The sequence below is a fragment of the Gorilla gorilla genome, chromosome 20 (assembly GCF_029281585.2).
Source record: "Gorilla gorilla gorilla isolate KB3781 chromosome 20, NHGRI_mGorGor1-v2.1_pri, whole genome shotgun sequence".
Lineage (NCBI taxonomy): Eukaryota > Metazoa > Chordata > Mammalia > Primates > Hominidae > Gorilla > Gorilla gorilla.
The window spans coordinates 11,328,930-11,571,048 of record NC_073244.2 but is presented as its reverse complement, the minus strand read 5'-3'; the positions used below and the strand labels follow the sequence as shown (position 1 = coordinate 11,571,048).

The 242,119-nt window shown below is 51.3% G+C and overlaps 9 protein-coding genes and 1 long non-coding RNA gene across 32 annotated transcripts; 6 read left to right on the top strand and 4 right to left on the bottom strand.

Moving 5' to 3' along the window:
- Positions 1 to 3,921: 3,921 nt before the first annotated feature.
- CATSPERD (cation channel sperm associated auxiliary subunit delta) lies at positions 3,922 to 61,089 on the bottom strand. 5 transcript variants are annotated; one of them, XM_055371376.2, is made up of 23 exons: positions 60,625 to 61,086; positions 56,585 to 56,639; positions 54,103 to 54,179; positions 51,539 to 51,611; positions 47,854 to 47,968; positions 44,615 to 44,682; positions 42,371 to 42,484; positions 37,418 to 37,501; positions 35,863 to 36,013; positions 33,676 to 33,771; positions 32,754 to 32,836; positions 30,160 to 30,336; positions 27,429 to 27,542; positions 23,706 to 23,795; positions 22,501 to 22,559; positions 18,618 to 18,696; positions 15,758 to 15,810; positions 14,428 to 14,502; positions 11,596 to 11,724; positions 9,688 to 9,865; positions 8,872 to 8,944; positions 6,340 to 6,494; positions 3,922 to 4,280 (listed from the first exon to the last, which is right to left on the bottom strand). In XM_055371376.2, the coding sequence occupies exons 1-23, from the start codon at positions 60,693 to 60,695 to the stop codon at positions 4,254 to 4,256; spliced, it is 2,196 nt and encodes a 731-aa protein (XP_055227351.1). In that variant the 5' UTR covers positions 60,696 to 61,086; the 3' UTR covers positions 3,922 to 4,253. The 5 variants fall into 5 exon arrangements, with proteins under 5 accessions (XP_055227351.1, XP_055227346.1, XP_063558079.1 ...); XM_055371371.2 differs by lacking the exon at positions 8,872 to 8,944 and having other exon boundaries at positions 60,625 to 61,089; XM_063702009.1 differs by lacking the exon at positions 11,596 to 11,724 and having other exon boundaries at positions 60,625 to 61,087.
- Positions 61,090 to 61,133: 44 nt separating this feature from the next.
- On the top strand, positions 61,134 to 88,163 carry LONP1 (lon peptidase 1, mitochondrial). Of its 2 annotated transcripts, XM_055371369.2 has the most exons (18): positions 61,134 to 61,729; positions 67,112 to 67,200; positions 68,121 to 68,240; positions 69,377 to 69,608; positions 73,307 to 73,368; positions 73,901 to 74,030; positions 74,599 to 74,682; positions 75,750 to 75,970; positions 79,081 to 79,219; positions 80,798 to 80,976; positions 83,289 to 83,376; positions 83,698 to 83,820; positions 83,898 to 84,014; positions 85,215 to 85,355; positions 85,500 to 85,665; positions 86,284 to 86,501; positions 86,581 to 86,745; positions 87,817 to 88,163. In XM_055371369.2, the coding sequence occupies exons 1-18, from the start codon at positions 61,301 to 61,303 to the stop codon at positions 87,991 to 87,993; spliced, it is 2,880 nt and encodes a 959-aa protein (XP_055227344.1). In that variant the 5' UTR covers positions 61,134 to 61,300; the 3' UTR covers positions 87,994 to 88,163. The 2 variants fall into 2 exon arrangements, with proteins under 2 accessions (XP_055227344.1, XP_055227345.1); XM_055371370.2 differs by lacking the exon at positions 86,284 to 86,501 and having other exon boundaries at positions 61,162 to 61,729.
- A 166-nt stretch (positions 88,164 to 88,329) lies between these two features.
- On the bottom strand, positions 88,330 to 89,802 carry RPL36 (ribosomal protein L36). Of its 2 annotated transcripts, none has more exons than XM_055371394.1 (4): positions 89,674 to 89,802; positions 89,401 to 89,495; positions 88,549 to 88,683; positions 88,330 to 88,465 (listed from the first exon to the last, which is right to left on the bottom strand). In XM_055371394.1, exons 2-4 carry the CDS (start codon positions 89,491 to 89,493, stop codon positions 88,376 to 88,378), a joined length of 318 nt encoding a protein of 105 aa, XP_055227369.1. In that variant the 5' UTR covers positions 89,494 to 89,495; positions 89,674 to 89,802; the 3' UTR covers positions 88,330 to 88,375. The 2 variants fall into 2 exon arrangements, with proteins under 2 accessions (XP_055227369.1, XP_055227367.1); XM_055371392.2 differs by having other exon boundaries at positions 89,591 to 89,674.
- Positions 89,803 to 91,471: 1,669 nt separating this feature from the next.
- HSD11B1L (hydroxysteroid 11-beta dehydrogenase 1 like) lies at positions 91,472 to 99,068 on the bottom strand. Of its 11 annotated transcripts, none has more exons than XM_063702000.1 (8): positions 98,799 to 99,066; positions 95,097 to 95,962; positions 94,883 to 95,013; positions 93,472 to 93,583; positions 93,011 to 93,102; positions 92,573 to 92,720; positions 92,334 to 92,499; positions 91,472 to 92,249 (listed from the first exon to the last, which is right to left on the bottom strand). In XM_063702000.1, the coding sequence occupies exons 2-8, from the start codon at positions 95,167 to 95,169 to the stop codon at positions 92,054 to 92,056; spliced, it is 918 nt and encodes a 305-aa protein (XP_063558070.1). In that variant the 5' UTR covers positions 95,170 to 95,962; positions 98,799 to 99,066; the 3' UTR covers positions 91,472 to 92,053. The 11 variants fall into 11 exon arrangements, with proteins under 11 accessions (XP_063558070.1, XP_063558072.1, XP_063558071.1 ...); XM_063702002.1 differs by having other exon boundaries at positions 95,097 to 95,221; XM_063702001.1 differs by having other exon boundaries at positions 95,097 to 95,183.
- Positions 99,069 to 99,143: 75 nt separating this feature from the next.
- Positions 99,144 to 101,666, top strand: MICOS13 (mitochondrial contact site and cristae organizing system subunit 13). Of its 2 annotated transcripts, XM_019015852.4 has the most exons (5): positions 99,432 to 99,617; positions 99,825 to 100,020; positions 100,312 to 100,489; positions 100,680 to 100,731; positions 101,439 to 101,666. In XM_019015852.4, the coding sequence occupies exons 2-5, from the start codon at positions 99,926 to 99,928 to the stop codon at positions 101,534 to 101,536; spliced, it is 423 nt and encodes a 140-aa protein (XP_018871397.1). In that variant the 5' UTR covers positions 99,432 to 99,617; positions 99,825 to 99,925; the 3' UTR covers positions 101,537 to 101,666. The 2 variants fall into 2 exon arrangements, with proteins under 2 accessions (XP_004059857.1, XP_018871397.1); XM_004059809.5 differs by lacking the exon at positions 99,825 to 100,020 and having other exon boundaries at positions 99,144 to 99,617.
- Positions 101,667 to 111,599: 9,933 nt separating this feature from the next.
- On the bottom strand, positions 111,600 to 157,183 carry SAFB (scaffold attachment factor B). Of its 4 annotated transcripts, none has more exons than XM_019015661.3 (21): positions 156,669 to 157,183; positions 153,581 to 153,665; positions 138,430 to 138,494; positions 138,142 to 138,348; positions 134,697 to 134,759; positions 132,056 to 132,083; positions 130,600 to 131,110; positions 130,125 to 130,174; positions 129,010 to 129,104; positions 126,815 to 126,964; positions 126,659 to 126,741; positions 125,880 to 126,019; positions 125,624 to 125,712; positions 122,732 to 122,838; positions 118,289 to 118,576; positions 115,908 to 116,045; positions 115,628 to 115,670; positions 112,911 to 113,029; positions 112,626 to 112,729; positions 112,190 to 112,256; positions 111,600 to 111,914 (listed from the first exon to the last, which is right to left on the bottom strand). In XM_019015661.3, the coding sequence occupies exons 1-21, from the start codon at positions 156,855 to 156,857 to the stop codon at positions 111,785 to 111,787; spliced, it is 2,751 nt and encodes a 916-aa protein (XP_018871206.1). In that variant the 5' UTR covers positions 156,858 to 157,183; the 3' UTR covers positions 111,600 to 111,784. The 4 variants fall into 4 exon arrangements, with proteins under 4 accessions (XP_018871206.1, XP_018871205.1, XP_018871208.1 ...); XM_019015660.2 differs by having other exon boundaries at positions 118,289 to 118,579; positions 156,669 to 157,158; XM_019015663.3 differs by having other exon boundaries at positions 112,626 to 112,723; positions 156,669 to 157,090.
- On the top strand, positions 131,104 to 131,699 carry LOC129528852 (uncharacterized). Its single transcript, XR_008674119.2, has 2 exons — positions 131,104 to 131,296; positions 131,504 to 131,699. It is a non-coding gene; the product is annotated as an uncharacterized lncRNA (long non-coding RNA).
- Positions 157,041 to 193,076, top strand: SAFB2 (scaffold attachment factor B2). 2 transcript variants are annotated; one of them, XM_055371367.1, is made up of 22 exons: positions 157,041 to 157,187; positions 157,289 to 157,533; positions 158,667 to 158,754; positions 163,567 to 163,631; positions 163,718 to 163,921; positions 166,487 to 166,549; positions 167,447 to 167,474; positions 168,381 to 168,891; positions 169,323 to 169,372; positions 169,916 to 170,016; positions 175,102 to 175,251; positions 175,343 to 175,455; positions 179,805 to 179,935; positions 181,180 to 181,271; positions 184,571 to 184,707; positions 185,897 to 186,184; positions 187,196 to 187,336; positions 188,290 to 188,335; positions 189,666 to 189,796; positions 192,096 to 192,208; positions 192,309 to 192,375; positions 192,678 to 193,076. In XM_055371367.1, exons 2-22 carry the CDS (start codon positions 157,348 to 157,350, stop codon positions 192,832 to 192,834), a joined length of 2,862 nt encoding a protein of 953 aa, XP_055227342.1. In that variant the 5' UTR covers positions 157,041 to 157,187; positions 157,289 to 157,347; the 3' UTR covers positions 192,835 to 193,076. The 2 variants fall into 2 exon arrangements, with proteins under 2 accessions (XP_055227342.1, XP_055227341.1); XM_055371366.2 differs by having other exon boundaries at positions 157,099 to 157,187; positions 157,268 to 157,533.
- A 10,041-nt stretch (positions 193,077 to 203,117) lies between these two features.
- Positions 203,118 to 203,605, top strand: LOC115931637 (small nuclear ribonucleoprotein E-like). Its single transcript, XM_055371365.2, has one exon. The coding sequence runs from the start codon at positions 203,150 to 203,152 to the stop codon at positions 203,426 to 203,428; it is 279 nt and encodes a 92-aa protein (XP_055227340.1). The 5' UTR covers positions 203,118 to 203,149; the 3' UTR covers positions 203,429 to 203,605.
- Positions 203,606 to 214,202: 10,597 nt separating this feature from the next.
- TINCR (TINCR ubiquitin domain containing) lies at positions 214,203 to 223,137 on the top strand. 2 transcript variants are annotated; one of them, XM_055371364.2, is made up of 3 exons: positions 214,203 to 214,536; positions 220,225 to 220,354; positions 221,039 to 223,137. In XM_055371364.2, exons 1-2 carry the CDS (start codon positions 214,277 to 214,279, stop codon positions 220,226 to 220,228), a joined length of 264 nt encoding a protein of 87 aa, XP_055227339.1. In that variant the 5' UTR covers positions 214,203 to 214,276; the 3' UTR covers positions 220,229 to 220,354; positions 221,039 to 223,137. The 2 variants fall into 2 exon arrangements, with proteins under 2 accessions (XP_055227339.1, XP_055227338.1); XM_055371363.1 differs by lacking the exons at positions 220,225 to 220,354; positions 221,039 to 223,137 and adding an exon at positions 219,504 to 220,206.
- The last annotated feature ends 18,982 nt before the right edge of the window (positions 223,138 to 242,119 follow it).

The window sequence follows — 242,119 nt, the reverse complement described above, 5'->3', positions numbered from 1 at the left end:
CGCGTTCTAAGGGTTTTCACCCCTTTGTTTGGTGGGGAAAAGCAAGGCTGCCCAGAGCGGCAGGAACTTCCCTGGAGACACACAGCTATCAGGGCAGGGCTTGAGGAGCATCCTCCAGATCCCCACCCAGCTGCCTCCTGTCCCCAGGAAGCCACAGCCACTGCAGGCAGGGCGGGAAGGGCCACGCTCTTGTTCAGACAGACAGGTGGGTGCAGGGGCTTCACCTGATGGTCTGAGGGTGGGGGCTGGGGCAGGGACGAGGAGACAGTGCCCACGCGTGAAGGGGTGGGGAGCACACGGCACCCAGGGGGCCTGGCATGTGCACCCAAGATGGAGACAGGAGACAGCACCTGGAGCCCAGGAGAGGGTCGGGGCCCCACCCGGCCACACTTCGGGGTCCAGGGTGGCAGGGACAGCCTGGCTACTCTTTCCAAAATGGGATGGGCCCAGCCTTGGAAGAACGACCTCCGGGTGCTGGTTCCCGTCACTGCTTACCCACATCAGGGTCTCGAGAGCCCTCCTGGGGGTCCAGGCAGTGGCCACCTGTACCCTCCTCCCCTGAAACGCTCATGGTGGCCCTGGAGAGGCTGACCCATTCCCCCAGGGACACATAAGGAAACAGGAGGTCGAGTGCCATCCAGCGCCTCCTGGGATGAGGACACCCCTCTGGGATGGGAACCTTCAGCCTACCCCTTCCCCAGGCTGCGGGCTGGATCTCCTGGGTCTCCGGAGTTTGGGTTTCAAGGCCTCTGCTTGGGGAGGCCCTGGGAGGCTCACCTAGAGTCCAGGAGGCTGATGGGTGTTTGGAGGCCGAGCAGAGACCATGGTCCCGGCTCTGTGCAGGGCACTGTGCCTGCTGCTCTCTGGAGCTACTCTCCCGGAAACCCTTATTCCAAAAACTCAGGAGGAGGCCAGGTGCAGTGGCAAACCCCTGTAATCTCAGCACTTTGGGAGGCCGAGGCGGGCAGATCACTTGAAGTCAGGAGTTCGAGACCAGCTTGGCCAAAATGGTGAAACCCTGTCTCTACTGAAAATACAAAAATTGGCTGGGTGCGGCTTCTCACGCCTGTAATCCCGGTACTTCGGGAGGCCGAGGCAGGCAGATCACGAGATCAGGAGATTGAGACCATCCTGGCGAACACAGTGAAACCCCATCTCTACTAAAAATACAAAAAAATTAGCTGGGTGTGGTGGCGGGTGCCTGTAGTCCCAGCTACTCAGGAGGCTGAGGCAGGAGAATGGCGTGAACCCAGGAGGCGGAGCTTGCAGTGAGCCAAGATTGCACCACTGCACTCCAGCCTGGGCGACAGAGTGAGACTCCATCTCAAAAAAAAAAAGAAAATGCAAAAATTATCTGGGTATGGTGGCAGGCGCCTGTAATCCCAGCTACTCAGGAGACTAAGGCACAAGAATTGCTTGAGCCCGGGAGGCAGAGGTTGCAGTGAGCCAAGATCACATCACTGCACTCCACCCTGGGCAATAGAGCAAGACTCCATTTCAAAAAACAAAAGCAACTCCGGGTAGTGTCTCGGGGCCATGCAGCTGTGGCCGTCAAGGCAGGGTCCCCCTGTCCCAGGGACTGTGCCATGTGCCCTCCTGGCATCTGCAGTGATCCCCATTCATCCTTGTTTGACCCGTGGGGACACAGGCTGGGAGAGACTCCAAGTGCACTTTTGTTTTTTTGAGGCAGAGTTTCGCTCTCGTTGCCCAAGCTGGAGTGCAATGGCGTGATCTCGGCTCACTGCAACCTCTGCCTCCCGAGTTCAAGTGACTCTCCTGCCTGCCTCAGCCTCCCGAGTAGCTGGGATTACAGGTGTGCACCACCACGCCTGGTTAATTGTTTGTATTTTTAGTAGAGACAGGATCACCATGTTGGTCAGGCTGGTCTCGATCTCCTAACCTCAGGGGATCCCCCCGCCTCAGCCTACCAAAGTGCTGGGATGACAGGCGTGAGCCACCGCGCCCAGCCCCAAGCCCACTTTTCTCAGCTGCTTTTCAACTCCTTCTCCCCGAAGCCTCATTAGGGGTATCTCTGAAACTAAAACCAGGTATCCCAAGTGTCAGGGAGGTCCTGGCTGATGAGGAAGTGGGGCAAGGACCTGGATCACTTTTCTTAAAGATTAATGTGGAGTGAGGGTCACACAGTGGATGTCTGCAAGGACCCAAGCAGTAGCTTTTTTTTTCTCTCTCTGAGACAGGGTCTCGCTCCGTCACCCGGGCTGGAGTATAGCGCCGTGATCATGGCTTACTGCAGCCTCGACCTCCTGGGCTCAAGCGATCCTCCCATCTCCGCCTCCCAAGTAGCTGGAACTACAGGCGTGCACCACCACACTCAGCTAATGTCTAAAAAAATTTGTTTGTAGCGATGGGGGGGTCTTGCTGTGTTGTCCAGGCTGATCTTGAACTCCTGGCCTCAAGTGATCCCCCTGCCCCAGCCTCTTGTAGCTATGTGGGGCAATTTAAAATGATCACAGAATATATATATATATGTATTTTTTAATATATATATTTTATATATATGTAGTTTTTAATATATATTTATATATGTATTTTTAATATATATATTTTATATATATATTTTTTTAACCAAAGAGTAATCGGAAGTCATGAGACTGACCAAATTTTCACTTAAAAGGAGATGGCTGACCCTGGGGCAGTGGCTTACTGAGAATCCAAGCACTTTAGGAGGCTGAGGCAGGAGGATCGCTTGAGCTCAGGAGTTTGAGACCAGCCTAGGCAATATGTCAAAACCCCATCTCTACAAAAAAAAATAGTAAAAAAACAAAATTACCCAGGCATGCTGGCGTGGACTTGTAGTCCCAGCTACTTGGGAGGCTGAGGTGGGAAGATCACTTGAGCCCAGGAGGCAGAAGTTGCAGTAAGCCAAAATCACACCCCTGCATTCCAGCCTGGACAAAGGAGCAAGAATCTGTCTCCAAAAAAAAAAAAAAAAAAAAAAAAGGTCGGGGGTGGGGCAGGCACGGTGGCTGATGCCTGTAATCCCAGCACTTTGGAAGGCTGAGGCGGGCAGATCATGAGGTCAGGAGTTTGAGACCAGCCTGGCCAACATGGTGAAACCCTGCCTTTACCAAAAATACAAAAATTAGCCAGGCATGGTGGCAGGCGTCTGTAATCGCAGCTACTCAGGAGGCTTAGGCAGGAGAGTTGCTTGAATCTGGGAGGCAGAGATTGCAGTGAGCTGAGATCACACCACTGCACTCCAGCCTGGGCAACAGAGTGAGACTCCATCTCAAAAAAAAAAAAAGAGAGAGAGATGGCTAACCCTAGAGCACTGGCCCGTCCATAATCCCAGTACTTTGAGAGGCTGAGGCAGGAGGATCGCTTGAGTCCAGGAGTTCGAGACCAACCTGGGCAACAAAGTGAGACACTGTCTCTACTAAAAGTAAAATTAGCCATGTGTGGTGGTGGTTCCTGTAATCCAAGCTACTCAGGAGGCTGAGGAGGGAGGATCACTTAAGCCTGGGAGTTTGAGGCTGCAGTGAGCTGTGATCACACCACCACACTCTCAGCCTGGGCAACACAATGAGACCACACTGATACTAAAAAAAGAAACAAACAAACAAACAAAAACAGGCCAGGCATGGTGGCTCATGCCTGCAATCCCAGCACTTTGGGAGGCCAAGCTGGGCGGATCACGAAGGTCAGGAGTTCGAGACCATCCTGGCTAACACGATGAAACCCTGTCTCTGCTAAAAATGCAAAAAAATTAGCTGGGCGTGGTGGCGGGCCCCTGTAGTCCCAGCTACTTGGGAGGCTGAGGCAGGAGAATGGCGTGAACCCGAGAGGCGAAGGTTGCAGTGAGCCGAGATCGCGCCACTGCACTCCAGCCTGCGCGACAGAGCGAGACTCCGTTTCAAAAACAAACAAAAAACAAAAAAATGGTGAACACATACCGCTTCCTGCTATGTGACATTATACTTTATTTGAAGACAAGGGGTTGGGACCTTGTGGACCGGCCTCAGTGGTCAGACCTGCCTCCGTGAGGAGTGCGGTGGCATCCCGGGGGCTCTGTGCCTGCCGTGGCTGTGGCTGAGGCCCTGAACTGGCAGACCGTCTTGCATCTCCTACACAGCTGTGTCGCACACTTCTTGATCCTGCGGCCGCGTGCTGTGCGTAGCAGCTTGGGGGTCTTGTAGGCCAGCCAAACGGACCCCAGGATGCTGGAGATGATCAGTAGGATGACGACTCCGGCAGAGACTAGCTGCACGGGGAATGCTCCATACACGTAGATGCTAAAGATGGTCTCCAGTTGACAGTAGCTGCGGCGGGGGGGAAGGCGGGGAGAGGCTGTTGGGCATTGCCTTTGGGGGACTTCGCCTTATCTCTGGCAAAGGTGTTCAGACCCACAGGAGGGAGAACCAGGCCCACAGCAGTGACCGGGTATACCCACTTCTGTTTCCATTCACTATGCCTTTTTTTTTTTTTTGAGTCGGAGTCCCTCTCTTGTCACCCAGGCTGGAGTGCAGTGGCACGATCTCGGCTCATTGCAACCTCCGCCTCCTGAATTCAAGCAATTCTCCTGCCTCAGCCTCCCAAGTATCTGGGATTACAGGCACCTGCCAACCATGCCTGGCTAATTTTTGTATTTTTGGTAGAGATGGGGTTTCACCCTCGGCCAGGCTGGTCTCGAACTCCTGACCTCAAGTGATCTGCCCACCTCTGCCTCCCAAAATGCTGGGATTACAGGTGTGAGCCACTGCACCTGGCCCACTTTGACTTTTATGGGTTTTTGTTTTGTTTTGTTTTGTTTTGTTTTTTGAAACGGTGGAATCTGGCTCTATTACCCAGGCTGGAGTGTAGTGGTGCAATCTCGGCCCACTACAACCTCTGCCTCCCGGGTTCAAGCGATTCTCCTGCCTCAGCCTCCCGAGTAGCTGGGATTACAGGCGCCCACCATCACACCTGGCTAATTTTTAGTAGAGATGGAGTTTCTCCATGTTGGCCAGTCTTGTCTTGAACTCCTGACTTCAAGTGATCCACCTGTCCCGGCCTCCCAAAGTGTTGGGATTACAGGCGTAAGCCATTGTGCCAGGCCGACTTTTATGGGTTCTGAGTCGGCCATCCTCTCTGTGCCCTCTGGCAGCTGTCACCAGGATCCCTATTCTCCCCCAATGCCCAGGCTCTGGCTAGAGAGGGTGGAAGGGGCAAATTAACTAAATGGTCCATCAACAGCCAGGAAGTGGTGGATGACAGTGGAGGCTAGGTCAGGGCAGGAAAGGTTCAGGGGTGTCGCAGAACCCACGGCAGGGAGGGGGACAGTGCAGGTCACGTGGTGCAGGGAGCATGTGTGGCACGGGAGAGTCCCACACATGTCTCCTCTCTCCGGTGGACATCCTCACCCTCCCCAGTGCCTTCCACCTGCTGCCACCCCAGAGCTGATCCTCCTAGTCTGGGGCCTCTAGAGAAGGCAGGACCTCCATGTGTTTTTTTTTCAGGGGGTGAACTTTCATCCTTCTGGAGAGGACAGGTGATAAGTGACAATGACTTCCAGTAGGGGTGAGGATATGAGGAAGATTCCACCTGGTGTCCCCCTTCCAAAGGGACACACTGATCCACATGGCATGGCTTCGATGTGGCTTTATAATCTCCTCAGCACCTGTCAGTGCTAAATATTTAACAACTGGCTCTCAGAGGGGAAAGGCCTCCTGGGTAGTGTCTGCCAATTCCCGTAGTGTAAATATTTCCACTGTGGCTGATTCAAAGCCACTGACATGAAATTGACTGGTGTGAGATTCCTGAATTTTTTTTTTTTTTTTTTGAGATGGAGTCTCGCTCTGTTACCCAGGCTAGAGGCCAGTGAGTGGCGCAATCTCAGCTCACTGCAACCTCTGCCTCCCAGGCTCAAGCGATTCTCCTGCCTCAGCCTCCCGAGTAGCTGAGATTAAAGGCACCTGCCACCACAGCCGGCTAATTTTTGTACTTTCAGTAGAGACGGGGTTTCATCATGTTGGCCAGGCTGAAGATTCCTGAATATTTGAGTCTACTCCTGGTGAGCCAGTTTGAGCCAGCTCTGGCCTGCAGCCATCAGCACACTCTAGCCATGGGGAGTAGGAGAGGGCGACTTGGGTGCGCCAGGGCAGCGGCACGGCCTCTGGTCACTGCTGTTCCCCCAGCACTCAGTGCAGGACTCTGAAATGAGTATTTAGTTCACATGGGAACAAATGTCACCCAGAACTTAAAACATCACTTGTCCTGGGGACGGCCTGGGCTGTTGGGGGAATTCAGGTTTAGCCAGGACCTGCATGTCCCCCGAAACGGGTGACCTGCCCCCAGGGGCACCAGGCGTCCCCTGTCGTAGGGGCAGATGGGCCCACTCACCTGTAGTACGGATCCACGATCGAAATGTAGAAGACATAAAAGCCATTGTGGCCGAAAATGATCTGGTTTGCTGTCCGGCCGCCCAAGATCTGATACTGGACGTCTGGCCACCTCAAAGGGGCATTGTTGTTGGGGTCGTGGCAGCTCACATAGTTCTGTGGGGGACAGAGACATGCCCACTGGCCCTGGGGACTGGGGAGGGGGCCCTGAGCCTCCCTCCTCCCTGCGGAGGCCCTGCACCCACCCCAGTCCTCATTAGGCACGCATGGGTGGGACTCTGGGGCCAAGCGCCCATGGTGTGGGCAGGTTCATGCTCCCTGCAGAGAAGAGTGGATGGAGGCTGCTCAGCCTCCATCTCACCTGCCTCTGTTGGAGGCCGAAAGATTGAGGGTGGTGATCAACTCAGTATACCACTGGAGGCCATGTGAGTAAACAGCAAACTTTCTCATAAAAGCAGAATGTTGGCAAACTGACAAACTGCGTCTGCCGCCCAGAAGGAATGCTGAGGGCGGTCACGAGCCAGGCACAGTGTTTCTTGTGATTTGGTACATCTGAAGCCTATTAGTAATCATATGAACCTGTGATCAATTAAGCAGCTGACCAATCGTTACCTCCTCCTCCCTGCTCTTTCTTTCTTTCTTTTTTTTTTTTTTTCTTTTTTGAGATGGAGTTTCACTCTGTTGTCCAGGCTGGAGTGCAGTGGCGCAATCTCAGCTTACTGCAAGCTCCGCCTCCCGGGTGCATGCAATTCTCCTGCCTCAACCTCCCGAGTAGCTGGGACTACAGGTGCCTGCCACCGTGGCCAGCAAATTTTTTTTATTTATTTATTTTTTATTTTTTAGTAGAGACAGGATTTCACCATGTAAGCCAGGATGGTCTCAATCTCCTGAACTTGTGATCCACCCACCTCAGCCTCCCAAAGTGCTGGGATTACAGGCGTGGCCACCTCGCCTGGCCCCTCCCTGCTGTTTCTACTCAATAAATACGAAGGTCTGTGGAAGCTTGAGGGACTGCCTTTACTCACTAGAAGCGGGGAGCTCTCTTCTTCCCCATGCCTCTTCTTTAAAACAGTTTCTTTTGTCTTAAGTTTTCATTTCTACATTCGTTCCCCCTTCTTTCAGTCTTGTAATGAAGGTCTCAAGTAGTAGCAGTAGTAACTGTTGTAGTGACCGTCTCAAGTAGTAACCGTGGCAGCCTGCCACATGCCTGCTTTCAGGCCTTCCTGGGCTGTGGAGGCTGGAGGCTTAATAACTCAGCATGGGTGAGAGTCAGGCGCTGCCAATGACTTTTTTATTTTGAGACATTGTCTTCTGCTGTCCCCCAGGCTGGAGTGCGGTGGCATCATCTGGGATCACCGCAATGTCTACCTCCAAGGTTCAAGCAATTCTCCTGCCTCAGCTTTCCAAGTAGCGGGAACTACAGGTGGGTACCATCATGCCCTGCTAATTTTTGTACTTTTAGTAGAGACGGGGTTGCACCATGTTGGTCAGGCTGGTCTCTAACTCCTGACCTCAAGTGATCCATCCACCTCGGCCTCCCAAAGTGCTGGGATTACAGGCGTGAGCAACAGTACCTGGTCATTCTTTATTTATTTATTTTTAAATTTTATTTTATGTTACTTTTTTGAGAAACAGCCTCGCTCTGTTGCCCAGGCCGGAGTGCAGTGGTGCAGTTTCGGCTCACTGCAACCTTCACCTCCTGGGTTCAAGCGATTCTCTTGCCTCAAGCTCCCCAGTAACTGGAATTACAGGCGTGCACCACTATGCCCAGGTAATTTTTGTATTTTTAGTAGAGACGGGGTTTTGCCATGTTAAGCTGGTCTTGAACTCCTGTCCTCAAGTGATCTGCCCACCTTGGCCTCCCGAAGTGCTGGGATTACAGGCATGAGCCACTGTGCCTGGCCAGGAAAACTTCATGTTCTACAAAAGCAGCCACTCACCGCAGCTGATGGAAAAAAAATAGTGATGGGGCCATCTCTTAAATGCACTAGTGCAATTTGCAATGAGACAGCCCATATGAAGAATGCATATAGAAATACCAACAGAGCCGACCGGGCGCAGTGGCTCACGCCTATAATCCCAGCACTTTGGGAGGCCAAGGCGGGCAGATCACGAGGTCAGGAGTTCAAGACTAGCCTGGCCAACACGGTGAAACCCCGTCTCTACTAAAAATACAAAAATTAACCGGGCGTGGTGGCAGGTGCTTGTAAGTCCAGCTACTCAGGAGGCTGAGGCAGAAGAATCGCTTGAACTCGGGAGGTGGAGGTTGCAGTGAGCTGAGATTGCGCCACTGCACTCCAGCCTGAGGGACACAGTGAGGCTCCGTCTCAAAAAAAAAAAAAAAAAAAAGCAAATGCACAAAAAGAGCCATGACACCATCTGCTGGTGGCTTTGCTGCATGCACTGCATTCCTGATACAAAACATTGTGTCCCGGGAAGATACACGTGGACTGATGCAATCTCTTCTTTGTAGGGACAGGACATCACTCGTATGATAGAAATACACACTGAGGCTGAGCGTGGTGAATCATACCTATAATCCATGGGAGGATCGCTTCAGCCCAGGAGTTCAAAGCCAGCCTGTGTAACATACTGAAGCCCTGCCTCTACAAATAAAAAAAAATACAAAAATTAGCTGGGCATGGTGGCACACACCTGTAGTCCCAGCTAATTGGGAGGCTGAGGTGGGAGGATCACTTGAGGCTTGAGTCTTCAGTGAGCTGAGATTGCACCACTGCACTCCAGCCTGGGAGACAGAGTGAGACCCTGCCTAAAAGAAATAAAAATAAAACAGATGCACACTGAGTAAGACAGCCCGGGAATTCCATCCATCCCTCAGTAGCAAGCATTGGGATGGTCCCAGGCATTTCTCATCATCAGCAAAGCCCCCTGAACACCTTGGTGCCTGCATTTCCCGTCCTTCGGTCAGTTCCTTAAATCCTCAAAGGCCTTGTACACCCCTAAAAGGAATTGGGGTTCCCGCTAGATCCTCTAAAGGACCTTCGAGTCTTTTGCAGTCGTGATCTCTGCTCACTGCAACCTCTGCCTCCCGGGCTCAAGTGATTCTCCTGAGTAGCTGGGAGTACAGGTGTCCGCCACCATGCGTGACTGATTTTTGTATTTTTAATAGAGACGGGGTTTCGCCATGTTAGCCAGGCTGGTCTCAAACTCCTGACCTCATGATCCGCCTGCCTCGGCCTCCCAAAGTGCTGAGATTACAGGCATGAGCCACCGTGCCCCAACTCTTTCATTCCATACTCAGTTCCATGGCCGCACGGTGTCCTCACGCACTCTCCCACCCCCTGGTGGGCTGCTGATTCTTCTGGAAACGATCCTAGGGTCCTGTTACCTCTCTGTTCCAGAAGAAGGGCCCCCCGAATTCCTTTATCATGGTGGTCCAGTTCTGCGGCTGGGAGGTGCACATGGCCGACTGCGCCGTCAGGGAATAGGAGTATGAGAACTGCCCGTTCACCTCCAGTAACACATACTCGGCGTCGATGACCTCCTGGAAACTGTCTTTTCGCCACCTAGGACACAGGCACAGGGCAGGGCTGTGCAGGGAGCAGGGACAACCCAGGAAGACCCGGGCCACAGCCACCTGGACGGCTGCAAAACCACTTGGGGGGTAGGAGGTGACAGAGAGGAAACCAAAGGACGCCTGCCGCTCCCAGGTGAGGATGCCGTGTGTGGGCTGCGGGGAGGCCGGGAGAAAGAGCTGGGTGGATGGGGAGATGGGCAGCAGCCAGCACTGAGCATTGATAACACGGAGGAAGGAAAAGTCTGCTCGGAGCTAGGCGCGGCGGCTCACGCCCGTAATCTCAGCACTTTGGGAGGCTGAGGCGGGAGGATCACGAGGTCAGGAGATCGAGACCATCTTGGCTAACACGGTGAAACCCTATCTCTACTAAAAATAAAAATAAAAAAAATTAGCCGGGCGCAGTGGCGGGCACCTGTAATCCCAGCTACTCGGGAGGCTGAGGCAGGAGAATGGCGTGAACCCGGGAGGCGGAGCTTGCGGTGAGCCAAGATCGCACCACTGCACTCCAGCCTGGGCGACAGAGCGAGACTCTGTCTCAAAAAAAAAAAAAAAAAAAAAAAAAAAAAAAAAATTGGGCATTGTGGTATGCAACTGCAGTCCCAGCTACTTGGGAGGCTGAGGCAGGAGGACCGCTTGAGCCTGGGAGGTTGAGGCTGCAATGAACTGTGTTCAGGCCACTGCACTCCAGCCTGGGCAACAGAGCAAGACGCCAACACAAAAAAAAAAGAAAAAAGAAAAAAGGAAATAGAGAGAGAGAGAAAGAAAGGAAGGAAGGAAGGGAGGGGAGGAAGGAAGGAAGGGAGGGGAGGAAAGGGAGGAAAAGAAAAGAAAAAAGAAAAGAAAAAGAAAAGGTATATGAGGTGATAGGACGTAGGGTGGACCCTGATCTGATAAGACTGGTGTCCTTATAAGAACAGGAAGATGGCCAGGTGTGGTGGCTCACGCCTGTAATCCCAGCACTCTGGGAAGCTGAGGCAGGTGGATCACGAGGTCAGGAGTTCGAGACCAGCCTGACCAACATGGTAAAACCCCATCTCTACTAAAAATACAAAAACTAGCCAGGCATGGTGGCACACGCCTGTAATCCCAGATACTCGGGAGGCTGAGGCAGGAGAATCGCTTGAACCCTGGAGGTGGAGGTTGCAGTAAGCCAAGATCATGTCATTGCACTCCAGCCTGGGTGACAGAGTGGGAAAAAAAAAAAAAAAGAACAGGAAGACAGCAGGAGTGCACAGGCATAAAGAAAAGCCCGTCGGCCGGGCGCAGTGGCTCATGCCTGTAATTCCAACACTTTGAGAGGCCAAGGCAGGCGGATCATCTGAGGTCAGGAGTTCAAGACCAGCCTGCCCAACATGGTGAAACCGAATCTCTGCTAATTAGCTGGGTGTGGTGGTGGGCACCTGTGGTCCCAGCTACCTGGAAGGCTGAGGTGGGAGGATCGCTTGAGCCCAGGGGACAGAGGCTGCAGTGAGCTGAGATCATGCCACTGCACTCCATCCTAGGCGACAGAGCAAGACCCTGTCTCAAAAAAAGAAAAGGTGTTCCAGGGAGAGGGCCCTGGGGGCCAGTGGGGCTGGGGCAGGAGCACGGTGGGAAACAGTGACCATCATCATTTGGAGGGATCTAGGGGAGCCTGGAGGGCCAGGGTGGTACCCCAGGGCCAGGGAGCATGAGGCCCTGCCACCGTCCCCACCCTGCAGCACCCCCCTGGGGTCTTACAGCTCCACCACGGGCTTCCATAGGGTGTCATAGTAGACGAGGAGAGGACAGCCCAGCTGCTGGTAGGAGTAAAACACATGCAGGTCCTCGGAGGACTGCTGCCCCTGGAAGCCGGGGTCGTAGAATTCCCTTCAAGACACCAAGAAGCAGAGATGGGGAGTCTGTGAGTTCCTGCCCAGTCTGCCAACCCTTCACAGCTGCAGTTTCTTTTTTGCAAATGGGGATCGTCCATGAGAGTGGCAGGAGGTGGCATCTGAGGTGGGCGATTGAGAGCCATGGACCAGATGATATTGGAACTTCCGTTCTAGTTAATTTTTTGGCTGGAGCACAGTAATGCGAGCATGACTCACTGCAGCCTCCACCTCCTGGGCCCAAGCAATCCTCTCACCTCAGCCTCCCGAGTAGCTGGGATTACAGGCACGCGCCACCACACATGGTTAATATTTTAAATTTTTGTAGAGATGAGGTCTTGCTGTGTTGCCCAGGCTGGTCTCAAACTCCTGGCCTCAAGTGATTCCCTCACCTCAGCCTCCCAAAGTGCTGGGATTACAGGTATAAGCCACCAAGCCCAGCAAAATCTCTGCTCCTTAAATTAGATCAGTGCAAAAGTAATCGAGGTTTTTGCCTTTTTTTTTTTTTTTTTTGAGACGGAGTTTCATTATTGTTGCCCAGGCTGGAGCGCAGTGGTGCAATCTCAGCTCACTACAACCTCTGCCTCCCGGGTTCAAGTGATTCTCTTGCCTCAGTCTCCTGAGAAGCTGGGATTACAAGTGCCCGCCACCACGCCCGGCTAATTTTTTGTGTTTTTAGTAGAGATGGGGGTTTCATCATGTTGGCTGGGCTGGTCTTGAACTCCTGACTTCAGGTGATCCACCCACTTCAGCCTCCCAAAGTGCAGGGATTACAGGGGCGACCCACTGCGCCCGGTCGGTTTTTGTCATTACTTTCAATGGCAAAAACCGTAATTACTTTTTTTTTTTTTTTTTTTGAGACTGAGTCTCGCTCTGTTGCCCAGGCTGGAGTGCAGTGGCGTGATCTCAGCTCACTGCAACCTCCGCCTCCCAGGTTGAAGAAATTCTCCCACCTCAGCCTCCTGAGTAGCTGGGACTACAGGCATGTGCCACCACGCCTGGCTAATTTTTGTATTTTTGGTAGAGACGGGGTTTCACCACGTTGGCCGGACTGCTCTTGAACTCCTGACCTCAAGTGATCCACCCATCTTGGCCTCCCAAAGTGCTGGGATTACAGGCATGAGCCACCCTGCCCGGCCAAAACCATAATTACTTTTGCACCAACTAATAAATTACCCAGTTTAAGGCATTTTGCAATACAGCCCACATAGACTAAGATGACACTCCCCTCTGTGTCCTCCGCAGGTTCCAAAGTCACTGCCCCTTAGCAGCCCAGAAGCACTAGTTTAGGCCTCAGCTCTAAATGGGTAACTGACTCTTGACTTGCATTTGAGGGCTCAGGTCTTACAAATCACATGGAAGTGTGCACTCGCGTGGCAAGGAGCTCCCTCATGCTGGGTGCAATGAGGGGTCTTCATATGGTTTGGATATTTGTCCCTTCCAAAGCTCCTGCTAAAACTGGATCCCCAGTGTTGGAGCGGGAGCCTAGTCAGAGGTGTTTAGGCCACAAGGGCAGAGCTATGAATGGCTTGGAGCCATATTTATGGTACTGAGTGGGTTTTCAATCTCAGCTTCCATGAGAACTGCTTGTTTAAGAGCCTGGCACCTCCTCCCCCCATCCCACCACCCTCATTTTTTTTTTGTCTCTAGGTTGCCCAGGCTGCTCTCAAACTCCTGGCCTCAAGCAATCCTCCTGCCTCAGCCTTCCAAAGTGTTGGGATTACAGGTGTGAGTCACTGCGCCCAGCCTCCTCCCCCGTCTCTCTCTCTCCTTTTTTTTTTTTTTTTTTTTTGAGACAGATTCTTGCTCTGTTGCCCAGTCTGGAGTGCAGTGGCTCAATCTTGGCTCACTGCAACCTCTGCCTCCCAGTTTGAAGCAACTCTCCTGCCTCAGCCTCCCGAGTAGCTGGCATTACAGGCGCCCACGACCATGCCTGGCTAATTTTCATATTTTTAGTAGAGATGGGGTTTTGCCATGTTGGCCAGGCTAGTCTCGAACTCCTGAGCTCAAGTGATCCGCCTACCTTGGCAGGGATTACAGGCGTGAGCCACCCGGCCCGGCCATAACTCTTTTCTTTATAAATCACCCAGCCTCGGGTACTCTTTTAAAGCAGCACAAATTGACTGAGGCCCAGACTCTTGTATGGGCGTGGCAGCACATGCTCACTGAACCGGACAGCATGTGGGACCAGCCAGCTGAGGGAAGAGGATCACTTGAGCCCAGGAGGTCGAGGCTGTGGTGAGCTATGATTGCATCGCTGCACTCCAGCCTGGGCCACAGGGCCAGACCCTATCTCTTAAAAAATAATAATAGGCCGGGCGCGGTGGCTCATGCCTGTAATCCCAGCACTTTGGGAGGCTGAGGCGGGCGGATCACGAGATCAGGAGATTGAGACCACCCTGGCTAACACAGTGAAACCCCATCTCTACTAAAAATAAAACAAATTAGCCGGGCGTGGTGGCGGGCACCTGTAGTCCCAGCTACTCAGGAGGCTGAGGCAGGAGAATGGCGTGAACCCGGGAGGTGGAGCTTGCAGTGAGCCGAGATCGCGCCACTGCACTCCAGCCTGGGCGACAGGCGAGACTCCATCTCAATAATAATAATAAATAAATAAATAAATAAAATTCCTAATTTGCTCTTGGCTTTTGCAGGCCCAATGGTCGCCTTGGGTGTCAGGTGTTGCGGTGGGACGCTGGCTTACTTCTCGATGATGAAGCTGTAATTGTCTTGCAGGGTCAAGGGGTCCAGGATGCCCATGGAACAGGCAGAAACTTTGCTGCAAGCAAAAGTGGACATTGAGCAATTGCATGACCTCACAAAGAACCAAACCATTATGGATGGGACAGAAAGGGAGGGGCTGGGCGTGGTGGCTCAGGCCCAGCACTTTGGGAGCTGAGGCAGGCGGATCGCCTGAGGTCAGGAGTTTGAGACCAGCCTGGCCAACATGAGGAAACCCCGTCTCTACTAAAGATACAAAAAGTTAGCCAGGCGTGGCATCACGTGCCTCTAATCGCAGCTTCTTGGGAGGCTGAGTCAGGAGAATCACTTGAACCTGGGAGGCGGAGGTTGCAGTGAGCTAAGATTGCGCCACTGCACTCCTGCCTGGGTGACAGAGCAAGACTCTGTCTCAAAAATAAATCGATAAAAATTAAAATAAAATAATAAAACAAATAAAAAAGGGAGGGCAGGCCAGGCTCGGTGGCTCATGCCTGTAATCCCAGCACTTTGGGAGGCCGAGGTGGGTGGATCACAAGGTCAGGAGGTCGAGACCATCCTGGCTAACACGGTGAAACCCCGTCTCTACTAAAAATACAAAAAAATTAGCTGGGCATGGTGGCGGGCGCCTGTAGTCCCAGCTACTCGGGAGGCTGAGGCAGGAGAATGGTATGAACCAGGGAGGCAGAGGTTGCAGTGAGTCCAGATCGTGCCACTGCACTCCAGCCTGGGTGACAGAGCGAGACTCCATCTCAAAAAAAAAAATGTGGATATCACCAACAGGTGAAGGAGGGGAGGCCAACATGCTGGAAACAAACTTTAACCTATTAGGGTGAATCATTTAACTTTTTATTATGGAAATAGTAAATATATACAAAACTAAGTAATCGAAAGTCATCCACCTCAGCAATTGTTACCATGTGGCTAATCGTGCCCTGTCAACTACTCTCCTCCCCTCTCCTCACTCCACTCCAATATCAACGTACTTATTTATTTTTTTTTTTTCAAGACAAGAGTCTTGCTGTGTCAGCCAGGCTGGAGTGCAGAGTGCAGTGGCTCAATCTCAGCTCACTGTAGCCTCCACCTCCCAGGTTCAAGTCATCCTCCAGCCTCAGCCTCCCAAGTAGCCGAGATTGCAGGTAGGTGCCTGCCACCATGCCTAATTTTTTTTTTTTTTTTTTCCAGTAGAGACGGGGTTTCGCCATGTTGGCCAGGCTGGTCTTGAACTCCTGACCTGAAGTGATCTGCCCACCTCGGCCTCCCAAAGTGCTGGGATCACAGGAATGAGCCATGGTGCCCGGCCTCAACATACTTACTTCTGGATGACGATCTTTTTATCCAGGTCGCAGCCAACTGAAATCAGTGTCGACTGCAGAGGAGAGAGACAGAAATGCGGACCCAGGTCAGTGAGGGTCACCCAGACACACTGAACCCTATACAGGGACACACTCCTGTGGGAATGGTTTGGAAACCATGTGGCCTGGATCCCAATAGCGTGTCCCTGGATGCCTGGGATGCACTGTAACTGCAGCTGGCCCCGCGGAGCTTAAGCTCTGAGAGCCTGGGGTATGGCTAAACTCCTGGTATTGCCTGACGAGCTTTTAGTGGCTTCACGGAGACCAGAATTAACTTTTTCTTTTAATTAATTAATTATTTTTTGAGACAGAGTTTTTGCTCTGTCACCCAGGCTGGAGTGCAGTGGCCCAATCTCGGCTCACTGCAACATCCTCCCCCTGGGTTCAAGCGATTCTCCTGCCTCAGCCTCCCAAGTAGCTGGGATTACAGGCGCCTACCAGCACACCCGGCTAATTTTTGTATTTGTAGTAGAGACGGGGTTTCATCATGTTGGCCAGGCTGGTCTCCAACTCTTGACCTCAGGTGATCCACCCGCCTGGGCCTCCCAAAGTGTTAGGAATACAGATGTGAGCCACCATGCCAGGCCCAGAACTAATTTATGAGCCCAGCATGATCCTTGGTACACAGAGAGCATGGGGAAAAAAATGCACGCATGCATGTATGAATGAATGAATGAATGAATGAATGAATGAATGAATGAATCAATGGCCTAGAATGAATAAACAAAAAGGAGAAAGAAGACAGAGAGAGCAATTGGGGGTTACTCTACAGCTTAGGGATATGCTTCTCAAACTGCAGTGCACGGCACCCTCAGAGTTATACAATGGAGTCTAAAAGCCACAGGACCAAGGAATTTTTAGTATTTGAAAACAGTTTTGTATTAAGACAAACATGGGCCAGGCGCAGTGGCTCACGCCTTTAATCCCAGCACTTTGAGAGGCTGAGGCAGTAGGATTGCTTGAGGCCAGGAGTTAGAGACCAGTCTGGGCAACATAGTGACACCTCGTCTCTATGAAAAATAAAACTTAGCCAGGTGTGATGGTGCACGCCTGTAATCCCAGCTACTTGAGAGGCTGAGGCAGGAAGATCACTTGAGCCTAGAAGGTTGAGGCTGCAGTGAGCCTTGATTGTGCTACTGTGCGTCAGCCTGGGAGACAGAGTGAGACCCTGTATCTACAAATAAAAAACAGCCAGGTGCTGTGGTTCACACCTGTAATCCCAGCACTTTGGGAGGCCAAGGTGGGCAAATTGCCTGAGGTCAGGAGTTCAAGACCAGCCTGGCCAATGTGGTGAAACCCCATTTCTATTAAAAATACAAAAAATTAGCTCGGTGTGGTGGGGCTTGCCTGTAATCCCAGCTACTCGGGAGGCTGAAGCAGAATTGCTTGAACCCAGGAGGTGGAGGTTACAGTGAGCCAAGATTGCGCTACTGCACTCCAGCCTGAGCAACAAGAGCGAAACTCCGTCTCAAAAATAAATAAATAAATGGCCCGGCGCGGTGGCTCACGCCTGTAATCCCAGCACTTTGGGAGGCTGAGGCGGGCGGATCACGAGGTCAGGAGATCGAGACCATCCTGGCTACCACGGTGAAGCCCCGTCTCTACTAAAAATACAAAAAAATTAGCCTGTCATGGTGGCGGGCGCCTGTAGTCCCAGCTACACGGGAGGCTGAGGCAGGAGAATGGCGTGAACCTTGGAGGCGGAGCTTGCAGTGAGCTGAGATCGCACCACCGCACTCCAACCTGGGCGACACAGTGAGACTCCGTCTCAAAAAATAAAAAAAATTAAAAATAAAAGAAAATAAAGCAAACCAAAAAGCAAGACAAACATGGATTTACCTTAGAACGGAATGCAAGATTCATATCTTAAAAAAAAAAAAAAATTGGCCAGGTGCAGGGGCTCATGCCTGTAATCCCAGCACTTTGGGAGGCTGAGGCAGGAGGATCACAAGACCAGGAGTTCAAGACCAGGTCGGGCACAGTGGCTCATGCCTGTGATCCCAGCACTTTGGGAGGCCAAGGCGGGCAGATCACTTAAGGTCAGGAGTTCGAGACCAGCCTGGCCAACATGGTAAAACCCAGTTTCTTCTAAAAATACAAAAATTAGCTGGGCATGGTGGCACATGCTTGTAATCCCCGCTACTCGGGAGGCTGAGGTTAGAAGAATTGCTTGAATCTGGGAGATGGAGGTTATAGTGAGCTGAGATCTCACCACTGCACTCCAGTCTGGGCGACAGAGTAAGACTCCATGTCAAAAAAAAAAAAAGGAGTTCAAGACCAGCCTGGCCAACATGGTGAAACTCCATCTCTACTAAAAATACAAAAATGGCCCAGGCACAGTGGCTCACGCCTGTTAAGTGTGGGAGCTTTGGGAGAGCAAGGCGGGCAGATCATCCAAGATCAAAAGTTCAAGACCAGCCTGGCCAACATGGTGACTGCCTGCTTTCAACTGCCTCAATCATCCCCTTCCTCAGCCCCTGACACCCCCCATCCTACTTTCTGTCCCTATGAATCTGATGACTCTAGGGACCTCCTAAGAGTGGAATCACACAGGATTTGTCCTTTCGTGCCTGGCTTCTCTCACTGTGTGGGATCTCCTCGAGGTTCATCCATGTGGAAGCATGCATCCATAAATTTTTTTATGCCATGAATGCTTATTTTTATTTTTAATTTTTTTAGTTTTTGAGGCAGAGTTTCACTCTGTTGCACCCAGGTTGGAGTGCAGTGGCACTATCTCAGCTCACTGCAACCTTAGGGCCAGCTTCCATGAGTCTTAACACTTACGACACCGAATATGGGACAGCAAAGATTTGGGACCTACCAGTGGCTTGATATCCACACATGAAATTTCCTTGTTTGCTATGTCCACAGTTAAGGTAGACATGGTGGCTCTCTTTAAACTGCAAGGCAACGGAACCTGTGTTATTAGAGAATAGCACCCCTGTAAACGACACAGCTGCATTCCATTCATCCTTCAGTCCATTCAATCATCCATGCATCCATCCATCCATCTCATCCATCCTTCCATCCATTCATTCCACCCACCCATCCATCCATCCATCCATCCACCCTTCCATCTCTCTACCCATCCACTCATCCATCTACCCATTTATCCATCCATTCCATCCACCCACCCATCCATCCATCCACTCATCCATCTATCCACTTATTCATCCATCCATCTATCCATCTCTCTATCCATCCACTTACCCATCCATCTCTCTATCCACTCATCCATCTATCCATTTATCCATCCATTCCATCCACCCACCCATCCATCCATCCACTCATCCATCTATCCACTTATTCATCCATCCATCTATCCATCTCTCTATCCATCCACTTACCCATCCATCTCTCTATCCACTCATCCATCTATCCATTTATCCATCCATCCATCTATCTCATCCATCCTTCCATCCATTCATTCCACCCACCCACCTATCCATCCATCCATCTACCTATCCATCTCTCTATCCATCCACTCATCCATCTACCCATTTATCGATCTGTTCCATCCACCCACCCATCCATCCATCTATTCACTCATCCATCTATCCATTTATCCATCCATCCATCCATCCACCCATCCACCCAACCATCCATCCATCTCTCTATCCATCTATCCACTCATCTGTCTACCCATTTATCCTTCTGATATGGTTTGGTTCTATGTCCCCACCCAAATCTCATCGCAAATTGTAATCCTCACATGTCAGGGGAGGGACCTGGTGGGAGGTGATTGGATCATGGGGGCAGTTTCCCCCTTGGTGTTCTTGTGATAGTGAGTGAATTCTCACAATATCTGATAGTTTAAAAGTGTATGGGGCTGGCCTCAGTGGCTCATGCCTGTAATCTCAGCACTTTGGGAGGACGAGGTGGGCAGATCACCTGAGGTAAGGAGTTCGAGACCATTCTGGCCAACATGGCGAAACCCTGTCTCTACTAATAATACAAAAATTAGCCAGGCATGGTGGCGTGTGTCTGTAATCGCAGCTACCTGGGAGGCCAAGACACAAGAATCACTTGAACTCGGGAAGTGGAGGTTGCAGTGACCGGTGATCACACCACTGCACTCCAGCCTGGGCGACAGAGTGAAACCATGTCTCAAAAAAAAAAAAAAAAAATGTATGGCACGCCAGGCGCAGTGGCTCTCACCTGTAATCCCAGCACTTTGGGAGGCCAAGGCGTGCACATCACCTGAGATCAGGAGTTCAAGACCAGCCTTGCCAATATGGTGAAACCCCATTTCTACTAAAAATACAACAACAACAACAAAAATTAGCCGGGCGTGGTGGCACACGCCTGTAGTCCCAGCTACTCGGGAACTATAGTCCCAGCTACTTGGGAGGCTGAGGCAGGAGAACCGCTTGAACCCAGGAGGTGGAGATTGCAGTGAGCCGAGATCGTGCCATTGCACACCAGCTTGGGCAACAAGAGCGAAGCTCCATCTCAGAAAAAAAAAATAAGAATGTATGACAGTTTCTCTCTCTCTCATTCTCTCTCTCTCTCTCTCTCTTTTCTGCCGCCATGAGAAGACATGCCTTGTTTCCCCTTCGCCTTCCGCCATGATTGTAAGTTTCCTAAGACCCCCAAGTTGTGCTTCCTGTTAAGCCTGAGGAACTGTGAGTCAATTAAACCTCTTTTCTTTATAAATTACCCAATCTCAGATAGTTCTGAAAACTGTGAAAACAGACTAATACACCATCCATCCATCCAGCCAGCCAGCCAGCCAGCCATCCATCCATTAATTTCTGAACACTGGCCAGGTGCGGTGGTTCATGCCTGTAATTCTAGCACTTTGGGAGGCTGACGCGGACGGATCACCTGAGGTCAGGAGTTCAAGACCAGCCTGGCTAACATGGTGAAACCCCGTCTCTAGTAAAAATACAAAAATTAGCCGGGCGTGGTGGCACATGCCTATAATCCCAGCTACTCGAGAGGCTGAGGCAAGAGAATCACTTGAACCCAGGAGGCAGAGATTGCAGTGAGCCGAGATTATGCCACTGCTAAGGCAGGAGAATGGCTTGAACCCAGGAGGCGGAGGTTGCAGTGAGCCGAGATTATGCCATTGCACTCCAGCCTGGGCAACAAGAGCGAAACTTCGTCTCAAAAAAAAACAAAAACAAAAACAAAACAAATTTAAAAAAACTTCACAAAACTGACTCAAGAAGCAGTGAAAACTTGATAGAAGGCTTTCAGTCAGCATTCAGAAATTTTTTTTTTTTGAGATGGGGGTCTCGCTCTGTCACCCAGGGTCAGGGTCTTGCTCTGCTGCCCAGGCTGGAGTACAGTGTCATGCCCATAACTTACTACAACCTGAAACTCCTGAGCTCAAGCAGTCCTCCTGCCTCAGTCTCCTGAGTTGCTAAGAATCTCCTGAGTTGCTGTGATTATAGGCGCGAGCCGTCACACCGGGCCCCAAATTTTCCATCTTAACCATTTTAAGTGCACCGTTCATCAATATTAACTACATTCACAGAGGTGTGCAACCATCACCACCATCCATCTCCAGAATTTTCTCATCTTCCCCAACTGAAACTCAGTCCTCATGAAACACTCACTCCCCATCCCCCTCCCCAGCCCCTGGCACCCCCCATCCTACTTCCTGTCTCTGTGACTCAGACCACTCTAGGGACTTCCTAGGAGTGGAATCACACAGGATTTGTCCTTTTGTATCCGGCTTATTGCACTGAGCATGTTGTCCTCAAGGTGCATCCTCCAATCTAGCCTGTATCTTGCATCAGGATTCCCTTACTTCTTTTTTTTTTTTGAGAACGAGTTTTGCTCTGTCACCCAGCATGGAGTTCAGTGGCGCAATCTCGGCTCACTGAAACCTCTGCCTCCCGGGTTCAAGCGATTCTCCTGCCTCAGCCTCCCGAGTAGCTGAGACTACAGGCGCCTGCCACCATGCCTGGCTAATTTTTGTATTTTTAGTAGAGACAGAGTTTTGCCATGTTGGCCAGGCTGGTCTCGAACTCCTGACCTCAGGTGATCTGCCCGCCTTGACCTCCCAGAGTGCTGGGATTACAGGTGTGAGCCACCGCACCCGGCCCAGGACTCCCTTCCTTCTTAAGTCTGAGTCATATTGCGATGTGCGGATGGACCACGCTGTGTTCATCCTTTCATCTGGTGATGGACCGGTGGGTTGATTTTTGCCTTTTGACTGTTGTGAATCACGCTGCTGTGAGCACAGGTGTGCAAATATCTCCCTGAGTAGCTGGGATTACAGGCGCCCGCCACTACACTTGGCTCATTTTTGCTTTTTTTTTTTTTTTTTTGGAGCTGGAGTTTCATGTTTGTCACCCAGGCTAGAGTGCAATGGCACGATCTCGGCTCACTGCAACCTCTGCCTCCTGGATTCAAGCAATTCTCCTGCCTCAGCCTCCCGAGTAGCTGAAATTACAGGTGCCTGCCACTACGCCTAGCTAATTTTTTTTGTATTTTTTAGTAGAGACGGGGTTTCACCATGTTGGCTAGGCTGGTTTCGAACTCCTGACCTCAGGTGATCCACCCACCTCTGCCTCCCAAAGTACTGGGATTGCAGGCGTGAGCCACCGCGCCCAGCTCTTGTAAAGTGTTTTAATCGCCTTGTTTTACTGTTCTGGAGCTGGGGGTCTGATCTCAGCCCTGCTTCTCTTCGCTCCTGCTAAGGGAACCCCTGTAGGCAGCCCGGTCCCCGCCTCTCCCAGGAGACAACATACCTGGATGTGAAGTTGGAGTCGGTCCTGCCCCAGTGCTGCTGCTGTTTTAGGAAAATATCCTGTGGGGTCAAGAGAAAAATCCCAAGTGTATCCGTGGAACACCATGCGCATCCCCAGCTCAGGACATTGGGAGAGATGGGGTGTTGGAGGGGACTTGGGGGGACGAACCTGGAAGCCGCTTAGCCCCACTCTGTTCCTTTTTTTTTTTTTTTGAGATGGAGTCTCTCTCTGTCGCCCAGGCTGGAGTGCATTAGCACGATCTCGGCTCACTGCAACCTCCGCCTCCCTGGTTCAAGTGATTCTCCTGCCTCATCCTCCCAAGTAGCTGGAACTACAGGTGAGCGTTACCATGCCTGGCTAATGTTTGCCTTTTTTTTTTTCTTTTTTTTTAAGACTGAGTCTCGCTCTGTCACCCAGGCTGGAGGGCAGTGGCATGATCTCGGCTTACTGCCAGCTCCGCCTCCCGGGTTCACGCCATTCTCCTGCCTCAGCCTCCCAAGTAGCTGGGACTACAGGCGCCCGCCACCACGCCCGGCTAATTTTTTTTTTTTTTTTTTTTTTTTGTAGTTTTAGTAGAGACGGGGTTTCACCATGTTGGCCAGGCTGGTCTCAAACTCCTGACCTCAAGTGATCCACCCACCTTGGCCTCCCAAAGTGCTGGGATTCCAGGCGTGAGCCACTGCGCCCAGCCAAGCCCTGCTCTGTTCTAGTCCCACCGCCTGTGAAAGCCTTCTGGAAGCTCACAGAAACAACGGCCCCAATATGATGCCTCCTATTCCCTTGCTCCCTGAGTTCTGGGGACCCACAGTGAGGAGTGACTGTTTTCTTCACTCACCTGGATGTGATGTGACGAGCCTGGTTAAAGGAGTTTGCTGTCACCAACTTGCACCTGGTCAGGCCCCTGCCCTGTGGAAACTGCCCCCACTCAATCCTCATGCCTCAGTTTACCCAACTAACTCAGATCTCCGGCCACCCTCCCCGGGCTGGGTTAGGCTCCTCCCTGTCATGCCATCCGGGTCTCTCCCGTGTGACACTTTAATGAGGTCAAGCGTGTGGGTGACGGCTGCCTGATCATCTTCCCACCGCGGGGCACGGCCAGGGGCTATGTACCCTGGAAACTCCTAAATTTTAATGCTGATAAGGGAAGGAGGAAGAGGGGGCCTCTCAAGGGACAGGCGACAGGGTTTGGTGGGGACGCGGCTCACCAGTTTGTACTTGGTGTTCCCATCTGATGTGTAACCGTTCTCGTAGAAGGTGGCCTGGAACCCCAGGGAGTGGGGGTTGCTCACCATCACCTGGGAGTGGGTGAGAGAAGCTCAGGCTGTACGGAGCCAGCAGACAGGATGGGGCGACAAACCCCCACAGTGACCCAGTACACCTTCAGATGAAAAATCAGGGTTGGGTGTAGTGGCTCATGTCTGTAATCCCAGCACTTTGGGAGACCAAGGTGAGAAGACTGCTTGAGCCCAGGAGTTCAAGACCAGCCTGGGCAACACAGCGAGACCCTGTCTCTACAGAAAAAAAAAAAAAAAAAAAGTTGGCCAGGCGCGGTGGCTCACGCCTGTACTTCCAGCACTTTGGGAGGCCGAGGCAGGTGGATCACCTGAGGTCGGGAGTTTGAGACCAGCCTGACCAACATGGAGAAACCCCATCTCTACTAAAAATACAAAATTAGCCAGGCATGGTGGTGCATGCCTGTAATCCCAGCTACTCGGGAGCCCGAGGCAAGAGAATCGCTTGAACCCAGGAGGCAAAAGTTGCAGTGAGCTGAGATCACGCCATTGTACTCCAGCCTGGGTAACAAGAGCAAGATTCCGTCTCAAAAAAAAAAAAAAAGGAGTTGAAAATGCATTTATTTATTTATTTATTATTTTATTTATTTATTTATTTTTGAGATGGAGTCTCACTCTGTCACCCAGGCTGGAGTGCAGTCCTGCAAACTCAGCTCACTGCAACCTCTGCCTCCTGGGTTCCAGTGATTCTCTTACTTCAGCCTCCCAAGTAGTTGGGATTACAGGCATGCGCCAACACACCCAGCTAATTTTTGTATTTTTAGCAGAGATGGGGTTTCACCATATTGGCCAGGCTGGTCTGGAACTCCTGACTTCATATGATATGCCTGTGTCGGCCTCCTAAAGTGCTGGGATTGCAGGCGTGAGCCACCGCACCTGGCCTATTTATTTATTTTTATTTTTTTTGGAGGCAGAGTCTTGCTCTGTCACCCAGGCTGCAGTGCAGTGGTGAGATCTTGGCTCACTGCAACCTCTACCTCCTGGGTTCAAGCGATTCTCATGCGTCAGCCTCCCGAGTAGCTGGGATTCCAAGCACGCTACCACACCCAGCTAATTTTTGTGTTTTTAGTAGAGACGAGGTTTCACCATGTTGCACAGGCTGGTCTCAAACTCCCGAGCTTAGGCAATCCGCCCACCTCGGCCTCCCAAAGTGCTGGGATTACAGGTGTGAGCCACCATGCCCGGCCTGAAAATGCATCTAATACACCTAACCTACCAAGCATTGGAAGTTAGCCCAGCCTACTTTAAATTGAGAATAAACTAAGCAATACTAAAAGGAGAACAAAACCCACTCGCCCTTCCACCCCTTGGATCATGATGTTGACATTTCAGGGGTCCAGCTTTCCTGAATGTTTGTACAAGTAGATAATACATTTGGATGAATTTACCCACCATTAGTGTATAATTCAATGGCAATTCGGTAGATTCACGATATTGTGCAACCATCACTGCCATCTGTTTCCAAAACTTTCGCATCATCCCAAATGGAAACTCTGTCCTCATGAAGCAATAATTTACCTACTTTTAAATTTTTTATTTTTATTTATTTATTTAATTTTTTTTTTCTTTGAGATGGAGTCTCACTCTGTCACCCAGGCTAGAGTGCAGTGGCATGGTCTCAGCTCACTGCAACCTCCACCTCCCAGATTCAAGTGATTCTCCCACGTCAGCCTCCTGAGTAGCTGGGATTACAGGCATGTGCCACCACACCCGGCTAATTTTTGTATTTTTAGTAGAAATGGGGTTTCACTATGTTGGCCAGGCTGATCTTGAACTCCTGGCCTCAGGCAATCTGCCCGCCTCAGCCTCCGAAAGTGCTGGGATTACAGGCGTGAGCCACCGCGCCTGGACAAATTTTTTATTTTTTAAGAGATGAGGTTTTACTCTGTTACCCAGGCTGGAGTGCAATGGCATAAGTACAGCTCACTGCAGCCTCAACCTCCTGGGATCAAGTGATCCTCCTGCCTCAGCCTCCTGCCTCAGCCCCAAGTAGCTGGGACTACAGGTGCATGCCACTACACCTGGCTAATTTTTATTTTTTTAATTTATTTTTATTTATTTATTTATTTATTTATTTATTGAGACAGAGTCTCGCTCTTGTTGCCCAGGCTGGAGTGCAGTGGCACGATCTTGGCTCACCGCAACCTCCGCCTCCTGGATTCAAGAGATTCTCCTGCCTCAGCCTCTCGAGTAGCTGGGATTACAGGCATGCGCCACCATACCCGGCTAATAATTTTTATATTTTTTGTACAGATGGAGTCTCACTATGTGGCCCAGGCTAGTCTCGAGCTCCTGGGTTCAAGCGATCTTCCCACCTCGGCCTCCTGAAGTACTGAAATTACGGGCGGGAGCCACCGCGGCTGGCCCTCATGTAATTTATTGAATACTATACTAACAGTGAAAAACAGAAAGGCTGTATCAGTACTGGAAATACAGTTTCTATTGAGTATAATAGTTTTTGTATAGTCAATATTTTGAGTATAATATATTGAGTATAATACTCAATAGTTTGAGTATAATCGGTTTTGTGCCATTGCAAAGTCAAAAAATTGTGGGACCATCTGTACTTGCAGCTAATGCCTAGGCTTAGACACTTGGATTTTGGATCGAGAAACATCCAAGCACTTCCTGCTGGGTGGGGGAAGGCCATAGGGGTCAGGGCTCTTAGCTGCTAGCAAGAGAAGCCAATTCAGGCTGAGTTAAGAAAATGAGGCCAGCATGGTGGCTCACGCCTGTAATCCCAGCACTTTGGGAGTCCGAGGTGGGTGGATCACCTGAGGTCAGGAGTTCAAGATCAGTCTGACCAACATGGCGAAACCCCATCTTACTAAAAATACAAAACTTAGCCAGGCATGATGGCAGGCACCTGTAATCCCAGCTACTTGGGAGGCTGAGGCAGGAGAATGGCTTGAACCCGGGAGGCAGAGGTTGCAGTGAGCCGAGATGGTGCCATTGCACTCCAGCCTGGGCGACAGAGCAAAACTCCGTCTCAAAAAAAAAACAAAAAACAGAAGAAGGAGAAGAAAACAAAAGAAAAGAATAGAAAATGAATGTATGGGCAGCTCAGAAGGATGGAGGAGGCACAGAGACAGCACAAGGGCGGCCAGGCAGCCAGCTGGACAGCCACAGCCTCATCACGCCCAGACATGCAGAGGCACGTCGACGGGGAAGACACATAGAAATGGCTGGGCATGGTGGCTTATGCCTGTAATCCCAACAATTTTGGGAGTCCGAGGTGAGCAGATCACTTGAGACCAGGAGTTCAAGACCAGCCTGACCAACATGGGGGAACCCTGTCTCCACTAAAAATACAAAATTAGCCAGGTGTGGTGGCACATGCCGGTAATCCCAGCTACTCGGGAGGCTGAGGCAGGAGAATTGCTTGAGCCCAGGAGGTGGAGGCTGCAGTGAGCCGAGATCACGCCACTGCACTCCAGCCTAATGGACAGAGCGAGGGTCTGTCTCAAAAAAAAAAAAAAAAAAAAAAAGACACAGAGACAATTTCTATGCAGAATTGTGAGTGTGTGAGTAGTGTCTCTCCTTGTGGGGGATGCCAGGGGATTTCCAGAATCTGGGAGTGGGCACCAGGCATGTGGCTGAGAATCCCAGATAGCAGAAACATCAAGATGTACTTACCAGAGGAATCAGGGATGTGCCTGGCTGGGGTATCAATGAAGCAGTCAATTCCAGCTGGCTGTGCATGTCAATGGTATACATCCTGTATATAAATTCTCCTGTCAGAAACTCTATCTAGTTAAAAAGGCGAAGAAGAAAGATAATCATGCTCCTGTTCCCAGAAAGAAAGGGCAAAGAGGCGGGAAGGAGGAAGGGACCCTCCTGGTCCTGCAGCCTGAATCTCCACTTGTGCCTCTGTCTTCCCCACTAGACTCTGTATTTCCAGAAGGGGCTCGAGATGGGCACAATGCCAGCCCCTTCCTCCTCTCCAGAAGTATCCCCCAACCCTGACATGTGCAGTAATTGCTTCTTTCTGTTCCTTTCTTTTTTTTTGAGACAGGGTCTCGCTCTGTCGCCCAGGCTGGAGTGCAGTGGTTTGATCATGGCTCACTGCAGCCTTGACCTCCCAGGATCAAGCAATCCTCTTCCCTCAGCCTCCCAAGTAGCCAGGACTACAGGTGTGCACCACCATGCCCGGCTAATTCAATTTTTTTTTTTAATAGAGACAAGGGCTTACTATGTTGCCACGCTGGTCTCAAATTCCTGGGCACAAGTGATCCTCCCATCTCGGCCTCCCAAAGCGCTTGAGGTTACAGTTGTGAGCCACTGCGCCTGACCTCTTTCTGTTTCCTTTTTTTTTGAGACAGAGTCTGGCTCTGTCGCCCAGGTTGGGGTGCAGTGGCATAATCTTGGCTAACTGCAAGCTCTGCCTCCGGGGTTCATGCCATTCTCCTGCCTCAGTCTCCCAAGTAGCTGGGACTACAGGCGCCCACCACCACGCCCAGCTAATTTTTTTTTGTATTTTTGGTAGAGACAGGGTTTCACTGTTAGCCAGGATGGTCTCGATCTCCTGACCTTGTGATCCGCCCACCTTAGCCTCCCAAAGTGCTGGGATTACAGGCGTGAGCCACCATGCCCGGCCCCTCTTTCTGTTTCTTTTTTTTTTTTTTTTTTTTTGAGACGGAGTCTCACTCTGTCACCCAGGCTGGAGTGCAGTGGCGTGATCTCAGCTCACTGCAAGCTCCACCTCCCGGGTTCACACCATTCTCCTGCCTCAGCCTCCCGAGTAGCTGGGACTACAGGCGCCCGCCACCGCGCCCGGCTAATTTTTTGTATTTTTAGTAGAGACAGGGTTTCACCGTGTTAGCCAGGATGGTCTCGATCTCCTGACCTCATGATCCGCCCACCTCGGTCTCCCAAAGTGCTGGGATTACAGGCGTGAGCCACTGCGCCCGGCCCCTCTTTCTGTTTCTTTAGAGTAGAGCTGCCCTAGTATGCATCTCAAGATCATAACTCAGTCTTGCCCGTTTCCCAACACAGGTATGTCTTTTAATCCCCTTTCAATCTACAGGTTTGTTGGCTGGGTTTAGTGGCTCACACCTGTAATCCTGAGGTGTAGAGAATCACTTAAGTTCAGGGGTTTGAGACCAACCTGGACAACACAGGGAGACTCCTGTCTCTACAAAATCTACTTTTTTTTTTTTTTTTTTGACACGGAGTCTCACTCCATCACCCAGGCTGGAGTGCAGTGGCTTGGTTTCGGCTCACTGCAACCTCTGCCTCCCAGGTTCAAGCGATTCTCCTGCCTCAGCCTCCTGAGTAGCTGGGATTACAAGCATGTGCCAGCACGCCCATCTAATTTTTGTATTTTTAGTAGAGATGGGGTTTCGCCATGTTGGCCAGGCTGCTCTTGAACCCCTGACCTCAGGTGATCCGCCCGCCTCGGCCTCCCAAAGTGTTAGGATTACAGGAATGAGCCACCACGCCCGGCCCCCTTTTCCTTTCCATGGATTTTGGAAGTCCCCACGCTGTTGGGCCTGTAGCATTTCTCAAAATCTGGATTTCCCTGGTGCAGGTGAACCCATTCCTCTGTCTTTTGTATTTCTGGCAAATTTGCAGCTGGATTGATGCTCGCCTCATGAGATTGAGTTTGATCGTGTTGGCAGTGGTCAATGGGTGATGTGATTGATCTCTTATTGGTGACAAATACTATCTTGTTGTCTCTTATTTTGTTAATTTCTCTTTTTTAAAATTAGTGTTTTAGAAATGGGGGTCTCATTTTGTCACCCAGGCTGGAGTGCAGTGACTCCATCATAGCTCACTGCAGCCTCAAACTCCTGGCCTCAAGTGATGCCCACACCTCAGCCTCCCAAGTAACTGAGAGTACACACCACCATGCCCAACTTATTTATTTATTTATTTATTTGAGACGAAGTCTCGCTCTGTCACCCAGGCTGGAGTGCAGTGGTGTGATCTCGGCTCATTGCAACCTCTGCCTCCCAGGTTAAAGAGATTCTCATGCCTCAGCACTCGAAGTAGGTGGGATTACAGGCGCCCGCCACCACACCAAGCTAATTTTCGTATTTTTAGTAGAGATGGGGTGTCATCATGTTGGCCAGGCTGGTCTGGAACTCCTGACCTCAAGTGATCCACCCACCTCAGTCTCCCAAAGACTCAGTCTCCAAAGTCTCCCACGGTACCTGGCCAACGCCCAGCTTTAAAAAAAAAAAAAATTGTTTTAGAAATGGCTGTATGTTGCCCAGGCTGGTCTTGAACTCCTGGCCTCAAATAACCCTCCAGCCTCAGCCTCCTGAGCAACTGGGGCTACAGGCGTGCACCACCATGCCCAGGTTGAATTTGTCTTTTTTAAAAAGTACATTGAACATTGATCAAAACAGTTAGGATCACATACCTTGCACTTCCCAACGTGGAGTTCAGGGTCCATGAGAAGCGCCTGGATATTCACGAGGCACTTCTGGAAATCAAAAGCTGGAAAGGCTGTGTCACGCACTGGGGTCAGTATTTCCAGAGTCCCTGGGCTCCTGAACATCAGGGCCACCTCTTCTGACCAGAGGTATTGGTCTGCAAACTAAGAAGAAAATGATTCCTGAGATCTAATCATTGTAATTGTTTTTCTGGAGGTTTAAATTTTATTTCATGATGCAGTTTTTTTTGCTTTTTTTTTTTTTTTTTATGGAGTCTCACTCTGTCTCCCAGGCTGGAGTGCAGTGGCGCCATCTCGGCTCACTGCAAGCTCCGCCTCCCGGGTTCACGCCATTCTCCTGCCTCAGCCTCCCGAGTAGCTGGGACTACAGGCGCCCACCACCACACCCGGCTAATTTTTTTTTCTTTGTATTTTTTAGTAGGGACAGGGTTTCACTGTGTTAGCCAGGATGGTCTCGATCTCCTGACCTCATGATCCGCCTGCCTCGGCCTCTGAAAGTGTTGGGATTACAGGCGTGAGCCATCGCGCCAGGCCTTTTTTTTTTTTTTTGAGACGGAATCTTGCTCTGTCGCCCGGGCTGGAGTGCAGTGGCACGATCTCAGCCCACCACAACCTCCGCCTCCTAGGTTCAAGCGATTCTCCTGAGTCACTGGGATCACAGTCGCACCACCATGCCTGGCTAATTTTTGTATGTTTAGTAGAGACGGGTTTCACCATGTTGATCAGGCTGGTCTTGAACTCCTGACCTCGTGATCCACCCGCCTCAGCCTCCCAAAGTGCTGGGATTACAGGCATGAGCCACCATGCCCGGCCATGATGCAGATTTAAAGAAGGTAGAGGGAAGAAAGAAAAAGAAAAGAGAAAGGAAGAGAGAAAGAGAAAGGAAGGAAGAAAGGAAAGGAGGGAGAGAGGGCTGGGGGAGGGAGGAAACACAGTCATAAGGACAACTTGTGATCTAACTTCTCTTCAGCTTCATTCATCCTTTGGTAATTATTATTTTTTTCTTTTTTTGAGATGGAGCCTCACTGTGTCGCCCGGGCTGGAGTGCAGTGGCACGATCTCAGCTCACTGCAACCTCCGCCTCCCGGGTTCAAGCCATTCTCCTGCCTCACGAGTAGCTGGGATTACAGGCATGCACCACCATGCCCAGCTAATTTTCATATTTTTAGTAGAGACGGGGTCTCACTATGTTGCCCATGCTGGTCATGAACTCCTGGAACCAAAGTGCTGGGATTGCAGGAAGGAGCCACTGTGCCTGGCCAAAATAATTCCTTTTTTTTTTTTGAGACAGAGTCTCACTCAGTCGCCCAGGCTAGAGTGCAGTGGCTTGATCTCTGCTCCTGCAAGCTCCGCCTCCTGGGTTCACGCCATTCTCCTGCCTCAGCCTCCCGAGTAGCTGGGACTACAGGTGCTGCCACCACGCCCGGCTAATTTTTTCATATTTTTTTAGTAGAGATGGGGTTTCACCATGTTAGCCAGGATGGTAACGATCTCCTGAACTCGTGATCCGCCCACCTCGGCCTCCCAAAGTGCTGGGATTACAGGCGTGAGCGACCGCGCCCGGCCAAAATAATTCTTTTATTTTAAATTTTTGTTAGTTTTATTATTATTATCTTTAAGAAACAGAGTTTCGGCCGGGCGTGGTGGCTCACGACTGTAATCCCAGCACTTTGGGAGGCCTAGGCGGGTGGATCACCTGAGGTCAGGAGTTGAAGACCAGCCTGGACAATATGGTGAAACCCTGACTCCACTAAAATTACAAAAGTTAGCCTGGTGTGGTGGCATGCACCTGTAATCCCAGCTACTCGGGAGGCTGAGGCAGGAGAATTGCTTGAACCCGAGAGGTAGAGGTTGTAGTGAGCCAAGACTGTGCTGTGGCATTCCAAGCTAGGCGACAGAGTGAGACTCCATCTCAAAAAAAAAAAAAAAAAAAATTAGATAGGCATAATGCACAAGAGGATGTCAGATGACACCTGCACCACCACTTAGTACCACTTTGAGCCTGGACAGACGACTTAGGTCTCTGTGCCTCAGTTTTTCCATCTGTCAAATAGGGACGATATGAGGAGCTACTCCTAAAGATGATGGTCAAGGTTAAATAATGTAATACACGAAGGTGCCTAGACCGGCACCTATAGTATTTTAAATACTCTTCCCCTTTTAGCTGTTGTTGTTGTTGTCATTATTTTACTAACTAGAGTGATTTCTAGCCTTCGAAAAAAGGTTCAGAAGTTTGTGAACAAGACCATTATTCCTTACCAACTAATTCATAACCCCACTTTCTGTTGTCGTTGTTGTTGTTGAGACAAGAGTCTTACTCTGCCTTCCAGGCTCAAGCGATTCTCCTGCCTCAGCCTCCCGAGTAACTGGAATTACAGGTGCCCACCACCAGGCTCGGCTAATTTTTGTATTTTTAGTAGAGACGGGGTTTCACCATGTTGGCAAGGCTGGTCTTGAACTCCTGACCTCAGGTGATCCTTCCACCTCAGCCTCCCAAAGTGCTGGGATGACAGGCGTGAACCACCGTGCCCAGCCCATAACCCCACTTTCTTTTTACCTACTTTGATTATGGAACTTGGCACGATGCCCAGATTGCCATAATACAAATTATCCTCCCGAGTTATAACTGCCAGTTCATTTTCAGCTAGGAAAAACAAAACAAGATAAAACGAAAATTGAAATGCTGGTCATTTCTGTGGACAAAAACATAAGTATGGTTGGGTGCAGTGGCTCACGCCTGTAATTCCAACACTTTGAGAGGCCGAGGGGGGTGGATCTCTTGAGGCCAGGAGTTTGAGACCGGCCTGACCAACATGGTGAATCCTCTTTTCTAATAAAAATACAAAAATGAGCCGGGCACGGTGGTGCGCGCCTGTAGTCCCAGCTACTCAGGAGGCTGAGGCAGGAGAATAATTTAACCCGGGAGGCAGAGGTTACACTGAGCAGAGATCACGCCGCTGTACTCCAGCCTGCGCAACAAGATTGAAACTCCATCTCAAAGAAAAAAAAAAGAATAATATGACAGCTATTTTCTGGTTATAATCACAAAGTTCATGTGGAACTGCCAAGCAATATGAAAAAAACACAGAGCTGAAGCTTTTTTTTTTTTTTTTTTTGGAGTCTCACTCTGTCGCCCAGGCTGGAGTGCAATGGTGCGATCTGCTCACTGCTCACTCCACCCCCGGATTCCAGCGATTCTCCTGCCTCAGCCTCCTGAGTAGCTGGGATTACAGTCGCCCACCACCACGTCCAGCTTATTTTTGTATTTGTAGTAGAGAGGGGGTTTCACCATGTTGGCCAGGCTGGTCTCGAACTCCTGACCTCAGGTGATCCACCCGCCTCGGCCTCCCAAAGTGCTGCAATTACAGGCATGAGCCATCGCGCCCGTCTGATTTCGTATTTTGGCTGGGTTGGGTCTGGCAGGCCTACGGTTAATAAGCCAGGTCTAAATATTTCTAGGCTAGCAGTGGGTCGGCTACGCACTGACAGCAATGCTGTGGATGGTGATCTTGGCTTCAAAAATGGAACAAAACAAGGTCTGGTCTCCTTTTTTCACCCGGACGGTGTCGACGAGCTGACCTAGGAGGTAACAGGACAGGTGCATGAGGCCCCGTGTACATCCTGGGAAAGGGGATGTCTACTACTGGGACCGCAGCCACCCCTGCCACCACCCAGCCCACCCGGCCAGTGGCTCTTTCGATGTTCCTTATAGCTTTTGAGAGGTTCGCTATTCAAAGGAGAATGAATCAAGGAAAATACAGCACTGAAACACAATTTTGTTAAGCATGACAAGGAATATGCTTCGGTTTAAGAAAACCCAACCCTTCTGCCAGGCGTGGGGGTGCACACCTGTAATCCCAGTACTTTGGGAGGCTGAGGTGGGCAGATCGCTTGAAGTCAGGAGTTCGAGATCAGGCTGGCCAACATGGCAAAACCTTGTCTCTACTAAAAATACAAAAATTAACTGAGCATGGTTGCACACACGTGTAATCCCAGCTACTTGGGAGACTGAGGCAGGAGAATTGCTTGAACCCAGAGGTGGAGGTTGCAGTGAGCCAAGATCGCGCCACTGTACTCCAGCCTGGGCGACAGAGCCAGACTCCATCTCAAAAAAAAAAAAAGAAAAGAAAAAAGAAAACCAGATCCCCATTAATCTTCTCTATAAGCAAGCTCAGAGGGATGGCCATTGAGTTTTTTGTCAACCAGGGGCTTGAACACAACGGAATGTCTTCTAATACAGGTGACCACTATAAGGAATAAAACAGGCCGGGTTTGGTGGCTCTCATCTGTAATCCCAGAACTTTGGGAGGCTGAGGCCAGAGGATTGCTTGAGCCCAGGAGTTTGAGACCAGCCCGGGCAACCGGGTGAAACCCCGTCTCTACAAAAAATAAGTTAGTTATGCATGGTGGCGCACCTGTAGTCCCAGTTACTGGGAGGCTGAAGCAGGAGGATCACTTGAGCCTGAGAGGTGGAGGCTGCAGTGAGCCACGATTGCACCATTGCACTCCAGTCTCGATGACAGAGTGAAACCGTGTCCCCCCCCCCAAAAAAAAAAAGAAACCATTGTGAGGATAAAACAGGTTGAGTACAGCGGCTCACAGCTGTAATATCCAGACTTTGGGAGGCCAAGGCAGGAGGATTGCTTGAAGCCAGGAGTTTGAGACCAGCCTGGGCAACACAGGAGGACCCAGTCTCTACAAAAAATACAAAAAAATCAGCCAGGCCTGGTGGCACATGCCTGTAGCCAGCTACTCGGGAGGCTGAGATGGGAGGATCGTTTGAGCCCAGGGAAGGTGGAGGCTGCAGTGAGCCATGATTGCACCACTGCACTCCAGCCTGGGTGCAGAAGTACAATCAGGACTCGGCACAGCTTCCGCCTCCACAGAGTGAGACACTGTCTCAAAAAAAAAAAAAAAAAACCAGGAACTTTACTGTGCATGAACTAAAGTCTCCCAGGAATACAACCATTAGCCTTCCCACATGTTAAAGAAATGTCTGGGCGCGGTGGCTCACGCCTGTAATCCCAGCACTTTGGGAGGCCGAGGCAGGTGGATTACGCGGTCAGGAGATGGAGACCATCCTGGCTAACACGGTGAAACCCCGTCTCTACTAAAAATACAAAAAAAAAATTAGCCGGGCGTGGTGGTGGGCGCCTGTAGTCCCAGCTACTAGGGAGGCTGAAGCCGGAGAATGGTGTGAACCCGGGAGGCGGAGCTTGCAGTGGGCCAAGATCGCGTCACTGCACTCTAGCCTGGGCGACAGAGTGAGACTCCATCTCAAAAAAAAAAAAAAAAAAAGAAAGAAAGAAATGTTAAATACGAAGCCTCCTGGAACTCTGGAAAAGCAGCCTCAGAGGTGTCTGACTGGCGTTTTTCCCAGACGCGACCTAAAGCTGGCGGAATAAACACGACGGAGACTCTTGTCACCGTCACTTATTTCAGTTGTCACTGTCTACCTGGCCCTAAGTATCCTGCAAGCCAGGAAGCTAGGGAGGATGCAGAGAGATCCACTAAGTGATTATGGGCTTGTGGTCCACTCTGAACATGGAAGAGAAAAAAATAACCGAGTGGTCGAGGGGTTGCTCCTTCCCCTCCCCTTATCCAGGCTGTACTCGGCCCCTCTGGAGGAGGCCACCAGGCGGCAGCCCCACCCTGGGCCCCTGGGCTCACCTGCATTATGGGAAAACAACAGGCTGTTCTCAAACCATAGGAGCAGGATGCCTCTCTGGCCGGGGGCGATGAGGATGTCGAGAGTCCCATTATAGTCAAAAGACAGCCCAAAACTCCGGTTGAGGGGGTGGTCTGAGTACTTGAACATGCCCTGGGAGAAAAAGACACCATTCAGCCTCTCCCCAAACCCTACTGTGGAGTCCCACTGAGTCCTAATGAGGGAAGAGGAGTGCAGCTAGCAGGTGCAGGGGAAAGCAAAGAAAGCAAAGAAGCCACAAGTCTGCCTTTCTTTTTTTATTTTTATTAAATACAACTTTATTGTTTTGCTAGGGTTACATTTCAGTTTAACCATTGAAAATTTAGTTCTGAATAGAGAATTACTCTAAGTGTCAAATGCACAATGCATTTTGAAGATTTATTTTATTTTATTTTATTTTTGAGATGGAGTCTGGCTCTGTTGCCCAGGCTGGAGTGCAGTGGCACGATCTCGGCTCACTGCCACCTCCATCTCCCAGGTCCAAGTGATTCTCCTGCCTCAGCCTCCCAAGTAGCTGTGATTACAGGTGCCTGCCACCACGCCGGGCTAATTTTTTTGTGTTTTTAGCAGAGACGGGGTTTCACCATCTTGGCCAGGCTGGTTTCAAACTCCTGACCCCAAATGATCTGCCCGCCTCGGACTTCCAAAGTGCTAGGATTACAGGCGTAATCCACTGCACCCGGCCTCATTTTGAAGATGTAGTACAGAAAAATGTAAACTGTCTCATCCATGAGTTGTTTATATTGATTACACACTGAAATGGTACCATTGGGCCAGGCGCAGTGGCTCACGCCTGTAATCTCAGCACTGTGGGAGGCTGAGGCGGCGGAGGGTGGGGGTTACTTGAGGTCAGGAGTTTGAGACCAGCCTGGCCAATATGGTGAAACCCTGTCACTACTGAAAATACAAAAATTACCTGGGCATGGTGGCAGGCACCTGTAATCCCAGCTATTCAGGAGGCTGAAGCACGAGAATCACTTGAGCCCGGGAGGCAGAGGTTGCAGTGAGCCCAGATTACACCACTGCACTCCAGCCTGGGTGACACAGTGAGAATCAGTCTCACATAAATAAAAAAAGAAAAGATACTATTTTAAAATGGTTAAACAAAAATACATTATTGATGCCGGGCGCCGTGGCTTACACCTGTAATCCCAGGACTTTGGGAGGCCGAGGTGGGTGGATCACTTGAGCTCAGGAGTTCGAGACCAGCCTGGCCAACATGGTGAAACCCTATCTCTACTAAAAATACAAAAATTAGCCAGGCGCGGTGGCACGAGCCCATAATCCCAGCTACTCGGGAGGCTGAGGCAGGAGAATTGCTTGAAGTTGAAAGGTGGAGGTTGCAGTGAGCTGAGATCGCGCCACTGCACTCCGGCCTGGCTGACAGAGCAAGACTCTGTCTAAAAAAATAAATAAATAAATAAATAAATAAATTTTTTAAAATGTGCGAGTTGTAACAAAAACCTGGGCTTGGGCAAAGGTCCTCTGAGTAGTTCTTCCCTCTGCAAAGTTACTTACCTTCCCTTGATTCACTACAAGCATCGCAACCTGTGACAAAGAAAAAAAGTGGAAGATTCCGCCTAAAGACCCAACGATTTCTGCCTATGAAACAAACAGAAAAGACTTCAGATGAATAAATCTTAATACACGTGTTTGTCGGTTTAACTTCAGATTATCTAATAAGTTACAATGAAGGAAAGTCTTTTTTAAAAAAACAAATAATGCCCTCTGTGGAAATATGGCACTCGATCGAGTGCGGTGGTTCACGTTTGTCATCCCAGCACTTTGGGTGGCCGATGCGGGTGGATCACCTGAGGTCAGCAGTTCGAGACCAGCCTGGTCAACATGGTGAAACCCCCATCTCTACTAAAAATACAAAAATTAGCCGGGTGTGGTGGTGGGCGCCTGTAATCCCAGCTACTCAGGAGGCTGAGGCAGGAGAATCACTTGAACCCAGGAGGCAGAGGTTGCAGTGAGCCACAATCATGCCACCGCCCTCCAGCATGGGTGACAGAGTGAGACCTTGTCTCAAAAAAGAAAAGAAAAGAAATGTGACACTTGGGGCAAAAACTTGAAAGAAGACAGCTTTGGTTTGGGTGTTTGGAGAAAATGGTATGACCCAGACTGCTAGAAGGCTGCCTGAGTCTTTCATTCCTGCCTGGGAGTCCTCATTCCTGATTGTTAGCTGGACAGCAAAGTGTCTAGCAGCTGACTTGGAACATGAATCAAGGGCCCCACCTACGGATAGTGAGACAGATTTCCATAGCAGCCCAGCTGGCTACCTCCCACATCTTGCAGAGACAGAGAGAGAGAGGAAGAGAAAGAGAGAGACAGAGAGAGAGACTAAGACTGCTATCTTTTTTCTTTTTTTGAGATGGAGTCTCACTCTGTTGCCCAGGCTGGAGTGCAGTGCCACAGTCTCGGCTCACTGCAACTTCTGTCTCCTGGGTTCAAGCAATCCTCCCTGCCTCCCCATCTCGAGTAGCTGGGACTACAGGCACCTGCCACCATATTTGGCTAATTTTTGTATTTTTTAGTAGAAACGGGGTTTCGCCATGTTGGCCAGGCTGGTCTCGAACTCCTGACCTCAGGTGATCCGCCCACCTCGGCCTCCCAAAGTTCTGGGATTACAGCCATCAGCCACAGTGCCTGGCCTTGTTTGTTTGTTTTACAGTCTTGTCGCCCAAGCTGGAATGCAATGGTGTGATCTCAGCTCACTGCAACCTCTGCCTCCTGGGTTCAATCGATTCTCCTGCCTCAGCCTCCCAAGTAGCTGGGATTACAGGCACCCGCCACCACACCTGGCTAATTTTCTGTATTTTTAGTAGAGATGAGGTTTCACCATCTTGGCCAGGTTGGTCTTGAACTCTTGACCTCGTGATCCACCCGCCTTGGCCTCCCAAAGTGCTGGGATTACAGGCGTGAGCCATGGAGCCCAGCCTCAAGATCCTTAATTTAATCCCACCTGCAAAGTTCCTTTTGCCATGTCAGGAACCATATTCACAGGTTCCAGGAATTAGGATGTGGACACCTTTGGGGGTCTATTATTCTACCTGCCTTCAAGACCCTCCCTCCACCTATCCCATTAGGCAATTATGGGATCAATCTGCCCCTGGAAGGGACTCTAGATCCTGCTCCATCACTCCAACCAGTTTCTTTTCTTTTTTCTTTTTTTTTTTTTTTTGCAACAGGATATCTCTCTGTCCCCCAGGCTAGAGTGCAGTGGCACGATCATACCCCACTGTAGCGCCAGTCTCCCAGGCTCAAGCAATCCTCCAGCCCCCTGAGTAGCTGGGACCACAGGTACCTACCACCATTCCCAGCTAATTTGTTTTTCAATTTTTTGTAGATACGGGGGGGTGGGTCTCACTATGTTCCCCAGCCTGGTCTTGAACTCCTGAGCTCAAGTGATCCTCCTTCCTCGGCCTCCCAAAGTGCTGGGATTACAGGTGAGAGCCACTGTACCCAGCCATCAATATATACAATTGATAGCAATAGGGGTTGACTCTCGTCCTGGCTATAGCAGTGCTGAGCTAAACTATTCTCTGAGGTAACCTCTCCTCTTGAAATGTCCATGATAAAAACAATTCCACTGCCACACGCACAAACATACATGCACACACACACGTACACACACACGTACACATATGCACACACGTACACACACGTACACGCACACACATGCACACACGTACGCACACGTTCACACAAGCACACACACGTTCACACATGTACACACATGCACACACACGTACACACACGCACACACACGTACACACAAAGACTATTTTAGTAATAATTGGGGATTTTAGTGACGCTGGGTTTCCTTTTTTGTGTTTTTTGTTCTTTTTTTTTTTTTTTCTTGAGACAGAGTTTCACTCTGTCACCCAGGCTGGAGTGCAGTGGCACGATCTGGGCTTACTGCAACCTCCTCCACCTCCCAAGTTCAAGTGATTCGCCTGCCTTAGCCTCCCAAGTAGCTGGGATTACAGGCACGCCAGCCGCCACGCCCAGCTAATTTTTGCATTTTTCAGTAGAGACGGGGTTTCACCAAGTTGGCCTGGCTGGTCTTGAACTCCTGACCTCAAGTGATCCACACCCACCCCCTCCTTCAACCTCCCAAAGTGCTGGGATTACAGGCTGAGGCACCGCGCCTGGACAGTGGTCATTTGATTTGAAGGCCACCTGATTTCAATGTGACCTCATCCTAGCTTAACTGATTACATCTGCAAAGACCCTACTTCCAAGTCAGTTTCCTGCTATGGTTTGAATGATGGTTTCCCCTCCAAAATTCATGCTGAAATCCCCAATGTACTATCAATGTATGGTCTTTGGGATGAGCATCCTTATAAAAGAGCTCTAGGTTGAAGGGAGCACAGTTTGTTGGTTCTTCCGCCTTCCACTGTGTGAGGACGTGGCTCTCGCCCCTCCAGAGGACCCCCCAACATAGGCACCATCTTGGGAGCAGAGTGCAGCCTTCACCAGAAAGCAACCTTGCTGGCGTCTTGATCTTGGACTTCCCAACCTCCAGAACCATGACAAGTAAACTTCTGTTCCTTATAAATTACTTGGTCTCAGATATTTTGTTACAGCAGCAAAAATGCCAAAGACAGTTAGAGTCTGAAGTTCCAGGTTGACATAAATTTTGGGGGGGGCATTGGTTCAACCCGCTACAGTTTTCTCATCTGTAAAGTGAGCATGATGATGAACTGGATGGTACCAGTCTTCAGGTGGGCATGTGGGTGTGTCATAAATTCATGTGGTGCCTTTACTAGGGCATTCGCTTTTTTCTTTTTTTTAAGACAGGGAGGGTCTCACTCTGTCATCCAGACTGCAGTGCAATGGCGTTGTCTCAGCTCACTGCAACCTCCACATCCCAGGCTCAAACAATCCTCCTGCCTCAGCCTCCCAAGTAGCTGAGACTACAGGCATGCACCACCATGCCCGGCTAATTGTTATATTTTTGGTAGAGACAGGGTTTCACCATATTGCCCAGGCTGGTATTTAACTACTGGACTCAAGCGATCCACCTGCTTCAGCCTCCCAAAGTGCTGGGGTTACAAGTGTGAGCCACCATGTCCCTACACGGCTGGGCGCTAGCTTTTTTTTTTTTTTTTTTTTTTTGAGACGGAGTTTCTCTGTTGCCCAGGCTGGAGTGCAGTGGCGCAATCTTGGCTCAAGCAACTTCTGCCTCCCGGGTTCAAGCATTTCTCCTGCCTCAGCCTCCCAATAGCTGGGATTACAGGCGTCCGCCAACACACCCAGCCAGTTTTTGTACTTTATTTTATTTATTTTTTTTGAGATGGAGTTTCGCTCTTGTTGCCCAGGCTGGAGTGCATGGGTGCAATCTCGGTTCACTGCAACCTCCGCCTCCTGGGTTCAAGCAATTCTCCGGCCTCAGCCTCCCGGGTAGCTGGGATTACAGGCATGAGGTACCACGCCCAGCTAATTTTGTATTTTTAGTAGAGATGGGGTTTCTCCATGTTGGTCAGGCTGGTCTCGAACTCCTGACCTCAGGTGATCCACCCACCTTGGCCTCCCAAAGTGCTGGGATTACAGGCGTGAGCCACTGTGCCCGGCTTATTTTATTTTATTTTATTTTATTTTATTTTTTTGAGACACTGTTTTGCTCTTGTTGCCCAGGCTGGAGTGCAATGGTGTGATCTTGGCTCACCGCAACCTCTGCCTCCCGGGTTCAAGCGATTCTCCTGCCTCAGCCTCCCGAGTAGCTGAGATTACAAGCATGTGCCACCACGCCCAGCCCATTTTGTACTTTTAGTAGAGACGGGGTTTCTCCATGTTAGTCAGGCTGGTCTTGAACTCCCAACCTCAGGTGATCCGCCCACCTCGGCCTCCCAAAGTGCTCGGATTGCATGCGTGAGGCACCGCCCCTGGCCTGTCACTAGCTTTTATAAGCACTACTTAAATGGCATAAATGGTGCCGTGATTTTGCCCGACCTAAAACTTTTTGTCTCTAACTTCCTAGGCTCCTGAGCTGGCTCCGTTGACCTGGAATTTTCCCTAACCTCCCAGCCAGTGGACTTTTTTTTTTTCTTTTTTTTTTTTTTTTTGAGATGAGGTCTCGCTCTGTCACTCAAGCTGGAGAGCAGAGGTGTGATCATAGTCACTGCAGCCTCAATCTCCCAGACTCCAGTGACCCTCCCACCTCAGCCTTCCAAGTAGCTAGGACTAAAACACACGCCACCACACCTGACTAATTTTTTTATTTTTATTATTTTTTGTAGAGATGGGGTCTTGCCATGTCACCCAGGCCGGTCTCAAACTCCTGGGCTCAAGCTATCCTCCTGCCTCAGCCTCCCAAAGTGCTGGGATTACATGCATGAGCCACCACTCCTGTCCCAGTTGGACTCTTAAAGAGGAAAAAAACCCTCGTGCACCCATTGACAGCAATTACTACAATCACAAGGTACATATATATTTATTTTCACATTCTTACCAAATTTAACATACCTGTCTGTCATAGTGATACTTCCAAAAACTGAATCCCCCAGTATTTGAATAATATATATAAGTCTGGGATATCTGATCTCCACGGAAATATGCAAAAACCAAATTACTGACATGCTATTAAAAAAAAAAAGAAAGAAAGAAAGAATGAAAGAAAGGTGCCAGCAAGTACATTCCTGAACGTTTATCCCAGAGAAATGAAAACTCATGTCTGAACAAAAACCTGGATGTCTGGACGTGACTGTTCGATGGGGGTGTTTCTGATAGCCAAAAAGTGGATACACGCCAGGCGCGGTGGCTCACGCCTGTAATCCCAGCACTCTGGGAGGCCGAGGCAGGCAGATCACTTGAGGCCAGGAGTTCAAGACCAGCTTGGCCAACATAATGAAACCCCATCTCTCCTAAAAAATACCAAAGTTAGGCCGGGCGTGGTGGCTCACAACTGTAATCCCAGCACTTTGGGAGGCTGAGGCGGGCCGATCACTTGACGCCAGGAGTTCAAGACCAGCCTGACCAACATAATGAAACCCTGTCTCTTAAAAAAAAACGAAAACAAAAACAAAAACAAAAACAGGCCGGGCGTGTTGGCTCACGCCTGTAATCCCAGCACTTTGGGAGGCTGAGGCAGGTGGATCACTTGAGGCCAGGAGTTCGAGACCAGTCTGGCCAACATGGTGAAACCCCACCTGTACTAAAAATTAGCCGGGCGTGGTGCTGTGTACCTGTAGTCCCATCTACTCAGGAGGCTGAGCCAGGGGAATCACTGAAGCCTGGGAGGCGGAGGTTGCAATGAGCCGAGATTGCGCCACTGCACTCTACCCTGGGTGACAGTCGTAGACTGTTTATGTTATTAGTGAGGCTTCCAGGCAACAGTAGGCTATTAGTAATTAAGTTTGTTTTTTGGTTTGTTTTTGTTTTGAGACAAGTTCTGGCTCTATTGCCCCAGCCGAGTGCAGTGGCATGATCTCAGCTCACCGTAACCTGCGCCTCCTGGGCTCAAGCCATCCTCCCACCCCAGCGACCTGAGTAACTGGGACTATAGGTGCTCACCACCATACCTAGCTATTTTTTTCTTTTCTTTTGTTTTTTTTTTTTTTTTGTATTTTGAGTAAAGACAAGGTCTCACCATGTTGCCCATACTAGCCTCGAATTTGTGAGTTGGGATTACAGGTGCCTGCCAGCACGCCTGGCTAATTTTTTGTATTTTTAGTAGAGATGGGGTTTCACTATGTTGGCCAGGCTGGTCTCGAACTCCTGACCTTGTGATCTGCCCGCCTCAGCCTCCCAAACTGCTGGGATTACAGGCATGAACCACCGCGCCTGGACAGTAATTAAGTTTTGGGGAAGTCGAAAGTTACCTGTGGATTTTCAACTGTGTGGGGTGGAGGGTGGTACCTCTAACCTATACGTTGTTCAAAGGTCAACTATAGATGGATGTATTTACAGTGTCAGCCGGTGGATCTGAAAACGTCCCCAAAACCTTTTCCATCTCCCAACTGTGCTCTGAGCCCATGGGAAATAACACTGACCAAGTTCTTGAGACCCAGTCTCAAGTCTTACACTGTCCTTTTTTCTTCTTCTTCTTCTTTTTTTTTTTTTTTTGAGATAGAGTTTCACTCTTGTTGCCCAGGCTGGAGTGCAATGGTGCGATCTCGGCTCGCTGCAGCCTCCGCCTCCCAGGCTCAAGAGATTCTCCTGCCTCAGCCTCCTGAGTAGCTGGGATTACAGGCACACGCCGCCATGCCTGGCTAATTTTTTGTATTTTTAGTAGAGATAGGGTTTTGCCATGTTGGCCAGGCTGGTCTCGAGCTCCTGGCCTCAGGTGATCCACCCACCTCAGCCTCCCAAAGTGCTAGATTACTACAGGCATGAGCCACCATGCCCAGTCTTTTTTTTTCTTTTTTTTGACAGAGTCTTGCTAGTTGCCCAGGCTGGAGTGCAGTGGCGTAATCACGGCTCATTGCAGTCTGGATCTCCTGGGCTCAAGCAATCCTCCTGCCGTGGCTGGGACTACAGGCACATGTCACCACACCAGGCTAATTATTTTATTGTTTTGTAGAGATGGGGTTTCACTATGTTGCCCAGGCTGGGCATGTTGTCCTGGGCTTCAGCAGTCCTCTTGCCTCGGCCTCCCAAAGTGCTGGGATTACAGGTGTGAGCCACCATGCCCAGCCTTTATGTCTATTCATGATTATTTGTGTTCAGAGGAGAGCAAAAAAAAATGAACAATTATACACTTATACTTACCACACAAAACAAACTTCCAGTATAACAACAATTATCACCAGAGACATGTGTAACAGGGTGTTTTATACCTGAAAGGAAAATATAATTTTGAAATGTTTATGAGTTCCCTGAAGTTTGGAGAAAAGTTTTTTGTTTTTTGTTTGGTTTTGTTTTGTTTTTGAGATAGAGTCTTGCTCTGTCGCCCAGGCTGAAGTGCAGTGGCGCGATCTCGGCTCACTGCAAGCTCCGCCTCCCGGGTTCATGCCATTCTCCTGCCTCAGCCTCCTGAGTAGCTGGAACTACAGGCGCCCGCCACCACGCCCGGCTAATTTTTTGTATTTTTAGTAGAGACGGGGTTTCACTGTGTTAGCCAGGATGGTTTCGATCTCCTGACCTTGTCATCCACCCGCCTCGGCCTCCCAAAGTGCTGGGATTACAGGCGTGAGCCACCGCACCTGGCCTAGAAAAGTTTATTTATTTACTTATTTATTTATTTGAGAGAGAGTCCCCCTCTGTCGTCCAGGCTGGAGTGCCAGTGGTGCAATCTCTGTCGTCTAGGCTAGAGTGCAGTGGTGGCTCACTGCCACCTCCACCTCCCAGGTTCAAACAAATCTCCTGCCTCAGCCTCTCAAGCCGGAATTACAGGTGCCCACCACCACACCTGGCTAATTTTTGCATTTTTAGTAGAGACGGAGTTTCGCCACGGTGGCCAGGCTGGTCTCAAACTCCTGACCTCGAGTGATCCACCCGCCTTGGCCTCCCAAAGTGCTGGGATTACAGGCATGAGCCACCGCGCCCAGCCTGGAGAAAAGTTCAGAACAGGGTTTCTCAGCCTCAACACTACTGAAATTTGGGAGCAGATGGTTCTCACTTGCGAGGAGTTTCCTATGCATTGTAGGATGCTTTTTAGCATCTGTATCTCTACACACCACTCAATGCCGGTAGCACCTTCCTCTAGTCTTGACACCAAAAATGTCTCCAGACATTGCCAAGTGTCCTCTTGGGGGACAGAACTGCCCCCAGTTGGCCCGACTCGGTGGTTCACACCTGTAATCCTAGCACTTTGGGAGGCAGAGGTGGGCGGATCTCCTGAGGTCGGGAGTTCAAGACCAGCCTGGCCAAAATGGAGAAACCCTGTCTCTATTAAAAATACAAAATTAGGCCGGGCACAGTACTTTGGGAGGCTGAAGCGGGCAGATCACAAGGTCAGATCGAGACCATCCTGGCTAACACTGTGAAACCCCATCTCTACTAAAAATACAAAAAATTAGCTAGGCATGGTGGCAGGTGCCTGTAGTCCCAGCTACTCAGGAGGCTGAGGCAGAAGAATGGCATGAACCCGGGAGGCGGAGCTTGCAGTGAGCCGAGATCACGCCACTGCACTCCATCCAGCCTGGGCGACAGAGCAAGACGCCGTCTCAAAAAAAAAAAAAAAAAAAAAAAATTAGCCGGGCACGGTGGCTCACACCTGTAATCCCAGCACTTTGGGAGGCCGAGGCGAGGGGATCACGAGGTCAATAGATCGAGATCATCCTGGCCAACATGGTGGAACCCCATCTATACTAAAAACATACAAAAATTAGCTGGGCGTGGTGGCACATGCCTGTAGTCCCAACTACTCGGGAGGCTGAGGCAGGAGGATCACTTGAACCTGGGAGGTGGAGGTTGCAGTGAGCCGAGATTGTGCCACTGCACTCCAGCCTAGTGACAGAGCGAGACTCCGTCAAAAAAAAAAAAATTAGCTGGGCATCGTGGCACATGCCTGTAATCCCAGCTACTCGGGAGGGTAAGGCAGGAGAATCGCTTGAACCCGAGAGGCAGAGGGTGCAATGAGCTGAGATCGTGCGATCGCACTCCAGCCTGGGCAACAACAGCGAAACTCCATCTCAAAACAAACAAACAAACAAAAAATTAGCCAGGCGTGGTGGCGGGTGCCTGTGACCCCAGCTACTCAGGAAGCTGAGGCAGGAGAATCGCTTGAACCCAGGAGGCAGAGGTTGCAGTGAGCCAAGACTGGGCCACTGTACTCCAGCCTGGGTGACCGAGTGAGACTCTGTCTCCAAAAAAAAGAAAAGTAAGGTTTTTTGTAAAGATGGCATTCTGCTCTGTTGCCTAGGGTGGACTTGAACTCCTGGGTTCAGGCGATCCTCTTCTTTTCTAAAGCTAACATTTGCCTCATCTTCACTTTTCACATCTTCTTTCCTCCTGCATCAGAGTCCTCATCTTTCTCCCTCTTCATAAAGCTCACCTTCTCTACTGTCCCCTAGCCCTCATGAGAAGTGTGTGGGAGGGACAATGCTCATAATCCAGCTTGGTTACCAGACATCTACTGGTCATCCTCAGTTTTCCCTGGTCCTCCCCGGACACCAGTCCATCACCAAGACCTGCTGATGTCCCTCAATTTTTTTTTTTTTTTTTTTTTTTTTTAGACAGAGTCTCACTCTGTCATCCATGCTGGGGTGCAGTGGCCCAATCTCAGCTCACTGCAACCTCCACTTCCTGGGCTCAAGGGATCCTCCTGCCTCGGGCTCCAGAGTAAGCTGGGATTACAGGCACACACCACCACACCCAGCTAATTTTTTATTTTTTTTTTTGAGACAGAGTTTTGCTCTTGTTGCCCAGGCTGGAGTGCAGTGGCACAATCTCGGCTCACCGCAACCTCCACCTCCCAGGTTCAAGCGATTCTCCTGCCTCAGCCTCCCGAGTAGCTGGGATTACAGGCATGCACCACCACGCCCAGCTAATTTTGTATTTTTAGTAGAGACAGGGTTTCCCCATGTTGGTCAGGCTGGTCTCAAACTCCTGACCTCAGATGATCCACCCACCTCAGTCTCCCAAAGTGCTGGGATTACAGGCGTGAGCCACAGCACTCAGCCTAATTTTTGTATTTTTAGTAGAGACCGGGTTTCGCCATGTTGGTCAGGCTGGTCTCGAACTCCTGACCTCAGATGATCTGCCTACCGCAGACTCCCAAATTGCTGGGATCACAGGCGTGAGCCACCGCACCTGGCCAATGACTTGTTTGTTTCAATCAGCCCAAGTAGCTTTTGTGGCTTGTGACTACAATCCATGATGGGAACACTAGGTTCCCAGTCTATGGATGGGGATTCAGGCCAATTTTCATTTTGGTTGGAAAGGACAAAGTAACGTCCTGGGGCTGACATCCAAGTAGGAGCATCGCTTATACTTCCAACACTAATACCCTCTTCTCTCATGTTGACTACACTCAAACAAAATTTAAAAATACAAAATGTACATACCTAAAGACATGCTCCAAGAATTATTTTCATAATCATAAATATAGACTTTTTGATCCACTACTAACAGCAATAATGAACCAGCAAAATGTGCTGATGTCACTTCTGGTACGCCGACCTAAAAGTTATCATATGGATGATATCAATGTGAGAGCATCTTTTCAAACATTGATTCAGAAACGCAGACTTCTAGACATGCATTGAAAAAAAAAAAATTTATGGACGGGCGCGGTGGCCCTCGCTTGTAATCCCAGCACTTTGGGAGGCCAAGGCAGGTAGATCACCGAGGTCAGGAGTTTGAGACCAGCCTGGCGAACATAGTGAAACCCCGTCTCTACTAAAAATACAAAAATTAGCCAGTTGTGGCAGCAGGTGCCTGTAATCCAAGCTACTTGAGAGGCTGATGCAGGAGAATCACTTGATCCTAGGAGGTGGAGGTTGCAGTGAGCCGAGACTGGGTCACTCCAGCCTGGTGACAAGAGCAAAACTCTGGGAAAGAAAGAAAGAAAAGAAATAGAAAGAGAGAGAGAGAAAGAAAGAAAGGAGGAAGGAAGGAAGGGAGGGAGGGAGGAAGGAAGGAAGGAAGAAAGGAAGGAGGGAGGGAGGGAAGGAAGGAAGGAAGGAAGGAAGAAAGAAAGAAAGAGAAAGAAAGAAAGAAACAAAGAGAAAGAAAGAAAGAAAAAGAAAGAGAGAGCAGGCGCAGTGGTTTACACCTATAATCCCAGCACTTTGGGAGGCCAAGGCAGGTGAATCACCTGAGGTGAGGATTTCAAGACCAGCCTGGCCAACATGGTGAAACCCTGCCTCTATTAAAAATACAAAAATTAGCTGAGTATGGTGGCAGGTGCCTATAGTCCCAGCTACTCGGGAGGCTGAGACAGGAGAATTGCTTGAACCCAGGAGGTGGAGGCTGCAGTGAGCCGAGATTGCACCATTGCACTACAGCTTGGGCAACAAGGGTGAAACTCCGTCTTGAAAAAAAAAAAAGAAGAAGAAAGAAAAGAAAAAAAAACATTTATGGCCGAGCGTGGTGGCTCACGCCTATAATGCCAACACTTCAGGAAGCCAAGGCAGGTGGATCACTCAAGGTTAAGAGTTCAATACCAGCTGGCCAACATAACAAAACCCCATCTCTACTAAAAATACAAAAAAATTAGCTAGGCATGGTGGTGCCTGCCTGTAATGCCAGTTACTCAGGAGTCTGAGGCACGAGAATCACTTGAACCCAGGAGGCAGAGGTTGCAGTGAGCCAAGATTGCACCACTGCACTCCAGCCTGGGTGACAGAGACTCGGTCTCAAAAAGCAAAAACAAAACAAAACAGAAAACACCATTTTCCATCCTGGCTGACATGGTGAAACCCCGTCTCTACTGAAAATACAAAAAATTAGCTGGGCGTGGTGGCGGGCGCCTGTAGTCCCAGCTACTCGGGAGGCTGAGGGAGGAGAATGGTGTGAACTCGGGAGGTGGAGGTTGCAGTGAGCTGAGATCACGCCACTGCACTCCAGCCTAGGCGACAGAGTGAGACTCCGTCTCAAAAAAATAAAAACAAACAAACAAAAAACACCATGTATGCCAGCAATAGTTGGTTGGTTCTTAGATACTGAGAACTGTGTATCTTGGGGCCAGCTAGAACCAAGTTGAAGCTGGTCTTGGGTGCCCTCAGATACCTCAATTCATTCCATCTCCTCTTCCTTTATAAAAACCTTCCCTGAAGCTGGGCGTGGTGGCTCATGCCTGTAATCCTAGCACTCTGGGAGAACAAGGCGGATCACCTGAGGTCAGGAGTTTGAGACCAGCCTGGCCAAAATAGTGAAACACTGTCTCTACTAAAAAATACAAAAATTAGCCAGGCGTGGTGGCTAATTTTGGGGGTAATTCCAGCTACTCAGGAGGCTGAGGCAGGAGAATCGCTTGAACCCAGGAGGTGGAGGTTGCAATGAGCTGAGATCGTGCCACTGCATTCCAGCTTGGGTGACAGAGGGAGACTCCATCTCAAAAAACAAAAACCACAAAATCAAATAAACAAAACAAAACCTTCTTGGATGACAAAGCCTAAAGCATAAATGATGAATGACTAGCATTAACTGTTAAGTGTCGCTTTTAGGAGAAATATTGGTATTTTCGATAATTGACAAAACTTTATTTTTATTTATTTATTTTGAGATAGAGTCTCAAACTGCCACTCAAGCTGGAGTGTGGTGGCACAATCATAGCTCACTGCAACCTCCAGCTCCCGGCTCAAGCAATCTTCCCACCTCAGGCTCCTGAGTTGTTGGAACAACAGGCATGCACCACCACACCACCACACTCGGCTAATTTCATATAGAGTTGGAGTTTCTTCGTGTTGCCCTGGGTAGTCCTGAACTCCTAGGGTCAAGCAATCTGCCCACCTCAGCCTCTTAAAGTGCTGGGGTTACAGGCGTGAACCACGATGTCCAGCCCAAAACTTTATTTAGCATAGGTGTCGATGGTATAATTTCTCAAATATTCACTAAGGGTGTGCTTTGGTTTAGGACAATTTGGGGGGCTCTTTTTTTTTTTTTTTGAGATGGAGTCTCGCTCTGTCACCCAGGCTGGAGTGCAGTGGTGCGATCACGGCTCACTGCAAGCTCCGCCTCCTGGGTTCACGCCATTCTCCTGCCTCAGCCTCCCGAATAGCTGGGGTTGGAGTGCAGCGGCGCGACCTCGGCTCACTGCAAGCTCCGCCTCCCAAGTTCAAGCCATTCTCCTGCCTCAGCCTCCCGAGTAGCGGCGACTACAAGCACCTGCCACCACGCCCAGCTCATTTTTTGTATTTTTAGTAGAGACAGGGTTTCACCGTGGTCTTAATCTCCTGACCTCCTGATGCGCCTGCCTCGGCCTCCCAAAGTGCTGGGATTACAGGCATGAGCCACTGTGCCCAGCCGCCCAGGCTGGTATTGAACTCCTGGACTCAAGTGATCCTCCTGTCTTGGCCAATCAATGTGCAGGGATTACAGGCATGAGCCACTGTACCTGACTGAGGGAGTCTTGAAATTACTGCATGTAAAGTAAGATACCATCCCACCTATCTATTATTTATTTATTTATTTATTTTATTATTATTTTTTAAGACAGAGTCTCCCTCTGTTGCCCAGGCTGGAGTGCAGTGCCTCGATCTTGGGCCACTACAACCTCCACCTCCTGGGTTCGAGTGATTCTCCTGCCTCAGCCTCCCAAGTAGCTGGGACTACAGGCCCGTGCCACCACGCCCGGGTAATTTTTTGTATTTTTAGTAGAGATGGGGTTTCACCATGTTGGCCAGGATGGTCTCAGTCTCTTGACCTCGTGATCTGCCCGCCTCAGCCTCCCAAAGTGCTGGGATTACAGGCGTGAGCCACTGTACCTGACTGAGGGAGTCTTGAAATTACTGCATATAAAGTAAGATACCATCCCATCTATCTATTTATAATATAACCAATGTAAGGAAGAGGACCTACATCCACTCTTTTTTCTTTTTCAGGAATAGAAAGTCTATTTGGTAGTAGGGGCAGAATAAAACCAGCCCTTCTTTAGGCTTAGAAATTGCCCTTAATGTCTTGAAGAGGTACACTGTAAAATAAACCTCTAAACTAACAAGAACAGACCAGTCTGATATTTCTGAACTGTATTTTCCCCCAAATATTACTTACACTAGCATCCTTCAGATCACTCAGTAAAACAACTACCTGCATTGATGTAGGGATGGTAAATGGAAGGAGACTAGTCTCAAAGTTATCCATTGTGAAAAAAACTTGTTTCCTGAAATAAACAATAAATAAGTTAAATTAGGATAATGTCACACAAGGAAAGAAAAAAGACAATAGAGGTACTCTAAAATGTCTCCATTCAAACAAAATTTGTATTGTAACCAGGAGTCATTTAGATATAATTTACTTATTTTGCATAAATAAACCTCTGTAGTCCAGGTGTTTGACTTCCAGAAATAATAGTTTAAATGTGTGAATACATCAAATATAAAACTATATAAAATGTACATTGAGTGGCAGGATGGACTTCAGTTTTATAATTTATATGCCCCTAGTTCCACTAACGTAAATAGTTTTAGACAAGGAATGTGTATATAAGAAATAAACAATTTGTTCCTTCATATGGGAAACTTTTAAATAGGAAAAGGCCATCCATGAACATGGTATATCATTTCATTATCCAGATCTCCTTCCCCAACTCCCCAGTAAATTTTATGGTTTTCAACAGAAAAGAATTACTGAGTTGGCCAGGTGCGATGGCTCATCCCTGTAATCCCAGCACTTTGGAAGCCAAGGCAGGCAGATCACCTGAGGTCAAGAGTTCGAGACCAGCCTGGCCAACATGTTGAAACCCCATCTCTACTAAAAACACACATAAAAATTAGCCTGGCATGGTGGCGCACACCTGTAATCCCAGCTACTCGGGAGGCTGAGGCAGGAGAATCGCCTGAACCTGGGAGGCAGAGGTTGCAGTGAGCCAAGATCATGCCACTGCACGCCAGCCTGGGCGACAAGAGTGAAACACTGTCTCAAAAAAAAAAAAAAAAGATTTACTGAGTTAATTCCTATTCCTTTTAAAGTTTTTGTTGCCATCATGAATGGTATTTCTCATAATAGCCTTTAAAAAAGAGAGAGAGAGAGAGATGGATGGCCAGGTGTGGTGGCTCATGCCTGTAATCCCAGCACTTTGGGAGGCCCAGGTGGGTGGATCACCTGAGGTCAGGAGTTCGAGACCAGCCTGGCCAGCATGGTAAAAACTCTGTCTTTACTAAAAATACAAAAATTAGTCGGGCGTGGTGGTGCACACCTGTAGTCCTAGCTACTTAGGAGGCTGAGGCAGAAGAATTGCTGGAACCCAGGAGGCGGAGTTTGCAGTGAGCTGAGATTGCGCCACTGCCCTGCAGCCTGGGCAACAGAACAAGACTCCGTCTCAAAAAAAAAAGAGAGAGAGAGGGAGATGGGTCTTGCTATGTTATCCAGGCTGGTTTTCAACTCCTGGGCTCAAGTGATCCTCCTGCCTCAGCCTCCCAGCCATAATTATGTTTTATAATTGGTCATGGCTGATTTATAAAAGAGCTGTTGATGACAGAGACGGTCTCTGTCATCCAGACGGGGTACAATGGTGTGCTCATGGCTCACTGTACCCTCGAACTCCTGTGCTCAAGTAAACCTCCTACCTCAGCCTCCCAAGTAGCTGGGACTACAGGTGCACACTGCCACCCCCAGCTAATTTTCTTTTTTTTCTTTTTTTTTTTTGAGACAGAGTCTCGCTCTGTCGCCAGGCTGGAGTGCAGTGGTGCGATCTCAGCTCACTGCAACCTCCGACTCCTGGGTTCAAGTGATTCTCCTGCCTCAGCCTCCCGAGTAGCTGGGACTACAGGCGGGCACCATCACGCCCAGCTAATTTTTGTATTTTTAGTAGAGACGGGGTTTCACCATGTTGGCCAGGCTGGTCTCGATCTCTTGACCTCATGATCCCCCAACCTCGGCCTCCCAAAGTGCTGGGATTACAGAGGTGAGCCACTGCGCCTGGCCCACCCCCAGCTAATTTTCTGTATTTTTTTTTTTGTAGATACTGGGATCTTGCTATATTCCCAGGCTGGTCTTGAATTCCTAGCTTCCAGCGATCCTCCAGCGATCCTCCTGCCTTGGCCTCCCAAAGTGCTGGTACTATAGGCATGAGTCACTGCACCTGGCCTCCGGTCCCCTTTTTGATGCTGCCAGACTGATGTCTTGAATACAAACAGAAGTCATGCAGCCCCACATCCTCCACTACCCTCAGGGTGAGGGTAAGCATCCTGGCATGGTGGACATACCTGGTTTCCTAACCTGCTACCCTTACGAACTCACGTGCATGCTGGGCATGGTGTTTTTATTCCTTTGAATGCTCTGCTCTAAGCCCATACACATCTGGTTGCTCCCACCATCCCAGTGAACTCCTATTCATCCTTCAAAACCCAGTTTTGTCATCAACTCCCCAGTGGAAACTTCCTAGGCATTTTTTCCTGAGGCATCCCAACAGTGCTTATACCAAGCATCTTTGACAGGTGGTACCACACTATACTGCAGTTGTTTTAGTTACTGGCTGATCTCTTCATTGCCCTTCCTCCAATTCCAGCCCCTGACTATGGACTGCCTACAGGCCAGCAACTAGCAACACAGGGCAGAGCCATCTTCTTTACTGTTTGTTGAACGAATGAATGAGGGCAAATCTAAAGATTTAATTTAAAAGGAAGGTAACAGTACATAAAATTGCCGCTTACCCTAGATATAGTGCTATATTTTTCTCGCAAGGATGTTTAATCAAGCGTGTTGTTGTAGGTTGAAAATACAGGCGGTCCTAGAGAGATAATCACAAAATCTTAATAATATCAATAACCATAAACAGCTGATAGAAATAATTTTTTTTTTGAGACAAGAGTCTCACTCTGTTGCCCAGGCTGGAGTGCAGTTGCACGACCTTGGCTCACTGCAAGCTCCGCCTCCCAGGTTCACACCATTCTCCTGCCTCAGCCTCCCGAGTAGCTGGGACTACAGGCGCCCGCCACCATGCCCGGCTGGTTTTTTCTATTTTTTTGTAGAGACAGGGTTTCACCATGTTAGCCAGGATGGTCTCGATCTCCTGACCTTGTGATCCACCTGCCTTGGCCTCCCAAAGTGCTGGGATTACAGGCGTGAGCCACCACGTCCGGCCAGAAATAATTTTTAATACGCACTATTATCAACATAAAGGGTGAAATCTGAATTAGGTAGGTGGAATGTACCAATGTCATTTTCCTGTTTTGACCTTGTACTATGATCATGTCAGATGTGACTGCTGGGGGAAGCTGGTGGAAGGGCTTGGGACCTCCCTGTACTGTTTTTGCAACTTGCTGTAAATCTATAATTATGTCCAAATAAACAGTTTTTTTAATTCACAGGGTGGGCCAGGTGCGGTGGCTCACGTCTGTAATCCCAACACTTTGGGAGGCTGAGGCAGGAGGATTTCTTGAGGCCAGGAGTTCGAGACCAGCCTGAGCAGCACAGCAAGACCACATCTCTACAAAAAACATAAAAATTGGCTGGGCATGGTAGTGCATGCCTGTAGTCCCACCTACTGGGGAGCCTGAGGCAGAAGGATGGCTTGAGCCCAGGAGTTTTAGACTGCAGTGAGCTATGATCTCAGCACTGCACTACATCCTGGGCAACAAAGAGAGACACTGTCCCTAAAAGAAATGATAATTTACAAATTAAAAAAATTCAGGCCAAACACAGTGGCTCACCCCTGTAATCCCAGCACTTTGGGAGGCCGAGGTGGGCAGATCATGAGGTCAGGAGGGAGTTCGAGACCAGCAGGGCCAACATGGTGAAACCCCGTCTCTACTAAAAATACAAAAATTAGGTGGGTGTGGTGGCGCACGCCTGTAATCCCAGCTACTTGGGAGGCTGAGGCAGGAGAATGGCTTAAACCCGGGAGAAGAAGGTTGCAGTGAGCCAAGATTGCGCCACAGCACTCCAGCCTGGGTGACAGAGCAAGACTCCATCTCAGGAAAAAAAAAAAAAATTAACAGGGTAATTATTCATATCACACCTCATACCTATACATGTTACTATTTGTTTACAGATGATTAGTTATTTGAAAGGCCAGAGAATGATGAATATTAACATGTTAGAAACCAGTCACTTGAAGATTGTTTCAAAATGCTGACACCATTTTGAAATTATGCATTTTTTTTTTGGCTCTGTCGCCCCAGGCTGGAGTGCAGTGGCACGATCTTGGTTCACTGCAACCTCTGCCTCCTGGGTTCAAGCAGTTCTCCTGACTCAGCCTCCCGATAGCTGGGATTACAGGCATGCGCCACCGTACCTGGCTAATTTCTGTATTTCTAGTAGAGACAGGGTTTCACCATATTGGCTAGGCTGGTCTTGAACTCCTGACCTCAGGGATCCGCCCGCCTCGGCCTCCCAAAGTGCTGGGATTACAGGCATAAGCCACCTCACCTGGCCAAAATTATGCAATTTTGTCAATAGGAAACGAATTTGAACTGACAGAATATTTTTTCTTCATGCATTTTAAGCATGAAGTAAACTGACATTTCCTGTGACATTACATGAGGTAAACAAAGTAACAGGGTTTGCTTCTACTGTTACTCTGCATTTTAAAATCTCCCATCAAGGCTGGGCATGGTGGTGAACGTCTGTAATCCCAGCACTTTGGGAGGCTGAGGCAGGTAGGTAACTTAAGTCCAGGAGCTCGAGACCAGCCTGGGCAACATGGCAAAACCTCGTCTCTACAAAAATACAAAAATTAGCTGGGCATGGTGGCACACACCTATAATCCCAGCTACTAGGGAGGGTGAGGCATGAGAATCGCTTGAGCGGGGGAGGCAGAGGTTGCGCGGTGAGCCGAGATTGCGCCACTGCACTCCAACCTGGGCAACAGTGCAAGACCCTGTCTCAAAAAATAAAATCTCCTATCTGAGAGAGAAGTAAACAGAACACTCGATAAAAACTCAGACCATCTTAGCTCTATTCCCACTTCTTCCTCTTGGCGTTGTTCAGATGACTTGATCTCTCTAAACTTGTTTCTCAGTGAAATGGGAAAGATTAATCCCTATTTCAAAGGGGAAAGAACTGTAAAGACTGAATGAAGTAATGATCTTAAATGCTTGACAACATGGGCACCCAACAAATACCAGGAAGTGTTACCTCTGATCCTGTACTTAGACAAAAGTGAAGGATGAATTTAAGCGTGGAGCCACATACCCCTTGAACGTCCTGTATGACATTAAACACTTTTCCTGTCCTCACCGTGCGAGAACTAGAAGTGATAAGAAAGACCATCTGTCAATTTTTATTGAATATTCAGCATGAATCCTCCTACTCAGCCACCTCAGGGTTAACCCTAAAGTATCTGTTCTTTTTTTGGGGGGACGGAGTCTCACTCTGTCGCCCAGGCTGGAGTGCAGTGGCACGATCTCGGCTCACTGCAACCTCCGCCTCCCAGATTCAAGTGATTCTCCTGCCTCAGCCTCCAGAGTAGCTGGCACTACAGGCGTGCGCCACAACACCTAGCTAATTTTTTATATTTGTAGTAGAGATAGGGTTTCACCACATTGGCCAGGCTGGTCCTGAACTCCTGACCTCGTGATCTGCCTGCCTTGGCCTCCCAAAGTGTTGGGATTACAGGCGTGGGCCACTGCGCCCGGCCAAGTATCTGTTCCTGATGCTTTTCGGGTTATAGGAGGCCCTAGAAAATTGGATGAGGCTGGGCATGGTGGCTCATGTCTTTAATCCCAGCACTTTGGGAGGCCGAGGCAGGTGGATCACTTGAGGTCAGCAGTTCAAGACCAACCTGGCCAACTTGTGAAACCCCATCTCTACTGAAAATATGAAAATTAGAGCCAGGTGCGGTGGCTCACACCTGTAATCCCAGCGCTTTGGGAGGTCAAGGTGGGTGGATCAGCTGAGGTCAGGAGTTCCAGATCAGCCTGGCCAACACCGTGAAATCTCGTCTCTACTAAAAATACAAAAAAGTTAGGCACGGTGGCTCACACCTGTAATCCCAGCACTTTGGGAGGCCAAGGCGGGTGGATCACCTGAGGTTGGGAGTTCGAGACCAGCCTGAGCAACATGGAGAAACCCTGTCTCTACTAAATATACAAAATTAGCCTGTAATATACAAAATTAGCGTGTGGTGGCGCATGCCTGTAATCCCAGCTGCTCAGGAGGCTGAGGCAGGAGAATCGCTTGAACCCGGGAGGTGGAGGTTATAGTGAGCTGAGATTGCACCATTGCACTCCAGCCCGGGCAACAAGAGTGAAACTCCATCTCAAAAAAAAAAAAAAAAACAGGCTGGGTGTGGTGGCTCACGCCTGTAATCCTAGCACTTTAGGAGGCCGAGGCGGGTGGATCACGAAGTCAGGAGATGGAGACCATCCTGGCTAACACGGTGAAACCCCGTCTCTACTAAAAACACAAAAAAATTAGCCGGGCGTGGTTGCGGCACCTGTAGTCCCAGCTACTCGGGAGGCTGAGGCAGGAGAATGGTGTGAACCCAGAAGGCAGAGCTTGCAGTGAGCCGAGATGGCGCCATTGCACTCCAGCCTGGGCAACAGAGCGAGACTCCGTCTCAAAAAAAAAAAAAAAAAAATTAGCTGGGCAGGGTGGCGGGCGCCTGTTATCCCAGATACTCAGGAGGCTGAGGGCTGAGGCACTAGAATCGCTTGAACCTGGGAGACAGAGGTTGCAGTGAGTTGAGCTCTCGCCACACTGCACTCCAGCCTGGGCGACAGAGCAAGCCTCCGTCAAAAAATAAAATTTGTATGAAACTCCTCTCCCAGAAACAGACATAAGTACACACAAAATGTAGAAATGATTTCTGAGAATTTATTTTTTCTTTTTCTTTTTTTTTTTTTTGAGACAGAATCTCGCTATGTGGCCCAGGCAGGAGTGCAGTGGAGCGATCTCAGCTCACTGCAAGCTCCACCTCCCGGGTTCACGCCATTCTCCTGCCTCAGCCTCCCGAGTAGCTGGGACTACAAGCGCCCGCCACCACACCGGCTAATTTTTTGTATTTTTGGTAGAGACGAGGTTTCACCGTGTTAGCCAGGATGGTCTCGATCTCCTGACCTCGTGATCCGCCCGCCTCCACCTCCCAAAGTGCTGGGATTACAGGCGTGAGCCCCCGCGCCCGGCCAAGAATTTCTAAAGGCTCCTTCACAGACCCCAGCTGAGGAAGATTATGAAGTCCTGCAACAAGGTATTCGGGGCTCCTTAAGGGAGTGTGTGGTGACTGGAAGGATGGTATAGTTTACAGCAGAGGTGCTCAATCTTGAATATGCATCAGAATCACCGGGGTTGCGGGGGGGGGTGTGTGGGGGGGGTCTTGATAAACCACCGTTTGCTGGGTCCCACTGCCAAGTCCCCGACACAGTAGGTCCAGGGAACTGCATTTCTAACCAATTATAATAAATTCCAGGTGATCTTGATGCTGCTGGTCCAGGGACCATTCTTTGAGAGCCTGTGTGGGGAAATGAGAGAACTGGATATAACCCACCTTTTCAGACCTCGAGACAAATCCTATTAGTAAATTTCACTGGAAAGTTTCTCCCACTTACTAGCTATGCGTTAGGCAAGTGTATCTTTAATTTTCCTAAGTATGCTTTCGTATCTATAAAATAAGGGTATTGGCCGGGCGCGGTGGCTCACGCCTGTAATCCCAGCACGTTGGGAGGCCGAGGCAGGTGAATCACGAGGTCAGGAGTTCAAGACCAACCTGGGCAACATGGTGGAACCCTGTCTCTACTAAAAACACAAAAAAATTAGCTGCACGTGGTGGCAGGCGCCCATAATCCCAACTACTCTGGAGGCTGAGGCAGGAGAATTGCTTGAACTTGGGAGGCGGAGGTTGCAGTGAGCCGAGACCGTGACATTGTACTCCAGCCTAGGCGACAAGAACAAGACTCCATCTCAAAAAAATAAAATAAAATAAGGGTATGGCTGGGCATGGGTGGCTCATGCCTGTAATCCCAACACTTTGGGAGGCTGAGGCAGGAGGATCACTGGAGCCTAGGAGTTCAAGACCAGCCTGGGCAAAACAGTGAGACCCCATCTCTCTCTCTTTTTTTTTTTCCTTTGAGACAGAGTCTCCCTTTGTCACCCAGGCTGGAATGAGATCTCAGCTCACTGCAACCTCCACCTCCTGGATTCAAGCGATTTTTCTGCCTCAGCCTCCCAAGTAGCTGGGATGACAGGCACCTGCCACCAAGCCTGGCTAATTTTTGTATTTTTAGTAGAGACGAGGTTTCATCATGTTGGCCAGGCTGGTCTGGAACTCCTGACCTCAAGTGAGTGATCTGCCCACCTCTGCCTCTCAAAGTGCTGGGATTACAGGCGTGAGCCACTGCACCCAGCCAGTGAGACCCCATCTGTACAAAAAATAATAATAAATAAAATAAAATAAGGTTAAGGAATCATTATGAATCTTCCTGTAAACATCAAATGAGGCCATACACCCTAAGAATACCGCTCACAGGTCCCTACTGAATGTGACAGTTTAGTCCAGATGGGAGTTCCCTGAGGGCAGGAACGGAGTTTCAGCAACTGGTCCCCATGGCAGGTTGGAGTATCCACTAACCTAACCTTTACTGAAATTTCAAAATGTGCTGGGTAAGGCTGGGCGCGATGGCTCACGCCTGCAATCCCAGCACTTTGGGAGGCGGGGGTTGCAGTGAGCAGAGATCGCGCCACTGCACTCCACCCTGGGAAACAGAGCAAAAACTCCGGCTCCAAAAAGAAAAAGAAGTGGGAGGGCTGGGCCCGGCGTGGTGGCTCACGCCTGTAATCCCAGCACTTTGGGAGGCCGAGGCAGGCGGGTCACGAGGTCAGGAGATCGGGACCATCCTGGCTAATACGGTGAAACCCCCGTCTTTACTAAAAATACAAAAAAAAATTAGCCGGGCGTGGTGGCGGGCGCCTGTAGTCCCAGCTACTCAGGAGGCTGAGGCAGGAGAATGGCGTGAACCCGGGAGGCGGAGCTTGCAGTGAGCCGAGATCGCGCCACTGCACTGCAGCCTGGGCGACAGAGCGAGACTCTGTCTCAAAAAAAAAAAAGAGGTAGGAGAGCTTAATATCGGGCTGGGAGGATGGGGTGGAGTAGGGTGAGCGAGGCGTCAAGTTCGATTCCTAAAAAGAGTAAAAGGAGAGCCTCAGTGAGGTTGGGGAGCAGGCCTCGGCTCCAAGATGAACCAGCACCCACCCGACCCCCGGCAGCACCCCAGCCCCAGGAGTCCTGGCAGCCCCACCGACAGAGCTGAGCTGTGACCAGCGGTCGGAGCCACATGGTCACAGCCGCCACCAGCATCAACATCAGCATCGACTTGGGCTTCCGCCGCCACCACTGCCCCTCAACCGCCACGGGGAGTCGCTGCACAATCCGAGTACGTGCACGCTGAAGCCCTGCGCATGCGCATCAATGAGTCCCGGGAGCGGCCCTCCGCGCACTGCAGCCCGGCGCTCCGCCTGAACCTTGAGCATGCGCAGACGAATACCGGGACGCCCAAATCCGCGTAACCCAAAGTGCGCTCAGAGCCTGAGCACGGGCACCCGGCCACCCGTGGCCAGTCTAGAGTCTGAGCATGCGCATGTTGTCCGCGCGCCTAAGCATGTGCACAGGTTGCTCATGAGTTCCTAAACGTTGCGTTTGCAACACTACCACTGTTTTGTACAGGCGCTGGCGCGTGCCCACAGCCTTCCACGTGACCGGAAAAGGCCTTCAGCGCTTAAAGTGGGAGACCGGAAGAGGCGGAGAAGATCCGATGCTCGAACTCCGCCCCCTCTTCTCCGCGTAGGCCCAGCTACCTGAAGCCGCTGTTTCGGGCCACGCGCCCATCGGGTATCGAGGCACGCGCCGGGCGTCACGTGCGTTTCGCGGCGAGCGGAAATGACGCGAGTTGTGTGAGCCGCCAGTATGGCCGGGCTATGGCGGCGAGCACTGGCTACGTGCGACTGTGGGGAGCGGCGCGGTGCTGGGCGCTGCGGCGGCCGATGCTGGCCGCCGCCGGGGGGCGGGTCCCCACTGCAGCCGGAGCGTGGTTGCTTCGAGGCCAGCGGACCTGCGACGCCTCTCCTCCTTGGGCACTGTGGGGCCGAGGCCCGGCAATTGGGGGCCAATGGCGGGGGTTTTGGGAAGCGAGCAGCCGCGGCGGAGGCGCATTCTCGGGGGGCGAGGACGCCTCCGAGGGCGGCGCGGAGGAAGGAGCCGGCGGCGCGGGGGGCAGCGCGGGCGGCGGGGAAGGCCCGGTCATAACGGCGCTCACGCCCATGACGATCCCCGATGTGTTTCCGCACCTGCCGCTCATCGCCATCACCCGCAACCCGGTGTTCCCGCGCTTTATCAAGATTATCGAGGTAATGGGAGTCCCCGCCTCGGCCTCAGGTTTCCCACCTCTGCAAGCAGCGGGCTGAACCGTGGGATCACTTGAGCGCCCTCGTGTTTCGCAACTTTTTCAGATATGAAGTTTCTCGAAGGGTGCAGTTCGAATCCTTGTCTGCTCACCACTAGCTTGGGAACCTTGACCAAAGTCTTCTCCCTTTCGGATTTCTTAGGATCCGTTAGATGAGAGGAGTTGAACCCGATGAGCCTAGGATTATCCACTTAGAACCCCGGTCATAGAAATCCGGGGCCGGGAGGGACCTGAGTAGTGTTACGGCGCTGTTAGTTTTCTCCTTACTTGGCACGAGTTTTGTAATACCTCCTCGCCCCAGGCGCTCTGCCGTCTGGTTACGAGCCTCACTGGGATCAGAATTCATTCGTTTCTTAGACAAATACTTCTTGATTGCTTATTATTTGCCAGAGAGTGTTCTAGGTTCTGGGGATATGGCAGTGAACAAAACAGACAAAAATTTCTGCCTTTGAAGCTGGGCATGGTGGCGCGCGCTGTACTCCCAGCTACTCTGGCGGCTGAGGTGGAAGGATTGCTGGAAACCTGGAGTCCAGCCTGGTCAACATGGCGAGACCCTGTCTCTTAAAAAATAAATCTGCCTTGGAGCTTACATTCTGGCAGGATGAGATAGGCAATAAAGATGTTTAGTAACGATATTGTATTAGAAGGCAATAATTACGAGAAATAGTAGAGCATGGATGGGACAGGAGGCTTAGGAGGGTGTGAAGAGGTGGGTTATTCAGTGTGTTCTTGACCTCCTACCACGTAGCAAGTGCTGAGAATACTGTAGAGAACAAGTCATTCCGGTGGTAGAAATTAGATCATTTCAGACTAAGAGCCTTGGGGGTGGGGAGGGAGCAGGATGATGTAATAGAGAGAAAGCAGTGAGTGTAAGGAACTTGAGCTTTTACAGTAGGAAGGCCCCAAAAGCCTTCTCCTCCAGCTCCCCTTCCCTTAAAAAAAAACTACTGATGTGGAAAGTGGGATCTATGGGAAGGTTATCTCTTAACTGGCTGAGCAAGGTCACGCAGTGAGTCAGCCTCTGCGCTCACTCTCCAGACTCTTCTAAACAAATCTCAAGGATCTGTTGGGAAGGGAAAGGCCATTTCAGAGGGGCAGCAGCCAGTAGAGAGGGGACAGAGGGAGCTTCTCCAACGCTGCTCCAAGTTTTTTTTTTTTTTTTTTTTTTTGAGACCAAGTTGCACTCTGTCATCTAGGCTAAAGTGCAGTGGCGCGATTTCAGCTCAGTGCAACCTCCGCCTCCCGGGTTCAAGTGATTCTCCTGCCTCAGCCCCCTGAGTAGCTGGGATTACAGGCGCCCGCCACCATGGCTGGCTAATTTTTCTATTTTTAGAAGAGACAGGGTTTCACCATGTTGCCCACGCTGGTCTCGAACTCCTGACCTCAAGTGATTCACCCGCCTCAGCCTCCCAAAGTGCTGGGATTGCAGGTGCGAGTCACTGCGCCCGGCCCCAAGGCCTTTCCTTGATGTTGAGTACTGGTTACTGATGCAGGCCCCCAAAGCAAGACCTTGTGGGGTCCTATCCTAGCTCCATAACGTTCAGCAAGTTATTCCTTTGGCTTCCATCTTCTCATCTGTGACCTGGACATGCTAGTGTCTTATTAGAGTTGTTGTGGGATTTAAATGAGGCCATGTGGGCTGGGCACGGTGTCTCACATGTTTAATCCCAGCACTTTGGGAGGCTGAGGCAGGAGCATAATTTGAAACCAGTATGGTCAACATAGACCCTGTCTCTACAAAAAAAAAAAAAAAAAAAGAAAGAAAGAAAAGCCGGGCACAGTGGCATGCACCTGTCTTCCCAGCTACTTGGAAGGCTGAGGCAGGAGGATCACTTGAAACTGGGAGATCAAGGCTGCAGTGAGTCATGGTGTCACCACTGCATTGCAGCCTGGGCAACAGAATGAGGCCCTGCCTCAGCAATAACGTGATGCTGTTTCCTCTTTGGTGTACTTCTGACATTTCAGGACTCTGCCCCGGAGGCCTTTTTCCCATCCTTGACTTCACCCCTGGCAGTTCTCTTTACCCTCCCGGGTTTCTGGGCCCAGGATGGTGTTCATCAGGCCTGGTCCCCTCCGTTCTGCAGAGTGACAGATGCCCCTTGCTCCGGGTGCCTGAGCAGAGAGATGATTCTTCTAAGAGAGTTCAGACTGCCCACGTGGAGCTAGCCAGGAGAGTTAAATGAGTGGCTGCAGATAGTATTTGGGAGACTGGCAGGTGGTTCTCATTGTATTTCTGGTTGATGATGCGTTGTAAATCATAAAAATGGATCCTGCCAAGGCCAGGAGGCAGATGCCAAGGATGCAGCTATCAGCTGTTGGCAGAGGGGAAACTGGGAGGCAACTTCTTTGGGACCCAGTAAATGTTTCTGAAATTGTTAGCAAAGCTTGATTTACTCTTCAGTTTGTACTTGACTTGTCTGGCCAACTTGCTCTAGAAGCTTCTCTCCTATTAGCAACTTTTGAGTAAGGAACAATGGCTCTTAATTTTTGGTGGGTATTAAAGAATAAATCATAAGTGTTAGAAGTAATAGTTTCTTTTAAAAACTAACTTCGTGGGCTGGGTGCGGTGGCTCACGCCTGTAATCCCAGCACTTTGGGAGGCTGAGGTGGGCGGATCACGAGGTCAGGAGATCGAGACCATACTGGCTAACACGGTGAAACCCCGTCTCTACTAAAAATACAAAAAAATTAGCCAGGAGTGGTGGCGGGCGCACGTAGTCCCAGCTACTCGGGAGGCTGAGGCAGGAGAATGGCGTGAACCCGGGAGGCGGAGCTTGCAGTGAGCTGAGATTGCTCCACTGCAGTCTAGCCTGGGCGACAGAGCAAGACTCTGTCTTAAAAAAAAATTGCTTCCCTCCTTTGTTCAGGTGTGCTCTGCTCTCGCCATTGTTCCATCTGCGAGGAGTACCCTTTCTTCAGAAAGTAAAATTGTCTTGCTAAGAAAACTTTTTGTCCAAATGCTAATTTTTCCTTACAGTACAGAGGTACAACCGTTCTGTCTCTAAACAGACATTTTACTGATAACAGTGGGTCACACACCCTCCTGTCAGGTGTTACCGACTTTCTTCCCAGAAAAAAACAAGTATGTATCTATAGTGTCAGGAATTTCTGGACCACAAGTTAAGAGCCTGTGTTAGGGAGTGAGTCAAAACACTGGCTCTCAAAGGATGGTCGTGGACCAGCAGCATCAGCATCATGTGATGCTCTTTTGTTTGAAATGCAGATTTTTGGACCCACCCTAGAACTGAATCAAAAACTCCAAGGGTGGGGCCCAGCAGTGAGCTGCTTAAAGTCCTTCAGGTCATCCTGGTGCCTGCAAAAGTTTGAGGGCCATTACCATATATATATATATTTTTTTAACTTTATTATATAATAAAGAATTAAAAAATTCAAAAGAAAATAGAGATGGGGTCTCACTATGTTACCCAGGCTGGTCTCAAACTCCTGGGCTCAAGCGATCCTCCCGCCTCGGCCCCACAGAGTGCTGGGATTACAGGCATGAGCTACCATTACCAGGCTAGCCAGGCCATTACCTTTAATCAAGGTCTGTCCAGTGAATTAACAAAGGCTTGAAAGAAATCAGGTGAGCTCCTTGCGCCTTCAAATGCTTCCTAGAAGACATCATTAGCCCTGAACCTGCCGTTGAGAATGTGCTGTGATCCTGGGGGTCTTGATCATTAATGAACAGCATATGATGTGATAAGGAAGTAACTGTCAATGAAAATTGGAGGAACCAGGCATGGTGGCTCATGGCGAAACTCCGTCTCTACTAATAAAACAAAAATTAGCGAGTGCAGTGGCGTGCGCTTGTAACCCCAGCTACGTGGTAGGATGAGTTGGGAGAATCGCTTGAACCTGGGAGGTGGAGGTTGCAGTGAGCCGAGATTGCACCAGTGCACTCCAGCCTGGGTGGCAGAGTGAAACTTTTTTCTTTTTTTTTGAGATGGAGTCTCGCTCTGTTGCCCAGGCTGGAGTGCAGTGGTGTGATCTTGGCTCACTGCAGGCTCCGCCTCCCCAGTTCACGCCATTCTCCTGCCTCAGCCTCCCGAGTAGCTGGGACTACAGGCGCCTGCCACCACGCCCGGCTAATTTTTGTATTTTTGGTAGAGACGGGGTTTCACCGTGTTAGCCAGGATGGTCTCGATCTCCTGACCTCGTGATCTGCCCGCCTCGGCCTCCCAAAGTGCTGGGATTACAGGCGTGAGCCACCGTGCCCGGCCTGAAACTTTATTTTTTTTAAAAAAAAAAAAGGAAGTTCTCAATCTCTGGAGTGGGTCACATTTGAATTACTTATGTTTATTCTGACATTAATAAAAGCAGAATGGTTTTGATTTTCAAACCAAGACAGTTTGCCCTGGACATCCCCTTTGAAGCTGGATGTTAAATCAGTTTCTGGGTTCTGACCATTCGTCTACTTTGAATTTCCTTTGGGAGTGGGGAAACCGCTAAGAAGAATCCAGCTGGTCACTTCTGCTCACTGTATTCACCACCACAGCCTCCTGGCCTCCAGCACTTTTTTTTTTTTTTTTTTCCTGGTTTAGGCGTTCCCAAACCATGTTGATTAGTATCCAGGATGCAATCAGCATATCCCCAGAGAATAATCTACACAGGGTTAGAGCGGCTCTGCTGTCAAAAAATGTCAGCTACAAAAGCTACCCTGGGAGGCCGGGCGTGGTAGTTTACGCCTCTAATCCCAGCACTTTGGGAGGCCGAGGCGGGTGGATCACAAGGTCAGGAGTTCAAGACCATCCTGGCCAAGATGGTGAAACCCCATCTCTACTAAAAATACAAAACAATCAGCCGGACCTGGTGGCGGGCGCCTGTAATCCCAGCTACTCAGGAGGCTGAGGCAGAGAATTGCTTGATCCCAGGAGGCGGAGGTTGCAGTGAGCTGAGATCGTGCCACTGCACTCCAGCCTGGGTGACAGAGCGAGACTCCGTCTCAAAAAAAAAAAAAAAGAAAGAAAGAAAAGCTACCCTGCGCTGCGTTTGGTGGCTCACGCCTATAATCCCAGCATTTTGGGAGGCTGAGGTGGGTGGATCACCTGAGGTCAGGAGTTCGAGACCAACGTGGCCAATATGGTGAAACCTCATCTCTACTAAAAATAAAAAAATTAGCCAGGCGTGGTGGTGCATGCCTGTAATCCCAGCTACTCAGGAGGCTGAGGCAGGAGAATCCCTTGAACTCAGTGAGGGTGGAGGTTGCAGTGAGCCGAGATCACACCATTACATTCCAGCCAGGGCAACAGAATGAGAATCTGTCTCAAAAAAAAAAAAAAAAAAAAAATCTACTCTGCATTTCACTTTGGGGTCATTGTCATGCTAGGTTAAAAATAAGAAGTTGGTTGAGCTGCTAAGAAGGAAAGTTCGTCTCGCCCAGCCTTATGTCGGCGTCTTTCTAAAGAGAGATGACAGGTAAGTGTGATTTTTTCCTTCATTCCCTTGTTGACGTTGCCCTAGAGTCCAGCTCGCCACAAGTCCTACTCTGTACTTTGCACCTTTGGCCCTTGACCCCAAGGAAACCAGGGAAGACCTCCAGAATAAAGGCCGGAAGCCACGCAGGCTACCTTTTCAGCCTGGGCTGAGAACTCAGCTTGTAGTACTAAACTTCATGCATTGTTAAGATGTGGGGAAAATTAACTTCAGGGACTCTTAGTGATGAAATGCTGCATGAGGCTACCTGAAAGTCGAGCTAGCCGCTCGGAGATGATGGCTCCACGTAGAAATGAGTTCCATGGGCCGGGCATGGGGTCGCACACCTGTAATCCCAGCACTTTGGGAGGCTGAGGCGTATGGATCACCTGAGGTCAGGAGTTCCAAAGCAGTCTGGCTGACATGATGAAACCTCGTCTTTACTAAAAATACAAAACATTAGCCAGGCGTGGTGGCAGGCACCTGTAATCCCAGCTACTCAGGAGGCTGAGGAAGGAGAATCGGTTGAACCTAGTAAGTGAGCCGAGATTACACCATTGCTCTCCAGCCTGGGCAACAAGAGCGAAACTCCATCTCAAAAAAAAAAAGAGTTCCGTGCATGCATTCGAAGCAGGCTCTGTGATAGCATAGAAGAGACTCATCAAAGTCCCACCTGGACCATGTCTTTGTGGCTGACTTAGCGAGGAGCCACCCACCCGGTCCTGTGACCACTGGGGCAGCCCTGACCTGGCAGAAGCTCCCCTAGGCTCTGGAGCTCCTGCGGGAGCCAAGGAGGCCGCTCTTGGTTTTCAGTAGCATTTGGTAGGGGCGTTTCTTTTCTCTCCCTCCTCCGTCTCAGCCAGAGACATCCTGCCTAGCATGAAAGCCATGTTCCAACATTCTTCTGTGCTCTTCTCCCACAGCAATGAGTCGGATGTGGTCGAGAGCCTGGATGAAATCTACCACACGGGGACGTTTGCCCAGATCCATGAGATGCAGGACCTTGGGGACAAGCTGCGCATGATCGTCATGGGACACAGAAGGTGGGTGGCTGGCAGGGGACAGTCGGGGGTGGGGGCAGAGTACCACGCGGGAGACCAGCCAGGATGCCTCAGGCCGCAGCATCAGCCTCTGCCCTGTCCGTCAGCCCCGCGGCTTTCTCACTAGCAGTGAGGCCAGAGCTGGGGGTGAGAGTGAGACATGTCACCTCTGGACCCCTCCTGTCTCAGAAAGTGGTGAGCTGCAGGGCTGGGCATGGTGACTCCTGCCTGGAATTCCAGCACTTTGGGATGTCAAGGCAATTGGATCGCTTGAGCCTGGAGTTTGAGTCCAGCCTGGGCAACATAGTGAGATCCCATCTCTGCAAAAAATATAGAAAAATTAGCTGGATGTGGTGGCTCATGCCTGTGGTCACAGCTACCCAAGAGGCTGAGGTGGGAGGATCGCTTAAGCCCAGGAGTTTGAGACCAGCCTGGGCAACACAGCAAGACCCTATTTCTATAAACAATAATAAAAAGTTAGATGTGACGGCATGTTCCTGTAGTCCCAGCTACTTGGGAGGCTGAGGCAGGAGGACTGCTTGAGCCCAGGAGGTAAAGGCTGCAGTGAGCTATGATCACACCACTGCACTCCAGCCTGGGCAGCAGAGCGAGACCCTGAGTTCAGGTAGTGCTAGCTGCTCTGAGGGGAGACGCAGACAGCGTGAGAGGTGGAGGTGGGTAGCTTTTGTGAAGTGCTTGGGGACAGTCTTTGCGATGGTGTCCTTGAAATCGAGACCTGAACGACAGGAAGGAGCTGCTATGAGCTGAGTCCAGGGCATAGAGTCTCGGAGACCAGCCTGTGCCCAGCCAGGCTGACACCGTTTTCGACAGGAGGCCCTGGGGCTTGTCACTGCAGCTTATCCACGATACTTAGGATGGGGACAGTGATGCACTGGTGTGGGATGCAGGGAATGCCTGAATCTGGCTGGAGTCTAAGGGGTGGAGGGGACACTGGTTGGGAGGCCCCGAGAAAGCGGCTCATGTCTCCAGCCTGAGGACCCTGTAGCCACCCTGTGGCTCCAGAGGTCTGGGCTCAGCAGGACCCTTGGACCACCTGTGCCACCGGGGAGGCCTCAGCCGGGTCCAGGGCAGCTCCCAGCCTCAGCGGCTGATTCACACCTGCCTTGCTCCCGTGTCAGAGTCCATATCAGCAGACAGCTGGAGGTGGAGCCCGAGGAGCCGGAGGCGGAGAACAAGCACAAGCCCCGCAGGAAGTCAAAGCGGGGCAAGAAGGAGGCGGAGGACGAGCTGAGCGCCAGGCACCCGGCGGAGCTGGCGATGGAGCCCGCCCCTGAGCTCCCGGCTGAGGTGCTCATGGTGGAGGTAGAGAACGTTGTCCACGAGGACTTCCAGGTCACGGAGGAGGTGAAAGTGAGTCCGTGCGTCACGCAGGGCGGCCACAGCCGCCTCCCCCACGGGCTCCCTTGAGCCGTTCCTGCAGTCTCTCCAAGGAGTTATCTCCCACCCTGAGCCCCTTAGGAAGGGTCTGGCCTGTCTGGAACTCAATTCTAATGGAACATAGAGGGTGCTTTTCCTCCCAGAGGTCTTCGGAAGACTCTGGGATGGGAGAGGCACAGGAAATTCGCTGGAGCCTGTAGCTGCTCAGGAAGGAGACAGGGTTGGAACCCAGGTCCAGCCCCAGCCCGTGTCCCCTGTGCCAAAGCCTCCAGCGGTTACCAAAACACCTTCCAGCCCTGGCTTCTTCCCACCAAGCCTGGGAGGTTGGTACCAGTGGTTGCAGGACAGGAAACAGCCTGTTGGCCACCCTGATCCCCCAACCTAGGCCGTCCTGCCTGCCTGGTGGCACAAGGAGTCAGCTTCCGAGGTGGGTAGGCTCTTGGCGGTGCCACCTGCCCTCCCGCTGTAGGGACAATCAGCGAAGCTAACCAAAGGCCTGAAGCGTGTCAGCTCCTTACCTGTGTGCCTGGTGTCATTGGCCTCCTCCCCAGGTTGCTGCAGGGCCTAGGGGGAAGTGCTGTGAGCAACTGGTGATGTCTGCTGTGGGCGCTGGCAGGGGTGGAAAGTCCTGTCCACAGGCCCACCTGGGTTCTTGAGGTTAGCACTTCTTTTTTTTTCTTTTTTTTTTTTTTGAGACGGAGTCTCGCTCTGTCGCCCAGGCTGGAGTGCAGTGGCGTGATCTCGGCTCACTGCAAGCTCCGCCTCCCGGGTTCACGCCATTCTCCTGCCTCAGCCTCCCGCGTAGCTGGGACTACAGGCGCCCGCCACCACGCCCGGCTAATTTTTTGTATTTTTTAGTAGAGACGGGGTTTCACTGTGTTAGCCAGGATGGTCTCGATCTCCTGACCTCGTGATCCGCCTGCCTCGGCCTCCCAAAGTGCTGGGATTACAGGCGTGAGCCACCGCGCCCGGCCGAGGTCAGCACTTCTATCCTGCCCCACTACCCCCTGCGAGGTTTTTTTTTTTCTTTCTTTTTTTTTTGAGACAGAGTCTGGCTCTGTCAACCCAGGCTGGAGTGCAATGGAACGATCTCAGCTCACTGCAATTTCCACCTCCCAGGTTCAAGTGATTCTCATGCCTCAGCCTCCCAAGTAACTGGGATTACAGGCACGTGCCACCACACACGGCTAATTTTTGTATTTTTAGTAGAGACGAGGTTTTACCATGTTGGCCGGGCTAGTCTCAAACTCCTGACCTCGGGTGATCCGCCCACCTCAGCCTCCCAAAATGCTGGGATTATAGTCGTGAGCCACTGTGCCCGGCCACCTGTGAGTATTGAGCACTTGAAGTAGAGCTGCTGTGGCCAAGGAACAGAATGGAACATTTTATTGGCTGGGTGCAGTGGCTCATGCCTGTCATCCCAACACTTCTGGAGGCCAAGGAAGGAGGATCACTTGAGCCCCGGAGTTCAAAACCAGCCTGGGCAATATTGAGACCCCTGTCTCTACAAAAAAAATAAAATCCCTGGGCATGGTGGCACACACCAGTGGTCTAACCTGTGGGAGGATCGCTTGAGCCCAGGAGGTTGAGGCTGCAGTGAGCTGTGATCACATCACTGCACTCCAGCCTGGGCAACAGAGTGAGACCCTGTATCTAAAAATTAAAATAAAAAAGTTAAGGCCGGGCGCGGTGGGCTCACGCCTGTAATCCCAGCACTTTGGGAGGCCAAGGTGGGCGGATCACCTGAGGTCAGGAGTTTAAGACCAGCCTGACCAACAGGGAGAAACCCCATCTCTACTAAAAATACAAAAAAAAAAAAATTAGCCAGGTGTGGTGGCTCATGCCTGTAATCCCAGCTACTCGGGATTACTGAGGCGGGAGAATTGTTTGAACCTGGGAGGCAGAGGTTGCGGTGAGCCGAGATCGCACTATTGCATTCCAGCCTGGGCAACAAGAGCAAAACTCTGTCTCAAAAAAAAAAAAAAAGAAAAAATTCAGACAGCCACCAGCGGCTACACTGTCTTGGGCAGCTCAGCACTGGAGCATTCCCTGTGAGAATCTTGCAACGGGGAAGACAGCGACCAAACTTACAAATGTGATTAGAACTGGCAAGACTCCTTAGGGGCAGCGAACTTGTTCTTTTTTTTTTTTTTTTTTTTTTTGAGATGGAGCCTCTGTCGCCCAGGCTGGAGTGCAGTGGCGTGATCTCGGCTCACCGCAAGCTCCACCTCCTGGGTTCACACCATTCTCCTGCCTCAGCCTCCCCAGTAGCTGGGACTACAGGTGCCCGCCACCACACCCGGCTAATTTTTTGTGTATTTTTTAGTAGAGACGGGGTTTCACCGTGTTAGCCAGGATGGTCTGGATCTCCTGACCTCGTGATCCGCCCGCCTTAGCATCCCAAAGTGCTGGGATTACAGGCGTGATCCACTGCGCCCAGCTGAACTTGTTCTTAAAGCAAGTGCCCCGGACCTCCAGTGGGCCTGTTCTGGTGCCTTCTACCAGGGTCAGCTCAGACAGTTCAGCGTCAAAGCCAAAGACTAGAGACCAGGTGATTACGGTTTCTTTGGAGACAGAGTCTCACCCTGTCACTCAGACTGGAGTGCATTGGCGCAATCTTGGCTCATGGCAACCTCTGCCTCCTGGGTTCAAGCGATTCTCCTGCCTCAGCCTCCTTAGTAGCTGGGATTACAGGCACCCACCAAAGTACCTGGCTAATTTTTTTTTTTTTTTTTTTTGGTATTTTTAGTGGAGATGGGGTTTCACCGTGTTGGCCAGGCTGGTCTTGAGCTCCTGGCCTCAAGTGATCCACCTACCTCTGCCTCCCAAAGTGTTGGTGTTACAGGTGTGAGCCACCGCGCCCGGCCAAGACCAGGTGATTAAAATTTGGTTGTAGGCAGGTGCAGTTGCTTATGCCCGTGGTCCCAGCTACTCCGGAAAATGAGCGGGGAGGATCGCTTGAGCCCAAGAATTCAAGGCTGCAGTGAGTCATGATTGCAGCCCTGCACGCCAGCCTGGGTGACAGAGCAAGACTTGGTCTTTTTTTTTCTTTTTTTGAGACAGAGTCTCGCTCTTTCGCCCAGGTTGGAGTGCAGTGGCGCGATCTTGGCTCACTGCAAGCTCCACCTCCTGGGTTCACGCCATTCTCCTGCCTCAGCCTCCCGAGTAGCTGGGACTACAGGCGCCCGCCATCACGCCCGCCTAATTTTTGTATTTTTTAGTAGAGACGGGGTTTCACTGTGTTAGCCAGGATGGTCTCGATCTCCTGACCTCATGATCCACCCGCCTCGGCCTCCCAAAGTGCTTGGATTACAGGCATGAGCCACCCCACCCGGCCAAGACTTGGTCTCTCAAAAAAAAAAATAAAGGAAAGAAAACACAGTCTCTTTTTTTCCCCCCAAGATAGCTTGTCCTAAGGACAAGGCTCTGAGGGGTAAGGAGACAGGGTTTGGTTTTAGTTTTGACTCTCTTGGTCCTGTGTCCCTGGGACTGGTGAGTCCACCAGAGACTGCACTCCTCCATCTCCCAGGCCATCCGTGGCCAGGGCCAGTTGGTGGAGGGGAGGGAGTGATGGAGCTGGTGGGTGGGGCTCCCAGGGCCATGCCTCCCACCCACCCCACCCCCTGCTGGAGCACTGTTGGGCCCCAGTGACCTGCCCCCATACTTGGCAGGCCCTGACCGCAGAGATCGTGAAGACCATCCGGGACATCATTGCCTTGAACCCTCTCTACAGGTGGGCCTCTGTGCGGGCAGCTGGCCAGGCGGGGGCAGCTGGCCAGGCGGGGGCATCTCTGCAGCTCTTTCTGCAGCTGGGTGGGTAGGGGGCTTCCTCAGCGTCCTCCTGGGAGGAAACCTTGCCTGCCCCAAGGAGTGGCCTGTGTGGAGGAGCCTGTTGCCCACTGGGGCATGGGGCAGGTGGGAGGCCCGGGGCCGACTCAGCAGGCCCAGTTTCCTTGTCCCCTTCTGCTGAGGCCGGAAGCTGTTGGTGGCATTGGCTGGGGGAGTGGGGAGCAGACTGCTGAGGTGAGGTCACTGCACGGCTCCTGTGGTGGCTGCACGTGAGGATGCTGCATGCCTTTCCAGCCCAGGACGGGTGGCCCTGAACTCTGGAGAACAAGCAGCAGAGCTGGCTCCCAGCGAGCACCCCTAGACCGTGCCCATAGCTACAGGGGACAGGGACCCTGAGGACCGGGTACCCGTTTGGGGGCTGCACTGCAGCAGAGCGTGAGGCCCTGGCCACCGAGGCAGCTCCCTTTGTCCCCCAGGGAGTCAGTGCTGCAGATGATGCAGGCTGGCCAGCGGGTGGTGGACAACCCCATCTACCTGAGCGACATGGGTGCCGCGCTCACCGGGGCCGAGTCCCATGAGCTGCAGGACGTCCTGGAAGAGACCAATGTGAGTGCTCCTCACCTCCACAGCCCCCCACGCCTGGCTGCACCCCACCTCCACTATGCTCCGCCCATGCCCGGCTGCCCCTGTTCCTCCTCAGCTCCCCCATGCCTGGCTGCCCTTGTCCCTCCACTGTGCACCATCCACACCCAGCTGTGTGTCCCTGGCTCTGTTTTTGAGATGATTTCCCGCTGCGTGTCTTGGTCCACATCCATCCGCCTTTCGGTGGCTTCATAGCCTTCGGTTGGGAGTCACCGTTGCGGGTTCAGTGGGATCCTCTGGGCCGTGTACCCGGGGCGTTGCCAGTCTTTTGCTGTTGTGAGCAGCACTCCTGAGAGCGTCCCCATGCACGCAGCTGGAGGGCCTGCGGAGTATCCGTAGGATGCGTTTCCAGCACAGGATTTGTTGGGGCAGAGGGCACGCATGCCTCTGTGCTGGGTGCAGCATGGCCGGGTGCAGCATGGCCAGGTCCTCCCGGCAGCATCTCTCAGGGTGCGCATTTTCCCCCAACCTCGGCCCTACACGCACAGATGCCGACTTCTGCTCATCCTTTCTGTCCTCCCTGTCTCGGCAGATTCCTAAGCGGCTGTACAAGGCCCTCTCCCTGCTGAAGAAGGAATTTGAACTGAGCAAGCTGCAGCAGCGCCTGGGGCGGGAGGTGAGCCCGCGGCTGAGGCGCAGCCACTATTGGGGGCCTTCCCGTCGGGTCACGTGACATCAGTCAGGCTCTGGAGCACACGGAGGGACCGGTGGCATCGGCCAGGGCAAGCCAAGAAGGCCTGTCTGGGTTTTGAGGGCTTCGTGCCATCATCTGCTCTGTCATCCTGGGCTGTGGAACTCTCCGCATTGAACAGGGAAGCTTAAAGCTGGTCCCAGTGTAACGAGCCCAGGGTGGAGCAGTCTCAGGACCGTCCAACATTAAGGGAAGAATTCCTTTGCCTTTGTAATCTTGGGGACAGTGTTGGAAATTGGAAAGCAGCCTGGGAAAAGTGAAGATGCTGTTTCTTAAGACCCAGCCATTGAGGCTCGCTGTCATGATTTTCGGCAGATCACAGCCTGCCTGATGGCTGGTCACCTCACAGTCGTAGCATTTTTCAGAATTTTTTACTTTAAGACAGGGTCTCAGTCGGCCACCTAGGCTGGAGTGCAATGGCGCAATCTCAGCTCACTACAGCCTCCACCTCCAGGGCTCAAGTGATCCTCCCACCTCAGCCTCCCGAGTAGCTGGGATTACAGGCGTGCAACACCACACCGGCTAATTTTTGTATTTTAGTAGAGACAGGGTTTCACCATGTTGGCCAGGCTGGTCTTGAACTCCTGGCCTCAAGTGATCCGCCCGCTTCAGCCTCCCAAAGTGCTAGGATTACAGGCGTGAGCCACCGCGCCTGGCCCCATCTCTACAAAAAATTTTAAAATTAGAGCCAGGTGTGGCAGGTGCCTGTGGTCCCAGTTACTCAGAAGGCTAAGGCAGGAGGATCGCTTGAGCCCAGGAGGTGGAGGCTACGGTGAGCTATGATGGTGCCTTTGCACTCCAGCCTGGGCAACACAAGTAGACCCTGCCTCAAAAACAAAAGAAGATGGAAGGAACCAAAGGCTTTGTGCTCTGGGTTTCGTTTCTTTTCTCTCTGAGTCCTGGGGGAGCAGAGGGTCCCCATTCGTCTGGGGACACACGCACTCACCCACCTTCCCGGACCCAGGGCCTGATGGCAGCACCTCACCCCACAGGTGGAGGAGAAGATCAAGCAGACCCACCGCAAGTACCTGCTGCAGGAGCAGCTAAAGATCATCAAGAAGGAGCTGGGCCTGGAGAAGGACGACAAGGATGCCATCGAGGAGAAGTTCCGGGAGCGCCTGAAGGAGCTCGTGGTCCCCAAGCATGTCATGGATGTTGTGGACGAGGAGCTGAGCAAGCTGGGCCTGCTGGACAACCACTCCTCAGAGTTCAAGTGAGTGCCAGGCCCGGGGTGGCCCAGCCCTCGGGTGACCCCTCCTCAGCCCCCATCTTAGGCAGGCCAGGGGACCCAGCGGGGTAGCCCTGTGGCACCTTCTTGCTGTGGCAGGTGCGGGCTGGGAGGCACCCAGTGAGCATCAGCCCTGTTCTGGGCAGGACACGTCATCACCATCTCCATTCTACAGGGAAATCGAGGCTCAGGGCTGTTGAGTTGGTGGCCAAGGCCTGTGAACTGGTAGGTGGTGCCACGGATTTGAGCCCAGGGACGTCTGGCTCTAAGCCAGGGCTGCTTTTTTTTTTTTTTTTTTTTTTGAAATGGAGTCTCGCTCAGTTGTCCAGACTGGAGTGCAGTGGCACAATCTTGGCTCACTGCAACTTCCGCTTTGCGGGTTCAAGCAATTCTCCTGCTTCAGTCCCCCGAGTATCTGGGACTATAGGCATGCACCACCACGCCTGGTTAATTTTTTGTACTTTTAGGAGACATGGAGTTTCACCATGTTGTTCAGGCTGTTCTCGAGCTCCTGACCTCAAATGATCCGGCTGCCTTGACCTGCCAAAGTGCTAGGATTACAGGCGCGAGCCACCGTGCCTGGCTTTTTTTTTATTTTTTAAGACAGAGTCTTGCTCTATTGTCCAGGCTGGAGTGCAGTGGTGCAATATTGGTTCACTGCAACCTCCACCTCCCAGGTTGAAACAATTCTACTGCCTCAACTTCCTGAGTAGCTGGGATTACAGGCATGCACCACCACACCCAGCTAATTTTTAGTATTTTTAGTAGAGATGGGGTTTCGCCATGTTGGCCAGGTTGGTCTCAAACTCCTGACCTCAAGGGATCCGCCCACCTTGCCCTCCCAAAGTACTGGGATTACAGGCATGAGCCACCACGCCTGGCCTAAGCCAGGCCTTCTCGCCAGGACCAGGAGTCCCCATGGCTGTCTTTCCAAGGCTACCCCTGGCTTCTGTTGCCCCTTCGAGAGTCAGCCAGGAAGTGACCATGCCTTCCCGCAGCACTGGCCTTGCCCGGGGGCCACTGTCCTGAGCATGCCATGAGTCAGGGTGGCCGCCCCAGGTTTGAGGGCCTCAGGTACCTCTGAGATCCTTTCAGCCATGCCCACGTCCAGCCAGGACAGAACCCACCTGACTGCTTCCCATGCAGCATGCTCTGTTTTCAGCCCAGGAACCAGTTGTCACGCCAGGGCAGCTTCTAGGCAGAAGTCCCCGGGGCAGGGCTGGGCAGGGCTGGGCAGGCCGTAGGACAGCGCTTAGAGGGAAGGCACGAGTTTCTTTCCTGGCTGCTGGGCCAGGACCCCGCCTCAGATTTGAATGTCACGGTCGCCGGAGTCTCTCCCCCAGGGCCCTGAGAGGCACTGGTTGCGTGCGAAGGCTGTGGCTTCCCCTCCCAGCACACCCCGATTTTGGTGAGTGGCCTGTGAGCTCCCATGGCTGCTCCGACGGTGCCACAACTTAGTGCCTTACACAATGCCGAGCCCTGAGATCCCGCTGTGGGCCGGGCCCGTCCCTCCCAGAGGCTCCAGAGGAGAATCCGTTTCCCGCCTTTCCCAGTATCTGGAGGCGCCTGCATCCCTCGGCTCGGGGCCCCTTCCTCCTTCACAGCCACAGCGCAGCCTCTTCCAGTCAGTCTCTCACCTCCCACCTCCTGTCGTGAGGACCTGGTGAGGACCCTGGGCCCCCTGGGTCACCCAGGATGCTCTCCTGTCTCGGGGACCTTCACTCAGCCCCATCTGCAGTTCCCTGCTGCCATGTGAGAGGCCTGTGCCACCGCCTCCTGTGGGGGGAAAATGTAGATGTTTTCGGGGTTCTTCTGTCTCCCAGCGAGTGCCTCAGCTGCCCTTGGGCTGGTGGAAGTACCTGCTCAGACCGGGCCTTGTCCTGCAGAAGCAGATAGCTCCTTCCCCCAGGAGCTGAGAGGGTCTGTAAGGCGGGTTCTGTCCTCAGGTCCTGGGAAGTCACGGGGGACAAGCCCTCAGTACCTGCGTGTCACCAAGATGCCTGCAGCAGGCTGCCAGCTACCTCTCCCACCCAGAATGCTCTCCGCAAAGTGTCACTGCCTGTGTCACTTCCACAGTGACTTCATGTGTCTCTAAACTCCAGCATCCGTGTGGCCCAGCTGGCCTGTCCCAGTGCGTCTCGTATGCCAGTTTGGTGGCAGTGCACCCTGACAGTGTCTGCTCATGGGGCCACCTGGCCCTTCCTCGGAAGCCTTCCTCTTCCTCTTCCCCAATCCTGCCATGCGCCCTTGCAGCCCTCACTGACTTGCTCCTGGCCCGTAGTGGCTGCTGCTCACAGCTGCACGGCTCCCAACTCGGGGACCAATATGGAGTTGCCCTCCCAACCTTCAGCGTCACTCTCCCGGCAGGGGACCTGGCCTCCATTTCCCCACCTGCCCTGGGTCAGGCCTTGTCCCATTTTCTAAGCCTCGTCCCCTCTGTGGTTCTGCTCACTCAGCCCTGGGCAGAAGCCAGTGCCGTCTTGGCTCTCCTGATGAGTCAGCAGTGGACCTCCGGCCATCTCCTCCTTCCTGCACTGGGTGCTTTGGACAGGGCAGTTTGTAAATTTTTTTTTTTTTTTGAGATGGAGTCTCACTCTGTTGCACAGGCTGGAGTGCAGTGGCACGATCTCGGCTCACTACAAGCTCTGCCTCTCGGGTTCATGCCATTCTCCTGCCTAAGCCTCCTGAGCAGCTGGAACTACAGGTGTCCGCTGCCACACCCAGCTAATTTTTTGTATTTTTAGTAGAGACAGGGTTTCACCGTGCTAGCCAGGATGGTCTCGATCTCCTGACCTTGTGATCCGCCTGCCTCGGCCTCCCAAAATTCTGGGATTACAGGCGTGAGCCACTGTGCCTGGCCTGTAAATTGTTTTATAGAGATGGGGTCTCGCTGAGTTGCTCAGGCTGGTCTTGAACTCCTGGGCTCAAGTGATCCTCCCACCTGGGCCTCCCAAAGAGCTGGGATTACAAACGTGAGCCACCGCACTCAGCCCCACACATGGTTTCAAGCCCCTTGCAACCACCCAGCCAAGTCCAGCAGAGACACGGGCAGCTCGTGAGCTCCACTCAGCATCTCTCCATCTGTCCCCTGGCAGTGTCACCCGCAACTACCTAGACTGGCTCACGTCCATCCCTTGGGGCAAGTACAGCAATGAGAACCTGGACCTGGCGCGGGCACAGGCAGTGCTGGAGGAAGACCACTACGGCATGGAGGACGTCAAGAAACGCATCCTGGTGAGCCCAGTGTCTGGCCTGTTGTGGATTTGCATGTGGGTGCCCGGGCCCAGGACTCTGTGTGCTGTGGGTTGAGATTTCAAAGGAGCCCCCTGGTGAATTCGTAGGCCTGGGGGTGCTGGTTGGGGGGATCCCAGCGGAGGGAGCATCCTGCCCTGCCCCCGGGGGCTCGAGGATTTCCCAGGTGGACTGAAGTCATGCCTGATGGGCCGGGCATGGTGGGGCTGCTTGTAGTCCCAGTTACTCAGGAGGCTGAGGCGGGAGGATCACTTGAGCCCAGGAAGTTGAGGCTGTGGTGAGCTGTGATCATGCCACTGCACATCAGGTTGGGTGACAGAGTGAGACCCCCATCTCTACAAAAAATTTTAAAATTGGGGCTGAGCGCTGTGGCTCATGCCTGTAATCCCAGCACTTTGGGAGGCCGAGGTGTGCAGATCACCCGAGGTCGGGAGTTGAAGACCAGCCTGACCAACATGGAGAAACCCCATCTATACTAAAAATACAAAATTAGTTGGGCGTGGTGGTGCATGCCTGTAATCCCAGCTACTTGGGAGGCTGAGGCAGGAGAATCGCTTGAACCCAGGAGGCAGAGGTTGCAGTGAGCCCAGATCGTGCCATTGCACTCCAGCCTGGGCAACAAGAGTGAAACTCCATCTCAAAAAGGAAAAAAAAATTGTTTTAATTAGCCTGGTGTGGTGTTGCGTGTCTGCAGTCCCAGCTACTTGGGAGGCTGAGGTGGGAGGATTGCTTGAGCCCCGGAGGTGGAGGCTTCAGTGAGCTGTGATGTACCACTACACTCTAGCCTGGGCGACAGAGCAAGACCTTGTCTGAAAACTAATTAATTTTAAATTAATTTTTAAAATATCACTCCTGAGACATTGGTAACCAGGCAGGCAGGTGGGAGTCAGAGGTTAAAAAACAGGAGTCAGAGCCTGGGCGTGGTGGCTCACACCTGTAATCCCAGCACTTGGGGAGGCCGAGGCGGGTGGATCACAAGGTCAGGAGTTCGAGACCAGCCTGACCAACATGGTGAAACCCCGCCTCTACTAAAAATACAAAAAAAGTAGCCGGGCATGGTGACTCACGCCTGTAATCCCAGCTACTCAGGAGGCTGAGGCAGGAGAATTGCTTGAACCTAGGAGGCTGAGGTTGCAGTGAGATGAGATCGCACCAGTACACTCTAGCCTGGGCCACAGAGCAAGACTCCATCTCAAAAAAAAAAAAAAAACAGGAGCCAGAGGCATTGGTGGACTGCTTCTCTGGGTTGGACCGGAGAGTGTGGAGCATTTGCGGTCTTCAGGGTCCCGGAAACCGCTGAACGGGCCTGGCACTGCTGGGTGGCTGCGGTCTCCTGGCACCTAGTTGTCCTTTGGTGTTAAATTGTTAAATGGAGCCCTTGTCACAGGCTGCCCCTCCCCGTGGCCAGTGGCAGCTCTGATGTGCTCAGCCTCCCGGACAATCCTGGTCCCTTCTCGCAGCCCTCAGACGTCTGAAAGGCAGTGTGCAGGTGGCGAGAGTCATGCGCGGGTCCCCGGCTTCCCCAGCTCATGTGCCCACTGAACCTGCCTCTGTCTGCAGGAGTTCATTGCCGTCAGCCAGCTCCGCGGCTCCACCCAGGGCAAGATCCTCTGCTTCTATGGCCCCCCTGGCGTGGGCAAGACCAGCATTGCCCGATCCATCGCCCGCGCCCTGAATCGAGAGTACTTCCGCTTCAGCGTCGGGGGCATGACTGACGTGGCTGAGATCAAGGGCCACAGGTAGGCCTGGCCTGACAGCTCTCCCCACGCACTCCCCTCAGCTGTGCTGCCGGGCTTCGTCTTCTCCGGTCACCCTTTAACATCTGGTAGAGCAATCCGGGTTGTGGGCAACCGATTCCACTCACGCTGGAGTAACTGAAAAGTCCAGCCATGTGGCGGACTTCAGGCCCGGCTGATTCCAGGTGCTCAAACAGCGCTGGCAGGAACCTCCATGGTTTGACCCCTGGGAGAGAGACTTCTTGGGCCGGCCCTCAGCAGACACCCCCGGTAGTTCCAGCTCAGGACCTGCAATGCCCGGGCTAGAGCTGCAGGGCCGGCGTTTGCCGTGCAGATGCTGGTCTATGTGGGCTGTGGCTGATGCCCCAGGACTAGGGGTGGGGTCGGCTCCACCCCCCACCCCGAAGCCTGTGGGCTGGAGTCAGGAGAGACGGTCTCCAGTGAGGACCGGGCTGCGCACACCAGAGAAACCTCGGCGCCTCTGTGGGCTCACTCCTCCCGGCCAGCCTCAGGCCCAGGAGCAGGGGCCACGGCCCTCAGAGTTCAGCGCCCTCCCACCTGACCCTTTGGGTGGACAGCCGGGCGCGGCTTTTCTGGGGCTTCCCTCCTCGCCAGCCTCTGTAGACAGCGGTTCTTTGGAAACTGTAGCCTCAGTGAGAGCCGAGTGTGAGGCGTCTGCTGAGTCCGCCACGTGTTTCCGTCCTGCAAGGCATTCACCTGAGTCCAGGTTTAAAGTGAACGTTTCTGCCTTCTCTAAAAACATCCCCAGCTCTGGACCTCCCGGCTCAGGCCTTCCTAGCATCTGCCCGCCCGCTGCAAGGGTGACAGCATGCTGGCCCGCGCAGTGTCCAGTCCCCAGGGGGCGGCCACTCTGACCAGCCGGGAGTTGGGAGGAGCTGGAGGAGGTGGGGCCAGTGCAGCTTTGGGGGTCCCAGATTGACTAGGGGGTGGGGGCCCAGAGGGGTGGGGGTGTGGGGGGGACAGGAGACCTGTTTTGCAGGCCCTTGGTTGGGCTGGGGTCTGAGCAGGAAGGAGCAGCTGGGTGAAGGTGGAGGGGTGGGTGTGGGGGGCGCCCAGTCCTTCCTGGGCAAGCGGTCTGAAGTGGTGGCGAAGCCTCTTGGACCCTGGTTCAGGGATGGCTAGAGGTGCAGGCAAGGCCCACTCACTGCCAGAGGAGAGACCCTGGCGGGGTTCTGAACAAGCCTGGACCACCTCTGGCCTTGGGAGGGAGTCACCAGGTAGCGGGGCTGCGGGGAGGGCAGGCTTGGGCAGGCGTCTGCGCTGACGTCTCTCTGGGTTCCTGAGACAAGGACAAGGACAGGAGACTGGCTGCGGGGAGATGGATCGTTGTTGATAACAGCAGCAAAACCCTCCTTTGCCTCCAGCTCTCCAGGGCTCCCACATTCCTTGGTCAAAGCCCAAGTTCTCACTGCAGCCCACAGGACCCTGCATGACCTGCCCCACCCCCTCCTCTCTCTCCCTCTCTTCTTCCTCCCCCTCCCTCTACCCCCTTCCCTCTCCCCACTTCCCTCTCCATCTCCTCCCTCTCCCCCCTCTCCTCTCCCCCCCTCCTCCCTCTGCCTCAGTCTCACGGCCTCCTCGCTGTTCTTCTAACACACCAGGCGTGGTCCTGTTTCAGGGCCTTTGCACAGGCTGTGTCCTGGGCCTGGAACACGTCTCTCAGACCCTCACGTGGCTCTCTCCTCACCTGCGTTGTTCGGGGCCTCTCCCTAAGACACTCCTTAGCCCCCTGCACACTTAAAGTGTCACACACATCCCAGTGGCATCTCAGTCCCTCCATCCCTGCCTCCCTGTGTCTTCATCCCACAGACAGAGCCTTCCTCACTGCCTCTCGTGGGGCCTGTGATTCTTCTGTCCCTGCTGCGGGCCGGGCCCCTGTGCTGGGGCAGAGCACAGAGCTTGCAGGAAGCCCTCCTGAGAGCCAGTGCTGGCCATGGCTGGTACCACCCCAGCCCTTGAGGGATGAGGCGTGCCTGGCGTCCCTCAGTGAGGAGTGGGGGCCTGCTGCCAGTGCCTGTCTGGCTTTCACCATGGTGTCAGCTGAGGGATGGGACTGAGGGAGATCTGGCTTTGAATCAGTGACCCCGGAATCTGAGCTGGCGAGTCAGGGCAAGTGACCAGCGTGCCTGCAGGTGCCACACATCCGGCGGCTGCCAGCATTTCTGCCTCCCGCATCATGGCCACATCTTGTGGGGCTCCAGGTGGCCTCTCCCCTGTGGCCCTGGAGGGTGCATGGTGTCGTCGTGGCCGAGCCAGGCTACCCAGTGACCTCTGACCCCGCTGTGCACCCACAGGCGGACCTACGTGGGCGCCATGCCCGGGAAGATCATCCAGTGTCTGAAGAAGACCAAGACGGAGAACCCCCTGATCCTCATCGACGAGGTGCGTGCGGAGAGGCCCGGAGACCCCCTAACCCAGAGCCCCAGGCAACCCTGACCAGGCAATGCCATGCGCAAGATGAAGCCGAGCCCTCTGGGTCCTAGGATCCCCAAGCCAACTCAGGGGCCGTCGCCGTGACGCTGGCCCTGATGGCACAGACGGGTCCCTCCCACCCACAGCCACGCCCAGCAGGCTGCCCATCCAAGGCAGAGTGTGGGTGCTGCTCTCACTCGGGGCCTCCCCAGCCCCGACCCCGAGGTCTCCCCATTGGGCGGGCTGGCCAGGGGTACGGCGAGGGGCACCACCTGCTGTCTGCTGCCCCAGGTGGACAAGATCGGCCGAGGCTACCAGGGGGACCCGTCGTCGGCGCTGCTGGAGCTGCTGGACCCAGAGCAGAATGCCAACTTCCTGGACCACTACCTGGACGTGCCCGTGGACTTGTCCAAGGTGGGGGGCCTGTCTGGGGCCTGGGCTTGGTGGGGAGGGTAAGCGGCCAGTCCCCAGCACCTTGCCGCCGCCCCCAGGTGCTGTTCATCTGCACGGCCAACGTCACGGACACCATCCCCGAGCCGCTGCGAGACCGCATGGAGATGATCAACGTGTCGGGCTACGTGGCCCAGGAGAAGCTGGCCATTGCAGAGGTAAGCCCAGCCCCTCCCCACTGCTGTCCCCTTCCCAGAGCAGGGGGCGCCCCCCAGAGCCTGCAGAGGCCGTGCCTCTGGGAGCTCCTGGGCCCGGGAGAGACAGGTGGGACCTGCGGCCGAGAGGAACAGATGGGGCCGTGAGAGACACACCAGACGCTTGCGAGCAGCTGCAGTTGGCGTGAGTGGGCGCAGGTTTTAGGGCCTGGGACTGTCCAAAACACCACCCACCACCGTCAGGCCACACGGCCGCCAGCTGTCATTGCCACACACTCCGTCTCCCGGGGCCTCCAGGCTGCCCCATGGCGGGGCCCCCACCTGGCCCAGAGTGTAGGGAAGGTTTCTGGCAGCCGGAAGCAGTGGGGCCTGTGGCTCCCACCCAGAATGAGGCTTGGAGGAGGAGTGGTTTCAGTGAGGAGCATGCGGGGGCCCGTATTTCTCATGTGTTTTTTTTTTCTGCAAAGGGGTTGAGTGCATTTCTCCCCTAGGAGCCCTTTGACAGCCAGTGGTGGGCACTGGTCCCTGCCCTTGAGGCCCTCCCAGCATCCTCGTGCCCCCCCCCCCCAGCATCCTCGTGTCCCCTGGGGGCTTCAATGCCCACTGCTGGGCCCAGTTCCCAGCCTGACTTCTCCAAGGGACGGGCCTGTAGTTCCTGGGGAACTGGGGGGCATGGGGATCCCTCAGGGCATCAGGAGTGCCCCCCAGTATCAGTGGCAGATGTAGAGTGGCTTGCATGGCTCTGTCCGTCTCACAGATGCCCTCCCCCATGCCATTAGAGCTCAGAACTGTGGCAAGAATCGTGTGGGGCTGTGGGTGACCCTGGAGCCCCTGACCCAGTCCCCTTCCTCATGTGCTGAGGGCAGCAGCCACGTAAACCAGTCAGCCACCCTACAGGCCCTGGGTCTATGTATGGGGCCAGCCCATGGGGCAACCAGGAGGCCTTCCTGGAGGAAGCGGCATCTAAGATACCATTGGGGGATAGGAAGTGGATCCAAGCAGAGGATGCAGCACAAGCAAAGGCCTGGGGCCTCTGGGCATGGTGGGTGGCAGGGCGGGGTGTCCAGGCCCTGGTTTCACCATCGGGGACCTCGTTCCCAGGCCAGGGTCTGGGGGCCATGGGAGAGGCATTGGCTCCCAGGTTCTGGACTGAGCTGGTGGGCAAGGTCCCTCCAGACCCAACCCTGACGTTCGCCCTTGCAGCGCTACCTGGTGCCCCAGGCTCGCGCCCTGTGTGGCTTGGATGAGAGCAAGGCCAAGCTGTCATCGGACGTGCTGACGCTGCTCATCAAGCAGTACTGCCGCGAGAGCGGTGTCCGCAACCTGCAGAAGCAAGTGGAGAAGGTGAGCGGCCGCCCCGCCCTCCTGGCACCTGCCGTCCACCTCACCATCCCACACTGATCACCCCACCTTTCCATGCCCATCACCCCACCTTCCTGCACCGTCACCCCACCTTCCCGTGCCCATCGTGTTGCCCTGACCGCCCAGGTGTTACGGAAATCAGCCTACAAGATCGTCAGCGGCGAGGCCGAGTCCGTGGAGGTGACGCCTGAGAACCTGCAGGACTTCGTGGGGAAGCCCGTGTTCACCGTGGAGCGCATGTATGACGTGACACCGCCCGGCGTGGTCATGGGGCTGGCCTGGACCGCAATGGGTGAGCGTGGTGGCGGGAGAAGACCCCAAAGCCATTCCCATTTCTACCCGAGAACAAGCAGGTCCCACCTTGTACACCTGTGCAGTGGGCCTCAGGTGGCTCTGAACGGCCTCTGGCGGGGGGGTGGTGTGCGGGGAGCCCAGGGGGTCTGGGCTGAGGGAGGGGAAGGCTGTGACACACGGGGGTGGCAGCACACCATGGGCCTTATTGATTTGGGTGACACTTTGATAGGCTTACAGGTGAGGACAAGCTCATCCAGATGGGCCTTGGGGCCACCACGCACAAAGGAGGCGAGAGGGCAAAGGGGATGGTACGGGAGGGGCTGGAGAAGGGCTTGTGTCTGTCTGCAGGACAGCGGCAGCTGGGCCTTGCAGCCCTGGGCGTGTCCTCTGTGGCTGGCAGCTGCTGGGGGCTGCCCTGTGGGGCGTACAGAGCCAGGAACCCGCAATGCAGCAAACGTAGAGGCCAGCGTTGGCTCATGATGGGACACCAGCCCCTGCCCAGGGGCACCAAGATGCTAAACTGGGGCAGGAGCGGTCAGAGTGGCCCCGAGGGGTGGAGTGAGCACCGGCCCAGGCTCCGAGGCCTCCCGTGTTCACAGCTCCACACCTGTTTCAGGAGGCTCCACGTTGTTTGTGGAGACATCCCTGAGACGGCCACAGGACAAGGACGCCAAGGGTGACAAGGATGGCAGCCTGGAGGTGACAGGCCAGCTGGGGGAGGTGATGAAGGAGAGTGCCCGCATAGCCTACACCTTCGCCAGAGCCTTCCTCATGCAGCACGCCCCCACCAATGACTACCTGGTGACCTCACACATCCACCTGCATGTGCCCGAGGTGACCGCGCCATCCGCTCCCACCCAGTCCCTGGGCTGCTGGCCACCTGCTCACCCACTTTCCCCACATGCCTCCACAGGGCGCCACCCCCAAGGACGGCCCGAGCGCGGGCTGCACCATCGTCACGGCCCTGCTGTCCCTGGCCATGGGCAGGCCTGTCCGACAGAATCTGGCCATGACTGGCGAAGTCTCCCTCACGGGCAAGATCCTGCCTGTTGGTGGCATCAAGGAGAAGACCATTGCGGTGAGTGTCCTTGTGCCCACCCCACAGCACTGGCAGGGCCCACACCACCACGGGACAGGCCCAGTCCCCGCCATGCAGCCTCTGCCTGGGCCAAGGAGAGGGAAGCCCTGGGCTTTGGAAGCAGGTCTCTCTGGCCTGGAGCTGGCCTTAAGCTCACCGCCCTAGCTGCCTTCTCCACAGCAAGTCTTGTGGAGAACATTCTGAGCCTCCACTGGCTTCCCCAGTAGGATTGGGGGGGGAGGCTCCTGCTTCCCTTCCCAGGCAGCCCAGCGCCAAGGGAGAGGCTGGAGACGGGGACGAGGTTTAGGATTACTGGTGGCAGGGGTGTTTGGAGCCCCTGGCCCAGGGGCTGGCCTCTTCCAAGGGTGCTGAGCAGGTTGGAGCGCCACTGTCCCCACTCTTCCCTGCCTGTCCCCAGACTGGAGCACACTTGCCATGTATCTAGGAAGCCTGGTGGAGTCAGTCAGGAGATGCCACCATGAGGGAGGCATGGTCAAGTGGCTGTGACCACCTTGAACTGGACACCAGGCACAGACTTCCTAGATGATAAAATGGTGGAGGCAAATTGGGAGGCTCACTGTCCATGGAGGCAGTGTGCGGTGACAGTGGGAACTGCTGTCCTTTCAAGGGGCTGTGCCTGGCATCTACTCCAGATCTGTGTAGCCTCCGGAGGTGAGGGGGGTGACGCAGGGCCTGGGGGCAGAGATGCAGATGCTCACAGGAACCCCGTTCAGGCCCCAGACACTGCCTGACCCCTGGATGTGAGGCCGTGGGTGTGTGGCTCATCCAGAGCCCTGAGACTGCTCCCACCGCACGGCCAGACTTTCTAGATAAGGGGGTGGGGAGGCCCTGGCTCCTGCTCTCAGGCTGTTGGAGCCAAGGCCAGTGGTTTTGCCTTGAGCCTGTTTCCCCGTGGGAGACGGGGATCCTGGTGGGTTTTGGGACTTACTGCTTAGAACCAGGCATCACCGTGTGTCGCCGGTCCCCAGGAAGCCCTTTCGTTCCTGGAGGATAGCACACCTGCCGCCCTCCCACAGGCCCAGGCAGGGCTGACCCTGACTCTGCCCCCAGGCCAAGCGCGCAGGGGTGACATGCATCGTCCTGCCAGCCGAGAACAAGAAGGACTTCTACGACCTGGCAGCCTTCATCACCGAGGGCCTGGAGGTGCACTTCGTGCAACACTACCGGGAGATCTTCGACATCGCCTTCCCGGACGAGCAGGCAGAGGCGCTGGCCGTGGAACGGTGACGGCCGCCCCGGGACTGCAGGCGGCGGATGTCAGGCCCTGTCTGGGCCGGAACTGAGCGCTGTGGGGAGCGCGCCCGGACCTGGCAGCGGACCCCAGATCCCAGGGACCTCAATCGGCTTAATCAGAGTGTGGCATAGAAGCTATTTAATGATTAAAGTCATTTGCAGTACGGTGGCCTCCTCACCTGCTGCCCCGGGAAGGGTGGGCGGGCCACGGCTTTCGATTCACGACCAGGCAGCACCCGGAGAGGGTGTGGCTCAGAGCGGGCAACAGACAGGGGACTGCGGGCCCCCGACACACCCACACCCACCCACGGACAGCAGCAGAGCCAGGGCTTCTGTCAAGCTGTTCTTTATTTCAGGGAGAGGGCAGGGGAGGGGCTCAGTCTTTCTTGGCAGCAGCTTTCCTCATAGCGGCCAGTACGTTGCTCAGCTCCTCCCGCTTCCTCTTGGCGCGGATGTGCGTCCCCACCTGCCAGGGACGAGGCCGCCGTCAGCCCGGCCCTGACTCCCATCCCACCCCGCCCCGCCCCTCGGCCGGCAGCGCCCACCTACCCTTTTCTTGATAAACTTGAGGGCCCGTTTGTCCTTGGAGACCTTCAGTAACTCCATGGCGCGCCGCTCGTACGGGGCAAAGCCACACACCTCCCGAATCATGTCCCGCACGAACTTGGTGTGTTTGGTCAGACGCTGGGGGGGAAAGGGGCGGCCGTCAGGGTAGGGGGAGCCCTGCATTCTAGTTAAGCAGCTTCTCTCGCGCTGCCGCGATTTCCCTGGCTACTTCCTCCCCTCTGTGGGTAGCTGTGAGAACCAAGGTATTAACGCCTAGCGCTTTTCACCGCGCCCGGAGCAGCTCCCATCCTCCCTAAGTCCCACTCTCCGCAACACTGGCAGGACGCACCTGGAGTCTGGGCTGCCTGCTGAATAAAGGCGCCCAATACACTGACACACCTGAAATCCCTCAACCTCACACACCGCAACCTCGGGCCAGCTCCATGAGCGAACTCCTACTCCTGCGTCAGAACCCCAAACCCGCTGCCCGCTGAATAAAGGCGCCCGATACACTGACACACCTGAAATCCCTCAACCTCACACACCGCAACCTCGGGCCAGCTCCATGAGCGAACTCCTACTCCTGCGTCAGAACCCCAAACCCGCTGCCCCGCGCCGCTCTCAAGGTGCTCCCTCTGCCCCAGCGTGGATTGCACGGTCAGGAAAAACCCAGATGGGTGCCCGCCTTCGAGCACCAGGCAGGAAGTCGCACTCCCCCACCCCATCTCTTCCATTCAAGCCCCCCTTAGTTCTGCGCCCGAACGCGCGTTCTTTCAGGTCGAGAGCCTTTGCCCAAGCCATGCCCTCCGCCCTCCAAGAAACCCCCGACAACCTCCGCGCGGCCCCCGCACTCACCCCGCGGCGGCGGCTGTGCCTGGGCTTGCTCACGTTCTTGGTCACTTTGTGGCCCTTGTTGAGGCCCACGGCCATAGGGTAGCGTAGGGCCATGGCTGCGGACAGCGACGGGGAGAAGGGGCGGTGGTGAGTACCGGCTCAGTTCCCGAGGCCCAGAGCCCCGCGTCCCGGCTCCTTCAGCCTCGCTCACCACAACCAACCATCCTCCAACCTGCACAGAGGACCCGGGAGTCCGGATGGCGGCGGATACCGGCAGTGCGGGAAACCACTTACCTGCTGCTCTCCAAAGACGGCCGTGGCGGAAGGGCTGGCGCCGCGCGGAACTCTGGGATATCTACTCGGCTCACGAGGCGCAGGCCAGAGAGGCAAGAACGGCACGCGCTCCCCCTGGCGGCTGGAGTCTTCCCCGCCGTTGCGCTGAGCATGCGCGACCGAGCTCCCTGAGCATGCGCGTTTACTCCTGCGAGCCCGGGAGCTGGAGTCGGAACCAGTGGGGGTGGCTATGGCTGCTCTCCTCCCTCTGCCTGTGAATGAGTTCGAATCCCAACTCCGCCTATTTCGGGCCGACCCTGCATCGACGACATCACCTCTCAGAATTTCTTCACTTGTAGAGCGGGAATAATAATGCCAAACTGTATGAACTGTTAAAACGCCCATTAGGCCGGGCGCGGTGGCTCACGCCTGTAATCTCAGCACTTTGGGAGGTCGAGGCATGTGGATCACGAGGTCAGGAGCTCGAGACCAGCCTAATACGGTGAAACCCCGTCTCTACTAAAAATCCAAAAAATTAGCCAGGCGTGGTGGTGGGCACCTGTAGTCCCAGCTACTCGGGAGGCTGAGGCAGGAGAATGGCGTGAACCCAGGAGGCAGAGCTTGCAGTGAGCCGAGATCGTGCCACTGCACTCCAGCCTGGGCGACAGAGCAAGACTCCGTCTCAATAAATAAATAAATAAATAAATAAATAAATAGCCAGGCGTGGTGGCATGCTCCTGTAATCCCAGCTACGCAGGAGGCTGAGGCAGGAGAATTGCTTGAGCCCAAGAGGCAGAGGTTGCAGTGAGCCGAGATCGCACCACTGCACTTCAGCCTGGGCGACAGAGCGAAACTCCATTTTAAAAAAAAAGGTATTGGTTTTGTTATCAATTGGTCAAGCTCTAGACTAGGTCTGAATACAGCAACGTGTAATAGTGCCCCTTGGGGACATCTGATGTAATTTAGGTGGTGTAGGGATGGGACGCTAAATAACTGAATCGGGTGGCAGAAACACACAAGTTGCCAGTCTTTCTCCTTTAATGCTACTAATATACAAGGAGAGTCTCAATTTAGGGCTGCTCTAATTAGGGTTAGCGCTTTTATGTTTTTTCCAGACAGGGTCTTGCTCTGTCGCCCAGGCTAGAGTGCACTGCTGTAATCATAGCTTATTGCAGCCTTGACTTCCAGGGCTCAAGTGATCCTCCTGCCTTAGCCTCCTTAGCTGGGACCACAGGCATATGCCACCACACCTGGCTAATTTTTTAATTAAAATATTTGTTTGTGGCCGGGTGCAGTGGCTGACACCTGTAATCCCAGCACTTTGAGAGGCCGAGACAGGGGATCACCTAAGGCTAGGAGTTCGAGACCAGCCTGGCCGACATGGTAAAACCCCGTCTCTACTAAAAATACAAAAAGTCAGGCGTTGTGACCCACACCTGTAATCTGAACTATTTGGGAGGCTGAGGCACAAGAATTGCTTGAACCCCGGAGGCAGAGGCTGCAGTGAGCCTAGATCGCACCACTGCACTCCAGCCTGGGCGATAGAGTGAGACTCCGTCTAATAAATAAATAAATAAAGACAGGGTTTCACCATGTTGGCCAGGCTGGTCTCAAACTCCTGACCTCAAGTGATCTGCCCACCTTGACCTCCCAAAGTGCTGGGATTATAGGCGTGAGCCACTGCTCCTGGCCCTCTCAGCCTCCATTTCCCCACCTGTGAAATGGGATTGAGAGTCAAGGCCCCTGATCCACACACCCCCTCCCGCTGCCCGCTGGCTGCTAGCAAATTGGAATTACCAAGGAATTTGAACAACAGATATGCAAGAGAAGAAGAGTTTTTATTCTCGAACAAGAGGCTGGGTCCAGCTCAGAACACACTCTTTCCCTCCTCCTCCCGCTCAGACCCTGCCACCAGGTAGACGAACAGTGTAGACGCCCCTGCAGGTGTGAAGAGTACCAGAGACCCCAGCTAGGGGAAGCTGGCAGGAGTTGGGGAGGGGGGTTCCTCCCAGATGGAATGAATGGAAAGAATTAAATCAGGGACTTAGAGGCGCAGGCAGGAGATGGAGAGGGGTCCATGGGTGGCTCAAGGGTGGCGTGGCCTCTCTCAGCCTTAGTTTACTCATCTGCAAAATGGAAGCAGTCACGTCATCAATCATGGCCAAACAGGTGAGGCCTTGCAAGTCCCCGACAAAGGCGCCTAACACGGGGCACCTGCACCTCCCAAGCCGTGACTGGTTCCAGGTGCCCGTCGTTTTTCTCGGTTTTGCTTTTCTGTCTTGATGACTTCATCTTGGGCTGTGGCCACCCTCTCAGGGGTGTCTCTGTGAGTGTTCTGGCTCCAGGGACAGTTGGAGGGAGGAACATTGCCGTCTGGGACTGGAGGGGCAACCCCCGGTGCTCAGGCTGCAGCCGCGGCCGTGACGTTGAGCTCCTGGCGGATAAACCAGGCCCGCGGGCGCGGCAGCCAGCGCCGGAGCAAGCACAGCAGGCGGAAACGCCACGGGTAGAAGACGCCGGCCGCGCGCGTGGCGCCGCCGCGGATCACGGCCAGGGCTGCCTTGGGCCCCGGGGCCGCCTGGACCCTCGTGACTCCCCTGGGGACAGGAGGGCACGGTGGGGACTGCGGCTGGGTCTGGGCCATGGCCCCCAGCCCAGCCCCCAGCTTGTCCGGGCCTCACCTGACTGCCTCGGCGGCGGAGGCGCGATCTCGGAGGCCCAGGACGCACATGGTGATGGCCACGTTCACGTCCTGCACGTCCAGCTCCCGCCGCAGGGAGCCGAAGAAGCCGTCCAGCGCAAACTTGGCCGCCGAGTAGGGAGTGGAGAACGACGTGGGCACGCGGCCTGGGGGCGCGGACGGCAGCGGCTGAGTGGCTCCCCCTCGTCCGGGAAGCCTGCCCAGACCCTCCAGGCTCACCCGCATCGAGCTCCCCACTCCCCGTCCCGCAGAGCCGGGGCCGGGTGCACGCACCGAGCAGCGAGGACACCACCACCAGGGAGCCCTTGCTGTCCGTCAGGCTGGGCAGCGCCCGCGACGTCAGTTGCACGTAGCTCACAAAGTTTACCTGCAGGCGGCACTCGCGAGTCACCGGCAGAGGCGGAGCCCATGGGCAGGGCGGGGCCAGAAACCCAGAGGGCGGGGCCAGGGCCGGGTCAGAGGCGGGGCCAGAAACCCGGAAGGCGGGCCCGAGGGCGGGGTCAAGGCCGGAGCGGGGGCTTGGGCTAGGAGGGGCGTGGCTGGGGCGGGACGGGTGGAGATCCCGCCCTGGAGAAGGCAGAACCCGGACCGCGAAGGGAACGGACCACCGGTCCCTGAGATAGAGGGGCGGGCCGGGGCCGCGGAGGAGCGGAGCACCTGCATGAGCCAGCGAGTTGCCTGGCGGCTGCGGGCTCGCGTGCCGGCCGGGGCGCCGCCGATGTGGTTCAGCACGAGGTAGTCCAGCCCGCCTGGCCCAGAAACGCCGGTCAGCCCCGGAGGCCCCTCCCCAAGGAAACGATCAAACCCCGCCCCCGAGCTTAGCTCCACCCAGAGCGCTGGTCCAGTGAGCTCCGCCCCAGGTAACTCCCACTACGATCAAAGACACCCAGCCTTGGCCTTACTCCCTGGATCTAGCAAGGTTTGGTTCCCATTCGAGGCCCCGTTCAGAGCTCTTCCCCCAGACGCAATGAGACTCCACCCCGACCACGCCCCCAGTCCCCATTCGTCTCCGCCCTGAGACACCTGTTACTGTAGCCACACCCACAGCCCAATTCTGGTCCTGTCCCTAAGGCCTAGGCCACGGTCCCGGACTCCAGGCTTCAGGCCCAGCCCCTCACCCAGCTTGTCCAGCGCAAACTGCACCACGCTCTCGGGCGCCTCAGGGGAGGCCATGTCCGCCGCGATGTAGAAGACCTTGGGGGCGCCCAGCTTCCGGCAGTTCCCTACCACCTGGGGGGGGCCAGAGCTGCCCGTGGGCCTCTCCTCTACAGCAGCGCTTCCCCCTCCACCGCACCTGCTGGCCATAGGGAGGCCCCCGCCTGAAAACCCCTCCCCTACTCTGAGCCTCGGGCCCCATTCAACATCATTCCCAAAAATTTACCACTGCTTGAGGGGCGCAAAGTGGAGGCCCGCGGGCCAGAATGCTGGCCAATTTGGTGGTTAGTCAATCACCAACATCTAAAACAGGACATTTCACCTACAATTTCCTGATTGCTAGCTTCTCTTGAAATATTGAAAGGTTTGTGCCCAAGAGCCATACCCTTCCTTGAAGTAGCAATGGGCTGCTTGTTGCGAAGAAGTGCCCATCCTTCCCTTCGAGTTTAAGAACCCTGGCTATCAGCACAGGCCTGGACACTCAATACTCTCATTTGTTAAGAAACACTGCATCTTCTAGTCACCGTCTCACTGCATTGGCACAACATCCTAACCCATGAGAAGGTGGGTTTTTTTGTTTGTTTGTTTGAGACAGAGTCTCACTTTGTTGCCCAGGCTGGAGTGCAGTAGTGCGATCTCGGCTCGCTGCAACCTCTGCCTCCGGGGTTCAAGTGATTCTCCTGACTCAGCCTCCCATGTAGCTGGGACTACATGCTCGTGCCACCATGCCCTGCTAATTTTTTTTTCTTTTTTTTGAGACGGAGTATCGCTCTGTCACCCAGGCTGGAGTGCGGTGGCGCGATCTCAGCTCACTGCAACCTCTACCTCCCGGGTTCCAGCAATTCTCCTGCCTCAGCCTCCCCAGTAGCTGGGATTACAGGTGCCTGACACCACGCCGGCTAATTTTTTATTTATTTATTTTATTTTTATTTTTTGTATTTTTAGTAGAGACAGGGTTTCACCATGTTGGCCAGGCTGGTTTTGAACTCCTGACCTCAAGTGATCCGTCCGCCTTGGCCTCCCAAAGTGCTAGGATTACAGGCATGAGCCACCGTGCCTGGCCTAATTTTTGTCTTTTTAGTAGAGACCAGGTTTCGCCATGTTGGCCAGGCTGGTCTTGAACTCCTGACCTCAAGTGATCCACTTGCCTCAGCCTCCCAAAGTGCTGACTACAAGCGTGAGCCACCGTGCCTGGCCAGAAAGTGGTTTTATTGTCCCCGTTTTGCAAATGAGGAAACTGAGAGGCTCAGAGAGGTTAGGCGACTTGCCCAAGGTCACACGGGAAGCCTGGATCATTGCAGGGATTCAAACCCAGGCTCTCTTCCCACCCCCGACGAGCACCCCTACCATTCATCTAGACATGGGGTGGCTCACCTTCTGCAGGAGAGCCTCAGTGTGGGCAGTGAGCACCAGGTGGGAGCCCAGACGCGCGTAGTGATAGGCCAGCTCCTCACCAACACCAGCGTTGGCCCCTGTCAGCAGCACTCGCGCTCCCTGGAGGCTGGCTGGCCATAGCCGGGGTGGTCACTCTGGGCGGAGGACAGGACAGCTGGCCCGGTTTCTCCCTCCCTCAACCCCAGGTGCTCACCTGGGTCGAAGTTGTCATCCCAATAATAGGCGAAGAACAGGGCCCCCAGCCCTGTGAGGAGAAGCACCTTCATGGTCCTCTGTGGGCCTGCAGAGGGACAGGGGACAGAGGTGGCCGGCACAGGCCTGGCCCACAGCCACCCATGTTTGGTGGGTGTTTGGTGATGCCACCGCCTTGGATCCACGCCTTCCTATCCACCTCCACAGCCACCACCTGTCCAGGCCACCACAGTGGCTCCATGAACCACCGCACCTGCACCCTCCCCCTCCACCCTTCTCAGCCCTCTCCATCCGCACACCTTGCCTCTCCTGGACTGAAAATCCTTCCTGTTCCAGTTAGAATAAAAACCAGACTCCTTGGTGGCTACAAACGCCCTGTGTGGACCTGTCCTCCTTGCTCACTCCGCTCCACTAAAACAGACCCTTCACTGTTCCTTGAAACCAGCCAGTCACTATCTTGCCTCAGGGCCTTCTCATGGGCTGTTCCTACTGCCTAGAATGCTGTTCCCGGATATAACCCAATGGCTTGCTCTCTCACTTCTTTCAAGTCTCAGTGCAAAAGTGACCTCCTTCAGCTGGATGTGGTGGCTCATGCCTGGAATCCCAGCACTTTGGGAGGCTGAGGCGGGCAAATCACTTGAGATCAGGAGTTCGAGACCAGCCTGGCCAACATGGTGAAACCCCATCTCTATTAAAAATACAAAAATTAGCCGGGCGCGGTGGCAGGCGCCTGTAATCCCAGCTACTCAGGGGGCTGAGGCACACACATGCCTGTAATCCAGATACTTGGGAGGCTGAGGCAGGAGAATCGCTTGAACCTGGGAGGCAGAAGTTGTAGTGTGCCGAGATTTGCCATTGCGCTCCAGCCTAGGCAACAAGAGCGAAACTCCGTATCAAAAACAAACAAACAAACAAACAAAAAAAGAACAGTGACCTCCTTCAAGTGAGGGCCTCCTTTTTTTTATTATTTATTTATTTTATTTTATTTTATTTTTTTATTTTTGAGGCAGAGTCTCACTCTGTTGCTCAGGCTGGAGTGCAGTGGTGCGACCATAGCTCACTGCAGCCTGGACCTCTTGGGCTCAAGCAATCCTCTTGCCTCGGCCAATGGAGCAGCTGGGACTACAGGTGGGCGCACCAGCACACCCAACTAATCATCGTATTTTTTGTAGGGATGGGGTCTCACTATGCTGCCCAGGCTGATTTTGAACTCCAGGGCTCAAGTGATCCTCCTGCCTCAGCCTCCCAAAGTGCTGGGATTACAGGTGTGAACCACCGTGCCCAGCCCAAGGATCATTTGTTACTCATTTCACCATCCTTCTCTCCCTGTAGACCATCAGCTCCATAAGGGCAGGAAGGAAATGGAAATCTTCTATTTTGTTCACTATTGGGTCTTCTTCAGGGCCCAAAACTGTGCCAGGTACACAGTAGGTGCTCAATAGGTACCAGATTGATCATGGAGTGATATGAGGCACGTGGGAGGCGAGAGGTGAGGAAGCCAAGAGACAGCTCGCTCTCTGGAGACACCCAGAAGGCATTTGACACATGGGGCTGGGTTGGAGACAGAGGTGCCTGCGTCATCCAGATGAAGATATGATTTATGATTTCAGCTGTGGGAGCTGATTCACTAATTCCAGGGAGAAGGTGAAAGAGAGATACAGTCCAGGTTCTTTTTTTTTTTTTTTTTTTTTTTTTTTGAGACTGAGTTTCACTCTTGTTGCACAGGCTGGGATTACACTTTGTAATCCCAGCATTTTGGGAGGCCGAGGTGGGCGGATCACTTGAGGTTGGGAGTTCGAGACCAGCCTGACCAACATGGAGAAACCCAGTCTCTACTAAAAATACTAAATTAGCTGGGCATGCTGGCACATGCCTGTGATCCCAGCCAATGGAGCAGCTAGGACTACAGGTGGGTGCACCAGCACGCCCAACTAATCATTGTATTTTTTGTAGAGATGGGGTCTCCTGCTGAGGCAGGAGAATTGCTTGAACCCAGCAGGGCGGAGATTGCAGTGAGCTGAGATCGCCCCACTGCATTCCAGCCTGGGCAACAGAGTGAGACTCTGTCTAAAAAAAAAAAAAAAAAAAAAAAAGTCAATGGGACAAGGGGAAGGGGACTTCCAGAACCAGGAAGCTGAGACAGACCAGATGGAGCGGATCATTGAGGAGTCCCTAAATCTCCCATCTGTAGGTCCAGCCCTAGGTTCTTTGCCTCTGCTGTCTTCTGGGTGTCTCCTCCTGACAACCTCCAGGCCCCTTAGAACCAGCAGGACTCAATCCAGGCTCAGCATGTCACCCCATACCTGCTTCTCTTCCCAGCTCACCATCACAGAAATAGCCCCACTGTCCCCTGTCCCTAAATGGGAGACCCAGGTATTGTCCTCACCTCCTTCTATCCTTTCACCCCCATGAGTTCATGGTTTTCAGATCTTATCAGTTCTCCCTCTCCAGTCTCTCCCCAGCTGTCCCTTCCTCTCTCTCTCCAGGACTCCCAGATTGTCACCTCCCTCCTAGACCCTACCCCGGGCCTGACCACCCCCATCTTTCCTTTGGCCTCCCTTCCATCTCCCACTTGGTCTCCCCCACCTCCACACTGGCTTCCCCATGTCCATACTCATTCTCTCCCTGCCTCTTCTGTCAATGCAGCCAAAGGCGTCTGTGTCAAAAGCAACATGGCCATGGCCCTTCCTGCTCCAAACCCTCTCAGGGGTCCCCACTGCAACTGATGGAAACCAGGCTCCTCACTGCACCCCATGAGGCCCTGCAGGTATAGCCCCTGACTACCTGTCTATCCTCCTCTCCCACGGCCCCATCTATGAATCGTTCAGTTCTCAAAATAATGAACTCCTCACCTTTCCCAGACACACCAGGCATGCCCACAGCAAGAAACGAGCTTCCACCTTTTCCCCTTCCAGGGACAGCCCATGAAGCCCCTCTGCTCATCCCTCTTTCCACCCCCAGCTCTACACTGACTGCAGCAGCCCGGCAGGGGGAAGTGGGACCAGATGGACTGACGGGTGGACGGATGGGTGGATGGATGAATGGATAGATGGACAGATGCATGTATGGATGCATAGATAGAAGGATGGATGGGTGGATGGCCAGATGAATAGATGGATGGGTGGATGGATGGATGATGGACGGAGAGATGTATGGGTGGATAGATGGATGAGTGGATGGATGGATGAATGGATAAGTGGGGGGAACACATAAATGGATGGATGGATGGATGGATGGATGGATGGATGGATGGATGGATGGATGGATGGATGGACGGACGGATGGATGGATGGATGGATGGACGGATGGATGGATGGACGGATAGATGAGTGGATGGCCAGATAGATGGATGGGTGGACAGATGGATGAGTGGAAGGATGGGGGGAGCAGATGGATGAATGGATGGGTGGGTGGGTGGCCGGACAGATGGATGAACGGAAGTGTGGATGGATAGATGGAAGGATGGATGGGTGGATGGCCAGATGGATAGACGGGTGGGGGACAGATGGATGGATGGAAGGATGGACGTATGGACGGATAGATGGGAAGATGAACGGTTGAAGCAGCCCGGCCGAAATGCGGGAGAAATGGGGGGAAGCCCTGCAGAATGCATCGGCCCCTTCTTGACCTCGGCGGGCCTTAGCTTCCCCTCTGAACAAAGCGGGCGTGTGACCCTCTGCGCACCCCTAAACCGTGCACTCACCCGCTCAGGCCTCAGTTTCCCCCACTGTCCAGCGGGGGTGGGGTCCCGGGCTGGGAGCCACGCGAACGCCCCCACGGTCCTCTCTTCTCGGCCGCCTCCTGCCGGGTCCCCGACCGCACCCCCTCCCGTAGGGCACGGGTCACGTGACTCGAAGCCCACCTCCTCCCGGGGAGGGGCAGGGCCTCGGGGACCCAGCGCCGGAGCGTCGCCGGGCAACAGTTCCCGCCTGGTCTCCACCTCCCAGCAGGGGCCCGGCCCCGCCCCCTGGGCGGACGCCCCGCCTCCGAATCGATCACGTGAGGGGGCCGCGGCTCTCGAACAATCCCGCCCTCTCGTTGCCGTGACAACCGCCTTGTAGGCACACTCTTCTTAAGTCCGGGCCCTTGGTCCCCCGCGCGGGCGCGGGTGGATCTCTCGGGCTCTGACTTCTTTTCGGGTCACCTTCAGGCTTCAGCCAGGCACCTGACGCCTCTTTCCCCTCACGGTGCCAGGGCCGGGCCGGGCCGAACTACATTTCCCAGGAGGCTCCGCGGCCAGGTGCAAACAGCGCCGTGCTGACTACATTTCCCAGACAGCCTTGCGGCGGCCCGGGCCTTAAAGCGTCCATTTCCCAGCGGCCCTCCGCTGCGAGACCGCAGCCCTTCTCTGGAGTCTCAGAGCCGCAAGACACCACGACTCCCAGAGGACCTTGCGTCGGGCAAGAAAGACTACACCTTCCAGAGGCCTCTGCGGCGCCGCGACAGGAAGCGGCGGGCGAGCCGAGTGTCCTTGCGCGTGGATCCGAGCGACCATGGTGGCCCGGGTGTGGTCGCTGATGAGGTGCGTGGGGGCGCCGGAGGGGACCCGAGTCCCCGAAAAAGTCCCTTTTTGTAGGCATCCCTGTCTCCATTCTGGTCCCGATCTGCTCTTCGCTTCCCGTAGAGTCACTTCGCCTTCGTCCCCCGCCTATGGGCCAGATAGGGAAACTGAGGCTTCAGCGGGGTGGGGCTTCCCGAGGTCGCCAATCCCCTCCCTCCTGCTTCCCAGCGAGCCCTTGGCGTTCCGTTCGCGGTGTCAGCCTCCGCCTCCGAGCCTCAGTTGTCTTCTCTGTGAAGTGGGAATGCCGGTGAATCCTGCCGCTGGCGTGGATGAGAAGTGAATGCGTGCTCGGAGCTACAAGTGACAGCGGGCAGGAGGCGCCCAGGGACACTTGGTTTCTCCAGGGCTGGAAGGCTTCTAGAAGGTCAAGATCTTACGTCTTCACTGCCCCTGCTCACTGTGGGACTTTGAGTGACCCACTCTCCCCCTCTGGGTTTCAGTTCATCAGTTAAAGTGGCGTCCAGCCGCCCTGCCTTGCACGTTGTAAAACGAGTGCTGTATATAATAGGGGTCTGGGTCGACGGTGCTGCACTACAGAGTGTCACCCTGTGGACGGTGAGCCCTCAGGAGGGTCTCACTCTCCCCGTGGGCCTTGGCCCCTGAGGGTGGCTGTCAGTGTCCGCTGAGCTTCTGCTCCTCCCGTCCCTGCCCGCAGGTTCCTCATCAAGGGAAGTGTGGCTGGGGGCGCCGTCTACCTGGTGTACGACCAGGAGCTGCTGGGGCCCAGCGACAAGAGCCAGGCAGCCCTACAGAAGGCTGGGGAGGTGGTCCCCCCCGCCATGTACCAGTTCAGCCAGTACGTGTGTCAGCAGACAGGTCTGCAGATACCCCAGGTACTACGGGCCGGGAGCGAGGCCCAGGGCTTGGCGGGTGGTCAGCTCTGGGAGGTCCCTCCAGCCCTGCACGATGTTGTCCTCCATATTGATGCTGGCCTGATTCTCCGGCCTGTCCTCCTCCCTCCGCCTCTGGGGATGGGCTGCTGAGCCTTTTCACCAGTTCTTTCTGCCCATCTCTTTTTCCCAGCTCCCAGCCCCTCCAAAGATTTACTTTCCCATCCGTGACTCCTGGAATGCAGGTAAGGCACCCAGTTTCTTTGCTTGGAGGGAGACACCCCAGTCTAGCCCCTCTCCCCACTTCCTGGCCATTCCTTTCTGTCCATCCTCCTTCCTGCCGGACACGTGTCTCTTAGGGATCTAAAAGGGAAAGGAGGCGGAGCACAGTGGCTCACGCCTGTAATCCCAGCACTTTGGGAGGCTGAGGTGGGCGGATCATCTGAAGTCAGGAGTTCGAGACCAGCCTGGGCAACATGGTGAAACCCCATCTCTACTAAAAATACAAAAATTAACCGTGCGTGGTGGTGCACACCTGTAATCCCAGCTGCTGCTTGAGAGGCTGAGGCAGGAGAATTGCTTGAACCCAGGAGGCAGAGGTTGCAGTGAGCCGAGGTTGCACCACTGCACTCCAGCCTGGGCGACAGGGCGAGACTCCATCTCAAAAAAATAAAATACAAAAATTAGCCTGGTATGGTGGCACACTTGTAGTCCCAGCTACTTGGGAGGCTGAGGCAAGAGAATCGCTTGAACCCAGGAGGCGAAGGTTGCAGTGAGCCGAGATTGCACTACTGCACTCCAGCCTGGGAGACAGAGTGAGACTCCGTCCCCGCCCCCCACCCACCCCCCACCGACCCCCCACCGCCCAAAACAAACTCTAGAGTTTCCCAGGGGTTGGAGGCTGGGTGAGGCTGGGAGGGGAGTATCACCAGTGGCCGTCCCTCTCCCACAGGCATCATGATGGTGATGTCAGCTCTGTCGGTGGCCCCCTCCAAGGCCCGCGAGTACTCCAAGGAGGGCTGGGAGTATGTGAAGGCGCGCACCAAGTAGCGAGTCAGTAGGGGTCGCCTGCCCCGGCCAGAACGGGCAGGGCTGCCACTGACCTGAAGACTCCGGACTGGGACCCCACTCCGAGGGCAGCTCCCGGCCTTGCCGGCCCAATAAAGGACTTCAGAAGTGTTCCCTGACCTGTGTGCTGGCCCCAGAGAGCACAGGGTTGGCCTGGTGGTGCCCAGAGCACCGAGGCCTGGGCTTCTGGCTCCTGATGGCTTGTCAGGGCTTGACCTTGACCACAGGCCATAGCTCTCCCCTTTGCCGTCTGTTCTGGTGCGGGAAGTCAGAGGTCAGAGCGGCTGCTCCTGGTGCTCCAGAGGCTGTGCTCTGGGGCCAGGAAAGTGCTTTGGCCAAGCCTGGGTTGTGGAGGGTCTTGGTTTTGGAGGGCTGAGACCAGGGTAGGACAGTGGAAGAGCCAGAGTGGACAGAAGTGGGGTCTGCTTTCCTGCGGGACACAGGGCAGGAGCCCCCAGGGCCACTGGTTCCTGCCCTCCTCAGCTCCTGTCTGCAGTCCTGTCCCCGGCCCTTCCTTGGCCGGACTCCACCCTCATTCCACCCTCTCCCCGACAACCCTAGCAGGGGAATCCTGGTCATTGAAGGAAATCCAGGTGTTTGTTGCCATTCAGAGGGTCTCCCGGACATCGCCTCTCCCCTGGGACGCCTTCCCTGACACACCTGCCGCACACTGGCCAGGCTACCTGGCAGCCTGCACGGTTCCCCTGCATCAGGCATGAGCCCTGGGAGGCTCCCAGCACCCAGCCACAGAGGGCGATCCACAGGGTTGGGTGATGGCAAGAGGCCTGTGCCCAGAAACCAGTCTGGCGGCTCCAGACAGATGGGGGTGGTGGGGGGCTTGGGTGGGGCCAGAGGCCTCTGTAGGATGCTGCCCTGGGAGCAGGGAGCAGACAGGTGATGCTCACCGAGCTGGCACAGGGTCCCCGTCCCCAAGAGTTCAGGGGTTTATGTTGCTTGGTATAGGGAACTGAGCTTAGGAGGGGACAGCTGTTACAGAGGAGAGGAGCAGAGACTAGAGGCCGGGGCATCTCCCCCGCTGTCCCACTCAGAGAGGAGAAGCCACTGGCCTGAGCAGGGCGTAGGAGGGGTGTGGCTGGGAGCAGCGGCCTAGTCTGGTGGAAGGGGAGTCCACAGGGCCTGCCCACCCCATTCCCCCCAGGAGCGTGGTCCCGGGGCAGGTCCCCCACATCTGATGTGCCCTGTCCTTACTGGGCCTTAGCAGTGGTGGGGGCAGGTCTAGGGTGAGGGAGGGATAAGCAGGGCAGGGGAGCATCACTGACCCTCAGTGCTGCAGGAGGAAGCCGGTGCTCGCCGGAGCACCCACGCACTCACTGTCCCCTGACACCGCCCACCAAGTCCTTCCCAAAGGCCCAGGAAGGAGCAGACTTCAGGCCCATTTTACAGACGAAGAAACTTGCACAGACAGACAGTTCTGTCTGCCCAGCCTGTCCGGAGCCCAGGCTGTTCACCACAAACCCTCACAGGGGATGCAGAATTTCTAGTCGCCTGGCACCCAGGCACCCAGCCGCAGCCCCGGCCTGTGAGGACAGGAGGGGTTTGCACTCAGTGCTGTGATACCATGGCTGGGCCAGGGGGCGTCCGTCCGCTCCAGGAGGCCTCTGCAGCCTCACACATGTTACCGTCACTGTTAGAGGGGAAGGACTGGACGAGGCCAGTGAGCAGCTGCTTTCTGGCCCCTCCCCTCCATCCAGGCGGCCGGGTCCTGCAGCTCCACGAATGTGGCTTAGTTCTTCCCTGGGGTCACAGGCTTTATCCCATGAGTTCGTCCTCACCCATCCACTGGCACCTGTGTGCAAGAACATGCCTGGGGTCAGGGGAGTTGGGGGGCCATGGAAGTGGAGCTCCAGAAAGCAGAGGTGGCTGAGGCAGGTCTAGGGGTGACTTTGGGGAGGCGGGAAGGGGCTGGGGAAACACCTGACCACACCCACAGCCAAGACCACAGAGCAAGGCAAGGCTAGCATGTGGCACAGTGCCATTTGACAGCTGGGGTCACTCGATAGCTGGAAGCAGGATGGGCTAGGAACGGAGTCCAGGGAAAGCTAGCCCATCATGATGTGGGCTGGGCAGAGCTAGAAGAGAGAGCAGGGGGAGTCCATAGGCGGAGGCCAGCTGGGGCTGAGGCGTGGGGGACACCGAGTGGCTGCCCTTCCTTTCAGCTGTCATCACAGCTGCCCATGGTCCCGCTCCAGCCTTGAGCGCACTTTGCCCGGCCCTGGCCTGGAGTGAGTGCTAACTCGCCATCCCAAGGAGTGGTGGGTGCAGCAGAAATGGAGGTGATTAGCTGGGTGCGGTGGCATGTGCCTGTAGCCCCGGCTGAGGCAGGAGGATCACTGGGACATTGAGTCTGCAGTGAGCCATGACTCCACCACCGCACTCCAGCCTGGGTGACACAGTGAGACCCTGTCTCTTAATAATAAAGCCAAGGTAACCAGGAGCAACATGAGCCCTGAGGGTCCCCAACCCTGACTGGGGGATGCTGGGCTCAGAGTCTCCATGGTACCAGCCCAGAGCATGTTCAGCCCACCTTTGGCCCCATCCATCTGGTGCCATACGGGCCAGCGGCAACCTGGCTTCTCCCCGTGTGGGCTGAGGGCTGAGCAGCCAGTTTTAATTAAATCTGAAAGGACAAGGTGACAACCGAAGCAGCTGACAGCCACGCGTTTTCCCATCTAACATGGTCCTGGAAATGAGTTTGCTGTCAGTAGACATGTAGGATTTTTCTTCTCAGACACTTTGCAAGCCAGGGACTTCCAGCCGGCGACGCCTAGCCTGGGCCTCGCTTGGCCATGCTGGCATGCCTCAGTCGCCTGTGTTATAGCTTGTACCTGCGTTCCGTGGTTCCCGAGCTATTGTACTGCGCCCAGGAAGAATGAGGATACGCTGGACATTGAAGGCTGAGGAGGGAGGAGAAGAATTTTATTGAGTGACTGAACAGCTTTCAGTGGAGGGAGGATGCGGGGGGTGGTTCTCTCCTCCTCGTGTAGCTGGGTCCAGGACATTTTATAGGCTCAGAATAGGGGAGGGGCAGGCCATAGATAGTATCAGAAAGGGCAATATTCGACTGGTTAAAAGGCATTGTTCAGAAAGAATCAACCAGGAAAGGGTGGGCAAACAGGAACAGAAGTTCTCACTCTGGGTGGTGGGTTTCCTTCAGGACTAGCAGTCTGGTCTTTCAGCTTTCGGGCTATTTTTGGCTTGAAGGTGGGGTTTCACTGGGACCTGTCCCTATCTGCCTAGACACTTGGCTGCCTCCTGTCACTTTCAGTAGTGATCCCAGTGAACTTGGGCTTAAGAGCTGCTCGATGCCTTGGCGGAATTCGGTTTTTGGAGCTGGAGGGAGAGGGAATGCAGTTCTGCGATGGCGCCTTCATCCCGAAATCCTAAGAGCAGCTCAGTAGCCTCATTTTACAGGTCAGCAAACGGAGGCTCAGAAAACTGCAAGAACTTACCTGGCGGCAGGCGATGGCAGAGGCAACAGTGGAAGCCCTGTGCTCTGACCCCTCTGCTGGCCTCTGGCGGCACTGATGCCACCGGAGGGCTGGTGTCCTTCATCCCCAGGGGTGGTCTCTGGAAGAAGGAAGAGGCAGGCCAAGGGGAGGGGTGGTTTCCTTGAGGCTGAGGCTGAGGCTGGGAGAGAACTTCCAGGCCTCAACCCCCACACCACCTCTGCATTCCAGGGGCACCAGGTCCCTGCACACCCTGCCTCATCTTACCTTGCAGGAGAGTAAGACCCCTCCCGTCCTCATCCCGGCAGACTCCTACACGCAGGGTCACCATGCCCCTGTTCTGAGGCACAGTTCAGCACCTTTTCTTCTCCTTGGGCACCACAGTTTGCGTTTGTGTGACTTAGCTCAACAGGATGCAGGCTCCCTGAGGGAAGGGACCATATGTTAATAGTAGGCGTGTTCCCAAACCCCAGCATAGAGCCTGGGGTATGGAAGATGATTAGTAAGCATGGGCCGGGCGCGGTGGCTCATGCCTGTAATCCCAGCACTTTGGGAGGCTGAGGCGGGCAGATCACAAGGTCAGGAGATCTAGACCATCCTGGCTAACACGGTGAAACCCCGTCTCTACTAAAAATACATAAAATTAGCCAGGTGTGGTGGCGGGCACCTGTAGTCCCAGCTACTTGGGAGGCTGGGGCGGGAGAATATCATGAACCCAGGAGGTGGAGGTTGCAGTGAGCCGAGATCGTGCCACTGCACTCCAGCCTGGGTGACAGTGTGAGACTCTGTCTCGAAAAAAAAAAAGAAAAAAAATAATAAAAAGATGATGATTAGTAAGCATGGATGCATTAATGGATGAGTATAGTCAATGGCTTGATGGATTAATGAGTGGATGGGATGAGTGGTTAGATGGGTAGATGCATGCATGGGTGAGTGGGTAGATGGATGATGGAGTAGATGGGTGGGTAGGTGGATTGGGTGGATAGGTGGATGGATGGATGGATGACTGGGTGGGTGGATGAATGGATGGATAGATAGGCGGATGAATGGGGTAGATGGATGGGGTGGGTGAGTGGATGGATGATGAATGGATGGGTATGTGGATGGATGGATGGATGGATGGGTGGGTGGGTGGTTGGATGATTGGGTGGATGGATGGATAGGTATGCATGGGTTAGATGGAGGATGGATGGATGGGTGGGTGGGTGGATGGATGGGTGGTGGGTAGATGGGTGGATGGATGGGTGGTGGGTAGACGGGTGGATGGATGGGTGGTGGGTAGACGGGTGGATGGATGGGTGGTGGGTAGATGGGTGGGTGGATGGGTGGGTGGGTGGATGGATGGGTAGGTGGGTAGGTGGATGGACGGATGGGTGGTTGGGTGGGTGGTTAGGTAGGTAGATGGATGAATGGATTAGATGAAGGATGGATGGATGGGTGGGTGGGTAGGTGGGTGGATGGATGGGTGGGTGGGTTGATGGATGGGTGGGTAGGTAGGTGGGTGGATGGATGGGTGGGTGGGTTGATGGATGGGTGGGTAGGTAGGTGGGTGGATAGATGGATGGGTGGGTGGGTAGATGGGTGGATGGATGGGTGGGTGGGTGGATAGATGGATGCGTGAATGCGTTGGTGGATGGATGTATGAGGACTGGTTTGTCTACTCCACTTACCCACAAAGCAATGGTCCATCTTGGTTCAGAGAGTCTTGCCAGTTAAGGCCTGCTGTTGGGGAGAGCCTGGCATTGTTGGCCTGGCTGCCACTAGAGGCACAGCCAACAATGAAGACGTTTCCCTGGCTGAGGTGCAGGCCGAAGTGGACACTCATGTGCATCGCCGTGCTGAAACTAAGGGCAAGGTCTATCCCTCTGGGACCTGGTCTTCAGCTGCTTCCTGGAGACACGTGTAAGGATGGGGACCAGATTTGGAGGGAAAAGGCTCCTCTTACTGTATAGAACAACCTCAAGAGACCACCAAGTAGCCCATGGCCAGAGACTTTTCACTCCCAGAGTGTTAAAAATACACGGTGCTGTCCCCTGTGGCCATTCCCCTCTTCCCCCACAGCCTTCTGGCAGTTTCTCCCACAAGTTTGCTCCTGTTGGCCTCAGAGCCTTCAGTGTGTTCCCCCAGCCAGGAAACGCCTCCATTCCTTCTGTGGCCAGGGCAACCTGTACCATGAAGCTGCACTTCCTTTTATTGAGATGGAGTCTTGCGCTTCTCCCCCAGGCTGGAGTGCAATGGCGTGATCTTGGCTCACTGCAACCTCCACCTCCTGGGTTCAAGCGATTCTCCTGCCTCAGCCTCCTGAGTATCTGGGATTACAGGCGCGGGCCACCACTCCTGGCTAATTTTTGTATTTTTAGTAGAGATGGGGTTTTACCATGTTGGTCAGGCTGGTCTCAACCTCCTGACCTCAAGTGATCTGCCTGACTCAGCCTCCTGAAGTGCTGGGATTACAGGTGTGAGCTACTGCACCTGGCCTTTTTTATTTTTTCGAGATGGAGTTTTGCTGTGTTGCCCAGGCTGGCGTGCAGTGGCATGATCTCGGCTCACTGCAACCTCCGCTTCCCGGGTTCAAGCGATTCTCCTGCCTCAGCCTCCTGAGTAGCTGGGATTACAGGTGCCCACCACTGTGCCTGGCTAATTTTTTCTATTTTTAGTAGAAGCGGGGTTTCACCATATTGGCCAGGGTGGTCTCGAACTCCTGACCTTGTGATCCGCCTGCCTCGGCCTCCCAAAGTGCTGGGATTACAGGTGTGAGCTACTGCGCCTGGCCTAAGCTGCACTTCATAAGCTCACCACATGCACGTGTGCCCGCCTTGAGGGCAGGCACTGATTGGGTCTGTTGTGTGAACACATCTGGTCAGTGCCGGGGACCCTGCTTGAGAGGGGGGCTGTGGAAATGGGAGTTGAATGAATGGGTGGTTCGAAGCTTGGATCTTTTCCACTGCCAGTTGATTGTCCTCACTCGTCAGTTCACCCTGCTAGGCATCAGTTTTCCTGTCTGCAAAATGGGGTTGTACAGCCTCCCGGCGTTATATTGAGGATGGTGGGGAAGAGCAGGTACAGCTCAGTGCCTGGCTGACAGCAAGGCCGAATCCCCGTCCTTCCCTGTGTAGCAGGACAGCAAGGGTGCTGCCTGGGCATGAGAAATAGAACATCCTATGCAAATGACTCAAGACTGTGGCCAGGGAGAAGCACTCCGAGGCATCTCTCCTGCCTAGGAGACTGGGCTGCCCGCGTTGCCTCGTGCCTGGAATCCTAGCACGTTGGGAGGCCAAGGCAGGCGGACTGCTTGAGCCCAGGAATTCAAGACCAGCCTGGGCATGATGAAACCCCATCTCTACAAAAGATACAAAAATTAGCCAGGTGTGGTGTCACCCACCTGTAGTCCCAGCTACTGGGCAGGCTGAGGTGGGAGGATCGCTTGAGCCCAGGAAATGGAGACTGCAGTGAGCTATGATTGCACCACTGCACTCCAACCTGGGTGACAGAAGGAGACTGTCTCACACACACACAAAAAGCTTGTAGCAATTTGTTACAGTGGCCCTAGAGAACTCCATAACTGCCATAGATTCTGGTTTCGTAGGTCCATGTAGGTGATGCAGTTAGGGTTTAGAATCATTGCTGTGGGCATTTGGTTCTTACAGGTACAGTGTCCAGTCTGTGCCCTCAGTTTTCTCTTCTGTTAACTGGGGCTGATAATGACACCTGGGAGGAATCTATGAGGCCATGTAAAGCAGAGTTAAATGGGAGTCTGGGCCGGGCGCGGTGGCTCATGCCTGTAATCCCAGCACTTTGGGAGGCCGAGGCGGGTGGATCACGAGGTCAGGAGATCGAGACCATCCTGGCTAATATGGTGAAACCCCATCTCTACTAAAAATACAAAAAATTAGCTGGGCATGGTGGCGGGTGCCTGTAGTCCCAGCTACTTGGGAGGCTGAGGCAGGAGAATGGCGTGAACCTGGGAGGTGGAGCTTGCAGTGAGCTGAGATCGCGCCACTGCACTCCAGCCTGGGCGACAGAGCGAGACTCCGTCTCAAAAAAAAAAAAAAAAGTCTGTAGGGACATGCCCCAGATGTTCACAGACCTCATCTCTCTCTGCTAGTGGAATCTGTCATTTCTTTCATTTCTTTTTTTTTTTTTTTGAGACGAAGTCTTGCTCTGTTGCCCGGGCTGGAGTGTGATGGTGCGATCTTGGCTCTGCAACCTCCACCTCCTGGGTTCAAATGATTATCCTGCCTCAGCCTCCTGAGTAGCTGGGACTAGAGGCGTATACCACCACACCCAGCTAATTTTTGTATTTTTAGTAGAGCCAGTGTTTCACCATGTTGGCCAGACTGGTCTCAAAATCCTGACCTCAGGTGATCCACCCACCTTGGCCTCCCAAAGTGCTGGGATTACAGGCGGGAGCCACTGCACCCAGCCCGTCATTTCTTATTTCAAAAAATACCCCCTAAAACCCAAAGAAATGGGGTCTTGGTATACTGTCCAGGCCGGACTTTAACTCCTGGCCTTAAGCAATCTTTCTGCCTTGGCCTCCCAAGTAGCTGGGATTGATTACTGGCATGCACAACTGCATATGGCTCAAAAAAAAATGGGGCCGAGTGCAGTGGCTCACACCTGTAATCCCAGCACTTTGGGAGGTCAAGGCAGGCAGATCACCTGAGGTCAGGAGCTTGAGACCAGCCTGCCCAATGTGGTGAAAACCCGTCTCTACTAAAAATGCAAAAATTAGCTGGGCATGGTGGTGGGCACCTGTAGTCCCAGCTACTCAGGAGGCTGAGGTAGGAGAATTGTTTGAACCCAGGAGAGAGAGGCTGCAGTGAGCTGAGATCGCACCACTGCACTCTCCAGCCTGGGACACAGGGAGACTCTGTCTGTGGAAAAAAAAAAAAAAAAAAGTACAGAGAATGTGAACAGCTTGAGTTAAAAAAAAAAAAAAAAAAGGTACGAGGGGAAGGCTGAGAACGTGGTTGCTGGGGGTTACCACTGGGTTCCTTCCTGGATGTCACATCCCTTCTGAAGAGAAACATTCCGTCTTCGCCAGGGACGGGTTGCAAGAAAGGCGAGCACAGGACTGAGTTCTGGCTAAGGAGCCTCAGGGGTAAGTTTGCCAAGAGGCCTGTGAGTTCAAGTCCCCGTTCCTGCCCTTCCTTCTCCTGCTGGATAGCCCCGATGATGCCCACACTGTGGGTGGATAGGATTTTTGGAGCTGTTTCAGCCATCCATCATCCATGAGAGTCCCAAAATCCTCAGAGAAACAGAGCCTGAGGTGGGCTGCAGTGAGCCCCGGGAACTGCCTACCTACAAACTTCCCGTTAAGGCAGGGAAGAGCCCCCCTTTACCATCTAAGCCACCACTGGTATTGGTGGGGTCATCTGTCCTCTGCAGCTGAAGGGACCCTAGAGCGTTACTGGGGCTCCGCCGTCTTCCTCTCTGCTGGACACTGCTTCCTCCCCGCTCTCCACTACAGTGAGGCTTACAAAATCGGGGAGGCACTTGCTTCACAGTTTGAGGTATGTCCCAAGTCTGGCCTGGCTTCCTGGATTAGGACAGGTGCTGGATCCCAGATGCCGTGGCTCCAGCTTGCTGCTGGCGTGTGGAGGGTTGGCGTTGGGCTCGTCCCTTCCGGCTGACGCAGAGGCCAGCCCTGGGCTGGTCAGAGCCCCATCCTGGCACGAGGGGGCTGAGCCTGCGCACAGGCACACCTCAGGCCTGAGATGCTGCTGATGACCTTCAGCCTTCACTGCTTCCACCCGACTCTGCCGTGAAAATAGTTTGTCCTCTGAGTAAAAAGGTAATGCGGAAGCATCCACATGATGATGGTGACTGGGATTTGGCAAGTCAGTGTGGAGAGTGGCAGCTGGAAACCTTCGCAGGCTTGGTTCGAGTGTGATCCGCAGGGGAAGCATCCGCCAGTGTCCATCAACAGGGTTTGAGACCCCCACACCCTGACAGGGATGCCACCCAGTACCCAAGAGCAAAGCAGCCCGGTCTGTGCTAACATTAAAGGAGAACTCAGTGACTTGAGAAGTCAGGCAAAACCTGCACCGCACAGGCCCATTATGCGAAAACCAATCATTGTCTCACTGGAAAGCCTCTTCCACACCCGGATGCCTTCCCAGAGGTTTTCTATCACATGCATTTCATACATATTTAGAAATAAACAGAGTCGGCCTGGAGTGGTGGTTCACGCCTGTAATCCTACCACTTTGGGAGGCCGAGGCGGGCAGATCATGAGGTCAGGAGTTCAAGACCAGCCTGACCAATATGGCGAAACCCCGTCTCTACTAAAAATATAAAAATTAGCCAGGTGTGGTGGCAGGCGCCTGTAGTCCCAGCTACTCGGGAGGCTGAGGCAGAAGAATCACTTGAACCCTGGAGGTGGAGGCTGCAGTGAGCCAAGATCGCGCCACTGCACTCTCAGGCCTGGGTGGCGGAGCGAGACTCCATCTCAAAAAAAAAAAGAATAATAATAATAATAATTAAAAAAAGGAACAATCAGTGTATATCAATACAACTAAAAGTCTAATTTCGTTTCACTCAAAGAGGCAGAAATAAAGAAATGACACTTTAAATAAAGGGTATGTGAACGGAAACACATTTATTACAAAAAAAAAACCCCAAAACGAAAAACAAATTCACATTGTATTGAGCTACAATATGGCAGCAGATTAAAAAAAAATATTTTTACACAGTTTAAGGTAACTCCTAACAGAACATAGCCTTGTTGCCACGTGACAGGACACAGGATTCCAAGTACTCAGTAGCGGCGAGTGAAGCGGGCATCGCTGGGCCTGCTCCCCCGGCTCTGGCCTCCAAAACCGCCCTGCATGCCACCGTGTGGGATGGGGTGGCCCCGGGAGGCCCCGCCTGGGGCAAAGCTGCCACGCCTAGGAACAAATTCACATTGGTTTGACTGCGAAGTCCTCCTGCTCCCCGGCCCATCCCAGCCTGCACAGCTTCCCTGGGTGTTGCCTGCAGGCAGGGCCCCTTCCTAATGCCCTCCCCTCCTGAGTGGCAGCAGCCTCCACAGTACCCCATGCCTGGCCTCACATCACCCTTGGGGGGAGGGGCGTTAGCTGGAAGGACTTGGTTGTTAAGCCTCCAGCAAGGTAGGCCAATATGCAAAGCAGGGGGAAGGGGCGCTGCCCCCAGCATGCCTTACCCTGACATTCCTCCTCGGTTCATCATGTGGCCAGGCCCGGAGTGACCGGACATGCTTCTCTCGCCACCTGGAAGACAGACGTGCTTTCACACAGGGAACCTGCGCACACGGCGTGGAACCCACAGCACATTTAGCCCACTCCACTCCCTTTGGTGAGGCCCCCAGGTACCCACAACTAGTGGGTCCCAGGAGGACACCTGGGCACAGGGACCACAGACGTCCAGCTTCCTCCCAGCAGAGAGAACTCGGGAACGCCCACTGTCCAACTCCTGGGCCAGACCACCAGAGAGCAGGCGGTGTCTGGAGTGCTCTTCATTCCTCATTCCAGCACTGAGAGCAGAGCACCTCCTGTGCTCCCCCAAGGAGAGAAGGCGCGGCCTCCATCTTTCCATCACTCCCCAGCACATCCTGGTCCCAGCCCAGAGCTGCTCCTCACCTTGCCACCTCTTGTGATCCCTGTCCATCATGCCCCCGTCGGCCGTGCCCTGCCATGACCGGTCATCCTCTCTTCGGCCATGGTCCCCCCAGTCACGTCTGCCCCTTGAAAGAGAGACATCTCTGATTTGGATTGCCCCCATCTCTGGCTCTTGTGCTAATAACTGTGGCGGCTTCTGGAGAGTGAATCCCTCTGTGTTTCCCACCCTGTGCCCACATCCCAGCGACTTGGGGGCCCCCTTGTGGGGGGGGGGGGGTCAGGTACTGCGGGGTGTGGGACACAAACCTGGGGGGAGGAGGCAGCCCCCGGCCCTCGCTCATCCTCTTGTCAGAGCCATAGCCTCCCCAGCCATCGCGGGAGTCCCGGCCGTGGCGCTCTGGTCCTCCATGGCGTTCTGGGTAATGCTGGACATCACAGAGCCAGAAGGGAAAAAAAAGCTTCAGTATCAGCCCCCAGACCCCAAGGCTTTTCAGGCAACATGCTAACGATGACAACGACAGTCACTCGGGACAGAAGTGCTGGCAGGCTGTGTCGGTTCACACAACACAGCTGCCTTCCTGAAATCTGCAGGCCAGAGGCCCTGTGCCCTAGGCTCATGGCCTGGTACAAAAAAGGTACTAGTACCAAGGCATCTCCAAGGCGGGTCCCCACAGCACCACCAGAGCTGGGAGGGCCACCAGGAGTCACCCACTAATGATGATGCTTACGAGAGAGATTCCCTGGGTCCCACAGCTCAAATGGTTAGTGCCCAGAGCCAATAGTATTCTCTTACTGTCTTCTACTAAAGAAAGGTCAGGTTTATAAACCTTTAATGTGTGCATATTCTGGAAATAATTTTTACAAATTTCTTCCTTCCACAGTGAAGGAAGTATCAAATGGAGCCCTTCAACCGACCAATTGCTAGGCAAGCATCCTTCCTCACAGTCAAGTTTCTCGGAAGTTTCTGCTGGATGCCCAGTCCAGGGTCTTGCACCTTGCTCTGCTCAGAATATAAGACACAGGACACTGAGAGATAAACGGCTGGCCTTCCGCTTGGCTAGTCCCACCTTTCCCTCTTCTGTGTCATTGTTTTTGTAAACCACGTGGCTAACACAGACCAGGAGTTCTTGACCCTGCTGTTTCAGGGAAGACCAAGAGAGGGCGAGTCACACTCTATGCCTACTTATTTGATGGCCAAGGTTAATATTTCCACCCACAGCCTATTTCTGTGGCTGGAAGCACTTTCCAGCCTGACTTTCACAAAAGCTAGTGAGGTAGCTTTGGCTCCACAGTCCTGTTCTTTCTCTTTCCACCAATACATATGTGGCCTCTGGGGTTTTTGCCCCATGACCACATTGTAGGTGAAAGGAAACTAGAAAGGAGTCCTGGTACGGAAACCCCCTTGACGCAGGCTGGTTGTTGTCCATGTCCAAGTTCACCTCCCCGTTCAACGGAGAGCTCTGCCAGGGTGAAGGGAGAGATGGCGGCATGCTCCACCACGTGCACGATGTCCCACGTTACCACTGCCTGCTTCCTGGCCTATCCTCCCAACATGTGCTCTGATGCCTCCCCTCAACAAAGAAAAGGGACTCCTGAAATAAGCTCTCCTTAGTATTTGAAAATTGAACCAACATTTTTCTGTCCAACCAACCCACGTAACTATTCAATGAGGCCCATAAGTTCTGTGCTAGTTTTCTCTGTAGGGAGATGTCACCATTTCCCTTTGGGGTAACTCTGACGACTCATTTATGACTGTGTATGTGAGGAGAAAGATCAAACCGCGTTCCACTGTTAGGAGAGCATATCTAACACCTGCATGAAAGCAGCTGGTGGCCAGGTGTGCTGGCTCACATCTGTAATCCTAGCACTTTGGGAGGCCGAGGTAGGAGGATCACTTGAGCTCAGGAGTTCAAAACTGGCCTGGGCAACATAGTGAGATCCCATCTCTACTAAAAAAAAAAAAAGTAGCTGGCAATGATAAACAAGTTTGTACAGACGCGCCCACCTCATGTAAACCCACCACCCCACCCTTTGTAGGAGGAATATTACCCTCATTTCACTCCTGGGGAGACAGGCTCAGCAGGAAGGGGTGACACCAAGGTGTGACTCCAGTTCTGATTCTGGAGCCTTTACATGGAACCATTGGTGTATGCTCCTCCACCAAAGAAAATCCACAAGACTAGTTCTACGTTTTGCTGCATATAATTTGCCTCCAGGAGCAGGGAAAAAGGAACCCCACGAGACTGATGGAATTCCTGAGGATCCCGAGACAGAGCCGAGTACTTGGCTATGCTCAGCCACATTAAGGAATCAAGGGGGACAGAAGCGGGAAGCTTATGGTGGAGTCCAGAAAATGCCGGCAGGAGGAGGAAGGGCTCATGAGTGGAGTCCTCAGAGAGGAGGCATCTTCCACACAGCAATGTGCTGCCCCCAAGTTTATAGGGAAAGCCACTAGAGGTCCAAGGCTCTCCTGGGAAGTCTCAGTCTCAATGTAAGATGGAAGGAGAAAATGGAGCTTATTGTTCTAATGTGCTAGCCCCCGAAGAGAATGAGCACAGACCACAGATCTAGTTGTTTTCGAAGGCTAAGCTGGGCCCTGGGGTGATGAAGGATGTCCTTACTTTCCAAAGAGGGCAGGCACTCGAGGACAGACACAGCAACCACAGCCTCCCCAGATGCACCTGTCTGAGTCAGCTGTGCGGCTCACTAGACACTTCCCAGCAGAGCCAGGTCACATCCCAAGGTTCCCTGGCACTGTTGCACGTGTGTGGTGAGTGTGGCACACAGAACCCCGGGGTCAAGGCTAAAAACAGCTTCAGGGTAACTGTTTGGACTGACAGCCAAGACTAACCCCAAATAATCCCAAATTTCCATTCCACAAACCTAGACTTTTCTAGTGCTTTACTTTTCTCTTTCCTCATTTTGCCTCTTGCTCAAAGAAAGGGCAGGAAGAAGGCACGCTGAAGGGAAAAGAACCGATTCTATGGGAAATTCTGTGGCTACCACTGTAGCTTTAGACTTACCTGTCCTTCTCGTTCTCCCATCATTGACCTTGAACCTTCTCTCCTGAAAAGGCAATTTAAATCAAACCGTAAGGGGAAGAAGAGGCTTGTTCACAAAGAGAGGACCATCAGGCCTCCAGTGAAAAGCATAATTTCCCTAACTGAAGGCAGGAGACCTGCGGGTCTGACTCAGCATACATCTGATGAACAGAGTGGGTTCAGAGAGCCCAGGAGTCCTTGTTCTCAGTCAGAATGAGCCAGGAAAAAGAAAACCCGCACGCCCAGCAGGGGCCCAACTGACCTGTCCACCGAATGGTCGGGGTAGCGGCCACGGTCCCTGTGGTCAAAGTCGTGGAAGCGGTCCTGGCGGTTAAAGTCAGAATGGTAGCGCTCATCCAGGGCGGCCCGCTTGGCTTCCGGCCAATAGGCATCATCTCGCCTGTGAGGGGACATGAGACAGAGATAGAGGGATCCCCCACCCCAAACGTATCTATCACCTTTGTGGGAGCTGGCCCCTAGCACTTTACAGAACCAGGATGACTTTCACCAAGAGTGTTCTCTCCTATAGGAGGCAAGATCTGATTTGACCCCAGTGACTGCACAGCTGTTTTGTTTTGTCCCATGCACCCACCTCCCCTGATGAAAAGCGGCCTCGGTTTTCCAAAGAGGGAGCCATTAGTTAAGCAGTCAGTCCTATGGGCTGCCTGCAGATGGCTTCTGGAGCCCTACACAGCCACCTCCGCTCAGGAAGACCACGTGGGCCTCCACCCCGCGGGTCTTCTGTCAAGTGCACCTGCCATCTCTCTCGCCCCAAGGCTGACCTCCTGCCCTGCCGGCAGCACTGGCCATGTACTGCTGCGAAACACAGATGACCATAATGAACTGTCATCAGAAGGATTTCGTACCAAAGCATAATAGATCCTAGAACAGTTTACAAGGCCCTTCATAGAAGCTGCATTGTATATGACCTGGGCTCCTCTTCAACCCATGCAATAGAAAGAAACAACAAACAGCAATTTTTGCCAGGTTGCAGTGCACGTGTAAAGCCTGACACAATCACTGCTGGAATTACACACCTGACTCCTCACAGCAGCCATGCTCAGCATTTTGTGTTCATACCTCCTCTTCAGTATGTTTGAGAAATTAAAATTAATCTTACTGCCGGGCGTAGTGGCTCATGCCTGTAATCCCAGCACTTTGGGAGGCCAAGGTGGGTGGATCACCTGAGGTCAGGAGTTTGACAGCCTGGCCAACATGGTGAAACCCGGTATCTACTAAAAACGCAAAAAATTAGCCGGGTGTGGTAGCACACGCCTATAATCCTAGCTACTTGGGAGGGTGAAGCAGGAGAATTGCTTGAACCCAGGAGGCGGAAGTTGCAGTGAGCTGAGATCACGCCATTGCACTCCAGCCTGGGCAACGAAAGCAAAACTCCGTCTCAAAAAAAGAAATTTTTTTTTAATTCTTTCTTTTATTTCTAGAATAAGCAAAAACAAATTACAATGGATTTAAAAAGCCAGGACAAGGCCGGGGGCGGTGGCTTACGCCTGTAATCCCAGCACTTTGGGAGTCTGAGGTGGGTGGATCACCTGAGGTCAGGAGTTTGAGATCAGCCTGACCAACATGGCAAAACCCCATCTCTACTAAAAAAACAAAAATTAGCTGGGTGTGGTGGTGGGTGTCTGTAATCCCAAATACTAGGGAGGCTGAGGCAAGAGAATCGTTTGAACGCAGGAGGTGCCCAGGAGGTGCAGTGAGCAGCGATCACGCCACTGCACTCCAGCCTGGGCAACAGAGCGAGACTCTATCTCAAAAAAAAAAAAAAAAAAAAAAAGGAAAGGGCCTTAAATGAGGTGCAATAGGGCACTTGTGACACTCTCTACATGCCTGAGCTTCCCTCCTCAGGAGGTCTGTGCCACCCTTGAACCTGATTAGTTAACCAGCACTACTTTATCCAGCCTCCTGTCTCTGATTTTTTTTATTCTGAGACGGAGTCTCACTCTATTGCCCAGGCTGGAGTGCAGTGGCACGATCTTGGCTCACTGAAACCTCTGCCTCCTGGGTACAAGCGATTTTCCCGCCTCAACCTCCCGAGTAGCTGGGATTACAGGCGCCTGTCACCACGACCAATTTTTTGTATTTTAGTAGAGACGGGGTTCTGCCATGTTGGCCAGGCTGGTCTTCAACTCCTGAGCTAAGGCAATCCGCCCACCTTGGCCTCCCAAAATGTTAGGATTACAGGCGTGAACTAGCGCACCCGGCCTATGCTTCGTTTGAATGAAAGATCTCAAGCTGGCCGGTCGCGGTGGCTCACACCTGTAATCCCAGCACTTTGGGAGGCCAAGGCAGGTGGATCACGAGGTCAGGAGATCGAGACCATCCTGGCTAACACAGTGAAACCCCGTCTCTACTGAAAATACAAAAAAATTAGCCGGGAGTGGTGGCAAACGCCTGTAGTCCCAGCTACTCGGGAGGCTGAGGCAGCAGAATGGCGTGAACCCGGTAGGCAGAGCTTGCAGTGAGCCAAGATCGGGTCACTGCACTCCAGCCTCCGCGACAAAGCAAGACTCCGTCTCAAAAAAAAAAAAAAAAAAAAAAAAAAAAATCTCAAGCTAACTCGACTGTGAGGTCCCTAACACGATTCTGAACGCCACGTGCTAAGGGCAGCGTGGATCTGCTTACCGGTCCAGGTCGTAGGGCCGCCGCACCGCGGGCCGCCGCTCCTGCTCGTAGCGCAGTTCCTGCTGGCGCCTCAGCTCCTCGCGCTCACGGTGGATGCGCTCCTGCTCGCGCCTGCGCTCGTGCTCCACGTGCATGCGTTCGCGCTCCAGCCGCTCCCGCTCCATGCGCTCCCGCTCCAGCCGCTGGCGCTGGAAGGCCAGCCTCTCTCGGGCAATCTCCAGCCGCTCACGCTCCTCGCGCTCCCACTGCGCCTGCATGCGTTGTTCGCGTTCACTGCGTTCACGCACCCTGCTGCACAACAGCAGAGCTGCAGAAGGGGACCTAGACACCCCAGCCAGGTCCCAGGGCTGACTTTAAGTAAGACGCTGGGTCGCACAGACTCCAGGGCTGTGCGTCCACTACGTGGTCTGCAGAACCGTACACTCCAGCGGGAAGAAGGCTTCTCGGGCCCACAGGAGCAGCCCAGGAAGATCTCAGGAGTGAGGCCCAGGCTGTGTGTGTGTGATCAGAACTGGGCCTCCTTTCTCCAACATTTCCTGGAGCTTGACAAGTGATTTCAGGAAACAGCCAGTCAAAAATAAGCAACAGGCCGGGCGCGGTGGCTCACACCTGTAATGCCAGCACTTTGGGAAGCTGAGGTGGGTGGATCATGAGGTCAAGAGATCGAGACCAGCCTGGCCAACATGGTGAAACTCTATCTCTACTAAAAATACAAAAATTAGCTGGGCGTGGTGGCACGCACGCACCTGTAGTCCCAGCTACTCCGGACGCTGAGGCAGGAAAATCACTGGAGCCCGTGAGGCAGAGGTTGCAGTGAGCCACTGCACTCCAGCCCAGCAACAGAAAAAAAAAAAAAAAAAAAAGCCACAGAGTATATGCTTCATAGCGAGTGAGTGTGAATTGGAACCTTCACTCCCTAGACCACAGGATGAAATGAGTCTTTGTGAGGTGGGGCTAGCAGGCCCCCCAAGTGTAAGGACATTAGCAGCTGTATCTTTTGGATACAGATGACATTTTAGTGCATTTCTCCAGTCTTTGTATATAAAACAGAACAGACAGGAGCCAGACTGTCTTTTTTTTTTTTTTTTTTGGTAGAGATGGTTGCCCAGGCTGTTCTCGAACTCCTGAGCTCAAAACAATCCGCCCGCCTCCACCTCCCAAAGTGCTGGGATTATAGGCATGAGCCACTGTGCCCAGGCTCAGATTTTCTTCTTTTGATCCTTTACCTACACAGTTATAGATATACAGCCTGGGCAATATAGTGAGACCCCGTCTCCAGAAAAAATAATATTAGTCAGGCGTGGTAGTTACTTGGGAGGCAGAGGTGGGAGGATCAATCACTTGAAACCAGGAGGTAGTGGCTGCAGTGAACTATGATTACACCATTTAACTCCAGCCTGGGTGAAAGAGTGAGACCCTGTCTCCAAAAAAAAAAAAAAAAAAAAAAAAGTGTGTGCAGGGAGCTACGTAAAAAAAAAAAGCACCTCAGTGCAGTATACCAACTACTGACACAGCATTTTCATTGTATTAGAAGTGATTTAAAGTGTACAGGAGGATGTACATGGGTTATATGCAGAAATACCACACAGTTTTATACCAGAAACTTGATCCTCTGCAAATTTTGGTATCCACAAGGGTACTGAGGCCAGTCGCTTCTGGGACAACTGTGTGTTTCTGTCCCAGCAGAAATGTATAATCTTGCCTCATAGTGTTCTGGACCCAAATGACTGCAACCTCCTTAGTTCACCCAACATGTCTTGGATCCGCCCACACCTGCCTCTGTGGATCTCAGCACCTTCCGGAGGAGCCCCTAGTATGAAAGGGCTGCGGTTTATGGGAACTTTTCAGTTGTGTCCAAATGCTCACAACCTGACGGGATACCCAAGCCCACACTTCCTTGTTCATAGGTTCCTCTAGGCCAGATATGGAGAGGGGCCTGGGGTCTGGAACACTCTAGTATTTAGCACGGCAGGCTCCTGTGGGGGCCCCCCAGGCTGCCCGTGTTCATTACTCCCCCAGCAGAAATGCCACCTGCCAATGCCTGCATTCACAGGACTATGGGAGACTTTGTTTTTTTTTTTTTTTTTTTTTTAAAGGAATAGGCCGGGCGCAGTGGCTCACGCCTGTAATTCCAGCACTTTGGGAGGCCGATGCGGGGTGGATCACGAGGTCAGGAGATCGAGACCATCCTGGCTAACACGGTGAAACCCCGTCTCTACTAAAAATACGAAAAATTAGCTGGGCATGATGGCAGGCGCCTGTAGTCCCAGTTACTAGGGAGGCTGAGGCAGGAGAATGGCGTGAACCCAGGAGGCGGAGCTTGCAGTGAGCTGAAATCGTGCCACTGTACTCAAGCCTGGGAGACAGAGCAAGACTCCGTCTCGAAAAAAAAAAAGGGAATAAAAGGGTGATTACTTTATAGGCAGAGCAGTGCACTCTCCCCCTCCTTTTAAACTAATTGTCCTTATTTCTTATTTGAGACAGCGTTTTGCTCTTGTTGCCCAGGCTGGAGTGCAATGGTGGAATCTTGGCTCACTGCAACCTCCACCTCCTGGGTTCAAACGATTCTCCCGCCTCAGCCTCCCAAGTGTATGGGATTACAGACACGCACTACCACGCCCAGTTAATTTTTTTTTTTTTGAGACGGAGTCTCGCTCTGTCACCCAGGTTGGAGTGCAGTGGCGCAATCTCGGCTCACTGCAACCTTCACCTCCTGGGTTCAAGTGATTCTCCTGCCTCAGCCCCCCAGGTAGCTGGGATTACAGGAACGCACCACCATACCCGGCTAATTTTTGTATTTTTAGTAGAGATGGGGTTTCACCACGTTGGCCAGGCTGGTCTTGAACTCCTGACCTTGTGATCCGCCCACCTCGGCCTCCCAAAGTGCTGGGATTACAGGCGTGAGCCACCGCGCCCAGCCCCCCCACCCCCCCCTTTTTTTTTGAGACGGAGTCTTGCTCTGTCGCCCAGGCTGGAGTGCAGTGGCGCAATCTTGGCTCACTGCAAGCTCTGCTTCCCGGGTTCACGCCATTCTCCTGCCTCAGCCTACCGAGTAGCTGGGACTACAGGCGCCCGCCACCACGCCCAGTTCATTTTTTGTATTTTTAGTAGAGACAGGGTTTCACCGTGTTAGCCAGGATGGTCTCCATCTCCTGACCTCGTGATCCACCCGCCTTGGTCGGCCTCCCAAAGTGCTGGGATTACAGGCTTGAGCCACCGCGCCTGGCCTACATGCCCAGCTAATTTTGTATTTTTAGTAGAGACTGCGTTTCACTATGTTGGTCAGGCTGGTCTCAAACTCCTGACCTCAGGTGATCCACCAGCCTCGGCCTCCCGAAGTGCTGAGATGTGAGACACTGCGCCCAGGGGGGTCCTTACTTTTAAAACTGAAGTTAACGAAGTATTTCATAGAAAAGATAAATTAGCTGTAATTCGCCAATAACATTTGTGTTTACTTCTTGACTTATTTAAGAATGAGGCCCTGTCAGTCCTGGAGCAGTGGCTCATGCCTGTAATCCCTGCACTTTGGGAGGCCGAGGCAGGCAGATCACTTGAGGTCAGGAGTTTGAAACCAGCCTGGCCAACATGGCCAAACCCCATCTCTACTAAAAATACAAAAATGAGCCAGGTGTGGTGGCTTGCGCCTGTAGTCCCAGCTACTTGGGAGGCTGAGGCAGGAGAACTGCTTGAACAGGGGAGGTGGAGCCTGCAGTGAGCTGAGATCATGCCACTGCACTCCACCCTGGGCGACACAGACTCCATCTCAAAAAAAAGGAAGCCCTGTCAGTGCCCTCGCTGGGTCTACCTCACTGTCTCTCTTCCTGCTTTCACATCTTCTGGAGCAAATTTGGTATTTTTTGTTGACGAGCACTACTGACGCTGGAAGGCATTCCATCTCCCTGCCTTTGTTACCTTCTACAATCTTTGGGAAGAGACTTATTTGAAAAGAGCTGTAAGTAGGCCAGGTGCAGTGGCTCACGTCTGTAATCCCGGCACTTTGGGAGGCCAAGGCAGGTGGATCACCTGAGGTCAGGAGTTTCAGACCAGCCTAGCCAACATGGTGAAACCCCGTCTCTACTAAAAATACAAAAATTAGCCAGGTGTGGTGGCGCACGCCTATAGTCCCAGCTACTCAGGAGGCTGAGGCTGGAGAATTGCTTGGAGGCGGAGGTTGCAGTGAGCCAAGGTCACGCCACTGCACTCTCCAGCCTGGGCGCGACACAGCAAGACTCTGTCTCCAAAAAAAAAGAAAAGAAAAGAAAAGAAAAGAAAAGAGCCGTAGGATGAAAGTTAAAACATAACAAGTCTATGAACTGAAAGCTGAAGGAGCAAAAAGGTTCACAGCTCTATCCCACCCCAGAGAACTCTGCAAACATCCTTCCAGAAGACAGTCATGACCACATTCTAGGAAAAACACCAAACCGTTCCTGGATCCCTACTCACCTATGGGACTCTGAGTCTCTCGACTTCCGAGGCTCCTTGACCTTATCAAAGGACACGATGGACCGCTTCTCTCTGCTGGCTGATTTGCGATCCTGGCTTTTGGAAGCCTAGTTCACCAAAGAACATTAAAAAGTTAAAGCAGAGGCCAGGCGCGGAGGCTTATGCCTGTAATCCAAGCACTTTCAAAGTTCAGGGCGGGTGGATCACTTGAGATTGGGAATTTGAGACCAGCCTGGCCAACATGGTGAAACCTTGACTCTACTAAAAATATAAAAATTGCCGGGCGCGGTGGCTCACGCCTGTAATCCCAACACTTTGGGAGGCTGAGACGGGCAGATCACAAGGTCAGAAGATTGAGACCATCCTGGCTAACACGGTGAAACCCCGTCTCTACTAAAAATACAAAAAAATTAGCCGGGCATAGTGGTGGGAGCCTGTAGTCCCTGCTACTTGGGAGGCTGAAGCAGGAGAATGGCATGAACCCGGGAGGCAGAGCTTGCAGTGAGCCAAGATCGTGCCACTTGACTCCAGCCTGAGTGAGACTCCGTCTCAAAAAATAAATAAATAAAAATAAATAAATAAAAAATAAAAATTAGCTGGGCATGGTGGCGCATGCTTGTTATCTCAGCTACTTTGGACGCTGAGGTGGATCCCTCAAGGGAGGATCCCTTGAACCTGGGAGGCGGAAGTTGCAGTGAACCGAGGACGCGCCACTACACTCCAGTCTGGGCGACAGAGCGATACTCTGACTTAAAAAAAAAAAAAAAAAAAAAAAAAAATTGCTGGCGCAGTGGCTCACGCCTATAATCCTACCACTTTGGGAGGCCGGGGCGGGTGGATCACTTGAAGTCAGGAGTTTGAGACCAGCCTGACCAACATGGAGAAATCCTGTCTCTACTAGAAGTACCAAAATTAGCCGGGCATAGTGGCAGGTGCCTGTAATCCCAGCTACTCAAGAGGGTGAGGCAGGAGAATCACTTAAAAACCCCCGGGAGGTGGAGGTTGCAGTGAGCTGAGATTGTGCCACTGTATTCCAGCCTGGGCCACAGAGTGAGACTGTCTAAAAAATAATAACAACAAATAAAAAATAAATAATAAAACAAAAAAATGAAAAAAGTTAAAAGTAGGTGTGATAGGGGAACAGGAAGAATCAGGTATATATATCCATGCCTAACCATCAGATGTGGAGGTCCTACGTGATGAATAACTTTTAGTGAAAAACAGATGAGCTGTTTCATCCAAATAAGCCTTACATTTTGCTTATCATAATTGAAAGACAGAATTTCATCAACATTTAATGCTAAAATATGATCTAACAGTACATTTAATAGAGAAAAAATGGAAATGAGTATTGCCCCCGAAAACTTCATATAAGATCAAAACACCAATTTTTTATGTCTTTTGCTTCAAAATAAATTTCTTAATTTTCCTTTTTCCTTCATAATTAAACACACAATGAGTTCCCAAATGAAGCACTTCTGGTACACTTGACAAGTACCTTATTTGTACCGATGACATTTTTAAGAGACCTACTCATTTTATCCCTAGAACCCACACTTTCCTTTTTCCATTTTCCAAAGTTGTTTTATAGAACAAGGGTAAAAGGCTATGACATATTATAATACTGGCACACAGAGACTGAAAGCTCCTAAGCAATCCGCTCCATTCACCAAGTGAAATGGTTCCTCCTCCGTGCAGCTGAGGGTTGACCAGGCAGGTCCAAGGTCCCTCTCCTTCCTTAAGGAGGGGCTGCTGCCAAGATTGGTCCTTGGCTGGCAACTGGGAAGTTGGCTCTCAGAGTGTCCCCAGTTGACAGTTAACCAGTAAGGGTGGCTCGGTGTGCACAGACCATGCAAATAATAGGTGTTTTGTTTTTTTTTTTTTTTTTGAGATGGGGTCTCGCTCTCTCCCCCAGGCTAGAGTGCAGTGCAATGAACGTGGCTCACTACAGCCTTGACCTCCCAGGTTTAAGTGGCATTCTCCCACCTCAGCCTTCTGAGTAGCTGGGACCACAGATGCATACCACCGAGCCTGCCTAATTTTTAAATTTCTTGTGAAGATGGGGTCTTACTATGTTGCCCAAGGTGGTCTCCAACTCCTGGGCTCAAGTATCCTCCCAGCTCAGCATACCAAACTGCTGGGATTTACAGGCATGAGCCACCATGCCCAGCTCACACTGCAGCCCAGCAAGAAGACAAGAGTACAGGAGGGGGTCAAGGTGGAGAGCAGGCTAGAGGGAGGCTGGCGAGACGGGCCAGGTCACCATGGCATGCTCCACACTGCTGGGTGTAGGAATACATCACGGGGAGGTGCTGACACTTTCAGGGTAGACAGGGAACGTGGACTGCCACACACCAACTCAGGGAAAAGCCAACAGTCCCATACGTAAATTTTAAAGTTAGCTTTAGAAAATAAGTTAACAGTTATCAGAGCAAAAGTAAGGATAAAGGAAAGCTTTCTGCATTTCTTAAAATAATTTGAGGCCGGGTGCAGTGGCTCATGCCTGTAATCCCAGCACTTTTGGGAGGCCGAGGCAGGCGGATCACCTGAGGTGAGGAGTTCGAGGCCAGCCTGGCCAACATGGTGAAACCTTGTTTCTACTAAAAAGATAATGGCGTGCGCCTGTAATCCCAGCTACTCGGGAGGTTGAGGCAGGAGAATCGCTTGAGCCTGGGAGGCGGAGGTTGGAGTGAGCCAAGATCGCACCACTGCACTCTAGTCTGGGCAACAGAGTGAGAACCTGTCTCAAAAAAAATAGCTTGAGATTTCTACATTTTCGAAATGGCCGACAAAAGCTTTTTTCAAATGAAGCTTAGTAATTCCCTAAGACGCACACAGAAATACAAACTGAAAAGAAGAGCAAAATACCCTAGTTAGAAAATTAATACTCACTCTCTCTTTGGACCCGGATGTTTTTACACTAATCACAGGCACCCCTTTGGATTTATCCATTACTACAGTCCGTTCGGTCCCTCGACTTCCTACAGAAAAGACGGGGAAAGTGTAAGTGGAAAACCATGAATACCCAGATGAGAAAAACCCTCTGCAACATGAATCCAGTTTCCGTTGCCAGCTAATCACAGCAAACTAACAAACTCCACCAGACACAGAAACAAGACAGAATCTCCTGGGCTCATCAGCTGCCCACCTGACTTTGTGGCTCGAGATCGCTCTGAGGGGCCAGGTTTCTGATCATCTTGGTCCTTACTCTTTTCTCCACTTCCGTCGTCACCCTTCTTAGCATCGTCTTTTCTGTCACATTTATCATCCCTCTTAAAGTTTGTAGATCTATAAAAAACAGACGTGTTGGCTAGGCGTGGTGGCTCATGCCTGTATTCCCAGCACTTTGAGGGGATGAGGCGGGCGGATCACATGAGACCAGGAGTTCGAGACCAGCCTGGCCAACATGGTGAAACCCCATCTCTATTAAAACCACAAATGGGCATGGCTATAATCCCAGCAAATCGGGAGGCTGAGGCACGAGAACTGGTTGAGCCAGGGAGGTGGAGGTTCAATGAAAAGAGATCTTGCCACTGCACACCAGCCTGGGCAACAGAGTGAGATTCTGTTTAAAACACCCTGCCCCGCCAGGCAAGGTGGCTCATGCCTGTAATCCCAGCACTTTGGGAAGCCGAGGCGGGCGGATCACAAGGTCAGGAGTTCAAGACCAGCCTGGCCAATATGGTGAAACCCCATCTCTACTGAAAATACAAAAATTAGCCGGGTGTGGTGGTACACACCTTAGTCCCAGACACTCAGGAGGCTGAGGCAGGAGAATTGCTTGAACCCAGGAGGTGGAGTTGCGGTGAGCCGAGATCACACCACTGCACTCCAGTCTGGGCGACAGAGTGCGACTCCATCTCAAAAACAAAACAACAACAACAAAAAACACCCTGCCCCTTTAATTTAGCCAGGAAGGAGGGGTACCTGTCACTGTTGCTCGACTTCTCCTTTTTCCCGTCACTGTCTCTTTTGTCAGAGGTTTTCTTTCCCACGGGTTCATTTTTGGCCTGAAAAAGAGAATCAAGTATTACCCTCATTTCCTAATGTGGGCTATATCCTGGGAAGAAAACGGCCACTCACTTTCTCCACAGAGATCATCTTTCCGTGGAGCTCCGTCTTGTGCAGGTGGTTAATGCATTTTGTGGCCTCTTCTGCTGTGGACATCGTGACAAAACCGTAACAGCGAGCTCCAGGACTCCGGGCATTTGTCACAACCTTGGCGCCCACCACCTCAAAGGAAAGCAGGCAAATATGACTCAGACATGAAGCCCACTGAGCGGGGCATGGGGATATGAAAACCCCACAAGGAAGTCTGCTCATCAGGGGTCCGACAAGTGTTAGACTGGGGAGGACAATACTACTAATGCTTCTGTTTCGCTGTTGTTCCTCCAAGGACCTCTGGCCAGTTCTAATCGCTCATCTAGTTCCTCAAGGGGGCCAGGAGGGCAGTGTAGGGGAACAGACGAAAGGGAAATCAAACAGGGTTCTGCCAGTGTTCCTTTAATATGGTCTAAAACTTGTGAAGAAATTATTCCAAATATACAGTCATGCTACGTAGGTGGTAAATTATGAAGTGATGTAATGTGGGCAAAAAAAGAAAAAAGAAAAAAAAGAAAAAAAAAAGACTTCGGCACAGACTGATGCAAGGAAAGGTCTGTGAGCCGTGCTCTGGAACTCAGATCTGCCCTATCATTGACTGTAACAAAACACAGTGATGTGTTTCAGTTACTGTAGACACATCCTTTCCAGTCTACTTGGTTCTCTCGACTCCAGCAGGATGCAGTTAGGGTCGCCCTTTTGACGGCAGAAGACACCATGGCTCAGGAAAAGCCCTGCAGCAGCCAGTGGCCGAGGCTGGTAATCACGCTCATCATGCCACATGGAATCCTAGTCCCAGAGGACATTCTCAGAGAGGCCCGGTCCTCTAACCCACATCAGGCCTGCTGCGCTCAAGACACTAGTCTCCAGGGCAACACTTCCCCACTGAGCACACCCATCCGCTGGGGGACACCATGGAATCAGGAAAGGAGGTCTAGTAGGGGAGACTTGGCGCAGGTGTTGCCAGCCACACACCTTGTATCACTGAGGCTCAAGAAGCCCTTAGTTATGTCCGTAATAATGACATAATTAGTTTTATCCTTTTTTTTTCTTTTTTTAAGATGCAGTCTTGCTCTGTCCCAGGCTGGAGTGCAGTGGCACGGTCTCGGGTCACTGCAACCTCCACCTCCTGGGTTCAAGTTGTTATCCTGCCTCAGCGTCCCAAGTAGCTGGGATTACAGGCATGCGCCACCACGCCCGGCTAATTTTTGTACTTTTAGCAGAGACAGGCTTCACCATACTGGCCAAGCTGGTCTCAAACTCCTGACCTCGTGATCCACCCACCTCGGCCTCCCAAAGTGCTGGAATTACAGGCGTGAGCCACCACGCCCAGCCTGTTTTATCCTCTTTTAAGTTCTTCCAAGTCAGTATCAGGGAAAACACTTGGTTTTCTATATTGCAGTGTGTTGAACCCTCACTGTGTAACACAAAGGATTGGACTCCTTCCTTTGGCGGTCCCCGAAACTGACTCTGAGAGAGATGAGGAGCCCTGGATGCAGGAGGCTGTTTGGGAGGCGAGTCTGGGAAACACCAGGGAGGAAGGGAGTGAGAAAGCACAGGGAGGAGGGCCAGGCGGCTGCGCTGGGCACTGCAGGTAAGGGGCTGGTGCCATCAGCCCCACCTTCACGGGCTCAGGAAAGGCAGGTGCTGCAGACAAGAGGCAACTAGAACTGCCCCCAGTGGTGAACTGAGGCAGCAACTTTGAGAGCCCCCAGCTGCTGAGGTGAAGTTCAGTCAATGGACGCAAGACACCCGTGGTGAGGACCCCTATCATCAGACTCCAGGGTCCCTGTTCTGAGTTCTGAGTTCCAGCATCACGAACGCTGTTCTAAGAACACTGCTGTCTCCCAGACATGCTGACCAGCACCCCCACCAGCCAACCCTGGCAGCCCAGCCTGAGTGTGACGTCCTGAGGAAAGAGAAATGGATCCACCAGCCATCAGAGGGAAGGGGGCAAGCTTGCAGAAAAGGGAGGGAAATACAGTGGTGATGTGGGCTCTGGAAGCTTCCACACCACTCTCACCTCTACCTGTGGATGGGCAGACCCTCCCCAGCCATTAGCAAGTGTAAGCTCCTTGGTATCTCTCAAAGAAATCACTGAGGGGAGAGGACCTCCACGTAAAGGCCACACAATGCTGGTTTCAAAGTATCTTCTCCAGAAAAGCTCTGGTACTTACCTTCCCATATTTGCTGAAAAGATTCTTCAAATCTGTAGCTCTGGTTGTAGAAGAGAGTCCACTAACCCAGAAATTTCTACCACAACTGCTGCGACCTATTTCAAAAGAAAATTCTAGTAAAAACCCAAATACCCACAAGATCTTGAGTCTTAGAGACAACCTTTCCAAAAGAGACATGGTTCCCACTTTTCCTAAGGCAGTGGCAGCACTAAATGCCACATGGGGCTGTGGGCCTGACCACTATCCTCACCAAGACCCTCCAGTGCAACACCAGGCCCAGCAGCACTACCACACGGCCCATCATAATACTGAGTGGGGCTATTGGGACAATGTGAGGTTTCCTAAGAAAGTTAGCAATCATGGGCCGGGTGTGGTGGCTCACGCCTGCAATCCCAGCACTTTGGGAGGCTGAGGTGGGCGAATCACGAGGTCAAGAGTTCGAGACCAGCCTGGCCAACATGGTGAAACCCCACGTCTAGTAAAAATACAAAAAATCAGCTGGGTATGCTGGCGGGCACTTATAATCCCAGCTACTCAGGAGGCTGAGGCAGGAGAATCTCTTGAACCCGGGAGTCGGAGGTTGCAGTGAGCTGAGATCACGCCACTGCACTCCAGCCTGGGCAATAGAACAAGACTCTGTCTCAAAAAAAGTTAGCGATCGCTTAATTACAGGAGGAAGTGCAGTGTGCAACAGCCATGTAGCAGAACAGTCAACCTTGGTGTCAACAATGCACTGTTTCTCTTTCCACGTATAGCTCTGTATCTATCCCATGTTTTTACTCCTTTAGAACACTGATTAAGAAGGAATTTGGTAGGGTAAAATTATTTCTCAGTTAATGCATTTAATGAAGGGTTACAGGATGAATGTGCTCCCAACACAAGGATCTGCACCAAATCAGCCTGTTAACTCTTAGGACCTGGTATGCTTCCTACAACCCAGAACCTGTAGAGGTAACAGCAGAGAAGGAGAAAGACTGCACAAAAGTCTCAGGAGTCTCCCGGGTAAGGAGCATAGCACGGGTAAGGAGCATAGCACGCGACAAACCAGAATCAAATACCCGCCACTGCCCAGGCCATACATGCTCCAAGGGACTGGTGTCGCCGAGGTGACCTACCCTTTTCCTCTTTGGAAAGCCTTTTTGTATCCGAGTCATCTTCGGGAGAACTAGAGACAAAAGACAATGTCACTCCACAAGGAAGCAGCATGGAGGAAACAAACTCAAAACCATAAAATTCGTGCTGAGGTTGCATACCTACCCGAAATTTAGTTCTGAAAAAATGATACCCCGACAAACTTGTATTGAAAATCTGACCTAACCATAAGATTTCAGACCCACAGGAGTTAATTAATTCTGCTGGGCTAAAGGTAATTAGGAAGAATTAAAGAACACAACCATGGTAGGTTGAGAAAAGAAAAAAGATTATGTAATCAGTGTAAAATACACAAAGAGAAACGAAACATTCTTTAGAAGCAAAACTACAATTTCGTCAGTCTGGCTGGCCAATTGCAGAAAAAAACAGCTTATGTGTGTCATTACATGACCAATGAAAAGGAGATAGCGTCTGGTCTAAAACTGAGAAAAAACAAACCTCATTTTCTGATCAGCGCCCTCACTGGTTGAGGACTCTTTAGGAGCCGGAGGGACTTCATTACAAGCGTCAAAATCAAACTTCCTCCCGTCTTCTTTGCTATCTCTGGCTTCTGGGCTTGGGGCTTCCGTGGGGGCTTCCGCGAGCTCCTCGCTAGAGGCCTCCGCGAGCTCGGAGGCCGCACTACTCTGCTCAACTGCCGGCTCTAGCCCTACAGGCTCACAGTCCGTCCTCTCGCCATCGCCTGGCTGCTCCGCGGGCTCCCTTTTCACTACCGCTAACAGGCTGTCTGCCTTGCTCGACTGAGCGTGTGCTGTTGACTCGCTGGCCAAATCTAAATCACCCTCTTCCGGATGGGCGCTGTCAAATAGGTCCTCTTCCTCCGCAAGCTTTCTGTCTGGCCCCACGCTACTTGTGTCCTGTGCAAATGGCTGCTCCAGCTCGGAACTTTCTTCTTTTACTGGCTCAGATTTACAAGTTTCCCCCAAAATGTCGAGTATTTTCTCATTTTCTACGGATTTAACAGGAATAGAATGGCACAAGGTTTAATTACCAGGGAAATAAAGCAATCACAAATGTGGAACTGGCACGGCTGCCACACTAACACGAAGAGAACTGCTAGCTACACAGAGATTGGAAAACCCGCGGGTACACAAAGTTACACTGGTTACACTACCTGCGCCGCGACCGCCTCTAGGTAAGCCTCTACGCTACACGGAAGAGAAAAGCATCCCAGAGATTTAACCCCCAAAACCTTCTGGCTGATTCTTGACAGTCTTCATTCTGTCGTCGTTTAGATATGACTCTTCCAAATTTAGCTTCCAAAGTCCAAGTTGCTTAACTGAATGTATCACCATTCACTGAACAGCTCAATTTCCAAATTTCTTTGAATTTCTTTTAACAGAACAGTCCAACATGAAAACCAGAATCTCTTCCATCCGTGCTCTGAGATATTTGCAGTCCAGAAAGTGAACAGTGTTTGGAATTCTCATGAAGACACTCTTTCCTCTTCTGGAATCCAGTTATGTCTCAAATTTATGTTTTAAAATGTATCTCCCTACCACTACCTGAGCTGCCTCAATTAAAAACCACAAAATTAAGCTACTGCCCAATATCACAAGATCTGTTTTGTGGGTGCAGAGGTATTAGCTCTCAAGAGAGGCATCCGGAACTCTTTCTCTATGTATGATTCAATGCTATTGATATTCAAAAAGGCATGAGATACTTTCATCTCACCAATACATTTTGTAAAATGAGAAGTGAGCCACTTTCACAGATCTGGTGATATGGCTGGGTTTCCAATCTCTATGATCCTGGTAGGTTTTGGATTGTAAACCTTTAGAACAATGTATACTATAGTAAGGTAACTTTTAAAAATCAAAGAATTCAAATTAGAGAAGATGGAAAACTAGAATGGTTCCAAACCCCCGCTGGTAAGTTTTTCATTTAACAGTACCTGGCTCCAGGGATGGCTCTTCAATTTCCTGCAAGAAAAAACGTAAATAAGACTGTGCCAGATGAATGACACCTACAGTTTATTCAAATGAAAACCCAGAATAACTAAAGAGGGAATTTTAAAAATCCAGGGAGGGAAACTCACAAACGCAAGAGGTGGAGAACCTGCTTGTTCTAGGAATGGCTCCCTAAGACTGGCATCCACTTCACTCAGCCCACCCTCCATTCAGTCTCCCCTGCAGGGGCCTGGAACTGGTCTCACTTCATGGTGAGGCACTCATCATAAGCATGCCTGACCCTCTAGATTGAACTCTCAAATTCAAGGAGAGCAGTGTTTTCATTTTTCTACTGTTAGCATCTAGAGGAATGCATGGCACATTAACAGTCACTTTTTCACTCAATAAAGCTACGACAACTTTCTGATATTCGAAAGACTGAGGGAATATGGGCCCAGGTGGTATGACTCCTGCTCTTACTTGGCATGGTGGTGCCAGCATGAAAAACTTTGTAAATACCCTCCCTCCTTCATCTCCTCTTCCACTCAGTGTCCCCACCAGGCCAGTTCTAGAAGTCATTCAGACTCTTCCCAGGAAGCCCTGTCCACTCAGGCTGGTGCCATCCTTGCCTATTGTGGCATCTGGTTGTATTATCCCCATCCCATCTCTCTGCACCTTGTGTCCACAGTAAGCTCATGTCCCTCTGTGGCCTTCAGCCTTCAGCCTTCAGCCAATGGATCCCTATGCCACCTCCCTCCCTGACAGGCCCAGCCCTCCCCTGCCAAGTCATCCACATCCCTCAGTATCCAGCTCAGTGGCATCTCCTTTCAGGAAGGCTTTCCCTATTTCCCTCTAACCCAACTCCAGCTGTGCCCCACTAAGCAAAGGAGCTTTTCCCACATGATGTGATCCCCCAGCCTTTATGCTTCCTGTGCACACAAGGTACACTCCTCTGGAATTCCAGTCAACTGATGGGCACTGACTAGGTTCCAGGCACAAATGTAAGCACCTTACATACACACAGACTCGTCATCGGTCGCAGGAGGTTGGTCCTAATGGTAGCACCCTTCTTTTTAAAGAGTAATAGACTGTGACCAGACAGACTGAGTAACTTGCCCAAGGACACACAGCAGGTGGGAAGCAGAGACAGGCTCTGAGCAAAGGCCGTGTATGAGTGTGAGTCTGCACTGTTAACCATCAGGCCAGGCCCCACGAGCATGGGGACCACCCTTCCTTCTCATTCATCTATGTAATGCTGGTAGTTAATGCCACACCTGACACATCACAGGGGATTCACATATACCCAATAAGTAGGTGTGACTGAATTATAACTTCCCCTGGGAACTGCCCTGCCATTCCAGGATGCTCTATGAAACTGTACACTTTCCTCATGCTTTCACTTATTTTTAATCAGTTTTTTCCCCATGTACCCTACCCCATGCTGGGAATTCAGACCATAGGACTGAAGCAAATCATCAATGTTGGCAGAATAATTCTTCCTCATTTTCTCTAAAGAGAAGCAAATACATTCCTATTTGTTTAGGAGAGACTGTAGGTTTCCCATTTTAACATGGGAGACTGTGACCAAGAAAGAGCCGGGGGAAAGTGACCAGATCCGGCTCCTCCTCTCCTTTCTGAGTCGGGAATGGCTGTATCAATTCGCAGGTGGAGAGACGGCAGCTCTAAAAGCGAACTGGGTTTCACCACGTTTTCTTGAGATTTGTGCCCTCCTCAAGGCTGGAGCTCTGGCTTTCCAGTATCTCCCTTGCCCTTGCATGGCAGAAGCAAATGGAGATCTTTTCCGAAAGGTGATTTCTAATTACAATAGCATAGATGACATTTAAAAAGAAGACGGGAAAATAAATAAATAAATAAAAAGGCCGGGCAAAAGCTGGCTCGATCTTCATTTCTCCACAAAAAGTTCTCCTAAGAATTAGCCAGCTACCTAGGTAAGTGTGTTCTAACAATTTGTATCTATGTAGGCTGGAAAAAAAAAGGAAACTCAAGACCCACAAATATAAAAATCATACCTGGAAATTCTCAACTCATCTGTTCTCATCTAAGATTTAATATTTACAGAGATGCCAATGAAACAGGTAGGATGATACAGTCATTAAATGAAATCTGGGCAATTTCAGAAAAAAAACAAAACAAAAAACAAAACATAACAAAACAAAAAAAAACTTCCCAAAGACAAGACCAGAACCCCTGAGACCCCACCTTCCCCAACAGGGCTCTGTCAACCCTCAATCCCCATCTGGGCCCTATTCATCTTTCCCAGGCAGCCATGCCCTCTTGCTGTCTCATCAAATCATCTTTCTGCAGGGGATGCCACCCAGGGTAGAGACAGGCTGCCTTCCCCCCCACAAGCAATGAAATTAAGAATGCCACAAAACATGACTCTAATGACTGCTGGTAAGCCACAGCGCTTGGAGGCCACTCGTCGAAGCCTAGAGTTAAGTCCCTGGCAATGCGTACATTATATTTGGAGGAAAGCAGAAAGCAAACACCCACTAACGATCCTGACAAAGGAAACAACCCTTGTGGTGATTATTAGCTGGAACTGGCGTATGGTGTCTGAAATGGTTTCCAGAAATTGTGGTCTGACCTTTCATTCTAAAAGTACTGAGACATACAACAGTTTACCTGTAATATAGTGAAGTCAGATGATGAAGTATCTAAATTGTTTATAGTTTCTTTGTCCTCTATCTGTAAAATAAATGGAGAAAATACAGTTCATCACACCAACAATAACGTAACATAATGGTACATCTGTACAATGAAAAGTGAACAGCTATGAAAATAATTCACAACAAAATTTTAAACCCAGGGCAGAAATCAAAACACTATTATAGTATAATTGCAGCTAAACTGAAAAAAAAGTTGTATGCAAATGTCCACCTGCACACAGACTAGGAAATCTACTAATATGGTATCTATGTAGGTTTTCAGATGCAAACCAAAGAAAAAAAGTCTAAGTCAAACAGAAAAGAGATGAAAATGAGTGCACAGCCTCTAAGTGGATCTGAGCACAGGGTGAGGGCTGTTCTTCCAGGAGCAATGGCTAGAGTCCTGCTGAAGTGGAGCCTTCAGCCACCGCTGCTCGCCCAGCCTGGATGCTGAGGATGTGGGACCTGCTGCCCCTGGGGTAGGTACCTCCCTCAACGGAACAGCATCTCCCAGCATGAGGGTGAGGACAGGAGCTCGAGACTGGCAATATCCTATGCCCTACTTGCAGGGGAAGAATAGCTTTTATTCTAAGAAGTAGGCTCTGCCCAATAAGGCAAAGCATTCCCCAAACAAAGAAAGGGGGTTCAGATAATTTGTGACTGAAACCAATTTTGGCCATCTGCTCTAAAGCCCTGAAATTTGAGATATACTTAGGGGGAGACGTTTTCAGATACTGTATAACCAGCATGTATTTTTATCACTATATTTCACTAGGAAAGACACGCACACGATCAGAAGACTCAAAAGGCACAAAAGCCCATTCACTGAAAACCACTCTCCACTACTCCTTTCTTCCTGCCGTGCAGCGGTCATCGCATATGCTACACACGTGTTTAAGTGCCAAAGACCATCTCCCCTTCGACATCTGCACGAGGGGCAGCACATCATTCTGAACCCTCCCCAACTGTCACTTCTCTTTTGGAGATTGTTTGAGTTCACACAGATGTGCTTAGTTCATTTTGATGGTTACACAGCAGTAAAAACTGTATTGGTGGTGGTACATTTCATAACTCTACGGTGCTTTCTAGATGCTAGGCATTGAACTAGGCTGGGAAACACTTTGTTGGAGCTGCATAGTAAATTCTTCAGGAATTGTAGAACAGATGAGTCACGACTCCTCTCTGACACTAAAGCACAAAAGCAGCCATAGACAACAGTATCAATAGGTGTGGTTGTGTTCTCAGAAAACTTCATTTACACAATGAGACCCTGTCTTGAAAAAAAGCAAAAACAAACAAAAAAACCCCAAAACAAAAACAAAACAAAACAAACCCAGGTGACAGCCAACTTGATGACTTCTGCTTTAAGTGTATAATAAACATCCATCCATTGAATCTTCCGAAAACCTCTTGCAAGTGAGGAGCAGAGGTTAAGGAGTTTGTCCAGGGACACACAGAAATTGATCCATCTCCAGAATCTACTACCTCTGAACTCTTTTTTTTTTTTTTTTTGAGAGTCTCACTCTGCTGCCCAGGCTGGAGTGCAGTGGCACAATCCTGGCTCACTGCAACCTCCACCTCCCTAGTTCAAGTGATTCTCCTGCCTCAGCCCCCTGAGTAGCTGGGATTACAGGTGTGAGCCACTGTGCCCAGCCAAGCCACTGCACCTGGCCTCAACCCTTAAAACTATACTGCTTCCAGGCATTTAGGATGTTTCCAGCTTTTGTCGCAAAATGTATGATTTTCTACTTAGGAGGGAAAAAAAAAACAGCCTTAAGAAGATGCAGCAATTCAGGAAGGGTAAGTAACTCCTGCTGCTGTGCAAGTGTTTCTGCTACTCCTTTTTAGAAGCTGATGAATGGGACTCACCAAAAATTGCACACCCTATTTGTATCAGAATAACCCTCAGCCACTTCTCAGACTCAAATCCTCCATTCAAATATGACAATCTGCTACCTCTAAGGATACTTGGAATCAGTTCCAAGAGGAAATGCAAAAATATTCTGAAGAAATGCAGAAGCGGATTGACTGGCATACAACAAGGTTTCTGTCCACCAAGACTGCTTGAGAAGCGCTCACTGTGGAAGACCTGAGGACCAGGACAAGAACAGGGCCCCCCACAAGCCAACACAGAAAGGGCCCCACAGCTTCTCATATGCATCACTTTTTCTGTCTGACAAACATTAATCATCAGGTAAATGAAATTAATATCAAATTAATGGCACCAAGACAACATCGTACATAAGTTAAGTACATGGCCTCTGGAATTAGCCTGATCTTAGTTCTTATTCTGTTATGAGCTGTGTGTCATCTGGAGATATTTTTTAGTTCTTGCCTTCCCAATTTCCTCAACTGAAAATGGGGACAACAGCACCTCATGTTGCTATGAGAAGAATTAAAGGGCACATGCTGGACGCGGTGGCTCACACCTGTAATCTCAGCACTTTGGGAGTCTGAAGCAGGCGGATCACCTGAGGTCAAGAGTTCAAAACCAGCCTGGCCAACATGGTGAAAACCGTCTCTACTAAAGATACAAGAAAATTAGTCGGGCTTGGTGGTGGGCACCTATAATCCCAGCTACTCACTCGGGAGGCTGAGGGAGGAGATCACTTGAACCCAGGGGGCAGAGGTTGCAGTGAGCTGAGATCGCGCCACTGTACTCCAGCCTGGGCAACAATAGCAAAACTCTGTCTCAAAAAAAAAAAAAAAAAAAAAAAAAAAAAGAAAGGAAGGGCATAATGCCAATGCCTGGTAGGTAGTATTCAGGAAATACTACCCACTATAATCTTACTATCCATTTGATGTGTTTCTAACAGGAAAAAAATTTAGGTTTAAAAACAACATCCAGGTTAATACTTGAGGTTAACTCTTAAGATAGGTATCAACTGGCTGTTTTTTTTGTTTGTTCTTTTTAAACAAGAGATAGGGTTCTGTCAGACTCTGCCATCCAGGCTGGAGTTCAATTGCACAATCATAGCTTAGTACAGCCTTGAACTCCTGGGCTGCTCCTTCCGCCTCAGCTTTCTGAGTTACCGGATTACATGAGTGCATCAAGGCACCCAGCTCAACAATTGCTTCTTAACAGGAAAACACCAACTTCTAACCTCTTCCTAGTTCAATGCTTTCAAGGTACCTAGGCCATAACACCACAGATCAAGTCCTGCAACAGGAAGAGTCTGAATGGTTGTCCTCAAAATGTCTCATACTGTATGCTGCAAATGGATAGCAAGTACATGTGAATGTTATAAGACATCACCTTTCAACAAAACAAATTGGTTCAGAATCATCTGAACCAACTGACCCTTATTCTACTGAACTGGCATTACAGAACAACTTACTTCCCAATATGAAACTGATCACCTATTTTAATTGTGGAACTGATACATTCAGGGCACATTCTAGAGACATTGCCGGTTACCTACAGCATGTTCCTGAAGCTGCTCCGGAAGCTCTTTCATTTCCCCCTCGACTAGCTCTCTACTATCCGACAGGGACTCCTGGAGGTTATCAGCATCATCGTCTTCGACACAATCTGCAACGCTTCCATTATCAATTTCTGCTTCATCCAACACACTGATATCCATGATGTCGATGTCCTGCAAGTTCTCCAGACTGGTCTCAACATCCTCCTGTGACACAACCAGACCGAACCATCATGTGACCGCCACTGGTCCATCCACCACGTTACTCACTCGCAAGGCTGCACATACCTGTCCATCCCCAGAGTTTTCCTCCAGCCCGTTATCTTCCACACCCTCTTCTTCTGGTTTGCGCCCTGAAGACAGAATCATTTACAGCATGAGATCAAATGATACGCACTTTACAGAAGCAACAATGCCCTGAGCACTACACAAGTGGTCACTTTATAAACATCTGAGACACCTCACTACTTAGGGACACTTCCTAATCCAGGAATGAGGTCATTCCGGACAAGACAGCCCTGCCCCACCCCCAAGCAGAAGAGGTTCCGTTCTTGTCTGAGCTGTGGAAGTAGAAGTGCAGAAAACAGGTTCTTAGTAAAGCTGAACAGGACCAGACCTGTCCTCAGCTCTGCCCTTCTTCCTATCCCAAGTGTCCTTGTTTGAGGGAAAAATTATTTGTTGCAAATGTGCTGCCTTTTAGTTAAGGAACATGTTTTCCCACGGAAACTGCGCACACCCGAGTATGCACATTTTTAATGCTTAAAAAGAAAAAAGAAGGGCCGGATGCGATGGCTCACGCCTGTAATCCCAGCACTTTGGGAGGCCTAGGCAGGCGGATCACCTGAGGTCAGGAGTTCGAGACCAGCCTGGAAAACATGGTGAAACCCCGTCTCTACTAAAAATACAGGACAATCACTTGAACCCAGGAGGCGGAGGTTACACTGAGCCGAGACTGCGCCACTGCACTCCAGCCTGGGCAACAAGAGCGAAACTCGGTTAAAAAAAAAAAAAAAAAGAAAGAAAAACAAAAAACCCACATACTATCAAGATACTCCAGAGGGGCTGGGCACGGTGGCTCATGCCTGTTAAGTCCAGCACATTAGGAGGCCGAGACAGGTGGATCACTTGAGGTCAGGAGTTTGACACCAGCGTGGCCAACCTGACGAAACCCTGTCTCAACTAAAAATACAAAAAACTAGCTGGTTGTGGTGGCGGTTGCCAGTAATCTCAGCTACTCAGGAGGCGGAGGCAGGAGAATCGCTTGAACTCTGGAGGTTTAGGTTGCAGTGAGCTGAGATCATGCCGCTGCACTTCAGCCTGGATGACAGAGCAAGACTCTGTCTCAAAAACAAAACAAAACAAAAATTGCAGAGGAAGTTTTTTTTTTAACTTATACATTTCCATCAACAGCGAATTAAAAAGTGCCAATCTCGTGCGCTTGTAGTCCCAGCCACTCGGGAGGCTGAGGCAGGAGAATCGCTTGAACCCGGGAGGCAGAGGTTGCAGTTAGCCGAGATCACGCCACCGCACTCCAGTCTGGCAACAGAGCGAGACTCCGTCTCCAGGGGAAAAAAAAAAAAAAAAAAAAAGCCAATCTTTCTTGAATCTCTGCTAAAAATTTGCTATTTTTCTTTATCTTTGCCAATATGCTAGGTAAGAAAAGGAATACTGTTTTAACACGAGTTTATCTCCTGACTACTCAAATTGTTTTGAGTCATTTGCTTTTTGTTGTTGATCACCTGTACTTTTCTAAAAATTTCTGATTTACACCCCACTATTTAAAACCTTCGGCTCCGGCCGGGCGCGGTGGCCACGCCTGTAACCCCAGCACTTGGGAGGCCAAGGCAGGCGGATCACCTGAGGTCAGGATTTCGGGACTAGCCTGACTGACATGGAGAAACCCTGTCTCTACTAAAAAAAAACAAAAAAACAAAAAACAAAATTAGCCAGGTGCGGTGGTGCATGACTGTAATCCCAGCTACTTGGGAGGCTGAGGCAGGAGAATCGCTTGAACCCAGGGGGTGGAGGTTGCGGTGAGCCAAGATCCTGCCGTTGCACTCCAGCCTGGGCAACAAGAGCAAAACTCCATCTCAAAAACAAAACAAAACAAACAAACAAACAAAAAAAACACTTCGGCTCCATCCCCCATCATTTGAAGTTTATATATCATATGTACAAAACATATTTTCCCAGTTCTTTACCAGTTTTTAAATTTTGTTTACAGGTTTTGAGTACACTTCACTGTTCTTTTTTTTTTTTGGGACGGAGTCTTGCTCTGTCACCCAGGCTGGAGTGCAGTGGCCTGATCTCAGCTCACTGCAACCTCTGCCTCCTGGGTTCAAGTGATTCTCCTGCCTCAGCCGCCTGAGTAGCTGGGATTACAGGCGCCTGCCACTACACCCAGTTAATTTTTGTATTTTTAGTAGAGATGGGGTTTCACCATGTTGGCCAGGCTGGTCTCAAACTCCTGACCTCAGGTGATCCACCTGCCTCAGCCTCCCAAAGTGCTGGGATTACAGACATGAGCCACCGTGCCCTGGCCCATTTCACTCTTATGTGGCCAAGCTATTAATTGTTTTTAAAATGTAAGTGGTTTATACCTTCATGCTTGGATGTCCTCCTCCATACTGAAGGCTAAATAATATACAGCTGTATTTAGTTCTTTTGAAGTTTTAAACATTTATTCTCTCAGTTTCATGTTGAGTGAGACTATTTTCCCAATAGTTGTCCCATTTGGAAACTGATTTCCCAGCACCACTGACTAAATAGTACTTGCCCCCGACCAATTTGAAATGTTGGCTTCCTCAATATTATATTTGTATTTATATCTGGGATTACTTGTTTCCATTCTCTTCCACTGATCTGTTATTTTTGTTCCAGTTTTAGATATGTGGCATTACCATGTTTTTCTAAATAGAAAATACTTGCCGGGCATGGTGGCTCATGCCTATAATCCCACCACTTTGGGAGGCCAAGGCAGATGGATCATCTGAGGTCAAGAGAAGAGTTTGAGAACAGCCTGGCCAACATGGCAAAACCGCGTCTCTACTAAAAATACAAAAAAATTAGCCAGGCGTGGTGGCAGGTGCCTGTAATCCCAGCTTGGGGAGGATGAGGCAGGAGAATCACTTGAACCCGGGAAGTGGAGATTGCAATGAGGCGAGAACACACTACTGCACTCCAGCCTGGGTGACAGAGCAAGACAGACTGTCTTTAAAAAAAAAAAAAAAAAAAAAAAAAAAAGACTAAGATTAGGTATAAAAAAAAAGAAACTAAAAAACGATTGGAAGGTATGGCTTAACTCCAGGTTTTTCTTCAAGAGTTTAGTAATTTTAGGCTGGGCGTGGTGGCTCACACCTGTAATCTCAGCACTTTGGGAGGTCAAGGTGGGCGGGTCACCTGAGGTTAGGAGTTTGAGACCAGCCTGGCCAACATGGTGAAACCCCATCTCTACTAAAAATACAAAAATTAGAAGGACATGGTGGCAGGTGCCTGTAATCCCAGCTACTCGGTGGGGGGGCTGACACAGGAGAATCGCTTGAACCCAGGAGGCAGAGGTTGCAGTGAGATGAGATTGAGCCACTGCACTCTGGTGTGGGTGACAGAGACAGACTCCATCTCAAAATAAATAAAATAAAAAGAGTTTAGTAATTTTTAAAAATGTGAAAAACATCAAGAGGCTGCATACCTTCTTAGGTTCATACTTCTCCTCTCAGCCAACAATGCTAAGAACAGGGAAGTCATTTCCCCAACTCCCCTTGCGCAACCTCCCAATTTTTCTTACTAATTGATGATTTATAACATTTGCAACAGTTCACAAGGGCAGGCATGCTGGCACCTTCAACCAAACAGCAGTATTTATATAGTCATTTGCTTTTTCATACAAATGATAAAATGAGTAGAGAATAGAAAAATGTAAACGATGATACCAGAAATAACAGAACTGAAGCAAAAATGGAAGTCATTAGGCATGGCAAAAATGAAATTTCTGGTGTCAGGAATAGGCGTGCTCAAATTAAACTCTTTGACTGTCTTCCATGTGAAGAATAAAATCACATGCATGAAATCCATGAAATAGACTCTGCAAGACCACATCTCAAAGGCAAGGAATAATGTAGCATCATTTCGTGTTTTAGATCTAATGCCAGCACAGCTTCCTAGCATTCCTTACAGAAGGCGGTGCTCAGCTTTTTGAAGAACATGGGAGAAAAGCTGATCAAACACACAACTTTGGGAAAACTACTTCCTGCCAGGCCTCTTTCCCAATGTGAAGAATAGTCTACTTTTTTTTGGAGTCAGGGTCTGACCCCGTCACCAAGGCTGGAGTGCAGTGGCATGTCTTGGCTCACTGCAGCCTCTGCCTTCCAGCATCAAGGGATCCTCAAGGGATCCTCCCACCTCAGTCTCCCGAGTAGCTGGGACTACAGGCATGTGCCACCATGCTCGGCTAATTTTTGTATTTCATGTAGCAGTGGGGTCTCACTATGTTGCCCAGGCTGGTCTTGAACTCCTAGGCTCTCAAGTGAGTCTCCTGCTTGGGCCTCTCAAAGTGCTGGGATTACAGGCACGAGTCACCACATCCAGCCTGAAAATCAATTTTTTTTTTTTTTTTTTTTTTGAGACAGAGTCTGGCTCTGTAGCCCAGGCTGGAGTGCAGTGGCATGATCTTGGCTCACTGCAAGCTCTGCCTTCCAGGTTCACGCCATTCTCCTGCCTCAGCCTCCCGAGTAGCTGGGACTACAGGCACCCGCCATCACGCCTGGCTTATTTTTTGTATTTTTAGTAGAGACGGGGTTTCACCGTGTTAGCCAGGATGGTCTCGATCTCCTGACCTCGTGATCCACCCGCCTTGGCCTCCCGAAGTGCTAGGATTACAGGCGTGAGCCACCACGCCCGGCCGAAAATCAATTTTTTTAAGGCTAAGTGTTGTTTCAAGCAGTATTAAGGAAACAAGGTCTGACACTGTGGCTCACACCTATAATCCCAGCACTTTGGGAGGCCGAGGTGGGTGGATCACTTGAGGTCAGGAGTTTGAGACCAGCCTGGTCAACACAGTGAGACCCTGTCTCTACTAAAAATATAAAAATTAGCCAGGTGTGGTGTCAGGCACCTGTAATCCCAGCTACTCGGGAGGCTGAGACAGGAAAATCACTTGAACCCAGGAGGCGGAGGTTGCGGTGAGCTGAGATTGTGCCACTGCACTCAGCCTGGGTGACAGAGTCAGACCCTGTCTCAAAGAAAAAAGAAAAGACATTAATTTGTCTATACTAGAAACTATTCTTGTAACTGGATAAATATGTAACATCCTGGGGGGAGAAAAAAAGAAAAGCCAAAGACAAAAATTCCAAACCTAATTATTTGTACTGCAATTGAGGTTTAAATATTCTAATTTCATTCATATTTTTAGAATTACCTTATTTACAAAGATAGGGGACTATCAAACTGATAACAGAATTCAATACATGATGTTTTGGTCAGTTGGCTGGGAAATCCATCCCCATTTTATACCATTATTTCTTTGGCAAAACATGCCTCGAGGTCTAAAAAACAGCTGGAACTCAACCCAGTGGTCTCTGTAAACATGCTGGGAACAGATACCAGAGCATTGCCACAGAATGATTATATTTGATAAAGTTGCTACAATTCTATGATACGTATGTTGGTTTCTGTCCAATCCTATTCCAGATAATAGGAAAAATCTACTAACTTATCAGAAACTTACTGCCCTCCATACGGTGTTCTCTCTTCCTCAGGAGGGGTACTAGATTTTCATCAAACAGAATCAGGGTTTTCCACTTCTATGACCACTTTTCTCCCAAGCAGTATGTACAGGTACACTGCAGCCAAATCCTTCTCAGGGGAAAGCTCCCCCGAGGTAAAATGTGACTGGAAATGTCGAGAGAACATGCAATCTTCAAAATGTTTAATCTTCAACATATAAAGCACATCCCTGACTGGAATGTTTATTAATCATCACTACTTGAGGAAAAACAGTACTCTCCAGAGAATAAAAACGTCTAGAAAAACCAAAAATGAATGCAAATGGGAAAAGTATAACTCTGGCAAAAACTGAAGAGCCATTGATTTGTCTTTAGTATCAAGGCCAATGTGCCCCTCGAATCCTTCTACCTCAGCTCTTCACCCTAGTTTGTGGTCTCAGCTATGGGCATGACCGTCGTCGCCTCTATCGCCTGCTCATAGCTCCCTGCCTGGGATTCCATCTCTTGCCTTCTGTTAAGCTTCTGCCTCAGAGACTGTCCAATCTCACTGCTGACTCTGCTGCCCTGGACTTCTGCTGGGATGCTCCCATAGTACCCAGGGCTGCATGTGGGTGGTTAGTTACTTTCTGATTTGATTACACAAACACACTTCCCTAATTATGCAAATATACCTATTAAACTTTACTGCAGTAACAGAAGATTCATCCTCCTAAGTATAGGAAGTATAAAGCTATAATACCTTCCCTTTTCCCTACTGTCCTCTTAAGAGGTTACCAGCTTGGTGGTGCTTCAGGACATCGTCTTGCGTCTACATACATTATATGATACATATGGAAATAAGCTTGTGATGAGATGAAATCTTATTGTTAGTGAGCAATGACACAAGTTACAGAAACTACTAACAGGCCTTGGACATTTTTATGTACTGCGTATTGATCCACCTCCATCTTTGACTCCATGCTACGGCAGTTACCCACGTTAGCAGCCTTCTCAAAAAGGCTGTAGCAATTTATTGTCTCCAACACCTACACCTTCCCCAATACCCTTGCCAATGTGGGAGAACAGGAACTGTGTAAAAAAAATTTTTTTTTGAGATGGAGTTTCGCTCTTGTTGCCCAGGCTGGAGTACAATGGTGTGATCTCGGCTCACCGGAACCTCCGCCTCCTGGGTTCAAGTGATTCTCCTGCCTCAGCCTCCCGAGTAGCTGGGATTACCAGCACGTGCCACCACACCCGGCTAATTTTGTATTTTTTTGTAGAGACGAGGTTTCTCCATGTTGGCCAGGCTGGTCTCAAACTCTTTACCTAGAGTGACCTGCCCACCTCAGCCTCCCAAAGTGCTAGGATTACAGGTTTGAGTCACCGCATCTTGCAGAACTGTGTAAATTTTTACCAGTCTGATAGGCAAAAATCTTATGTCATTTCAAAATTTGCTATTCTGCAACTACCAGCAAGGGAATCTTTTGGTCTCTAGGCCACATCTGCTTTTTCATTTATCTGTAAATTGCCTGTTCATAGTCTCTGCTCCTTGTTGACAGGGTTGCCTGTTTTCCTTACTGATTTGTCAGAACATTCAATGCTTTCTGGATATTAGTTTCTTCCTTATTCTGTGCTATAATATTTTCTCCCAGACTATTGCATACCTTTCTTAACAGAGACTTAAAACTTTTATGTAGCCAAATTTCTCTTTCTTTGTTGTTTCTCAGTTTTATTCTTACTTCAGGTCTTTCTTATTACTATATTATAAAAAGTATTAAACTAGCTGGAATTTCTATTTTACACAAGAAGAGATAAGATTAGAGCTTTCCCCCACCATCAAATGAACAAACGCTCAAACTTTCTGTTGTTTGCAATATCCTATCATCAAAATTAGAGGAAATCCCTGTATTCCCCTTCCCCCCCAGAATTTTAGTTATCCTTGTGCATTTTCTTTTTAGACTATTATGGAACACATTATAAAATTTCCTTTTAGGTTACTCTGGAGAAAATTGACAATTTTCTGATAAAAAGTCATCATATCTAGGAAAATTTTCTCTGCTAAAAAGTCATCACATCTAGGAAATTTTTCTCTAATTAGTGATTTTGCAGGACTTGAAAATTTCCTGTTAATTGTATTTACTATTTAAGAATGTTATGTACATTTCAATGTCAATCTGGCAACATGCTTAATTCTTTGATTCACTAATGATATAACTGTCACCTAAAAAATCCTGGAGAAGTGATCAACAATTTTAACCAGCTAGCAAGTTTGCCAAACTGTTCATGAGGGCTTTGTCACCTTTCTTAAGCTGTTTTTGGCTTGCTTCGGATTGCTTTCACAGTACTTAATTTCCTGAGGTACAATCAGCCCAGTAGATCTCACAAACCAAGTACTGGACCAGGAGTTGACATCCTAGTTACAGAAGTACATCTAAGTTCCAAGACCCTGGTTTCTTTTTTCTTTTTTTTTTTGAGACGGAGTCTTGCTCAGTGGCGCAATCTCGGCTCACTGCAAGCTCCACCTCCCAGGTTCACGCCATTCTCCTGCCTCAGCCTCCTGAGTAGCTGGGACTACAGGCGCCCGCCACGACGCCTGCCTAATTTTTTGTATTTTTAGTAGAGATGGGGTTTCACCGTGTTAGCCAGGATGGTCTCGATCTCCTGACCTCGTGATCCGCCTGCCTCGGCCTCCCAAAGTGCTGGGATTACAGGCGTGAGCCACCGCGCCTGGCTCCAGACCCTGGTTTCTAATAGCTCCCCTCAAAAGGACCCAGGGCACCTGGAAGAAATGGCTGATTCTGGGGAAAGGGCAGGAAAAGCATAAGATGAGACTCAAGTACCCTGCCATTCCAGAAGGTAAAAAAGTATCCCAAGAATGGCATGAACACATGGAAACGACAGGGGAGCCTGTCTGACAGGGTTCCCAATGGAACGTTTTGCACATTGTAGTAAATAAGCATAAAGGCTTTCAACCTATGGAATAAAATAATCTAAGTTCACACAGATAAATGAGGGCGAAGGGCAAGCTATTCCTTATGTCAGTAAACCAAGTAATAAACAAACAATAACAAAATTAAAAAATCACCATTTGGCAACTACCAGAATAAATGAATAGACAGGAACTGGTGGTTGCTGAAACTAATGGACGATGAGCAGGATATTTACAAAGTCTCAGAGTATCTTCCCCACAAATGTAACTGTGAAAAGGAAGACAGTAACTTTCCAGTGGAGAAACCTGGCCAATAGCATTTGAAGTCAGCTAATATGGCCAATAATGGCTCAAACTGACAGCATGTGCCTCTGGATAGTATACTCTCATGACAATATAGGCTGGGCGTGGTGGCTCATGTCTGTAATCCCAACTCTTTGGGAGGCCAAGGTGGGAGGATCGCTTGAGCACAGAAATTCAGGGTTGCAGTGACCTACAATTGCACCATTGCACTCTGGCCTGGGTAACAGGGCAAGACCCGGTTTCAAACCAAAACAAAACAAAAAACAGGAATACAACATGTCTGGTGTATTTCTGACAAGCGTATCACTTGATCCTTATTATGGGGCGGGGAGAACCCAAAACAATTCAAATACAAAAATAAACTACAAAATAAGTGTAAGTGTTCAAGATTAAAGAAAACTAAGGAAACATGACAACCTGATGCAATGCATGACTGGACATTTTTTGTCTGAGTTATAGAGAATATTATTGGAACAAACTACTGAATCTAAATGAGGACTAAGATGAGGTGGCAGTATTGTATCAATGTTAATTTCCTGATCTGGACATCTACAGTTAGGTAATATCCTTACTTTACTGCAGTACGTAGGGCAAAGGGGCATATGCGCCTTGCAACTTACCATGCGGCGTAGTAAAAACATACATACAACGAGAGAAAAGGACAAGGCAAATGTTGTCAGATGGCAATATTTGGGGACTCTGGGTAAAGGGTATATGGGAATTCCTTGCATTATTCTTACAACTTAAGTATGAAATTGCCAAAATGAACAAAAACTAAACAAAACAAGCCAGCAGCAAAGGATTGGGTAATACTTAACCAAGCAAACAGGCCAACTTTGCATCTCCAGTTACAAAACATTCTCAAACACCATAAAACATCCTATTAATTTGTACTTTGTGATGACACTACAAATAAATTTAGTTTCCTGGTAATTATTTTATTTTTTCGAGACAGAGTCTTGCTACCAGGTTGGAGAGCAATCACAGCCCAATCATGGTTCACTGCAACCTCAAATTCCTGGACTCACGTGATCCTCCCACCTCAGTCTCCTGAGTAGCTGGGACTACAGATGCACGCCATCACATCTGACTAATTTTTCTAATTTTTTGGAGAGATGGGGTCTCACTATGTCACCCAGGCTGCTCTCCAACTCCTGGGCTCAAGTGATCCTTCCGCCTCGGTGTCCCAAACTGTTGGGCTTACAGACGAAAGCCATCTCGCACAGCCCCTGATAATTATTTCGAGAGTCTGCTAAGATGGTGAGAGTCACGTCATGTGGAATGTGACTTTTGCTGTATAAGCAGTTTTTAAAAAAAATGTTAAAGTGACAATTCTGTTTTGGCCAAGTGCTGTTTAAAAGGGATGTTATTTTCTCCAAGTCCAAGCAATAGGAGGAGTACTGAGATTACATGAGATATGCTCTCTGGAATTTTAAAGCATTTTGAATTCACACATTACAGCAGTCCCTCTATTTTCAGTTAAAATCTTGATAAAACCCACTGATAAAGTAGTTGAAAATAATTCAAGAAAACTTATAGACCTGCCCTATCAGATATCAAAATGTACTGTAAATTTCTAGAATAAAACTGATTACAAGAAGCAAAACAAAACAACAAATGAGACACAAAAGAGCTAGTATTGCATGGCTCCATTTTACATGAAGTTCTAGAATGGGTAAAACTTGTATCTGGTGAAAGTGATCACAACAGCGACTTTTATTTTTGCAGGGGCTGGGAGGGGAGACGCACTGGGAGGGGCAGAAGTGATCTTTCTGATGACAAATGTTTCTTTTCTTTTTTTTTTTGAGACACAGTCTTGCACTGTTGCCCAGGCTGGAGTGCAGCAGCATGATCTCAGCTCACTGCAACCTCCGCCTCCCAGGCTCAAGTGATTCTCCTGCCTCAGTCTCCCGAGTAGCTGGGATTACAGGCATCCGCCACCATGCCCAGCTAATTTTTGTATTTTTAGTAGACGGGGTTTCACCATGTTGGCCAGGCTGGTCTCGAACTCCTGACCTCAGGTGATCTGCCCGCCTCAGCCTCCCAAAGTGCTGGGATTACAGGCGTGAGCCACCACGCCCAGCCTAAATGTTTCATGTTTTCATCCCTGCCTACCTCACACCACATGCAAAATACATTCTAAATTAATTAAACCTCCAAATGTAAAATGTAAAAATAAAACCATACATATTATTCTTTCTATATATAACAGAGTTATACATATAGTTTTTTTTTTTTTTTTTTTTTGAGACGAAGCTTCACTCGTCGCCCAGGCTGGAGTGCAGTGGCGTGATCTCGGCTCACTGCAACCTCTGCTTCCTGGGTTCAAGCGATTTTCCTGCCTCAGCCTCCCAAGTAGCTAGGATTACAGGCGCCCGCCACCACACCCAGATAATTTTTGTATTTTTAGTAGAGACAGGGTTTCACCATGTTGGCCAGGCTGGTGTTGAACTCCTGACCTCAGGTGATCCACCTGCATCGTGGGATTACGGACGTGTGCCACCACACCTGGCCTTACAGTCATATTTTTAATAATTTAAAAGCAAAGAAGTCCTTTTAAAGCGTAACATAAAATCTAGAAGCCTAGTGATCAAAATACCACAAGTCGAATCAGATTAAATTGAATGACAGATTAAAACAATAGAAACATTTTATATGAGTCTTTATAACTCAATAAGACAAACAACCCAGCACAGAAATCGGCAAAGGGCATGAAAAGGCCATTCAGACAACACAAATGTCCAATTATCAGAAGAGTATAATCTGTGAAGAAATGCAAACGAAAATCTCACCTGCAGAAAAATGCAGATAAATACAATGTAATACTTTTCTTCTATATAACAGGCAACAAAGTAACAGGCAAACAAGGTAAGTTTGATGTTGAGTTTAGTGAAATAGGCACTCTCACCCATTGTTGGTAGGGTACAACCTGGGACAGCTTTTTGTTTTTGTTTTTGTTTTTGAGACAGCCTCACTCTGTCGCCAAGGCTGGAGCGCAGTGGCACTATCTTGGCTCAATGCAACCTCAGTCTCCCAGGTTCAAGCTATCTTCTTGCCTTAGCCACCTGAGTAGCTTGGATTACAGGCGCCCGCCACCACACCTGGCAAATTTCTGTATTTTTAGTAGACGTGGGGTTTCGCCATGTTGGCCAGGCTGATCTTTTGATCCGCCCACCTCAGCCTCCCAAGGTGGTAGGATTACATGCGTGAGCCACTGAACTTGGCCGGGACAGCTATTTGTAAACTAGCTATGTGAAAATAAAAGGCCATATCCTTGGAGTCTAGAATTCTCCTTTCACTAAGTTATCAAAAATTATATTACTTTGACCACACAAAGGTATTTATTTCTGGTTCGTGCAAACACTGAATGTTGGAAGTACCGAGTGATAATTGGAAACAAAAATCTCCAAACGTCTAGTAATAAAAAGACTGATGGGCTAAATTGTGGTGTATTTATTCATACAGAAGATTATTAGCCTGTTAAAAAACAATGAGATTTTGTACAGCAAGATCACGGGTTTTTTTTAATGAAAAAAGAAATATGCATACAGGTGTGTGCACATACCTATATATTTACTTTTTCCCCCTCACTCTGTGCCCAAGCTGGAGTGTAGAAGCACACTCATGGCTCACCGCAGCCTTGACCTCTTGGGCTTAAGCAATCCTCCTACCTTGGCCTCCCTAGTAGCTGGGACTACAGGTGTGTGCCACCATGCGCAGCTCATTGACTTTTATTTAACTTTTTGTTTTTCTAGACACAGGGTCTTGCTCTGTAACCCAGGCCTAAGTTTACCTTTAAACATTGTACATACACACACAGTCTGGAGAAGTATGCCTAACTTTTAGTAGCGGGCTGTCCCGACTGTGAACAACTTCTGCTTTTTACTCCCATGCACGTATTTTAAAGCCTGCCGGGCGCAGTGGCTCACACCTGAAATCTAAACGCTTTGTGGGGCTGAGGTGAAAGCACTGCTTGAGGCCAGGAGTTCAAGGCTGCAGCGAACTATGACTGCACGACTACCCTCCATCTGAGTGACAGAGTGAGAACCCATCTCAAAAACAAAACAAAAACAGCAACAAAAGTCTGTAGTACAAGTATTTGCTTTTATCAGAAGAAAAAGGAAAACAAAAAAGGAGATCCACAGGCTCTGTTTTTTGCTTTTATTATTTCTTTCTCCATTGATTTTCCAGGACTCTTTGCCTTGGCAGAAATTTACTTGAGTAAAGGCAAAAACACGCAATATATCATGAGCCACAGAAGTGACTTCATTCTGCTGTTCTCCCAGCACTTACCCCAAACACTGTGGCTGACACTGGGGCCTGACTCTCAGATATTTAAACCCAGTACTTCACCACCAAGTATTAGTTATTATCTCATTTAGTTTTGGGCCCTGAGAACCAGGCCTTCAATTACAGGTTGGGCAACCCTATCTGAAACTCTGAAACCTTCTGAGCACTGACATATTGCCACAAGTAGAAAATTCCACACCTGATGTGTGGAATTAGTGAAAGTTTTGTTTCATGCACAAAATTATAAAAAATATGGTATTAAATTATCTTCAGGTGTATAAGAAACAAATTTCTTGTTTAGATTTGGGCCCCAATCCCAAGATTATCTCATTATGTGTACCAAAATACCGCACAAAATCCAAAAAACGAAACCCTTCTGGTCCCAAGCATTTCAGATAGGGAAAACTCTACATGAACCAAGAGAACATTCGGTCTACAAGCCCAGCTTCAGCTGATTCTTTTTTTTGGGGGGATGGAGTCTTGCTGTCGCCCAGGCTGGAGTGCAGTGGTGCGATCTGGGCTCAGTGCAACCTCCACCTCCCGGGTTCAAGCAATTCTCCTGCCTCAGCCTCCTGAGTAGCTGGGATTACAGGAGCCCGCCACCATGCCTGGCTAATTTTTATATTTTTAGTAGAGACGGGGTTTCATTTTGTTGGCCAGGCTGGTCTCGAACTCCTGATCTCAGGTGACCAGTCTGCCTCAACCTCCCAAAGTGCTGGGATTACAGGTGTGAGCCACGGCGCCCTGCCTCAGCTGATTCTTTCTTAAGCCAATAGTTGAGTGTTACCAAGTTAAACCATTGAAGGAGAAAGAAAGATAAACAAGACACAGCCCTAGTCCTCATCAATCTGCTCTTGACAGAAGGCAAGATTACATAAATATTAAACCAAGGGGTAAGGAACTATGCCACGGGAGGACAGAGGACCTAAGGAGACGAGTTGCTATTGGTGGGATGGATCAGTTGTCTTTTGAGGAACTAGGTCTCTAAGGCAGACAGATGGGGAAGGGTGGGCGGAGCGAAGTCACAGAGAACCAGGAGAGTAAATCACGTGTTTGGGGCCTGACTAAAGCACAGGGTGTGGGGGATGGGCAAGAGAGATTTCGGTAAGATGGTGAGAGTCATGTCATGTGGAATGTGACTTTTACTGTATAAGCTGTTTTTAAAAGAAATGTTAAAGTGACAATTCTGTTTTGGCCAAGTGCTGTTTAAAAGGGATGTTATTTTCTCCAAGTCCAAGCATAGGAGGCTCAGGCAGTCCTACTTTTTGGACTCCATGTTGGAGTTCAGTGGTGCCATGATAGCTCAGTGCAACCCTGAACTCCTGGGTTCAAATGATCCTCCCGCCTTAGCCTCCCAAGTAGCTAGGAAAACAGGCGTGCCTCGATGCCTAGGTACTTTTTTTTTTGGTGATGGATAGAGGCAGCCCAGGCTGGTCTCAAACTCCTAGATTGAAACCATTCTCCTGCCTTGGGTTCCCAAAGTGTTGGGATTACAGGTGAGAGACACTGTGCCCCACCCTTTTTTTTTAAGAGAGACTGGGTCTTCCTCTGTCACCCAGGCTGGAGTGCAGTGGTGCAATCATTAGGTCATTGCAGGCTTGAGCTCCTGGGCTCAAGTGATCCCCCTCCTGAAACTCCCAAGTAGCTGGGACCACAGGTGCATGCCATCATGCCTGGCTAATTTCTTTTTGGTGGAGATGGGGGTCTCCCTATGTTGCCCAAGCTGATCTCAACCTCCTGGGGTCAAGTAATCCTCCCGGTTCAGCCTCCCAAGCAGCTGGGACTACAGATGCATGCCACCACACCTGGCCTTTAAAAGTTTTTTTGTAGAGCTGGGTTTTGCTATGTTGCCCAGGCTGGTCTTGAACTCCCAGGCTCATGTGATCCTCCTACCACAGCCCCGAGTCGCCTGGAATTACAGGCACACGCCACTGTGACTGACTCCCGAAAGACTCCTTATTTAAGGACCGCTGACAATCTACAGAGGAAAATGAATAAAGGACAAATACTCCTTCCATCCTCCGTTGGAATTCCCAGATACCAAGAAAACAAAACACAGTAGAGAGATCTTGAAAGAAAATGCAAAGCTTCGCTGAAGGCTCCCGGTTCAGAGTGGTTCACAAGTCCAACACACAGACAAGTAAACGAGGCACATTAGCAATGCATTCGTTTTGAAGAAAGCACTTAACATGAAACTTGCTTATGAAATCCTCCATACCTTTGCTAGACCTCTTTGATGTTTTCTTGTTTCCCTCGGAGGTAATTTCAATTTCATCAGGATTACCACCTTCATCTTCAATTGCCTAAAAAGAAGGGAAAAGTAAAGTTGATCCAAAAAGCCAGCTCACACACTGCTTTCAGAGAGCTCTCAGGTGACAAGGAAACTGTATTTTTAAGATCAAAAAGCTGCTGCCGCCCTCACCACCCAGGACCTGTGGCCCATCCACTCATCTGTTATCTTGCTCTACACTGGAGACCGACTGATGCCACCAGTTCTTAGCTGGTGGTCCCAGGCAGGTTTACTTAGGTGCTCAGTTTTTGCTTCTTCCTCCGGAACATGCGGCTAATAATAATATAGTACTTACCCTGGAAGGCTGTTGTGAGGACTCTACTAGCCATCAAAAGGAAGCACTCAACAAACAGTAGGCTTATCTGGTTCATCTCCTTCCTAAGCCCAGAAGAACTCAAAAAGGGAAAGGCACACTCTCCATTTCCCTTGACTTTACTCACAAAATACTCTTTAACCCTCCAGGGACTCCCTCCACGCCGTGCCTGTACTCAGTACTGTGTGGACAGAATATTAATGCTCGCTGGCTGGGATCCTACTGTGTGTTACGCACGAGACCCGTCACGACATGCATGACCTCATCCGATCCCCATCATGTACATTCACGACTGACTCCAGTACCTCATTCTCAACCACTACGTGATTGTGCCTCATCGGATATTGAATTATAAGAATTTCTTGGCACGCCCAGCCTCCCACCCCAGGACTCTGTCATTCACTTCAACTATGCCCATCCTCAGCACAGTGCCTGGCATCAACTAAGCCATCAGTACCGAACATGTCAATCACGATGACATCCCTAGAAACTTAGCTTCAGGTTAAGTTTTACTGATAATTTTTCCAGTCTTTACTCTCCTGTCCCATGAGCACAAGTTTTGTTTACATCATTTCATGTACTATGTTTTATCTGCAGAGGTTTGGAAGCCTCCAAGTTTCCCAGGTGGGTAAGTCTGAATTGAGATAGGGCCTGGGGGTTCCACACCTCATCTTTACCAGCAGCAACAAAAATCTCTCCTCTCAGAAGCCAGAAAAGGGACTGAAGTTCTTTCCTGGGATCAAGGAAAAGTACAATCACCAAGTCCCTCACCCTTTTCCCAGGGACAGGCAATTCTGAAACACCACCAGGAGAAGAGAAGCAATACCCTAGGCAGGTGTCCTGTTTCCCCTTTTTGCTCTTTTGCCCTTCCTGGAAAAATAAACCAAGAAAGGGACACCAACAGGATGACAGAAACGGGAAGAGAATGAGATCAGCAATTCCAGACTGGCTTGGGTGAGTAGCAGACAGGGATATAGGCTGGCGGTATTCGTGTTTTGGGACCATATCTTGAAGAAAATGAAAAGGAGAAGGAAGAAGGAACAAATCTGTGCTCTCAGAGATGACAGTGAGTGATGGGAAGTCTCAGTCACCAGCTTGACAGGAAGATCACAGCAGCTTTTCAGGCCTATGGACCGTCCAGGGAGAAAAAAAGGATAAAGCCTCTTAATTTGGCTTAGCTGATGCGAGGCCCTGGTGGCGGGGCACCACACCTGACCAGCCGCCAATCTCCACTCTCTGCATTTTCTCTGGGTAAATATGTAGATCAGTGGGCTTCCTGCCTTATCTGAGTAAAGAGAATCCACAGTGAAAAGAAACACAAGCTTGAGCTTTTAAAAGGCCCATGTGACTCTGGCCGAGACAACTATCCACCCTTGAGCCCAGGGTTTCTCATCAGGAAAAAAAAAAAAAAAATCCCTACTTCTTCTCATCACCAATTAATAATAAAGCCCTGTGATCTCCGTAGTTCCGGAGTCAGGATGGTGGCATGTGTCACCAGCCCCACTGCCCGCAGGGGCTGGGGGGTGGGCGGCCAGGCGGAGCAACTACAGGGCAGAGGTCCCAGAGTAGCCAGGTGGAAGAAAGGCAGAGAAAGAAAGCTACAGGAATAAGGAAACCGCAGGTGGCTAACCTTTACTTGCCTCTCTGCTTTTCCTAGGGATCCCTTTGAATCCCCCAAGGTAGGCGTTAGAGCCCCCGATCTGCATATGAGGACTCGTGGTGGCACAGAGAGGAAAAGCGAATCGTGATGGCAACCACACACCGAGTGTTTACATGCGCCAGGCAGCACGCCAAGCCTGCTCCACGCAACCTTATTTAATCCCCAAACCAAAATCCTATTGCTTTTTTGCTTCTTACAGGAGAAAAAAAAAAAAGAATAGAAAAGAGGACTCAGAAGGGGTTCAAGGTCTCCTACGCCCAAGATCAGGCCACTGAGAGCTGGCAGGGTCCCCAAGTCCAGAGAGACTGACGGAGCTGGGGGAGCCCAGGCTCTGCCCGCCTCCCGGGCAGTTCTGAGGCTGGTTTTAAAGTCCACCCCGGGTCTCCCCTCATTTCACATTTCTGATCGCTACCGTCAACACCACTTTTCCTTCCTGCCGTGTTACTTCACCGAGCGAGTACCGGCAAACCGTGAAAACTGGATTGTGGTCGTTTTTTTTCTATTTTTCCCTTTGAGTATGTCCTACGGGTGTTTCCTTTGTAAATCAGCCCCGATTCAGGCTGGTCGGTCCCCTGTGGGTCACAAAGTATCTTCCCTGGGGAAACCAAGCAGCCAAATCAGGAATCCCAGGCCCTGGGTTCAAATCCCGACGCTACCCGTCCTCGGCCGTGTGACCTTGGCCGAGTCCCTTCCCCTCGCCTAGGAAGTGAGTGTTTCAGGGTCTCCCCTCCAGGTACGGAGGCGGGGACGAGACGAGGGGAGAACCCTCCTCTCAGTGGACGATGTCACCCGTCACCGTTTCTCCTGCACGCGTGCCGTTTTTGTGGTTCTCCTGGCCCCAATGCGGCGTTAGGATTTGAACCCAGGCCCAGCCGGCCAAGGAACTCTCGCCGGGGCCTCGGAGGAGCCGGGGGACGCGAGAGCGCCAGGTACGGGGAGGCCGCGAACGGGGCCGGGGGCGGACGCCAGGGCCCGCGAGCCACCGTCGCGGCCAAGAGGACCCCAGACCCACCCTGTGCCCGCCCTCGGGGCCCCAAATCCACCTTCTTCAGCCGCTCCATCAAAACGCTCTTGTTGCCGCTCGAGTCCACATTCCGTTTCCTCAGCTCCGCCCGCAGATCGATCACTCGCAGGTCGCTGAGGCGCCGCGTCCCGGTCTCTGACGAGGCGGAGCTCAGAGCCGCCGCGCCCGCCGCTCCAGAATCACCTAGGCCTGACAGAGTCTCCGCCATTCCAGGGACCCTGGCTCCGCCGCCCACTTTCCACAGAACCGGGCCGGTTTTATCAGGCTCCTAGCACAAAATGGCGCCGCCTGCAAGGGAACCGCTCCAGTCGCCCCAGCGCGCCTCGCTTCTGCGCAGGCGCACCAAGCGAAGGGGCTAGTATCCCGGTTGCAACTGCACATGCGCAGTGAGAACAACGCGGGGATGTGCGCAGACGCGTTGCGTCTCGTCAGCCTCCCGCCGGGAACTGCCGGGACGCATGCGAGCTGCAGATTCAGAGCTTGCGCGTTGTGCCGGGGAACCCTCGGTTGGTCGACGCGCGAGCGTCCTTGCTGCTAAGTACGCTGGTGGGGGTGGTGCGCGTGCGCGTGCGCGGCCGCAAAGCGGGGCGGGAGGAAACGAGTGCGTTTTCCTCTTAGGCGGCGCCATTTTGTGTTCAGAGCCGCTATAGCTGCCGGCGGTGTGCGACTGAGTCGGTGGCGAAGACGGGAACGCGACGATGGCGGAGACTCTGCCCGGGTCGGGCGACTCGGGCCCTGGCACGGCTTCTCTCGGCGCGGGCGTTGCGGAGAGTGGGACGAGGCGGCTCAGCGAGCTGCGGGTGATCGATCTGCGGGCGGAGCTGAAGAAGCGGAACCTGGACACGGGCGGCAACAAGAGCGTCCTGATGGAGCGGCTCAAGAAGGTGAGGCGGCGCGGGGCTCGGGGGTGGCGCAGGAGGCCCGGGCACGCCCCCGCCTGCACCTGTCACCGCGGCTCCCGGACCCGGGGCGCCCTGGGTTCGCCCCGCGTCTTGGCCGACCCCGGCTCGAGGTGTCGGGCACCCAGGGGGCCGGCTGTGTGACCTTGGCCCGTCACCGCTCGTCTCTGTGCCTCCCTTCCTATCCTCTTTCCACCTTTTCTCTTCAAGCGCGTTCAGCGTGCGGTCTTCTCCGTTACCAGGGTGGCCCCAGGACCCCTCCTGGGGCTCCCGATCGAGCCTTGGCTCTGTGACCTTGGGCAGGTGCCTTTCTCTCTGTGCCTCACTTTCCTCCTCCGGAGAATGGGTGTCTGGCGGACTCCAGAGCATTTACAGGAAAGGGGGCGGTGCTTGTTCTTGCCCCAGGGCCTTGGCCTTTACGAAGCTGTCCACCCGGGTCCCCCAGATCTTCTCGTGGCCGGCCCCTTGTTGTCATTTTGGGTCTGCCTGAGACATCACCTTCCTGAGCGCCCTTCCTAATGCGCTGCCCCACCTCCTTGCCAGCTCATCCTGCGTTTGTGTCGCACCTCGCTGAAAGCAGGAGCTAAATGCAAAATATTAAGGGGTTGGGAATTGTCTGTTTCCGCAACTGGAACAAACAACTTGAGCATAGGGAGGGAGCTTGTGGGTGCCCAGTCCTGGACCCGGCAGGTGGCAGGCACTGAGGGACCTGTTGAATCTCCCCAGGCTGGCTGCTGTTCCTCCTCACCAGCGGTGGCCAGCCCTTCACCGAGGCCGGGCCAAGTGCAGCCTCTCTGTTCTAATTTGTCTCATCATATAACTTTAAAGTCGAAGGTTGGGCAGTGTCGAGTTGAGTTGCCATTTTGGAACTGGTCCTTGACCCCAATTCTGGAGCTCCTGCTCACAGCCTCCCTCTCCTTTGTCATTTGGACCCAGAGAGACCCAAGTTGTGCGGGGTTCCTCCTCCGCCTTTTGGGCTTGCGGCCCAGATAGCTGACCCGGAGTTGCTCTTTGCAAGGACGGGTTTGCCTTTGTTTCATGGGAGGTTGTTACTTGTAAGGAACAGTGTGTGCCCTGCAGCTCTTAATGATGTTGTAAAACTCATCTCTCCCTAATAGGCGGTTAAAGAAGAGGGGCAAGATCCTGATGAAATTGGCATCGAGTTAGAAGCCACCAGCAAGAAGTCAGCCAAGAGATGTGTTAAAGGTATTGTACATATGCTGCTTGGGGCTTGAGTGTTCAGAGAATTTAGAGAAATGGTGTGTAGTGTGCTCTTCCCGCCTTCTAGGCTGGGAGAATTTCTCTGGTACTCGGTGTCCCCCCACTAAGAGTTAGCTTTGCTCGTCACCACCTAACAGGTAGCTCTGTCAACGGCACAGAGAGGAGGAAAGAGATGTACAGGTGCCAAGTGCAATTAAAGTATACGAAAAACGTTTCAGCTTCTGCCATTGGGATTAAAAGTCAACTAGAGAAAGACAAGCTCTTAAAGCTACTTCTACGGGTCTGAGGAACCAAATGTACCTACTTGGCTTCCTTCCTGGTTCAAAAAATAGGTCTTAACCCAAAGAAAAGGACACCAACCCGAGACCGAATAGAACTCAGCTTTGCTAGGGTCCAAAGTAGATTGTTGGGGTATTTGCACTCAGCCTATTTTTTACTGTTACGGTTTTTGAATGTGAAGGTTTAATTCACAGACCGTTAAATTCATCAGGTTAAGGTGTACAATTCAGTGCTTCCTAGTGTATACACAAGGCTCTGCCACCACCACCACCACCGTCTCCTTCTGGATTTTCATCACCCAAAAAGGAAACCCGGTCCTCATTAGAAGTTAGTCGCCTTACTTTTCTCCCTCCAGCCCCTGGCAACTACTAACCCATGTTCTGTCCGCATAGATTTGCCTATTGTGGACATTTCATGTAGATGGAATTGTACAACATATGGCCATTTGCATCAGCTTTCACGTAGCATAATGCTTAAAGTTCATCTGTGTTGTAACATGTATCGATACTTCATTCCTGTTTATGGCTGATACCAGTTATTTTTGAAAGCATTGAATTCCATAAAACTTTGAAGCTTTGACTATCCCAGTTGGTATTGTTAGGTTTTATGGTGATAAGGATAATATAATTCAGGTTTCCTGTGCAGGGGGCCTGTTTTCTTGGAAAAGTGCTAAATTCAGGCAGTGGAGGATCAGTGCTTAGAAAGTAGAAAGAAATTGTAGCATTTTTAACAATTTCATTTTTTTAATAGCTTTTTCTTCTTAATGTGTTTCATAACACATTAACTGTTTAAAACGTGCATGTAGTTTGAAAGATTAAATCTTTTAGTTAGGTTGCATAAGAGCTTTAAGTTAAAGTTTAATTTTGACACATGGATGTGTTTTTGCTGTTCTTGTGAGTGTCCATATTTCACCTAGAAGGCCCAGCCTGAGCAGATTCAGAATGTGAGAGACTGGTCTACAGCAGGAAATATGGTTTATCTCTTCTGTTTAGGTGTTAACTTATGCATGATGTGAATTTTCTTTTTTTAGTGGTTGGGAAAACTGCTTAACAATAAAGTTTAAAAGTTTTTTATGTAGGTGCTCATTTTAAAACTGTAAAGTTCAAGACTTACTACTGAAAATATCCTTGGCTTTTAGCAGGAATTTAACAGGGATTTTTTTTTTTTTTTTTTGCGATGGAGTTTTGCTGTTGTTGCCCAGGCTGGAGTGCAGTGGTGCAGTCTTGGCTCACTGCAACCTCCGCCTCCCGGGTTCAAGCGATTCTTCTGCCTCAGCCTCCTGAGTAGCTGCGATTACAGGTGCCCGCCGCCACGCCCAGCAACTTTTTTATATTTTTAGTAGAAACGTGGTTTCACCATCCGTGTTGGCCAGGCTGGTCTCGAACTCCTGACCTCAGGTGATCCACCCGCCTGGGCCTCCCAAAGTGCTGGGATTAGAGGCATGAGCCACCGCGCCCGGCCTAGCAGGGATCATTTCTAATGATCTTTCCATCATTAGAAAAACTAAACTTTAGCTGAGTGCTTTGAAGACCTGCCTGAATGTCTAGATTAAAGCGTAGGTGGATTCAAAACTACTTGGAGTTAGTGTTTTGTCAGGAAAGCTTGGATGATAAAGTTCTTCTGTTGCTATAAAAAGGACTTTTGTAGCCTCAGCTCTAGTGAGGGTTAGAAGGGCTTCTGATCCCTTCCCATTCCTTTTTCAGAGAAGTAACCAAGCCCAGAGAGAGCCCAGGTCTTCAGGTGGTGCTCAGCCCCTGCAGGCCTCATCTTCCATCCTGAGCTGGTGATGTTCTCTAGAGGTGTCGGGGCACGTGGCTAATGGATAAAGCACAAGAGCCTTAGGACTTTGTGGTTGCAGTTAGGGCCTGTGATTACATACAACTGTTAGATCAGGAGGAATTCACCAGTTAATTTTCGTTTCAAGCACTATGCAGCAGTGTTCAGTTGAGTCCAAAGTTGGACTCATTCTGGGAACTCACCAGTAACTGCTTCCTTGCAAAAATTGAAGTAGCCAAACTTGTTGAGGGAAAAGCGTCCTCATTATAAATCAGAGTAAGAGTCTTCACCAAGATTAGGAGTCCTAGACAACATTGTAGGTGGGTTTGGAAAAAATAAAACTTGGATTAAAAATTTAAGTTTTAGATGCCATGTGGGATTAAAGTTAGATTTTCTTACATCTGTGTCCCCAACAGCGGCAGCTTTTCGTTGGCCAATGCCAGGTGCCGGGGATTGGGGCGTCGCCTGTCTGCGCCACATTAGCTTTTCGGTGATGCTTTTTGGTCAGCATTTCTCCTATTTCCGGCCTATGTGGGCACTGCAGGCTACTATTTAGGGGCCTAGAAATTGGGTGCAATTACCAAACATTTTTAGACAACGTATTTCAAAAGGATATGCTGTGTTTAGATATAATGCGAAGTGGGACAGCTGAGTTTTAGAGTGCCAGCTTTGGAGCTCAACCAAATTCTCATGTGTCAAATGCAGATAATAAAACCTGCTAGCGTTGTTAGGCGTCTTAAATGATAGACTGGAAAAAGCTCACGTTGCGAGACATGCAATTAAACTGCATTTCTTGAGTGATTATTGATAACAGTGGTGAGTGAGACTCTTAAGGTGTAGACCCTGCAGGTTTTTTATGTTTAATTTTCTTTCTTTTTTTTTTTGAGACGGAGTCTCGCTCTGTTGCCCAGGCTGGAGTACAGTGGTGCAATCTCGGCTCACTGCAAGCTCCGCCTCCCGGCTTCAGGCCATTCTCCTGCCTCAGCCTCCCGAGTAGCTGAGACTACAGGCGCCCGCCACCACGCCCGGCTGTTTTTCTATTTTTAGTAGAGACGGGAAAGTATGTATTTTTTTCTGTTTGATTTTTCTTTATGGGTGTGTATGTTAGAGAGACTCGGTCTTACTCTGTTGCCCAGAGTGGAGGGCAGTGGCATGATCGTGGCAGCCTCAAGCTCTCAGGCTCAGAGCATCCTCCCACCTCATTCTCACCGGTAATTCAGAGTACAGGTACATAACACCATGCCTGGCTAATTTTTGTATTTTTGGTGAAGATGGGGGTCTCACTTTGTTGCCCGAACTTGTCTCTTAATTCCTAGGCTCAAGCGAGCCACCTGCCTTAGCCTCCCAAAATGCTGGGATTACAGGCGTGAACCACTGTGCCTACACTGTGGGCATTTTTTCTGTTTCATTAAATATTCTTTAAAAGCATACATTCTTTAAATATTGTGAGACATTGGATGGTGTCCCACAGGGTTTCTCAGCATTGGCACTGTTGACAATTTGGGCCGAAGAATTCTCTGGGGTTGGGGAGTATCCTGTGCATTGCAGGGTCGTGAGCGGCATCACTAGCTACTGATGCTAATGGCGTTCCCCCAAGTCATGACCACTAACAACGTCTCCAGACATTGCCAGCCATTCCCCCCTGGTTGTGAACCATATCTGAATGAAAATGTGCTGTAATTTTTTCCCTTTTGGGTGTTTAACAGGTATAATAGGACAGATATCTATGTTTTGAACTCCTTGTCAGATATCCTAAGACTCAAATTCCTGGAACAAAGGGTATGCACATTTGTAAGGTTTTTGATACATATAGAGCCTCAAGTTTCTTCTCAAGGTTTCCACTCTTGATCTCCTCCAGCCTCCTTTTGCAATTCCTAGCAGAATTCTATCAAATAGTTATTTTGTGGTCACAAAACCCAGGATGATTCTCGACTTTATGGCAGCCTTTGCCTTTTTGCCTTGGGGAAAAAAAAAAAGTTCTTGAGCTGAAAAATGACAAAGACCTACTTGAAATGGGTGGAATATAGGGAGAGCCAGCACATCACTAACTCAATATGTTATTTTATGTTGCAGTTCTTTGGTTACTAGATGGGTATTGCATTTTTTTGTTGGTTTGTTGAAAATGCCTGTTTTTATCCTTTGCTCATTTTTTTGCAATTTTTTTTCTTAGGTTTGAAGTGTTTTTGAAATATTTGGAAACTTTTAGATATTTTGTGGAAAATCAGACTACTCTGAATCTAACAGGAATCCTAGATTTTCATCTCCCTGTTGATGGCTTACTTAGAACACCAATTGAGGCCGGGCACCATGGCTCACGCCTGTAATCCCAGCACTTTGGGAGACCGAGGCTGGTGGATCACGAGGTCAGGAGTTCAAGACCAGCCTGGCCAATATGGTGAAACCCCATCTGTACTAAAAATACAAAAATAAGCTGGGCATGGTGATGCACGCCGGTAGTCCCAGCTGCTGAGGAGGCTGAGGCAGGAGAATCGCTTGAACCCAGGAGGTGGAGATTGCAGTGAGCCGAGATTGTGCCGCTGCACTCCAGCCTGGGCGACACAGTGAGACTCCATCTCAAAAAAAAAGAAAACAAATTGAGACAAAATTACGTGTGACAGGATAGGGGAGACTTACAGTTTATCTTGTAATGTGTTCTGTTCTAAGATTGAAATCTATTCTGCATAAACTAATTATGAGGTAGAACTTGAGTGTTATCTGATTGAACAATTATTCTGTAATTAGGACTGAAGATGGAGGAGGAAGGCACAGAAGATAATGGCCTGGAAGACGATTCCAGAGACGGGCAGGTAAGTGATGTCAGGGTAGAGATGACAAGCAGCAGCTCCCTGTCCTGGTCCAGGTGGTTGTTAACGATTCTTCTTCCTCTTTACAGGAGGACATGGAAGCAAGTCTGGAGAACCTGCAGAATATGGGCATGATGGACATGAGTGTGCTAGACGAAACTGAAGTGGCGAATAGCAGTGCTCCAGATTTTGGGGAGGATGGCACGGACGGCCTTCTCGATTCCTTTTGTGATAGTAAAGAATACGTGGCTGCACAGCTGAGACAGCTCCCGGCTCAGCCCCCAGAGCATGCTGTAGGTAACTTGGAGACACGGCAGGATGTGCCCATAGCCCCGAGGCACCTGGCGCTCGCGTGCTGCTCGTGTGAGGGAGAACGCAGCTAAACCGCCACGAACACACAGTTCCGCTTCTACACCCTGGTGTTAAACCATGTCCATTTAAACGCTGTGTAGCTCAGGGATTTACTCATAGATAGCTTTTCTGTAGCACTGGGGAGTGTTTTTATAATTCAAAGCATGTGGTGAGTCATAAAATAGAAAGCTCTGACATAAAAGATTTTTCTTTTCTGAGATGAGGTCTCAACTGTTACCCAGGCCGGTCTTGAACTCTTGGGCTGCAGCGATCCTCCTGACTACCTGGGCTTATTGGCACAGGCCACAGTGCCCATTTAGTTTTTTCCTTTTAAAATACAGTTTTAAGAAACAAAGATGGTTTATTTATTTAGAGAGAGGGTCTTGCTCTGTTGTGCAGGCTGGAGTGCAGTGGTGTCATCATAATTCACTGCAGCCTCAGCCTCCCAGGTTCAAGCAATCCTCCTGCATAGCTGAGACTACACAGTGAACCACCACGCCCAGCTAATTTAAAAAAAAAATTTTTTTTTTAGAGGCGGGATCTCACTAGGTTACCCAGGTTGATCTTGAACCCCTGAGCTCAAGCAATCCTCCCCCCTCAGCCTCCCAGAGTGCTGGGATTATAGGTGTGGTCCACCGTGCCCGGCTCAAATATGGTTTCTAATCTCATCATGTAGATACTCCTCTTAATGTTGTGTTTTGTTTGTTTGTTTGTTTTTGAGACAGAGTCTCTCTCTGTCACCCAGGCTGGAGTGCAGTGGCAAGATTATGGCTCACTGCAACCTCCGCCTCCCTGATTCAAGCAATTCTCCTGCCTCAGCCTCCTGAGGAGCTGGGACCACAGGCATGCGCCACCATGCCCAGCTGATTTTTTTATATTTTTAGTAGAGATGGGGTTTCACCATGTTGGCCATGATGGTCTCCATCATGGAGATTACAGGCTTGAGCCACTGCAGCCAGCCGCTTGACTAATTTTTTATATTTTTGGTAGAGATAGGGTTTCATCATGTTGGCTGAGCTGGTCTCGAACTCCTGACCTCAAGTGATCTGCCTGCCTCGGCCTCCCAAAGTGCTGGGATTATAGTGGTGAGTCACCACGCCTAGCCTGTTAATGTTGTTTTAAGCAAGGTTAGGCAGTTACATTAAAAGATGTAAAGTACAGTGGAGACAAGTATCAACCCTGCTCCCCAAAGGGACTGACTGTGAGCATCCTTGTATGTAAAGGAGGAACTTTGCTCTGTTAGGGCTTTCCCAGCTTTTCACTTCTAGTGTTTCGGGGTAGAGCTCTCTGGTGGGGCTGTTCAAATATCACAAGCTGTCACTGTCTTCTAGCTGATCTTCATTGTACTCTGACTGATGTCACGTGCCCAGTAGGTTGTTTTGTTTCCTTAAGGCATTGCAGCTTTCAGCTTGGGGGTGGGGAATGCCTCCATAGGACTGAACCTTAAACCTTATGGTCAAAAGTCATTGCCTCCAAATTTGCCATCCTTTGACCTAGGGCAGCACTGAGCAACTGGTTAGCCGCCTTTCTCAGTCTGGTAATGCTGTGTGCTTATTGTTTTCAGTGTGTGTACTTCTCAGTTAATGGAGGCATCCCAGGTCATGAGTTCAAATCGAGAAAAGGAAAAAAGAAAATATTTGGGAGTGCTGTTTTTGTAGTTCACTTAAAAAGAGCTTCAAATTTGGTAAAACTTGGTGTTAACAGTTTTTCTTTTGTTTGGCATGTAGTAAAGAGAGAAATTGACCAAGTTAGATGTTTGTTTTTAATAAAGTAGGCTAGGAGGGCCAGGCGCGGTGGCTCACACCTGTAATCCCAACACTCCGGGAGGCTGAGGTGGGCGGATCACCTGAGGTCAGGAGTTCAAGACCAGCCTGGACATGGTGAAACCCCGTCTCTACTAAAACATACAAAAAATTAGCCGGGCGTGGTGGTGCGTGCCTGTAATCCTAGCTCCTTGGGAGGCTGAGGCAGGAGAATCACTTGAACCCAGGAGGTGGAGGTTGCAATGAGCCGAGATGGCGCCATTGCACTCCAGCCTGGGCAAAAGGAGTGAAACTCCGTCTCAAATGAATGAGTGAATGAATGAATGAATAAAGTAGGCTAGGAGAAAGTGCCCGGTTAGTGTTACCTTAAGAGTATTGCTACCAGGTGAAATTGGAGGGGTGCATTTTGTCATTTTGAGTTCTGCTTTGGAAATCCTGTGGTTGGAGGGGTATGTGGTAATCACCAGTACTTAGAAACTGCCTGGGAAATTCATTCGTTCATTCACCCAGTACAGACAGGGCATACCCACCTGCAGGCCACTGCCAGAGACGCTGGTGGAGCAGAGTCGTGGAGTGTGTGTTCTGGCGGGGAGGCAGGTGCTGAATTGAATGACCCAACAGTAGACTTGCAGATGGCAAAAGGTGCCGTGAGGGAAATAGACACACAAGTTGCCTAAGCGAGGTGTCAGCCTTGGTTTTCACAGCTCCAGCCTCCACGAAGTCATCTTCCATTTTGTTTTTCAGGTGGATGGGGAAGGATTTAAGAACACTTTGGAAACTTCATCGTTGAACTTCAAAGTAACTCCGGTAAGTTACCATCTGGTTCTGCATCGCTGGAAATGTTAATCGAGTGGTTGATTTTCCATAATGAAAGAGCAGTGTGTATGTGTATGGAAATGACTGGATACTGTGCTGGATGCTGGGGTTAAGAGGTTAGCAGAAGAGAAACAGTCTCAGGGCTGGCCATCTAGCAGGGGCAGTGGGATCAAACCAAATATGTAACCAGAAGGGAGAAAGAAGTGTGATGAGGGAGCAGTTCTGGTGGTTGGACTTCATAAGTGCCTGGAACTCTTCCCAGAGGTCTGACGGATAGGTTGAAGAGGGAAAGAAGAATTTGGAGCAGAAAGTTTGGGTGGTGTCTCTGATGCAAAAGAGAGAGGGGAGCACACAGGGTTGGATAGAAGCCAGAGGTGTTGCAGAGCAGCTGGGCCCGCCTCGCTGAGTCTGGGCCACCAGAAGGATTGGACCTATTGTCCTAAGTGAGACAGATGTCGGAAAAGGTTTTCAGCAGAGTAGAGAGATCATTTTGTTATGACAGGTTTCAGTTACAAATCAGTTTATGTTGGGAGAAGTATTTTTTTCTTAAATCCACTGTGACCTCTTCTCTGACAAAGGGGGTCTTTGCCAGCTGCAGCAGCCACTAGGTCAGCTTGCTCATGGGGTGGGTGGCATGGCAGGGCAGGGCCCAAACTCGGGAGAATGGGACAGACTGTTATCACTAGGGACCTGCTGTTACCAGGGAAACTGTTAAAATGAGCTGGTTTTCATCAGGTTATTGTAGGATGGAATACATTTTTTGGAGACAAGAAAGTTTTGTGGAAACAGGCATTTATTCACAGATGATTGAAAGCCATATTTACTGGTGAAATGTATGTGCCCCGTGTTTAAAGTGACTTGTGGATTTGCTTTTTCTTTTTTAAATAGGACATTGAAGAATCCCTTTTGGAGCCAGGTACTGATAAGAGAAACACGGCAGTTATGGTTTGAAAGTTTTCACACTATTATTTTAAAGCTGTCTATATTTTAAGCTGTGTTATGATCTTGTAAATTGCTCTAATGGTGGACAATCCAGATCATACAAGGATCAGAGATTGGAAACCCATTCGTATCACCAGATCTGTGGAAGAGCCATTCTGGCTTCTTGAGGTCAAATACATTTGGTGCAATGTAGTGATTCTTTTCATGTCTAACCACGTAGAGTGGCATTTAATTCCCCCGTCCCCGTGATTCCTCCATGTGTTTCTACACATGAAACAGATCTTGTGATATTTTGCTGCAGTCATTTTGATTAACGCAGTTAAGGCAGGATAAAGCTGTTGTCAGGGCACTTACCACCTGAGAAGTGACTGGATTCCAGAAGAGGAAACAGAGTTTCTTCGTGAAAATTTTCAACATATTATTCCCCTTCCGGACTGCGTTTATCTCCCACCGTCAGAAGAGATTCTGATTTTCATATTGGATTGTTCTGTTAAAAGAAATTCAAAGAAATTTGGAAGTTGAGCTGTCATTGAATGGTGATTGCATTCGGTTCAGCACCTTGGACATTGGAAAATCAGTCAGAAGACCCAGACTTGAACAAAAACTCGAAGAAGACTATTGAGAAGCAGCCGCGTGGTTGTAGGTGTTTAAATCTGTGGGGGCCTTTTCTCTTCCGTGTAGCGTAGAGGCTTACCTAGAGGCGGTCGCGGCGCAGGTAGTGTAACCAGTGTAACTTTGTGTACCCGCGGGTTTTCCAATCTCTGTGTAGCTAGCAGTTCTCTTCGTGTTAGTGTGGCAGCCGTGCCAGTTCCACATTTGTGATTGCTTTATTTCCCTGGTAATTAAACCTTGTGCCATTCTATTCCTGTTAAATCCGTAGAAAATGAGAAAATACTCGACATTTTGGGGGAAACTTGTAAATCTGAGCCAGTAAAAGAAGAAAGTTCCGAGCTGGAGCAGCCATTTGCACAGGACACAAGTAGCGTGGGGCCAGACAGAAAGCTTGCGGAGGAAGAGGACCTATTTGACAGCGCCCATCCGGAAGAGGGTGATTTAGATTTGGCCAGCGAGTCAACAGCACACGCTCAGTCGAGCAAGGCAGACAGCCTGTTAGCGGTAGTGAAAAGGGAGCCCGCGGAGCAGCCAGGCGATGGCGAGAGGACGGACTGTGAGCCTGTAGGGCTAGAGCCGGCAGTTGAGCAGAGTAGTGCGGCCTCCGAGCTCGCGGAGGCCTCTAGCGAGGAGCTCGCGGAAGCCCCCACGGAAGCCCCAAGCCCAGAAGCCAGAGATAGCAAAGAAGACGGGAGGAAGTTTGATTTTGACGCTTGTAATGAAGTCCCTCCGGCTCCTAAAGAGTCCTCAACCAGTGAGGGCGCTGATCAGAAAATGAGGTTTGTTTTTTCTCAGTTTTAGACCAGACGCTATCTCCTTTTCATTGGTCATGTAATGACACACATAAGCTGTTTTTTTCTGCAATTGGCCAGCCAGACTGACGAAATTGTAGTTTTGCTTCTAAAGAATGTTTCGTTTCTCTTTGTGTGTTTTTAATGGGTGATTCAATTCCTTTTCTTTTTCTCAACCTACCATGGTTGTGTTCTTAAATTGTTAATTGTTATCTTCAGCTAAATCGAATTGACTTTTACAAATCTGACATTGTATTTTTGGCGTCAGATTTTCCAATATAAGCTTGCAGAGGTGTCTGTTAAAATTTTATTTCAGACTAATTTTCTGGTAGGTATTCAGTTTTAGCACGTAATCATATTTTTAGTTTTGTTCTCTTTCGTTTTTTTCCTGTATGAGTAACATTAACTTTTGTCTCTAGCTCTTTTAAGGAAGAAAAAGATATAAAGCCAATCATTAAAGATGAAAAAGGTATGATTTAATTTAACGTGGTAGGGAGCCAGGTATGGTTCCCTTATTTTGGGAGGAGGGGCCTGGAGATATACACACTTTGGATTCAGTAATTTGTTTTGTTATGGGTTACCGGAATCAACCACCTAATGGTTTCTTGAGAGACTAGTTTTAGAAGTTCGCAAGCACCTGCATTTTATGTTTCTCTTGTGGTTGTCATCTATGGGATGGTGAAAAGCACATTACAAGAAAGGAATAATTCTGCTCATTGAAGACTGTTTCAAGGATTTTAGAGACTGCCGTCTTGGATGAGATCTGATCATCAAAAGACATTTCAGTTCATAACTGACATGGGCATGATTATTCCTTGAGTAAGGAAACTCAGTTTTTGCTGTCCAGATTTTCAGCCTTCTGTGTGTTGGCATGTGTGTGTGCGTTAAATTCTTAAGTCAGCAGTTGGGATTGGGCGTCGTTAGGGTTTTTAAAGAGGGCTGCGGTCTTAAGAATGGTTGTGCTTCCTGTTAGGCCTTGGGGTGATGCCTAAGAATCTCCCTCTCGTGCCAGGTCGGGTCAGCAGCAGTTCTGGTCGGAACCTGTGGGTCAGCGGGCTGTCCTCCACAACACGCGCTACGGATCTCAAGAACCTTTTCAGCAAGTATGGGAAGGTATGCCTTCCCTTGCCTCGTACCATCCACTGTGATTCAGAGTTAAAAAGGAAGCTCTGCTGGGCACGGTGGTTCACGTCTATAATCCCAGCAGTTTGGGAGGCTGAGGCAGGAGGATTGCTTGAGCCCAGGAGTTCAAGACCAGCCTGGGCAACATAGCAAGATGTTGTGTTTACTGAAAAATGGAACGACAGCAGCGAAGCTCGCCCAGTCTTGTGCAGTGCACCTTGTTTCCTGACTCACAGTAACTAGGGTGCGGAGCAGGGCAGGTGGTTGGTCATATCACAGCAGTGCTCAGAACAGCTGTATAAACAGCTTCTCTCTCAATGTTCTTGGGGTTCTTTCTAACTGGTCTCAAAGAGACTGGTGATCTTTTGTCCTGTGCAAAACTTAAAGCTTACATGATGAGATTTTTCCCTTAAGAATAATTTGGGAGGCCGAGGCGGGCGTATCACCTAAAGTCAGGAGTTGGAGACCAGCCTGGCCAACATGGCGAAACCCTGTCTCTACTAAAAATACAAAAATTAGCCAGCCGTGGTGTTGTGTGCCTGTAGTCGCAGCTACTCGGGAAGCTGAGGTGGGAGAATCACTTGAACCCAGGAGGCAGAGGTTGCAGTGAGCCAAGATTGTGCCACTGCACTCCAGCCTGGGTAACAGAGCGAGACTATGTCATTAAAAAAAAAAAAAAAAAAGAATGAAGTGAATAATTGACTTTCATATCATTTAGCATTTTAAGTATATAGTCTGATAACTGGAACATGATTGTGGTTCAAAAATAAATCACTAAGGTGCTGCTCATGGGGGTGGGAGAAAAATAGTACAATTCAGCAGCTTTTCAAAGGAAGGTGAGGACAATTTAAAATGATTCCACTGTTTGAAATTAATTAAGAGTCTTCTTTTTTTGTTTGTTTGTTTGTTTGTTTTTTTTTTTTTTTTTGAGACTGCGTCTCGCTCTGTTGCCCAGGCTGAAGTGCAGTGGTGTGATCTTGGCTCACTGCAGCCTCCGCCTCCCTCCCAGGTTCAAGTGATTCTTGTGCCTCAGCTTCTCAAGTAGCTGGGATTACAGGCACCCACCACCATGCCTGGCTAATTTTTGTATTTTCAGTAGAGATGGGGTTTCGCCATGTTGGCCAGACTGGTCTCCAACTCCTGACCTATGTGATCTGCCTGCTTGGCCTCCCAAAGTGCTGGGATTACAGGTGTGAGCCACCGCGCCTAGCCAAGAGTCTTCTGGTAAGCAATTGGCACTGCCCTGGTCTCCTGGGTGCCTCTGGGGAGTGGCTTCCAAGGGACAAGGTTCGGACCATTTAGTGTCTGGAGGGTGCCCTGATTCCAGGCAGAGTGGGCTGTGTCTGACACAGCCTTCTGGCTACAGAAGCCGTTTCTTTGTCTAGGTCTGTGTCACCCGATCAGGTGTTGGTTAATGTTTCATTGCTTAAGAAGCGGACAGGACCCGGAGAAAGCATGCTGTTCAATTTTTTTCTGAACAGTCTGTGTGTTCAGCAAGGGCTTAGGAAATTCTTATAGCCATGAATAACTTGTTTATTCAGTTACTTTGTTGACTTCACTCAGACACTGATGATTAAGCAGAGGTAAACATACATGGTCACTGTCATCACAGATTTTTTAGTCTGGCGGGAAAAAGACCATTTAAGAAATAAACACATATGATGTGTTGTGATGAGCATATTAAGGAATATTAGAGCACGCCGTCAGTGTGTTGGGGAGGCCGTGTTTAGATTCGGGAGGCAGCTTCAGCAGAGCTCGCTGAAGAAGTGACATTCAGCTGAGGCGTGAGTGACAGAGTTGGCCTTACCTGTGGGGCTCAGCTCTGGACAAAAACAGAAGGACGTAGGAAGGCCAGAGGGGCAGGACACCACTCAGCTACTTGACTGAAGTATGCAGAGCCTCCAGGGCGGATGGCACAGCTCAGGGATAGGGACATACAAGCTTAGTGTGGTGCCTGCTCTCATTTGGGTTTTGTCTGTCATCAGAAGAGATGTACTTGTAAGGATGATTGATTTGATGGGAAGGTAGAATGACCCCATCATTGGCTTCAGCTCTGATATGGGAAGTGGCATCTGTGTTTCTCTCAGGAGAGTCTTCTGTCCCTTTGGCCCTGGACAGATTCAGGCAGAGCCTTGACTCCTCCATTTGTGTGGTCAAAACCAAGGACGTCAGAGTCTGATGGGAACCTCAAGCTTGTGAGTTCCACCTTGTCATTTCACAGTTGGGGCCATGAGGTCCAGAGACGGGGAATGCCTTGCTTAGGTTGACGCCCTGAGTCAGAGATAGGGCAGAGAGCAGGACTCCCGTGTCTCGGGGAAATGTTTACTCTGCGCGCCAATGGTGGTGGGCTTGGCGTTAGATCTACTGTCTTGTTCTCTATTTTCTGTTCATGTTTGTTTATTGATCTCTTTTTCCCATTTATCTGCCTTCTTGTGGGTCGAGTCCTTTTTATGACTGATGGCTTATTTGCTCTAACTCTGTGTCATTGTGGTTTACTGTAGGATTACAGTACACATCTTCCCTTACAGTCTGTCTGCAAGGGGTGCTCTGTTGGTTTCAGTGTAGTGCAAGAACTCTGTGGGAATATACTTGCGTTTCCCCTCCTGTCGATCTTTGTGATGTTATTGTCATACAGTTTACTTCTCTTTAAGAAGTCACCCAATATTTTATTGGCTTTGACTTGTTGTGGTTTGGCTTTTTTGCTTTGAACAGTTGTGTTTTTTTGTTGTTTTTGTTTTTGTTTTGTTTTTGAGACTGAGTCTCGCTCTGTCGCCTAGGCTGGAGTGCAGTGGCGCGATCTCGGCTCACTGCAAGCTCTGCCTCCCGGGTTCGTGCCATTCTCCTGCCTCAGCCTCCCAAGTAGCTGGAACTACAGGTGCCCACCACCAGGCCTGGCTAATTTTTTGTATTTTAAGTAGAGATGGGGTTTCACTGTGTTAGTCAGGATGGTCTTGATCTCCTGACCTCGTGATCCTCCCACCTCGGCCTCCCAAAGTGCTGGGATTACAGGCGTGAGCCACCACGCCCAGCCAAACAGTTATATTTTAAAGAGACCCAGAAATGACAGGAAAAAATCATGTTCACTTCACCAGGTGCTCTTCATTGCTTTTTGTTGTGTATCCAAGTTCCCGTCGGAGATCATCTTCCTCCCTCCTGAAGGAATTGAATGTTTCTTGTAGTGCAGGTTTGCTGGTGATACGTTCTTGTTTCTTTTGCATGTCAGAAAAAGTCTTTACTTTGTCTTCATTTTGAAATAAATTTTCACTGGGTATAGAATTCTAGGTTAACTTAATCTTTGTTCCTTCAGTTCCCAATTTGTGTCTTTTCTCTCTCTTTTTCTGTGGCTGCTTTTAAGTTTCTTCTGGTTTTTTTGTTTTGTTTTGTTTTCCCTTAGAGACAGGATCTCACTGTGTCACCCAGGCTGGAGTACAGTGGTGCTCACTGCAGCCTCGAGCTCCCGGGCTCAAGCGATCCTCTCACCTCAGCCTCCTGAGTAGCTGAGACCACAGGCATGTACCACTACACCCAGCTAATTTTTAAAATTTTTGGTAGAGATGTGGTTTCTCTGTGTTGCCCAGGCTGGTTTTGAACACCTGGCCTCAAGTGATCTACCTGCCTTGGCCTCACAAAGTGCTGGGATTACAGGCATGAGCCACTGTGCCCAGCCTGTGCCTGGTAATTTTTTACTGGATGTTGTGAATTGTATTTTTTTGGGTGCTAGTTATACTTGTATCTCTACAAATACCCTTGAGCTTTTTTCTGGTACACAGCTGAGGTACTGGACACACACTAAGGCAGGGCCAAAGTAGCCTTCAGTTTGGGCTGATTTTGTCTCACCACTGGGCAGTGCCCTCTGAGTAGTGGGTCTGATGGCCCGTGAATTACCAGCCTTTCCACCCTGGCTATTGGGAAGAGCAAACCATTTGTGGCCCTGAGTGCCCCTCCAGTGGTTGTTCCCTCTGCTCCTGATTGTTCCCTCTGCTTCTTATGGGTGGTGCTGTCCCAGCCTCTGGTTTCCTTGCACACGTGTGCACTGGGTGGGAGGAACCCTCTGTGGGTCTCTTCAGGTTGCTCTGCGTGGCTCTGTGTGGCTGTGTCCTCTCTGATACTCAGTTCCGTGATTTCTCTCTGTCTTGGTCTCAGAATCTCAGTGCTGTCTTACCCATCCCCCATCGCCTGGGAATCTAGGCAGTGAGCAGGGGCAGTCAGGGAGCTCTCAGGGATTGCTGTCTTGGGCAGCCTGATGTCCAGGATCTGAAAACCGTCGTTGCCTACGTTTCATCACATTTGTTAGTTGTTTCAGGCAGGAAGACAATGCTTAGTTCTCCCATCTCAGCCAGAAGTGGAAGTCCTTTCCCCATGGGGACATTTCTGACAGTCCATGTCTGTGTCAGAGCTCTTCTCAGGCCCAGCTGGAGTGGATGGGTGCATTTCTTAGTAGCCCCACAGCTGTTTGTGGGCACAGTGGAAATAGAGAAAACAATGTGGATGGGTAGGACTTCTGGTTATTAGTTGTGAGTAATGAAGTTTAATGGTTTTATAACCTTGCATGTTTGTGTGTTTTCCTTGTGATGACTTATCTTGTATGAAAAGCAGTTGTATTTAGTGGCTGGGTGCGGTGTCTCATGCCTGTAATCCCAGCACTTTGGGAGGCCGACTTGGGTAGATCACTTGAGGTCAGGAGTTGGAGACCAGCCTGGCCAACATGGAGAAACCCCATCTCTACTAAAAACACAAAAATTAGCCAGGTGTGGTGGCGGGCGCCTGTAATCCCAGCTACTTCGGAGGCTGAGGCGGGAGAATTGCTTGAACCCAGGAGGCGGAGGTCGTGGTGAGCCGAGATCGCGACACTGCACTCCAGCCTGGGTGACAGAGCGAAACTGTCTCAAAAAAAAAAAAAAGCAATTGTATTTGGATAGGTCAGGATTAATTAGAACCAATTCAGTAACTAAAATGGAAAACTACCATATGTGGAGAGGTGACAAATAGTGAAAATGATTCTGATTGCCAGGTAATAACTTTAGCAAGTTGTGTGGTCATTTGTATGAGAGAGTAAGAGTGCGCTTTTTCATGAAGGTTGTCGGGGCCAAAGTGGTAACGAACGCCCGCAGCCCGGGGGCTCGATGCTATGGATTCGTCACCATGTCGACATCTGACGAGGCGACCAAGTGCATCAGCCATCTCCACAGAACTGAGCTGCATGGACGAATGATCTCCGTAGAGAAGGTGAGGCAGTTTTCGTCTATGGTAACTCGCAAATGGAGTTTGCAAGTGAGAAGCTCTGGGCCACACATCATTTCTGTCTATTATATTTTAGGCCAAAAATGAGCCTGCTGGGAAAAAGCTTTCCGACAGAAAAGAGTGCGAAGTGAAGAAGGAAAAATTATCGAGTGTCGACAGACATCATTCTGTGGAGATCAAAATTGAAAAGTAAAGTGAATTTTCACACCTCCTCTTGGAATCCCTGGGAGGAGGGCACGGGTAGCCACCGTGGGCCTTGAAAAACACGCATCTGTCCCCACCTGTACCCACGCAGCCTTGCCAGCTTCCTGCTGGAGTCTCAGCTGATTTTTGTGTTCTGCTGCCACTTTAATATTCAGCTTTTATTTATTTATTTTTTGGAGACAGGGACTCACTCTGTTGCCTAGGCTGGAGTGCAGTGGCACTGCAGCCTCCACCTTCCGGGTTCAAGTGATTCTCCTACTTCAGCCTCCCAAGTAACTGGGACTACTGCAGGCGTACAGCACCCAGCCAGGCTACTTTTTGTAGACACGCGGTTTCGCCGTATTACCAAGGCTGGTCTCAAACTCCTGAGTTCACATGATTTGCCCGCCTTGGCCTCTCAAAGTGCTAGGATTACAGGTGTGAGCCACCACGCCCTGCCAGTCTCCAGCTTTCTGTGTAAAGCTATTTAACGAAGTAGCCCATGTCTTTAAAAAGTGGATACAGTTGATCCTCAGCATGTATTTGTTTCCTGATAACTGATTAGCCTTTTGAAAAAACAGTATACACAAAATGTCGTTTTCGTATTCTGGTCCCTTGTACAGCCTCTCAGACCTTGGAATCATTGCCTCATCCACGTTGATTTTCATGCAGTTCTCACTTATTAATCACAGCAACTGTCATAAACCCAGTTTTTCAAAGATAAAGCATCATCCAAAGGAATTTAGCCTGGGCTAGTGTTGCAGTGAATGACCTTGAGTGAGTAGTTGGTGCTGTGTCTGACAGATGGCAAAAGCATTGCTGTGTTTACCTCAAAATTAAAAATATTCCAAGGCACCCTGTGAGTTCACAGTGGCACCCTGTGAGTTCTCACAGTGGCACCCTGTGAGTTCTCACGGTGGCACCCTGTGAGTTCACGGTGGCACCCTGTGAGTTCACGGTGGCACCCTGGGGTACCTTGGCGTAGTAGTTGGGAACCATGGGTCTGAGGTTCTATTTTTATAAAGGGGTGATTTATATCTTTAATCAAAATGGAGGTAGGGACAGATCTTTCAAGGGAGGTGTGGGTTGTTTATATTTTTAACACAATTATAGGCTTCTCTTTTGAGAAGGTAGATTTCCGTGTTGTATCTGATCATGGCAGTGTCTCAGAAGGCTGAGTGTCTGCCTTAAGTTTACGTTGTCAATGCAGTTTAGAGGGTAAACATGTCTGTGGACATAGTTGAACTGGGTTTTTGAAGATGTAATTACCAATTTACATCATGGCCAAATTGGAATTATTATTTTTAATTGGAATTATTATTTTTAAAAAACATTTTACTTTTTGAGACGGGTCACCCAGGCTGGAGTGCATTGATGCAGTCATGGCTCATTACAGCCTCGACTTCCCAAGCCCAAGTGAACCTCCCACCTCAGCCTCCCTAGTAGCTGGGGCTACAGGTGTGGGCCACCACTCCCAGGTAATTTTTAAATTTTTGATAGAGACAGGGTCTTGCTCTTTTGCTCAGGTTGGTTTCCACCCTGGCCTCAAGCAATTTTCCCACCTTGGCCCCGCAAAAGACTGGGATTATAGGTGTGAGCCACTGCACCTGGCCCCAGATTGAAATCAGTAGGCCCCTGAGTAATGGGTGTCAGATGAGCCTTCATGAACTTGGAGGAAGGGGGTGGGGGGGGGGGGGTGAGCCCCCTAATTTAATCAGCAACTTCAAAAAGACACATCCCATCAGCATTGCTAAGAAAAAAATGTCTGTATTGGTGGAAGATGGGGAACTGTTGTTGCAGGTTTGCGATGTTCTTGGTATCTTGCGTGTTTCATTAATTGTTTTTCTGTATTTGTGGGAAAGGTGGTAATAATTAGCTAACAGTATGGCGTGGTCCTGTGGCCAGCACTGGGAATGCAGCAGTTTCCTTGGTCCTTGTAGTAGCCCTGTGAGGCACTTGCTTTATGTAGGAGAGGATACAGGCCTAGAGAGGGGAGCGCGCCCTGCCTGAGTTTGCTGGGAAACGGCAAGGCTGGGATTCAACCTATGAAGTTTGCTCAGAGCCCCATGGCTCTTAACTGGGTGATGGACTTAAGATTCTTTTTTTTTTTTTTTTTGAGACAGAGTCTCGCTCTGTCGCCCAGGCTGGAGTGCAGTGGCGCAATCTCGGCTCACTGCAAGCTCCGCCTCCCGGGTTCACGCCATTCTCCTGCCTCAGCCTCCCGAGTAGCTGGGACTATAGGTGCCTACCACCACGCCCAGCTAAATTTTTTTGTATTTTTTAGTTGAGACGGGGTTTCACTGTGTTAGCCAGGATGGTCTTGATCTCCTGACCTCGTGATCCACCCACCTCGGCCTCCCAAAGTGCTGGGATTACAGGTGTGAGCCATCGCGCCCGGCGAACTTAAGATCTTTAAGACCAAACTGCATGCAGGTTGTTTGCCTAGGAGGTTGAGCATTTAAAAATTTGTTTTGACCTTATTTTTTTCTTCAAATTAACACCTTCATTAGCCTTCCCTTCTATTTGAAGGATTTCTAGATCAGTGGTTGGCCTTGTGAAATAGAGAAGCTTTCCAAAGAGGGGAAGAAGAGGGGCTAGCCTTTGCCATCTTGGATGAGTGGTGGTTTTTATACAGTTGTTATACAGAAAGCACATGTAAATGTCAGGTGTAATCCCAACACCTAGGGATGATGCTTTTTGTTGGATATCCTTCCAGTCTTTTTTCCAGCATATATATTTATCTACTGGAAGGAAAGCAGATGAATAAACACAGAATTTTGTGCAGCAGGTGAAAGGAGTCAGACCCTTTTTATTCCCCCTAAGTTCTGTCTCAGGCTCTAAAGGTCCTTCTTATTTATTTATTTATGTATTTATTTATTTATTTATTTATTTATTTTGAGACGGAGTCTCTGTCTGTCGCCAGGCTGGAGTGCAGTGGTGCGATCTCGGCTGACTGCAACCTCCACCTCCTGGGTTCAAGCAATTCTCCTGCCTTAGCCTCCCGAGTGGCTGGGATTACAGGCATGCGCCACCACGCCTGGCTAAATTTTTTTGTATTTTTAGTAGAGACGGAGTTTCACAATGTTGGCCAGGGTGGTCTCGAACTCCTGACCTTGTGATCCGCCTACCTTGGTCTCCCAAAGTGCTGGGATTACAGGCATGAACCACCGCAACCAGCCTAAAAACCCTTCTTTAAAGCATACCATGAGGTGACAAAAGTAAGCTGTAGAGCAGTGTATGAAGTATGGCCTCGTTCATGTCACTGCTAAGACATTCTTATAAAATGTCACTGTAGATTACTGCGGTCAGGCAGACCCAGTGATTGACACTAAGGCCACCCTGGTGGTTGTCGCAGGGATGAGGGAGAGGAGATGAGATGATTTACAATAGTCAGTTCTGGGATGTACCATTAATTACTATGGTGTGTATTTAAAATTTTTCTCAAAATGGTATATATATATTTTTTTTAAAGACAACTCCATGGTGTGGAGGTTGAGAAGGGCAGAGGAGACGGGGCAATCAGAGAGGTTTCCGTGGCGTGGCTGGAGCTCTGCCGGGAACCCTGCCTGGGTCGGTTGGAGGAGAGGCCAACAGGTGCTTGCTGGAGGGCCTTGCAGGGGCCTGACTTTCCTGCCTGGACCCTGGCATGTCGTTGGTGTTGAGTCGGTGTGCAGTTTAATTGCCTGAGACAAATGGCATTAGGGAACGCAGCAGCTGAGTTTGAGTGGCGAAGATGATTTATTTCACTGCTTAGAAGAAAGTTGCCTTTGGTTGAAATGGCACTTAACACCTTCCCGTATTCACTGGCACATAACACATTATTTTAACTCCCTAAAAGTATGCAGCAGTTACCGGTCGAGGGGTGTTGGCCTCAAGGGTAAATGGCCTGCCGCTCTGTGCAATGGGGGCTTGGTGTCCTGCCACTGTGCCTCCATCCTGTTGAGGCTGTATTGGGAAGAAATGCTTTTCCCTATAAAGCTTATAAACAATGTTCCACACATACATGATGAAACATTAAACTTTTTAGAAGTGTTCTTATGTAGTTGGCGTGTTTCTCATGTCCACCTGCACACCACTTTTGCGTGCTAGCCTGTCTGACATTTTGGAAACGCATCCCCAGGAATTTCATTGTGCATATCCCTCAATTCAGCACATACTAGAAGTGGGAATACAGCCTGTATCTAAAGAGGAGTATTGTTATTACTATGGGTTTCAAATAATTTTTGCCACCTAATTGCCGCCGGGGTGATTTGTTTTGTGTGGACGTCTGAGTATGTGTGAGTCGAGGCTCTGGGTGAGCCGTTCCTGTTACAGAGTCTTGTGAACTCAAATTCGATAACCATGTCTTTAAATAGAACTGTAATTAAGAAGGAAGAGAAGATTGAGAAGAAGGAGGAAAAAAAGCCTGAAGACATTAAGAAGGAAGAAAAAGACCAGGATGAGCTGAAACCCGGACCTACAAATCGGTCTAGAGTCACCAAATCAGGTGAGGAGAGCCTTTTAAGAGCTGTGGAAGGGGAAGGCCTGGCACGGGTGGGGAGTGGGGGTTCCGAGGGAAGGTGAGGACAGCAAGCTCTGGTGACATGGCTGTTTCGCTGTTCATATGGCACTGTTAAAGAAACAAGAGGCTGTTGATGAAATGGCTTAAAGGAGTTTCCATACAACATCGGGAATTCAGAAGTCCTTGGGACTCACGGCTTATGTGTATTGCTGAACTCAGCTGCCTGAGTTCGGGCTTTTTCAGGGCCTTTGGCTGATTGTAGTGTGGGATTTGCAAGAGTGAGTTGTCCGAGTTTCTTGTAACTAACCTGATGCTATTTTGCAGGTGTGCAGTAAAGTTTTTCCCACATTATGTTAAAGTTGGAGGTAGTAAAAACACAGAGAAAAATGAAACCTCCAAGCATCTGTTGAAGTGGTTCTGTTTGGACGATGCCACTTCTGTTGTCATTTTATAAAGGTTCATTGTGCTTTACACCTTTGAATCTGTATGAGACTCAGAATGTTTTGTGGCAAAAAAAATAAGCCAACTCCACCTCCCTCATCAAGGAAGAGAAAAACAGAAACAAAACCCAACCATCTGGAGCACTGAAATTTGGTATAGCACATTACAAGCTGGATCTTCAGCTCTCGGGCTAATTTACCCTGCGTCTCACGAGGAACGTGTTTTTAAAATGTTCCTCAAGTATTATAAATCTCCCCAAATAAGTCATTGTTCCAGTGGTTTATGCCTGGTGGTTCTGTCCTCAGGAGAGAGAATTGGTTTGGAAGCCTTTATTGCTGGAGATGAATGGAGGGAAGGCCACCCGTCTGGCAAGGCACTCCCTCAGAGTGGCAGTGTGATTCCTAGCACGGGCTGGATACTGCGGAGCTTCACAGAATGTCAGGGAGGAGTGACAGCACAGACCAGCTCCGGAGCTGTGTGGGTTTAGAGTGGAGGGCCACGGAGGGCTCTGCAGGATGGCTGTGCTTGTGTGCATGCTGCAGGTTTAAGCTGTAGGTTGGGAACAGGTCCCTCTAGTTGTGTAAGGAGCTGTGAGGGTACCCCCATGATGCTGTGCCCGTGTTACCGTGTTGCTCACAATAGATGAGAAATAGAGGCTCCCAAGGCTAGTGTCAGTCACTTGACTCACGCCTTGTGTGTTCAAAGCCCAGGGTCCATCAGAGTGCTGTTTACTGCGGGAAGTTGGGGCGTCCACAGGTTTTGATAGTTTGTTGTGTTTTTTCCTGAAGGAAGCAGAGGAATGGAGCGGACGGTCGTGATGGATAAATCGAAAGGAGAGCCCGTCATTAGCGTGAAAACCACGAGCAGGTCCAAAGAGAGAGTGAGTATTGCCTCTGCCATCTCAGGGCCAGCTGTTTCTCACGATGGCTCCACGGCCCGTTTGATCCGCATTATGAAAACAGCACTGTTTTGCCTTTAAAATTGAAGTTTGTAGGAGGCGCGATAATTGTGTAGATTGCGGATACAGACACACACATGAATCCCGGTGCTTTCTGCAGAGCAGTGCGCATCCGTGTTTGCTTCCCTTACTGGCTCCTGACCGGGATGTGCCGCCTTCAGACAGAGCATTGGTTCACACGGCAGCTCACCATAGGGTGGGATGGGCCAGACCCAGGCTTTTGGAGCCGGAAGGCAGGTCCTACTCTTTGGTTGACTTAATAGCAGGTTACTTTCTTTCATTGGTTTTTTAGTCTCCTATTAAATTAACCAAAAAGGTAGAGACCAACCTAGGACAGAGAGCTGGTCATGTTATCAGATCAACAGGTGCACCTCTCGAGTTGTGCACACAACTAGACGAAATAGCGTCTCATTTGCATTTTTCACTCTGGGAAACAATAAAAACCTCTGCTTCCCAGCTGCAGGTTCTAGCTAAGATATTCATGAGGTGACAGTACTTTTTTAACGAATGTGGAGTTCACCATATTCAGCCAGGACCACTTTGTGTTGTTAAGACTTAACTTTTTTTTTTTTTTTTTTTTTGAGATGGAGTCTTGCTGTGACGCTCAGGCTGGAGTGCAGTGGCGTGATCTCTGCTCACTGCAACCACTGCCTCCTGGGTTCAAGCGACTCTCCTGCCTCAGCCTCTCGAGTAGCTGGGATTACAGGCAACAGGCACACATCACCACACCAGGCTAATTTTTTTACTTTTAGTAGAGACGGGATTTTGCCACGTTGGCCAGGCTGGTCTCGAACTCCTGACCTCAAGTGATCCACCCGCCTCAGCTTCCCAAAGTGCTGGGATTACAGGCTTGAGCCACCGCGCCCAACCAAGACTTAGTTTTTAAAATGAACATTTGGATTTTATAAAGTATCAGTTCCTAATGTCATTTTTCACATGAAAATCATAAGATACAGAGAAATGTAGAGTAGAACATTGAAAAAGACCCATACTCTTACCCCCATGTAACTGTGATGTTGAAAATAAGTAGTGATGACACATGCATGATTAGAACATCTGGTCAGCTTGAGGAGATGCAGCACGGGCATACTAAAGCCTCCGTGTGTCCAGTTGGGCTCCTCGGCTTCCTCTGCACACACGTCCCCTGTGCCTGCCATGGGACCACAGACAGAGGATGTGCTGGAGCTTGCACTTCCTGTGTAATATGCCTTGGAGGTCTCTACATACAGACACATACGGTTTGGCTTTTTTCCTTTTTGCTTTTTTTTCTTTTCGCTTTTACATATATTTTTTATTTTATGCATGATATTTACCTATTAAAAAAAATAAAGGGTGGGGGTGTCTCACTTTGCTGCTTAGCCTGGCTTCAAGTGATTCTCTCGCCTTGACCTTCCAAACTTGCTGGATTACAGGTGTGAGCCACCACTCCCAGCCTCTTTTAACGTTTAAATTTTGAAATAAAGTGCTGTTCAGAAAGGTTGTGGAGGGGACTTAAATCTCCTGGGTGTGTTGCACCTGCCAGGTCGCTAGTAAGTGGCTAAGCTGGCCTGAGAACCCAGGAGTCCCGTGCTGACACTGTTGCCTGCTGTGCTGCCCACTGTGCGGTGGTATGTGGGCATCTGTCACCTTATTCTACTGCAGTGTGTGTAAGACATCTGCCCGTCTCGTAGGCAAAGCTTGCCATCAAAGTGCTGAGTGATGTGTGTCTCTCCTGTGTCTGTGTGCCCCTTTCTCCCCAGCCTGCATTTTATTAATAATTGGTGTAATGTCTCGTCTTGACCTTTGCCTGTCTTTCTGTTGGGTTGGTTTGTTTTTCATTGCTCGCTCTTTCTCTCCTATGGGAGCTAATTAGGAAAATAAACTGAGTAGCTTTTTAAAAATGTCATTTCCCAGGCCCCTGCCCCAGAGATTCTGTGTGGATCAGCAGGAGGCCTCAGGTTCTGTGTTGTTTAAAAGCTTCCTGGGAGGGTCTGATGTGTAGCCAGTTTGGGTGAGGGGCCCTGGAGAACCTTGGAAATGGGAGTCAGTTGTTACAGCTCTGAGCTTTATGCCACAGATAGAAAATGATGAATATAGGCTGGGTGCGGTGGCTCACACCTGTAATCCCGGCACTTTGGGAGCATGAGGCAGCAGATCACTTGAGCTCAGGAGTTTGAGACCAGCCTGGACAATAGGGCGAAACCCTGTCTCTACAAAAATAGAAAAATTAGTCAGGCATGGTGGTGTGCACCTGTGGTCTCAGCTACTCAGGAGGCTGAGGTGGGAGGATCACTTGATCCTGCAGTGAGCTGTGACTGAGCCACTGCACTCCAGGCTGGACAACAGAACAAGACTGGGTCTCAAACCCAAAAAACCTACAAAAAATAAATTACGGAAGTTGGCTATTAGTGTTCTGTACCTTATTAGGAGCACTGTTTTGCATTAAAGCATTTTGGCATATTCTCTTTATTTATTTGAGACGGAGTCCCGCTCTGTCACCCAGGCTGGAGTACAGTGGCGCAATCTCAGCTCACTGCCACCTCTACTTCCCAGGTTCAAGCGATTCTTCTGCTTCAGCCTCTTAAGTAGCTGGGATTACAGGCATGCGCCACCACGCCTAGCTAATTTTTGTATTTTTAGTTGAGACGGGGTTTCACCATGTTGGTCAGGCTGGTCTCGAACTCCTGATGTTGTGATCCGCCCACCTTGGCCTCCTGAAATGCTGGGATTACAGGTGTGAGCCACTGCGCCCGGCCTGGCATATTCTATTTAGAGCTGTCTGCCTGAGTCCTGAGCCAGCAGTTGAGACGTGAAACATGCAGTCTGCCCTCCAGCTGTCCAAACAGCTGGCCTGACTGCTGTCCCCTCTGAACTAATGGCCACAGTGGCCCTGTGCGGATGTGCCCGTGGCTCTGAGAGGCCTAGGTTTGCTTTGGATTATGTGAGTCCTTGGCTGTGCTATGCTAGAAGAACTGTGCCTGTAGGTTCTCTGAGGCGTGGGCCAACCTCTTCTCTTCCATGAATGCCCCTTGACATCTGAAAGCAGGATTCTGGATTAGGCAGTAAAATGCAAACTTGGAGGGAAGCAGCCTATGGCCTGGGCCTCTGGTCTGGAGACCACAGCCTTCCATCTACACCATGTGGGGCCAGAGAATCTTAGTCTCATGTACACGTGCATAATCTCCATTGTTTGTTTGTTGCAATCATTTTCCTGACATTAATAAACCAGTTTTGGTAAACAGAGCTCCAAGAGTCAGGATCGCAAGTCAGAAAGCAAAGAAAAGAGAGACATCTTGTCGTTTGATAAAATCAAAGAACAAAGGGAGAGAGAGCGCCAGAGGCAGCGGGAACGGGAGATCCGAGAAACGGAGAGGCGGCGGTGAGTGGAGCTGGGTGGGGCGGTGCGCTGGTGGTTTCCTCTCGGGGTGGCTGTCCTTCTCCCAGCTGTACTTGGAGTGCGCAGTCTGTGTGCCCGAGAGCCAGTGCCTGGGCTGGCGGGTGTCGTGCTTCACCTGGGTCCTCGAGGCAGGGGCCAGCACCTGTTCACATGTGAGCCGCCAGACATGCCAGGTGGCATGAAAGTCATCAAAGGGCCAGGTGCAGTGGCTCACACCTGTAATCCGAGCACTTTGGGATGCCAGGGCCAGAGGATCACCTGAAGCCAGGAGTTCAAGACCATCCTAGGCAATGTAGCGAGACCCCACCTCTACAAAATATTTAAAAATTAGCTGGGCATGGTGGCGTGCACTTGTAGTCCCAGCTACTCAGGAGGTTGAGGTGGGAGGATTGCCGGAGCCCAGAAGCTCAAGGCTGCAGTGAGCTGTGATCACAACAGTGCACTGCAGACTGGGTGACAGAGTGAGACCCTGTCTCTTAAAAAGAAGTCATCAAAGCCCTTTACAGTATATGGGGTTTGGCTATGTTGCCAGGCTGATAACTGCTGGGCCCAAGCGATCCTCCTGCGTCAGCCTCCCTGAGTGCTGGATTACAGGCTGAGCCTTCTGCTGGCTCAAAGTCTATTTTCGCCCCTCCTCTGGTGTTGGACCTTGGCCCGTGTGGAAGGCCCAGCCGTGTGTGGCTTTGATGGGATGGGATGGTCCCTGGGTGCTGAGGCCTCAGTCTTCCCTGTTGAGACCTTTCACCTAAGGTCAGAAACTGCAAGCAGAGTCCAGTTGTCATTTTGCCGCGGCTCCCTTCTGGGCTGTGGTCTTGAAGGAGGCTTGTCCCTCTGCCTTGACATTCGGCCTTTTCATGTCGGGATGCCCGGCGTTCTCTTGTCACTTTTCCTCAAATATTGCTAAGTAAAGCAAAAGCTGTGCTCACAGCATTTGGAAAATGTTCTCGAGCGAACCTAGAACACTATGTTGCCAGCTGTGCTGCCTTTGCTTTTCTTAAGGTAACTTTGTTAAGTAAGGTAACCCCCTGCATGCGCAGCTTTAGGGAAGCCCGGTGAGCTTTTGGATCCATTTTTTTTTTTCTGCTTCCAATACACACCCAGTTTTGGGCACCGGGCTTTCTCCTTGGAGGCTCACGCAGGGAGTTCAGGGCAGTCTCGCCTGTCCCCGCAGGGAGCGCGAGCAGCGGGAGCGGGAGCAACGCCTCGAGGCCTTCCATGAGCGGAAGGAGAAGGCCCGGCTACAGCGGGAACGCCTGCAGCTCGAGTGCCAGCGCCAGCGGCTGGAGCGGGAGCGCATGGAGCGGGAGCGGCTGGAGCGGGAGCGCATGCGCGTGGAGCGTGAGCGCAGGAAGGAACAGGAGCGCATCCACCGCGAGCGCGAGGAGCTGCGGCGCCAGCAGGAGCAGCTGCGTTACGAGCAGGAGCGGCGGCCCGGGCGGAGGCCCTACGACCTGGACCGGTGAGTCCCGCCCAGAGCGTGGGCAGGACGGAGACCAGCGTGGCAGCGGTGTTCACCCTTCCAGCAGAACAGCGGCTTCTCTTCCGTCCCTGTCGGTGGGGAGAATGAAATTTGATATGGAGCATGCGCCTTGGGGACCCCCAGCCTATCTCACTGCGCTGCTGCAGGTTTATTAGTTCGCTGTCCTCACCGGAGGCTGTGTAGCATCTTCCTGAACTTGAGTTATTCTGGGAAACTTGATGGCTGCCACTTGCTGAAGGGTTTGTGATGCTTTTCCTCTCCACTTACCCTTGGAGCATAGCTGTTCTCTGTCTTGCGAGACAACCGAACGCCCGTTAGGCCCAAGTTGGCCACCGCTGACTCTGCCGGTCTCATGTGTCCTTGTAGACAGAGAGGCAGAGCAGGCGCTGTGGAAAAGGAAATTGCCTCTGATTTAGAAAGTAGGTTTATTGGTCTCTAGCTACCCCGGGCGGCTTAATTGACAGTCACCCTTCACCCCGCTCTCCGTGAGCCTAGTTTTCTGGTAAAAATCAGGAAGAAGATAATTGGATGCCGTCCAGAGCTGTGTGTAGTTCACTATCACCCCATGTAATTCTCTTTGCTTTTGCAAGAAACTCAGAGGGAGATTCAGGCTCCCGTGGAAGGCAGGGAAAGTAAAAGTGTGGCAACTCGAATGCTATTCCAGAAGAATCAAATATTTCATTTCAGTTGCATTTGTGCTCATGAGGGGGGATCAAGGTAATAACAGCCTCACGAGACAATGAGCTCACAGCAGTGCTCCTTTCGGGACTGTTGGATGAGAACACAAGTGTGCCTCTCGGCTGTTAATGGCGGTTTTAATTTATCAGATCAAAGCAATGATGATCGAATGTTTAGAGATTAGCCCTGCAGGACATTTTAAACGATACTGGGTCTGGGGAGAGAGCTCCCCTCCCCACCTCCACCACCTCCTTTTTTCCTCCTCCTCTCTCATAAATGGAATTTGTATTCTTTTAAAATAAAAACCAACAGACGAGATGATGCGTATTGGCCGGAAGGAAAGCGTGTGGCGATGGAGGACCGATATCGTGCAGACTTTCCCCGGCCAGACCACCGCTTTCACGACTTCGATCATCGAGACCGGGGCCAGTACCAGGACCATGCCATCGACAGGTCAGTGGTCCTGTCCCCTCCTTTAGCTACAGTCATTGTGGGCACCAGGGCATCCAGCTGACCTCGTTCTCAGCCCAGTGCAGGGGTTCCTGTGTGCTCTGAAGCCTCGTTTACTTCTGAGATCCACAGTGGATGACTCTGGCCTTGCACAGAACTTGAGCGAGTTGCTGGAATCCCCAGCTTACCTCATAGGAAGGCATCTCAGAGCTCGTTCCATCCACCGACTCTTTTCATAGGTGGGCCAGGAGGGGCCTGAGTGCAGGCCATCTGCACCGAGCTCTCTTGTGAGGCAGCAGTGTTTGTCAGCACAACCTGGTTGTGCCCAAGAGCTACCAGAGAATTGATGGAGGACGTGCAAAATTTCTCATGAGGCCTGTTTTGTATTTCGAGGGTCTGGGTGGGTTTTTTAGCCTTTTAAAATGAGGAATACATCTAGTTTATTAAAAAGGCAGCCCTTGGTTTTCCAGTGTAAGAATCCTGTCTTTGGGCTCCCCTCGGCTGCACATCTCTGACCCATTTCCCCATTCATTGGCTCCTTCAGTCGGAATGTCAGAGCGGGGAGAACAGGAAAGGGAGGCTGAGAGGCCACACTCTTAATTCTGCTGGAGTTTGGGGTGGAGTTGGTGTGAATTTTGATGAGTCCCACGCATTGGGTCAGACCAAAGATGAGGGATCATTGGAGGCCTCTGTTTGTCCCTGTTCCCCTAACTGAGAGCTCCCCGAGGAATTTTAGTTCAGTGAGATCTTTATTCCCACCTCTTTAGGATCCAACTTCGTTTCTGCCCCCGGGAAAAAGCCTTTCGATTTGAGCTAGCTTTTTTCTTTTTTCCCAGGCCAGTTATAGTTTTTATGTGATGGGATGGAAAAAGTATCCCAGTCGTGAAACTTGCCTGACCTGCAGAAATGTGTAGTCGTGCCTGGTGCTGTTTGAACGGGATCTTTTCCTTTTGCAGGCGGGAGGGTTCGAGGCCAATGATGGGAGACCACCGGGATGGGCAGGTGAGTAGAGCCCCGATGCCAAGCCCTGGGGCCACTGTACTGCTGTGCGGGCATAGCGGACCATTTCTAGCCAGGCGGCCGCTTGATCCCAGAGAGGTGGCAACCAAGTCAGCACGTGTGGCGGGTATGCAAGTGTGGGTTCTGGCCAGCGACTAGAAGTACAAATATTTAGTCGGACGTGGTGGCTCATGCCTGTAATCCCAGCACTTTGGGAAGCTGAGGTGGGTGGATCACAAGGTCAGGAGTTCAAGACCAGCTTGGCCGACATGGTGAAACCCTGTCTCTACTAAAAATACAAAAAATTAGCTAGGCATGGTGGCGAGTGCCTGTAGTCCCAGCTACTCGGGAGGCTGAGGCAGGAGAATCGCTTGAACCCGGGAGGCGGAGGTTGCAGTGAGTCGAGGTCGCACCATTGCACTCCAGCCTGGGCAACAAAAGCAAGACTCCGTCTCAAAAAAAAAAAAAGTGCAAATATTTGATTGTTTTGTAATGCTCAAGTTTCTGTCATTTTCAAATATGTCGGGCTTGTTCTTCATTGTATCCAGTAGAAAACTCATGTGTCTCTTCATTGTCCACTTGCTCAGGGAGCCTTTGGGTCTTAGTGCCTGTGGGGTCCCCCAAGAACCCAAATGGTGGTTGTCGTTTAGCCCACATGTGCCAGGGTCGGGGGGATGGGGGAGCCCGGGCTTCCCCATGTTTCAAGTCCGTGCTGGGTGGGCACGGGGGGCTGAAGGCCACAAGAGTGGTCCCTGAGTCTCTGTGGTGCCATGCGGGTGCCCCGTGCGTGGTGGCAGGGTGTGAGTTCTGAGAAAGCAGCAGCCCGGTGGAGAGGTGGGAGGTGGGCGGCAGAGTAATGGCCTGTAACAGCAGGCAGCACCCGCCTGCTTCCTGGCTGCTGGCTGCTCCGTGCAGAGTTAGTTGGCCAGGGAGGCTGGAACTGTGGCCCTGCCAGAGCACAGGGGGGCTGACCCACCCGAGGGCCCTCCTGTTATCGGAAAGGAGGCAGCGCCCAACTTCTCAGGGAAGACAGGGTTTGGTGACGTCTTAGTGGACCTTGAGCAGAGCTATTGAGGGCAGTAATACTAGGGTGCCCCTGGCTCCTGGGGCAGCTCAGGTGGGGCAGTGATGCAGCTGTAGGGGTGCGAGGAGGGGAGCCAGGGAGCAGAAGGTCAGTGAAGCAGGGCCCAGCAGGGCTGAGGCTGCACCCTTCAGTCCTCTCTCAGCTCCGCCCCACCTGCCACCCTGGGGCCTGCGGTGGACAGGCCTTCCGGAAGGTGGGCCTATGTGGGTGACATGGTCAGTGTCACCCTGTTCCTCTCCTGCCTTCCAGCACTATGGAGATGACCGCCATGGCCATGGAGGACCCCCAGAGCGCCACGGCCGGGACTCCCGTGATGGCTGGGGGGGCTACGGCTCCGACAAGAGGCTGAGTGAAGGCCGGGGGCTACCCCCTCCCCCCAGGTTAGTGGGTGAGCCCCAGCCGGGTGGGGAGCATCTGTCCTAACCTGGGAAAAGGTTGGTGCCTGGCCAGGCACGTCCCCAAGGTTTGATTCAGCTAGGGCAGCTTTAGGACGGGCTACCAGGGGTCCTGCCATTTGAAACCCCTGACTCAGAAAGTCCAGGTTCTCAAGAAGAAAGCATAGAACAGGCTTTCAGGGATGGAGCTGTCCAGGTCGCCCAGAATGGCCCATCCCCATTCTTGAGCTGGGGGTCGCCTGCAGCTGTGAATGTCTCGATCACGGGCTGCGTACACACTGGGAGAGACAGCGCTGAAGCTCTTAGTCCTGCCCCGTCCGTGGTAGAGCAGCCTCGCCCCTGCCTCCACGTTGCCTCTTGACACGTGTCTTCCTCGGGTTTTCTCTCTGACCCCTAGTTGCTCTGGGGTGGGTCTTCTCAACCCTGTCCTGCCTGTTAGAATCACTTATGAGGACCCTCCACCCAGGACTCGGGGCTGAGGACACTGGGCCAGGTCCTCCACAGGTGTCCAAAGCCACCTTCACCAGCACTGCAGTGGGGGTGCTGTTCTGAGCCTTGTCAGCATTGGTGGGGTGCAGGGCTTGTCTGGGAGGACTCTGGGTGCCTCTTTAGTTTCTTTGGCCAGCTGCAGTCACCCCTGCCTGTTTGTCCTGTTGCTGTCTGGGCTGGCCGCGAGGAGGCTGGTGGCAGGACCGCTTTGCGGCTGCCGCCCTGCTTTCCTCTGTGAGCTGAGTGTCCTGTCTTGTCTCCAGCCCCGGCCCAGGGCTGCCTCGGCCCCTGCCCAGTGCCACAGGGTGGGTTTTGGCCCCCTGTGCTCCCCCGTTCCATCCCTCCCTCCGCGCTGAGAGGCACTTCCACCTCTGCCAGGGACTTTGACTCGGAGCTGTGCCGAGTGTCCCAGGACACCCGAAGCTTCTCCTGAATCTGTGGGCAGCACAGACGGTGGCAGTGCTCTGATCAGTTGGTGTGAAGTGTTCTCTTCTGTGAGACTTCATTAGCATTCCTGTTCTGTCACTTGGTGGCTTTTATGGTAAATACCTCGGGGGTGTAAACGGGAAACTCATCCACAGTGAGTAGCGGCTGGGCGCCATCGGGTCACCGAGGGCAGGTTCCACACGGGAGCTTTCCGCTCCCTCCAGGGCGGTATTGCACTTGCCTGGCAGTGCGCACTGGGGGCTCTGGTGGCCCCTCTCGGGCCTGTGGGCTGGCTCACTTGGCCTGACTCTCACTGCATCCGGCAACCCACAGCAGGCAGGCACTCATGCAGATGGGTCTGGCTGCTTTCCTGCACGGCCACTGTGACTGCTTGGCCACTTGGGACTCAGGACACTGGGGTCGGATTTTCATCTCCCAGAGTTTGTCTGACACTTTAAACAAATAGCTTTCTTTAAGTATAATTCACACGACACACACTTCCCGTTGACGTGTGCAGTCAGTGGAGGTTTGTGTGTATGTGGATCTGTTTAGCCATCCCCATGGCTGATTCTGAAGCATTTTCATCACGTCAAAAGAAACCCTGCCCCTTTTAGCAGCCGCACCCCCTTCCCCCCAGCCCTTGGTAGCCACAGGTCCCTTTCTGGCTCTGGATTTGCTTTCTTGAGTCATTTCTTGGCCTGCGCGATGTGCCTGCTGGGCCTGGCTTCTCCCTAAGCCTTGTGTATTCAGGGCTCATCTCCACATGCTGCCTGGGCCAGCGCTTCCTTCCTAGTTAGGGCTGAACATTCCATGGTCCAGACACACTACATAGTGTTATCCGCTCATCAGTTCATGGGTGTTGGGGTCCTTCTCCCTTTGGCTGTTAGGAATCCTGCCGCTAGGAACATTCATGCATAGATGTCTTTGGCCATGTTTTCATTTCTGGCAGGTAGGAATGGGTTTGCTGGGTCATGGTAATTCTGCGCTTAACTTTTTGGAGAACCACCAAACTTTTCCACAGTGGCCACACCATTTTACATTTCCACCAGCAGTGGACAAGGGTTCTTCCCTTTCCTCGCACCCTCCACGGTGTGTGTTATTGTGTGATTCTAGCATCCCAGTCAGTGGGAGGTAGCATCTCGGTGTGGCTCGGATTGGCATTTCCGGGTGGCGTTGAGCACCTTCTCACGTGCTTACTAGCACATCTGTCTTTGGGGAAATGTCCCTTCCCATGATTTGCCCACTTGACATGCAGCCCTTGCTGTGTGGCATGACCCACCATGCAGCTGAGGTCAGGGTGGGTGCGCCTGCTGCCGACACAACCCTGGAGGCTCATTAGATGGCTGCATGTCTTTTTCTTTTGGCAAAGGGGTGGCCGTGACTGGGGAGAGCACAACCAGCGGCTGGAGGAGCACCAGGCACGTGCCTGGCAGGGTGCCATGGATGCAGGCGCGGCTAGCCGGGAGCACGCCAGGTGGCAAGGTACAGGGCTGGCTCCAGGGACGAGGGTGGCTGTGGCCCCCACATGTGTCCAGGGGCTTCCCCAGGAACGGAGTGTTTGCAGACCCTTCTTCTCTTCTAGGTGGTGAGAGGGGCCTGTCTGGGCCCTCGGGGCCGGGGCACATGGCAAGCCGCGGTGGAGTGGCGGGGTAAGGCGTGTCGTCCGTGGAGGACGGTGGTTCACTCCTGCTCCTCACTTCCTCTCCCTTTTTTGCATGTTTGATCAGCTGGCTGGGTTGGATGTTTTGAAAACAAAGCAAAAAGCAGCTCTTTGCAATTTATGCAAATAACGCTCTTGAGGTACCTGGAATACAATGTGTGATGATGATTTTTCTCACCTGGAAAAAAAAACCCAAGCGCTCTAAAGGCTGCGGGACCGTTACTGAACCCATGTTACGATGAAAACGCTGAACACTTCAAGGGGAAAAAAAATGTCTGACTTTGTTCCTAGGCGAGGCGGCTTTGCACAAGGTGGACATTCCCAGGGCCACGTGGTGCCAGGTGGCGGACTGGAAGGTGGCGGAGTGGCCAGCCAGGACCGGGGCAGCAGAGTCCCTCACCCACACCCTCATCCCCCCCCGTACCCCCACTTCACCCGCCGCTACTAAGTCCCACTCACTGCGAGTTTTCAGGTGGGCAGACGCACTGTTGAATCTGGTAGCCAGGGTTCCCTCAAACTTGGGGGATCTTTTTAAAAGCGAAGTAAATCCTGCCACCGTGTTGTAGCTCAATACAATGTGAACTCACTTTTTTTTTTTTTTAATAAATGTGTTCTTGTTCTGCCATTTTTAAATCAAGGTTTCTGTTAACGAGGCATTCCATTTTCCATTAATAAAGTTTACCATTCGCAGTCTTGCGTGCGTGTGCACGTGCGTGAGTCTTGGTGGCCATAGAGCTCGGGATGGGACCAACCCTGGGCGCAGTGGTGTGACCACATGGTGACTGTTGGCTCTGCCAGGCGCTGCCAAAGTCTTTTGCCTGCATCATCCTACTGAGTTGTCATAACCACCTCAAGAAGTGGGCTGTCCAGGTCCCCATCATGGGATGAAACTGAGGCTGGGGAGTCAGCCCATGGGAACTAGGAATTCTTCAGGGGGTGCTGTGCACCATGGAGCCCTCAGACCAATCCCTTTACCCCGAGCCTGTCTCTGCGTGGGTAGTGGTGAGGGCGTGCCAGGCCCTGGGGAGCCCTCCCCCTGCCACCTCAGTCTGGGGCTGTGTCCCATGCTGGTGTGTGGTGGGCTCTGTTAGGGAGGGTCCGTGTGTGGTGGGCCCGCCCTCCCCTGGCTGCCAAGTGTGTCCTGCTCAGTGTCTGCTGCCAGCAGCTGGTTAGGAGTGGGATGGCGCTGACTCGGTGATGGGCCCAGGTGGTAGAACTGGTCCCTCCGTTCTTCTGGAAATGTCCATTTGTCTGCAAAAGTGCATTTGAGTGTGATGCCCATTTTCTTCCTTAAAGACTGTGCCAGATGAGGCACTTCACTGGCCGGGGTAGCCCACAGGCTGCCGGCCCATGCGCGCAGCCCTCCGTGCCAGGGCCCTCCAGGGGCCGGCCACTGTGAGGCACAGCTGTTCTGTTCAGAACTGCTGGTGCATGAGCGGAGCTGGTGCTGGCCAGGGGTAGGGGCTGCAGGCATCTTGGGGCAGAGCATGGTGCATGGGGTTGGTCTAGTGCCCTCTCGGCGGGAGGGGCAGCCCAGCCCGATGTGGTGTGGTGAGAGTTAACTTTCAGGGCCACCTGCTGGGGACCTCTTTTCCTCCCCTCAGTATCTAGGACAGCCACCCGCAGGCCCGTCCTCCAACTGCCGGTTCTGCTGGAGTTCCCCCCGCCCCCGCTGGGAAGTTAAGTTTTTAAAAAGCCATGTTAAAATCCAGCCCAGCTTGCCGCAGACACCGGAGCATGAAAGGCAGGTTGGCCCTGGCCTTCGGCGTCCTGTCTGGGCCTGAGCTGCCGTGAACGCATTCCGGAGCCTCCCCCACGGTGGCGGCTTCTGGAGTCATTTTCCAGTGGCAGGTGGACTGGGCGCCACGCCGCCTCCGTGTTGCACATGGGGTCTTCGCGGCTTGCCTGTCTCCCCGACAAGCCAGAGTCTAGAAATTGGGGTTGAGAGCTTCCCTGTTGGGCAATAAAAGGCAGGCTTAGCCTGCGTTGAGGAGGCAGCCTGGGATTGGGAGCAGGCCCTGTTTTCAGACCTCGGTGTCTCAGATGTCACGGAGCACCCCTTCCTGGAGGTGGGTGTGGCCTCCTGAACTATGAAGCAGGGGCTCAACCACTGCCAGGCTGCTCTATGGGAGCTGGAAAGGGAACCAGTCCCACTGGACATCCTATGGGGGCAGAAGAGCTCTGCCCTTTCCAACGAGCCGGGCCTGAAACCAGCTCTGTTCCACGCAGAAACAAAACACTCAAGTTACCAGGACGGCTGTCACAAAGCACCATAGACTGCCTAAGGAAGCTCATTGGCTCTCAGTTCTTGAGGCCAGGAGTCTGAGATCTGGGTGTGGGCACGGCTGTGTCCTTCCCAGGCTCCGTCCTGAGCCTCCTGGCTTCTGACAGCTGCCGAGCACCTCTGGGCATTCCTTGGTTTGTAAAAACATTGCCCAGTCTCGGCCTCCATCTTCATCATGTGGCCTTCTTCCTGCAAGCGTGTTTGTGTCCTGGTTCCCCCCCGCCTTTTTTTTTTTTTTTTTTTGGAGACACAGTCTCACTCTGTCACTGCTGGAGTGCAGTGGTGAAGATCTGGGCTCACTGCAGCCTCCACTTCCCAGGTTCAAACGATTCTCCTGCCTCAGCCTCCCAAGTAGCTGGGATTACAGGTGCCTGCCACCACGCCCAGCTAATTTTTGTATTTTTAGTAGAGACGGGGTTCCACCATGTTGGCCAGGCTGGTCTCGAACTCCTGACCTCAAGTGATCCGCCCACCTCGGCCTCCCAAAGTGCTGGGATTACAGGCGTGAGCCACCGCGCCTGGCCTGTTTCTTTAATAATTGAGCGTAGGTACGTTATATTAACTCAACTTTTATTTCAAGAGAGAAAATGTGGGTGGAACAAAATACGTGATATGAAAAGGAGATGCTGATGGACGTGTGGGTGGTTCCCCCCTTTGGGCAGTTGTGTGTGAATCACGCTGCCGTGAGCATTTATGGATATGTATGTGTTTGAACACCTGTTTTCCATTCTCCTGTGTATATACCTGGGACTGGGATGCTGGGTCCTATGCTGACTTTGTAACTCCCTGTGTTTTACTTCTGGAAGTATAGGCAGACTTTTCCACGGTGGTGGTACCATTATACATTCCTACTAGCACTATATGAAGATTCCAATTCCCCTTTTTTACGAGACAGGGTCTCGCTGTGTCTCCCAGGCTGGAATGCAGTGGCGCGATCATAGCTCACTGCAGCCTCGAACTCCAGAGCTCAAGCCATCCTCCCACCTTGGCCTCCCAAGTTGCTGGGTCTACAGGCATGAGCCACCATGCCTGGCCTTGGTATACCATTTGGTGGTGAATTTTGTTATGTATCATTTCCCATCGTTTTAAAGTTTTTAAAGGGGAGGGGGAGCTGTGGGGGCATCACGGGAATGAGAGCCACTGGGGCAGAAACAGGGAGCTTCTTGAGAGCAAGTTTAGGAGCCAACTGCCTGGCACCCAGCCTTCTCACTACCTGCCTGCCCACGGGCAGGTCATTACTGTCTGCTTTAGCTGCTTTAACTGGAAGGAGGGAGTAATCATTGTAGTTGCCATATGGGATCTTTACAAAGATTAGTTAATCCACATAAAAAGCTTGGCATACAGTAAATGCTTAATACATGTTGGCAGGCCCTGGGGAGCCCTACAGGAATAGAGCCTCGGGTGCTCATGTTTCACAGGGGCCCTGGCGAAATGCAATGCCAGAGGTCTGGAGGGGGTCCCGGTGAGGAAATGACCAGCTCCAGCCATACAGAAAGAAAACAGCAGAATCAGAATTAAGACCTTATGGCCTGGCGCGGTGGCTCATGCCTCGAATCCCAGCACTTTTGGAGGCTGAGGCGGGTAGGTCACCTGTGGTCAGGAGTTCGAGACCAGCCTGGCCAACATGGGGAAACCCCCATTTCTACTAAAAATACAAATATTAGCCAGGCATGGTGGTGGGTGCCTGTAATCCCAGCTACTCGGGAGGTTGAGGCAGGAGACTTCTTGAACCCTGGGGGGCGGAGGTTGCAGTGAGCCGAGATCGCGCCACTTCACTCTAGTCCCGGGTGAAAGAGCGAAACTCCATCTCAAAAAAAAAAAAGAAGGAAAGAAAAAGTAGAATTAAGACCTTATGAAATGTCTCCACAGCTACAAAATGTGTCAACTTCACCAATTGCTAAATTTTGTATTCATAAAGATTTCATTACATTTCAAAACAGCTCCTAGGTTAGATTTTCTCATTCCCAAGGAACTCCCAAGCCTCCACGATGATTGCCAGTCTCAAATTGCATGCATGACTCCTAGTCACATAATTTCAAAGGAAAAGTTAGAACAGGGCCTTTTGATTCCAAAAAAAACCCAACAGCCATAAAGTCGACGTTTAACGGGGATGCCGTGCCTTTTAACAGGTTTGCCGGACTGAGGGGCAGGGCTTCCTTGAGTCCCAGTGACCCACGGGAGAGGTGAGGCTGTTCCTACCTGGTCATACGATGGTGACAAATCAGGGTTCGGATTCTGCTCTCACTGCTGGGTGGGTTCAGACCTCAGCCCTTCAGCCACTTCTTCGGTCAGCTGGGTGGACTAGGAGAGCTTTTCTCTTTGTTTTTTGAGATGAAGCCGCGCCGTGTTGCCCAGGCTGGAGTGCAGTGGCACAATCTTGGCTCACTGCAACCTCCGCTTCCCGGGTTCAAGCGATTCTCCTGCTTCAGCCTCCCAAGTAGCTGGGATTACAGGTACCTGCCACCATGCCTGGCTAATTTTTGTATTTTTAGTAGAGATGGGGTTTCCCCATGTTGGGCAAGCTGGTCTCAAACTCGTGGCCTCGGGTGATTCTCCTGCCTTGGCTTCCCAAAGTGCTGGGATGACAGGCATGAGCCACCACACCCAGCCACGAATTCCTTCACCTTAATCACATCTGCAAGGTCCCTTTGTCTTGGAGAGCAATGTGTTCATAGGTCCCAGGGATTAGGACGTGGGCATCCTCGTCCATCACCCTGGTGTACAACAGAATCCACTTTGGGAAGCACCCGATGTGCTTACCAGTCAAGCAAGTTAGACATCTCTAGTACCCCTGGCCAGCCACCGATTTATATGAGGACACCTACGGACGCCACACAACATCACCAAACCCAGACATACCCCGGTGCAGCTCCTTGGGAAACCGGAGTCAATTCCTGGGAAAGTCAAGCGCGGAAGAAGGTTCTGAGCCCGAGGGAGGCTGAGACCCACCCAGAGGTAGCGAGCCATGGAGCTGAGGCTGCAGCCCGAGGTCCCTTCTCCTCAGCCTCCCTGGTTGTCAGGGCGCCCCGTGCCGCGGTCACACGGTGGTGAAGGGATAGGTGTTTGGGGCACCAGTGAGCAAGCTGCATACGTGAATGTGTACATAATTTTGCACATGCGCTTGGCCTTTAGAGTTGACCCCAAGGATAACTCTACACGTCCTACAGTGCTTCCAGAGACAACAATACTGGGCCAGAAACTGCCCCTAAATTGCTCCCGGGAGCACCAAGAGCCGCTTCTCCGTACTCCTCAAATCCTCGTGAGATGCAGCTGCCTGTGTTTGCCTCCACCTGCAAATATTGACACAGCAGCTGCCGGGTTCAGTGGAGCATAAGGTACTGAGGACCCGAGACATTGCCCTCCTGGGAGAGCTTCCTGGGCGGTCTGTGAACCAGGGCCCGGTGGCTCATGCCTGTAATCCCAGCACTTTGGGAGGCTGAGGTGGGAGGATCACTGGAGCCCAGGAGTTTGAAAGCAGTGTGGGTAATGTAGCAAGACCCCATCTGTACAAAAAAATAAAATTGGCTGGGCTGCTGGTGTACGCCTGTAGTCCCAGCTACCCACGAGGCTGAGGAGGGAGGATCACTTGGGCTCAGGAGGCAGAGGCGGCAGTGAGCTGTGATCACACCACTGCACTCCAGCCTGGGCGACAGGGCTGTCTCAAAAAAGAACAGCGTGGCACTGGCTGTGACTGAGGAGACCAGCCACACATGCCCAGCCCCTTCAAATTCTGCCCCCTGCAAGAGGTCTCCTCTGACCACTGGATCAGCAGCGCCTCATCACCCTCTGCCTTGTCACACCTGCCTGTCCTCGTGGCTCTGACCACTCGCTAAAGCATTGTTTATTGTCGGCACTCTCCACCACATAAGCATCGTTGGGGCAGGCATCTGCATCTCCCCAGTGCACAGCCTTTTAAAATACAGGTTTTGGCCGGGCGCGGTGGCTCATGCCTGTAATCCCAGCACTTTGGGAGGGTGAGGCGGGTGGATCACCTGAGCTCAGGAGTTTGAGACCAGCCTGGCCAACATGGTGAAACTCCGTCTGTACTAAAAACACAAAAATTAGCCGGGTGTGGTGGTAGGCACCTGTAGTCCCAGCTACTCAGGAGACTGAGACAGGAGAATCACCTGAACACAGAGATGGAGGGTGCAGTGAGCTGAGGTTGCACCACTGCACTCCAGCCTGGGTGACAGAGCGAGACTCCATCAAAAAAAAAAAAAAAGCAAGTTTTGGCCGGGCACGGTAGCTCACGCCAGTAGTCCCCACACTTTGGGAGGGTGAGGTGGGCAGATCACCTGAGGTCAGGAGTTCGAGACCACCCTGGCCAACATGGTGAAACCCTGTCTCTACTAAAAATATGAAAATTAGCTGGGCATGGTGGCGCATGCCTGTAATCCCAGCTACTAAGGAGGCTGAGGCAGGAGAATCGCTTGAATCTGGGAGGCGGAGGTTGCAGTGAGTCAAGATCGCACCACTGCACTCTAGCCTGGGAGACAGAATGAGACTCCATCTCAAAAAAATAAAAAAGTGCTTTATGCAATATCTGGCATACAGTAGGTGCATAGCAAGTGGTTGTGGTTCTTTGAATTTTTTTAGCAAGAGACAGGTCTAAACCAGGGCTTCCCACTCCTTGCCCAACAGAAATCCCTCCCCTCTGCCCTCTAAGAAATTAAGTGTGGCCCATAGACTTAGGGAAGGGGAATCGTTGGGCTCGATTTCTATTGCAGCTGTAATCTATAATGTTGCATTACAGTTTTTAAAACAAGAGGCCCCTCTTTGGCCTCTCAAATGCTGCACGCTGTGGAGTTAAGTGCTGGAAGCCACTGATGGTGTCTCTCAGCTTCTTCCAGTCTTGCAATCATAGCCACCTCGTGCCAACAAGCTGTGAAACTACTGGGGTGCCCCGTGTACCCAGTCACAGAAAACGCATATCAGGCCTCGCGGGGAGCTCGTAAAAGGCACTGAAGCTTCCCCTGCGTGGATGCTGCCGGCCACAGCAGACCAAATATTTACAGACTCAGCTGAAATGAAACCCAGCAGGGTGGATCTCACAAGTGGTCCGGGAAAGGTCCCCATTGCTGGGGAAACAGTGCACAGAGCAGGAAGGAAACCCACTTGGCCAAGGCCCCCTGCCAAGCAAGTCAAGATGAAATCCAGGCTCAAGAGCTGGGCTCTGAGTCCTTTGTTTTCTTGCTCATTTAGCTTAGCAAATGCTTCTTGGGTACTTACTGCGAGCAGGGCTCCATGGCAGGGATGCAGCCATGACTGAGACAAGCCTGCAGGTTCCTGTTGTCTGGGGGTGGAATGAGACTGGCTTCTTGGAGGAGGGGACTGGGCAGACCTAAGCCATGAGGAGTGAAGGAGCCCCAGAAGGGCTTTCCAGAAGAAGAAACAGGGTGTGCAGAAGCCCCCAGGAAGGAAAGGACACGCCTCCCACCCTTTTTTTGTTTTTCGGAGCGGTGGGGTCTTACTCTGTTGCCCAGGCTGGAGTACAACGGCGCGATCATAGCTCACTGCAACCTTGAGCTCCTGGAAGTAATCCTCAATGCCCCAGCCTCCTGAGTAGCTGGGACTCCAGGCATGAGCCATGCACCTGGCCTAGCACCTTTGAGCAACAGAGCAGGCAGGAACATGGGGACCTGGGGCCGCAGTGGCTGATCAGGGATGGGACCACCAGCCTGTAGGGTTTCTGCTTCTTGAGAAGAAGAGAGCCAGCTCTCCTCGAAGGGTTTGAGGGTAACACTCAAATGTCTCTCTTCAGGCCTTTCCTTGCTTGAGATCCAAATCCTCACTGTCCCCGTGTCCCCGGTCTCCCCATGCCATGAGCACTTTCACCTCCAGGAAGCTAGCACCAGCCAGCCCTGGGGAAGGAGGGGCGAGCCACACTGGACTCAGGGCCCTGGCTCTGTTTGGACACAGCAGGGAGGCCACAAGCCGCCTCCAGTTTTGGGATCCCTGCTCCAAAGACCAGAACATAGGAGCAAGCAGGCTGGCAGAACTGGTGGGCACAGCTGGGCATGGTGCCTCACACCTGTACTCCAAGCACTTTGGGAGGCCGAGGCAGGCAGATCACTTGAGATCAGCCTGGTCAACATGATGAAACTCCATCTCTACTAAAAACACAAAAATTAGCCAGCTGTGGTGGTGCACGCCTGTAATCCCAGCTACTCGGGAGGCTGAGGCAGGAGAATCACTTGAATCTGGGAGGTGGAAGTTACAGTGAGCTGAGATCACACCACTGCACTCCAGTCTGGGCGACAGAGCGAGACTCTGTATAAAAAAAATAAATATAATTAGCCAGGCACGGTGGCTCATGTCTGTAATCCCAGCACTTTGGGAGGCTGAGGTGGGTGGATCACCTGAGGTCAGGAGTTCGAGATCAGCCTGGTCAACATGGCAAAACCTTGTCTCTACTAAAAATACAAAAATTAGCAGGGCATGGTGGCGCATGCCTGTAATCCCAGCTACTCGGCAGGCTGAGGCAGGAGAATCTCTTGAACCTGGGAGGTGGAGGTTGCAGTGAGCTGAGATTACACCACTGCACTACAGCCTGGGCGACAGAGTGAGAGTCCGTTGGGCATCACACCCCCACTCACTCAGCCCCTGGCTGAGTCATAGCAGGTGGACACTCATGGGGACCAAGATGCCGTTGAGGGACGGGACCCAAGAGATGCGGCTATAAGTGGGGTGTGCTGGGTCACTGGAGATGCCTGGCTTGCTTATTGACGAAGCCTCAGGCTCTGGAGGTGGGGGAAGCCGTGGGGGAGGGAAGGGGAGAAAAAGAGGGATGGAAAGATAAAGACACCGAGACACAGAAAAAGAGAGATTCAGGGAGAAGAGAGACAGAGACTGAGACACAGAGTGAAACAGACGCATACACACAGGGACGCAAATAGACAAAAGCAGAAACAGATGAACCCAGGACCTGCACAGATGTGGATCTGCACTTGGGGCAGCCGGGCCCTCTACTCCATGTGCCCACTAGGTGGCGCCCAGGAGCCACGCTCTGCAACGCAGCCGACCCGGTTGGGCCCCCTCCTGCCGCGGAAGCCCCCATCTCTCTGCCCGCCCAGCGTTTCCCCCACGGGCCCAACACCACCTTAGTGGGAGGCCCTGGAGGCGCAGGTGGAGGCTGGAATGGGGGCTTCCTCAAGGGTCGAGGGTCTCCAGAGCCTCCCAACCCGGCCCCCGGTAGGTGAAGGCCCTGGTTGTGTGTGTCTGTGCTTCTCTTAGAGTGAGTTTGTATTGGTCTCAGGAGTGGACGTGCCTGCTTCTGTCTTGGGGTGTGGATCTGGTGAATCTCCGTGTGTGAGGCTTAAGGCCGTGTGTCTCTCTGTGTGCATCTGCGTTTGTCATGGGGCGTGTGTCCCTGTGTGTGTCTGTGTTTGCTCTGGGGGGCATGTGTCTCTGCGCATGTGACTACGTGTCTCATTTTTCTCTTGCTACATGTCATGGCTGTATTTGCCTTGGGTGTGCCTGTGTCTCTGTGTGACTGACTTCTCCTCATGCTGTGTACATTTTGGTGTATCCGGGCTGGCGAGTGACTTGATGTGTGCCTCATGTCTCCGCCCCCCTTGGAAAGCTGCCTCTCCCGTCCCTGCTCACCTTTCCTGGCGGCTCTGTATAGAGTCACCAAAGAATTCAAGAACTGAAATATTTATGAAGTGCTTCCTGGGGTCCCCTGGAGAGACAGGAGCGACTGTTCATGGAGCTGTGTGTCTGTGGGTCTGACCAAACGAGATTTAGATCCTGCTCAAACTAAGCACCTACTATGTGCCAGGCCTTGGCTCGGGTACTGCCTTCATGCTATGCATTCAGTTTCCTCATCTGTAAAATGGGCCTGATATTCGGCCGGGCGCGGTGGCTCACGCCTGTAATCCCAGCACTTTGGGAGGCCGAGGCGGGCGGATCACAAGGACAGGAGATGGAGATCATCCTGGCTAATATGGTGAAACCCCATCTCTACTAAAAATACAAAAAATTAGGGCCGGGCGCGGTGGCTCACGCCTATAATCCCAGCACTCTGGGAGGCCGAGGCGGGCGGATCACGAGGTCAGGAGATCGAGACCATCCTGACTAACATGGTGAAACCCCGTCTCTGCTAAAAAAATAGCTGGGCGTGGTGGCGGGCGCCTGTAGTCCCAGCTACTTGGGAGGCTGAGGCAGGAGAATGGCGTGAATCCGGGAGGCGGAGCTTGCAGTGAGCCTAGATGGCGCTACTGCACTCCAGCCTGGGCAACAAAGCCAGACTCCGTCTCAAAAAAAAAAAAAAAATTAGTCGGGCGTGGTGGCGGGCACCTGTAGTCCCAGCTACTTGGGGGGCTGAGGCAGGAGAATGGCCTGAACCCGGGAGGCGGAGCTTGCAGCGAGCCGAGATCGCGCCACTGCACTCCAGCCTGGGCAACAGAGCGAGATTCTGTCTCAAAAAAAACAAAACAAAATAAATTATTTAAAAAAAAAAAATGGGTGAAATTCCACCATGGCATACAGTGGCCAGGGCCAGAAAGTGCAGAAGGTTATGGCGCAGCCCATCAACCTCATCTTCAGATACTTACAAAATAGATCGCGGATTCAGGTGTGGCTCTATGAGCAAGTGAATATGCGGATAGAAGGCTGTATCATTGGTTTTGATGAGTATATGAACCTTGTATTGGATGATGCAGAAGAGATTCATTCTAAAACAAAGTCAAGAAAACAACTGGGTCGGATCATGCTAAAAGGAGATAATAGTACTCTGCTACAAAGTGTCTCCAACTAGAAATGATCAATGAAGTGAGAAATTGTTGAGAAGGATACAGTTTGTGTTTAGATGTCCTTTGTTCAATGTGAACATTTATTCATATTGTTTTGATTACCCTTGTGTTACTACAAGATGGCAATAAATACTATGGGATTGTTTGTATTAAAAAAAAAAAAGGGCCCCTCTCCCTCTCCCTCTCCCTCTCCCCACGGTCTCCCTCTCCCGCTCTTTCCACGGTCTCCCTCTGATGCCGAACCGAAGCTGGACGGTACTGCTGCCATCTCAGCTCACTGCAACCTCCCTGCCTGATTCTCCTGCCTCAGCCTGCCCAGTGCCTGCGATTGCAGGCGCGCGCCGCCACGCCTGACTGGTTTTCGTATTTTTTTGGTGGAGACGGGGTTTCGCTGTGTTGGCCGGGCTGGTCTCCAGCTCCTAACCGCGAGTGATCGGCCAGCCTCGGCCTCCCGAGGTGCCGGGATTGCAGACGGAGTCTCGTTAACTCGGTGCTCAATGGCGCCCAGGCTGGAGTGCAGTGGCGTGATCTCGGCTCGCTACAACCACCTCCCAGCCGCCTGCCTTGGCCTCCCAAAGTGCCGAGATTGCAGCCTCTGCCCGGCTGCCGCCCCGTCTGGGAAGTGAGGAGCGTCTCCGCCTGGCCGCCCATCCTCCGGGATGTGAGGAGCCCCTCTGCCTGGCTGCCCAGTCTGGAAAGTGAGGAGCGTCTCTGCCCGGCCGCCATCCCATCTAGGAAACGAGGAGCGCCTCTTCCCGGCCGCCATCACATCTGGGAAGTGAGGAGCGTCTCTGCCCCGCCGCCCATCGTCTGAGATGTGGGGAGCACCTCTGCCCGGCCGCCCATCATCTGAGATGTGGGGAGCACCTCTGCCCTGCCGCCCCGTCCAGGATGTGAGGAGCGTCTCTGCCCGGCCACCCCGTCTGAGAAGTGAGGAGCCCCTCCGCCCGGCAGCCGCCCCGCCCGAGAAGTGAGGAGCCCCTCCGCCCAGCAGCCACCCCGTCTGGGAAGTGATGAGCGTCTCTGCCCGGCAGCCACCTCGTCCGGGAGGGAGGTGGGGGGGTCAGCCCCCCGCCCGGCCAGCCGCCCCGTCCGGAAGGGAGGTGGGGGGGGTCAGCCCCCCACCCGGCCAGCCGCCCCGTCTGGGAGGGAGGTGGGGGGGTTAGCCCCCCGCCTGGCCGGCCACCCGGTCCAAGAGGTGAGGGGCGCCTCTGCCCGGCCGCCCCTACTGGGAAGTGAGGAGCCCCTCTGCCCTGCCAGCCGCCCCGTCCGGAAGGGAGGTGGGGGGGTCAACCCCCCGCCCGGCCAGCCGCCCCGTCCGGGAAGGAGGTGGGGGGGTTAGCCCCCCGCCTGGCCAGCCGCCCCGTCTGGGAGGTGAGGGGCACCTCTGCCCAGCCGCCCCTACTGGGAAGTGAGGAGCCCCCCCACCCGGCCAGCCGCCCCGTCCGGGAGGGAGGTGGGGGGGCCAGCCCCCCGCCCGGCCAGCCGCCCCGTCCGGAAGGGAGGTGGGGGGGGTCAGCCCCCCGCCCGGCCAGCCGCCCCGTCTGGGAGGGAGGTGGGGGGGTTAGCCCCCCGCCTGGCCAGCCGCCCCGTCCGGGAGGTGAGGGGCGCCTCTGCGCGGCCGCCCCTACTGGGAAGTGAGGAGCCCCTCTGCCCGGCCAGCCGCTCCGTCCGGGAGGGAGGTGGGGGGGTCAGCCCCCCGCCCGGCCAGCCGCCCCGTCCGGGAGGTGAGGGGCGCCTCTGCCCGGCCGCCCCTACTGGGAAGTGAGGAGCCCCTCTGCCTGGCCACCACCCCGTCTGGGAGGTGTACCCAACAGCTCATTGAGAACGGGCCATGATGACAATGGCGGTTTTGTGGAATGGAAAGGGGGGAAAGGTGGGGAAAAGATTGAGAAATCGGATGGTTGCCGTGTCTGTGTAGAAAGAGGTAGACATGGGAGACTTTTCATTTTGTTCTGTACTAAGAAAAAATTCTTCTGCCTTGGGATCCTGTTGATCTGTGACCCTACCCCCAACCCTGTGCTCTCTGAAACATGTGCTGTATCCACTCAGGGTTGAATGGATTAAGGGCGGTGCAAGATGTGCTTTGTTAAACAGATGCTTGAAGGCAGCATGCTCCTTAAGAGCCATCACCACTCCCTAATCTCAAGTACCCAGGGACACAAACACTGCGGAAGGCCGCAGGGTCCTCTGCCTAGGAAAACCAGAGAACTTTGTTCACTTGTTTATCTGCTGACCTTCCCTCCACTATTGTCCTGTAACCCTGCCAAATCCCCCTCTGCGAGAAACACCCAAGAATGATCAATAAAAAATAAAAATAAAAATAAATTTAAAAAAAAAGGGCTTGATATTAGCATCTATCTCATAGCATTGCCATGAGGTGAGTTGAGGTTTGTAAAACCTTGAACACACCTGGAGCATGCTAAAGACTCAATGTGATAAATTATCTCAGGCTGGGTGTGGTGGCTCACGCCTGGAATCCCAGCACTTTGAGAGGCCAAGGTGGGCAGATTTGTTTTGAGCCCAGGAGTTCGAGACCAGTCTGGGCAACATGGCAAAACCCTGTCTCTACAAAATAATAATTATAACAATAATAACAATAACAATAATAATAATAATACAATAATTAGCCACGCGGGATGGTGTGCACTTATAGTCCCAGCTACTCGGGAGGCTGAGGTGGGAGGATCACTTGAGCCCAGGAGGCGGAGGTTGCAGTGAGCTGAGATCACGCCGCTCTACTCCAGCCTGGGTGACACAGAGCCAGACCTTCCCTCAAAGAAAAAAAAAAAAAAAGGAAAAATCACCTCATTTAATTCTAATAACTACAAGCACATCTATTAACCTATGGGTCAGTGGGGAGCCCCTGAGAATTCTTCACTCAATGCTGGGAACTTGAGTGTTGTCAAAAAGGCCTAAATAGATTGGATGCTCGGACGTCTGTCTGCATAAAAACTTTCCTTTTAGCTTAGCTCAGTGGTTCTCAAACTTCAGAAAACTGAGTAGACGGGATCATGCTGGGTATAAAAATCAGGGGCATGAGTTGTTTCAGACATTGGGAACTCAGCGGTGAACAGAACAGACAAAATAGCCGTTGGGGAGTTTCTGTTCTGATGGGGAAAAGATAATAAATGAGGTTGTCACTCAACAAATGTTGAGTCATTATGGTTATTTTCCATCAAAGACTTTCAATATACTTTGCCATTTCGCCTTCCAGAAAGATGGTACTTGGTACTAACTTATCCCAGCAATGTATGCAAGTGCTCACTGCCTTGTACCTTCACAAAAACTATTATTGGATCTTTTTGTCAAATATTAGAGTGGTGAAATTCTTTTTTTTTTTTTTTTTTTTTTTTGAGATGGAGTTCACTCTTGTTGCCCAGGCTGGAGTGCAATGGCACGATCTCGGCTCACCGCAACCTCCACCTCCCAGGTTCAAGCACTTCTCCTGCCTCAGCCTCCCGAGTAGGTGGGATTACAGGCATGCGCCATCATGCCCGGCTAATTTTGTATTTTTAGGAGAGACAGGGTTTCTCCATATTGGTCAGGCTGGTCTCGAACTCCCAACCTCAGGTGATCCGCCCGTCTCAGCCTCCCAAAATGCTGGGATTACAGGCATGAGCCACCGCGCCCAGCAGTGAAATTCTTTTTTACAAGTCTTTTGTGTGTCCAAAGTGTATGCACGTTCTTTGCACGTGTTGCTTTATTTTTATTGATTTCTAACAACTCTTTATATATGAGGAATGCTACTTTGTTTAAACATGTTGGTGGCAGATAGCCTTTGTTTCTAATAGAATGAGGCTAGAAAAACACAACTTGCCAATAGGGACCACCATAAACCTTCATTTGCCCAACAAACATCCTGGAAGTGAATCAATCAATCCCTCCTCCCTTCCTTCCTTCCTTCCTTCCCTCCTTCCCTCCCTCCTTCCTTCCTTTTCTCCCTCCCTCCTTCTTTCCTTCCTCTCTTCCCTTCCTCCCCCCTCTCTTCCTTCCTTCCTTTAGGTGGAGTTTTGCTCTTGTCGCCCAGGCTGGAGTGCAGTGGTACGATCTTGGCTCACTGCAACCTGCGCCTCCTAGGTTCAAGTGATTCTCCTGCCTTAGCCTCCAGAGTAGCTGGGATTACAGGCACCTGCCACCACAACCAGGATTACAGGTGTGTGCCTGTAGTCCCAGCTACTCAGGAGGCTGAGGTGGGAGGATCGCTTGAGCCTGGGAGGTTGAGGCTGCAGTGAGCCATGATCATGCCACTGTACTCCAGCCTGGGCAACAGAGTAAGATCCTGTCTCATAAAGTAAAATAAGATAAAATAAAATAATAGCATAGGCCGGCTGGGCCCGGTGGCTCAATGCCTGTAATCCCAGCACTTTGGGAGGCCGAGGCAGGTGGATCATGAGGTCAGGAGATCAAGACCATCCTGGCCAACGTGGTGAAACCCCGTCTCTACTAAAAATACAAAAAATTAGCTGGGCATGGTGGCGGGCGCCTGTAGTTTCAGCTACTCGGGAAGCTGAGGCAGGAGAATGGCGTGAACCCGGGAGGCGGAGCTTTCAGTGAGCCAAGATCGTGCCACTGTACTCCAGCCTGGGCAACAGAGCAAGACTCTGTCTCAAAAAAAAAATAAATAAATAAAAATAAATAATAATAATAATATAGGCCAGAATGCCTGTTCATCAGAGGCTGGGCAGCAGGGAGAAGTGTGGGTGGTGGGGAGGCTGCATATTCCACCAATCCTGTAGGCAAATAGGGAAGGAGGGTGGGTGCCAGGCCCACTTGCCCCCATCTGTAACATATCCACTGCCCTTAGCGTTGCCACATTCTGGAATTATAGATACTTTGCCTCTTGTAATGTAGAAGAGATTTCTTTCTTTCTTTCTTTCTTTTTTTTGAGAGAGGGTCTTGCTCTGTTGCCCAGGCTGGAGTGCAGTGGTGCAATCATAGCTCACTGCAGCCTCCAACTCCTGGTCTTAGGTGATCCACTTGCCTCAGTCTCCTGAGTAGCTGGGACTACGGGGGCGCACACCACCACGCCCAGCTAATTTTAAAATTCTGGCCGGGCATGGTGGCTCATACCTGTAATCCCAGCACTTTGGGAGACTGAGGCAGGCGGATCACTTAAGATCAGGAGTTCGAGACCAGCCTGGCTAACATGGTGAAACCCCGTGTCTACTAAAAATATAAAAATTAGCCTGGCGTGGTGGCGCATGCCTCTAACCTCAGCTACTCAGGAGGCAGGAGAATCGCTTGAACCTGGGAGGTGGAGGTTGCAGTGAGCTGAGTTCGTGCCTAGGTGAAAAGACACTCCAGCCTAGGTGAAAGAGTGAGACTCCGTCTCAAAAAAAAAAAAAAAAAAAAAAATTGTAGAGTCAGGGCCTTGCTATGTGGCTTAGGCTAGTCTTAAAATCCTGGCCTCAAGCGATCCTCCTGCCTCGGCCTCCCAAAGTGCTGGGATTACAGGCAAGAGCCACCATGCCCGGCCTCTGGCCCATTTTTAAAAGCCTATTCCTCTTGCTTCCTGCTGAACTTTCTTAAAACTTACTACTGCAGCTTTTTCTCCCCTAAGACAGCCAGAGGGGATGTATGGTGATTACCGCTCAGAGCCCCCACCCACCCACTAGAGAGCTCTGAGATTCCACAATGTTCAGGAGGACTGAACACCAGCTGTTCTAAGATCCTAAGTGTCTACATGTTCAGTGATCCCACGATTCTGAGCCTCCCAGACTCCAGAGCTCAGGGATTCTCTGAGCTCATCACTGTCTGCCTGGGTCTTCCATAATTGCCCGCAACAGATAATACAGTGTCTCGAGGCAAAAACCATGATCCCTCTAATCCACAGACCCAGGCAGAGGGGCCGGTCGCCCACAGCCACCGGACTTTTCCTAACAGCTTAATGAGAAAGTCAGAATTAACTGGAAGTGGCACCTAGCACTCCCAGGGCTCAGCGTGGCCTCCCCGTGTTAAAGCCGAGTGTCCCCAGGCCTCCCTTTGACCTTCTTGGACACCAGCAATTATGATGGGCGAGGCCTGGAATTCAGCCTGAATAGGGAAGTGGCTGGGGCCATGGTGACCTAGTTCTTCAGGTTAAGCCAGCCCGCCCACCTTCCCCGGAGAGTGACCAGCCCAGCCTGGGTTCTCATTCTGCCACTACTCCTCTCCGGGCCTCAGTTTCCCTCCTTTGTTCAAGGAGGTCAGGGATCATGCCAGCCTCCTACTTTGCTGTGTTACATGTAAATTTCTTGGCACATGTATTATGTTATCATCTCTCTTTGTGCACACGGATACCTTCCCAGAAAGGACACTGCTGGCTTATACCTTTTTCAAATAGCTATTGTCAGAGAGCTTACACCATTTCACACTCTGAACCCCAGCAGCATGAGGCTGCTCTTTTCCCAAAACCCTGAAAACACAGCAAATGCTCAGACTTTTTCATCTTTACCAGCCAGACAGATGAAAAGAAGAAAAAGATATTTCATGGTAGTTTTTTTTTATATTTAGGTTACCATGAGCGAGAATGAACTCCCTTGCCTATGCCCAGAAGATGTTTGTATTTCCTTTTCAGAAAACCATTCATGTATGGTGGCTTATGCTTGTAATCCCAGCACTTTGGGAGGCTGAGGTGGGAGGATTGCTTGAATCCCAGGAGTTTGAGACCAGCCTGGGCAACATGGCGAAACCCTGTCTCTACTAAAAATACTAAAAATTAGCCGGGAGGGGTGGTACACAGTTTCAGTGAGCCAAGATTGTGTCACTGCATTCCGGTGTGGGAAACAGCAAGACCCTGTTTGCTCAAAAACAAAACAAAACAACAACAACAAAAATCCATTCATGTCTTTCACCCTTTTTTGGACTGGCTTGTTAATCCATATTGATTTCTAGATGCTTTTTACATATTAAGGATATCAGTCTCTTGTCTATCATGTTTTGGAAGATTTTCCTCCTTGATGTTGCCTCTTCATCTTCTAGTATTTTTTATTTGTTTGTTTTGTTTTTCTTTTTTCTTTTTTTTTTTTGAGATGGAGTTTCGCTCTTGTTGCCCAGGCTGGAGTGCAATGGTGCGATGTTGGCTCACCGCAACCACTGCCTCCTGGGTTCAAATGATTCTCCTGCCTCAGCCTCCCAAGTAGCTGGGATTACAGGCATGCACCACCACACCCAGCTAATTTTGAATTTTTAGTAGAGACAGGGTTTCTCCATGTTGGCCAGGCTGGTCTCGAACTCCCTACCTCAGAGGATCCGCCTGCCTCAGCCTCCCAAAGTGCTGGGATTACAGGCGTGAGCCACCGTGCCCGGCCTGTTTTGTTTTTCTTAAGACAGTCTCTCACTCTGTCGCCCAGGCTGGAGTGCAGTGGTGCAATCTTGGCTCACTGCAACTGTGTACTGCACAGTTGCCATTGTACTCCACCCTGGGCATTGTACTTCAACCTCCTGGGTTGAAGCCATTCTCCTGCCTCAGCCTCCCAAGTAGCTGGAATTATAGGCACCCACCACCACACCTGGCTAATTTTTGTATTTTTAGTAGAGACAGGGTTTCACCATGTTGGCCAGGCTAGTCTCGATCTCCTGACCCCAGGTGATCCACCTACCTTGGCCTCCCAAAGTGCTGAGATTACAGGAGTGAGCCACTGTGCCCAGTCTCTCACCCCTTTTTCAATTTGCTTGTTAATCCTTATTGATTTCCAGATGTTCTTTACATATTAAGATCAGTCTTTTGTCTGTCGTGTTTTGGAAAACTTTCTTCCTTGATGTTGCCTTTTGATCTTCTAGTATTTTTTTAATGTGCATATGTGTGTAGGAATTTTATATTTGTAGTCAGTTATTAATATTTTAATTAAAGGTTTCTGGGTTTAATATGCTTTAACACAATTAAGATTATTTTTATTTTTATATTTTTTTGAGATGGAGTATCACTCTGTCACACAGGCTGGAGTGCAATGGCGTGATCTCGGCTCACTGCAAGCTCCACCTCCTGGGTTCAAGTGATTCTCCCGCCTCAGCCTCCTGAGTGGCTGGGATTACAGGCCTGCACCACCACACCTGGCTAATTTTTGTATTTTTAGTAGAGACGGGGTTTCACCATGTTGGCCAGGCTGGTCTCGAACTCCTGACCTCTTGATTTGCCTGCCTCAGCCTCCCAAAGTGCTGGGATTACAGGTGTGAACCACCGTGCCTGGCCCAGATTATTTTTATTTATAACTCCTGTGTTTTCTCCTAATATTTGTATAGTTTATTTCACTGGGGGCAAGGGTTGAAGGGGCCATCTGGAATTTAATTTGGTTTGAGTTATCTTTAAAATCTCCATCTGAAAAAAAAAAAAAGGCTGGACGTGGTGGCTCACGCCTGTAATCCCAGCAATTTGGGAGGCCAAGGCAGGCAGATCACTTGAGGTCAGGAGTTTGAGACCACCCTGGCTAACATGGTGAAACCCTGTCTCTACTAAAAATACAAAAATTAGCCTGGCATGGTGGCGCATGCCTGTAATTCCAGCTACTCAGGTGGCTGAGGCAGGAGAATCGCTTGAACCCAGGAGGCAGAGGCTGCAGTGAGCCGAGATATTGCCACTGCACTCCAGCCTGAGTGACAGAGTGAGACTCCATCTCAAAAATAGTAATAATAATAATAAAAACTAGAAACCTCCATCTGAACTCTCATGGTTGTATAAGAGTGATGTTTGTGGGCTGGGCGAGGTGGCTCCCACCTGTAATCCCAGCACTTTGGGATGCCGAGGCGGGTGGATCACCTGAGATCGGGAGTTCAAGACCAGCCTGACTAACATGGAGAAACCCCGTCTCTACTAAAAATACAAAAAATTAGCCAGGCTTGGTGGCGCATGCCTGTAATCCCAGCTACTCGGGAAGGCTGAGGCAGGAGAATCGCTTGCACCTGGGAGGCGGAGGTTGCGGTGAGCTGAGATCGTGCCATTGTACTCCACCCTGGGCAACAAGAGCGAAACTCTGTCTCAAAAAAAAAAAAAAAAAGTGATGTTTGTGTAATGAATGGATTACAACAAAACTGCTAATGCTAGGTGGCCTGGGTTCGAATCCCAGCTCTGCCACTTTTCTGTTTCCTCTGGGAAATCCCTTTTCTTCTCTATGCCTCAGTTTTCTCACTTGTAAAATGGGAAGTCATAGTGTCATGAGAAAAGTAAGAGATGCTTCCCCCACCCCAATAAAGTACCTAGAAGACTGTCTGTCACTTAGCAGGTGCTCTTTTCTTTTTTTTTGAGACGGAGTTTCCCTCTTGTTGCCCAGGCTAGAGTGCAATGGCAGATTTCTGCTCACAACAACCTCCACCTCCCGGGTTCAAGCGATTCTCCTGGCTCAGCCTCCTGAGTAGTTGGGATTACAGGCACCCACCACCACGCCTGGCTAATTTTTTTGTATTTTTTGTAGAGACGGGGTTTCTCTGTGTTGGTCAGGTAGATCTCGATCTCCCAACCTCAGGTGATCTGCCCACCTCGGCCTCCCAAAGTGTTGGGATTACAGGCGTTAGCCCCTGCACCCAGCCTTTCTCTTTTTTTTCCCTTCTCTTCCTCTCTCTCTCTCTCTCTCTTTCTTTCCTCTTCTCTTTCTCTCTCTCTCCCTCTTTCTTTTTTTTTTTTTTTTGAGACGGAGTCTCGCTGTGTCTCCCAGGCTGGAATGCAGTGGCGCACGATCTTGGCTCACTGCAAGCTCCGCCTCCCGGGTTCACGCCATTCTCCTGCCTCAGCCTCCTGAGTAGCTGTGACTACAGGCGCCCGCCACCACGCCCGGCAAATTTTTTGCATTTTTGGTAGAGACGGGGTTTCACCGTGTTAGCCAGGATGGTCTCGATCTCCTGAGCTTGTGATCTGCCCACCTGGGCCTCCCAAAGTGCTGAGATTACAGGCGTGAGCCACCGCACCCGGCCATTTTTTTTTTTTTTTTTTTTTTTTTGAGACAAGTCTCGCTCTGTGGCTCAGGCTGGAGTGCAGTGGCACAATCTCGGCTCACTGCAACCTCTGTCTGCGGGTTCAAGCGATTCTTCTGCCTCAGCCTCCTGAGTAGCTGGAACTACAGGCACGTGCCACCACGCCTGGCTAATTTTTGTACTTATAGTAGAGACGGGGTTTCACCATGTTGGCCAGGTTGGTCTCGAACTCCTGACCTCACGTGATCCGCCCGCCTCAGTCTCCCAAAGTGCTGGGATTCCAGGCATGAGCCACCGCACCTGGCCTAAAAGTAAATTTTTTTTTTAATGTAGGCTGAGCGTGGTGGCTGAGGGTTATAATCCCACCGCTTTGGGAGGCCGAGGCGGAGAATCACTTGACGTCAGGAGTTCAAAACCAGCCTGGGCAACACAGCCAGGCCCATCTCTACAAAAACTACAAAAGTGAGCTGGGCTTGGTGGCAGCGCCTGTAGTCCCAGCTACTCGAGAGGCTGAGGCGGGAGGATCGCTTGAGCCCGGGAGGTCAAGGCTGCAACGAACCATGATTGCGCCACTGCGCTCCAGCCTGGGCGACCGAGTGAGATTCTGTCCTTAAAAAGATCAAATAAAGTGGCCTCCCAGCCTCCCTCCCTGGAGCCTCCACCATGTAACCCCCTGGACATTCGCGCGTCTCCTTGGCTGGGATGACCTCGCTGATGGCTCTGTCCTGAGTGGCCACCCCGCCTCTAGACCCCCGGGCGCACTCTGGGGCCAGCAGTGGGGAGCGGACGCCTGAGGGGACCGTGGCACCCGCCCCGCCCCGCCGGGCAGGGCCTGCCCACTGCGTGCCGGGCGTGTCCGGGCGGGCGGAGCGCGGGCGCGGCGGGGGCGGGCGGCCAGGCTAGTCGGGCGGGTGCGCGGGGCGCTCGGGGCCCGGGGCCAGAGCTGGAGCCGGAGCCGGGCGGGCGCCATGGAGGGGCTGCGGCGGGGGCTGTCGCGCTGGAAGCGCTACCACATCAAGGTGCACCTGGCGGACGAGGCGCTGCTGCTACCGCTGACCGTGCGGCCGCGGGACACGCTCAGCGACCTGCGCGCGCAGCTGGTGGGCCAGGGCGTGAGCTCCTGGAAGCGCGCCTTCTACTACAACGCGCGGCGGCTGGACGACCACCAGACGGTGCGCGACGCGCGCCTGCAGGACGGCTCGGTGCTGCTGCTCGTCAGCGACCCCAGGTGGCCGCGGGGCTCGGGGTGGGGTGGGGCGGGGGCGGCGGCCGGGGACCCCTGGAGAGCGGCGGGGGAGGCGGGCGCCCAAGGTGGCCTCCCGGGCCGGCACTGCTTTCCCACCTCGCGCTGCCCGCCCGGCCTCTCTCGTGACCCGGCCTTGCCGGTGTCAGGTCTTGCTTTCGGGCTCTCTGTGCCTGTTTCTGTCTCTGCTGTTTTTCTCCCTCTCTCTCTTTTGTCTCTGTCACTCTCATCTTTGTCACTCTCTCGTCTCTGTCTCTCATCTCTGTCTCTCTTCTTCTCTCTTTTGTCTCTGTCTCTCATCTCTCTCCCTCTTCTGTCTCTTGTCTCTGACTCTTTTATCTCTGTGCCTCTCTTTGTTTCATCTCTCTCTTTTGTCTCTGTCTCTCTTTTATCTCTGTCTCTTTCATCTTTGTCTCTCTCATCTCTTTTGTGGCTCTCTCATCTCCATCTCTTATCTCTGTCTCCCTCTTGTTTCTGTCTCTTGTCTCTGTCTGTTTTATCTCTGAATCTCTCATCTTTGTCTCCTCACCTCTCTCTCTTTTGTCTTTGTCTCTGTCTCTCTCTCCATTTTGGTCTCTGTTTTTTCCTCTCTGTGTGTCTCTCTCCATCTCTGCCTCTGTTTATTTCTTTCCCTGATGATTTGGTTGCCTGTGATTGTCTCTGTCTCTCTTTTTTCTGTCACTCTGTGTCTCTGCCCACTTCTCTGCTGTTTTCCTCCCTGTTTGTCCCTCATCTCTGTCTCCCTCTCTGGTCTCTGTCTCTCCCCATTTTGGTCTCTGCTTTTTTCCTCTGTGTGTGTGTCTCTGTCTCTCTTCCCCTTTGTCTCTTTGTGTCTCTGCCCATTTCTGTCTCTGCTGTTTTTCTCCTTGTCTCTCTCTGTGTCTGTCTCTTTTGTCTCTTTGTCCATTTTTGTCTCTGTTTTTCTCTGTGTCTGTGTATGTGTGTGTCTCTCTCTCCCTGTCTCTGTCTCTTTGTCCATTTGTCTCTGTCTCTGCTGTTTTTCTCTCTGTCTCTCTGTGTCTCTGTCTCTGTGTCCCTGTCCATTTCTGTCTGTGTGTGCGCGCGCATCTCTCTCTGTGTCTCTGTGAGTCTCTGTCTCTTTTGTCTCTGTCTCTCTCTGTGTCTCTGCCCATTTTGGTCTCTGCTTTCTTTCCTCTGTGTGTCTCTCCATTTCTTTCTCTGTCTCTCTCCATTTCTGTCTCTGCTGTTTTTCTCTCTGTGTGTCTCTTGTCTCTCTGTTTCTCTGCGTGTCTCTGTCCATTCCTGTCTCTTCCCGCTCTGTATTTCTCTCTCTGTGTCTCTGTCTCTGTTATTTTGGTCTCTGCTCTTTTTCTCGCTGTGTGTCTCAACATGTGTGTCTGTGTCTCTTTATCTCTCTGGTGTCTCTGCATTTTTCTCTGCCGTTTTTCTCTGTCTCTGAAGCTCTGTCTCTCTCTTCCTTCTCTGGTCTCTCCCCACCGCCTTACCTTTCCCACAGTCCTACTGTAATGTCCGTTACCCACACTCACACTTGGATATCTGGGTCCCCAGAGAGGTCCCCTGGCCAAGACGAGCCTCAAGTGGGGCGTCTTCTGGCCCAAGGAGGGGTCTGCAGAGAAGGGCGCTGGGGCCACGGGAACAGCTCACTGCCGGCCTGGGGCAGCTCTGGGAAATGGGTCGAGGATGGCCGAGAGGTGGTGAAGAGGGCGGGGCCTCGTCTCAGAGCCTGGGACCACCTCCTTGGAAGCGTTGAACAGGAGAGGGACGGGGGCCATGTGAATTACCCTGGATTTTATGGGGGTCACATTCACCAGCCCTCTAGAGGCTTGAGTCACCGAGCCTGGGTTGATGTTTTGAGGGCAGGAGCCTCAGATGCCACCCCGTTGCAGGAGCCTGGGGCTGCAGTGGGGGCGGGAGAGGCTCCCCAGGCCCTCTTGAGGGAAGATCTTAGCGGGGAGGGGGAGGCTGAGAGGATGATTGGGGATGGAGGTTCAGAGCTTGGGGCTAGGAGAGGGTGTTCTCGGCAGCGTACCTTCTATGAGGTCTGGGGGCTGGACGACCCTCAGACGTCCAGACTGTAATTATGCAGTACAGAGTCAGCATTTATTGTGTGCCTACTGTGTGCCAGACTCCATGCTGGACACTGAAATTCAGCAGTGACCCAGAGAGACCAGATTTCGCCTTCACAGAGCCTAGAGCCAAATAATAGCACAGGAGGATGTCAGCTCGCAATTGGCGCTGTGGGGGACGCAGGGAAGGTGGAGAGGGGTCAGTGACTGGGGGACGCCTCTCCGGAAAGTTGACATGTCAGGCTATGATGTGGAGGAGGTGGTTAAACAGAGAGTCAGGGAAGGGTGTTCCAGGCAGTAGGAACAGCCTGTGCAAAGGCCCTGAGGCAGGACTGCACCTGGCATGTTGGAGAAACAGCGAGGAGGTCCGTGTGGCTGGAGCAAGTGGGAGAGAGGGAGGAAGGGAGGGCGGGGAGGGGCCAGGGCAGTTCATGCAGGGCCTTGCGGACTGCAGGGAGGACTTGGGCCTTGACTCCGAGGGAGGTGGGAGCCATAGAGGGCTGTGGGCAGAGGAGGGACGGGACCTGACTCAATGCTCACAGGCAACCCCTGGCTGCAGCGGGGAGAACAGACTGTGATTGGGGGGAGGGCTGGAGACAGGAGACCAGGGTGAGGTCCCAGTGAGCCATGCTGGAGGCAGAGAACAGAAGCCTTCAGAGGAGACAGTTTTGGCTGGGTGCAATGGTTCACACCTGCAATCCCAGCACTTTGGGAGGCCAAGGTGGGCGGATCACCTGAAGTCAAGAGTTCGAGACCAGCCTGGCCAACATGGCGAAATGCTGTCTCTACTAAAAATACAAACATTAGCCAGGCATAGTGATATGCGCCTGTAATCCCAGCTACTTGGGAGGCTGAGGCAGGAGAATCGCTTGAACCTGGAGGCGGAGGTTGCAGTGAGCTGAGATCGCGCTACTGCACTCCAGCCTGGACAACACAGTGAGACTCCGTCTCAAAACAAAAAAAAAAGAGAGAGTTTCAACCTCCTCTGGGCTCCCACCCTGTCCTAATGCCCTGCCCCTTGCCCATCCCTGACCACACACACAGCTGGGGTTCATGGCAGAGTCCAGCTTTGTCTTCCCCAACAGACAGGGGCCCCTATCTGCCTTTGCTGTTCACTGGCTGTGTGTCCCGAGGCAGCTAACCCACCCTCTCTGGGCATCAAATGGGTTCTGAGCTCCCCAGACCACTCCCAGACCTCTAGAGGCAGAGCAGGGGCTACTAGTGGATGGTGCAGCAGTAGCCGGGGAGGCCTCAGCTTCCCCATGTGAGAAAGGAGAAAAACACTTGGGACCTGTCGGCGCAGACGGTACCCTAGGGTGAGAGAAGCTGCGTGGGCTGCTCGGGACAAACCTGCCAGGCCCTCTCTCACTTCTGGGTAGATAGGGCCCCCTCTTCTCCCTCCCCCAGCCTCTCTTGCCACCTCCTGTTTCTACACTCTGAAATGCAGTAGTGACAACATTTTCTGCCTCGAGGCAGCAGCGTTGCAGGGAGACAGGTTGTCACGGGAGCTAGCAGGCACTCAGTCATGGTCATGCTTTGAGAGCCTTTGAGATGCTAGGGGCTTTTCATGTGGCCTTACCGCTGTCCCCTGACGAGGATGCTTTTATTTATTTATTATTTATTATTTTTGAGACGGGAGTCTTGCTCTGTCGCCCAGGCTGGAGTGCAGTGGCGCGATCTCGGCTCACTGCAACCTCTGCCTCCCGGGTTCAAGTGATTCTCCTGCCTCAGCCTCCCGAGTAGCTGGGATTACAGGCGCCTGCCACCACGCCTGGCTAATTATTTTTTATTTTTTAGTAGAAATGGGGTTTCACTGTGTTAGCCACGATGCTCTCAATCTCCTGACCTCCTCATCTCTCGTGATCCGCCCGCCCTCCTCGGCCTCCCAAAGTGCTGGGATTACAGGCGTGAGCCACCACACCCAGCATTTTTTTTTTTTTTTAGATGGAGTCTTTCTCTGTTGCCCAAGCTGGAGTGAAATGGTGCAATCTTGGCTCACTGCAACCTCTGCCTCCTGGGTTCAAGCGATTCTCCTGCCTCAACCTCCTGAGTAGCTGGGATTACAGGCGCCCGCCACCATGCCTGGCTAATTTTTTGTATTTTTAGTAGAGACCGTTTCACCATGTTGGCCAGGCTGGTCTCAAACTCCTAACCTCAGGTGGTCTGCCTACCTCAGCCTCCCAAAGTGCTGGGATTACACGCGTGAGCCACCGTGCCTGGCCAGGTGCCGTTATCATTGGCGGTTTACAGGTGGAGAAGCTGAGGCAGAGTAAGATTAAGCTGGGAAGGGGCAGAGCCAGGGTTTAAACCCAGCTTTAAAGCCACGCCCTTCATCACTAAACCTTCTCCCTGCTCCATTAGTGGGAACAGTTGTTATTATTCTGATTTTATTGGCATCAGTCTATTCCTCTCTTCCTCCCAAGCCCCTCTATCTGTCCTTCAGCTGGTTCCATCAGCTCCGCCTTCAAAGTCTAACCATAATCCTCCCACTTCTCAACCCCTGGCCCAGCCCAGTCGCCCCCACTCAGGTCCGCAGCCCCTGCCCTTGTCCTCTACAAGTCTGTCCTCCCCGTAGCAGGTGCCAGAGGGCGCCTGTGAGCCCCTGAGTCGGGGCCTGTCCCTCCTCTGCCGGCAGCCCTCCATGGCTCCCACCTCCCTCAGGGTCAAAGCCCAAGTCCTTCCTGAGGCTTGCAAGACCCTGGATGACCTGCTGTATTCCCTCCCTGCTTGCTCCTCCTCCTTCTCTTCCCCTTGCTCACTCTGCTCCAGCCACGCAGGCCTCCTCGCTGCCTCAGAGCCTCTGGACAGGCTGTTCCTTCAGCCTGGAATGCTGTTCCCTCAGGTCCCCAACTCCCTCTCTTCCTGCAGCCCTCCCTGACCATCCTGTTTAAAATTGCATTCCAGCGAGGCGCAGCGGCTCACACCCGCAATCCCAGCACTTTGGGAGGCTGAGGCAAGCAGATCACTTGAGTCCAGGAGTTCAAGACCAGCCTGGCCAACATGGTGAAACCCCGTCTCTACTAAAAATACAAAAATTAGCCGGGCATGATGGCGCATGCCTGTAATCCCAGCTACTGGGGAGGCTGAGGCAAAAGAATCGCTTGAATCCGGGAGGCGGAGGTTGCAGTGAGCTGAGATCGTGCCATTACACTCCAGCCTGGGTGACAGGGTGAAACTCCGTCTCTAAATAAATAAATAATAAAATTTAATTTCACGCCATCCCTGCTTTCTCTCTTTCCCTGTCACTTGTCAGCAGCTGACTTCTCTACGTTTTACTTATTTTTTTCACCTGTCTCCTGCGGTAGACTGTAAACTCTGTGAGGGTACTGCCGTCCATCTTGTTCCCTGTTGGATTCCCAGTTCAGTGCCTGGCACATAGTAGGTGCTTAATAAATGTTAGTGAGATGTATTGTCTCTAGAGGCAAGGATTGGGCTGCTCAGAATATTTTTCTGGAGCTCTAGCGGTGCCTGGATGCAGGGGAGGGAATTTCTGGGTCAGAGGTGAGCCCTGGCAGGGGCAGGAAGAGGCACCAGCCAGACACTGGGCAGAATAGGGAAGCCTTGAACACCAAGGCAAGGGCTGTGTTTTTTCTGCAACCTGTGTCTTTCTGTCTCCCTCTTTCAGGTAGTCTGGGTTGGAGGAGGCAGAGCCATGACCAAGGGGACCTGGGTACTGGCTGAAGGAATAGGCTGGGGTAGAGGGCACTTTTGGAAGGCACTTCTCCCGCCTCCCGGGAGCCTAGATCTCACTCCAGGTAAGTAATTGTAGTAGTTGAGAAAGAGAAAGGACCTTAGAGATTGTGGAGACCATAGATGGGGAAACTGAGGCCCAGAGAGGAGAAGAGACAGATGTTATTGACCATCATCCCCCTCCATACACTTATGCTTCTGGCCTCTAGGGTAGGGACATGGCCTTGGTGTCTCATTTCTTTTTGGACTAACACGTGGACCAGAGCCGTGTTGCCCCTGACTTGCTGGGTGACCTTGGGAAAATTGCTTCTCCTCTCTGGGCTCTGTTACCTGTCTCCTTACAATAAAGGATTGAGCTTTGGTTTGGCTTTACTGCACTCTTTGCCTGCAATTCCTGTGACTGCCATCAGGTGGCAGAAAACAGCCAAGTTCCAAGAGAATCGCTTGAACCCAGGAGTCAGAGGTTACAGTGAGCCGAAATCACGCCATTGCACTCCAGCCTAGCGACAGAGCAGGACTCTGTCTCAAAAAAAAGAAAGAAAAAAGAAAACAGCCAAATTCACCAGGGGCCATCCCTGTTCCTCTTAAAGGACACAAGGGACATCCACAGGAGGGGATGACTGCAGATGTCACTGTCCGTGTCAGGGATGTTAGGTAAAAGGAAAGGACAAATGGCTGGAGAACTGGTGTTTCACCCTTCCCTGGTCCTGGACTGAAACGGGTTTACCCTTCCCCTCCTGTTGTTCCAGGGTCTGGGCTCCCAGGTGGACCGTGAAACCCTGGCCTGACCAGCTGATGCACACTGCTTCAGACACTCCTGCTGGAGCCTCAGTCCCTGACATGGACCTAGGACATTTTTGCTCCTGCCCAGCCTATCGGGAGGGAGCCTTGAGCCTTTCAGCTCTGCTGTGTGACTTTGATGTTTTTGCTCCCCTCTTGGGGCCCTGGGTGCCCTGTCTTCAGTGGAAAGCACTGTGCCACCTTGGAAAGCTCCCATGGGCAGCCAGAGGGCATCGCAAGAAGAGAAGCACAGAAGGGGCAGGAGAGACACTCAGAGGCACTTCCACTCTTGCCCAGGACATTCTCCCAGCCACACCTTTGCCCAAGCCGTGCCCCCTGCCTGGAGCACTTTTCAACCTCTTCTCTGCAGCTCCAATACACCTGGGATTGCAGTCTCCTCCAGGAAGTCTTCTCAGATTCCCTCCTTTCCAGCCAGAGAGCACCTAGCCTTCTTTGGGGCCCCCACAGGCCCTTTGTGCAGTGAACAGCCCTGGCTGGGGGTGCAGCCAGTCGTGGCCGAACTCTCCAATGACTAAGCGGGGAGATGTGGACATCCTAGCTCGTTCTCAGGCCTCCAACTGTGCCCCCATTTCCACCCCCAAATACCTCCCCAGGAGGCACCTGCGCCCACCCCCTGGGCTGTTTCCCCCTTCCCCTTAAATCCGGATGCCTCGTCTTGCATAGGGTCTTGGGGCAGCGGGGAAGGGGGTCTGAAGAACTCTGGCCAAGAGGACGAGGATCTGGGGGTGGGGAACTGGGCCTAGGTGTGGGAGGTCATCGCGGGGCACTGCAGGGAGTGCGTTGTGGGAATTCCGGGTGGAGACCCTCAGGGCAGTGTGCCGGGCCTCCATTGCACCTCTGACCTGCAGCCACGTCATTGTTGCGCAGCCCCTGGGGAGGGTCTTTGGGGAGGGGGTGCCGAGGCTACGCATGTCCTCGAGGGCTGTGTACACTCTCCAGGCACCATGGGCGGAGGTGCCAGAGCCTGGGAAGAAATAATGTTTTAATTAAGAGTCCTGTTGGCTGCAGGACTCAGAGCGTGGACAGGTGGATAGTAAATCACCACCACGGGGACAGCCGCGCCCAGACTGTGCGTTTGCTTAGCTCGGGGACAGCACTTGGCCCGGGGTCTCCTGCTCGCCTCCCTTCAGAGCATCTGCCAAACTTCGGGCATCTACCCTGCAATTCCCGCTTGGCTGAGAGGAGGGGGAGAAGGAGGGGAAGAGAGAGGAGCCCCACTTCACTCTGGCAGGCAGACCTGCTGGAGCTGCTTTGCAGAATGACTTGGGTCTTGCTGGCCCCTGGGTGTGCCTGGAGGGGGGGTCTTCCTATCCCCCTCCACCTCTCCCCTTGGTGCCTAACCCAGGACTGTCCCCAGAGACCCACTGTGTACTCCCTGGAGCTCCTCCTAGAGCAGAGTCTGCTGCTCTCTGTTCTGCAGAGGGTAACCTGAGGCCCAAGGAGGTTGTCAGGGACACAGAGCAGGGGGAGGCAGCCCAGATCCCTGCTCATGCGTGGTTTGGGCCTCTGCTAACAGCTGGGCCACATGCGTGTATCTAGAGCCTGGGTCCCCTCTGTCCTCATTTCCCTGCGCATATTCAGGGACCTGCCTCATCAAGGTTTGGCAAGAAAATGGGGCATTTAATAATCTCCCCAGTTTCATTCCTTGGTCCTTACTCCATGCCAGGACTTGTGCACATCTTTTTGGAGCCCTGTCTCACTGGATTGACAGCCGGCCAGGCGCGGTGGCTCACGCCTGTAATCCCAGCACTTTGGGAGGACGAGGCAGGCGGATCATGAGGTTAGGAGATGGAGACCATCCTGGCTAACACGGTGAAACCCCGTCTCTACTAAAAGTACAAAAAAATAGCTGGGCCTGGTGGCGGGCGCCTGTAGTCCCAGCTACTTGGGAGGCTGAGGCAGGAGAATGGCGTGAACCCAGGAGGCAGAGGTTGCAGTGAGCCGAGATCGCGCCACTGCACTCCAGCCTGGGCGACAGAGCGAGACTCCATCTCAAAAAAAAAAAAAAAAGATTGACAGCCTCACTGCTCAGGGGCCGGGATAACAGCCCATTTTACAGATGGCTTTCGGCTTGCCCAAGGTCACCACCCTAGCCTCTGAACTGAGGCGTCCCCAACCCATGCCGGGAGCTGGTGGAGGAAGTGGGGAAGGGTTTCCCGCTTCTCCACTGGGGGTGGAGGTGGGAGAAAGCATTTTCAGGGCATTTTGACATTTAACAAACAGTATGCAAATCACATGCAAATCGCATGCAAATCATCACCCATTTCTTAAGCCTTGACAGCGCTGGCATGTTCTGAAATAATAATGTTGGACCTGTCCCTTGATGATGACCTGGGTGGGGAGGTGCACAGCCTTTTCCTTCCTCCGTCTTCCTTTCCCTTCCCTTCCCATCCCATCTGTTCTCCCTTCCTTCGCCCCCTTCCTTTCCTCTCCCTCCCTATCTTCCATTTTTCTCTTCTTCCTTCACATCATTTGTCCAAGGCCTCCCTGGCCTGAGATAAACATAAGTTGCAAAAGTAGCTTCCTGCAGCCCATTTTCCAGGTTGGGAAACTGAGGCATGGGCCTAAGGTCCCACAGCCACACCGAGGAAAGCAGCCCCCACTGAATGTCACCATGCACCAAAGTGCATGGTCCTTGTGACACAAAGAGGGGAGATGACAGTGGCTGGAGTTGTCAGAGCTGCTTTGAGGAAGCTCCAGGCCTGACAGGCTTGACAGGGCCAAGGGGAACTATTGTGGAATGTCTTGGCCTTGAATGACAGGCTGCTGATTTTGGATCTGGAGAAAGCTCACACTGACTCTTCCTGCTCCCCCAGTCAGTTTTTCTTACTCCATCCATGTATCCCTGAGTTTGGGCCACAGTCCCTCCACTTGGTTTGCATGTCCCACCTTCTTTGTTTGGCAAGCTCCTATTCATCCTTCAAAGCCCTAGCTTCAATACCTGCTACTTCATGCAGCCATTTCTTATCCTTCAAGGAGAGCCTACTTCCCTCAAGGACCCTGCTGCTTCCAGTCTCACCTTCTGACTCACTCGGGATGCACTGAACTGGGAGGTCTGTGTCTCCTCCCAGCAGAGTCATCACTACCTTTGGGGCCGCAGGATCACCCAGCTTGGAACTAGATACAGAAATGCTGTTTTGAGAGTGTACTGAATAAAAGATTACATGTTTGAAAACAAGATTGAGTTTAAGCTTCCTAACTTGGCCTTGGAGCTCTCTTGGGCTTCATTCTACCCCATCTATGGTTTTGGGCTGAGCTCTACTACCTTCCTCTCACTCCCCTCCAGGCCTTTGCACATGCTGTTACTCCAGGTGACACTGTTACTCCAGTTGACCCCAGGCCAGCCCCCTCCCATATCTGGGCTGTGAAACTCAGGGAATCCTGCCCGCTCCCCGCCAGGGCCTCTCAGACTCTGGGCTCCACCCTGAGCAAGTCTGGGCTATGAGGAGTTTCGGGTGAGACTTGGCAGCTGCCGTCTCGCTAAGGCCCGCGGCGTTCTGGGGAGGGGCCACCTCCCATCTTGGCCGCCCACCTAGTTTGTGCTCCAAGAAGGTCCAAGGGAATTCTCCTGGGGGGCAAGTGAGCCCAGGCAGTTCCCAGAGGAGATGTCAGCGGTTTAGCCAGAAATTGCCAGGACCTGGAATTGCCACTTCCTTCCTGCCCTGCCTCTATCTCTCTGTTCTCTTTCTGTGCGACTCCAGGCTGGGCTCTGGCATTCTCTTAACTCTGAGCATTCATTCAGTGAGAGATATGAAGACAGATGCTGCTCTGGCTGCCACAGACAGTGGGGCAGGTTGTTCACTGCACAAGAGGACCCAGCTGCAGAGGTGAGAGGGCCCCAGGAAGGGGCCCTTCTTTGTAATTCATCCAATAGCTCCCATACAAGTTAGTGCTGGTTCTGACCTTGCCATCTTTCTTTCTCTCTCTCTCCTCTCCCTTCATCTGTCTCTGTGTCTCAGTCTCTTGTTTTATTTTTGTTGAGACAGGGTCTTGTTCTGTTGTCCAGGCTGGAGTGCGGTGGCACAATCACAGATCACTGCAGCCTCAACCTCCCCAGCTCAAGCGATCCTCCCGCCTCAGGCTCTTGAGTAGCTGGGATTTTAGGCACACGCCACCACACCCAGCTAATTTTTAAATTTTTGTAGAGATGGGGTTTCGCCATGTTGCCCAGGCTGTTCTCAAACTCCTGGGCTCAAGCCATCTACCCGTCTCGGCCTCCCGAAGTGCTGGGATTGCAGGCATCAGCCACTGCGCCCGGCCTCTTTTTCATCTGCTCTCTGTCGCTCTATTTCTGTATGTGGTTCTGTTTGTATCTCGTTAACTCTCCCTCTCTTCAATGTCTCTCTCTCTGGGTTTCTCAGTTCGTCTGCATCTGTTTTTGTCTCTCTCCATGTCTCTGTATTTTTTTCTCAAATCTATTGAAAAAGACCCCTCTTTCCCTGGGCCAGGCTCAGTGGCTCATGACTATAATCCCAACACTTTGGGAGACCGAGGCAGGAGGATTGCTTGAACCTAGGAGTTCGAGACCAGCCTGGGAAACATGGCGAGACCCAGCCTTTACAAAAGCATTTAAAAATTATCCGGGTGTGGTGGCATGCCCCTGTGGTCCCAGCTACTTGGGAGGCTGAGGCAGGAGGATCACTTGAGCCCAGGAGTTTGAGACCACGGTGAGATATAACCATACCACTGCACTCCAGACTGGGTGACAGAGCGAGACCCTGTCTCTAGAAAAAGAAAAAATAGGCCGGGCGCAGTGGCTCACTTTGGGAGGCTGAGGCGGGCAGATCACGAGGTCAGGAGATTGAGACCATCCTGGCTAACACAGTGAAAAATTAGCTGGGTGTGGTGGCGGGTGCCTGTAGTCCCAGCTACTTGAGAGGCTGAGGCAGAAGAATGGCGTGAACCCGGGAGGTGGAGCTTGCAGTGAGCCGAGATTGTGCCACTGCACTCCAGCCTGGGCGACAGAGCGAGACTCCATCTCAAAAATAAATAAATAAAAATAAAATAAAAATAAAATAAAAAATTAAGAAATATAACATTAAAATTAAAAAAATAAATAATGAAAACATTAGTTGGCTGGGCACAGTGGCTCATGCCTGTAATCCTAGCACTTTGGGAGGTCAAGGCTAGAGGATTGCTGGAGACTAGGAGTTCGAGACCAGCCTGGACATGGGCAACATGGCAAAACCCTGTCTCTACTAAAAATACAAAAAAATAGCCAGGCGTGGTGGTGGCACACACCTGTAGTCCCAGCTACTTCGGAGGCTAAGGCAGGAGAATGGCGTGAACCCGGGAGGCGGAGCTTGCAGTGAGCCGAGATTGTGCCACTGCACTCCAGCCTGAGTGACAGAGCAAGACTCCATCTCAAAAAAAAAAGAAAAAGAAAAAGAAAAAAAGAGCCCCCTTTCCTTCCGATATCGTAAGCATGACCTCTGGGGTGTCTTCAGAAGCTGCTGGGATCATGCATTCCACAATCACTGATTAAGCACCTCCAGTTTGCAGGGCTCTGAGGACAGCGTGGTGACTAGGATACCCAGTCAAGCTCCCCACGGAGTTCATGGCCCAACAAAAGCCACAGAAGCTGCAGGGCAAGCGCATGGCCCCTGAGACTCCCCAGAAACCTCTCCCACACACAACCTTCCTCTGAATGACCTTGGGTGTTCTTTGTCCCTCGCTGGGCCTCAGTTTCCCTGCCTGCCCAAGAAGGGAAGTGTTTGGGATAGCCAGGCATTGGGTGTTTGCTGGCAGACAAATCCTGACTCATCCCGGTGCCCAAATGGATTTGAAAGAACCCTCAAAAAGGAAAACAGTCATAAGAAAGAAAAAAAAACCCGGCCAGGCGCAGTGGCTCACGCCTGTAATCCCAGCACTTTGGGAGGCTGAGGCGGGCAGATCACGAAGTCAAGAGATCGAGACTATTCTGGCCGACATGGTTAAACCCTGTCTCTACTAAAAATATAAAAATTAGCCAGGCGTGGTGGCAGGCACCTGTAGTCCCAGCTACTTGGGAGGCTGAGGCAGGAGAATTGCTTGAACCCGAGAGGCGGAGGTTGCAGTGAGACAAGATCACACCACCACACTCCAGCCTGGCAACAGAGCGAGACTCCATCTCAAAAACAAACAAACAAACAAACCAGAAAAAAAAAAAAAAAAACAAAAAACACAGAGCTGACCACTGACCTTGCAGGGTGATGCACCTGGGGTGGAAGCAGCCTCACTACCACCCCTTGGAGCATCACGGAAACTTACCCATCTCTTTCCTTGGTGGCCCCTGGCTATCCACTGAAGGCTGCTGGCCTCACTATGAGGGCTCCAGGCCTGGCCCTGAGGTCCCCTGACTTGGCACTGACCTCACACTTGTGCTTTAAGCTTCAGACCTACTAAACCCCTTGCTGGGCTCCAGCCACAAGGTTTTTTTCACAGGCCATTTCTTTTCTTTTCTTTCTTTCTTTTTTTTTTTTTGAGACAGAGTCTAGCTCTGTTGCCCAGGCTGGAGTGCAATGGCGCTATCTTAGCTCACTGCAACCTCCACCTCCTGGGTTCAAGCGATCCTCCTGTCTCAGCCTCCTGAGTAGCTGGGACTACAGGCACACATCGCCATGCCCAGCTAATTTTTGTATTTTTAGTAGAGATGGGGTTTCACCATGTTGGCCAGGCTGGTCTTCAACTCCTGACCTCAGGTGATCCGCCCGCCTTGGCCTCCCAAAGTGCTGGAATTATAGCTGTGAGCCACCGCACCCAGCCTGCATGGGCTATTTCTGTATATGAAATACCCTCTCCCAACCTTTCACCTTTCACCCTGTGATTTGCAGGTTCAATGTCACTTCCTTGGGGAGGCCCCCAAAACAAGTTATGTTCCTGTTGTTTTGTATTCTCACAACATCTTGTTCTTTTCCTTTGTAGCATTAATTATTTATATTATTATTCATTCAATGTATGTTTTCCCCACTAGCCTGTGGGCACCATGAAGATGGGGAAGAGGTCTGGTTTGGTCACTGCTGCAGTACACAGCGTTTAATAACCCAGCGCCAGGGAGCGGTGGGGAGCCAGGAACACCTTTGCTCCCTTCACAGGCTCAATGAGGCCCCCTCTCCACCCTAGTTCCTGCCACCACTGGGCCTTGGTCCAGGTGACCAAGGGGCACGGAGGTTTGGGATTGGGATTCCAGGCACTCTAGCTCCTGCCGCCGTGATAAATGGGGAGAATTCAGAATTAATTATCGACTGCTCTGCTGAGCCGGCCTGATCTGGGCAGATAAAGAGCGTGGGCGCCACTGCATCTGCTCAGCTCTTCTCAGGAGTTTATTAGAGGATGGGAGGCAGTTGGCTGATGGGAGGAGTCTGGAATGCATTAGAGCCAGAGCTGCTGGGTGCAAGGCTGTGGCTCTGCTGGGCCACTTGGGGCAACACGCTCTCCCTCTCTGAGCCTTGGTTTTCTCATTTGGAAAAAGGGAAGTAAAAAAGAAAATCCTACCCCAGCAGTTTGGGAGGCCAAGGTGGGCGGATCACCTGAAGTCATGAGTTCGAGACCAGCCTGGCCAACATGGCGAAACCCTGTCTCTACTAAAAATACAAAAATTAGCTGGGTGTGATGGCGGATGCCTGTGATCCCAGGTACTTGGGAGGCTGAGGCACTAGAATCCCTTGAACCCGGGAGGCGGAAGTTGCTGTGAGCTGAGATTGCACCACTGACCTCTCTGAGCCTTGGTTTTCTCATTTGGAAAAAGGCAAGTAAAAAAACAAAAAAGAGCCAGGCGCGGTGGCTAACGCCTGTAATCCCAGCACTTTGGGAGGCCGAGGCAGGCGGATCATGAGGTCAGGAGATTGAGACCATCCTGGCTAACACGGTGAAACCCATCTCTACTAAAAATACAAAAAAATTAGCCGGGCATGGTGGCGGGCGCCTGTAGTCCCAGCTACTCCGGAGGCTGAGGCAGGAGAATGGCGTGAACCCGGGAGGCGGAGCTTGCAGTGAGCCGAGATCGCACCACTGTACTCCAGCCTGGGCGACAGAGCGAGACTCCGTCTCAAAAAGAAAAGAAAAGAAAAGAAAAATCCTCATATGTTGAGATAAGTTTTTTGGGGAATCACCAAGAGCAAAGAAAGCAAAGTACACAGTAGGTTTCATGCACGTCCGTGTGAAGAGACCACCAAACAGGCTTTGTGTGAGCAGCATGGCTGTTTATTTCACCTGGGTGCAGGTGGGCTGAGTCCGAAAAGAGTCAGCGGAGGGAGATAGGGGTGGGGCCGTTTTATAGGATTTGGGAAGGTAATGGAAAATTACAGTCAAAGGGGGTTGTTCTCTGGTGGGCAGGGGTGGATCTCACAAAGTACATTCTCAAGGGTGGGGAGAATTACAAAGAACCTTCTTAAGGGTGGGGGAGACTACAAAGTACCTTCTTAAGGGTGGGGGATATTACAAAGTACATTGATCAGTTAGGGTGGGGCAGGAACAAATCACAATGGTGGAATGTCATCAGTTAAGGCTGTTTTTACTTCTTTTGTGGATCTGCAGTTACTTCAGGCCATCTGGAGGTATACGTGCAAGTCACAGGGGATGCGATGGCCTGGCCTGGGCTCAGAGGCCTGACATTCCTGCCTTCTTATATTAATAAGACAAATAAAACAAAATAGTGTTGAAGTGTTGGAGCGGTGAACATTTTTGGGGGGTGGTATGGAGAGAGAATGGGCGATGTTTCTCAGGGCTGCTTCAAGTGGGATTAGGGGCGGCGTGGGAACCTAGAGTGGGAGAGATTAAGCTGAAGGGAGGGCTTGTGGTAAGGGGTGATATTGTGGGGATGTTAGAAGAAACATTTGTCGTATAGAATGATTGGTGATGGCCTGGATACGGTTTTGGATGAATTGAGAAGCTAAACGGAAGATACAAGGTCCGAATAAAAGGAGGAGAAAAATGGGTATTAAAGGACTAAGAATTGGGAGGACCCAGGACATCCAATTAGAGTGCCCAAGGGGGTTCAGCATAATTACTTGCTTGGTTGGCAAGTTTTTGGGCTCTATCCTTGAGTTTTTTTATGTTGTCATACACCAGGCCAGATTGATTTAGGTAAAAACAACACTCCTCATTTAAGAATATGCAGAGTCCTCCTTTTTCAGCAGTAAGTAAGTCAAGGCCTCGGCGGTTTTGGAGGACAACTGCAGCTAAAGAGTCAACTTCGGCCTGGAGGACTGATAAAGTTTGTGATTTTGAGGGCCTCTAAAAGTATTAAAGCAGCAGCAGCCGCTGCACGCAGACATGAGGGCTAGGCTAAAACAGTAAGGTCAAGTTGTTTGGACAGAAAGGCTACAGGGTGTGGTCCTGGCACTTGTGTAAGAATTCCGACCACGCTAACCATGCCTAGGAAGGAATGGAGTTGTTGTTTTGTAGAAGGTGCTGGGGTTTGAGAGATCAGTGGGACACGATTGGCAGGGAAAGCACGTGTGTTTTTATGAGAATTATGCCAAGATAGGTAACAGATGAGGAAGAAATTTGGGCTTGATTGAAGTAATGGGGGCTGTCTGTGAAGACTTGTGGCAGTACAGCCTTGGTAATTTGCTGAGCCTAATGGGTGTCAGGGTCAGTCTAAGTGAAAGCAAAGAGAGGCTGGGATGAGGGGTGCAGGGGAATAGTGAAAAAAGCATCTTTAAGATGGAGAACAGAATAGTGAGTTGTGGAGGAAGGTATTGAGGACTAATGAGTGTACGGGTTGGTCCCCACAGGGTGGATAGGCAAAACAATTTGGTTGATAAGACGCAGATCCTGAACTAATCTGCAAGACATCCAGTTTTTGGACAGGTAAAATGGGGGAACTGTGAGGAAAGTTTATAGGTTTTAGAAGCCCATGCTGTAGCAGGTGAGTGATAACAGGCTTTAATCCTTTTAAAGCATGCTGTGGGATGGGATATTGGCGTTGAGCGGGGTAAGGGTGATTAGGTTTTAACGGGATGGTAATGGGCATGTGATCAGTTGCCAGGGAAGGAGTAGAGATGTCCCATACTTGTGGGTTAAGGTGGGGGGATACGAGAGGAAGACGTGAAGGAGGCTTTGGGTTGGGGAGAAGGGCAGCAATGAGATGCGGCTGTAGTCCAGGAATAGTCAGGGAAGCAAATAATTTGGTTAAAATATCTCGGCCTAATAAGGGAACTGGGCAGGTGGGGATAACTAAAAAAGAGTGCATAAAAGAGTGTTGTTCAAGTTGGCACCAGAGTGGGGGAGTTTTCAGGGGTTTTGAAGCTTGGCCGTCAATACCCACAACAGTTATGGAGGCAAGGGAAACAGGCCCTTGAAAAGAAGGTAATGTGGAGTGGGTAGCCTCCATATTGATTAAGAAGGGGACGGACTTACCTTCCACTGTGAGTTACCCAAAGCTCGGCGTCCGTGATGGTCTACGGGGCTTCCGAGGCGATCGGGCAGTGTCAGTCTTCAGCCGCTAAGCCGAGAAGATCTGGGAAGGAGTCAGTCAGAGAGCCTTGGGCCAGAGTTCCAGGGGCTCTGGGAGTGGCTGCCAGGTGAGTTGAACAGTCCGATTTTCAGTGGGGTCCCACACAGATGGGATGCGGCTTAGGAGGAATCCCGGGCAGCGGGCCTTCCTTGGCCCAGTGGCCAGATTTCCGGCATGTGTAGCAGGCTCCTGTGGGAGGAGTTTCTGGAGGAACGCCTGGCTGCTGCGGTTCAGGCATTTGGAAGTTCTTGTGTGTTGATGTGGCTGGGGTTTGTCTCATAGTGGAGGCAAGGAATTGCAACTTTTTTCTATTATTGTACACCTTGAAGGCGAGGTTAATTAAATCCTGTTGTGCGGTTTGAGGGCCGGAATTTAATTTTTGGAGTTTTATTTAATGTCGGGAGCAGATTGGGTAATAAAATATATTTTGAGAATAAGACGGCCTTTTGACTTTTTAGAGTCTAGGGCTGTAAAGTGTCTCAGGGTTGCTGCCAAACAAGTCATGAACTGGGCTGGATTTTTATATTTGATGAAAAAGAGCCTAAACGCTATCTGATTTGGGATAAAGAAAAAGGAGCATTAACCTCGACTATGCCTTTGGCTCCAGCCACCTTTTTAAGAGTAAATTGCTGGGCAGGTGGGGGAGGGCTAGTCACAGAACGAAACTGTAAGCCGGACCAGGTGTGAGGAGGGGAGGCGATAAAAAGATTACAGGGTGCAGGAGCGGAGGCTGAGGAAGAATTGGGACCTAGCTTGGGCTGGCGAGGAGGGGAGAGGTCAGATGGGTCTGTAGAAAAGGAAGATTAGAAAGACTCAGCGACGCTTGGGGTTGGGACTGAGGGGACAGGCGGGAGGGAAAGAAGAAAGATTTGGGACGAGTTGCACTGGGCACAGAGACTAGGAAGGGACTGATGTGTAAAAGAATGCCTGGACTTCAGGCACCTCAGACCATTTGCCCATTTTACGACAAGAATTATTTAGATCTTGTAGGATGGAAAAATTGAAAGTGCTGTTTTCCGGCTATTTGGAACTACTGTCGAGCTTGTATTGGAGTCAAGCGGCATTGCAGAAGAAAATAAGCCATTTAGGTTTTAGGTCAGGTGTGAGTTGAAGAGGTTTTAAGTTTTTGAGAACACAGGCTAAAGGAGAAGAAGGAGGAATGGAAGGTGGAAGCTTACCCGTAGTGAAGGAGGCAAGCCCAGAAAAAAGAGTAGACACGGAGAAGGGGTGGAGGGTTCTTGCCCTCCAGAAAAGCAGAGAAGGGTTTGGGGCACGGAAGTAAGGGATTGGGGCACAAAGAGGTCAGGGTGCGGAAATAAGGGATTGGGGGTTTCTTGCCCCCTAGGAAAGCGGGACTTGCCGCTGAGGGTGAAGGAGAAGGGGTTGAGGGGTACTTGCCCCTGCCCCAGGAAAGCAGGACTTGCCGCTAAGGGTGAAGGACCAAGGCGGGCGTCCCTGCGTGGTCTGACACCCTTGAAACGTGAGTGTATAATCAGAGAGGCGTCCCTGCAATGATTAAACACCAAGGGAAGGCTGCCTTCCCAGTCCGTGACCGGCGCCGGAGTTTTGGGTTCACGGATAAAACATGTCTCTTTTGTCTCTACCAGAAAATGAAAGGAATTGAAATTAAGAGAAGGGAGAGATTGAAGTGTGGCGCCAAGATTGAAAGGAGAAAGAGGTTGAGGGATAGTGAGGGAGGTTGGAGAAGAGAGTAAAAAGAGGCCGCTTACCGGATTCGAAATTGGTGGGATGTTTCCTGGGCTGGTCGGACTGAGGACCTGAGGTCGCAGGTGGATCTTTCTCATGGAGCAAAGAGCAGGAGGACAGGGGATTGATCTCCCAAGGGAGGTCCCCCGATCCGAGTCACGGCACCAAATTTCATGCGCGTCTGTGTGAAGAGACCACCAAACAGGCTTTGTGTGAGCAACATGGCTGTTTATTTCACCTGGGTGCAGGTGGGCTGAGTCCGAAAAGAGAGTCAGCGAAGGGAGATAGGGGTGGGGCCGTTTTATAGGATTTGGGAAGGTAATGGAAAATTACAGTCAAAGGGGGTTGTTCTCTGGTGGGCAGGGGTGGATCTCACAAAGTACATTCTCAAGGGTGGGGAGAATTACAAAGAACCTTCTTAAGGGTGAGGGAGACTACAAAGTACCTTCTTAAGGGTGGGGGATATTACAAAGTACATTGATCAGTTAGGGTGGGGAAGGAACAAATCACAATGGTGGAATGTCATCAGTTAAGGCTGTTTTTACTTCTTTTGTGGATCTTCAGTTACTTCAGGCCATCTGGATGTATACGTGCAAGTCACAGGGGATGTGATGGCCTGGCCTGGGCTCAGAGGCCTGACAGTAGGTATCTAATAAATGCTGTAGCTCACACCTTTAATCCCAGTAATTTGGGAGGCCAAGGCAGGCATCTCACTGGAGCTCAGGAGTTCAAGACCAGCCCGGGCAACATAGTGAAACCCTGTCTCTATAAAAACTACAAAAATTAGCCTGGTATGGTGTTGCACACCTGTGGTCCCAGCTACTTGGGAGGCTGGGGTGGGAGGATCACTTGGGTCCAGGAGGTGGAGGTTGCAGTAAGCCGACATAGCACCACTGCACTCCTGCCTGGGTTACAGAGCCAGATCCTGTCTCAAAAAAAAAAAAAAAAAAAAAAAGCTGCAGAATCTGTGAGTTGACTGCAGGCCTCATTCTGTCCCCCACCTAGCAGGATAAAATGGTGTATGAGGATCAGCGGCAGACTCCCTATCTCCAGGCAGATTTGTCTCCCTTAGATGCTGAAAGATGCCAGATGGCAAACGTGTCTCCATTGTAAGAACTGATCTAAGACAACAACCACAAAGGACTGATTGTCAGCTTGAACTACTTTCTTTTCCTTCAGATTCCAGATTGCTTGATCCTGCCACATGGGCACAGCACTCTCTGGTGGTCGGTGCAAAGGCTGCAGCATTTTAGAAATGCAAATGCCATCAACGTGGGCAATTAAAGATTTCCTGGTAGCGACAAGAAAAAAACAGTAAAAAGAAGGCTGGGCGCAGTGGCTCACGCCTCTAATCCCAGCACTTTGGGAGGCTGAGGCGGGCGGACCTCCTGAGGTCGGGAGTTTGAGACCAGCCTGGTCTCTACTAAAAATACAAAATTAGCTGGGCGTGGTGGTGCACGCCTGTAATCCCAGCTGATTGGGAGGCTAAGGCCGGAGAATCACTTGAACCCAGGAGGTGGAGGTTGCGGTGAGCCGAGATCACACCATTGCACTCCAGCTTGGGCAACAGTGAGCGAAACTCCGTCTCAAAAAATAAAAAAAAAAAAAAGTAAAAAGAAACAGGTGAAATTAGTTTTAGTAATGTGTTTTATCATTTAAGCATGCAATCTATAGAAAAAATTGTGAATGAGCTATTTTTTCTGGTGTGTGTGTGTGTGCGTGTGTGTGTTCTGAGACAGAGTTTTGCTCTTGTCACCCAGGCTGAAGTGCAATGGCGTGATCTCGGCTCACTGAAACCTCCGTCTCCCAGGTTCAAGCGATTCTCCTGCCTCAGCCTCCCAAGTAGCTGGGATTACAGGCACGTGCCGCCACACCTGGCTAATTTTTGTATTTTTAGTAGAGACGGAGTTTCACCACGTTGGTCAGGCTGGTCTTGAACTCCTGACCTCAAGTGATCCACCCGCCTCGGCCTCCCAAAGTGCTGGAATGACAGGCATGAGCCACTGTGCCTGGTCCAATAGTCACATTTTAAGTACTCAATAGCTACATGTGGCCAGTGGCTCCCACGTTGGACAACGCGGGTTTAGGTACATGATCGTCACTTTCCCAGACCAATGCAATCACCTCCCTTCACAATCTGTTGCCGCTGTAGCCCCCAGAAGGGTGCCTGTGAGCACCTGGGTCTGGCAATGTCTCTCCTCTGTCCAGAGCCCTCCATGGCTCCCATTGCCTTCGGGATGAAGCTAGAACTTCTCACCAGTGCCTGATTGATCCTTGGCTGCCCCCACCACCCCTGTTCTTTCCACGCAGCCAGCCACATCCACCCACCTGCTTGCCTATTCCCCCACATCCATATTTGTTGCCCAGGCTGGAGTGCAATGGTGCGATCTCGGCTCACTGAAACCTCCGCCTTCTGGGTTGGGAGAGAGGATCACTTGGGTCCAGGAAGTGGAGGTTGCAGTGAGCTGAGATTGCACCACTGCACTCCAGCCTGGGTTACAGAGCCAGACCCTGTCTCAAAAAAAAAAAAAAAAGCTTTGCACGCAGCTCCAATGTCCTCCCCTCCAAGGTCGCTCAGCACCAGCCCTGACTCTGCAGAGCTTGGGTGTCTGTGTCCAGCTCCATCCCACAGTCCCAGCCTGGGGATCCTGGGGGGCAGGGTCCCAGGCTGAGTCCTCTCTGGAGCCTGTACCGTGAAGCGCCGGGGCAGGGTTCAGAAGGATGTATCACCACACAACCTTGAAGGAGCTGCCTCTGCTCACTCATGCCTTCACTAATTCACAGGTGCATTCACTTCTGACCTTAGCACCTGGGAACTAGGTCAGGTGTTGGAGGAAGCCGAGAAACAGGAAGATGGGGTGTGGAATTGAGCCTGGGTGACCGTGTCACTGTGAACAGGATGAACAGGATGATGTTCAGGCTCCTTTTCTGGCCATCAAGTCCTCTCCAGCTTCAAGGAGACAAACTTATTAGTCCCTGAACAAGTCACACTCTCCTTCACTTCTCTGGGCTTTTGCATACACAGTAAAGCCCTTTCAGCAGACCCTACTCATACCTAGAAAACTCCTATGGATGCGTCAAAGCCCCAGAACAAGTCCTCATACCTACACTGGGTTTCCTTCAGCCTCAAGTCTCTATTTCTATTGTAGTCCACATACAGGTGGGGGTGGCAGGAAGTGGGGAAGGATACTTGATAGATTAGTAGTGTCCCCCATAGACTAGATAAGGGTGGTATAAAGTGGGGAAGGATACCTGATAGATTAATATTAAAGTATTTGTTGGGGTTCTCTAGAGGAACAGAACTAATAGGATAGATGTATATATGAAAGGGAGTTTATCGGCTGGGTGTGGTGGCTCACGCCTGTAATCCCAGCACTTTGGGAGGCCGAGGCGGGTGGATCACTCAAGGCTAGGAGTTCGAGACCAGCCTGGCTAACATGGTGAAATTTCATCTCTGCTGAAAATACAAAAATTAGCCAGGTGTGGTGGTGCATGCGTGTAGTCCCAGCTACTTGGGAGGCTGACGCAGGAGAATAGCTCGAACCCGGGAGGTGGAGGTTGCAGTCAGCCAAGATCATACCACTGCACTCCAACCTGGGTGACAAGAATGAGACTCCATCTCAAAAAAACACAAAAAACAAAAATCAGCTGGGCATGGTGGTGTGTGCCTGTAGTCCCAGCTACTTGGGAGGCTGAAGCATGAGAATTGCTTGAACCCGGGAGGCGGAGGTTGCTTTGCAGTGAGCCGAGATCGCACCATTGCACTCCAGCCTGGTCTCAAAACAAACTAACACACAAAAAAACAAAAACAAAAACACTCAGAAAGGGTGCTCTGAAGCGGGTTGCATTGTCTCTGGATTCAGGACAGGCAGCAACCCCATCTCAGTGGCGTCTTGGGTTCAAATCCTGCCTCTGCCTCCCCTTAGCCAAGGAACCCAAAGCCAGTGACTTGACCTTCTGGGCCTCAGTTTCTCATCCATAAAATGGGCCCAGTAACAGATTGTCCTCAGACAGCGGTGAAGCTGAAATGAGCTTCAGGTCTCAGGATGCTTAGGAGTTGCTGGCTTTGTGCATGCATGGAGGAGTTGGGGCCAGAATTAGGGTAAAGAGAGCAAGGCACCCACCTCAGTGCAAAATTTAAGGAGGTGCCGTTAAACTCAGTCACCAAGATAAACAGTAGTTTGATGCAGCATTGAAAAAAGTCATGAGGGGCCGGGCATGGTGGCTCACACCTGTAATGCCAGCACTTTGGGAGGCTAAGGCAGACTGATCACTTGAGGTCAGGAGTTCCAGGCGAGGCTGGTCAACATGGTTAAACGCTGTCTGTACTAAAAATACAAAAATTAGCCGGGCGTGGTGGTGGGCGCCTGTAATCCCAGCTACTCAGGAGGCTGAGGCCAGAATAATTGCTTGAACCTGGGAGGCAGATGCTGAGTGAGTCGAGATCGCGCCACTCCAGCCTGGGCAACAGAGCAAGACTCCATCTCAAAAAAAAAAAAAAAAAAGTCATGAGGAGACTGGGCAGGATGCCTCATGCCTATAATCCCAGCATTTGGGGAGGCCAAGGTGGAAGGATCGCTTGGTTTCAGGAGTTCAAGACCCGGCCTAGGAAACATAGCAAGACCCCCGTCTCTACAAAAAATACAAAAATTAGTGAGGTGTGGTGGTGCACACCTGTGGTCCCAGCTACTCAGGAGGCTGAGGCAGGAGGATCACTTGAGGCAGGGAGGTTGAGGCTGCAGTGAGCCATGATAGTTGCATTGCACTGCAGCCTGGGTGACAGAGTAAGACCTTGTCTCAAAAAAAAAAAAAAAAAGTCACCATGATTATGAAAACATAGACGATGAACAAAATATCTAAGTGTGAAGCGAATGACAGGCTCTGACCCTGCGTTTGCTCGAGCCCGCCTCACTGAGCTCACCCTATTCCTGGTGCGGCTGTACACCTGGGAGGCTGTTCCTCTCAGGCAACCTTCTGATTAAACCTTAATTCCTGATGATTAAGCCCAGGGAACTGGGGGCCTGGCGGCTCAGCAGGAGGGAGGCTCTGGCAGAGGCGGGCCAGGCCGGGCCTCCCTGGGGGAGAGGGAGGCCAGGAGGGAGGCTGCTGAGTGGCTAGAGAGGAAGCTGGAATTTAATTAGCCCCTCAGGATTAATTACTGGGCCCAGGAACAGGCTGAGAAATCTATTACTCTGAGCGGTTCCTGACTCCAGGCTTCTTCATTCCCACCATCATTTTTCTCTAAACCGACTCCTCCTCCCATTGTTTTCCAACAAAATATATCTGTTTCTAAAATGCACCCTTTATATCCTGCCATGAAAACCCAGATATACATCTTTTCTGAGTAGAGTAGATGCTGTATATAAATTTGGGGGAATATATACATTGAAATGAATATATAACTGTTAAAAAAAATGATCTACACGGGCTTGTTTGGTGCCATGGTTGCAAAAGCTGCTCTGCAAGCACTGAGTATGTGCTGGGGCTTTACACACTCTCCTTATCTCATTTTATCCTTATAATAGCTCTGGTGGGGGGGTGCAAGCTATTATCAATCACCCCTACTTTGCAAGAGCCTTTCTGGCTGTGGGATTTGTCATTTTGAATGCACCGTAGACACCAGAGTGGGTTTCTTTCTTTTCTTTTTTTTTTTTTTGAGACGGAATCTTGCTCTGTCACCCAAGCTGGAGCGCAGTGGCGCGATCTCGGCTCACTGCAAGCTCCGCCTCCTGGGTTCGGGTCATTCTCCTGCTTCAGCCTCCCGAGTAGCTGGGACTACAGGCGCCCGCCACCAATGCCCGGCTAATTTTTTGTATTTTTTAGTAGACACGGGGTTTCACCATGTTAGCCAGGATAGTCTTGATCTCCTGACCTCATGATCCACCTGCTTCAGCCTCCCAAAGTGCTGGGATTACAGGCGTGAGCCACCACACCTGGCCCAGAGTGGGTTTCTATATACTTTTATTTATTTATTTATTTTTGAGACTAAGTCTTGCTGTGCCACCCAGGCTGGAGTGCAGTGGCATGATCTTGGCTCGCTGCAACCTCTGCCTCCCGGGTTCAAGCAGTTCCCCTGCCTCAGCCTCCCAAGTAGCTGAGATTACAGGCGCCCGCCACCACGCCTGGCTAATTTTTGTATTTTTAGTAGAGATGGTGTTTCACCATATTGGCTAGGCTGGTCTTGAATTCCTGACCTCAAGTGATCTGTCTGTCTTGGCTTCCCAAAGGAAGTTTAGGATTTTTTTTTTTTTTTTTTTTTTTTTTTTTTTGCTTTTTGCCTCCATGTGTTTGCCTCGGCTGTTCTCCCCACCGGGAGTGTCTTTATTTACCACGTGTAAATACTCTTTGTCTGTAGGGGGCCCCGTGTACTCAGCCACCAGATCCCCCTGCACAGGGCCTGGTTGTTTGGGCTGTGAGGTTTCTGTCTGGTTCTGTCTCCCCCAGCCTGGGAGCCTCTCTAGGGCTGGGTCTCTGAACACTGCATATCCCAGCTCGGGTGGGATCCTATAATGGCGGGATACTCCTGGGGTCTTTCGAGTCTGGGGAGGTGGAGGGGCTGTGAATGAGGAAAACCTTCTTCTTGTTTTTTTTTTTTTTTGAGACAGGTTCTTGCTCTGTCTCCCAGGCTGGAGTGTAGTGGTGTGATCTTGGCTCACTTCAACCTCTGCCTCCCAGGCTCAAGTGATTCTCTTGCCTCAGCCTCCCAAGTAGCTGGGATTACAGGCACGCACCACCACGCCCAGGTAATTTTTGTATTTTTAGTAGAGACCAGGTTTCACCATGTTGGCCAGGCTGGTCTCGAACTGCTGACCTTAGGTGATCAGCCTGCCTCGGCCTCCCAAAGTGCTGGGACTACAGGCGTGAGCCACTGCACCTGGCTTTTTTTTTTTTTTGGAGACAGAGTCTTGCTCTGCTGCCCAGGCTGGAATGCAGTGGCATGATCTTGGCTCACTGTAACCTCCGCCTCCCAGATTCAGGTAATTCTCCTGGCTCAGCCTCACGAGTAGCTGGGATTACAGGCATGCACCACCACAATTGGCTAATTTTGTATTTTTAGTAGAGACGGGGTTTCACCATGTTAGCCAGGCTAGTCTCAAACTCCTGACCTCAGGTGATCCTCCCACCTCAGCCTCCTAAAGTGTTGGGATTACAGGCATGAGCTACCATGCCTGGCCTTTTAATTTTTTTTTTTAATTTTTAATTTTTTTTTTAGAGATGGGGGTCTCATTGTGTCACCCAGGCTAGAGTACAGTGGTACGATCATAGCTCACTGATCCTGGTAGAGGGAGGGAGTGTTTCCAGCTGGGAGACTGACCGAGGCCCCTGCCTCTCACTCCCCTGTCTTCTCCCCATCTCTCACCTCCTTTCCTCCCTGCAGAAAGACTTAAAGTTGCTATCAGCAGGCTGCTGGAGAGATTTCACCATTTCTTGGGCCAGGGTCCGGGAAATGAATTTCACTGGTACAGGGCCAGGTGGCGGGCATCCGGGAATGAGATCCTGACACCGTCTTCCCTGCCCCCAACAAGACTGTCTCCAGTCGCCATTGTCCCATCTCCTGGATGGGAAGACTGAGGCCCAGAGAGGAGAGGAGCAGGCCTGAGGTCACCCTCCTCTCTCTCTCACCCCATCCAAAAGCCCAAGACCTCATAATGCTTCCAGCCTGGGTTTTGACCCCAGCTGGAATCTAATCCAGGGTTCTCTCCTAGGGAGTTGGCCATATTCATGAAGGTGTGAGTGACTAATAGTGGTCTTTTTTTTTCTTTTTTTTTCTTTTTTTCTTTTTTTGAGGCAGGGTCACACTCTTTGGCCTGGGCTGGAGTGCAGTGGTACAATCATAGCTCACTGCAGCCTCTACCTTGTGGGCTCAAGTGATCCTCCTGCCTCAGCCTCCCGAGTAGCTGGGACCACACCCATGCACCCCCATGCTCAGCTAATTTTTTAATTTTTTTGTACAGACAGGGTCCCACTATGTTGCCCAGGCTGGTCTTGAACTCCTGGCCTCAAGTGATCCTCCCTCCTCAGCCTCCCAAAGTGTTGGGATTACAGGTGTGATCCACCGCACCCAGCCTGATAATGGTGTTTTTTTTGTTTTGTTTTGTTTTGTTTTTTTGTTGTTGTTTTTTTAAGATGGAGTCTCACTCTGTCCCCCAGGCTGGAGTGCAGTGGTGCGATATCCGCTCACTGCAAGCTCCGCCTCCTGGGTTCACGCCATTCTCCTGCCTCAGCCTCCCGAGTAGCTGGGACTACAGGCACCTGCCACCACGCCCAGCTAATTTTTTAAAAATTTTTTGGTAGAGACGGGTTTTCACCGTGTTAGCCAGGATGGTCTCAATCTCCTGACCTTGTGATCCACCCACCTCAGCCTCCCAAAGTGCTGGGATTACAGGCGTGAGCCACGGCGCCCGGCCCTGCTAATGGTCTTAATGGAGCGACTAAGACCTCCAGGCTCTGTGCCCTCCCCGTTGTGTCACTTGGGCAGGTCACTGGCTCTCTCCCAGCCTCAGTTTCCCTCCCTTATAAAATGGATGGATAATAGTTTTTGGAGTGGGAAGATGATGACCAGGAGGCCCAAGGATGTCCATCAATTTGCAGATGTTTCTAGACCTAAAGGATGCTTCCCTCATCCGCAGCCTCTCCACCTCCCCAAACTCCAAAGACCCCAGAAGTGTTCCCCCATTATGGGAATCCCACCTGAGCTGGGCCATGCGGGGTCCAGAGACCCAGCCCTGAGGGGGGTCCCAGACTGGGAGAGACAGAACCAGACAGGCATGTTCACTGCAAACTCGACTGACGGGTTCCCATCAGCATGACAGTGGCTGGTGGCGGCCGGAATGCTGGAACCACAGCTACAGTGCCCGAGTGCCCGATAGCACTGTGGATGAGG

Coding starts and splice junctions, on each gene's coding strand:
- CATSPERD (XM_055371371.2), bottom strand. CDS start 60,695: ATGCTGATGTTGATGCTGGTGGCGGCTGTGACCATGTGGCTCCGACCG. Junction 23,796..27,428: donor GCACATCCCTGATTCCTCTG/GTAAGTACATCT, acceptor ACCCACTCCCAG/GTGATGGTGAGCAACCCCCA. Junction 14,503..15,757: donor AAAAAGATCGTCATCCAGAA/GTAAGTATGTTG, acceptor TTTTGCTTGCAG/CAAAGTTTCTGCCTGTTCCA.
- LONP1 (XM_055371369.2), top strand. CDS start 61,301: ATGGCGGCGAGCACTGGCTACGTGCGACTGTGGGGAGCGGCGCGGTGC. Junction 74,031..74,598: donor ACGTCCTGGAAGAGACCAAT/GTGAGTGCTCCT, acceptor CTGTCTCGGCAG/ATTCCTAAGCGGCTGTACAA. Junction 74,683..75,749: donor AGCAGCGCCTGGGGCGGGAG/GTGAGCCCGCGG, acceptor CTCACCCCACAG/GTGGAGGAGAAGATCAAGCA.
- RPL36 (XM_055371392.2), bottom strand. Junction 88,684..89,400: donor GGCACAGCCGCCGCCGCGGG/GTGAGTGCGGGG, acceptor TTTCCCCCCCAG/CGTCTGACCAAACACACCAA. Junction 88,466..88,548: donor TCAAGTTTATCAAGAAAAGG/GTAGGTGGGCGC, acceptor CGTCCCTGGCAG/GTGGGGACGCACATCCGCGC.
- HSD11B1L (XM_063702000.1), bottom strand. CDS start 95,169: ATGAAGGTGCTTCTCCTCACAGGGCTGGGGGCCCTGTTCTTCGCCTAT. Junction 92,500..92,572: donor GAGTGGGGAGCTCGATGCGG/GTGAGCCTGGAG, acceptor CCGCGCCCCCAG/GCCGCGTGCCCACGTCGTTC. Junction 92,250..92,333: donor TCCGCCGCCGAGGCAGTCAG/GTGAGGCCCGGA, acceptor TCCTGTCCCCAG/GGGAGTCACGAGGGTCCAGG.
- MICOS13 (XM_019015852.4), top strand. CDS start 99,926: ATGAGAAGTGAATGCGTGCTCGGAGCTACAAGTGACAGCGGGCAGGAG. Junction 100,021..100,311: donor GGCTGGAAGGCTTCTAGAAG/GTCAAGATCTTA, acceptor CCCTGCCCGCAG/GTTCCTCATCAAGGGAAGTG. Junction 100,490..100,679: donor CAGGTCTGCAGATACCCCAG/GTACTACGGGCC, acceptor TCTTTTTCCCAG/CTCCCAGCCCCTCCAAAGAT.
- SAFB (XM_019015660.2), bottom strand. CDS start 156,857: ATGGCGGAGACTCTGTCAGGCCTAGGTGATTCTGGAGCGGCGGGCGCG. Junction 134,760..138,141: donor AGCAGCTTCAGGAACATGCT/GTAGGTAACCGG, acceptor TTTATTTTACAG/ATAGAGGACAAAGAAACTAT. Junction 131,111..132,055: donor AGAGCCATCCCTGGAGCCAG/GTACTGTTAAAT, acceptor TTAAATCCGTAG/AAAATGAGAAAATACTCGAC.
- SAFB2 (XM_055371367.1), top strand. CDS start 157,348: ATGGCGGAGACTCTGCCCGGGTCGGGCGACTCGGGCCCTGGCACGGCT. Junction 158,755..163,566: donor AGCCAAGAGATGTGTTAAAG/GTATTGTACATA, acceptor TTCTGTAATTAG/GACTGAAGATGGAGGAGGAA. Junction 192,376..192,677: donor AGCCGCGGTGGAGTGGCGGG/GTAAGGCGTGTC, acceptor CTTTGTTCCTAG/GCGAGGCGGCTTTGCACAAG.
- LOC115931637 (XM_055371365.2), top strand. CDS start 203,150: ATGGCATACAGTGGCCAGGGCCAGAAAGTGCAGAAGGTTATGGCGCAG.
- TINCR (XM_055371363.1), top strand. CDS start 214,277: ATGGAGGGGCTGCGGCGGGGGCTGTCGCGCTGGAAGCGCTACCACATC. Junction 214,537..219,503: donor CTGCTCGTCAGCGACCCCAG/GTGGCCGCGGGG, acceptor ATTGCATTCCAG/CGAGGCGCAGCGGCTCACAC.